This window comes from Acomys minous (assembly GCF_964271855.1).
Source record: "Acomys minous genome assembly, chromosome: 2".
Taxonomy (NCBI): domain Eukaryota; kingdom Metazoa; phylum Chordata; class Mammalia; order Rodentia; family Muridae; genus Acomys; species Acomys minous.
The window spans coordinates 34,554,783-34,800,240 of NC_140484.1; the positions used below are offsets into that span (position 1 = coordinate 34,554,783).

General features: G+C 43.7%; 1 protein-coding gene and 1 long non-coding RNA gene across 5 annotated transcripts; one reads left to right on the top strand and one right to left on the bottom strand.

Moving 5' to 3' along the window:
- Window positions 1-5,139: 5,139 nt before the first annotated feature.
- DOCK8 (dedicator of cytokinesis 8) lies at window positions 5,140-209,603 on the bottom strand. 4 transcript variants are annotated; one of them, XM_084771714.1, is made up of 48 exons: window positions 208,358-209,603; window positions 163,416-163,518; window positions 156,048-156,223; window positions 151,723-151,794; window positions 136,185-136,308; window positions 134,389-134,601; window positions 130,331-130,416; window positions 125,341-125,407; window positions 120,672-120,821; window positions 116,116-116,196; window positions 115,034-115,193; window positions 113,005-113,141; window positions 112,127-112,220; window positions 110,778-110,940; window positions 92,225-92,342; window positions 90,437-90,507; window positions 89,190-89,328; window positions 88,473-88,574; window positions 86,924-87,019; window positions 86,371-86,605; window positions 84,830-84,994; window positions 83,312-83,484; window positions 73,476-73,571; window positions 70,485-70,580; window positions 64,476-64,625; window positions 62,597-62,710; window positions 58,047-58,202; window positions 56,594-56,733; window positions 52,456-52,625; window positions 49,841-49,986; window positions 47,596-47,778; window positions 47,166-47,295; window positions 46,198-46,285; window positions 41,977-42,073; window positions 39,457-39,591; window positions 38,480-38,632; window positions 36,631-36,789; window positions 34,529-34,629; window positions 32,801-32,993; window positions 27,852-27,995; window positions 25,245-25,376; window positions 24,459-24,593; window positions 23,074-23,163; window positions 19,025-19,261; window positions 15,166-15,309; window positions 13,739-13,845; window positions 6,568-6,738; window positions 5,140-6,107 (listed from the first exon to the last, which is right to left on the bottom strand). In XM_084771714.1, exons 1-48 carry the CDS (start codon window positions 208,873-208,875, stop codon window positions 6,047-6,049), a joined length of 6,771 nt encoding a protein of 2,256 aa, XP_084627840.1. In that variant the 5' UTR covers window positions 208,876-209,603; the 3' UTR covers window positions 5,140-6,046. The 4 variants fall into 4 exon arrangements, with proteins under 4 accessions (XP_084627840.1, XP_084627841.1, XP_084627842.1 ...); XM_084771715.1 differs by lacking the exon at window positions 208,358-209,603 and adding an exon at window positions 170,913-170,931; XM_084771716.1 differs by lacking the exons at window positions 163,416-163,518; window positions 208,358-209,603 and adding an exon at window positions 162,277-162,378.
- Window positions 39,545-56,712, top strand: LOC311591911. Its single transcript, XR_014777254.1, has 3 exons — window positions 39,545-39,623; window positions 53,577-53,675; window positions 56,579-56,712. It is a non-coding gene; the product is annotated as an uncharacterized lncRNA (long non-coding RNA).
- Window positions 209,604-245,458: the final 35,855 nt, after the last annotated feature.

Here is a 245,458-nt window from a genome sequence, read left to right on the forward strand (position 1 = left end):
ATTCCTCTGTGGTTGGGGTCTAGGCAGCATAGATTTAATGGAGGGTGGAGCCCCCCCTAAACTTCCAACTTAAATAGTGGCGGGTATGGGGCTCTCTTGGGGGCGTGGTAGGCTCTTGTTCCCTTCTCTGTGGGAAAGGCTTTGACCTTCGGCTGTCACCTGGGTCCTGGGTGCAAGCAAGCATGCCTGGAGTGGAGGTTCACCTCTGGTGTCCTCACACCACTTTCTCTCTCTCTCTCTCTCTCTCTCTCTCTCTCTCTCTCTCTCTCTCTCTCTCTCTGTCTCCTCCATGCCCCACCCCCCCATACTTCCTTTCACACTTTCATTCGAAGCACTTGATTCACTAAACTTTTAAACCTGCTAGTGCTGTGGAGCTCTGGGTTCAGTTCTTGGTGGGTTAGAGCCATTGAGTTTGTTATCAATTGCTGAACTCCACGCAATCCTCTTTAGAAACCTTTTGCTTAATATGCTCAGTCTAGAGGCATTCACCACCACAACTGCAAAGCAGGAGTACAGGAGTGCCTCCGGGGGAGGCTGCAGACAAAGCTTCTGACCAGCAATGTTACTTTAATTATTGCAAATCCGTCATGGCTGCCAAGTCCTCACTTTTCTTCCTATTATTAACTGGGAAACTTGCCGGCTGGTGGCTTTGTTACAAGTGGAAGTTTGTGGGCTTTGATTTCCTCAGGGGGTGCTTCCAGCCGAGGTGGATACAGGTGGGCCAATGCACAGCGTATTTATTTCCAGGGAAAGCGATGGGAGCATGCTGTGCAAGGGAGGCAAGCAAATGGGTCAGGTTGGGTTCCAAGCCAGTTATGTATACAATACACCCTCTGCTGTCCGTTGATAACTCTTCTTCCTTCTGCCCAGAGGACCTTGTTAGTCTTTGCCAGGCTGTAAAAACTGGCAAGGCAAGTGGGACAGACAGCACTTGTTTTCTGTAAGTCAGGCCTCTGTCCTGCCTGCACCTTTGGCCTCATTTTTCTTTTGATCAAGGCTGCCGCCACCGGATGCAGTGTGTGGGGGTGGCATCTAAGCTTTCTCTGGGTGTTGGTTTTAAGTAGAGTTTGCCTTACATTTTGGGCAGCCCTTTTGCGTTTCCAAAACTGGTTCTCTTGCATTCATTATCTCATTGGATTTCCTAAGGTTGGTGGAGGGGGTGGGGAGAGGGTTCCTCTTTCACAATGAAATATTTCCAAAGCTCAGAGCTCTAAGCAAGCGAGCTAGCTTTGCAGGACCACTGAATAGAAGAATAGGGAACCAGGACTTGTGTCCCTTAGTCAGAAGACTTTCAGTGCCCACGCAGACTTTGTAATGTCTCAGTAATAAAGTAATAATAACCCGAGAAGTGTACAGGGTAACAGGACAATTTGGTACCCGTGTTAATCTCTTTGTAGAAATGAGTTGGTGAGGGGCAGAGGTGAGGTAGCTGGTTTTCCCTCTGCATCTTTCAAGGTTGTAACAGTTTGAAATCTCCACCTCCTCACTCTTGTTGCCAGTGTGTTCCCAAGGGGGAACATAGTAAAGGTGACAACCATTTAGCTGTGAGGCTAATGCCACAAATGTCCTCCTCCAGGGTTGGAGACATGGCTCAGTTAAGAGCACTTTTTGCTCTCTCACGCAGGACCTGAGTTCAGTCCTCACCACCCACACAGCGGCCCACAGCTATCTATGACTCAAGTTCCAGGAGATCCAATACTCTCTTCTGACCTCTGCAGGTTCCAGGTACACACCAAGCTGTCCTGAACTCAGAGATCTGGCCGCCTCCGGCTCCCAAGTGCTGAGATTAAAGGAGCGTGCCACCACTGTCTGGCAGGAAAGGCAATTTTAGTTCTCCTGCATGCATAGGGAGGCACGGGGTAGGCTGGTGACCGGGACACTCTTCCAGGGCCAACAGACTCTACTGCCTCCCCCCTCACAGGCACTGCTCTGTATCCCAAAGCTACACAAAATGAAGAGTCTGGCAGCAACCAGGCCGTCCAGCCGCTCATCCATTATTCTGGTCTCTTCAAACATTTGTTGAGTGCTCACTATGATTCAGACACTTAGGAATCCAGTGCTGAGCAAGCAACATGGTTTTGATGTTTGCTGCGTTCGCCTTAAATCTTCCTTTCATTCCATCTCCCTGTTGTCCCTGCGCTCCTCCTAACCCTGGCTCACCTCTAGCTCCGAACTTCTGATTTCTGATGATTTGTATCATGTTTTTGGCAACTCACTCCAATAGATGCACACACCCCTCCCCCATCTTTTTCAGTCCCCAATCTTCTTCAGGACGGGGGCCCCTGGTCTTCATTCTTCACATACTGCATGGCTCCTCTTAGGGGCAGTCCCGCCAGGCTGGTGGCTGTAGGGATATACGAGCCCCACGGGAATCCTGGTGTCCATACAAGCTCTTCTGATGGCATCTGCTTTAAAAAAACAGAATGCCCCGCAGAGTCCTCAGATTTAACTGCCTCCTCCTTTTCTCCTGGCTCCCGACGACTGCCTTGGGGTTATCTGTGTTTTGTGATGGTATTGAGGCCACTTCTAGCTCAAGGAGAAGCCATTCCAGTTCCCGTGAACTCAAGGAATTGCACTGAGAATTCTGGGACCTACTGGTTCTCTTCTTCGCAGAGCCTGGTGTCATGAGGCTGTGAGGCTCAGGGCTTCCTTTGTCATGACGGAACTTTTAGGGACCACCCTTGAGAGCACAAGGGTGATACCAGCTGAGAGAAAAGAGGAACAGTGGATCCAGGACGTGCCCTGTGGGTTCTGAATGAAACTGAGTCTGAATCAATCCTATCACTGAACCAGAGAGTATGGAACAAGCTAATAGACCCTTTTGTTTGTTTGTTTGTTTTTGAGACAGGGTTCTCTGTGCAGCCTTGGATATCCTGGACTCACCTGTACACTGGGCTGGCCTTGAACTCACAGAGATTCATGTGCCTCTGCTTCCTCAAAGTGCTGGGCTTACAGGCATGTCCCACCATGCCCAATAAACTCTACCACATACACACTCTGTTTGGCTTTATGAGACAGGGTTTCTCTGTGTAACCTTGGCTGTCCTGGAACTCTCTTTGTAGGCCAGGCTGTCCTCCAACTCACCTCTGCCTTCCAGTGCTGGGATTAAAGGTGTGTGCCACCATGCCCGGCACTAATAAACTCTAACACTCACTTTTCTTGTTGTTTTAGATAGGGTCTGGCTTGGCTAGCTTGGACCTTACAGAGATCCACCTGTCTTTGCCTCCCAAGTATTAGAATTAAAAAAAAAATACTACATTGTGCCTAGCTCTAACACAAATTTAAAGAAATGTCTATCTGAAATTTTCTGTTCCTTAAAAGCTATTACCAACTGAGGCAGACACGCCCTCAGCCCAGAATTCCATGTTGTGTGCTGCAGTACCTTCCTCCATCCCCCACCATGCTGGGTTGTAATTATTCCTTGATGTTGGTCACCTTTATATTCTGGGAAGGTCTGGCTATTTCCAGCAGCAAGTAGCTTTACCTTTTCCCCAAGTAGACACAAACATGGTGATTTTAAAATGTTTAAACAATGATTTGACATGGGGTGGGTGGAAGGCTCCGAGGTTAAGTAAGTGTGTGCAGTGGACCTGGGTTTGGTTCCCAGCAGCCACATGGTAGCTCATTAGCTCCTGTAAGTCCAGCTCCAGGGGAACTCGATGCCTCTAACCTGAGCTTACCACACTCATGAGTACCTATGTGTACATGATTAAAATAAACCTTAAAAAAAAAAGTCTTTACCACCACCCACTGAAAATGTAGAGACAGCTGCTCTCCCCTTGAATGTCAGCTGACCCTGATTTGCTTTTGGAGCCACTGAGGGCGCGTGACTTCATCATGAAAGACACTCCTGCTTTTGCTTTCCACTCACACATTCCTGAGGGAAATAGACTCCATGAAAATGAAAAAGATCAATTTCCCCAGGGAAAGAAGCAGAGGGAGAAAACCCAAGGCCACCCATCACTAACCGGCCTCAGCTTTCCAGAGCTAAGAAGGAGCCAAGAGGCCGCTCTGGAGAAAGCTACTGTGATCAAGCTCTTGACCACACCATATGCAAAACCCCACGACTGCTCAGGTGAGCCAGAGCGTGCAACTGGTGAGCTCCTCACGAAGCCCAGTCAGGTGTACACAAGTGTGCACACTTACATCCTTGGATGCAGTGACAGGTACCCTGAAGGGGAGAGAGTGGAAGCAATCAGGGGATTTCCCCCTCAGTTTTCCCCTAGGACAGCAGTTCTCAGCCTGTGGGTCGAGACCCCTTTGTGGGGTCAAGAGACCATTGCACATCAGATATCCTGCATATCAGTATTTACATTATGGTTCACAACAGTGGAAAAATTACAGTTATGAAGTAGCAAATGGTTGGGGGTCAGCACAACATGAGGAATTGTATTTAAGTTCTGCAGCATTAGGAAGGTTGAGAACCCCTGCTCTAGGGCTTGTAAGAAACAAAAGGGCTTTCGTGGAAGGTCAGGATTCTAGTTTTCAGAAGACAGCTTATCTGTGCCATGCCTAGGAATGTTTAAAATGCTTCTCTCCTAATGCCATCTGTCTAGAATACATATTCAGATCAAGGGCCAATCAAGGTCTTTGTTTATGCTACTGTTTAAATAAATAAATGCAGCAACCTTTTTTCTTTTCCTTCCTTCTTTCTTTCTTTCTCTCTTTCTTTCTTTCTGTCCTTCTTCAGAATAAGTTAATGCATGCCCAGTGGTGTATGTGAACATTTCAAAGTTGAGAACTGAGAACTTTATCTTGAGCAGAAGGAGGGCACCGCTGGCCAAGCCATGCCTACCATGGTCTCTGAAGCTTTAAAGCACTATGTGTTGTTAAAGGCACAAATAGCAGCTGCACAGGGAAGCATTCTTGTCATTCTCCCCCTCCCTCTTTCTGTGTCTCTCTGTCTGTCTCTGTCTCTGTCTCTCTCTCACTCTCTTTTTGAGACAGGGCCTCACTATGTAGCTCTGGCTGTCCTGGAACTCACTCTGTAAACCAGGCTGGCCTTGAACTCACAGAGATCTGTCTGCTTCTGCCTCCCAAGTGCTGGGATTACAGGTGTGTGCCACCACCCCCTGGCTTGCTTGTCACCCTTATTCATCTTATTATTATTACTATTATCTTATTAGTTAAGGCCATGAGTTGTATGAAAAATATATAATTTAATTCCCAAATAACAACTTCGTTTCTCTTTTCCTAAAATACATTGTCAAAGGAAGCAGAAGCTAATAGATTTTGTAGCACACAGAGAACACATGTTCTGAAATGAAGGCAGAGACATTACCCTTGCACAAAAATCCACATTATCCCAGAGAAGATACAAGGGAAGAAGTGAGAGCAGGCATACAGGAAACCAGCAAAACATTACTGGAGAATTGTTCCCACTTCAGAGGATGTGCTATCTGTCTCATACAGTTGTCCTCTGGGTAAAGGTAGGCTCCCTCCGCTTAACAAAGCAACTATACAGATACTAGATGACACTCAGTCCAGCAATGCAGGAGGGGCACAGACAAGTTGTGGAGTGATCTACTCCCAGATTCCCAGCCGTCATGGGGTGGCAGCTTCCCGTAAGACTTCCTCTCGCAGATGTATTGGAGCATGTTTCACTTTTCTGGAGTTTATCTTTTCTTCCCCCGAAGGGGCTGAGTGAAAATCACTTGCGATAGGCTGCTGGACACTTTTCCACTCTTCCTTTCCCAATTTGAGCTTATCTTAGAAATTCAAATATATGTCAAAAGTCATTTCATAGGTGGGCAAGGACCAGCTGTTGAGCAGAAACAGCATGGGCTTTGCTTATACAGTATTGTGAAAAATACTTTAATAAATACAGTTACCCCTGATTTACCCACCCCACCCCACTCCAGCCCCTGGCATGGCCAAGATGGTCCAGAATGCACTTGGGTATCATTCTGCGCTGGAATGCTACCCAAAGCTTCCAGAACACTGGCTGGAACTGTGCAGTCAGTCTTGGATGGCGGCTGCTGCTGACGTACCAGTGAGTCCTTCCAGGTAGTGGGTCCCCAGTCACCGTGGGCAAAAGTGGCTTTTCTCAGCTGCCCTGTGACAACTGGGTTTCACATTTCCTGAAACTAGATCTGTGGAAAGAGTCCCTGAAATTAAGGAGAGAGAAAAAGAGAGAACACAGAAGAAGGATTGATTAGCCTTTTAAAGAGAGGGGTGGGAGGAGTTTATGAACTAGAAAGATATTAGCCCTGGTGATCCGAGACCTGTTCATATTGTGTACACACACACACACACACACACACACATTCGTGCACATGTATGCAAACACACAGGAAGGAACACACACATGCACACACTCACACACCAGCTACATAGCGTAGCCTTGGAAATTGGCTGGCACAAGGCCACTAACAAGGGGCTGGGAGAGGTCAGGGGAAAGGCTGGGCTAAACGCAAACCACAGACTGGCTGGAGGCCTGCCTCCAGGCCCCTCACCCACCCTGGGCTCTCTGCTCTCTGCCAAGGGCAGCTGAGCAAGCTGGATTTGTGGTGCACCCCAGGATTTGCGGTGATGCCCAGGAAGAGGCGACACTGGCCCCCTTCTCACCTCTTTTGACTGTCAATTCTGAATACGGGCTTGTAGAGCTCTGGGATCTTTCGCTCGATCATGGGCCTGAGGCTGTCCTTCAGTTTGTTGTAATTCTTCTTCAGTTCCTGCTGGTACTCCCTCTGCTCCGCCGTAATGAGCCGCCTGTTCTTCTCTACGGCCTCACCACACCTGAGGAGGAGAAAGGAGCTTGTTATGTCCTCAGTGTTTGTATTTCAGTGGCCTGGAGAACAGAGACCGTCAGCCAGCTTCTTGAGTAACTCTGCTACTGTCTGCATCTAACGTGTCTCCTTGTGGCATGGTGCTCAAATGATGGGCTCTGGGGAATGCGATTGGATGGTGGGGCTCTGCAGCGCATCCATGGACTAGTCCATCGATAGGGTCATAATCTGATGGGTAACTGGGGAGAATAGGAGGTAGCCCTTGGAGAGGGGAGTGAGTCCTTGAAGAATGGTCCCCTGGGAGTAAATCTTGGCTATGGCATCAACATTCCTTTTCCTTTACTTCCTGGCCACCACGAGATGAGCAGGCTCCTTGAAAACATGCTCCGCACCAGGATGTGCTGACTACTCCCAGACCAAAGTAATGGATCCAATTGATGAGAGACTGAAACCCCAGGAACTGTGGTTTACAACCACAACCTCCTACTATGTTCATGTGTGTGTGTGTAGGGTGTACATGTGTGCTGTATGTAGACATCTATGATATGCATATGACTGCTAGCACTCAGAGGTCAAAGCAGATATGGGGTGGTCTCCTCTATGACTACCAACCTGCCTTGTCTCTTTGAGCAACGTCTCTTCCTGAGTCTGGAGCTTAAGATTTTTGCCTTGGCAGCGCAGCAGACCTTAGAGATACCAACCTTCCAGTGCTCCCTCATGCTCACTGCTGGGCTACGGGAAGGTGTGGGAACACGCCCTACTTATTACAGCAGTTCTGGGATCTGAACTCAGGTCCCTATGTTTGTGCAGTAAGTGCCCTTACCCGTTGAACTGTCACTGCAGCCCCACTAGGAGTGCTTTAACCCTGGTGGCCTATCAGATTCCCTGTAAAACTTTTCAAGAGGCAGAGTGTTGGACCCTGCTTCAAATGCCTGAGTCAGAACTGCAGGGTTCTGTCTAAAGCTTGGGAATGCAGGTTAGAGCCTTGAAGAAATCTAACTTACTTGGGCAAATGTGCTTAGAAAGACACTACCCAGAGAGGTGGTGGAATATAAGCTTGCTATCAGCATAAGGCCTTTATTTTATTTTGTTTTTTTGTTTGTTTGTTTGTTTGTTTGTTTGTTTTTGAGACAGAGTTTCTCTGTGTAGCCTTGGTCATCCTGGACTCATTTTGTAGACCAGGTTGGCCTCAACTCACAGAGCTCCTGCATGCCTCTGCCTCCCTCCAGAGTGCTGGGATTTTAGGTGTGAGCCACCGCGCTCAGCAGCATAAAGCCTTTAATCAGAAAACTTGTCTTGCAAAATTGAAATCTGAGGCTTATACCACACATATGCCGCCTTTCCAAGGGGGCTGGAGAGATGGCCCCGAGGTTAATAGCACTGACTGCTCTTCCAGAGGGTCTGAGTTCAATTCCTAGCAACCACATGGTAGCTCACAACCATCTATAATGAGATCTGATGCCCATTTCTGGCCTGCAGGTGTACATATAGATGGAGACTGTTTATATAATAAATAAAACAAAATCTTTAAAAAACAAACAAACTCTGTTTAAGTCCCAAGGTATCAGGAACCTACAGGAAGTTGCACCAGACACATTATTAGGGTGCATGGCCACCAGCAAAAGAAATAATTCCTGCCTAAGATGAGCAACTACAAGCCAAAACTTATAAATGCAAAATATGAGGAAACTGCTGTATAAGAGTGAGAGAAAAGCCATAGGCCAGGTGTGCTACACACCTTTAATCCTAGTACTTGGGAGGCAGAGGCAGGTGGGTCTCCATGAGCTGGAGGGCAGGCAGGTCTACACTGTAAGACCATGCCTCCCACTACCACCACCGCCCCCCCCAAAAGAAAAAGGAATGAAGAAAAGGAATTAGGGACAATGAACAAAGCAAGATAAAACAAAACAAGACTAAGAGTAGTGAGAGAATCCAGAATCAAAGCAACTTTTCAAGCAGCAATGATTAGTAAGAAAATGAAAAGTCCTAGAAAAATTTTAAATAGAATTTCTAGAAATAAAACATAGTCACAGAGAAAACCCTTGATAGGCAGATTAAGCTAGATACAATTGGAGAAATAATGATAATGGATGATAATTGCCCAGAGCTGAAAACAGGGCTAATGCCACTACTGAACAGATTATAGCTCATTCCACTGCGGCAGAACTGCTGAGCGTTAACACAAACTCTGTGGTTATGATGACTTTGGGGACCAAATGAATACAGCGTAACCTGTTCTAATTCAGTCTCAGCCCCAGTAATCCTCCCACCCATAATTATTCCTCTAGTCACAGAGCTTGGGGACAGAGAGCGTGTCCAAGGGATGGGGATGGGTGAGCTAGAAGAGCAGAGAATCTTACTGCATCAAAATTTAGTTTTCTTGCTAGTTTTTACAGGTGAGATGAGAAAGGGTGAAGAGGTGTGTGTGTGTGTGTGTGTGTGTGTGTGTGTGTGTGTGTGTGTATGTGTGTGTGTGTGTGGTGTGTGTGTGCGGAATACCTCTTAGAATCCTTAATTTATGCTGGGCATGGTGGCACATGCCTTTAATCTCTGCAAAGGTAGGCAGATCACTGTGAGTTCAAGGCCAGCCTGGTCTACAAAGCAAGTCTAGGACAGCCAAGGCTATACAGAAAAACCCTGTCTCGAAAAACCAAAAAACAGAACAAAACAAACAAACAAACAACCCCCCTAAAACCAAACCAAAACAAAAAATACCTGTCTCAAAACAAACAAACAAACAAACAAACAAACAAAAAGAATCCTTAACTTAAGTCATCCTTAGTGTGTCACAGAAGACCCATAGTGACAAAGGTCATCTGTTGTTAACCTGATTCCGAGATGCCTCATGCCATTTAACACTGTCACCCCTGAAAGCATCCAGATCGGTTTCCACTTACACCGTGTGTACTGAGTATGTTCCTTCTTTGACTCAAGCCCTCTAAAAAACCCCACTTAAAAACCACTGACACTCCACACCTTAATGTCTGACCCTGAGCCAATATTTGCAGTAGAAACTCCTGGGGAAGTGGTCAAACACATAACAGGTGCCTTGAATATGGCCATCTTTAATTCAAGCACAAAAAGCAAAATTTAAGTCACTTAATCTTTCTAAAATTATTTTATTTTCCTGAACCTTCTAGAATGATTTATTTTTAATTGTGTGTGCACATATGCGCTTGCACCACACATAAATGCAAAGGCCTGAGAGGCCATAGGTGTTGGGTCTCCTTGGAGCTGGAGCTGCAGGCAGTTGAGAACCACCTAATGTGGGTGCTAGGAACCTAACTCAGGTTCCTTGAAAAAGAACAGTACACAGATTTAACTGCTGAACCATCATCTTTCCAGTCCCCTAGACCACTAGTTATTCATACTTTGTTAATGTGTATTTTTATGTGTGACATGTATGCATGGCGACATCTGGCCTTTTCTGTAGGTACCAGGGATTTGAACTTGAGTCCTCATGCTTGCACATATGTGCTCATACCCACTGAGCTATTTCCTGAGCCATAAGTCTCTGCAGGAATGAGATCAGATAAGCACGAGACATTCCGGAAAGGACCGCAGTGCCTATGAAGGTCTCTGAGACGGGGAGAAGAGGGAGGAGACACGTGTGGTGTGGCATTTGTCCTCTGAGTTTTTGAACCTTTCAAGCATTTCCTCTTAGGAGAAGGCAGAGAAGACTTTGTCCTCACTTGTCAGCCTTCGGGAAGAGTGCCAGGAGGCCGGGATTGCTGACTGCTGCATGCCAGGCTGCCAGGCCTTCTGGCTGGTCTGATCAGCTCCAGCTGAGTCAGAGCCATTGTCCTGGGGCAGGAGATGTAGCCACAGACTTGGCTAGTGCCCCGTGTCCACAGGGCTGTCTTCACGGGAAGGCTGGCTGGGTCACTGTGGAGCTCTGGATTATCTACCAGCCTCCTGGGAAACTGAGGCGATGGAGCCCACTGAAGCAGAGACTGAACAGTGTGTCATGCCTGCCTTCTAGTGGAGTGGCCTCTGCCACCTGGAAGCAGAGATCGCACCAGTGCAAAGCACTGACACTGGTGTCCGTGTTCTCAAATAAGTGGTGATTTCCTCAGTGGACCTGGAAGCAGCAAGCCAGTGGGAGAGGGAAGGTTCAGCCACTACTTGCTTGAGGGGAACTTATAAGTCCTAATACCTTGTTTTACACGTCCAGGGTGACAGGCTACCGTTTCTCACCTGTGTGGAATGAAGTGGAGGATAACTGTGGTTGTGGCTAAGGCCTTCCTGAGCTGGGACGTCACCCTTCCACACAGGTGGCACAAAGTGTGTGGTGGATGAGGTGGCCAGCTGGCATGGACAGAGGGCTCAGAATGGCTCTTTGTGCACATTTGTCTTCTTGAAGGGAGGAAGGCAGAGGAATCGAAGGACAGCAGGGGTGGCCTGAGGAGTTAAGGCTGGGGGATCTGGGGGAGAAGTCTAAACAAGGAGGCAAACAAGCAGCAGCATCTGCTCAAAGGCTGGCGCTCCCACTGCAGCAGCACATGGACTCATCAGTATTGCAGAGTCTGGAGCCAGGGATGGTAGCCCACATCTGTAATTCCAGCACATGGGACGTTGAGGCAGGGGGATTGAGAGGTCAACCTGGGGCTACAGAGTAAGACCCTGCCAAAACTACCACCAACACCAAGCCAACACCAAAAACCAAACAAAAATCAAGAAAACAAAACCTCAAACCAACCAACCAAAAGCTATAGTCTTGAGTCTGGGGTCCTACTCCGGGCTTACGGAACCACACTCAGCATTTGATCTGATAGGTTCCACCTGGCTTCCCAAGGACATTGCTACTAGAGGGTTTACTCTGCTTCCCAGGCTGCTCCTGAGCTCGCTATGTGCATCAGAGCTGATCCCAAACTCACAACAATTCTCCTGCCTCAACTTCCTGAGAATACCATTTTTAAAGGATTTGGACTTTGAGTAACTCTGTTAAAGGGTCCTTTTAGAAAGACAGATAACCACCTGCCCCTGCTCTGCTTCTAGTTTCCAGAGGCCTGGAGCTAATCTGGACCACATGTCCAGTAGGGATTGGCCAGGGCACTTCAGCTCTGTGGAGTCTTGCAGAGGACTCACAGATGGGATTGGGTGATCCAGCAGATGTATGAACTCTAAAAGTGCCTCTGCTCTCCATTTTTTAACCTTTCACTAATAAAATAAAATAAAATAAAATAAAAAAATTAAAAAATCTACTATTTAGCTGGACATGGTGGCATACACCTTCAATCCCAACACTCCAGAGCCAGAGGCAGCAGACTCTCTAAATTCGAGGATAGCGGTTCAATATAGGGAGCTCCAGGCTAGTCAGGGGTACATATTGTCTCAGAAAGAAAGAGAGAAGGGAAGGGGGGAGAAGTGAGAAAGGGAGGAAGACAACAGCAAAACAAAAGCAAATAAACAAAGTACTACGTAACAAAGAAAATGTACCTTGTATGTAATGGCAGAACTGCTATAAAAAAGGAAGCCAAATATACCAACATTAATAGTTACAATCTATTGTATATACCAATTTCCAAGCGTCTGTGCATCATTGAAGGAAGAAGTGTTCTCTACACACAGCAAAGGTGGGCATTTCTCCAGAAAGCCTGTGATGACAGCAGCACTCTAGTGGGTTGTTACTAAGTCGGGCAAACTAACTTAGTGACTTTTCTCCCTGCCCGCCCTGCAAGACTATTGCTGGACTCAGACTCTGCACCAAGGTTCTGGATGTAAAGGCAATCAGTACATATACTTCTGACATTCTCTCTTGTAAGTCAAGTGGCACCATATCACACTTTTAGGGCCACTGCAGACCCGAGGTACCTATCTTGTTGTAGAGATCACAGGCCCTGCTCAAAGAGCCATATTCTGTCTAGGCTGACCCAGCTGCTCTTGAAGCCATTTGCATAGAAGTCAGCAGCACAGATGAGGCTGCCCTCGCATGGGGATGTGTCTTTGTAAAGGCCTAGTTTTAGAACCTTTTCTTTGTCTATCTGATTAAGGCAACATCTAGTTTTAGGCTTCTAAAGAAACTCACCATAGCTGGGCGGTGGTGACGCATGCCTTTAATCTCAGCGCTCAGGAGGCAGAGGCAGGTGGACTGCTGTGAGTTTGAGGCCAGCCTGGTCTACAAAGTGAGGCCAGGACAGCCAAGGCTACACAGAGAAACCCTGTCTCAAAAAAACCAAAAACCAAAACAAACAACAACAACAACAACAACAAAACCAAAAGAAAGAAAGAAAGAGAGAGAGAGAGAAAGAAAGAAAGTCACCGTACAATCTGCAGAACTATATACTAGTGTTGCAAACAGCTTTGACTTAATGTGCCAGACACCACCAGCCCAAGAGAAGCAGGGATGGCCAAGATCCAGAAGACCTGCTGCAACTCAGATCTGTTGCCAGCTTGCTGTGGGGCATCAGGAATACACCTCCCACCTCCAAACCTCCCATGCATCCTGTGTAAAGTGAAGAAGAAGATGATATCTGTCTTACAGCATGACGAGGAGGCCCAGTGCAGAGGCGGCCATGAAGCATCCTGCTCATGCAGTGCTAGTTTCTTAGTGGTAGTAGAAGCACTGCTGCTCTAGTGCTCTGGTTTTAAGCTTCAAAGGGGAGTGTTTTTGTGTGTGTGTGTGTGTGTGTGTGTGTGTGTGTGTGTGTGTGTGTGTGTGTGTATGTGTGTGTATCACAGGCAGAGTTCTTTTTTAAAAATGACAATTATGTATTTATTTTATGTGCACTGGTGTTTTGCCTGCTTGCCTGCATGTATGTCTGTGTGAAGGTGCTAAATCTTGGAAGAGCAGTCAGTGCTCTTAACCGCTGACCCATCTCTCCAGCCACAGGCAGGGTTCTTAAACCAGAGCCTGTGGTCCATGGTTCTGAGTGGTACTTGGGATACTTCAGTATGTTCTCGTAGAGGTGGGGATGGCATGCACAGCCTCACGCATGTTGGGAAGACACTCTGCTACTGAGCAGTGCCCCACACTGCCGTGCTTCAGTGCCCAACACCTCCCTTCTTACCGCATTATGAACTCCTTGAAGCATAACCTCAGTTTGTTGTGATGTCGGTAAAGCTTTGGGTCAGCTGGAATTTCAGCCAAGAACACTTGGGCCACCTCCAGCGGTCCCTGGTGGACAAAGCGAAACACAATACGGATACTGGAATGAAAATTAAATTACTTGGGGGAGCGAGAGAGAGAATGTCGGGAGGGCTCCTTAGTTTGAACATTTAATTTTGAAGCTTGTTTCACTAAAACAAAAAGCCTAGGGAGGTCTTGAATTTCCTAGAAAATTAATTCCTGAGGAGGATGCAGAGCTTTAGGAGAATGCTGACTGGCGCAAGTGCATTTTCTCAAATGCTACTAACCCTTACAACGTTTCCTTCATCCCACAAGATCATGCGACAGCAACAACAGTTTAAGTACTGTGAATAGCTCCTCTACACAAGGGCCTCTGCCTGTCCAGTCTTAACTGTCTACCATTTTGTGTAAGCCCTGGTTTGAGCCAGTGGCCTATGTTTGGATGGTAAGTAGCTTCCATTTTCTTCACAGGTTGGGGACTCGCACACACAGAAGCACTCTAATAGTTTTCTAATCTTGGATATATGTAGTCTTTCTTGTGTCTGCTATCTCTGACCCCTTGGTGTTGAGCGGACTTAGAACTTCTGTGGGGGATGCTCAGATGGAGAAGACACTAGCTGGGAAGGACATGGTTGGTGAGTTTTGGGGTGTGGCGGTATGAAGAATCAACATCAAGGGGCCCGCCAGACAGAAAGCAATAACTAGGCTTGTATGTCTTTCCATCTGAGACAGGCTTAGTTCCACGTGAACTCAGGTGTCATGGTTAGAACAGGGATGACAGCACCAGTCTCGTCAATGTGGCCTGACAACCCAGTCCCAGGTCAGTCCTGCTGGCAAGACCCTTGCTTTGTTGGGAATACCTGGTACCTAACCAAGGAGATATATGGTCTACTTTTCTCATCTCCATATTCACATTCTTAGAATAGCCCAAAGCTCTGCATTATAGCACTATCTATGTAGACACAAGTCAGCTCTCTTCAACAGGACTCTAGTCCTACCAAATCTGGTCCCAAATTGGAGTTTCTGAGAAAGTGGTATTCCTTTTTTTTCTTTTTGTTTTGTTTTGTCTTTTTGGGACAGGGTTTCTCTGTATAGCCTTGGCTATCCTGGACTCACTTTGTAGACCAGGCTGGCCTCAAACTCACAGCGATCCACCTGCCTCTGCCTCCCAAGTGCTGGGATTAAAGGTGTGCACCACTACGCGTGGCGAAAGTGGTATTCTTTAAACACAGTCCACTTACTCCTTTCTAGGAGTTCTTAAGGAAGACTGCATGTGAACTGGTTGCTCATCTACTCCTAAGAAGGCTGTGGACCTCATGCGCGAAAGAATAAGCCCTGGCCAAGCCGCCATCAGCAGGCCCTGCTTACCTGATTTACAGTGGCTCCCACGGAGCCCTGCAGCACCATCTGCAGCATCTTCGCATCAGGGGGCTCCTGGTGAGTGGCCACCGCTAACTGCAGGGTCTTCTTCTTCATATCTTCAATGGCGACTTCAATGGGAGTCAAAACAAACTGAAGAGAAGACAACAGTGTCGTGAGGTCACAGCCTCCCCCACCGTCCCTGGCAAGCCTGGAGCTCCGATGGGGAGGCCACCTGGACTTGAAGCAGCTGCTAAGGAGAGACTTTAGAGAGATGGGCTTCCCATTTCTTGAGCACCTACATGCTCAGTATTGCCTGTCCTCTCCCACTTTAGAGAAAATGGAGTACTTAATACAAAATGTATTGGGTATTAAGGTACTAATTTGGTCATAATTATGTCTATATTCAAAGCCCAAGTTCTTACCATATGCTTAGGTTTCTTTATTACTGTACATGTTACTCTAGTTACAAGGGGAAAGGGCAGCAGCCAAGACTTTCGTTCCCATCATCACATAAGCTTTCGGCATCATTTGTGCCCTTTCCAATTCACCCTGATGGTGACACCTAGTAAAGAGGGTTTTCTTCAAGCCCGGTCAAGTTGCTAAGTTCTGGTTTGGGGTCAGGCCCTTCCTGAATGTGATAGGTCAAATCCTACGTCCTCCAAATTCACATGGTAAAGCCATAAAACCTCCAGGGGCTCAGAAGGTAATCTTATTTATGGGTAGTCAAGTTAAACTGAGTTTATTAGGGCAGACCTAATTCATGTAATTGGTATCCTTAGAAGATGAGGAAATGAGGACACAGCGTGTACATAGGACAAATGATATGGTTAGGAGAAGATGCTCTTCGGTGAGGCCAGGAGACAGGCCCTACGACAGACTCTTCCCTCAGCCCTCATAGGAACCAACCTACCAACCCCCTGACCTTGAACCTTCCAGCCTCTAGAACTGTGTTAGAACTCTAACCCTGAGACAACACATTTCTGTTGTTTACGCCATCCAGTCTGAGGCTCTTTGTTACATAGCCTGAGCAATGGTAAACAGAGAAGTTCTAGGGAATTGCATATAGCTATAAGGACACTTTTATAGACAATGAACCCCTATATCATGCATAGAATATCTTGATGTTTAAAAGTCCAGAACAGTAAGGACCACACCGGATGCCTTCTGAACATCTTTCTATTGGCAGTCGCCAGGGCAGGCTCCTCTACCCTGCGTGAATCCTCTTCCCCGAGGAAGCTACATCACTCAACGGTGGCCTAGATGGCTGCTCTCCAGCCTGGTTAGCCCATGTGGCTCCTTTCCCTATGGAGTGGATGGTTGCAAGTCCTCTCCTTGCTCACTGACTTGATTGGGCCTGTTATACTTGTTATTTTAATGAATTACATATAAACTGATGAACTAAGGGTGTGGAAAGAAAGGGCTGTTTCTCTAAAGATCAAGCCGAATGCTTGGGCAAGATGTCATGAAAGTGAGTTGCTATAAAAATTCCTGTCCTATTAGGTATGTGCAAGATGAAGAAGCTGTGGGCTAGGCCCATCCAGATCCAGAAGCCATCTGCACACACGTCAGTTAACAAGGATTTCTTTTAAAGGCCCCATTCTCCATCACAGAGAGCAAACTGAAAACCGGGCGTGGTTTACACAAGAAAGACAATGCTTACTTGAGACCAGTCAAGCCATGAATCAGAGAAGGCTACAGTCTGGTATAAAGAGGTGGTAGATAAGTTAACATGTAACGATTCTAAGGATAAATGGGATGTTTGTGTTATATGTAATTCTGTGGTTCAAGAGATCTTTTTGGTAGATTGTATTAAAATGGGTTAAAGTCTTCCAAAGTGCATAAGCTCTTTCTTGCCAACATTTTTATTAAGCAGTTGGAGCCGAGGAGCTTGTGCACAACCACAGGAAGAATCTGGGGCCAGAAGCAGGTTGATGTACTGGCCCTGCCTATGCCCTTCCCACATAGAGCACCAGCTCAGGGGGCAGCTTGTCTGTGGCTCCCTCTCTTGTAATTTACACTACAACAATGCCTAAATGACCTGCAGGCCTTTAGGTATGTACTTTTTGGTTTTTACAGAAAGGTGGGGTATAGTGTGCACTGCTGACCTAATAAGCACGAAGCCCTGAATCTCGGACCTCATACTGGAGAAAAACACTGGATAAGATATTTAAAATTTAAATTCGGGCGTTCATCTCTCCATGGAAAGCTGGATTCTGGGAACTACTCTCTCCAACCTTACTGAAATTGGAGGATGCTCAGACTTTTGAATATGAAATATATCCACAGAATCATGTACCGGAGGCTTGGTTTCCAATAGAAATGTCTGACATAACCAGTGGATGAATCTCCCAACCAACTGATGATAGGGGTCATGATAAGAAGTGTAGAAGATGGGGCGTGGCTCAGAAATGTAGGCCCATGGGAGCACACCCTTGGGGCTGTATTTTTACTTGGTCCCTTCTTGTAAGCCTCACTGTCTACTTTCTGGTCACTGTAATGTGTACCGAATAGCTCTACCATGTCTTCTTCACCACAACGGAAGACACCTCAGAAAAACTGTGAGCTACAATAAATCTTGCCCTAAGTTGTTTCTATCAGGTATTTGGTCACAGTAGTGGGAAACACTTGATGGTGTAGCAGCAAACCCTTCATACCCAATGGGCTGCGAAGGCTGTGTAGACAGCTGTTTTACTACATTCTGTTGTCAGTTTGTTTGAGATAGGGTTTCTCTGTATAGCCCTGATTATCCTGGAACTCTGTAGACCAGGCTGGCTTCAAACTCAGAGATCCACTTGCCTCTGTCTCCTGAGTGTTGGGATCAAAGTGTGCTACCACACCCAGCAACAGTTCTCTTTCTATGTGCTCAGGAGAGTTTACCTGTAAGTGAAGTATTTACTATATTCTTTAAGGGGAAAATGACAAGGAGAAATATTCATACAAATTTTATTTTTTGGTTTTTGTTTGTTTGTTTTTTTTTTGAAACAGGGTTTCTATGTGTGTAGCCTTGGCTGTCTTAGACTCGCTTTGTAGACCAGGCTGGCCTCGAACTCACAGAGATCCACCTGCCTCTGCCTCCCAAGTGCTGGGATTAAAGGCATGAGCCATATACAAATTTTTTTATAGATGTAAAGTTTCCCTTCAAATTGCCAATTTGTGAATGATTTATCTCATGAATAAAAAAAACTTAAGAATATGAAGGGACAACTATATAGAAATATATGTTTAAAATGCAAATGCTATAGTTGAATATATAAACTATGCTATAGAAATAACTTTAAAGAGCTAAGTATTTAATATGAAATACTGTTTGAAAGGTATAACTAATTGAATGGGAGTCAGAGAATAGCTTCAAGATAACATTTTAAGGGTATCTTTGCACAGGCCAGAAGAATGCCCTACCACTGAGCTACATCTCTAGCCCTTGGCTTATTCAGACAAGATCTTGCTAAACAGTATAGGCTGCCTTAGACTTGCTAGGCAACCCAGGATACTCTCAAACTCAAGATGCTCCTGCCTCAGCTTCTGGAATGCTGGGATTATAATTAATCCACAAATAAATGCACTTCCGGGCCTGGTGCATGTTTGTTGGGCCTTACTATGTAGTGTTGGTCGGCTTGGAACTTGTGATGTAGATAAGGCTGGCCTTGAACTCACATCCATCACCTGCCTCTGTCTCCCTAGTGCTGGGATTAAAAGCACATGTTCCTGAGCCCAGCCCTTCTCTTCCCTTCCCTTCCTTTCTTTTACTTTTATTTTTTTTAAGTTTCCCTTCAGCCTCATGAGGTAGAGCTGGTGTGAGGGCCTGGGAGACCACTTAGGCTCACTTGTTCAGAGGGGGCTGCCCCCCCCCCTCTGGGTGCATTACCTCCTCTTTTTGGATGACGCGGATCCTGGTCTTGATGTAGGGGAAGGCATGCATGGTGGTGAGCACCGTGTTCCTGCGATGCTGCTCGTGCAGTTCCCCCCGAGGTCTCCCCTCCAGGGTGAAAGGGGTGGTGTACATGAACCTCCGAAGGTTGAAATTCTTCTCGAAGTAGGTCACCCTGTCTTTCATCTCATACTCATCAAAGTAAGGCTCCACAAAAGTGATCTGTATGTAGGCCTGGGGGGAAGAGGTGAGGAGACACGAAGAGATGAGCCACTCAGCCAAAGCGATGCATGGCGCCCTGGAAAGGCATGCTGGGACAGAGCCCGACATTCCATTCCAATCTGGAAAGCCACCAGCGCGAAACGCCTCAGGCCAGAAGTCAGAATCTGCCCCGTCTCCTTTGCACCCCAGGCAAAGAAAGGCCCTTGAGACTGTGGGGGCAGGGAGGGGAAGAGGCTTAAGGAAAGAGTCAGGTCCCCTGCTGCCCCTTCTCACACAGCAAGGTCATCAATGGCTGTCCCGAGGAGGCAAATCTTCCTTTACTGAGCTGCTATACCGAGGACCTGCGTATTAGGTAGTACGGATGCTTAGACCGAGATAACGTACAGTACCAACCGCTTGCTAGGATGGCGCGACTGGAATGCTCAAATGGGCACCAGGAGTGCAAAACGCATGGCTACTCTATAAGCCAAAGGACATTATGCAGCTAAAAGACACCCGCCCAGGAAGCCCACTCCCACGTGTGTACACACGTGTCTGTGTGGGTCTTTTCTTGGGTGTACTTCTTGCGGTCTTGCATCAGAGCATCTAGGATCGCCCGCATGAAGGCGGAGGGGAGGCTAAGGGGCCCTTTCCATGACCATGGGCACTCCTCCTTCTGTGCTTGCCGTTCTCCTCCCCAAGCTTAAGCTGCGAACAGCTGCTGAGGGGAGGAGTTTCTTTGGTGGTGGAGCTGCCTGTACACTGCAGAGAGGGTTTCCTGGTGAACACCCATGCTCTTAAATGACACCAATAAACTCCTCGATTCACCTTTCTTTGATCTGTTGTTGCCCTCGCTCTATAGGTGAACAGAAACAGATGCCTCAGGAAAGTCACAGAACACTGAGAGGAATGAAAAGTAGTAAATCAGTCCCAAGCAGGCCATGGTCTAGAGCACCGGTTCTCAACCTGTGGGTCATGACCCCTGGGGGGGAGGTTATTGAAAGACCCTTTCACAGGAGTTGCATATCAGATATCTGCATTATTTATTTATTTATTTATTTTTGGTTTTTCGAGACAGAGTTTCTCTGTGTAGCCTTGGCTGTCCTGGACTTGCTTTGTAGACCAGGCTGCCCTTGAACTCACAGCGATCCGCCTGCCTCTGCCTCCTGAGTGCTGGGATTAAAGGCGTGCGCCACCACACCCCATTATAATTTATAACACTAGCAGAATTATAGTTACGAAGTAGCAACAAAAATAATTTTGTGGTTGGGGGTCACCACCATGTGAGGAACTGTACGCATTAAAGAGTCACAGCATTAGGAAGACTGAGAAGCATGGAGCTAGAGCAACATTGTTCATAATAAACAACTAGAAAGTTCCCAAATGTCCCTCTAGTGGAGATAATAGCCAGGTGTGGTACATCAACACAATGGATACTACTCGGCATGACGAGGAAGGAACTATTTCAATGTGGCGAGTCATAGCGGAGGTCGGTATGCTGCATGCTTCCACATATACACCCTCCAGAAAGGCAAATCTATACAGACTTGGGGAATACAGCTCAGCCTGGTGACCACTGAAGGCTGAGTGAAAAGTAGAGAGTGGTGACAAAAAGAGACCAGGGAAACATTTCAGAGTGACAGGATGGTTTAGTACCTTGACTGTCAAGGTAGTGGCTATGTGTGTGTATCAAAGTGCATCAAACGACATACCAGTGAATTACACACACACACACACACACACACACACACACACACACACACACACACGCACGATGGGGTGGAGAGGAGAAAGAGTACTTGTTAATGAAGAAGAGTTCTTTAAAAACACGAGGGAGAAGAATAGAAATAAGAAATGAACGCAGGCTTGGACACTCACACGGAGAGGGAGAAGGGTGGGCCACTGACCTCACACTGTAAATCATGCTTTAGAATAATGACATCTGGGTGTGATTCTGGGTTAGGAGTCTCATTCCAAACTCACAACCTACCCTGGGAATTTTAAAAGATGGGAAAGGCCATCCGTGGTGGTGGGGAGGTCACTTGGGCTGTATTCAGATCACTGTGGGCACACAGCCAGTCCTATCTTCCAAGGACTCCACATATTTCTGTCCAGTGCTTGTCATGACTGCATACACAGGCCTCAGCTAGGGAACATCTCTCAAGTGAGTGAGTGTTCTGACAGATGTAGAAAGACTTGTACTTGGCCAATTCCTCCCTATCAGGGTCATCTTTCTGTAATCCTGGGAGACAGAACTCAGGGACCCACATGGGGAGGGCACAGAGCCTGCCCTCCCTCTGACCTTGCACTCTGTGTATCCACTGCTGTGTAACTGCTGTCAGAACCGTGGTACTGCTTCCGGTCCTTGAGCTCCTCCTGGTGAATTGTCTAACCCAAGGGTGTCATGAGAACTCCTAAATTTGTAGCCAGCTAGAACTGTGGGTGATGAAAGGGATGTAGGGGCCCCAACTGAGGCTCATGTCGGAAACAAGGGCAGTCTTGAACTTGTAAAGCCCCGTGTTGCACGTGAGCTGCTAGCATCAGAATTGCACAGCACTATCAGCTCTGGGTGGGATGGAACACACCTCGGGATGGAAGTGAGAGAAGTGAAGCCTGTGCCCCTCATCTTTCCTCCATTACCGCAGCAATCCTGCACGTGGCTAGCAGGAATGCCTGAATAATGTCACTAAGTGCTGTCAGCCAGAAGCCGCTGTATTACACACACACACACACACACACACACACACACACACACACATACACACACACACACACACACAAACGCACGTTGGACGCCATACAGCTAGAGTTACAGACTATTGTGAACCTCCTGATGAGGGTGCAGGGAGGCAATCTTGGGTCCTATGGGAGAGTGGGAAGTGCTCTTAACTGCTCAACCATTTCTCCAGGCCCCAGAAGTTGGAGGGTTTTTTGTTTTTGTTTTTGTTTTGTTTTTTGTTTTCGTTTTTTGAGGCAGGGTCTCTCTGTGTAGCCTTGCCTGTCCTGGACTCGCTTTGTAGACCCAGGCTGGCCTCGAACTCATAGCGATCCACCTGCCTCTGCCTCCTGAGTGCTGGGATTAAAGGCGTGCGCCACCATGCCCGGCTGAGAAGTTGGAGTTTTAAGACATATTTTAAGTAGAAAGTTTAAAGTTTTTACAGAAATGCACGAATGAGCCACAGTAATTAAGAAGAACGTGGGTGGGCATCAGACCTCACGTCAGAGCAGTGGCCCTGCCATTAAACGTTTCCAAGCCTCAACTTTTTTCTTATCTACAAAACAGAAACAACCAAAGCTATTCCCAAGGGCTGGGGGAGGATGACAAGAAGAGATTTAGATAAACATACAGCTGGTATGTAGCCAGCCTGACCTACATAACAAGAACATGTCTCGAAAAATCTAAATGGGCTGAGGAGGAGATGGTTCAGTGGGTAAAGAGCTTGCTGTGTAAGCATGAGAACCTTCAGGTCCCCCGAACCCACATAAAAAGCCAAATGTGGCACTGCATTGCACATGTGCATCCCTAGTGCTAGGGTTAATGGGGGAACCAATAGAGACAGGTTTACTGGCCAAACAGGGAACTCCAGGTAGAAAAAATAAGGTGGTGCATAATGGAAGAAGACACTTGGTGCTAACCTCTAGCTTCCACATGTGGGCATAAGAGGGAGAGTGCACCTGCGTACACATGAGCACACGCCCCTCTCACGTGTGTGCACTGCCCCTCAAAACAAAAACAAAACATGGTTGCATTTGAAGGACTGGGAGAGTCCAGATCCAGAAATGTCACATTGTACTTTCAGGGTGGAGTCTGATGGCTGTCTTTTTGCTTTGTTTTTTCTCCATACCTTGTTAGGATCCAACTTGGTTTTATCCACAGGAGTCGAGTCTTTTATCACTTCCACAAACTCTGCACCAAAACACTGGCCATAAAATCCCTAGGGAAGAGAGGCCCAGGGTATATGAAATTCATTTTGAAAGCATGCAATTCTTTGGAACAAGCACAAGGCAGGAGTCGGTGATTATTGATGGGCCCTCTGAGCTAAGAAGCAAACCTAAGCACTTCCTGAGACAGAAATAAAAGTAGAAGGAAGTTCGGCACACTCTAGTACCTAAGCATCCCCACAGTACAGATGCAAGGTCTCAGATTCAGCCGGCATCATCATCTTTTTGGAGTCAGCTCCATGAGTAGGGCACTGTTCAATTCCAGCATTTTGTACCCTGGAAATTTGGAGGTTGCCCGGCTTCCCATAATGTGGCAAGCCACAACGTGAAAGGAGACAAGAAACACACTTCTAATTTTAAGCAGAGGACACACTATGAGGGGGGTAAGAACCTGGGCCAATGGCTAGTTTTCCTTGTCATGCAGTGAATGATTTTGGGAAAGCTGCCCAACCTGACCAGGCCACAGGTTCCTGGAGTTGAGTGTCCTTACCCTATTTGGCAGGACTGAATACAAAGAACAACTGGGCAACACAAGTTTTTAAGCTTTGCAGTGGTAAGTGGGGACACAGTCAAACTAACAAACAGCGCAGGAACATAAACGGGAGTCGTTGGTGAGATGTCCACACTTCAAGGAATGCTGCTCTCTCAGCCCACGAGGGCTCTCATATTTGTTCCTCTCAATTTCTGCTTTAGTTTTCTCCAACTTTTCTCTATGCTGTTTCTTTTTTTTTTTTTTTTTTTGCTTCCTCCTTGAGAACTGACTACTGTTTTCTGTTTCTTAGTGTAGCTGCCAGGGTGGAGCTGGGGTTGGCATAGCTACTCTCCAGTTGCTTAATATCTGAGTGGAATGTGTTATTTAGAGACAACTTAAGGACAGCCTCACCACTGAGGGTGGAGGAAATGATTCTGTAGTTTGGCCAGATTGCTCCAAAATCAAGACGAAAACCTTCAGGTAAAAAGAACATGTCTAATGCCTGTTGGTGCATATTTGATAACACGTGGAAGGGATGATGAGTAAACATGGATGCTGACTGAATTTTATACAGTCTTGAGAATCACTATTTAAGATTTACATTTTAGACTTTATAAAAACCCCACATAGTATACAAGGGAAAAATGTCCAAATCTTATGGTACTCACAATCCTGCCTACTCCATACTGCAAATGCAGCATAGAAAATGTATATAGAGGTTGGCAATAAGCCCATCTTTTTTTTTTTTCTTCATGGCATGTTCCACCTTGTTTTGGGGGAATATACAAGGTCAAGCACACAATGCTACTTTCTCACCTCTAGTCTATGTGAGATCTCGGGAAGCTTTGTAATTGCAGGCTCCTTGTACACAAATTCCTGCTCATCCAAATCCCCAAATTTGGATCCGTAGAAACCAACTCGGAAGTAAGTTCCAAACATCCTTTTATGGTCCTGTCACAGGAGAGAAGAGAAGCTCTCATTATCTGTTTCGTTACTTGGGATCCATTGGTCTAAAAGGACTGGCTATTGGGCTGCGCACATTTCGTTCTCACAGTTGGCATTAAGAGAAAATTGTCTGTTAGGCAGATTTAATATTTATATAATAAACTACAGAAACATTGATTTTTTAAAAATCCCAAGAGCTGGGTATGGTGGCACACACTTTTAATCCCAGCACTTGGGGAGGTAGACACAGGTAGATCTCTGTGAGTTTGAGGCCAGCCTGGTCTACAAAGTGAGTCTAGGTCGGTGAGGGCCATACAGAGAAACCCTGTCTTGAAAAATAAACAAACAAACAAACAAATAAACAACCCCCCAAACTAAACCAAACCAAAAAGAAAAAGATGAGGAGGAAGAGGAGGAAGAGGAAGAAAGAGACTTCCAGGGCTTCATTTAATTCAATTTTAAAAATTCTCACATGTGCTAGCTATAAAGCAACCCAGCCTGCCACACTATAGTGCCAGCCCTTCCCTGTTTGATGCAGAGTTACAGCAATGGTGAGCTCAGCGAGCATCTGTAGCCGGGAGATGGTAGAGCATCACTAAGGCAAGGTCACCTGACACCAAGTAACAGAACCTATGGGCCAGGCTTATCCCCAGCTACCTTGCTGATGATGTTGTCAAAGGCCTTCTGCAGCTTGTCGTGAGTAGAGGTCAGCTTCCGGAAATCTCTGTGTGCTTCCAGGATGGGGATGACCAGCTTGTAGACTTCATTAACTGTCTCGTACAAGCCTCCCTGAGAAAGAGGAGATTACTTAATGCACTGGAAATTCAAGGAGAGGAACCAGAGTTAATTATGCAAACAACATGCAGGAGAGCATCACAGTGCTTTATGGAATCCACACCTGTCTGGGCATCTTTGGAGACCAGGCACATTGGTAAGTGGTTCTGTATGGCGATGCTAACCAGGTTGGCACCTTTTCACAAACTAAGACTAGGGAGGAGGTAGCACAGGCATTAAGAAGAGGCTCCGAGAAAGAGGAACACTCCTGCATTGCTGGTGGGAATGCAAACTAGTACAACCACTTTGGAAAGCTATCTGGTGCTTTCTCAGAAAAATGGGAATAGGGCTTCCTCAAGACCCAGCTATTCCACTCCTTGGAATATACCCAGAGGATGCACTACCACACAACAGGGACATATGCTCAACCATGTTCATAGCTGCCTTATTCATAATAGCCAGAACTTGGAAACAACCTACGTGTCCCTCAATAGAAGAATGGATAAAGAAACTGTGGTACATTTACACTATGGAATCCTACTCAGCTATTAAAAACAAGGAATTTCCAAAATTTGTGGACAAATGGATTGAACTAGAAATTGTCATAATGAGTGAGTTCACACAGAAGCAAAAAGAGCTAAATGGTATATACTCACTTATATTGAGACACTAGTCCAAGGTGTACGTCCCCATAAAAAACTGTACCTACCAGGATAGTGGGTAAGAGGGGAGGACATCCTATTGAAACTTTAGGTGTGAGAAGCCTGGGAGAAAGAGGAAATAGAAGGATCCAGCGGGTCCTGGAAAACTACAGGCGAGTCTGGGCCCTGGGGTCCTCCGCAAACTGTGGCAACAGCCAAGGAAAAAATAGGCAGTAAACCTTGAACCCCTACCCGGACTAGCCGATGGACATTCTCCACTGTTGAGTGGAGAAGGAGATCTAACTTTCACACAAACTCTGGTGCCCCATATTTGAACATGTCCCTTGGACGGAGATGCCTGGTGGCACTCAGAGGAAAGATAATAGGTCACCAAGGAGAGACTTGATATCGTATGAGCATATACAGGGGGAGAAGGTCCCCCTCAGACACAGACTTAGGGGAGGGGAGGGGAGTAGGGGGGAAGTGGGAGGAAGGGAGGAATGGGAGGATACATGGGAAGGGCTAACAACTGAGATGTAATATGAATAAATTAATTTTAAAAATGTAAAAAAAAAGTGTCTACTTGTAAAATCTAGCTTCTCTTTTAAATGCCTGGCAAAATTAAAAACTATGGTAAATATTTTCCAAATTTTGTATGTCAATACATCTAATTCTATACTTAGTATATTTCACTAAATTTTATTGTAAAGGCCTTGTATTTTTAAATGTGTCTTGGAAACTGGTAATATTGTAAAACTAGATGTTAAGCATTCCAGTTTCATGTATGAATGAATAGAATTCAAAATGGTTTTTCTGGAGAAAAAAAAAAAAAAAAAAAAGAAGAGGCTCCGAGAGGTGGGCTTGTGACTTTTGAGCTTACCAGAAGTTCTCTAGCCAGACGCAGGGCCTCAGGGGAACTTCTGGGGCTCTAACCATCTGATTTTCTACGATTTCAGAAAGTAAAGGTATATGGGTGCTGCGTGTGTGTGGTATGGGGTATGTGTGTGTGTGTGTGTGGTATGGTGTGTGTGTGTGTGTGTGTGTGTGTGTGTGTGTGTGTGTGTGTGTATGGAAAAAGTACAAAGATAAGGGAAAATGTAGTAAGCTAGTTTTGTAACTAAAATTAATTAAGAAAACCTTTTCTTTCTGATTTCTAAAATAGAAAACAAAGGGAAACAAAGGCAGTGAATACAATAGTTTGAATACATGGAAAGCATAAAGAGGAACTTTAGAGGTGAAGAGAAGAAAATAAGTAAAATAATATAGGGAAGAGAACAGAAGGGACCAGGTAAACAAGGCATTAAATTTCCTTGGCTTCCCTATGTGGGGGAGGGCAATGAGTGATTTGTCTCCTCAACCTGAGCTGCAATGAGTTTTCTATGCTTTACTTCTTCCTATGAGTCAGACCCAGGTTGCGCTAAGGGATGGCTCTTGGCTTCCGTTGTCCCATCTCTCTGAGCTGCCCTGGTCTGTATAGCCTTGGAGACCAACTGAGTGTCAGAGGGGAGATGTCAGGGGCCCCCTCAGTGGCTCCTCCCCTACTTTTTCCTGTGAGTGGGGAAATGAGGGAGTGAGAATATGCCTCATCTTTGACTGTGTAACCCGGGGCAGGCTGTCTCACCTCTCTGTGGCTTAATTTCCACCCTATTACATGGAGAGAACACTGTGACACTGCTCCTGGCCAATGAGCGAGGAATTCAGAGTAAGTCCACCATGAAAGGCTTTCTCTCTTCCCTTGGAGAACTGATGCTAGTGTGGACTTGGAAGTCATGGATGGGCCCAGCCCTGTCCTGCACGCCACCCCACCGTGAGTGTGAGGAAGGGCTGAATGAGCCTTTTAGGCACTGACCGTGCTGAAGAGCTCTGCAGCCTGCTCCAGGAGGCCCACCAATCCACTCTCGGTGAAGTACCGGCCAGAGCACACTCCATCCTCATCGGGTGACAAGGTGTCATCAGAGACTGCAGACTCCTCCAGCACATTGGAAGAGATATTCTGTAAGAGAATTTACTATGAGCCTATGGGACAGAGGACCTGACAAATAAGGGACCACAGAACCAGACAGTGTAGGATAAAGATGCTACGCTCTACGACCTTTACCAGGCTGTGATTACAGGAGTCTGTGATTCCATCCGCATGAGCTTCTGATGGCCCTTCATTTTGAAAGGTCACACTGAGCAAACTTGTCATCAAACTCCACAAAGGAACTTTCTAGAAAGGATACTTTCCCTTAGCTGAAACAACCTTCTTGTTAGTGAGATAACCCTAAGGGACAAATAAGGAGACTCTTGGATTTTAAAGGGCAAGGCCAGTGAGCAGAAAATGGATTCCTGTTCTGCCGGCTGCATGAACCTTTGGCTTTGGGGAGTTGGGCTGAAGCATACTTACTGCTCCTGCTGTCTTGACCTTGAGCTACGTAAGCATAATACTACATAAGAAAGCAGTGAAGAGCATGTCTTCTTTACAGATGCTTTCATGTAGTTCAGAAACTGTACCCTGCCCTGCCCCCCCCCCATTTCTATGTGCTTTTCCTTTAAACTAGATAAGACATTCATCTTACAGGGAATGTAAGGGCCGAATTGGCTCAAATGAGAAGGCCAGGGCACAAGACTTCAGGAAGCATTCTTGTTCCGGGGCAGGGAACTGCTGACTTGGGACTTGCTTGATGCTGACGGTGAATTTCTCTATATTTTGTGCTGCACATACCTGGCCTGCCTCATCTAAGCTCCAGCCCTGCCAGTGACGTTAATACTTCTGATAGGCCAAGAAGAGAATTCTTGCCTTATAGCTATGGAAGGAGTAACCGTAGTGTAAAGAGGAAATGGGGAAAGCTCCATTGTGTGGGGATGGCAAACAGCACACAGCCACTCCTTCCTACTGTGTGCATGTAGCAGGCATAACTCACCAATGATAACACTTTGTCCCCTGGAAGCTGGATACACTTTAAAACTCCCAGCATTAGCGTTCCCGTCAGCCACTAGCAACTGCTCAGATGCACTTTGTGAAATAAACGCTGTCTGCCTTCTGACTTGCCTAACAAGATCAAAGGGAGTCGCCGCTGGGAATCCATAAAGAGGTGGTCGCCATAACCTGTCCCTGCACAGTTACATTGGGATAGTTTTATGAACACAAACAGAGCTTTTCGAAGTCCTTTGTGACCAATCTAGAATATTACAATGAACAGACGGCACAAGGGATAAGGAATATAGCTGAAAGTATTTAACCACTTGGGTTGCCAGCACTACTGGAAGTGTATGTGGTTTTTCTCCATGTAGAGGAATGAACTGGGCAGCTCAGTAGCTGTAAGTCACGGGGGAAAAGATTCTGGGAAGGCACTCCTGGCTTCGGAGGGAGGGAGGCAAACGTAAAAGCAGGATTTGAGCCCACATCCATATCTCTTGTCTGTGAGATCAGTACTGAGTGCACTCCAGGGATAGAATTCCAACGATCTCAGTGGCTTGGACCTCGGTGACTTCCAAGTTATTTCTCCTGAACATTATCTCCACTTCACAAGTTGTTCCCAGAGGCTTAATTTTATTTCATACAGCAAGATTAAAAACTAAAGCAGAATATTTCAGAAATCAGTGGTAGAGCCAGGCACAGTGGCATATGCCTAAAATCCTAGTACTTTCGAGGCTGGGGCAGATGGATCTCTGTGAGTTCAAGACCAGCCCAAAGAAACCAAGAGGGTGAGGGAGGGAAGAAGGAAGGAAGGAAAGAAGAGAGACGGCAATCAGCAGAGCATACCTGCTGCTACCACAGTCTCCTGCCACATAAAGCGTTCTCGTTTCCTTTTAGAAAAACCACTGGTAATGTTCAGTGTGACCTGTGCCTCTGGCGCAGAAAAATCAACCATCTTACTACTTTGGCCATTATGATTGGTTCAGGGACAAACATATAACCTGGTGAGAACCAATAAGATGCCCTGAGACTTTCTCTGTAACTTCTAGAAAAGAGGGATTTCACTTTCCTCTTAGTCTTCAATCTCCATCCATTGGTGCAGAAATTCTGCCTGTGAAGAATGATGCCCACACCACAGAAGGCTAGGACAAGCGGTGGTGACAACACCTTGGTCTGATGAATTTCTGTCTCTAGGTCTAGACTGGCAAGTGCTACTGAGGGCTAGTTTCCCTATACAGGCTGACGAATTCCATGTCACCTTAGGTTACTGTGGGCGTGGTGTCACTCACTTTCAAGCACCCATTTCCATACTGACAATCATAGGGTTCTTTAGAGAGAAATAAGAACTCTCCCCTAGACATCAGCATGGCTTGGAGTCTGTTCTGTATCCAAGGACATCTGGTTCTTCATGTTCTGCATGCTAAGAAGCCCTCACACTTCACAGTTCCTTCCTCCTTCCTTCTCGCAATCTCCATCATTTTCCCTGACCCCAGTCTGGGCCACACCATACATGCCCACAGCATCTTGTGTCCTTTATAATTTTATTTATCATTAATTGTTACAAAATAAGGAACAGGATAGTTAGTTATATGATGTCTCTGGCTAGAATATAGAGTTCCCTTGGACAGGATAAATGTTCAGTGCATATTCTGTAAAAGAAAGAATGGCTAGCCTAGCATGGTGGCACATGCCTTTAATCCCAGCACTTGGTGGCACAAGGCAGGCAGATCTCTGTGAATTTAAGCCTAGGGAATACCAGGCTAGCCAGGGGTATACATCATAAGACCTTGTTCCAAATAGCAGCAGCAGTAGCAGTAGCAGCAGCAGCAGCAGCAGCAGCAACAACAACAACAATAACAACAATAAAAATACTATAAAACAAAACAACAAAAAGCCAAAACAAACAAACAAAAAAGGAGGAATGAATAAAGATATATAAAAAGACAGATCTGTATACGCCCATGTGAGAATAATGTGGACTTCCCCAGGGGTTCTGGAATTTCATTTACCTTGGCATCTATCAGAATAAGAAAGCCAATTGAATTATAAGTAAAATAAGGATAAAGTAAGGCTTAGTCAACATAAAAATATCAATGAAGGGCTGGAGAGATGGCTCAGTGGTTAAGAGCACTGACTGCTCTTCCAGAGGTCCTGAGTTTAATTCCCAGCAACCACATGGTGGCTCACAACCATCTATAAAGTGATCTGATGCCCTCTTCTGGCCTGCAGGTGTACATGCAGGCATAGCACTGTATACATAATAAATAAATAAATAAATAAATAAATAAATAAATAAATAAATCTTTAGAAAATATCAAATGAATTTGATTAATATTTAAGCATTAAGTGCTAAGTAAAATACAGCAATTGGGAAAAAGCATTAGCGATCTAGAAGAAGTAGCTTAGGAGATGAAATGAGAAAAGGGCTGAGGCAGTTCAGTATGAAGGGACAAGTCTGAGGGTCTTGGAGGAGCTGGAGGGGCTTGCTACAACACTGCAGCAGTAGGTACGTGGACAAAATAAAAGATGTGCTTAAATCATTTTTTTAAACTTCCTTATTCACTTGGCTCAAAATCAGATGTAATGCTTTTATGCTTCTGAACGAGAACTTAACTAGGTTTTCTTACAAACGTTTCTGAATTGAGACTACAATGAAATCAAAGAGTAAATGCTTTTGTTGCTGTGGACTGTAAGAAAGGAGAAGCAGTGAGCTGAGATAAAGCCTAGCTTGCAGATGAACAGGCCTCTAGATACCCAGAGATCCGGGCTCCACCAGCAACAGTTTCAGTGTCTTTTTCTCTAAGCCTGGGAAAGCTACTGAGAGTCGTCTTTTCTTTCTCCTTTACAGAGCCATCACAAAACTATGTTGAAGAACAAAGCCTTTCACACAATGAGCCATGGGAGTTCAAACAAGGACAATACAAACGCTTGTCTCTTGACTCCCTAAGTCTGACTGGAGATGGTCCATGACTGAAGTCTGGTAGCTGTAAGCTGCAGGGATGGTCGTCTCTTTAAGAGAAACTACTCATAACACTCCTGTTTGGGGCTTTTCTGCCCTTTAACCAGCATATTAATCTACAGAGTAACAACAACCCAAGCAGCCAGGAGGTGGTCCCATCTGAACTGTGGCACAATTTGCCTTTGTTGGCTGTGTGTGACTTTCGGGTTAGCCTCAGATACCATCCACTCAGCCATTTCTTTCCCATCTCAGGTCAATCTGATTCTCTCTTTTTTTGAGTTTTTCAAGACAGGGTTTCTCTGTGTAGCCTTGGCTGTCCTGGACTCGCTTTGTAGACCAGGCTGGCCTTGAACTCACAGCAATCCACCTGCCTCCGCCTCCTGAGTGCTGGGATTAAAGGTGTGCGCCGCCACCACCCAGCTTGATTCTTTCTTAATTCTGGACAAGAGTGTGAGCAGAATTGAGGGGCTAGACCTCGAGAAAGTCATTCCAGCAGCGTTCCCTTCTTGCCAGTATATAAGCCAAATACAAATGTTTTGGGAGGACTTTAAATGATCTTTAAAAATTGCTGTCTTGTTTCTTACATCTGTGAAATGGAAGTAACACTACCTCCCTTATCTCCTGCTTTCACAGGTTTATGGGGATGTTCAAATGTCAAAAATGTCTGCGCATATCTCCCAGAGCTCCTGTTTCCTCTAAGTATCATTACTGTAATAAATATGTCTGAAAAGGTGGAGAAGCCATTAGACAAGGCAATGATAACACTTTAGCACAGGGGTTTTCAACTGTGGCGACACAGACAACTGGGACCAGATACAGTAATGGTGGGAACACCCTTGGTTTCTCCCTCTGCAACACCCAGAAACACCCGTGGTGCCTGTGGACGCGCTCCCTCAGGTGGAAGGCCCCAGCCCCTGGCTGGATGCTGCACCTGGCCCACCTGAAAGCTGACGCTGCCCACGGGCAGGTAGCTGTGGTCCTCCAGCATGCTCAGGTACTCTGCCACCAAGGCAGCCGCATGCACCAGGCACATGGCGGCCTCTGTGAAGCACTTCTTCTTGGTGTGTTTTTCTGCCATGTTCTGGAGCCAGGTCAGCCGCAGGTCAGGAGATGCCTGGTAGCTCTTGGCAATTCTGAAGACAGATTGAGAAAGTTTCGTGGGCAACCTTGCAATGGCACCACTCTTACAGTGGGGGGCACTTTGATTTTCTTCTTCTTTTTCTTTTTCTTTTTAGTTTTTCGAGACAGGGTTTCTCTGTGTAGCCTTGGCTGTCCTGGACTCACTTTGTAGACCAGGCTGGCCTCAAACTCACAACAATCTGCCTGACTCTGTCTCCCAAGTGCTGGGATTAAAGGCATGTGCCACTACACCTTGCCTTCTTCACTAAAAAAAAAAAAGTTTTATTTTCCCATATAATATAGTTTTATTCACAATTTCAGAAAATAAGAGAAAAGGTAAACATTTTGTCCAAGTCTAGGTGACTAGGGTGTGCTGGATGCCAAGAAAGAACACTTAGGCCAGACATGGTAGTGCACACCTTTAATCCTAGCATTTGGGAGGCAGAGGCAGGTGGATCACTGTGAGTTCGAGGCCAGCCTGGTCTACAAAGCGAATCTAGGACAGCCAAGGCTACACAGAGAAACCCTGTCTTGAAAAACCAAAAATAAATAAATAAATAAATAAATAAATAAATAAATAAAATAAAGAAATAAAAATAAAAAATAAAATAAATAAATAAATAAAAACACTTAGTAGAAGTCTTATGGGAAAAAAGTCTGATAAAATGATGTCCATTTTCACGTATCTCAAGAAATATCCTTCCTTTTATTTCAAAGTTATAATGGAGGAAAAAGTACTATCCCTCTTATGATGGATCAGAGCATTTTACTTCTGTAAGTAATTTTCCACAAAACTACTGGACAAAGGGCTTAAAGTACACAGTAACTTCTGTCTCTGGTTCTGAGTATAACTGCAACACAAGCATACAGGAAACAATTCACACAGCAGTCAATGATCCTTTTCTCTCATCGTAGACAGAAGATAATATTTAAAATAAACATTGCATTTTAAGTTAAGGTGATCTTTCTGGAAATTTATGAATGAACAAACTCTAGTTTCTCATTAGTGTTCATATATTGTTGGATGTTACCCCGAAATTGTTCTTCTCATGATACCAATGATAACAACATTAGAAGGTGCTCCATTGGGGCTTGAGAGATGGCTCAGTGGTCAAGAGCTCTGATTGTTTTGGAAGATCTGGGTTTGATTTTCAGCACCCACTTGGTGGCTTATAACCATCTATAACTGCAGCCCCAGGGGATTTGATGCCCTCTTCTTGCCTCCATGGGCACCAGATACGTACAGGGTGCCCAGACATACATGTCAACAAAACATATGAATAAGATAAAAAATTAATAAAAAAGAAAAAGATGAAGTCCCATTGAGACAAATATCCAGATTCATAATGCCTTTCCTTTTTTTTCTTTGTTTTTTGTTTTTCAAGACAGGGTTTCTCTGTATAGCCTTAACCATTGTCCTAGAACTCTGTTTCTGTAGACCAGGCTGTTCTCGAACTCACATCAACCCACCTGCCTCTCCCTCCTGGGTGCTGGGATTAAAGGCGTGCGCCAACAACAATGCCCTTTCTCTCTACTCAGGAGAGTTTACCTGTACATGAGGTCCATGAGCATCTCAGGGTCTTCCTGGAATTCCCTCATTTTCACTGTATCATATAAAATGCTGTTTAGATTGCAGAGAAGTTCCTCCACCTGCAAAAAAGGAGAAATGCAAACAGTAAAGTGCAGGGCAAGGCGTGGCTCAGAGAGAGGCAGCGATCGAGGTGGAGAGAATTCAAGTCTTCTGGGCAGTTTTCATCTGTGCACTCCGAGGCCTGCAGGTGCTATGGCCTGGGATCCTGGGATGCAGCCCTGCATCCTTGCACCAGCTTCCTTTCTAACACCTTGGGATTAAAGTTTGAATGAGTTTTGGTTATCTGTGAACGGCAAAGGTTTAAAACTACTCTGGACTGTCAGGCTGTGTGAACCTACCCAGCGTAGGCCAAGGGCTGGACTTAAAAGGCAGACACAGGCTGCATCTTTCACTTACGGGCATCTTTTACTTGGCATCACTTTCTTTAGGACTTATCTTTTTTTTTTTTTTTTTTTTTTTTACAAGTTCTTCTTAACTGGGATCTTCCGGTCGGTGTGGTCCACACAAACTATTATCACTTGTGCTCCTTACTTCCTCTCCCTCTCTCCTAAATCCTACCCTAGAAATTTGATTGCTCTCTGCTACTATATTTCCAGACCACTATTTTTTCATTAATCACCCCTTTGTCTGTCTGTCTGTCTGTCTGTCTGTCTGTCTGTCTGTCTGTCTCTATCTATCTATCTATCTATCTATCTATCTATCTATCTATCTATCTATCTACTTTTTGGAGTGACAGGGATCAATCCCAGGGTTTTGTGTGTATTCTCGGCCCTACTACTAGATTACATTAACCCCTATACTCCCTTTCCTAAATCTTTGGTTTTTTTTCCCTTTATTTAAGTAGTTTATTCAGATTATATCTCACTTGCATCTTCCCGTTCTCCCCTCCCTCCCTCATTCATCCTATTCCCCTCCCCTAGGTCTGTGACAGAGAGGGACCTTGTCCCCCACTATAAAATCACAGCCTATCAGGTCTCTTCCTGGTAGCCTGCTTACTCTTCCTCTGAGTGTCACCAGGTCTCCCCACCCAGGGGAAGTGGTCTAATAGGGGGCACCAGAGTTCATGTCTGAGTCAGTCCCTGCTCTCCACACAATTGTGGAGCATGCGCTGTCCCTTGGCTAGATCTGGATAGGGGTACCATGTCTACTGCATGCATTGTCCTTGGTTGGTACAGTAGTTTGAGCAGACCCACGTGGGTCCAGATCTGCCAGCCTTAATGGTCTTCTTGTAGGTTTCTAAGATCTTCTGGATCCTTCTATTTCCCCATTCTTCCTTACCTCTCTCACCTAGAGTCCCATTAGGAAGTGCCAGTATCTATCCCAATCTCTGGCTAAGTGAAGACTTTCAAGGGACATCTCTGTTGGTCTAGTGTCCAATTATAAGTGAATATATGCCATGTGTATATTTCTGGGTTTTTTGTTTGTTTTTTGAGACAGGGTTTCTCTGTGTAGCCTTGGCTGTCCTGGACTTGCTTTGTAGACCATGCTGGTCTCAACCTCATAGGGATCCACCTGCCTCTGCCTCCTGAGCGCTGGGATTAAAGGGGTGCACCACACTACCCGGCCCCTTTCCTAAATTTTATACAGTATTTGTAACTGTATATTTATCACTTTTCTTGTGTCACCTCTTATTGTTTGGGGACCGTGCTCTCCAGGAGACTCGTGGCATCTTTTTTGTTTGTTTTGGTTTTGGTTTTGTTTTTGTTTTTTTCTGAGACAAGGTTTCTCTGTGTAACAGCGCTAGCTGTCCTGGAACTCACTCTGTAGACCAGGCTGGCCTTGAACTCACAGGGATCCGACTGCCTCTGCCTCCCAAGTGCTGGGATTAAAGGTATGTGTCACCACCGCCCGGCTGACTCTTGGCATCTTGGGAGTTTAGGACAGTGGTGCGTGTACTGCATTTCTTAAGCATGGAGACAGGCAAATATAGGACAGGTTATAAATATCTGCAAATCACATATATAACACACATAGTTTTATATACAAAAATATAAATATGTATGCTTATAACTGGTTAGTCTCAAATTCATGCATAAGACGAGGTATGTCCATGGGTCTACCTGCATGGGAAAATGAGTTGTCTGCATGGCCATGTCCTCTTCTGAATAGGCCAGAATTGTCCTCAAGGACCTTCTCAGGTGCTCTTCGTTGAAGTCCGGTGCTTTGCCTACCAAGGATGCCAGTGCCATGGTTACCTGCATCTTTACTCTTGCAAAGTTCTGCATCAGAAAAGATGAAGCAAACAAGAGACAGTCAGCAAGTAACTAATGGGAGGCTCCCAGTGTTTATTTAAGCATTTCCTTTTCTCTCAATAAATTGTGAGCTACACTCTGCACAAGATTCACATTACTGTTGAAATGGGTTGGATGGATTGTATGCTCCCATAAATCTGTCAGCCTCCCTTTAAATTTTCATTGTGTTTGGGCTGCCGCCACAATGCAAGGCTGAAATATTGTTAAAAGTTGGTCACAAGCTCTAGTGTCAGGAGTCTCTTAGAAAGTTCTAAGGCAGCCAGCCATTTGTTTGTTTGTTTGTTTGAGCAGGGTTTCATTGTATAACTCTGGCTGCCCTGGAGCTTTCTCTGTAGAGCAGGCTGGGCTCAAACTCACAGAGATCTGCTAAGGTAGTACTTTTGAGATTTTGGATTTGAAGTGAGTAGTAGCTTTTTTTGCATCTTCTTTTCTCTCAGGACTGTGGAAAAGCACAGCCACCCAAAGGAGCATATCCTACAGGTTTTTTTTTTTAAAGATGTATTTATTATTTACTTAATGTGCTGCCCACACGTGTGCCTGCACACCAGAAGAGGGCACCAGATCTTATTATAGATGGTTGTGAGCTGCCATATTGTTGCTGGGAATTGAACTCAGGACCTTTGGAAGAACAGACAATGCTCTTAATCTCTAAGCCATCTCTCCAGCCCTTTTATAGCTTTTAAACAGTTTTCCCTAACATATTGTGAGGACCAGGGCCAGGGGTATATGAGTTCAATTCCCAGAATTAACATAAAACAGACAAAAATAAGAGAAAGAAAAACAAAACCCCAGGGAGTCCCCATCGCTGGGCACACTTATCTGCTCCCTGATCCATCTGTAAATTCTTTTCTGAGGTTAGAGATCTTCTTTTACAAAGTTTAGAATAAAACATAGTGTTCCACCCCTTCTCAGACAGGGCTTTTCTGTCTGTCCTGTGACTTACTCTGTAGACCAGGCTGGTCTCGAACTCAGAGATCTGCCTGCCCCTACGTCCAGAGTGCTAGGGTTAAAGGTGTGCACTACCACACCCAGCTTTAAAACATTTTTTAAAAAGGTGCTTACTGACAGCAAGTAGAATCCCAAGCTTATATTCTTAAATATGCACAGACTAAGGCCAAGGTTTGCTATGAAACTGAGCCCCCAAATGTCTGTTTCACTTAAAATTCAGGTCCAAGCCAGGCATGATGACTCACAATTTTAATCCCAGCATTCGGGAGGTAGATCTCTGAGTTTGAGATCAGCCTGGTCTACACATTAAGTTTCAGGTCAGCCTGGCTAATATAGTGAGTTCCAGGACAGCCAGAGCTACATAGTGAGACCTTTCCTTTCTCACCCCCACCCAGGCCCAGATGACAATAATTTGTCATTCTTATCCACAAACTGTCCTGGTACCATCCAGAACTGGTGCTGATTCAGACTTTAGAACAGGATGCACTTTTCTGAATCCTTAACCTGGCCCTGTTGTTTGTCCTGTCGTATGCGGGAACTCTGGCTGCTGGGAAGCACCACAGCCTGCAGCCCTGCCTCACTCTCAGATGCTGGTGCCCATCTGCAGACTCCCTGGTGTCTTCCTCACAGGGCAGAAGTAAGAGCTACACCACAAAGCCCCCCTCTGCCTAGGCTTTGCCTTCATGCGCTCTCCGGATTCTGTGCTTACACTGGTGGCTCCAAAACTGAATCGCATGAGGAGGTACAGGGTGGCACAGGCTTGGCTCCGAGTGACGTCCATGCTGCTGCTGCAGTGATGTAGCACTCGCTGACACAGGTCCGCACACTGCTCCATCTCCTCCTCGAACAGCAGGTCTCCAAACTAGAAGAGGCACAGGGGGCCATTAGGCATCACTGAGCACTTTCACAAGCTCTCTGGCTGGCTGTCGCAGCATGCAAATGTCTGTTTGGACAAGCAAAGAGCCTGAAGGGTTAATGTAGTTCTCCATAAACAAAATGAGCTGCAAGTGTCAGACGATGGAGGTAAGTGATGACGTTCACTTAATTGTGAGTCACACAGCTGAGGTAAGGGCTAGGCCATTAACTTCATTGTTAGCCAAGGTTGCATTCACTGGTGGGTGAGTCACAGCTTTGAAGGACTTACTTGTGTCTCATGGGTTCCTTGGAAATTATTGGTGACTAAGAAAGAGAAAATTATTATAACAGTGGATGGCAGAATTCCACTTTGTAAATTTACAAGATCCTATGTAGAAGGCACCCAACTAAGATTTCCCACAGAGGAGGAAAATAATCTCAATAGACTACTAACCAATGGTAGTTCTCAGGCATCTCCTAGCATCTTATGATGGTCATTTTTGTCACATTTACTAATGGGAATCAGGCACAGGGCTGAACCTCACTGTATAAGGCATTAACGAAAAGGAGGGAAAATGTAGTCTCTCAATCGATTTTTGGTCTCATGAGTGGTCATTTGACATTTCCGTAGTTTGGTCCGTGTTTCAGGTATGAGAGACACTGTTTGGCTTCCTCACAGTGAGCTCTTCAGACTCAGGGTGTCTCCTTTCTTAGGGAGAAGCCTCTTACTCTATGCCCTCCATGTAGTTTGATCTACTGGCAGAGGGATGCGAAGCTAGACAAGACTTGCACTTCTAATTAGGAGCAAGAAAACAAGCGAGCCATGCTTACCTTGGCAATGAGGGCTCGGAGAGTTGCAAAACAGTGAGTCAGGTAGGTGGTGCTCTGATCACAGCTCAGGGAATTCACCAGCACTCGCAGGACCCCACCCAGCAGGCTGTCTTTACAGTCCAGGGCAGAGCTTGCCTAGGGCCAGAAGAAGAGCATCTCCGAGTAAGGTAGGAGAGGCTGCTGCTGAAAGCTGCAGGGCTTTGGTGGGCTACCATGTCTACCATTCATTAACAATCATGAGAACTTAAGCTCTCTTTCCCAATGAACTTTTCTTTTTTTCCTTTAAAACTAACTGACTTGAGATTTGTGCTCAGTTTGGGATTGTAAACCAGTTCTAAGGTTTATCTCCCTCCAGCCTGGGTCATGGCTCTTGCAAAGTTCTTTCTTTGTAGGCATGGTTTTCTGTCAGTGTTTCAAAAACGACTTCCTGCTTCAAGAACAAGAGGGCTTCTTGGTGGCAGCCACGCCTTCTAAATTGGCAGCCTATTCATTGGCTACAGAAGAACTAACAAGAAGAAGAAGAAGAATAAAAAGTGTTTTTTATATTTGATCTTTCTTAGGAAACTGCAAACCATTTTGAGGCTTGTTATCAGGTACACTGCTCTCAGAAATATCTTGTACACTGGCAGATCTGGACCCAGGGGGGCCTGCGCAAACTGATGCACCAACCAAGGGCATTGCAAGCAGAGAACCTAGACCCCCCTGTTCAGATGTAGATGATGGACAGCTCATTCTCCATGTGCTGAAGTGGGGGGGGGGCAGTGGAGGACTGCCTCTGACATGAACTCTGGCGCCTGTGTTTTGATCACTGCCCCTTGGCACAGAAGCCCTGTGGGAACACAGAGGAAGGGGATGCAGGCTATCCAGATGAGACCTGATAGGCTGTGGTCAGAGGATGGGGGAGGAGGACTCCACCAGTCAGGTCTAGGGGAGGGGAATAGGGTGGAAGAGGAAGGGAAGGTGGGGACAGGAAGATAAGATTGAGGGGATTATAATGTAATGTAAATAAATTATAATAGAAATATGAATACATAAAAATATCTTGTACAAAGATACCACCAATGTGAGGCTAAACATTTAGAGTACCAAATCTAAGACACTTTCAAAAGATTCTTGAGTCATCGCTTGGATGCTCAAGTCCTTTATATAAAAGGGGAAGTAGTTGCATGTATAATGTACAATCCTCTCATGTATTCCTAGCTTACTTTTGGTACCTAATACAACATAGAAACATCATGCCATGTTTAGGGAACAATGATGGGAAACTAAAAAGCATGCACATGTTCAGTGCAGATGTTTTTTTATTCCTAAGTATTTTCCATCAGTGGTTGTTGATTAAGTCTGAGAATGCAGAACCATTGCAATGAAGGACTGTCTTGTACTTTCCTACAGTAGAGATGGCAAATTCATGGGGCAAATGATTGTCCTTCAGCAACTGAGTCCAAAACAGACACCATTTGTCATACTTAGCACTGTTTTTTTTTTTTAATCTGGTGCAACTATACATTTAGAGTAGAAATAAAGACCCATGAAGAGAAAACTTCTGGTTAAGAGATTATTATCTCTGGCTGTGTGGAGGCCTGACGTTTGGAGATGGTAAATCACTTGGCCAAGGGATCACCCCTAGGGTCCTAAGCCATGCTAAGGAGATGGGCGGAATAATTAGTCCTTTAATGAGATAGTAATGCTTTTTCTCCCTAAAATCCTCACCCCTAGCATAATGGCTTACTGGGTCAAAGCCACAAAGCTGTGTACACCTGTCTGCTTTTCTTTATTCAGGAAAGTGTAACTTCTCATTTTTATCTTTCTCTCTTTTCCCCTGACACTCTGGGGGTTGCCAGCGCTCTGGGCTCCCTCTCTGCCATGTGACTGCTTATCTGTCCTGTGTCTGCCCTCTCTGCCAGCTTAAACGGAATAGCTTTCGTCCTTTTCTCCTTCATGCCCCTCCTCCAAGCAGCTGCTGTGCTTTACAACTTGTCAGCTTTGGAGACTTTTCTTTAAAACTGCTAGTAAAATTGCCCTTCAGTTTCTACTTGAATCCATCCTTAAGTTCTTTTATTAAGGAGACTAAAAACCCCAAGAGAGGATCCTAGTTTCCTTTATGTCCTCAGCTACTCCTATCCTAGGCAGTGCATTTATCTGTTTGGAATTGACCTACCAGGAGGAACCTCGTGACCATGTTTGTTGCAGGTGCTGGTTGCGGGTGCTCAGCTAAACGCTCTCTGCTTCCCTTACAAATCTAGCTCGCGTTTGGGCCAGGTTAACTTTGAGGGTCAGCTCCTCAAACATCTCAGTCTTTCCAAGGGAGTAGCAAGTCAGAGAAGCCAAAAGATGCCTGGCATCTCTGGAATCTGCAAGGTAGGCACTGCTGCAAATTCCAAACGTTCCCCCCCCCCCTTTAGTCTTAAAAAGGCATTCTGGAATCATGTTCACATCCTTTCTCTTTAAATAAAGAATTCCCTTTCTGATTCCAAGAAACGTGCCCCTGAGCTGGCCAGATGGCGTCCGTTTCATCCTCACCTGGATGATATTTTCCTGCATATCCAGTATGATCAAATTAGCTTCTGTAGCCAGGTTGCCGCTGATCAAGGCTTCTTGATCTAACTCTGCCTTTGTTCTAAGAAACAACAACAACAACAAAAAAAGAGGTCACAAATTAAAGCACAATCTGGCTTGGCCGGGTTCCAGCGATGACAACCAGTGCACCTTGTCACAAAGGATGCTTTACAACAGTCAACCATGAATTAAAAAGCGGCTGGCCTCAACGTAACCAAGGACTGCAGGTGTTCCCTGAGATTTATATCTGGCAGGGAAGACAGTCTAGTGAAATTTCCAGGTCATCCGTATCCCCGAGGTTATTAATAATGATGGCAATTATAAAAATAACAAAATGGGTAGAGAAGTTAATTATTGGTTGCCACTAACAATCAGGCGAGCCTATCAGAGAGCTGCCAAAAGTATCAGGGCCTAGTCTGCAGTTCGTGCGTGTGGGAGCCAGAGCTCTCTGGATATGAATGGGTGGCTGTGGGAGGTTTGAGGTGGGGGTGAGGTGAGGGGCTGGAGGGATTTAGAACATGCTGGAGAGACAGGATGTGGCTTGAACTTGGGAGAACACTGGGAAACAGTAATGCTACTGTGAAAAGGGAGATTCGGTCCATGTAGACAATTCAAAGTCTACATGAGGAGAGAAGGTTGCTTAGCTAAGACTGAGCCTGACTTCCTCCAGTGGGAAGTGAGGCTCACGTTTCCAGGGACAGGGTATCAAATTCTGCTCATGGTTACTGGACTGGATACTACCTGGTAGGAAATGGGAAATCACCGAAAAGACAGTGTTTCTCTTTTTACATTTAATTTTAAAGAGCTGGTGCATTCTCTGTGCTAGCTCATTCGTCCTCAAAAAACAAGTGAAGCTGGCGAGGGGGAAAGTGGCCTGTGATGAGTTAAAAAGAGTCTGAAATCATGTGGTGGGAAATTGGAAGGACAGGTTCCAGAAACGAGCAGTTTACTGGCTCTACACTATGTGCCGTGCTGAGGGGCACGCCATCATAGTCCATCCTGTCAGGTGACTCATTGCTTTGCCCAGTGCATCCATGCTGCATATGCTACCTACACGTTGTTCGCTTAGCTGTTGTCTTAGTTACCAGACTGACTGACTGTATCATAGACATGTAGGTAAGGATTCGGAACCATTCACAGCTTTGGGTATACACTGGAGTGTATTGCCTGTAGATAAAAGGGGGGTACTATTAATTTGTTTTACCATCCATATTTAGTTTCAAGGAGAGGTAAAGAAAACTGACTTTCTCAATATGTCCCAGTGGCTAAGATGTTACCACAGATGCTGGGAGCATTATGCTGTCAGCTCAAATGCCTTAGACCAGGATTACCCACAAACCTGTCCTCCTTTACCCCTATCCAGTAACAGTTGCTATGTAACACCGAGTGCTCAGAAAAGTATTTTAAACTGATTTCCCACTTAGGATAGGTTCTTCAGTTCTAATTATTTGACAACCCTTCCCCTCATTTTCCAAATGGCAATATATGTATAAGAAAAGTAAAATATACACCGTTTCCCCCCTGATTAATTTACTGGTATGTTTAAATGTATAGCAACAGGGCCAGGCATGGTGGGTTAAGCCTTCAATACTAGTACTCAGGAGGCAGAGGCAGGCAGATGTTGTGAGTTCAAATATAGCCTTGTCTACATAGAGAGTTCAAGACCACATAAGGCCATGTTGGGTCGGGGGCTCTTTGGAAGTTCCCATGGGTGAGCTGAACATATAGGCCAGGTTAAAAACTACTGCTCTAAAAGAAACAGAGTCAACCTAGTTAAAATGAAAACAAATCTAAAAGAAAATGACAGAAGCTATCATCTAAAAAAACTGTAACATTTCCAAAGAGATCTAACTTGAGTTTTTTGTTTGTTTATTTGGATTTTTGTTTGTTTGTTTGTAATTTTAGGTTTTTCCAGAGACAGGTTTCTGGAGACAGGGTTTCTTTGTGTAACAGTTCTGGCTGTCCTGGACTTGCTTTGGTAGACCAGGCTGGTCTCAACTAAGCAGTTTTAATTGCAACCTGCTGCAGGAAGACTGAGGGGGTCATCAGTCACTCTGATAATGAGCAGCCCACCAGGAGCTGGGCAGGAGATGGGACCGGACTTACAGAGAACTGGCAGGACCTGCATGGGCACAGTGAGGACTGCTGATGCCCGCAAGTGGGAGGGCATCCTAAAGCAATTCCCACAGCCCCGCCAGACACGCCTCGCTGCATCAGGTGACCTAAGCAGCCCTGTAGCTTCTGCACACACCTGTTGTTGCACACTCTCTGACCCAGTCACCTCACATACTGAATGAGCGCATCAGGTAAGGAAAGAGGAAAAGAGAAAGCAGGGCCAAGTGCTCAGCCATGTAACGTCAAATCCATATTTCCTCCCTGAAGATGGGTGCAAAAATGTGCCGCCGCTTAGAACCAAAGACCTTAAACACCAGCTGGGGATTCAGAACAAGCCAAAGTACTCTAAGCAAAGGAGCATTATTAATAAGACCAACAGCTGGGGTTCCTATAGGATATCTGAGGAAACAGTGTGCTATTTCTGTGTATCTTTGGACCTACCAGCTTTGGTGGCCTCCCTTCCAAGCCACAGAAGACCATACTCTTGTTTATTGGAAAGAGCATCACCACTTAATTGGTATCAGATACACTGACTAGCACAAGTAGCATCCTTCATTGTTAGAAGCTATGGGCTACCTGGTTACTTGGGATGCTTTTTGAAACAACTATTAAAATGTTTCTAGGGAAAAAGGTGATATTGATATTTTATTAGAGTACTATCTATGCTTTGTCATATATGTGGGTCTTCAACTGTTCAATGCTCTGCTCAGTGGATCTGGGATTTACATGGCTCCCTCTGGCTAAGGGTGGAGAAGACATACATTACCCATCCACACATACTTAGCTTCAGTGCTCATGTCTAAATCGTTAGATGTAACTCTCTCCCCTCCTCTGATGTACAATACATATACACACATGTGCTGGCTGTTTTCTGTCAACTTGACAGAAACCTAGACAGACATACCTGGGAAGAGGGAATCTCAAAATTGAGGAACTGCCTCTATCACTTTGGCCTCCAGGCAAGTGTGCGGAGGTGTTTTCTTGATTAATGATTAACGTGAGAAGACACAGCGCACTTTGGGGGTTGCCACCTCTGGGCAGGTGGTCCTGAGTTGTATAAGAAAGCAGGCTAGCTGGTCATGGAGAACAAGTAAAAAAAAAAAAAAAGCAGTGTTTCTTTCATGGCCTCTGCTTCAGTTTCTGCCTCTGGGTTCTTGCCCTGACTTCCTTCTGTAATGAACCGCAAGTCATAAGATAAAATAAACCCTTTCCTTCTCAAGCTGCTTTTGGTCATAGTGTTTTTATCAGAGCAATTGAAAGCATACTAAGATAATGTTACACACACACACACACACACACACACACACACACACACACACACAGGCATGCATACTTGGTATATGTTGCAATCCAAGAAGGGTTATTTTTCACTTTCTTTGTAATTTTTTTTCTGAGTATAATAGATAAGAAGATGCAAATCCAATGTAGAAAACATAGTGAAATGTGAAAAAAGAAAATATCCATCACTTACAGTTATAAAACCAAAAGATCGCTATTAATATTTTGGTAAATTTCTTTGTGGCCTTTTACAAAGGCAGATCCTGTATGTAATTAGAGATCAGAGTTTGCTCTAAAGCCACGAGTCTGTCCTGATCATTTAATGATTCCACAACACTTTAACAACCTAGTACTTTGTTATGTATTTCCACACTCTTAGGAATCACATCAGTTCTGATTTTTTTGAACAATAAAATGTAAGGCTACTATAAATACCTCTGAGCATCCATCTTTGCACCCGTTTTCATTACGGAAATACAGACATGGAGCTGCCTGGCTGGACACCAGGACCTGCTTGTTCTATTTCCCTGCTCCTCTCTAGTTGCTTTCATTAACTACCTGGGGTTGTGGAAACTGGGTTTCTCTAAACAATAGATAGATTTTAAAGAGCTGAAGCCACAGCTTCTTATACTTCTGGACATCCTGGGTCACTGGAGCTGTATTTACACAGACAGTATGTTTCCCTTTCTCGCTGCCCTTGGAAGGATGCAGTTGTCCCGGTAACACAAGTAGCCTGGGAAAAATAGTTTAAGACTTTAAATGAGAGTAGCACGGAGCAGCCGAGTGACTCACTTATCCAGCTTCTCGTTAGCTTGCCGCCACTGTGTCTGCTCTTTCCTCCATCTCAGATTTTCACTTAGGCCTGGAAATCGGTCATTCCCTAGGATTAAGAAACACAGCACAGGAACTTGATTAGCACGAAACCCTCTAGATAACAAAGGTCCAGTGCCCAGCTAAACCAGAAGCCTCAGCACATTCTCCTGCTAATCAGAGTCTGTGCTGCTCATAGACAGAGCTGTCGCCATGCCTGTGTCTGTGATGACCCGCTCTGGAAGGACTGGAGGCAGCTCTGGAAGATGCCTGAGCAGGGGTTCCCATAAGGCTCCCCCTAACCTGGTGGAAAGAAGGGCAGGGTGTCGAGTGAAGGCACTAAGTGCCCTCTAAAGTCCATGCCCTTGTGCCACTCTTTTACTGGGAGCACATGATATTTGGTGGTCTTCATGTGACGAGCTCAGGTGTTTGGGCTACATCCTCAGTGTGAGGATGGACGCCTTGGTTTGATCTTCTCTGCAGTCATTTCAGAGTCCTCAAGTTCACCTCTTTGGTCGTTTTCTGAGGAAAGCATACTGGGACTAGCTAAATCTGTCTGTACCTAGGGTAATGGTATACTGGCACTGTTTTGAGGAGACGGTTCTATTAGGGTAGCATCTTGAATGACTCAGGGATATGACCTTGGGCCCCAGAGCCCTCCAGTTTGTTGATCATGTCCCCTCTAGGGGCTTTGAAAGAAGGGAGACAATGCTTCCCTCATCCACACACCATTTTCTTGGATGTGGCCTTTGCTTGCTGTTCAATCTTAATTAAAACACACATCTGAGGATATTTCCAGGGTGATTCTTGACCTCAGAGGTGGAGAACAACCATTCTGTAAGGCCAGCTCAGGGTCCCAGAACCTGCTGTCTCAGGGAGGGATGTCCAAGGACGTTCCTTCCCACAAAGGGTGAGAAGCGGTCCAGCATGTGTGAGGACTACCCACCCACCTGGAGTGCGACGGCGCATCATCTCCCCGCGGGCTCCTTCCCCACGGAGCAGGGCCTCTTCCAGCTTGGCTTTGACATCCCTTGACTTCTGTAGGACCTGGTTACTGACTTTGTCAGAACTCTGCTTTCCCTGGAAGGACAGAGGTAGATACACATTCAGTTTAGTTGGATCCTGTTGATAGAGAGCATTTGTCAAAAGAGAACACTTCAGGGTCATGGTGGGGAGTCTTGACATGTACTACACAGACATTTTTTCTAGAGCCTTAGTAGCAGGAATGGGCCCACTGCAATAGGCAGACATTATTTCCTCGTGGAATGGTCACGTCTGCGAATGGAAATAGAACTATGAAGGATGAATGATGCTGCCATTGCCAAAGGGTAGAGCAACAAGAAAGGATCGAAACAACCAAGACACCCACCCTGTCCTTACCTTGTACTCAAAACAGGAGACACAGATGAACAGCAGGTCTAGAATCCTGTTGAGTTGCATGGAAGGCAGGTCAGCGATCCACTTCCTGATGAGGCTCTGATCAGCATTTTTCATGATCCACAGGAAGCAAATCAGGAGGTGACGGGTGGCGTCTGCACTCAGCATGTTGTACTGCTTGTAGGGCTAGAAGGAAGCAAATGGTGGATGAAGGTGGGGAAGACCTTGGGCAACAGAAAAAAAGCACAAGCCTAAGGACCCCTCAGAACACTGCACCTATTTCTTTGCTGGCTGGGCATCTGCTTTCAGCAGACTGTCTTCCCGAGGCAAGGGAGTGTTTGCTTGAGGCAGGCATGCTCAGCAGAGGTGCCTCTAGGGTAAGCTATGACCCACTCATCTGGGCACTGTCTGGTGGCCTGCCTTGGACCCTGGTGGTACTCATCAAGATCAGCGATGCAAAGAAGCTCTCTAGCTGCTAAGATCTCCAAGGACTTCTCCTTCAAGATGGCGGGTTGGAAGAGGACTAGCCTGACCAGGCACCATGATTAACCTAATAGTTCACACTTCAGCTTTACATCAAGGTCATGAACTGCTCAGCACATGGTCAAACTTCTGTTCATGCAGCCACCCTCAATGGGACCTACACTAAGATTTTCGTGAGCATGGGTGTGTCCTCAGGCCACGAGCCTGTTCACTATAGAGTCCTGTGAGGCACACCCTGTTACAACCCATCACACCAGGACAGACATCAAAAGTGCAGCTGCACCCTTGCTCCATGGGATATAGCTAATGTCCAGTGGAACGTGGCAGTGATGTTGCAGTGAGGAATTTGTGAGTTATCTGAAGGAAATGTTAGTCTTGGATGGAAATGACTGATGACGGACTTACTTTCCCTCAAGTTATTCTGAGTATGACTAAGAAGGGAGAGGCTTTAGCTAGAACCTCACAGCGAGCATGTTCTAGTAGGTGAACTTCTGTTCCTGGACTCACTTTGTAGACCAGGCTGGCCTCGAACTCACAGAGATCCACCTGCCTCTGCCTCCCAAGTGCTGGGATTAAAGGGGTGGACCCCCAGCACCCAGCCCAGAACTTCTGGCTTCTATACTCTTTACAGGCAACTAATATAAAAGGCAACACTGCTCAGAGCATGTAACTTTGGTAATGTGGATTATTCAAAGGTAAAATATTTATTAAGTAAGATTAGTGATCCCAAGTCTCAGGTGCCCAATTTCTATGCTTCTCAACCCTCCTGGGCAATGGTCAAAGGGGCTAAGGCTGCTAAGTGCTATAAGAAAGGAAAAAAAAAGTCACCGGTAAAGAATAGTTGCGTCAAGACCCTGTCTTCGCAGCAGAAAACCAAGCAAGTCTGCAGCAGATTCAGATCTTATATTGAAATGCAGGCTGAAATTGATTGCTTAGCATTTGCAAACCTTGGGTTTCCTTAGGCTCATCCCCAGGCTCATCCCCAGGCTCAGGAAATAAAACATATCAAGTCAATTAAGAACAAAACAAGACAATAACGATGTTGAGGTTGAGCTAGAAGATGAAGCGCTGTTTTGACAAGGGATAGAGCGAACCAACAAAGAGGCGAATCCCGCCTGAGTGCAGCAGAGGGTACCTTCCACAAAGAGCCCCTTTGTCAGAGGACAAGCCAGGCAAATCTCCTTAGGCTCTCTGGGGACCTAGGAAAGCTGAAGTCTTTTGTGCCAGAAGCTTCTGGCCCCTTTAGTCATTTATTGGAGGCAAACAGTAAAACTAGTGAATGGGGTAAGCCCAGCCTACACACAGTATAAGGATGGATGCCTCAGTTTGATCTTCTCTGCAATGACCTCAGAGTCCTCGGTTTCACCTCTTTGGCAGTTTTCTGAGGTTGGCACACTGGGACTGGTTAAATCTGCCATGTGCAGCTCTTACTATTGCCATTGCCTTCTGATCAGGGCACCTCTCAGCTGTGAACCGCACTGATTCCCACAGCAGAGTGGGGAGGCAGAAAGCAGTCTGCTGTAAGCTCAGTTCTATCAGAAATCAGGAGGAGACACCAACAAGAAGTACATTCAGCTGGGTGTGGTGGCACACACCTTTAATCCCAGCACTCCGGAGGCAGAGGCAGGCAGATCTCTGTGAGTTTGAGGACAGCCTGGTCTACAAAGCAAGTCTAAGACAGCCAAGGCTACACAGAGAAACCTTGTCTTGAAAAACTGAAAAAAAAAAAAAAAAAAACCAACTCATGGAACCTGCACCAACATACCAAGGAAGAGAGTATGGCTCCACTTGTCTTCAAATTAAAATGATTCCCGGCGATGGCCAGGGCCACATTCTGGTTGATTCCATTGGCCACATCTTGTTCTTCATATGAGCCACTGGCACGGCTCCTCCCACTGCGAGCATCTGCAGCTGCAAATAAACATCACGATGGGTGATGTCAAGCAAAGACCACATATCCCTGTCTGTAACCCAACATGTGACACAAGTGTCTTAGTCATTAAAGTCAGCAGGCAATTCAAAACCTGGTGTTCACCATTATTTATTTAGAGAAAAAGCAGACAGGCTTAAGACAAGCAAAAATGTTGAGTATAAGCTTAGGCTACAAATTAACTTTTCAGATGGTAAAAATAAAAGCTTTCAAAGTCTTGTAATTCTTTTCTGTGATGTAATACTCTATTTAAACAATGATCCAATAAAGTGGAACCTATAACTACAGACTAAATACCCTTTAGAATAATATGCTATTGTAATAAATCTTGTACTGTTATTAATTCTCAAAATCTAAGCAAATGCTAATTTATTATAGCCATATAATAAATATAGCTATGTTTACTAAAAAGCTAAATCTGGCAAAAGTCACCTATGGTAATAGATGAGGCTGACGCCTAACTTTAAGATATATCTTTAACATTAAAAAAAATAATTTTGTAGCTGGGTGTGGTGGTGCATACCTTTAATCCCAGTTCTCAGAGAGGCAGAGGCAGATGGATCATTGTGAGTTTGAGGCCAGCCTGGTCTACAAAGTGAGCCTACACAGAGAAACCCTGTCTCAGGAAAAAAAAAACCCACCTAAAAAATAAAAATGATTTTGGTGTTTTGCTACACGTATGTCTCTGTAGCATTTCCATGTGTGATGTTCTCAGAGGCTAGCACAATGCACTGGCTCCCCTAGAATTAGACTTCTCAGCAGCTGTGAGATGCAGCGTGGATTCTGAGACCTGACCTGGGGTCCTCTGGAAGAGCAGCCAATTTTCTTAACTATCTCCCCCGCCCATGATATGCATCTTTAAAAAAAGAAAATTAAGATTTGTTTTTTTACTTTATGTGTAGGTGTTGGTGCCTGCGTGTATGTATGTGTACCGCATGCAAGGGCATGGGACTGTCTGGAAGTGGAGCTGCAGGCAGTTGTGAGGTGCTGGGAACCAAACAGATAGTCTGCAAGAACAGATGCAAGTGCTCTTAACCTCTGAGCCATCTCTCCAGTCCTGTGAAACGCCTTTTAAAATGTTATTTTTATTTGGCGTGGATGATTGTTCTCCCTGCATGTGTATATGTGCACTGCAGAGGACAGAAGAGTGTGTCAGATTTTGTAGAACCTGGGTCCTCTGCGAGAGGAGTGAGTGCTCTTAAGCACTGAGCTTTCCCCCTGGTAATTTAAAGGAGGAATTTTGTTTGTTTGTTTTTAGTAAAGGAGAGAAATAACTACTTCCTTAGGAATGCTTGCTTTTCACTTTATAATTTCCATGGGTTAAAGGTTCTGGGTGACTGTCTCATTTTGTCATTTTGTGTGTCTATGAGTATGAATGTAAAAATATGTGTGTGTGCATGCTGCACATATGCAAGTGCATTTGGTGGCCAAGAGATGACTTTGGGTTTTGTTTCTCTGCCCATCTTTGTTTTTTCCTGGTTGGATGACTGGAGAGCTTCAGGGATCTCCCTGTCTCACATTCCCAGGGTTGGGATTACAAGCATATATCACCACGTCAGAGATTTTTATGTGAGTCCTGGGTCTCAAACACAGATCCCCGTGTTTGGATGGCAAGCTCATTAATGACTGATCTGTTTTTTTAACCCCAGGCTCATTATTGTATAAATTAAATGATTGTTATTGTAATGAGTTTACAAATGATTTAGTCACGCATGCCACAGCGCTTGGAGGAAGTGGGAAACTCAGATGGTTCTCTAAGACTCAGTGGTGACTGCCTTGTAAGGATGGCCCCGCATTCTCAGGTGGGCAGTCTCCAGACTCTAGATCACTCATCAGCAGAACCCCAGGATGGTGACCTCCACAGTCTCACAGAGCAAGGGTGGCCTGGACATGACTGCAATGTTGTGCTCCACCTATATTCTCCAGTTCATATAAAACGGGAACATAGATCCAGGAAGTGAGAAAAAATTTTTTTAATTTGTGCCTTTTTCCTTGTAGTTGAACAAGAGACTCTGACCTCAGAATTGACCTCTTGTTGCCAAAAGCAAACTTTACTTGTATTGTGCCAAGAGTTCCTAACCTTAAAAGACACCATGGATTGTGTGACTGTGGGTTGGCAAAGAGCAACAAGTTGTTTGGTTTCCTTTGCTCCTTTGTAACCATCATGAAAGAAAATGAACATGTTTATTTGAAAGCAACAGAGCAGTGATCCCAAAAGAGAGCAGTCGGTTCTGTTCTATTTCACCCTTTAGGTGCACAGCTAATGACAACCACAGAGTAGCAGATTAATAAACAGATAGTTTCTGACAAAAAAAAAAAAAATCATGTCTTAAAAAAAACCTGACTGGGTCAACAAAGCTTTAGTGACCACCTGCTGTGAGGCATCACCCAGGTGAGTGGCATCCAGCAGGGGCCTCACTGGTCTAAAAGAGGAAACAGAAGACTCTTACCTGTAAAGTCATAGAGCTGTGGCAAAGCATCCAGAATGATGCCAACCAAGGGCAGGTAAAGGGCAGCGATTTTGACTTTCACTTCTGGTTTGAGACACCGTGGATCCAGGTCGTGAGAACTCAGAAGGCCATGGATGGCACTTACAGCTTTTCTCTGTACCCTGCTCATGCTGTTGGCAGCACAGAGAGAAAGCAGGCTATGGTAAGTGAGACCCTGTGATCTTAAACCAGAGGGTCCAAAACAATCTAGAACAATGAGCGACAATGTGAAAACCAGGCAAAACAGGGTAGAAGACAGACCGTATGTATGCCTGCAAGCCAGAAGAGGGCTCCAGATCTTATTATAGATGGTTGTGAGCCACCATGTGGTTGCTGGGAATTGAACTCAGGACCTTTGGAAGAACAGCCAGTACTCTTAAGCTCCAAGCCATCTCTCTAGCCCCTATTTGTGTTTTGGAATAATAAAGTCAAGTACTTTCGCTTTGTGGTAAATTTTGAATGTAAGTCTTCTAAATTGTTTTGGCTACACTGGTTTACTTGAATTTACACATATATTCTTAGGAACAGTTTAATTTCTGCTGGAACTTTGAGAGGCGTTGCATCAAGTCCACAGGTCAGTTTATGAAACAGTGCCATTCTAGCAATATTATGTGCTCTGACCCACGAGCAGGCGATGTGTGCTACGTAGCTCTCTTTCCGCCACCACAGTTCTGTCATTTTCCGTACACAAACCTTACACTTCTTTGCTGAATTTGCTCCTGAGTGCTCAGTTCTTTTTGGGGTTTCAATAGCACTGTTTTCTCTTAATTTCATTATCACACTGTTCATCACAAGCACACATAAATACAATTGAGTTTTATATTGATCTTGAACCCTGCAGCCACTTTGATAAATCCAAGGAGTTTTTTGAATTAATGACTTTTGGAGGCCAGCCCGGTCTACAAAGAGAGTTCCAGGATAGCCAGGGCTGTTACACAGAGAAGCCCTGTCTCAAAAAGCCAAAACCAAAACCAAAGCCAAACAAAATAAAACAAAACAAAAACAAGATGGTGCTGTGCATGTGAGTGGAGATGGGTTTACTCTTCGCCTTTCACTTAATTTCTTTGTCTTTTGTCCTCAAGAGAACTCCTGGAACAGTGCTGAACAGCGGCAGGAGAGATGGGTGGCTGTGTTTGTTCCTGGTCTCAGGGGAAAGGCTTGGGTCTTCCATGAGTGATCAGGTGAGCTGTGCATTTTCCAGAGCCGGAGAGGATGAGCAAATTCTTAGTCTGTGATCAGCACTTTACAGGAAGTGGTACTACACTCAGTCAAATGCTCTTCCTGCATCTGTTAAAAAGATCCTGCGGTTTTGTCTTTTATCTGTATGGTGGTGCGTCTGCCTACCTGGATGCCAGGTGCTGAGCTCACTCTGCTTTCCTGAGAGCAACGCTAATCTGCCACGGAGTAAAATCTCGTATGCTACCGGATTCCGTTTGCCAGTGGTGAGTTTCACCTGCCTTTGGGAGGCCTTGCTGAGAAGTTTTCTATTCTTGTGAAGTACTAGTTCTACAAAAAGGCATAGAGTTGAAATAAAAAAGAAATACATGCCATCATGCCTAGGTGCTCACAGAACAACGTCCAGAAAAAAACTATGAAGTTTAACAATTGGTGATGCAGACCTCTGTCGGCAAAGGTCAGAACAGTGATCATCCGGATGGCTACTGTGACTGAGAGGGGCGGCATATTCTGTAGCACTAGAAATCCCCTGTATCCTGGGGCAGCTTGTGGCTACTTAACAAACATTCACAATGGAAAACCACTGCCTTCCATACTTTTAGGTTTAAGGTCTTTACTGTAAAGATCTTATTTCAGTAAAAAGAAGCAAAATCATTGCCCTCCACACTTAGGTTTAAGGTCTTTACTGTGTGGAAGCTACTTCAATAAAAAGAAGAAAAACCAAACATCTCCACAGCATTTAGAACAGAGCTGTGGCAATTCTACTTCAAAAGCATTATGTTTGTCTCAAAAAAGAAGCATACTTTCTTTTCCTTCAAAATAATGAATGGTATATCTGAATCCAGGGGTAGGTGAAAATTCAGATTTTTACCATTAAGTAGGCAACTATAAACTTCACTTGGAAAGGTGTTGTTGTTTTTTTTTTTAATGTGCCATATTTTCCAGCATAAAAGACAACTCCCAACTTTAACTTTTCCTGTTAAAATATAGAATTTGGAATATACTAGCTGTGTAAGACTACCCCTCTTCCAACGCACACCCTGTGCAGCAGACTCGGGCTGCAAACTATATTTTAACTGGAAAAGTTAAAGTTGGGGGTCATCTTATACACCAGAAAAAATATGGTAGTTCTGGCTACTTGGAACTCAATGTATAGACCAGGCTGGCCTTGAACTCACAGTGGTCTGTCTACCTCAGTCTCCTGAGTGCTAGGATTAAAGGCATGCAACCAGCCTGAAAGGTGTTCTTGTTTTGACACTCATCTGGTGCCTCTGGCAGCAGGCTGCCTTTGGGCCAGAGGCTGAACCTGTTAGTTAACAGGAAGATACAAAGCAATTTCCAAATGCTTGAAAGACACTGGTTTTAATGACACGTGGACATTTATGGATAAGCCGAATAATAGATAGCCATGGCTGCTCACATGGGGACAGAAATGCATCCTATAAGCCCTTGCCCCACTACAGTTGAGGCAGATGTTGGTGAGCCTTTTATGGCCTTGGAAGGAACAGGATGCACTTTCACTGGAAGCTGTGTTAAAGGGTGGCATTTTTCTTTGGTTTAGCCCACACACTGCAGTCCTGACAGTATTTCCAGTGGCTTTCTAGAAAAGTAACTGAGATGGCTGAGCTGTCCAAACACTGATGCGGAGAATTAGCCCTTTTCTAGGGTGTCCTTGAAGACTATACCAACCTGATTAAACATAATTAATGTATCTTTAAGCAAACTCTCCCTTACTGCCAGCAATACCCTAGCAACAGGATCAGAAACAGGTGTCAGGGCTGTTTCCAACTGGAACAAAAGTAGAAAATTAAAAACCCCTAATGTGAACACAAAAGACACTTCCAAAATTATTTAAAGCCATGCTATTTATTAAAAAACAGTTAAGAAAATGAGAAGTGTGGGTGCTTATATTGGAAGGCAATTTCTTCTATGTTCAAACTTTTTTTTTCTCAGAATCTTATTAGTATATATCTTAGGGTATTTTTTTTTTTGTTGCTGAAAAAATAACTTAGTTATAGGACATAAAATTCTATTAAGAAAACTGAGATTTAGTTAGAGCAGAGAGAAGATGATGGAAATAAGCCACGAGCCAACGAGACTCGACACTGCCGTACATCCAGGTATGTACACTGAGGTGCTCAGAATACGTACAGGTACCCAGCCTGTCTGTCTTTGCCTGGGAAGGCTTGTCCATAGGAAGTGTAATCGAGACACGGGACAGCTGCCTTCTTATTAGCTGTCACTTCCTTTGCCAGCATTGGACAGTGGCATCTTAGTATTTACTCTCTGTGTGCTCACCTTCTCAGTGGCCTTGTTAGGGCTGGGAGTACAGCTTAGTGGAGGAACGCACGCTTAGCATGTGCCAAGTCCTGGGTTCCATCTCAGCGATCACCTTGCAGAATGGGTTTGCTCCTAGGGAACTCACTGAGCAAATCATTCTCTGTAAATTCTGCTCAAACAAGAGCCTTTAAGAAGTCATTCTGAGGTGGGCATGGTGGTACACACCTTTAATCCCAGCACTTGGGAGGCAAATGCAGGTGGAACTCTGAGTTTGAGGCCAGCTTAGTCTACAGGGTGAGTTCTAGGACGGCCAGGGCTACACAGAGAAACTCTGTCCAGAAAAACAAAAAATAAATAAGTAAACAAACAAATAAATAAACAGAAATCTCAGTGGTAGAGTGCTCATTTACTGTGTGTGAGGCCCTGAGTTCAATTCCCAGTGCTGTAAAAGTGAGGTAATTTCGTGGAATCCCTTTACGCCTCTACACCCCATGAATACTGTTTTCTTAAGACAGAAGTGCTTCTCCTTGGAACTGCTAAGTGGTGAAGTTCTGAGCTCTTGCTGTATATATGTCAGAAGTTGAACTGGAAACTCTGTTAACATCTTCCCCTTCGTGTCCCATTTTAGGTGTCAGATACTTACCCGTCCCCTTCAGCATCCAGGGCGACAGCCAGCTCTGTGAAGAGGAGCCCCGTGAGAAAGTGCTGCTGGCGGTACTCTGGGGTCAGATCGAACATGCTGGCAATCTTTTGGTCCTGGAAACTGGAGCAGGAGCTTGAGTTCTACAGAAACACCAAGGGCAGCTTTATGAATATTAAGGACTGGAATTAAACCAGCCCTGGCTTGCATTCCTGGAGCTCTGGCCAGATAGAGCATGCACTCACTGACTGACCAACACGAATATGAAAATGAAACACTAGCCTAGGGGTAGAGCTCAGTGGGAGAGCATGTACCTAACGTCACTGGATTCTCAAATAGCACAACAAGGGGGGGTTTGGGGGAGGCAGGAACAGCAGTTAATACCCTCTTTGCCTGCCTCCTGATACCAAAAGGTGCAGATGAACAGCCCAAGATACATGCAGACAGAAACGAAGCCTGCACATAGCCCCATGCTGTGGTCCATTTTCCCAGCGCCCCTTCTGAAGGTCGCCTGAGCACAAGGTCTGGGTGCGGCTGGCCTGGAACCAGAAACAGCATCTGCTATGAAAATGCCAGGGTTTGCAGTCCTAGGCCACTCTGGCCCTGTGTTTTTACTGCAGGAGTGTGTCATGCTTCGCCAAGAGCGGCAGAAATAAGTGTCTCTGTAAGTCCTTGAGATTTTCTGAGGAGGGGCCCTGTGTCTGTCAACTCCTTGGGGAAGCCGGAAGAGGAACATGGGGAAAGGACCCAGGTCAAGGTCATCATGGGGAAGTCATAGGAATCAGCCCATAGAACAAACTGCAGCAGACAGATATACTCTTGGAATTGATCCTGTAAATCACGTGTGTCCCAGGTGACATTTTAGTGGTTGGAGTATTATCATCTGGCACAAATAACTAAGCCAAGTTCTCCTCCTCCTTCTCCTCCTCTTCCTCCTTCTTCCTATTATTGTTGTTACTATTTTGGTTTTTTTGTTTGTTTGTTTTTTTGTTTTTCAAGACAGGGTCTCTCTGTGTAGCTGTCCTGGACTCTTTTGTAGACCAGGCTGGCCTCAAACTCCCAGTGATCCACCTGCCTCTGCCTCCTGAATGCTGAGATTAAAGGCAGGCGCCACCACGCCCGGCTACTCTTACTATTTTTAAAAAGGAGGTTTCACTAAATGCTCAGGCTGATGTACAGCTAACCCCTGGGCTCAGGCGATCCTCCCTGCCCATGGATTCTTCCTATGTAATTAGCCTCCTTAGGGACTCTTGAACCAAACTACTTGATTTGTCAACATTCAATCAGATGCTGCAGCTTCAGGGTAGCCTACTGCCCATCTCTGGATCAACTGATCTGGTTTGAATAAATGTGAGTTTTCCTCTAATTAGTAAGAGCAATATTTACGGGAGATGTATGACTGAACTAAGCTACGTCCTGAAGTAGCTAGACTCTTTCCCTTTAGTTAGCGGATTACCTGGGAGGACAGGGAGGGGGACGGGGATGCTGGCGCAGTGTCGGTGTTCATGAAGAGGAGGTTCAGGTTGAGGTAATGCTCATGGCTACAGAGGATTCTCAGGAACTCCAGCCGCATGGAAATGAGCGTTGGAAGGACATTAAGCTTGGCTGATAGCTGAAAGGGAGTAGGCAGAGAAAAGAAATGTTTAGAATAATAGGATTACTGGAACTGAGTTAAAAACAGACACTAACATACTCTTTCTCTGCAAAGTAAGACACCAATTTAAGTAAAGATTAATCCAAGAGAGTAAGAGATGTCATTCTGGGGGCCGCAGCCAACTTTTATTTACTACTATTCCTAACAGCAGCCCCAAATGAGAATTCTTGCCCAACCTTCCCGCGTCTAATCAACGCCACAGCAAACCGGTGTAGAAAATAAGCACGGGATATGGCCTCAGCACAGCACAGCTGAACACATTGTATGAAAACTCAACTGTGTCTAAGAGGCTAACGTACAAACAGCCACCATAAAGTGACAGCTGAAGAGTGCGCTGGGCAGGGCGGGTGGCTGAGTGCTGTGGACTGCCTTACTTCTGTTTTGAAAGAAAAACAGCCCACCCTGCACAGCCATCCACGCCCTGCTGTTCTGGGATCGCCTTTCCCCACGTCCATCCTACAGGTTTGAAAACAGATGGACGTGTATGCAAGATGCATCCAGTGCTCTGGAGCCCAGCAGTTCTGAAGTGTTTGCTGTTGTTGAGTCTGACGGGATCTGCCTCAGGGCCAGGCAGTTGGAGGTGGAGGGTGGGGACGTCTCCTTAGGACTCTCCTCTTACCCAGGACAATGCTGGGAAACTCAAGGGTTGATGTAGTTTGTCTTGGAAAGAGCTGTCATATAAATAAGCCAGGGACCATCTCTGGGTTTTGGCGCTAAGTTGTGTGTTTCCTCACTACTGACACGTCTACTACACGTGCACACACCAAACTTGAATTTTTACACATTCAACTATTTGAAAATCAGCCCCAGTAGATTTTTTTTTGACTAAGGGGATTTCTAATACATAAGAAGTAACTCTCTATGATGAATTGAAAAAGTATGAGAAACAGAATAAAGTAATACGAAACTTAGTAATTTAGGATTTACTTTTGTGAAAGTGTTATATTTGTGTTTTGAACATGGTACACATAGAATATAATACATTTTAATGTTAACTCTGGCCTCCCATGCCCTGAGTGGTTTTAGACAGTGAACAATTCCTATTTTATTGAAAGAATTTTCAAATCAACAATACTTATAATATATACTAATATTTCTTACCACAATTTACATTGTATTTAATGGGCTGATATTAAGATCAGTTATCTATCTTTTCTTGACTATCCCAAAACCTGTCAGTTTGGATTAATCTTCAAAGTTTTAGGACATGCAATTTCATGAAAAGACTCCCAAGAAAGTTTTGGGTTTTTTTTCTTGAGACAGGGTTTCTCTGTGTAGCCTTGGCTATCCTAGACTTGCTTTGTAGACCAGGCTGGCCTCGAAATCACGGCAATTCACCTGCCTCTGCTTCCTGAGTGCTGGGATTAAAGGTGTGCGCCACCATGCCCTGCTTCCAAGAAAGTTTTTAAACAGATAAATTTGCTTAATTAGGACAGAAATGTCAACTTCAGATATTTTTAAAAATACCTTAAGTGAATGTAAAATGTATTGTAGGTCAAATAATTTCTTAATACAAATATTAATTATAGAGCCATCTATTTTAAAACAAATATTTAAAAGCATTAAGACCATTTCTTTTATAATTATAAAATAATGCATTTATGTAATGAAAGAAGACACAAGAAAACTTACAGAAAAAATCCAAACTATTTTAATTCCACAATTAAGAAATCTGAAAATTAATAAATTATTAATTGTCAGGTGTGGTTGCACATGCCTGTAATCCTAGCACTCAGGCAGAGGCAGGAGGATCTCTGTGAGTTCAAAGCTAGCCTGGTTACGAAGCAAGTCCGGAACAGCCAAGGCTACACAGAGAAACCCTGTCTTGGAAAAAAAAAGAAATTATTAATATAGCTCTAAAATATGCCTTACTTGTAGTCTTAAATGTACCTTAGCTGTTTGATATATAATTTAATACTTAAAAGCATTGCAGCTAAATTATTTAATAATATAGCTAGAATGTTAACTCTCTAGCTATATATAATATACTCTACAATTTTCAGCTAGAAGAAATCACTTGATAGGGATCTTCTGCTGTTTTTTAGACAAGGTTTCACTTGTAGCCTTGGCTGGCCTGAAACTCTCTACATAGACCAGGCTGGCCTTGAACTCACAGAGATCTGCATGCCTCTGCTTCCGTGAATACTGGGATTAAAGTTAGCCACTTTATAATTTTAATCAGAATTTATGGTTGGCTAATAGCAATTTATGAAATATTTTAAGTTGTGTAAGCACCAACAGTATCTGCTGAGTGCTTGCTGTGCAGTGCTGTGCATTAGCAGTCCCAAGCCAAGAATCTGACAGAGCTCGGTGCAGCTGCGTCACACATTTCCTGTGTGATACTGAGCAACAGCCAACGGGTATACAGTCAAGCATCTTCCTGTATTTCTTTCTAGAGAACAGCTCAACAGACCGAAGAGAGATGAGTCAGCTGTTAAAGGCTAGGCTCACAATCAAAATATCAAGAGCAGCTCAAACCCAGACAGATTTCCAGCCTTAGCTCCTACTTTGCAGAGCGCCTGAGCCCTGAGCTGCACAGCTGCTCCCAACTGACAAGGTAAAGATCTGCAGTTATTAGGCACCTTCAGCCCTCTGACCCAGATTCCCCACTGTACTGCAGAGCAACCGTACCGCTCACCAGTCATCCCCAACACACACACACCACACACACACACACACACACACACACACACACAAGCCTGAGCTCTGGCCACATGTCTTTACAAGTTCCTGGTTCCCCCCGGATGCTTGCTCCTTGCTGGAAGCCTCTGGATGGTCTCACTGGGAAGGGCTGCTCCTCTCCTGCAGCCCAGGGAAGGTCCTGTGACACTGGGTCACACCTTTCTCCTTGATAAGGTCCCACAGTCCTCACTGCACCACAGAGGACAGTCCTTGCGTTTTACAAACATGGAACTGAGAGCCACAGAAATGGGAGACTTTAAAGCCACTGCATCACTAATTATTGAGAGCTGAGTACACTGCGGTGATGAGGACAGCTTGGGAGGAGGGGGGGACGACAGTTGTGGTGGCTGTGGTACTAAGCAGCAGACATGGTGGCAGCGGTGAAGAGAAGAAATGTGGGAGGAGAGCAGCAGCAACAAGTGCTGTTTATAGTCTTATTGCTAGAACATTCTGACGGGGACAATCAAGAAGTACGGTAAAAACTCTGGGGAGAAAGCGGGGGTGGGGGGTTGGGGGGGAGGGGGGTGGCGCAGGCCTTGAATCCCGGTACTCAGGAGGCAGGGCTAGCATGGTCTACATAGTTCCAGGACGGCTAGAGCTACACAGTGAGACCCTGTCTCAAAACAACAACAGCAGCAAACCGCTGGGCACACACCTTTAGACCCAGCACTTGGGAGGCAGAGGCAGGCGGACTGCTGTGAGTTCGAGGCCAGCCTTGTCTACAAAGCGAGTCCAGGACAGCCACGACTAACACAGAGAGACCCTGCCTGTCTCAAAAAAACAGAAAACAAAAAACAAAAAACAAAACACAAAACAAAAACAAAAACAAAAACAAAAAACAAAACAAAAGCAAAACCAAACAAGGAAACAAACAAACAAACACACACCAGCAGACCTCCAGGAAAGAATTATCACTTGTACTGCATTAAAAAAATGTGAGCTTTGTGTTACTGGAAATTCTGAGTTCATCATGTTTTTTTGTTTTGTTTTGTTTTGTTTTGTTTTAAATATTAGAACCCTCAAACCACAATTTAATTAATAATCCTAATAAGTGAAAATAAACTTCCTGCCTTGGTTTCTCCTCTCCCTCACTTCTCCCTCTCCCTCCCTTCTCTCTCTCCCTCTCTCTTTCTCTCTCTGTGTATACAGGTCCAGAAGTTGATATGAAATGCTTTCTTTTATGGCTTTCCAGCAAGCCCCTGGGATCTACTCGATCTCCGCTCCCAATGTCTGTCTCCAGGAGCACTGGGGTGAGGGGAAGCACACATCACCAGCTTTAGGTAGCAGCTGGAGCTCTGAATTCAGGCCCGCGTGCTTGCAGCCAACATTTTATCCCCCAAACCGTTTGAGTCTTAAACTTTGCTCTGATCAAACATTAAATGCACAGTTCCATAATTTCTCTTAAATGTTAACTGGAAGAAATCACATTGCTAAGAGATTTCAGTCTCTACAGACTGAATTGTTGGCTGCTTTGATGCATGCTCTAGGAGTCCAGGCGATCCAGTGTGGCTGAAGACACCACACACTGTACAGATGGTCAAAGTACAACACATGTGAGAGTCACGCTGAAGAAAGGAACCCCACCCCCCCACCCCCCCAACCCCCCTCCCCCCGTGACATGGACAGAAAGTCAGGAAGAAGGGGCCACTGGCCTCTCCAAGGGCACTCACCTGGTTGCAGTAATGTTTGACGAGGTTGAACACGAAGCCTCTGTCCATGAGTGAGAGAAGGTCATACAAGAAGAAAGCCAGGCTGATGTTGATCTTTTCTGCCTGTTCACTTTCCTTTAAAATGAACACAGAAACACAGATCATACGTTTTGGTCCTGGACAGGACCTACCAGGTTCGTGGTGTGAACACTGGAAGAGAAAGATACTATTATATTGGCCCACTAACCTTCTGGGTGACATTTAGATATACTTTCCCCCGATTTGTCTTGTCTTGTACATGCACAATTATAGGCGTATAATCAATCTCATTATATATATGCATATATATATATGTATGTATATATATATACACACACACACACACACACACACACACACACACACACACACACTTTTGGGTTCTGAATTTTTTATATTTATTTACTCAATTTTTTTTTTTTAGTTTTTACTTTAAAAGATTTCTACTTTTACTTGTTTTGGCTTATTAACACAAAGTATTGCTATCCAGGCCAGGCTTGCTCTAAATTCCTGATCTTCTTGCCTCAGCTTCCTGAATTCTAGGACTATCAATGTGTGCCACCATACTTGGCTTTTTGTGTGTGTGTGTGTGTGGGTGGAGTGTGCAAACTAACTTGAAATGGATTCACTATCTTTAAAGAGATAAACTTAAAACATCTTTTAGATTTATTTATTTTATGTGTGTGAGAATTCTGTAAACTACCACTTGGTTTTTTGGGAACCAAACCCAGTCTTCTCTGTAAGAGCAGCAATGGCTCATAAGTGCTGACCCATTCCTCCAGCCCCCAGGAGATAATAATACTCTTGATTTGTTAGGAGTATTACAAAAACTGCAATCAGAATAAAAAGGCTTAGGAATCATGTCTTTTCCAATTAGGCAGGGTTCTCCGCCTGAGAGATGTCAGAGTCACGCTTGGAAAGGTGACATTTTTCAAGACCTGAAGACAGGCTACTTTTCGTTTGGTTTTTCTGTTTTATTTTTATTATTTCTCAGTGCTCTTATTTATGAGATTTTTATATAGTGAGTTCCAGGACAGTCAGAGCTACATAGTGAGACCCTTCCTCTAAACAAACAAACAAACAAACAAACAAACAAACAAAAACAGATTCCATTTATTTACTTATTTGTGATGGTGGCTAATGTGATCTACGGTGCATGTATGGGGCCAAGAGACAATGTGCGGAAGCTGCTTCCCTTTCACCGTGAAGGTTCTGGGGATTGAACTCAGGTCCAGCAGGTTTGGCAGCAAGTACTTTTATTCCCTGAGTCATTAAATTCTTATATTTATTTTAAACTTTTCACTATGAAATGATTTCAAGTTATAGACTGGTGCAAAAATCATACCAAGAAGTCACCAGTACTTTACCTTTTGTGAACTTTGCATTATTATCATTCTCTCTCTATATATAGATGTATTTTTTGAAACCATTTTCAACTAGGTGACAAATATCACCCCTATTTACTCCATAAAACTTCAGACTGGATCTCCCAAGAGCAAGAGTCTTTTCAATGATAAAAAACCATTTATAGGGCTGGGCATGGCCTTTCATCCCAGCATTTGGGAGGCAGAGGCAGGTGGATCTCTGTGAGTTCGAGGCCAGCCTGGTCTACAAAGCGAGTCCAGGACAGCCAAGGCTACACAGAGAGACCCTGTCTTGAAAAAAAATTTTTTTACATGATAAACCACATTGCAAATGTCTTTACAGAAATCTCTAGCCACACCCCAGGGGCTGGACCAGCATATTTTAATTATTGTTATATTTTAACTACTGCTTTCCAATGAGGCTTTTTTTTTTCTTTCTGTTTTCTGGTGTAACACAGTCAAGGCAAATGCTTTAGGAAGTGGAGACACACAGTTACCTTCTGAGGTTTCACTAAAAGGGCTGCTATCTCCGAGGTGACCACATTAACAATGGTAGTTATGTCGTCTTTGAAGCGGTCAGAAAAGCGAGTCTTCCGAAAACTGTCCCGTTTATCCAGGTTGTGGACGTACTGCGCCATGCTTTTCACCTGCAGAGGGATGAGACAATCTCAGCACAGAGATCTTTGTCCTGCCTGTACAATGTGCAGAAGATGGAATGGCTCAAAGGAAATCTTTCACAATGGTGCTGGTGGTGTCCAAGCTGCCTCTAACTACAGAATGCTTCTGACACACAGGATGGTTGCCATGGTGGCTGGAGGTGGGTAGAGTGTCCTCTTCTTGACCCCAAGTCAGGGGTCAGCTGACAAAACCTGGACCCTTAACATAGACACAGAGTCACAAGACTCCCCCTTCCCCAGCAGTCTCCACCCCGGAACAGAGTGAGGCTGGCTTCTCAGAACCACACAGGTTGTTACGGTACAGGACACAAGACACACACAGGAACCATTTTATAAGGCTGTCTTCCTGAAGCTGCAGTAAGGAGAACAAGGGTGAAAGGTCCTTCCTATACTGAGTTTAAAAATTAAACTTTTTTTTTTTCCTGGAAGCAATTCTATAGTTCACATTGAGTTAATTTCTGCTTCCAGGAATTAAAATGTAAACTATATTGTAGAATGATTAGGATTTTGTTGGATATCTAGAAACTGAATCATTATGTAGAACACTGGCTCTGGAGGACAGAAATATATGTTTTTGAGATAGGTCTCATTATAAAGCCCATGTTGGCTCAGCTTCTAAGGGAAATTATGTTTGAGTTTCTTAAGGCTAACTTACAGTTAACTAATCGAGTAACCAATTGATAATTAGTAAAATACTAGTTTAAGGCCTACTATATTTTTAAAGCCTAGGTCATGTATAATTGCTGGGTTCCTTCTGAGCTAGGAGATCCCAGGTCAATATATTCCTTGGCCATCATCAGAGTTGAGCGTTACAGTTGGGTGTTACAGTCTCAGCTTGCTGAGAGCTATTTGGGGCAGTCTGACTGGAAAGGTTGGGGTGGTGGTTTCTGCCAACTGTCAACCTGACAGGACCAAAAATCACCTAAGAGATGAGCGTCTGGGCATGATTAGTTTAAGGGGAATCAGGAAGCTCTGTTTCTTGAATCATGAGCCTGTCAAGACTGAGACAAACAAGGTACAAGCCAGAGGAAGCAACCCAGGAGGGGAGGACATGGGCAGCTTTCTGATGCATGCTTCAGAGAGTGTCCTGGGACAGACCCAAACACGTAAAATCCAATGTAAGAGCCACGGTTGCTCCTAACCTAAATGTGCTTTTTCCAGCCCAGGCCACACAGGCATATCCATATTCCCAAAGATCCACGCCGAGGCACAGTGAGAGGACCTGAAAGAGGGGTGGGACTAGGGCATGATTTTTTGTTCAACAAAAGCCATCTCTCTCACTATACTCCCAGCCAATGGCCCGGGAAGACAAGGCTTCTTTGTTTAGGTGGCCCTGATCCTGATCCTCTGCTGGCTAACCCACCCTAGCGCCAGGCTGTTGAACTTGTTGTTACTTTCGGCTCCTGCCTGCTGAGTTTGGGCCATCCACAACCAAATAAATAATTCTCACAATAGCACCTCCCCGCTGATGGCCTCCGTCCAGACTGTCAGCCAAGCTGCCAGCTCTTATACCCCGGACTCTTCACAGAAGAATCCAGCAGAAGTGTCAGTGGGGCTCAACTGTCATTTGTAGGGTTTGGGGAGGTAGAAAACTAATTTCTCCCACATTTGCCTCTGTGGCCTGTTCTGAGAATGGACACCTTTCAGACCCCCTCCCCCCCCCCCCATCCCTCGTGCAGAATGACATGTCCAGAGGAAGTGAACTAGGTCACCTATTTACCTCCGGGCCTCCAAGGTCTGAATCAGTGGTTTCTAGCCACACAGGAGCTCATTCATTAAAAAGCGTGAAACACACCCAAGAACTAAGTGTACACAGCTATTGTTCACTAGCACCGGGTGGCCAGCGCAGCAGGAAGTGTCAAGCTGCCCCTCTGCTCCCTAAGCTAAAGGGAAGCCACACCCTTCAGGCTTTCTGAGCATCAGTAGGTAAGCATGCAACAACGCATGGAGGCCTGAGGGTCCTGTCTGGGTCTTTCCTAGTCATGGACATAGCCTCCGTGTGGTTTCTTGCCCTTCTCCACCTGCGAATGTTCGGGAGGTATCTGTCCACTGTAGCAATGGTCCCTTCCCCTCTCTCCCTGTGGCTCCTGGCTGTATTGGTGAACAGGAGGCTGTAGCCTGAGATCACTGGTGAAAGGTTTGGCCATTTGTCACTCCTGCTGCCACAAAGTGGTCCTGGCAGGGTCAATGTTTTTCTAAGGCCCCCGCCCCTGTTGTGTGGACCCTCTTCTCTGCCTCTAGGTTTCTCCATGCCCCAACTGCTCTATTTCCTCTTTGTGGTTCTTCAGATTGAGGTTAGATAAATAAAAGATTCGGGCAGCTGTTGCACCCTGGCTGCCTCACCAATCTTGATTGGCTTCTGTCACACTGCAGAAACCCTGGGAAGAAAGCCTTGTGATAAATGCTTCTCAGCTGCTGAGCCCTGACAGAGTGGCTACAGTCTGGTGCCTGCAGTCTTGGTAGGTCTGCATTTTGACCAACCCTATCAGAGGGCTTTGATCCATGGGAACTTTTCTAAATACGTCATTGGTGTAGCAGAAGGGGATTCCTAGAGGTAAGAGGGGCATGTTTGCTTTCGCTTCCTCGTAAGACAAACAAGTCCCAGTGGACAACTAGGCCAGATCAGGAGCAATTTTCACCCTTTCTGGGATTCTTAGCTCCTTGTAGGTTCTGCGCAATGAAATCACACTGCCAAAAGTACAGACACCTGGAGGCTCTTCTGTGGCCACTACTCTTCCCTCAGCCCCACCTGCAAATTCAAGAGTCACAAAGACCCTGAACAAGGCTGGACGAGGATTAAATGAGACACTGCTTTTAAAATCTTTAAAGCAATAACTAGCATACATAAATAAGATGCTCAATTTACTTTGGATATTGTTCTTTTTTTTTTTTTAAGCTGGGGGGTAGGGGGCAGCTGCTAGTGGGGTTACCTGATGGACGGGGGCGTTGTTACTTCTTCAGAGAACACAAACTTGCCTTTGAAACAGAGCTATAAGATGCTATGTGGAACCACTCAAGCCAAGCTCATGCTAATGGGGAACCGAATAACCACCGTCACACACTGAATTAATGGTGACTCCTGAATGGAATGGGCTAGCCTAGTATGATGGACTGAGGAGATGCATTGAAATTCTGAGCTTCTTAAAGAGGCAAAAGAGTGAATAAAAAGAATATGGGAGCCGGGCGTGGTGGCGCACGCCTTTAATCCCAGCACTCGGGAGGCAGAGGCAGGTGGATCGCTGTGAGTTCGAGGCCAGCCTGGTCTACAAAGTGAGTCCAGGACAGCCAAGGCTACACAGAGAAACCCTGTCTCAAAAAACCAAAAAAAAAAAAAAAAAAAAAAAAAAAAAAAAAAAAAGAAAAAGAAAAAGAAAAAGAAAAAGAAAAAGAAAAAAAGAATATGGGTCCAAGAGTTAGAGGATAAGGCTCCGCCCATCCCTGGCTGAGCAAATCTCTCTAGCCCTGCAGTGTGCTATGGGGATAAGCGGGGCTCTCATGGGGTTTCAAGATGGATTCAAGAGCTGCAGGGCTGCTGCTGGAACCCTCATGCAGCTGGGCTTGAGGCCCTGCCCAGGGACTTGGGTGCCTTTCCAACGAGCAAGGCACTCCCTAAGATCTAAGAGTGTGTGCATGAAGTGTGTGCGTGTGAGCGCAAATGTGTGAGTTAATAATGAAGGCACTCTTAGTTACAGCAAATTTAGCTTTTTTTTTTTTTTCAAATTTAGCTTTTACGTTTTGCTTTTCTTAGTCTTCAATTTTGACTTAGCATTTGGGCTTATTTTATGAACTATGTGCAGACGGATCATGGCCTAACTAGATCTTTTCTGAGGGGTACCCGTGATGGTGGGTGAGAGGGCAAACAGAAGCAGAGCATACAGAACATGTTTGTTTTATTTTTGAGTAGAATCTGGGAGTGGCATGCTTGCCTAGCATGCACCTGACACTAAGTTTAACCCCCAGTTCCACAACGGAAAGGGGGCGCATGTGCCCATGCTGCACGCTGTGGAGATTAAAGTAGGATTTGGATTATGGAAGTCTTTTTCTGTTGCTCACTGCCTTATTACCTATGGACTCTGCTTGTTAATTTGAGACAGGGTTTTTCTATTGGGTGTCCCAGAACTCCATTTTTAGACCATGCTGGCCTCAAATTCACAAGCATCCTCCTGTCTGCCTCTGCCTCCCGGAGTGCTGTGATTAGAGGTATATACCACCATACCTGGCTCCATCTAGGGACTCTTACTGGACCAGAAGGTTGCAGATTTGGGTGAGCTGGCCAGCCAATGAGCTCTCGGGATCTACTTATCTTTGTCTTCCAATGCTGGGGTGAAAGGCACATGCAACTGGGCCTGATTTTGTATGTGGGCTCTGGGGATTAGAACCCAGGCCCTCACCTTGCACGGTACGTGCTTGTACCCACCGAGTCATCTTCCAGGCTCTATTCTTTATGACAAAATCTTTCTATGTCCACTAATACTGAAACAGAAGTAGGTATCAGCACCATTTTTATTTTAAAATGGAGGAACTATGAATGTATCTTTCGCTGCTCTGCTGGGAGACTGACAGTAGTGGTAGGGTAAACACAGACAGACACAGGTTTCCTACTCTTGTCAACTGCTATTAGTGTAGTTGGTTCTGCTTGTATGACACCAAAACACTGTCAGACACAGACAGAATAATGAAGACAGATCAAACCCTAGAAACCCAGCAGGTAACACAGAAAAACAATGACAAACGGTGCACAGTGCTAGTAAGGGGAGGAGTGGGGTCTTTAAGGGGAGAACAGAAAGGAGAGCAGAGAGGGCTGTGGTGGTGCCGTGTAAGCTGGAGACAGAAGACAGAGCACAAAGTGTCTTGGGGGTGGGAGAAAAAGGTAGTTTTGGGTTTTTTTTTCAAGATAGGGTTTCTCTGTATAGCCTTGGCTGTCCTGGACTCACTTTGTAGACCAGGGCTGGCCTCGAACCCAGAGATCAGCCTGCCTCTGCCTCCCGAGTGCTGGGATTAAACGTGTGCGCCACCATGCCCAGTGGTTTATGAGAGGTAGTTTGTGAGAGGGATTAAAAAAAAAAAAAGCTTTAGGCCAAAAAAACCAGGCCTGGTATTTTCCAGGAACTAAAATGGGCATGATGTGGCTAAATAAGAGCGGGAGTGTGGCATGAGGCAGAGGTACACATTAGGATTATACAAGGGCACTTCAGCTGGGATTTAAAAAAAAAAGGCACATTATAGCTGGGCAGTGGTGGTGCATGCATTTAATCCCAGCACTCTGAAAGTAGAGGCAGAGGCAGGTGGATTCTCTGAGTTCAAGGCCAGCCTGGTCTACAGAATGAGTTCCAGGACAGGCAAGCCTAAACAGAGAAACCCTGTCTCTAAAAATAAACAAGCCAAAAAAAAAAAAAAAAAAAAAAAGAAAGAAAGAAAGAAAGAAAGAAAGAAAAAAGGCACTTTATTTCTAGCACTCTGAAAACTATGTAGAGATTGACACAGTCTGTATAATATTGGCTGCGTAGGCAAGGGGGCGGGGGCTGAGAGCATAAAGGATACAGGATGAAGAAAAAGGAAGATGCGGCCAGGGACACATGAGTAACAATGACGGCTGGATCAGGCAGGAACCATGATGAGATGCAAACATGGGGGCGGGTGATTTTTTCAAGTTAGAGTCAACAGAGTTTGATGGAAGATGAACAGAGGGTGAAGAAGAGCTGCATTTCCAGGAACAACGCCAGGCTCACAGCCAGGTCCTCACACAGCCAGGTCCTCACACAGGAACCTGCCTTTCCCAGGTGTGCTTTGCTTGCCTGGCGGACCACAATACAAACACAAGAATCTCACCAGAAGCTCAAAGAAGAACCAGGCGTACTTGAAGACCGTCTCTCTCACTATCCCAGTGCTGACCACCATCTGCAGGGCGAGCTCCTCATGGAAATGCTAAACAACAAACAAACAAACAAAAGCTGGCTGTGGTGCCAAGGTTAATTAATACTCACTAACCCCGCTTTCCTTCTTCGATGACACAATAGCTGCTTAAGCATGTCTGCAAGGTACCCCAGGCCATATGGCAGGTGGCAAAAATCAGTGCTGAAATAACATGTAGGTGGGCAGTGGGGCATTGCACCTTAGTCCCAGTGTTGGAATAACAGTTGCGTCCTATGGGGAAGCCCTTCAGGTTAGTGGGAACTGATGGTGTGTGTTAGAGAGGAATCGCTTTGGAAGTCCCACGGACCACACAATGCATCCATCCCCCTCTCTGCCCTTAGTTTAATCATCCACAAAACTGGTTTGTTGGTAGCTATGATCCTCAAGTTTGAGTATGAATCAGAATTCCTTGGAAACTCGGTAACCCTCAGATGGCTGATGCCACCCTTAGAGAGGCTGATTCAGAAGATCTGGAGCAGGGTCTGAGAATTTGCATTCTGTGGGGGTTCTCCAGGGGATGCTGATGCTGATAGTCCAAGGTCATACTCTGTCTGGATGCTACCCACATGCCTTCCAGGTTGGACAGCTTTTCTTTGCATCATCCCACGATAGCTTCATGTGGGAAAAGTGATGGATGGATTTCTCAGTGAATCTCTGCATTAAAACACACGCACGCACACACACACACACACACACACACACACACACACACACACACACTTTAAAAAGAGCTAAGTTTGGTGGTATGTGTCTTTAATCCTAGCACTCAAGAGGCAGAGAGAGGCAGGCAGATCTCTATGAATTAAGGCCAGCCTAGTCTACAGAGTGAGTTCCAGGCCAGACATGGTTACGTAGTGAGACCCTGTCTTAAAACAAGTAAAACAAAACAAAAATGGACAGATAGACACAGTGGTATGACTGTGAGGGCTAATGATCTAAATTGAAAGGAGACCAATGGAAAACTCTCCGAGCAGATGTCAGAGTGTTCCAAGGCCTTCCCACGGTCAGTTTAGCTCATCTACTGGTTTCCCACGTTGTATCAGGCAGGTTAACCCTTGGTGATCGTAGTGCATAGGAGCACATCTGCTTGGTGTGGAGGGAGTGAGGCTGGGACATCTGGGAGAGGTGGAGATGAGTGTTCATCCTGCTGGTTGACAACTGTGCACATGATAACACGCTGCACCTCCGCCCTCCCATGGGAAGAAAAACATGCTCCGCCAGCCTCAGCCGCTAGAAATAGGTCAGTCTGTCTGCCAGAGTCTTATGGCAGGAAGAGATTACCCAAGGCTAAGCTGCTTCTTAATGTAATTTATGTTGCTTACTGGACAGAGTTATTGTAAGAACACCTTGCCCCAGAGGTTACAGAAGACAGCCAAGCAGCAAAGCTGTTTGCTGAGCTATGAAGGTAACACGCTGGCTAAACTTCCCTCTGAAATAAAACCGACTCCCTTCTGGCCGTTCTGGGTCAAAGCCAGGCAACCGCAAAACCAAACAGGATATGTATTAAGGAAGTCAGACTTTAGGCAAATATGTTCATTGTTTGAGTTTTTCATTTTATTTTATTGAGACAGGACTCATTATGTAGCTCTAGTTCCCCAGAACTCTCTATGTAGACCAGGCAGGCCTTGAACTCACAGACGTCCCTCTGCCTTTGCCTTTTGAGTGCTGGGTGTTAAGGGCTGTGCTATCATGCTCAGCCTTACATTTTTTTTTAGCTTTTAAAGGAAAACAGAACTTTAAACCTGCGGCTGTGACAGCATAATGCTGTGACAAGTTAGTTTTGGGCCTAATCACATGTTCCTTTTACTTTCCCTCTCATGGTTAACTTCTGGAACGTCCTGCTGACATCCGGTGCCTGGATCACAGCATAGGCTACAGCGGCAGGCCCAGTGGCACCTCCCATTCCCCTGCCCTTCACTCTTCCAGACCAAAGTGAGCCAGTCTGCGGCTCCGCTCTCCTTGTCTGTGTAATAAAATCTTCCTGTGCTGTTTTGATTGCAAACAGGTTCCTTCCCCTGGGACTCCAGTTAGTGTACCTTGAAAGGTAATCAGGACCTCAACCTGAATAGTTAGCACTCTTGGGTGCCGAGCAAAGAAGGACACGTGACAGGCAACTGGCTTGATGGCTCATGTCTCTTCTTGGCCACATGCACCGTACTCACCAGGGATTTTGGTTGGTTTCAGGAATTCCGTACTTTGCATGGTTTCTAAACTCAGAATTAAGGCTGATATTAGGTCATCACGAGGAATCTCTCAGATTGTTTTATACTGTGCTTGGTCTCAGGCAAGAGCATGTAGTCAAGAAGGCATGTTACTTCATATGGTATTGAAATAATATTAATTTTTGCCACTTGCTTTTGTCCAGGATGAACTTTCTCCAGCTTACCTTCCCCTAAACAAGAGGCTCTCAAAGTTGGATATCTAAATCAGCTCTAGCTAGTAACGTTCAAAATCTAAGTTCTTGGGATCTAGCTCAGATATACTGAAACAGCAGGGAAAGGTCCTACAGAACAGTTTACAAAACCTTCCAGCTAACTCAAGAAGCACAGCTAAATGAAGAGTCGCTGAACAGTTAAAATGTAAAACGGTAAAAACCAAAACCAAAAAATGAAGAAAGAGACAACACTCTCTCTCTCTCTCTCTCTCTCTCTCTCTCTCTCTCTCTCTCTCTCTCTCTCTCTCTCCCCCTCTCTCCCCTCTCTCTCCCCCTCCCTCCCTCCCTTCCTTCCTCCCTCCTTCCCTCCTTCTCTCTTTCTGTGAGTGTGGGAGTGCACACATGCACAAGTGTGAGTGTGTTAGCTGGGCAGGGAACAAGACCAGTGAGAGTGTCTATTTCCAATTGTGACATGAACACACAGTGAGTCCTTCCTTGTTCAGGGATTATTCTCACAGCGCCCTGGTCTGTACCTTTTTGCTGACTGGTCTTGGGGCTGCAGTTGAACCTGGAACATCGTTATTGCCAGAGCCATAGTAAGACATCCGGCTGCAGTTGCGATCAGCAATCTGAAACACATAAACCACAACCCACTGTCAACTGATGGTGACACACGGAAAGGATGAAGCAGCTTCCTGGAAATCAACCGCAGATTCGTTTTGATTGGATGTTATGCCTTTTCTGTAGAACCAAGACAACAGCCACTTATTAATATAAAACAAATCAAAGAAAGTAAATTATTTCACTTGTTCCTGAGAGAAGCACTGATGGTTTGGTGGGTAGCAACAAGGGAGCAAAAGTGTAGCTCAAACACAGGAACCAACTGTAGGAGGATGGGGAAGCCCAGCCATTGGCCACTGGGATTCCCTTTGGGGATAAAGCAGGGTGCTTGGAGAGCAGCCATCCTACAAGGGTGGTGGCAAAAACTCACTAGTTTCCGTGGCAAAGAAGGAAAGAAAAAAATAAACCACTTACTAAACTGAACAGGAGAGAGCTCAGAGGTCATTCTGGAAGTGCTCCTGACTGGGGAGTACTCTATTCCCAAAGAGGAGGGGGAGGAAGAAGGAGAGAACATAAATATGCACCTGTAAAGAGGAAAGATGGGGTTCAAAGAAGGAGGGGACACAGGAACCTGAGATTCGAAAGGCATCATCAACAGGAGACATACCACTGAGAAGATGTGGAGTCCAGGCAGAAATACTGTAGTATGTACAACAAAGAGGGGGCTGGGGAAATTCTCTTTTCTTAGAGACTGACAGGTGCAGCAGCAAGAAGCATTTTAAACAGATCCCTGTAAGTCAAGGGCACGAGGCCCTCAGAGGCCAGTCCTTCCCTGCATAGCTCACGCTGAAGACTCACAACTGTGCAGAGTTCTACATAGAAAGAACTCCACAGACTGGAGTGAGCCTCATCAGCTCCCAGAAGCAGATAAGCAGTGGGTGAGGACCAAGACTTGATGCCAGGAAAAGAGGGTCCTAGGAGGCTAGAGGGCTAAACAGACCATGACAGTTAAGATGTACTTTATTAATGCATGCTGCTAGGTAGGCAGCTGCCCACAGGTACCCAGGTGCATAGTGGCGAACACTGGCCACATATATGCAGGTACAGACACAAAGGTAAGCCTGCATAGAGGCCACATGAAGGTAGGCACACAGGCTTACACACACACACACACACACACACACACACACACACACACTCACTCACTCACACACACACAGAGGGGGGAGGGGCAGGCTAGTGAAGGCAAATCCAAAAGGGAAGTTGTCTGACCTTATAATCATATTTACATAGGATGACACAAAGTGACACTCTGCTAAAAAGAGCTATATAGCAGATGATGTCACCATTTACTTTTAGGTTCCCTGGACATGTGGTGCTAGCCATTTTGTGCTGCCTCACAGTCCCTTAGATGCCCAGCATCTAAGGGCATCTTGGTCCATGGTAGCCATCTGTATCAGTATCAGGTTGTCTAAAATAAACTGGCCTGTACAGACCTTTGTCCCCAACAGAGTGGCAAATGCTTAAAGGTACTAGGGTGCATGCGGCAGAAAGCCTGGTGACAGTTCCTTCTAGTACTTATAGACTGAAAGTTTCCTCCAATTAAAATACTCACTTCCTGGCCTATAAACTATACCAGACTTTAGTTGTGCAGCAAACAACAAAAAGGTAAACATAGGAGGCACATAACACCACAAAGGTTCTCCTGTCAACTGAGGCTCACACGCAAATAACCGGAGAGGGACAGTAAGATGGCTACAGAGAGGTAGGGTCAACACCTACAGTCAAACTAGTGACTACATAAAGGCCCTGGGCACCTTCTTCCAGGCATGTGACTACAGAGCCAGTCTGCATCCATACACAACTTGCTACATAGAGACAATGCACACTTGCATACATACAGATCACACAAAGATCATGTTTCCCATGCTGTAAATTGTGCTCAATGCCCTAAACATGTGTTCTGAGGATTTTATTTAACCACTAAGGTATAGCTCCAGTCCAGTGGGAAGGAAAGTACCATGTCCTATTAAAAGCCAGTCCCACATGGATATTAGAATATTTCAAATGAAATAGATGATCAACACATGTGGGATGTATGAGTCCCACTGCAGAAACACAAGAGACTTGAAAAATCAAAGCAACATGACTCTCCCCACAATGACCAGTTCTATAGCAATGGATTCCATTGGATGATGGAATCCCAGACTAAGAATTTAAAAGAATGTTTATAAGAATGATCAAGAAACTAATGATAGCACAAGTACATTTCTGAATAGATTCAAAGAGACAGCAAAGAAACAGTTGGATAAAATAAGAAAGTCAATATAAGATAGGAAAGAGATTTCAGTAACAAGGTAGAAATGATGAAAAATAATAAATTGAACTTGGAAATGAAAATCTCAATAAATCAAAAAACAAAAAAACCAAACTCAGTAGAAAGCCTTATCAACAGAATGGATCAAATAGAAGATAATGAGGGATAAAAGACAGAGTAGAGAGTTAGAATATTCAAATAATGACAAAGATAATATAGTAAGACAGTATGGAGGGAACAAGTAAGACCTATGAAATGTCCGGAAAAGAGCACAGAAAGAGAGGCAGTACAGGTTAAAGGTATAGAAAATAGATTCAATAAAATTGGTGTAGAAAAGTTTTTAAATCTAAGGAAAAGATGGCTATTCAGATACAGGACTTATTTCAAACATCAATCAGACAATACCAGGAAAGAGTCTTTCTTATCTTATAGTTAAAGCACAAAGTATACAGAACATAAAGAATGCTGAAAGCCTCAAGAAGGAAGCACTAAGTCTTGTATACAAGCAGACCCATCAAAATAAAAGCAGATTATTTTCAATAGAAACCCCCAGAGCCAGGAGGGAATAGCAATGTATTTTGAGCTTGAAAGATAGTAACCGCCAACACAGATCACTATATTCCCCCAAATTATCCTTCATAATAGCAGTAGAAAAAAAAATTCCCATGACAAGCACAAATTACACAATTTTCACACTCACTAACCTAGCACCACAGAAAACACTTGGAGGGATCCCATGCACCAATGAGAAAGACAAACTTATCTATGAGGTTATAGGAAAGAATAAACCACACTAGAATAGTAAATAAGCAAATGAGAAATAGGAAAATACTAAACACAGAAATAATAGAATGGTAATAATTAATGTGTACCTTTCAATACCTAAATGGTTTTTTAAAAAAAGATTTATTTATTATGTATACAGTCTGCTTGTACCCCTGCAGGCCAGAAGAGGGCATCAGATCTCATTACAGATGGTTGTGAGCCACCATGTGGTTGCTGGGCATTGAACTCAGGACCCTCTGGAACAGCAGTCAGTGCTCTTAACCACTGAGCCATCTCTCCAGCCCTCAATACCTAAATGTTAATGGTCTAAATTCTCCAATCAAAAGACAGATACTACCAGATTGGATTTAAAAACAAGACCTATTTGTTGCCTGTAAAATATGTACCTCTCTACAATGTCTTACTTGGGTTTAGGGTGAAAGCATTTGGGAAAAGGCATTATAAGCAAATGGAACTAGAAAGCAGGCAGGGGTAACTCTACTGATATCCAGCAAAACAGACCTTAAGCCAAATTAGTAAGAGTAAATACTGGTGACTTCATACTGATTAAGGAAACAATTTATCAGGAAGAAATTACAATTCTAAACATATATGTACTATAAATTAGCACACCCAATTTCATGAAACAAAGGCCTCTCCCCACCTCTCTATGCGCCCCCATACCACAATGAATTTTCCTAACTCATAGAAATGTGAAATAACTTAATAATGTACCTTGAGGTCTTACAAAAATAAGAATAGGCCAATTTTCCAATCAGTAGATACAAAATTAATGAAACGAGAATGAAAAGAACAATACAAAAAATTGAGGAAGCAAATGGTTGGTTCTTTGAGAAAACACAAATATTGACAGATGCTAGCTAAATTAACCAAAAAATAGAGCTAAAATTGGATATGAAAAAGGAAACATTACAACAAATTCTGGTAAGTTCCAGAGGATGATTAGCGTGTACTTTGGAACAAATATTCAAATACATTGGAAAGACTAGAATGGATAACTTTTTTCTTTTCTTTCTTTTTTTTTTTTTTTGAGACAGAGTTTCTCTATGTATCCTTGGCTGTCCTGGACTCACTTTGTAGACCAGGCTGGCCACAAACTCACAGCAATCCATGGATAATAACTTTTTATACATATATGTCTTGGCAAGATGAAATCAACAGATATAAATAAACAGATCTATAAAAGCCATCAAGAGTGACCCTGTAATAAAGTCTCCTAATTAAAAAAAAAAAAAAAAGAACAGGCTCAGATACAGATGAACTCACTGCTGAATTCCACCAGACCTTCAAAGAACTAACACCATCGTTACTCAAACTATTGAATGAAATAAGAAGAAAGGAATGCCATTGAACTCATCCTACTAAGCCAGCATCTCCCCTTACCCAACCTGGAAAATCCCACAACAATAAAATTCTAAGAAGGACATGAATGTAAAAGTTCTCAATAAAACAACTGCAAACAAAATTCACTACACACCAGGAAGATCATTCTGTATGCCTAAGTGGACTTCCAAGATGGTGCAGATACTCAAATCAGTAAATGTACTACAGTGTATTCATAGACTAAAGGACAGAAGCCACATGACCTTCTCAATAGATGCAGAGAAGGCCTTTAACAAAATTCAGTATCCATTCATGATAAAAAAAAATCTCTGCATAAACTAGGAATAAAGAAACATGTATCAATACAATAAAGGATATCTATGATTCCAAACCTATTGTGCTGGCTAGTTTTATGTCAACTTGACATAAGCCAGAGTCATTTGATAAAAGAGAACCTGAGTTGAAAGAATACTCCCATCACACTGGCCTGTGGGCAAGCCTGTGGCGGAACTTTCTTAATTAACAAATGATGTGGGAGAGCCCAACTCACTCTGGGCAGTACCAGCCCTTGGGCAGGCGGTCTTGGGTATAATAAGAAAGCAGGCTGAGCAAAGCATAAGGAACAAGGCAGTAAGCAGTGCTCCTCCATGGCCTCTGCTTCAGTTCCTGCCTCCAGGTTCCTGCTTGATTTCCTGTCCCGAATTTCCTCAGTGATGGACTGTTATCTCCATATAAGTAAAAGAAACACTTTCCTTCCCAATTTGATTTAGATCATGGTGTTTTACCCCAGCAGTAGGAACCCAACTAAGTCACCAATATTCAACATTGTATTTAATGGGAAAAAACTTAAGCATTCCCATTAAATTCAAGAGCAAGATAAGAGTGTGCATTTCCTCTACTCTTATTTAATACAGTCCTTGTAGTCTTAGCTAGGACAATAAGAGAAATCAAAGAAGGAAAGAAGTCAGATTGTTCCTATTTGTAGACAACAGTTGCATACATGTAAGATCCTATCATTCACACACACACACACACACACACACACACACACACACACACACGCTTATGAAAGTTTACTTATCAAAATATCAGGAAATAAAATCAATATACAAAAATCAGTAGCCTTTCTATATGCCAAGAATAAACACATTGAGAATGAAATCTGGAAAATAACTCTATTTATAATCATCTTAAAACACACAGAAACAAATCTAACCAAGGAAGTGAAAGACCCCTACAATGGGCATTTTAAAACATGGAGGGATGGCCTCAGAGAAAGCAGAAAGTCTGCTTGTGCTCATGGGTTTGCAGAATTAATATAATAAAAACAATTTTATTACTGAATTAAACCTATACATTTAATGGTGCCCCCATCAAAATTTCAATGACATTCTTCACAAAAATAGAAAAAAAACCCCTAAAATTAATATGGAATCACAAAAGACCCCAAATATCTAGTGTAATACTTAGGAAAAACTAATGCTGGGGGTCTCATAATCAATATCTGATCTCAAATCATACTACAAGAGCCACAGCAGCAGAGCAGCATGACACCTGCAGAGAAACGGACATGCAACCCAACAAACAGAAGAGCCACCAAACCCACAAAGCCCAGTCATGTGACAAAGGTGCAAGAAACATGTTGTGTCAAAACAGCCTCTCTGGTAAGTGGTGCTGGGAAAACTGGATGTCACATATAGAGTAATGAAACTAGATCCTTCCACTACCATAAAAAACGGGGTGGGGGAGGAAAAAAATAAAAGCATTAACAGAATAGTCATGGCAGTTCTGTCTCACCTTCATCAGAGTAGCTGTCATTGAGAAGAGCCATCATTATGGGGAGGGGGGTGGCTCATGAGGTCACCTCTAACTAAAGAGCTATTATGAACAGCTGATGGCTGGAGGGAAGGGGCGGGCAAGAGTCTGTTTTATTTATGGGCGTGGCCTCTGGTAGGTCAACCACACTCCAATGAGAAAAACAAAAACAAACCCACAGCCAATAAGGACATGAGTAGGGAGGTAGGAGTGAACCTTGGAGGAGTTGCGGTGAATGTCATCAAAGGGCTTGTATACATGTCTCAAAGACTTAATAAAAATTGAGAAAGAGAATAGTTGTCACTAAGAAAATAAACATGAATAAAGTGCTGGTGAAGATGGGTAGGAGAGAACCCTCATCGGCCCCCACCCTTACCCCTGGGGAACTTAAGTTGCTCCAACCATTATGGAAATCAGTATGGTGGTTCCATAAATACTAGAAACAGCACTACCCTCTGACTCAGTGATGACCACATCTGGCTATGTCCCTGAGAGGCACTAAAAAGATACATGCTCATCAATATTTATTTATCACTATTCATGATAGTCAATCTATAAAAACACCCAAAGTATCTATTAGCAAATAATGAGGTGGAGAAGATGTTTCATGGACACACAGAGGAGAGCAAAGTTCTGCTGTGTGCTAGAACAGGGTACACCCGGAGACCACCGTATTAAGCGAAAACCCACACTTAGACATCTTTTGCTGGTGCTCTCTTATTTGTGGAGCATAAGTTGTATATAGATGCGTGAATCCCTTACATATGGGATGAAAGCAGAAAGGAAGGAGACGAGCAGGGGTGGGTAAAGGGGATGGAGATGAAGGCAGACTCCTGAGGGGCAAGGGTAAAAGTACGTGATGATGTACTTGAAAGAAACTCTTCACAAAACCCATCACTGTGTACAATGAATACGGCCAGTTAAGACAAAACAAAACAAGCCTGGCAGTATTGGCACACACCTTTAATCCCAGCACTTGGGAGGCAGGGGCAGAGCTCTGTGAGTTAAGAGGCCAGCCTGGTCTATAAAATGAGTCCAGGATAGCCAAGGCTACACAGAGGAACCCTGTCTAAAAAAACAAAAACAAACAAATAAAACAAAACAACAAACCACAAAACACTCATTCCACGTCAATAGTTCTAATTTTAAAAAAATCATATGTTTAGCTCCGTAGGAAAACTATAAAAGCATCCCACAGAGATGGAGATGCTCAGTGTTGAAGAGCACTCGCTGTTCTTGAAGAGGACTCGAGCCTGTTTCCCAGCACTCGTAACGGCTCACCACCGACACCTCTTCTGGTATCTTCTGGCACCTACTATGCTCATAATGCACATACGTGCAGAAATATTTCTACATGTAAATTAAATAAATATTTTATAAAAGTATTTGACAAAGACAAAGGCATGATGACTCGCACCTGTAAACTTAGCATTCAGGTCAGTTTAAGGTCAGTCTGAGTTACATACTGAGTTCTAGGCTAATCTGGGTTACAGAGTGAGACCCTGTATCAAAACCAAACCAAACCAAACCAAACCAAACCAAACCAAACCAAACCAAACCAAAACCAAAACCAAAACCAAAACCAAAAAATACCCTAAAAGAGTCAGGCAGTGGTGGCATATGATCTTAATCCCAGCACACAGGAGTCAGAAGCAGGTGGATCTCTGAGTTCGAGGCCAACCTGCTCTATAGAGGGAGTTCCAGGACATCCAGGGCTACATAGAGAAACAATGCCTCATCAATCAATCAATCAATCAATCAATCAATCAATCAAACCTAAACCAACAACAAAAAGATTCAGGTGCCACGCTGTTCGTTCCTTCAGTGTGCTAGGAAAGTAGGGAAAAAGCATGATAACAGTGCCCCACCGTGGTTTAATGAGGTACTACACCAGACAATAATGGTCAAAACCCTCTTCTGTTTGGATTAAATTTCATTCCTTACTACAAAATTATCAGAAAAATGTTACCTTAACATATATAGAAATTTAATATTGTAATTTTTATTAAAAAACATAAAAACCAAGGCTGTTAGCAACAACCATAATCATGTGTTGCCTAGCAAATCAAAAAACATTACTACTGGCCCCTGCTTAAAAACCAGTTCTAGGCTGTATGTGTGAGAGCGCTCATCTGGAGCATTTGCTCATTTCTGTGTTAAACAATAACAATAGCAACACATTTACTGCAGGTCTTTTGAATGTGCTAAAGCCCACTGGATTATGACCTTTAGAGGGATGAACAACATGGCATGTGAATTAAATGGGTTTTGTTTGGTTGGTTTTGGTTTTTCAAAAACAGGGTTTTTCTGTGTAGCCTGCCTGTCCTGGAACTCTGTGGACCAGGCTGGCCTCAAACTCACAGAGATCCACCTGCCTCTGCCTCCTGAGTGCTGGGATTAAAAGCATGTGCCACCACTGCTTGGCAATTGAACATATTAATTAAGCCATAAGGAACATTTCTTTTTCTTTATTTTAATTCCAAGTGCTGGTATTAAAGGTGTGTACCACTACCAACTGGTTTAAACTGCATGCTTTCAAAATCCCAAATAAAATATTTATTAGTCATTGAAACTGTCAAGATAATAGAAAACAGGGGAAGTCTAAGAAATTGTTATATACAAGAGAAGCTTAAGGAGATATGACTGAAAAATGCTGTGTGGGCCCCTGGAGAACATTGCAGAATAGGAACAAAAGACGTTAGGGAAACTGAGGAAATCAGAATAAATATAAGTTTATATTACTATGCATTAATATCGGTTCATAAACTGTGACAAATGTTACATTAATAGTAAGGAAACTGAGTCACTGTATAACAATTAAATGAATATTTCAAAATAGCTAGAAGAAAGGACTTTAAATGCTTCTAGCACAAAGAAATGATGCATGTCTGAGTGATGGATGTGCCAAGTTGCCCAGGTCTCACCACCACACACTGTATACATGGATTGAAACACCATACTTTACCCAAAGAACAGGTCTAGATGCTCTGTGACAATTAAAAATTAAAAATAAACAGTAGATTCCCAAGCACTTTGGAAGAACTACATGAGAACTCAAAATAAATAGAAATAAAACAACAAAATGGAGAGTGTTCATTTTTTATTTTTCTTTTTTGCTTTTTGAGACACAGTTTCTCTGTGCAGCTTTGGCTGTTCTGGACTCGTTTTGTAGACCAGGCTGGCCTTGAACTTACAGATATCTGCCTGCCTCTGTCTCCCAAGCACTGGGATTACAAGTGTGAGCCACCATGCCATGCTGTAAAGAGTGTTTACAATGCCACAGCTCAGCAGGAGAAAAGCTCTGTGTGCTATCACATAGTGGGTGGCTGCAACTAACAGCATTGTGACAATACTTCAAAATAGCTAGAAAGGAGCTTGTTAGCATTCTTACCACAAAGCAATGATAGATGTATGTGGTGCTAAATACCCTAAATACCCTGACCTGATTAATATGCAGTGTACTTATATATCAGACCGTCAGGCTGTACCCAGAAATGTATACAGTATGCATCAGCTAGAATGCAAAACAGGAGTACATGTGCCCTCCTGGGCTTGCCATGCCCCTACCTTGGAAGACATGATGTTCTTAACTTCCTCGTCTGCTGCACAGTGTGTCCCAGCCAGGTCTGGGTTGCTGCTGCTCATCACACGGGCCTGCATGAGCTTTGAACTCACTGCAGCGGCAGATGTGCGCCCATACGTGTGATATCGGGGGTCGAGGACGACAGCGGTGGCGCCACCTGTATCCAAGCAGCCGGAGACATGTCAACAGACAGGACAGAGTCAGTTACAGAGCTTGAGACGGATACAACGGAGAAGGCATGGTGGGGAAATGCAAACCTACCGCGTGGGGCCTTGGGAAGAAGTCCCATGCTCTGCAGCTGTGCAGGGCAGGGAGGCGATGGTGGGTGAGGCGGGCAGGGTGTGAGGTGGTGGGGAGTAGGGAGGACTGTGGGGGAACTGGAGACACATGTTTGGTACCAATCTGTCACTGCCACAATGAACCAGACCCCCAAGTTGCCAGAGTTTCTGAATTCTCAAGGAAAACTAGAAATAGGAATATTTCTGTTTGATCAATATTTGAATGATGCAGTCTTGTAAGTCATGGAGGAAGACTGTTCAAAATTGAATCACCCACAGTCATCTTTTAAGGACAGGTATATGCAATATTTCAAGGTAAGTCCACCTCTGGTTTTAAAAATGGACTGAAATTACAGATTTATATAAAATATGACTGCAGAGACTAAGAAGGTACCAATTTTATTTGGATGTGGGATTGTTTTGTTTTGTTTTTCAAGACAGGGTTTCTCTGTGTTGCCTTGGCTGTCCTAGACTCACTTATGTAGACCAGGCTGGCCTCAAACTCACAGCAATCTGCCTGCCTCTGTCTCCAGAGTGCTGGGATTAAAGGCATGCACCACCATGCCTGGCCTGGATGTGGTGCTGATGTGTACTGATGATCTTTTTATATCATGCACAGACATTATGGTTTATTGCCTATGTAAATACCTAAGAAGAACAGTGAAATGGATGGTTATTAACCTAAGCTGGGAGAATGAGAACTTTTTTATATAATTAAAGGTTTAAGAACTTTCATTTGTATCACTGCCATTGGATAGATACTGTTTACTCTTTTTCTAGAATCTTACACAGTCAACCATTCTCCATCTTTTAGAACAGATCCTCAACTAAATCGTAAATTGGCAGCAGGTTAAAAGTTACTGAGAAGTTTACCTACTAGGCAGACACAGCAAGCACAACATAAAATGAGTGAAGAGAGGGAGAAACATCTAGAAACTTTTTGTTTGCTTATTTGTTTGAGAGAGGGTCTCTCTGTGTAGCCTTGGCTGTCCTGGACTTGTTTTGTAGACCAGGCTGGCTTCGAACTCACAGACATCCTCCTGCCTCTGCCTCCCAGAGTGCTGGGATTAAAGGCATGTGCTACCATGCCCCGGCTATAGCTAGAAACTTTTAATTTCAGCACGTATGTAAGTTTTACTCTAAAAAACAAAACTGAGCTTTTAACTCCATGGCAGTGGTCTGAGGTGGTACTCTGCCGGCCACCTGCCCACTGGCAAACAGTACCTGACTTGGGTGCGTCCCTGTGCAGCTCAGGCAGCCGGAACACATAGTGCACGTAGGAGGCCAGCAGGCAGTTCCTCCCGTGCTGATCCTTCCTCAGGTCCTTGCTGTTGTGCAGGCTATTGACAATGGCCACCACAGACTCGAAGGCAAACTGGGAGAAGTTTGCTGAGGAGCCAACAGAAAAGAGAAACTGAGGTTGACAACGAGCTCAGGCTAGTAACAGTCTGTCCTGATCACTGGCCACCTTAGCTAGAAAAAAAAAATGTAGGTGGGAGGCAAGAATGTTCCAGTCAGTTCTAGTGTTCCAGAACCAAAGACACACGTTCAAGTTGCTTCCGTGTAGCCCTGGCTGGCCTAGAACTCACTGCAACCTCTTGCTTCAGCTAGAATTATAGGCATGGTAGCATAACCCACCATGCCTGGCTATCTATCCATCTGTCTGTCCTTCCTTCCTTCCTTCCTTTCTTCTTCTTTTTTTCTCTCCCCTGCAAACAGCACAGTTTTCCAGAACCAGGACATGTCCATATGCCTTCACCCGCTAACCTCAGCTGAGAGTAGGCTATGTAGTGGGGTCTGCAGACCGAGAGTACCAGCACAGCCTTGTCTTCATGTGTACATTTGTGTACATGCGTTCCTGTGCGCATGTATATGCAAAGGCCGGATGCTGACCTCAGATGTTTCCCTCAATTACTCTATCTTATTGTTTTGATACAGGCCTGAATTTGCCAGTGAGTATCGTACGTAGGCAAGTAACTAAATTAATTCTCCTATTTAAAAGTGAGTATCATAAGCATAAATTAATTCTCCTATTTACAAGCATTTAAACATTTGTGCCTATGTGCACACATGCGCATACACACGTGCGTTTGTGTGCCATGGTGCAAATGTGGAGTTCAGACAATAACTTAAGGGAGTCAGTGCTTCCCTTCTACCATGTGGATCTCAAGAATCAAACTCAAGTCATCCACCAGGCTTGGAGACAAGCGTCTTTATTTGCTGAGCCATCTTGTCAGCGCTAGGAACCCACTTTAATGTTCTTTCTCTCGCCCTCTTTCTCACCCCTTCATTCCCCGTCTCTTCTTTCAAAAACTTTCCTTTTTTACATTTACTTATTTTATCTTATTGATCATATGAGTGTTTTGCCTGCATGTACGAGTGTGTACCATGTACATTCAGTGGCTGGGGGAGGGGAGGGTCAAAAGTGGACATCAGAGGCCTTGGAACTGGACTTTACACATAGTTGTGAACTTCCATTGCTGGGAACCGAACCTGGACCCTTTGCAAGAGCAACAAGTGCTTTTAACCATTGAGCCATCATCTCTCTCTAGCTCTTCTTCCTTTCTCTTTTAGGCGTGTAGGGAGTCTGACAAAAAAGTACTGGACATGACTTCATGTCAAATGTTGCAAAGGTTCCTCACAGCACTTGTGTGTTTGTAGAAAGCCGTGACTCATTCGGCAAAGAACACCTGCCTGCCTGCCTGCCTGCCTGCCTGCCTGCCTGCCTGCCTGGCCATGTCTCCTCCCAGCCCACAGGCCTCTACCTGTTTGACCAGCAATGACCATGGGCTGCACGGAAAGCTGGAAAAGCTTGTCCAGCACCAGGTGCAGGAAGAGCACGAGGGGCTCCAGGCGGGAGGAGCTTAGGCAGACGATGCTGAGCTTTAGCTCGTGCTCCAGCGCGCTCTCCGAGATCTTCTGGTCCAGCACACGGATGGGGAAGGTCACCTGGCTCTCCAGGGAGTGGCAAAGGGTGAAGAACTTTTCCAGGTGGTTGTCCTGGGGAGGAGGGAGGGCAGAAGACTATTATAACGCGCTATTCTTTCAACATCTGCCCAGGAACTTGGTGCAATCTCTTAGCCAGTGCTTAGGGTTAGAAGTGTAAGTCCCAGATGCTTCTAGCAAAGGCAAAGGACTTCTTTGTAGAGCGTGGTGTACAAAATAGGGCCTTTTAAGTAACTGTTAATCAGGAAAAAAAAGTTAATCAGGCTCCAACTCACGCTGTAGGCAGAGTTGGTGTACTAGGTATCACACTGCGAAGAAAGGGGACTAAGCAGATGGACAGCCCAGAGAGGGGCAGGCCTTGACACTCCTTACCTGGGTGTGAACCGAAGAAACAGCTTGCACTTCAATATTAAATACCCCCTTATGGCCCTCAGCCCACTTAATGGGAGGGTTCTGTAAAGGGACTTTCTGTGTTAGAGACAGAGAAAGAAAAAAGATTAGCCATGCGCTTCCCTCTTCCGATTGTTAACAAACAGTACAAGCAACTTGTCCGGCACGTCAAATAAACAGAGAACTTCCATAGCTGGGCTTGGGAGTCAGAGGCCTTTGGATCAAGTTCAGGTCTGTCTGCACCAAACTAGTTATTTTTACGCTGACGAGTCAATCCCACTGCCTGGGCCTTAGCATTTGCTCAAGTGCTAGGAGAATTAGCTGGTAATCTATATTTAACCTTGTATTCAGCACTGATGACCTCTGATGCTAGGAGAATGATCAGGGGATCTTCCCATGAATCAGGGACGTCAGGAGAGAGGTTGGAAATTCGTGGGATTTGAACGCCAGAAATGACTTCCCCTTTAGCACAGTGTTTCTAGCTCTTGCTTGTCCACTGTGCTTCTTCCGTTTCATTTCCTAGCAACACCTACTTCCTTAGGCCTTAGAGAGACCTCGCCTCAAGCGCCCATTGGTATTACGTTTCTCTAGAGATCAGACAGTGCTGGAGCAAAGAGGGCCCAGCCTGGGTTTTGTGCCTCTTTCATCATAATGACAAGCATGCTATGCTTGCGAGAATAGGACACAGGAGGTGGCAGGAGATGGGGCCCCGTGGAATCTCTCTGAAAGGCACAAACTGGATCCCAAAGCTTACAGAGCTCTACCTGACCCTGGTGGGGAACAGGAAGGGTGGTCACTGAATGGATAGAGGATGACATTCAGGATTATGTTAAATTTTAATGTCTATTGACGGTACTGTGATAGCTAGAAAAAGAGTCCTATTTTTTCAAGATACATGATAAAATATTTACAAGTAAGAGATGATTTGCTTAAAAATAATACTCATTGATGTAGACCTCTACTAAAATGGTAGAGAAATATGATAGTGGGCTGAGAGTCATGGGACTATCTTTAGACTGGAGCATTGCTACAGACCGCAAAATCAAGGGGAACAGCTGGGACAGGAAGGTCAGAGGCTCTGGCACTGGCATCTCTACAGTCTGTCTACCAGGCTGTGACCACTGGCCCACAAGAGGAACTGCTGATTCAGGCCCAGAAACATTCTGGAAGGATTCTCGATAGGAACAGTATCTATTACAAGTGGGCACAATCTATTTCCTCATCTACAGAACACTGCGCAGGGCAGACGACTCGGTGTAACATCATCGCCTCAGGTGCACACTGCACCTACGGAACATTCTGATGTGGTGACGTCTAAACGAGTAAATTTTCTTTCACTGCCAGACAGTCCTCCCATCCTGTGAGAACAATGTGCCCTCAGAAAACACAGGGTGCTTGGAGATGACAAGCCGGGAGAAGCCAGCAAGTAACCTCAGAGCTCAGACACATCCTGGGGAACGGGAAGTGGGTGTGGGAAAGGGATCCCAGACCACAGCTGGACAGGAAGCAGCTGCCAGACAGCGCTGGTTACCTCAGCAGAATGTATGGAGTAGTTGGGTGGCAGTTTTTCCAAGGCAACTGGTAGACAGTAGGACCCGGTTTGAAGACGCTCATTTAGGAGAATTGGCAGCCACTGAAACAGATGATGTCAAGAGCGAAGTGGTTTTTTTTACGGCTGTACACAGCCCTGGCGATTTATCTAGTTTTGCAGCCATCAGCTTCAGCTAAACAATGATTAGATATTGACCAGATCTCCTTCTGGCAGCAGTTTCAGTCTGGTTCTTTGCATTGTAAATTCCCTGAGAGTTCCCGTGATGTCAATGATTTGCTGCTTTTTGAGCCAAAGTAGCAGCATTTTTTTCTTTATGGCCAGTATTGGCTCCCGTCTGAATATCAATGCTCATTTTACCTTTCACGTTCTTTAAAGAAATAACTTCTTTCCCCTGCAGAGCTAATTCTACACACGGAGCACTTACATTAAATTTGGAAATAACAGATATTGCAGTGCGTTTTTCTTAGGTGAATGAATATTCTTTAAAGATTTACCGCCCACCAGCTCTCCATTTGAGGAAGCTGTCATTCTCTAAGTAAAGGCATTTCTACTCTCCGCTATAATGTGGCCCAGCACATTTTGCAGCTCCTGACAGGGGGAAAAGCAAGGGAGCAGACTGTAGACACTCTCTGCAGGGACCTCGGCTCGCTCACCAGCAACCGCAGAGAAGGAGGCGGCAAGTTGAAAGCAACTCACCGAATACCCCAGAAGGCTTTCTCCCGCGGCGCCTTGCTTCTGCTGACAGCTGATGTGATAGAAGGTGAAGAGGAGGTGGTGGTTCACTGTGAGCTTGGCGGGGAGCTTAATTTTCACCTCTTCGTAAAAGTCAGGAGACCTGTATCAAACGCACATTGTACACAAGTCACTGTCAGCAAAAGGGTGGCTCCCTGGGTACGCGGCGGAGCATCCCCTGAGCCTTTGCTCCTGAGTGCCTGCATGCCGTGGGGTTTTCATCTCAAGCTATCCTGCTCCTCAGCTGCTCCTTGGCCTTGAGGCCAAGTGGACACTGTGAGAAATACTCCACCTACATACAAATGGTCACAGTCAGAAGGACTTTCCCCACACATGATGGAACAACAGAACTTAGTTTGAAAAGAGGATGAAGTTCAAAGCACCGTTATGACTTCTTTTCTCATCTCAGCCCCATGAACAGGCCTGGCATGTGGATGTCCTCATTAAGGGGCTGTGCTAAGGCTACACAACACTTAGTTCCCATGATAAGCCATGATACATGACACATGAACATATGACAGGGTTCACATGAGGCCCCTAAAGGAATCTGGTTATCAGGCCAGGGTGAAACCCTACCTGCCATCACAGAGATGTCCTTCCTCTACCTGTGAAGTGTGACTGAGGTTAGACAGGCCCATGACTCGCTTTACTGATGTCACTGAATATACCATTTCTCCTTTGGTTGGTTTAAAGTGGGTAAGGGGGCAGATGACAGGATGACCAAAGAGAGGTGAGTTTTGTTTCTGGCTCTCTTTGGATCTCAAATCAAGTGAGAAAATACTCTTCTTTATTTAACACTATATGAATCTCTCATCATTTTTTAAATACTCAAGATCATATTAGATTCTTGAAGATATTTTCTCCTCAAAGCCTTAGTTATTTATAAAAATTGTGCACTGACAGCACAGAATTATAGAACGGGCATAAACTCCTCTGCCCCTCAGTCTCTATGCTGCAGATACTGTTGGGGAACGCACTCATGGAGTTCAAAACCAAACCCTAGCCGGCAGTGGGAATGCATTTAATTCCAGCACCCATAAGTCCGACATAGGTGGATCTCTGTGAGTTCAAGGACAGCCAGGGTTACTCAGAGAAACCTTGTCTGGAAAAGGAGAAAAGAAAAGAAAAGAAAAAACAAAAACAAAACCCCAAACTTAGGAGATACTGAAATGGTTGCAGAACACATGTTGAGGACTCTGAAATATACTCACTTATTATGGTATGTAATTGCTGTGTACACTTCCTGCAGAAATTCAGGCCCACTGGACTTTCCAAAGATGACCTGTTTGTCAATGTGGAAGGAACCAGGTTAAGAGGGATTTTTGACTCCATCAAGTCTTCTGCCATCCCATCAACAGGATACTGTGTTCTCACACTGCTTTTATAAGTTAAGGCCCAACTACACAAACCAGAAGTGGGGTGATGAGTAAACTGAGCCTTCAAGGGACAAACTAGTGACTGAGGACACAGGCTTGTGAGATTAAAAAGCCCGATGTGGTGTCTTTCCTGCCTCAGTGCATGGACACACATGGCAATGTCACATTCATTTGTCCCTAGTGAGACACTAGGATCCTCTCCCCTCCAAGGACATGGTCTTCACTGCCCTGGCCACCTGTGTGCGGATTTCTCATGGAGTCTGCTGCAGCCCCAATGGTGCATGGCTTAATTAGTGAACTTGCTTCTGGGCGAAGGAAAGAGCCCTTTCCTCTAGATGTGGTGACCCACAGACCAGGGCCAGGGCTTGGTGAATGAAACTAATCATCACAGCTGCAGATACTGTTGGGGAACGCACTCATGGAGTTCAAAACCAAACCCTAGCCGGCAGTGGGAATGCATTTAATTCCAGCACCCATAAGTCTGACATAGGTGGATCTCTGTGAGTTCAAGGACAGCCAGGGTTACTCAGAGAAACCTTGGCTGAGTGTGTTGGCCACACACAGGATGTGCACATACACGCCTGGAAGCCAGGGCTACGGCAGAGAGGACTAGGGGAGCCCTCCAGACCTTCCTTTCCTCTCAAGCATCCTCCCTCTTTTACCTTTCCTGCCATGGTTGCAAGAGGGCACCTTGCATCAGAGAATAGGTGGGAGAGAGGGATCACTTTTTAGAAAGTAGGTATATAGGGAAAGGAAGCACTAGGAAGAAATTACTTCCGCCAGAAAAGGATATGAGGGGAAAAACCAAAACCTCCCCTCCTCCACTTTGTGCTTAGGCGTGTCTGCCCCCTCCCCCTCCCCTCCATGTATTGCAAGGGATCAAACCTGTACATGCTAAACAAGTGTTCTATCAGTAGCCACAACCCCGGGTGAATATTAGGTGAATTCCAGGACTTGGGCAATAGTAATAACTAACAACCATGCCATTTACTAGCAAATTTTTGCATTAGGGGCTTCTTGGCTAAAACTATTTTACTATTTTAGTCTGTACTGTTAGTTTACATTTTGCCTCAGGATAAAAATCCATTCCTGAAGGGTGTTGAGCAGGTGTGTGTTTATTATCAATAGCCTTCTCTTCAGATTTGTTCTAAATGGCCTCCCGTCACCGAAGTGCATGCGTGGAAGAAATTCAGCCAAACAGTGAGCCCCGAGTCACCCTCTGACTTTGTAGAGCGTTAGCATGGCATGACTCCATGGGCAATGTGGAGAGACCCTACAATGTTTTTCAGTCCTTTAAAATGATCGTCAGCTCCAAGATGTCATGACTCACAATGGCATAATGTGTGCAAGAGACTTAAGGCTAACGCTGTCTCTCCACCACTGTCCTGGTGGTAATCCTGGACTAGCTAGAGAGGTCCCTGCATGTGTTGAGCAGGCTTGGCTGGGACAGAATACTCTACACTGAGCAGGATGTGCCTCATTGGCAAAGCACTTGTCTAGGATCGTCAAGAGACCGTGGGTGTGTGGTGGACATATTCTCCACATCGAGGAACTCTAGATTTCGTCCCTGTGACCTGGGAGCACAGCCCACCGACTGAAGGCAAACGCTACCTCTCCCCTTACCGGCATAGCATTGCTGGGGTCTTCTCCACACATGAACTGGATCTTTATTGTAATGTTCCGGGCAGAGGCTAGCTTGTTAGCAAAGTTCAGTCTCTGTGGATAAACGTACAGAAGGTTTCTGGAAAAGAGAGAAGCCGATAATCAATAATAAAAGTCTAGAGTCCGATTCTGCTTCTGTTTCAGTCCAGAGGTTGCTTTCTGAGGCGGTGGCAGATCCATGAGGCGCCCATCCACATGGTACAGCATGGCCAGGGCCCACTGGGGCGGGTGATGGTGCAGCTCACCAGCCATACCTCAGAGCTCAGGTTTAGGTGCTGCTCTATGAGCAGGGGACTGTGTGGACAGAGGGTTATAACGGTGGCCGTGACACGTACATTAGCAGACACAGAAGACAATGACTCAAGAAAGCAATGGGATTGGGTCACACTGAAAGGAGGCAGTGCTAGCTGCCATAAAGTATCTCCAGCTGGAAATGACTGATGAAGTGAGGAGTCGCTTGGGAGGTGATGCAGCTTTGCTATTTTCCAAGGTGTCTTCTGCTGGGATGTATGGTTCTGCAGCATACATCCCTGCCACTGTGATGATCCCTTATGTTATTATGAGATGACAACCAACACTGTCAGACGGGCTCTGTGCATTTTAAATGTGTGTGCATGCGTGCTTATGTATGTAGAAATGGATCAGTGGTTAAGAGTTTGGACCCCAGTAGCCAGGTAACAAGCCAGGCGTCTGGAGAATACTTGTAGCCCCATGTCTGAGGGTGAGACAGAGAAAGGGGGCTCTCTGGAGCTTGCTGGCTTCCAGCTCAGCAGAGACCTGAGCTCTGGCTTCAGGGATAGACCCTGCCTCAGAGGAACACATGGAGAGGGTTGGGGGATACTTGGCATCATTCTCATCTTCGTCTCAGTTGAGTGTGTATTCTCACCAACATGTACACACACACACACACACACACACACACACACACACACACACACACACACACTAACTGACTATCTGAGTAAATAAATAATTTTCTTTAAAGATTCGGTATATTTCTCCTTCTCAATACATACACTTATATTACATTATTAACGTTGCCGATTGTGTCTACATTCAATGTAAAGCTCATGTTCAGAGTCCCTGTCCGGTCTGGAGAGAGGATGGGGTTGGGTTTCTCGGTGTTTTGAAGTGTGGCAATCTTCTGAGGTAAACAGAGAGGCCAGATTTGGGAACTAGGCCTATCCCCGTCCCTACCCCAACTCCCATTTCAGAATAAATTTGAAAGTTTTGTTGTATAATGTATTTCACTGGCAGCCAATCAATAATGAAAACACACACCTTTCACAGACTATCATCAAAGCTCACTTAGCTTTCTGTATTAAGGCTGAGTCCATCAGCCTTGAGGTGCTTGGAAGCTGCCTCCTAAGCTTGTATTCCCCAGTCTGTTCTACACATTCTGATCCCAGGACAATATAGTGTGAACAGGTACTGAAGAAGGTGGTGGGGTGGCCAAGCACTGCTGGGGAAGCGAGGGGCAAGCTGAGATACACAGGCTGACGTACACTCTGAATGCCTTACACCAATGGTTCTCAACTTTCCTAACACTGTGAGCCTTTAATACAGTTCATGTATGGTGACCCCCCCAAAAGTTATTTTCATTGCTACTTCCTAACTGCAATATTGCTACTGTTATGAGCAGTGATGTAAACATCTGTGTTTTCCATGGCCTTAGGTGAGCCCTTGTGAAAAGGTCATTCAACGTCCCCAAAGGGGTCGCGACCCACAGGTTGAGAAACTGCCTTGGAAGACACTGCACTCTACTCCCTTTCCGCAAATATTTAGACCTCAGAATTGATTTCATTTGTTGGTCCTTTCTTAGTATATTTCTTAGTAGAGATCACTTGGAGAAACACCGAAATAAACATACGTGGTTACAGAAGAGCATGTCATATCCAGGAAGAAGTTTCAGGACAAGGGTTCTCCTGGGCCAGCTGTAGGAGTGCCCAGAGCTCAAGAGGCGCAGGCAAGAGGACCATCTGAAGTTTGAGACCAGCTTGATCTACATAAGGAAATCCAGACCAGCCAGGGATGCACAGCACAGTTCTGCCTCAACAACAACCTCAACAACTGAGCCACAAAATGACAAAACAAAAGAAAACCCAAGGAGTTTCTATTCAAACATCTTGTAGTATGGAATGCTTTCAGGTAACTCCGGTGAAAAGTCAGTATTTGGGACTCCCAACAACACAGGAGTTGTTGCTTTGTGTGTAAAGTTCAAAGATCATAGGGGCAAATACATAGCATTCCTATGCTTTGTTGTCTCTCTAAACTGGGGGCCCACCGGAGACAGGATGAGAGTCTAGGAGCTGATAGAGTTGCAGCAGCCCTTCTAGGCCACTGCAGCTTCCCACAATAGCATCACTACCTTGACTCACTGGCAGCTGGCACCCCCCATCCCTGAATTTTGCCCTTTGTTTTAAGCTGTCTTCTCTCCTGTCCTCTTGTTGGCTTGTATTCCTGTCTGCACTGAATACTCATATTTAAGCGAAATGGAATTCAAGGCAATAATTTGAATGTTATTCAATGGCAGAATATTCAATGAGCTTCAAATACTGAAGACAGCCTACCCAGGAATGTGTGATGGGTCAGGGCATGACGAAGGGATTGGCGTAGAGTCTGGGGTTATTCAGGTTGGAGGTACTGAGTGCAAGCCAATGCTTTTTTAAGATGAGGCAATCACAGTCTTGTGAGGTGAGGTGAGTCAGCCACTGAGAGGCAGAAGATCCAATACACACGGTGTCTTTCTACCCCCTGCTGTCTCAGTGGTATCTGCCGATCTCATTCATCAGTGAGAGTAAATCTGATACAGCTGAGATACAGGTGTGTGTGTGTGTGTGTGTGTGTGTACATGCAAACATGGGTAAGAGTGCATAAACATGTCTGTCTAGGGAGTATTTACACCTCTGCCCACTGCTCATTCCTGTTCATCTGCACTGTAAACACTTCAATTAGAGGGTTAATATTTACTGAGCAGAAGGGACAGTATTTCCTGAAAAGGGTTAATGCTGGAGCCAGAGGGCAGAGATTGGAGTTGCCTTTGCTTCCTCTACCTGTATGACTTTCAAAGACTTTGTTTCTGGAAGGTTAGACTTTTCAAAGCCTCAAGGGGACTCATAAATGCATCAACCTATAGGTTTTGGTGAGTGTACAAACTCAGCCTACAGGAGGAGGGGCAGGAGGCTGCTGCAAGTCCCAGGTGAACCTGGGCCACACAGAAACAGCCAAAGAAGGAGGGGGAGAAAAGCTTAGGAAGGAAAGAAAGAACTTAATGAATAATGGCTGTTAGAATGAGCGTCTCTCCCACACAGCTGACAAGGCAGACATGCGCTCCACCCTCCGCCCTGCCCTATCCTCACCCTCTCCACCACTCCAGACCGCCTTCATCCCTCATTTGGATATTTACTTATTTATTGTTGTGTGTATGGCTATTTAACCTACACGCGCCTGTGCACTGCATGTGTGCCTGTTGCATGCAGAGGCCAGAGGAGGGTGTTAGGTCCCCTGGGATTAGAGTTACAGATGCTTGTGAGCTGTCATGTGGGTCCTGGGAATTGAACATGAGCATCCAGTGCTCTTAACCACCGAGGCATCTCTCCAATGCAGCAGTTCTTTCTCAACTGACACCTGCTTCTGCCCTCCTCCTTACAACTAACTACTTATAAATTCCCAAGAAGGAGCTTTGAAAACTATAAGCAGCTTATGTCAGGTTCCTCCCTACAATGGTTTCCCAAACTTTCATTGTGGGTCTTACGTGATCTGGTTCTTATTTTTTAAAGATTTCTTTATAGGTGACTGCTTGGCCTGTGTTATGTATGTGCGCTGTATGAGTGCCATTGTTCTTGGAGGTCAGAAGAGGGCATCGGATCCCCTGAAATGAGTTACAGATGGTTGTACGCCATTATGTGGGCACTGGAACCAAATCTAAATACTCCACAAGAGCAGCAAGTATTCTTTGTTTGTTTTGGGGATGTAGTCCTGGCCTACCTGCCCTGGAACTATACAGACCAGACTAGCTTTGAATTTAGAGACTGCCTGCCACTGCCTCCCAATGCTGGGGTTAAAGGCCTGCGCCACTATGTCCAGAACAAGAACTCTTACCTCTGAGCAAATTCTCTAGTCCCCATGACCTGTTTTGTTTTGTTTTGTTTTGTTTTGTTTTTCACACGTTCTCTGACTTTATTTCTCATTGTTTTTTCCACATTGACCTTTTTTTCTTTTTTGGCTTAGTATATTCCTTACCCACTGCCTTCTCTCCAACTGTTCCCACAGGGTTTTTTTTTTTTCACTTCTTTTTCCAGCTTTAATTTCCCATGAGATTCCTAAACCAAGTAACAGAAAAGTTCTCAGAGCAAGAAAAACAAAAAATAAGAAAATCACAGCAGATGGAGCACGCAGCACTAGGGACATAGCTTACTGGTAAATGCTGTTCCCACAATTTTCCTCAGCTCTCACAATACTAGGGATTCAGATCACATGGCATAGCCTTCTAGTTTTCTCCTGACATCTTTTTTTTTTTTTTAATAGGAGGCTGGGTGGTGGTGGTGCATGCCTTTTTATTTAATTTTAACTTATGTGTATTGATGTGAGGGTGTCAGATCTTGGCATTATAGACAGTTGTGAGCTGCCATGTGGGTGCTGGGAATCGAATCCCGGCCCTTTGGAAGAGCAGGCAGTGCTCTTGACCACTGAGCCATCTCTCCAGCCCCTGCTCCTGACATCTTATCTAACTACCTCCCATTGCATCTCTCTCTCTCTCTCTCTCTCTCTCTCTCTCTCTCTCTCTCTCTCTCTCCCTCTCTCTCTCTCTCCCTCCCTCCCTCCCCTCCCCCTCTAATACACAAACATAGGTTCATGTTACTTTAAAGTCGCATCATTCTATCTATACATGATTATGAAACTAATACAGATGCATTATGTGCACAGGTTTTCACTGCTAATAACTGAAACGCAGATAATAGTATTTAATACTAAAGTATTCTTCTTCAGAAGTAAACAACAACCATTCAGTATTCCTGTGTGAGGAAAACCACTGTGAAAGTGTTAGCCTATTTCCATTTTAGTCATTTCCCTCATACATTAATTTTTTAAATCAAATTGTATATACAGCTTCATCCTGTTTTAGAGTCTAATACTGTGCAATTATAACCATTTTCCAATGTCATTAGATAGTCTTCATAATTGTGATTTTTAATGGCAGAACACTATTCTAAAAATGAATGTGCTGTAGTTTGAAATAGTCCCCCAAAGTACATTTATATTATTCCTTCCTTCTTATTGATTAGAGAGCTGTGATGAACACTTTGTATCTTGATCCTCTGCAGGGCAGTGTACTTTTGAAAGAAATCTTTTAAACCCTGGAATGCTCTGGTTTTCATCGTTGGATTAATTGATAGGCACCCAGTATCCTTTAATGCTGGGCTTGGAGGACTAATGAGCCAGAGTTTGAATAATGCTTTGAAGTAGCTGGCTGAAGGGCATGTAAACACTCTAGCTGTGGCCCGCTGGACTAGAAAGTCTGGTTCGCTGTTAGTGCTCTTGTCTTAGGCCCCAGTGAGGGGGCACCACAGGCCTGCTCCTCCGTCCCAACAAACCCAGCTGTTTTGCACAGACCTTCTGAAGGGCCTTTTGTTTAGGTGCCACTAGCACAGCTGCTCAGTGTTCTGCCTGTGCTATCTACACACACACAGCTGAAGGAAAGTTGTAGAGAATTTAGTTCAATATCCCTTTTTGCCGATCATGAGGCTGACTCCCAGAAAAGTACGGTGACTTTGCCTGAGATTTCTTGATTTCTTTCTTTCTATTTATTTATTTATTTTTATTTTTTGGTTTTTTGAGATTTTGAGACAGAGTTTCTCTGTGTAGCCTTGGCTATCCTAGACTCACTTTGTAGACCAGGCGGGCCTTGAATTCACAGTGATCCACCTGCCTCTGCCTCCCAAGTGCTGGAATTAAAGGCATGTGCCACCATGCCTGACTCTGAGATGTTTTTGAGAAGATCCTTTTCCTAAGGCCCATCACATTTCTTACTGATGAGAACACTAAATAACGTTTGGTAGATTAGCATCTCTTACAGAATGAACCTGAGAGAGCAATAATGCTTTCTTTTTGAGAGGGAAGATCTCCATGTTTGCTCTGTGATCCAGAGCCTGAATCAGAGAAGATTAATCTTACTCACATGATCATCAGGCTCATGTGATTTACAGGTGATGAACTAGTATTAGGTAGGGAAAATTGTAAGAATTGCATTATTCAGCAACCTGTAAGAGAACAGGCCAAGCTGTAAATAAGAATCCTTTGTATGGAGGATAAAGCTGTTTTGACAGGTTCTGTGGTAACCGAAGGTCTCTATTTAAAAAAAAAATGCATTTAAATAGCATTACTTTATTGCAGACTGTGTATTGAAATAACAAAAAGAAAACTAAAATTGACACCAATTCCATTTCAAAATCAAACTTACTTTTCCTCATTTCCCATAGTCTTTTCCAAGTCCACTTTTGCAGGTACTCAAGTTTTGCCTATTTTTAGCCCTGTCAGAGATTTTTTAAAAAATTTATATTCTGGGTTTTCACTAAGCATCACGTATGGAAAATAAGCCTTTGGCTCACCTCAGACCCACTTCCAAAAAGATCCACACTGAAGAGAAGAGCCTGGGATTGGTCATGAACAGCAACAGTTGATGGCGCTGCTCTTTGGGGGTCAAAGTTATTTCTTTTTCTTCAGCTGTGTCTTAAAACTGCCCACCTTTAGATGTGAGGAGCTGCTACAGGGAGCCACCGGCTCTAGAGGCTTCTGCTGCGAACAGAAAGGTGGGTACCCTTCACCTCTTCAGCAGCCTGAGGGCAAGACTGATTCCAGCAGATGCTCAAACGCCTACTAACAGCAGCATCTGTGGTTGTCAGATGGCTTTCATGCAAGCACTCAAAGGAAAGGGGCTATCCAGGAACAGGGTGTAAGCAAGGCAAGTAGCCTGGGAGGTGAGCTCAGTTCGCCGTGCACATCTCACTTCCAGGAAAGTCTATTTTAGATGTAATAAGAGTAGCTGACATTATTTCACATTTACTATACATGGTGCTGCCCCTCAATGTCAGACAACAGATTTAGGGTTTTAAATACAAAAAGAACAAGCTAAAATGGTGGTTTTGGCTTTTGACAATGTTGTTGTAGGTAGCCCGCCCTCATTGGCCTAGCAGACAGGTGCCATCAAATCTGATGTGGCTCAGTATTGTGGAATTACTTAGGAAACTTACAAACCTAATGTGCCTGTACTTTTTAGGTGGAGGTATGCTTTGTAAACATACACAAGTGCTCTACGGTGCCAGGGGTCCAGAGAGGAGCAAGAAACAGTCAATACCAGCATCACCTGTGAGTCAGCCTGACATGCTCCGTGCCTAGCATATTCAACTTCAAGAAGCATTGGCCCAACACAATTATTTTGTTTTTAATCTGCAGACATAGAAGCCCTATACTCGATTGTGATTTTTTTTCCCCTCTTATTTAGGCTAGGAATCTCAAGGTCAAATCTATAGCTCACTTTTTGAGGAAAGTGCCAAAAACCTTAAAAAAAATATTTGTGTATCAACTTTGGCCAGGCTTAGATAGATTTCTCTTCCTTTGTTTTCCATATACAATCTGTGGTGGCTTGACTGAGAATGGCCCCGGAGGCTCATCTATGTGTGAACAGTTGGTGGACTGTTCAAGAAGGATCAAGAGGTGTGGTCTTGATGGAGGAGGTGTGTCATTAAGGTTGAACTTTGACATTTCAAAAGCCCAACCAAGCCCACTCTCTCTGCCTCCTGCCTGTGGGTCAGGACAGAAAGCTCTCAGCGACGGCTCCAACCCCACGCCTGCCTGCCTCCACGCTCCCAGACAGAATGGCCATGAACTGACCCTCTGGAACTATAAGCCAGTCTCCAATTAAATGTTTTCTTTTAAAAGTTACTGTGGTAATTGGGTCATGATATTTTGCCACAGCAACAGAACAGTAACTAAGACATAATCCCTATAGGCTACTACTGACACTCTCTCACAGCACAAGGTTCATAAATAACGGCACAGACATAGAGCACTCGCTGTATCCTGCCCTGTCATTCTGTGAGCATGGCTCATGCCACTATCAGTGCTTATTTCTGTTTCCAGTGCTTTGTTAGGTCAAGTACAAATTTGTAAAGGACTTAGTGAAAAAACAAAAAAAGAAAAAGGAGGCCCTGATATGTAGGGCGAAGATAAAGGTCTATGTTCAGAATCCAGGCAAGAACAGCTAAGCACGAAGTCTGTTCCATGACAGGAGCCACAGCTCTCCCAGCTGACGGCTGGCTACTCACCATGGAGCTTATGGTATGGGATTGGAGACCTTTCTGTTAAGTAATCCAGATACAGAAGCATAAATATTTCATGTTCTCTCTCTCTCTCTCTCTCTCTCTCTCTCTCTCTCTCTCTCTCTCTCTCTCTCTCTCCTAAATGGGAAGAGGAGGAGCAAGAAAAGGCAATGGGGAGTGAACACAGTTACATCACATGATACCCCTGACAGGATGCCACTGTGAAATGGGTTACTATCGTACAGCAAGGGTATACTAATAGGAAGAGGGAGGATGAGGCGCTGCAGCAGCAGCAATGGTGGCCCATCTACTTCCCACCTGTGATCTGATTGCAGGAACTTCAGAAACCTGAAATCTCATGAATGGATCAGATCAAGTGACACAAAAGGAATCGTTGGCAACTTTGTTTTTGTGTGTGGTGTTGGGGGGGGAAGGGGGGATATTCATATATGTTGAGGCCAGAGGAGAATGTAGGCACCCTGCTCTGTCACTTTCCATCATATTCCTTCGAAACAGGGTCTCCTGTCTCTCCCCACCCCCACTCTAAGGTTATAGTTGTATCCATGGTCACCCCGGCTATTTTGCGCAGGTACTGGGATCTGAATTCAGGTCCTCACCCTTGACAGCAAGTGCTCTCACCACTGAGCTGCCTCTCCAGCTCTGCCCCACCCTCACACGCCCCAGCCTAGGCTTAGTATTAAAGTTTGAAGAAAAGGTGAGAAATGTGCCTTGGGATTTTCTCACCACTAAACATAATTACTAGCCTCTGCGTGTAAATCCTTTAGAACTCAATGGGTCATTAAGTTGAGGTCCTCTGATTTTATCCTTATTAAATCATACTGTTTATATTTCCACGAATAGTTGCAAAGCTCTAAACTCATACTTTGACCATGATTAAACAAAAACATGAAGTAAAGGAGGACTAGCCCATCTCTTGCATTCTTATAATCTCTCTGATACTTTAAGCTAGTAGGCATTTTTCTTTCTTTCTTTTTTTTATTTAAAAAGATACATCTAATCAATTAACATGGTTTCTTTTGTTGGGGCTGGGTATGCAGCTCAGTGGTAGATTGTACGCTTAGCAGAAGCAGGTCTTAGCTTCCATCTCCAACACCAAAAATAAAACAAAACCAAAGCTAAAAGGATACTACCTTACTACACTGTCAAAATTCAGGCTCCCCCTACTGCGGTTCTGTTTATGTGGATTTGCACTTAGTGGTGCTTGTCTGCCCCTCCCATCCACAGCCACTCTCCCCTCAGAAAACCCTGACACAGCATCTCACTGTTCGCCCTAATTCCGGCTGCGAGGGGCCAAGGGCAGGCTGTCTGAAACCACAGGGTATCCATTAATGGAGAGCTGTTAAATACCTCTGCTGGAGGGAGACAGTGGATGAATGCTGACCCCTGGGAACCTCCGTAAAGTAGACAGGAGGTGAAAAACCGAGGATAAAAACACATAAGAGCATAAGATCCCCCTCCTGTTCCCACATCAGCAAAAGGAGGAGGAGAGAAGAGTCCCGAGGTTAATCCATCAGAGGAGAATTAGCCCAACATTAGACCAGTTTTAAAACAAAACAAATAAAAAGTACATATTGTAACCCCATTTACTAGCGAGGCAGAGGCAGGAGGATCACTTCAGCTCAGAACTCTGGAGGCAGCCAGAGGAAACTAGTGAGACCCTGTCTGGAAACAACATCGATGACAAAAGGTAACAAAAATACAGAAACCAGAGAAAGATGGCTTCCTGGAGTTGAGGGTGCTCCCTCCAGCCTAGACAAAGCACTCATCGCAGTGAGTTCACCACGAGCCTGGATTTGTCTCCACTTCATCACTTCTCTGAACCTTCTACACCAGTCAGTCTTGACCTGAAGCTGTGTGAAAAGAAAGTGTCTTGTGACCCTCTTGCTGAATTCTATAAATAGGACCTACAGTGGTAAAAATAGCATTTGTCACTATTAAACAGCAAGACGTTTAGTTAGAACAGATATACGGGAGCAGCAACTCGAAAGCGTGGCAGACCCAGATGAGCATGAAGCAAGGAGACTGTCCAGAGCCATGAGCTGCAGAGCCAAGGACTGTGCACACAGCACCTCTTCACACACCATTCCTCACTGCCTCGCCAGCACATCCCGCACAATCCTTCAGACTCCCTATACCAGGGAGAGTCTGTAGAAGTGTAAGTTTGTACAGTGAGCCACTGCCCCAAAGGAGACTTCGCCGCGTGCATCATGGGATGCACGCCTTAACCCCTGCCCATTCCACCTTCCAAAAAGAGTGCTCAATGCCAGAAGGCAGTGTGTGTGTGTGTGATTGTGTGTGTGTGTGTGTGTGTAAACCCTTTGCAAAAAGTAACAAATCTCTTGGGGGCTCTGGGGTAGCTCTCACTTTTTCTTGGTCTTGCATTTAAAAGGCGAATGATAAAATGTGTGGTCCTCTGTAACAAAACAGTTTATGTTTTCTAAGGGAAAAGGCAGCTGCTTGTCTGAGTCCAGAAGTGAGAGAATTGTGCCCTCAAGTGGCTGAATGGTATACTAAAACCATAGTTTAGGACTAAAATAAGATAGACATAAGGCTGTAAGCAACCTTATGTCACTGGCTCCCTTCTGATTTTTTTCCATTCTTGGTGGTGATGGGGGGGGGGGGATTGCTGAGATCGGGAGCACCATGCCAGGATGTGGGCTCTGTGTTCCTGGTTTACAACTAAGCCTGAGTTGGTTCTAGAGCCAGGAATCATTTCGTTTCCATTCTTTGGCTATTTCAAATGGCTTGACAAGGTGATGGTTTGCTAGCTAATAAAGTTGTGGTCACCGCTTGCTAAGCCTAGTAAAACAAATGCCTGAGCTTTCTCTCTTAAGGCAGAGTTCTGGAACACTTCTTCAAAGGATGAAAGGAAAAACCCTGTCCAATAAGTAGACATGCATGAAGTGTATATGTTAAGATATTCCATTATAACGTAACTATAAAGCAAAAGGATTATTGGCACAAAATTAAATAAGTCAGGAAAACATATATGAGACTGAGTATGGCTCTGAGAAAGCAAGAGATAGTTAGCTTTGTATATTCATAAAACACGCTCTGCATACTAGGGGGCTTGGCAGGAGCGTGAGAGTGCGAGCATTATGCTCTTTAATGTGTGATAGGACACATTCACATATGCGCAGTTCACATCTGTGAGGAAGCACCAGAAAATGGCCGCCTCCAATGGTCCAAAATAGGCCCGAGGTATGACACACAGGCTCTTTTCATCTGTTTTGTTCACTATTGTTTTTTTGTTGTTGTTGTTTTTTTTTTTGTAAACTCAGAAGCCCATTCCTTGGTTTTGAGCAGGCACAGCAAGCGCTAGTTTGTGAAACAAGCTGCTTCCAAGGAGCTGGAAGTCGGGAATGGCAGAGAGAATTTTCCCTCCGTCTTCAGGACCTTCAATGTCTGCAACCTCTAAAAGAGGCTATCTATTCCTCAACAAATAAAACTCAAACAATTAACGGAACCACCACGAAGAATGGAAGGCACCTTTGATAGAGATTTAAGTAAGGTGTTCTTTTTTTACAGAGATTTAAAGAGACAAGGTCCAAACTTTTTAAAAACAGACCAAGATGACTTGGTAATTACGCTGGAGTGAGCACACAGACAAGTGGGCCGCATCACAGCACGAAGACCACCGTCCTCATGTGCGATGTGCTGCTGCGTTAGAGACTCCCTGCTCAGGAGGTAAATGCACCTGACTACAAATCTAGGTGTGCACTGGGATTGCCTCCCACATCAAGTGGATGAAGGGGCAAGCCACTCTAAGTTACAACAGACCTTCGGATGACCCGGTATAGTGGAGAATCTAACCGAGAGTGGGAAAATCTACTTTTAAACAGAGGATAGCTCCTGGGGCTTCAAACAGGGTCCTCAAGCGTGAGACTGGTCACTGTGGTATGCCCACACTCCCCCCTAGGACTGAAAAGATCCGCTCTAGAAATAATGATAACTGGGTTTAAGTTGGGAATCTATTACTTTGAAAACAATCAAATCCCATTCAAGGGCACGCCTATGCCCTAATTCCTTCCAGATTACATTTGGTCCATTCATTTCCTAAGAATCCTAGCCACTAAACCCTAGGCCCATGGCGATCACTCAGAATCAGCCCTACATCCACCCTGAGCCTTTCCCTTCTCCACTATGCCGCCAGCCTCACGGTATCCATTAAGACTTCAAGGGGGTGAGAGGCACCTCCTCGTTAGGCCAGATGAGACTTTCTGGTCTGAGAACACACAGTTGAATAGGAGGAGGCCTGGAAACAGCTAATTATCCATCAAAGAAACTGTGTTCCGGCTGACAGGCTTGTTCTCGGCAAGCGCAGTCCTCCAAAGCAGTCCAGTAATTAGATAAACAAGACTTCGGAGGCTGGGCTGAGAGATGAAAATGCACTTCATGTAGCTTTCTTTAATGGAATCACTAGTTAAAAGGTCGGCACAGAGTTAACAAGCTCATTAGGAACTCTGTGCCTGTGATCTCTGCACACACTCTCATGGCAGCCACCAGATAAGATGCCCTTGAAGGGCCTTGCAGGGGCTGGGCCTCAACTCACAGTTTGTATTCTGCTCCTACCACAAGGCAGACAGCATCTCTATTGCCAGCTGCTGGACATCAGGCAAAATACCCCAGGAGTTGATGCATTTTTTGGCAAACAGCTAGTCTTTAAAAAAAAAAAATTGGCTATGGAAACAGAAATACAAGCTCAGAGTTGGACTGTTTTTTTTTTAAATATGAATTTTAAAAAAATTTTTATTTAAGTAATTTATTCAGATTACCTCTCAATTGTTATCCCTTCACTTGTATCTTCCTGTTTCCCCCTCCCTCCCTCTTTCATGCTATTCCCCTCCCCTAGGTATGTGACAGAAGGGGACCTTGTCCCCTACTATATAAGATCACAGCAGCCTATCAGGTCTCTTCCTGGTAGCATGCTTACTCTTCCTCTGAGTGTCGCCAGATCTCCCCACTAAGGGGAAGTGGTCAAACGGGGCACCAGAGTTCATGTCCGAGTCAGTCCCTGCACACAATTATGGAGAATGTGGTGTTCCATTGGTTAGATTTGGATAGGGGTTCTAGGTTTACTGAATGCACTGTCCTTGGTTGGTTGAGCTGGCCTGCCTGGGTCCAGATCCACCAGCCTTAATGGCCTTCTTGTAGGATTCTAGGACCCACTGGATCCTTCTATTTCCCATTTTTCCTTAAGAGTCCCAATAGGAAGTCCCAGTATCTATCCCAATCTCTGGCTAAGTGAAGACTTTCAGGGGCCCTCTCTGTTGGGCTAGTTGTACTGGTTTTTTGCTTTTTGTTTTGTTTTGTTTTGGTTAATTTTGGTTTCCCACTTTTGGAACAACTATAATTCTCTTGGTGACTTTTCAGAGCTATGTGCCTGGGTCAGTCTCAAAGGACACCTGTATAGCTCAATCTCTTCATAGACATTGATACTACGGGCCTAATCCATCCTTCCTGCTGGTACTGAGCAGGTTGGATGTGTTTTCAGAAGACCAGGTCTCTGATATGGAAGACCTAGTTACTTCTAGGAGTATGGTGATCTCAACCACCTGAGCAAGTGTTCATTTTATGAATGCCCAATGCTTGGGAAGCCTGAGCAGTTCTGTTATGATGGGCCTTGGGGCCTTTCCTTATAGCAACTTGAGTACAGTAGAGGTACCCGGGGACAGTGCCCACACAGGACACAACTAAAACGGTAGTACACAGTGAGCTTGGCAGAAGACACTGCAGAGGCACAGCCAACAAAGGAGTCACCTGAGAAGGCAGGAAGACAAGGCTGAGGATTGACATCTGCCATTAGTAAGACAGTACTGCTGTCTGGTGACAGTGACTAATCTGACCTTAAACTTCTGGCTTTGTCCATGGAAGCACTCATTGTTTGGAACACTAGATGCATTTATTCTCTGTAGGTTACAGCTGTATAAAGCATTTAGAAGTTAAGCCATATATCACACTCATGAGATTAAGTTTCAAAGGATTTATCCTTGAATTGATATGCTCTTCTGTGTCCATTTTCATGTATCGCCTTGGATTTTTGCGGTGACTTGGATGAAAATGTCTCCCCTAAGCTCATATGTTTGAATGCTTGGTCTGCAGTTGATAGAACTGTTTGGGGAGGATTAGGAGGTGTGGCCTTGTTGGAGGGGGTGTGTCACTGGGCTGGGGGTGGGCTTTGAGGGTCCAAAAGTCCACGCCATTCCTAGTTATCTGTTTCTCTTCCTCGTGCTTGTGGATCAGATGTAGGCTCTCAGCACATGAGGACCAGAGAAGAAACACTAATATCTAACCCCACAAGAAGTTATGACAACGTCTTTCTAAAGTCCCTAAAGTTTTCACGTAGAATGATTCTGGGCCAATTTTACTATCTCTCTCTTCCCACAAACATGCCGTTAAGACACAGTAGCCTAGAGACAAGAATAGGCCCCTCCTTCACCAAACTGGAAAGAAGTGCCTTCCCTGACTTCTTCTTTTTTTTTTTTTAAGATTTATTTATTTATTATTATGTATAGAGTGCTCTGCCTGCATGTACATCTGCAGGCAGAGGAGGACATCGGATCACATTATAGATGGTTGTGAGCCATCACGTGGTTGCTGGAAATTGAACTCATGACCTCTGGAAGAGCAGTCAGCGCTCTTAACCGCTGAGCCACCTCTCCAGCCCCCTTCCATGACTTCTTAGAGTGAAGTACTGGTTCCATTCTATAGCACAACCAAAGACTGCGAGCTCTGCATCTGCAGGCCTGTTTTCTCTCAGGATGCCATGCTCGGTGCAGAGTAACTTGCCTAGACTTGCTGTCCTCAGCACTCCCTCATTCTGAATGGCTCAGTGCAGGGATGCATTCCAAATCCTGCCGTGATGTGATTAAGGGATAACGTCTGCAGTAAATGACTCCTGCAGGTGATTAAATACTGAGGGACAGCTGGGTAGCTACAGAATTCATTTGGTGCAAGTTTATTCCCATGCCACAAGCTTCCTCTTCCAATTAAAGGATAAGGTTTCCACGGAGATGGAGATAGCCAGCATCTGGAAGTGAACACAGTCCACAGTCGTGCCTTCATCTTCCTCCAGGAAGTGGGGGATGGAATGACTACTCTCTCTATGTGCTTAGCTCTCCAAGGATGGGGGAGGGAGGGCAGACTTAAGGAAGATTTGGTGTTTATGAAAATGAGGATGAAGTTCTCACAAACACCAGAAGGAAGAGCTCCATTTCTTGCTGTGTGGCATGTGAGTGTATTTCTCACAGTAAGTGTTTACTTAGTTCACTAATCACCTGTCTTTTCAGGCCTCACGCAGTGACCCGGTAAGATGCATGTGTGTGGGGACAGGTGGGCTCTGAACTTCCTCACACAGCACAAAGGGAAGAGTAAGTGAGAAATTGGAGATCTGGGAGCTCTCATGCCCTGCTAGGAGGATATTCTGTTTTGGGGGGCTGGGGGAGAGAGGTAGTAACAATATGAATGTAACTAAAGACAAATATCACCTGTGACCCAGTGATTTCACTTTTAGGCATAATCCCTCGGTAAACTTTAACACACATTCACAGAGAGGCAAGACAAGATCTGTCACTTGGCAGGACTAGTAAAAACACAAATGCTGGGGCTGAGATGGCTCAGCAATTACGAGCACTGGTTGCTCTTCCAGAGGACCAATTTCAGAGTTCAATTCCCTGTACCCACACGGCAGCTCACAACACCCTGTCACTCTAGTCTGGGGACCCGCCCTCTTCTGGCCTTCAGGAGCACTAGACACATGTCTATACATGTGGCATACAGACATACATGCAGGCAAGACATCCATACACATAAAACTAAATTAACTGATTTAAAAGGAAAACCAGAGATGTCAGGTTGGGGAGATAGCTTACTCAGAGAGATAGCTCGTAGGCTAAGTGCTGGCTGTGCAAGCATAAAACCTGGCCTTGACATCCTCTCCCCTACCATGTAAAACCCCCAAAATGGCATCACTGGTTTATAATCCCAACTCTCAGAATGTAGAATAGCATTGAGAAGGCAGTCTAGTATAATTTGTGAGCCCAGGTCCCAGTGAGAAACCTTGTCTGAATAAACAAGGTGGGTAGCTCCTAACGTTGACCTCTGGCCTATATACACACACACTGCTCCCCACCCCACCCCCACAAACTCACAAATACTTAACAAAAGGCAAGTAAAGAAAAACACAGTGTTTACCAATAGTGAATTGGATAAATAAAATATGACCTCTTTAGACAAAGGAATAGTATGTAACAAGAAAAAAACCAATATGCCTCGACATAAATCTATACTGATTTTTTTTTTAAACTACAGCTGTTCAGAAGTTCCCACTGGTTAAACTCATGACGACCCGACTAACTCAAAGGAAGTGAGCAGCTGAGCACAACACATCAAGTTAATAAAATGTATGACTTGGGGCTGGGAGCTGGCTCAGCAATTTAGAACACTTGCTGTTCTTGCAGACAACATGGGTTCGACTCCTAGCACTGACATGGCAGCTCACAACTATCTGAAAGTACAGTTTTGGAGATCCAACCCCTTCTGTGGGGCCAGGCATGTACACATATGTATATACATGCAGGCAAAATATTCATATCTGTACAATAAAATAAATAAATATAAATTTTAAAATTTATATGAATGCATGGTAATACTCAAAAGAGAAAAGAAAAACATCTTTGTATGAAAAAAAACCCTAAAGTACATAATATAGACTGTGAGGCCCAAATGAACATAAATAGGACAGCATCGATATGTATAGGTACGAGTCAGTCACACACACTCTCTCTCTCTGTCACTCTCTGTCTGTCTGTCTGTCTGTCTCTCTCTCTCATGTGTGCGTGTGCGTGCGTGTGTGTGCGTGTGTGTGTGTGTGTGTGTGTGAGAGAGAGAGAGCTCATGGTAGTAGTTGCTGAGCAGGGCTGCAGTTTGAATGTGAAATTTCCCTCATCAGCGCATGTGTTTGAACACATGGCCCCAGAAAGTGGTGCTGTGATCACTTTTGGAAGCCTGGGATCTTAAGTGGGTGGCGTATCTCCAGAGGAAACGGGTCACTGGGAACTAGCCTTTGCTCTACTTTCCACTTAGCCATGATACGAGGAGGTGCTGAGGCGCCTGGCTGTATACCCATCCCCCATGGGGCCACCTGCCATCATGTCAGTCCCTCTAAAACATGCTGTGAATCCACAGAGATCCATCCTTCCATCCTTCCTTCCTTCCTTTAGTTGCTTCCTGTCAGGTGTTTGGTCTCAGCAACAAGGAGAGGAAGCAAGGCAGTAGGACTCACCATGAGACAAGGGTGAATTTGTGAGATCAGTAAGGCCTGATTGTATACTTTATAAATGCAAACCCCATAAGATGCCATTGATGGATGGTGGGGAAAAGATGCTCGATACAGCACTCTCCCCCACATTTCAGAAGCAAAACGCCTCTCAAAACAAACAAGAGCACGTGACCAACAACACTTTGGATAGATGCGCATTGTCAAATGCCCCTTCAAATTCCCCAAAGGGGTCAGGGGCAGGAGGCCACTTGGAAACAGAGCAACCTCACCTTCACTCCGATGGTATCTCACTCTTTGCCAATCAATATGTTAGCTATGTTGCTCGCACTTAAATTAATTGGAACTAAGTAAGGTGGAATTTTTCTTTCCTCTCTGCACTAGCCTATCAGCTATAAGCTAAAACACTGTGTAGCATCTGGGACTTGACTAAAGTACGATTCCTGGACAGAGCTGGGGTTTCAGTAGAAACCTGTGTTTTGTTTGATATTGTTTGCCTGTAATTCAGACTGGGTTGGAGCTCACCATGAAGCCCAACCTGGCCTCCAATTTGCAATCCTCCTGCCTTAGGCTCCCACGGGGCACCATGCCCATGTGAAACCGTTAAAGTCCTTCTGCAAGGAAGAAAAGCCAAGGTGATAGGTTTGGCTTTCTTTCTGTTTTTCTTTTTTTTCCATTTCTGGTGAGAATACATCCAGTAGAACCTATTACAATTATGACTGAAAAAAAGCTGCATCCTTATTATAGAGATTTAGGCAAAGCATTTCTAGAATCGACCTCAAAGTCCTCTGTAGTTCCAAGCCATCACATTTAAGTTTCCATGCAAACTCAGGAAACTGAACAAGAGGCTGGGTTTCAACAGGTGTGTATTATCCAAACAAGCCCGCATGCTTCTCACCTGTACACAGTGTGAGGGACGTACACTTCCCGAATAGGAAACTCCAGAATCTCCTTGTGTGGACGTGTCCGATTTTCTGGGAAGGGTTTGACTGGCAGCATCTCAGGTGTCAGGCAGCAGTTCATCACATCAGGTGCTGGGGCTATCTCCAGCCTAAGTGAGCCTAGAGCAAGGCACAGGGGGAGTTTCTTTACTGAAACCTGTCGTGTCAAGAAGGAGCTCAGGATTGCTGTGCTGGGTTTCTTCCATGAGAATAAGGATAAGCTGTGAGAACGGATGCATTTTGGAGTACCAAGATAATTTCCTATAACTTGAGGGAAAAGCCTGCCATGATAACTTTTGAGATTAGCATTTATAAAATGGGAGTAAGAAATTATAAAATGAGTAAGAACAGACTAGAGAAGGTCCAGACTTATCACACCACAGCTATATAAAGTTTAAAAAAAAGTCTTCCTGGTATTGGCAGTGGCAATAATTGGTGGGCTTTGGGGTGAGTTTTCTGACAGAGAAATATAGAAATAGCATATATATGTATGTATATATACATACAGCATGTGGGTTGTTGCTTCAGGATAAGGAGTGTGTCGTCGCTACTCTCTCTTTAAATACTAGACTTCCATATAACAATTTGTGTGATAAAGGACTGCTGATCTGTTCAAACGATTATTATTAGTTTATCAGAGAAAGCAAATCTAAAGCATACTCTTTGTAGAATACAACCTTTATGAATGAGAAAACATTAATAGATTTGTCAGAAACGTACAGCAATTTAGATTTATAACTCCAAACGTAAAAATCCACATTGCCCTTGGCAGTTTTATAAATTAAAGTATTAAACAAACAAACAAACAAACAAACAAACAAAAATGTCTGCCACAAATGGTTTTGGCACAGTTCAAGAGTGTCATAGCTAGCTTCTGTTGACAACTTGACACAAACCTAGAGTCACCTGGGAAGTGGGAACTTCAACTGAAGAACTGCCAGGATCAGACTGGCCCACGGCCATGTCTGTGAGGTGTTTTCTTGATTGCTAATTAGTGTGGGAAGGCACACCCTATTGAGGCGGGAAACACCCCTTGGCAGGTGGGCCTGAGCTGCAGAAGAGAGGCAGGGGACCATGACGCTGGAAGAAAGTCAGTGAGCAGCATTTTTCCAAGGTCTCTGCTTCAGTTCCTGACATGAGGAGCCTCTTGAGCTCCTACCCTGGCTTACCTCAACAATGGGCGACCAGGTAGAAGAGCAAGCCAAGCAAACCCTTCCCTCCTCCCGTTGCCCTTGATCAATTACTGTTTCACAGCGACAGAAGCAAACTAGAGCAAAGATGCTAAAGAGAAGCTGAGCTCACACACCTGGGATGGATTTGACTCTCCGCTGTAGGGATGAAGATCTCTTGTAGTCAGCTAAAAACTTGAACAAGTCTTCATCACTAAGGCGATCTCCCTCCTGCCAAGAGGTGCTTAGGGTTAGTGGGGACGAACTGCCCAGTCCTGGATTTGGGATCAGCTATCTCTAAGATTCTCCCCTGAAAAGTCATTTTTTTAATTATTATTTTTTAATTCTTTCTCTCCTTATTTCCCCTTTCTCTCTTCTCTCCTTCTTTCTTCTTCCTCCCTCCCTCATTTTTTTTCTCTTTCCTGAATTAAATGTAGGTAGCTTGAGCTGACCTCAAACTTGCAATCCTCCTGTCTCGGTCTCCCGATCGCCACCATACCTGGCTTATCTGTTCTATTCTAACAATCCTTTCATGGAAATGAGTGTGATGGGCAACTCTGAAATCACTTAGTTCAAGCACCACCACCCTGTGTTCTTATCAGCCTTGCTGCAGGCAGAGCTGCTACCTCTTTCCTATGCAGCTATCTGACCTTTAGAAACCAATGTCACAAGAGTCTGCCATGTAATATCAACCAACAGAAGTTCCTTCTCGTCCCTAAAACAATGCTGAACAAGCTCATTTCTTCAGAGACACGAAAAGCATCTTTCCTTTCGATTTCATTGTCTTCACCTTTGTCTTGAATAAGGAAGGTAGGTGTAAGCCCCGCCCTTTCCATGACCGCCATGGGGCAGATGGCCAGCTAGGGGCACACCTGTATTTGCTCTAAACCTTGTAACAACCCAGCTGAGCAGACGACACCAATTAACTTTCCTGATCACCAGGAGGCACTGCTTCTTCAGACTCTAACACCCTCAGCAAGCCAAGACAAATTCGGCTGCACTGTAACACAGATACCTGCTTGAAGAAGACGTTGGTGGCCAGGGTGGTGGCTTTGAAGTTGGATCCAACTCCATTTTCCTCCAAGGAGAGGCTTCGCTCAGAAGGCCTCCTGGACTGGGACAAACTCCTCCGCTCACCCACAGAGTTCCTCCCTTTAAGGAAAACAAATGTCATTCTAACATGTTGGAACACACACCAGTTACAGCTGAGCCCTGGCATCCTTGTGAATGTAATCTTCCCTCCACAGGGCTCAACCTTCCTTAATCGCCACCCTCCTCCACCCCAGCCCCACCCCTACCCCCGAGTCCCTAATATTCTTACTAGAGCAGAGAGGACCCTAGTGGCTCTAAGTCCTTCCTGCTGGAGAACAGAGCTGGCTAGATGTCACCCTGTAAGAGTCTGGAGCTCAACCAGGGTCTGCAGATAGGCTGTTGATTCAGCCCACTGTTGGTTTTGGTTTTACACTTGCATTCCCCTGAAAGCACACTCTAGCACATCCCTGAAGGCATTGGGGACTCAGGCCAGCGTGTGCACATTCTGGATGCAGCCTGCCTCTGCTCTCGTGTGGATCAGGCAACGGAAGCACCTTGGCAGACCTTTGCAATGGGAACTAGAGAGAGCTGAGGCTCTCAAACTATTGCATCCTTGTTTCTAGGGCCAGATTGAAACCTTGCGTCTAGAGGTTCTGTTAGGAAGAGTCCACTGCCTAGAATGCACAGCTCTCTACTGTCCTTTATGCCTATTCTTATTCTGATGAGCAAGAATTGTTCTTTATGCCTAATTCTCACAGAGAGCTACTGACAACCTAAACTCTGCGTAATGCGCTGGGTCTCTAGTTACTTCTTAGGAAATCGGCTCCAGTGCCTGAGTTAAACTATCATGGAGTTAGACCTAGCTAACATCTTGGCAAGCCCTCTGCCTGAATTACTTGGGCTTGCTGTGCCCTCTGCGCTCTCCCATACTTTGTAATACATCAATTTTTAGAACAGTGTTTTAGAAAAACTGGATGTGAGGGTCAGAAGGGGTGAAGTTTACTGAAAAATCAGAAAGAATGCAGTTCTGTCTGGTGATTATGCAACAGTAACTCCAGCATCGTGGCAACAGCAACAACCACCCCTGGCCTCCACTCCCTGCAAAAGGCAACATATCAGAACTGCCAGAGCCAAGGAGTCTATGAAACTTCCAAAGGAAGACTTCAAATATTTGCTGAATACAAAGGTGTTTAGGAAAACAGAAACTCTGCCACAGGTGGTGGGCATGGGTCTACTTGAAAACTAAAATCGCTTGCACATTTCTACCCTAAAATGCTAGAAATAACTGGTTAGGGAGAGGTGATGAAAAGAGAAGAGTCTGTGAAGTAAATTAGAACAGTAACATTACAATAAGCAACTACTGGTTACTTTGGTGCTTATTCTCAGTGTACTTAGAAAAATAAAGTTTGGCAGACTAGAAACTTTGCTGAGGACTCTGAGTTTTGTTTTTCAGAGCTTTGACCAGTGCCCATTCTTCTCTGTGGGAGCCAACCACAGTGTCTTTATTTAACATACTGTGCCTGCCCACTGCTTGTTCTTATTATTTTCAAGTATTTTAATTTTTGAGATGGGATGACCACTGAAAATTAAGCTTTTAAAGCATTAAAACCATACAAAGTCCTTAGTATAAAAATATATAGCTGGGCTTGGTGGCACGGACCTCAAATCCCAGCACTTGGGAGGCAGAAGCAGGTGGATCTCTGAGTTTGAGACCAGCCTGGTCTACAGAGTAAGTTCTAGGACAGCCAAGGCTACTTGGAGAAACCCTGTCACAAAAACCTACCTGTCTGTCTGTCCATCCAACTATCCATCTGTCTATCACCCCCTAAATGTTCATGGGAATTGAATACGGGGTCACTGATCAAACACATGCAGTTCAGTTTTCTATTTACGATCTTTCTCTCACCTTCCTCCACACCCTCTTGTTCTCCCAAGTCCTTACTCATGAGCAGACACTGCAAAGTTGATGTATTGGGGAGCCCTCTGCTTTTCATCATAGACGGTGATCTTACCAACGCCAGGCTCCACATCAGTGCTCTCCCTTTCAAGGGTGGAGACGTTGAAGAAGCTTGCTAAGCTAATGGGAGCCCAGGCAAAGGGCATCCGGTATTTCCCCAAACGCTGGCAGAAGGATTCAGCTTGAAGTTTTAGTTTTTCAACCTTATCTTTGCTCTGGAGGAAGATGGTAAGAGATGAGATGAAATTAACAAAACATCAGCACCAAGTCAACTGTTGGTATAGGGCCTAGCTGATAAGGTTACAGAAGGAGGGAATTTCAAAAAGGGCATCAGTCAATTAGCAGACCACATTTTCTGCTATGAAGACATGCCCCAGGCTTGTTACTGCAACCAACATGCAAACATATCGTTTACCAAGGTAACTTTGATTCTCCTGAGAAAGAAATGCTACGACATGTCATCTATCAAAGTCCCAAGAGGATTCACTTTACAAAAGCTGCTTTGAAATTCTAAAAAGACCCTTAAGTATCCCTAGCAATATCCCTGTTAACAGCACTTCCAAGGAGTTCTTCCTAAATTCATACTAACAGGGTTTAAAACACAACTATCTGTCTTTATTTAGTTTAATCAACTTTATTTGAAGTTTGCAAGACTAAGTCCAAAAAGGCCATATTTTAAAAATCATACCGGCAAATTTTGCAAGTTGGCACTGAGAAAAAGTCTTATTCGTGGCTTAGGACCTATAATGCGCTAATTGATTTAGGATGAGCAGAAGCTGCAGCTGGCTGCCAGCTACTGATACTGCACAAGACAATGCCCTGTGCTACTGATGAAAACCAAAAGAGCTCTTGCCTTCCTCTGCTTATGGGGCCTTGGCAGCCCTCCCAATCTGTGTGCAGTTGGAGCCTCAGAAGCAAGGCAGCAAGCGGGTGTGGCTTGGTCTGAGCTAGAGTTCACATTGGCATGTGGCATCATCAGAGCATTCAACCATGTACTTCTTAAAAAATTATTGTCAGTAATGGCTTATCATTCCTCTTTCATGAAAACACAATTTACCATGTTTCAAAATGGAAAATATGATAGTCCAACTCCACTGTTTTTGGAAAATTTTGGAAATCAGTACTTAATGACTGTACCTTTCCACCATCGCTTTCTTTGATGACCATGTAGGGTTCTGCGCAGTCTGCAATCTCTCCCTGCTGAAGGACCTTTTCAATCTACCAACAAAAATAATATTAAAACAAACTGAGTGAATTATAGTCATAAAATGAGGTATATGCTGTCATAAAAATCATTTTAATGGTAATATTTGATGACATAAAGTGTTCATTACATATGCTCTCTGATTTAAAAATATAGTGTGGAGCCGAGCAGTGGTGATGTATGCCTTTAATTTGGGCACTCAGTGGGCAGAGGCAGGTGGATCTCTGAGTTTGAGGTTAGCCTGGTCTCCAGCCAAAGCTATACAGAGAAACCCCATCTCAAAAACCCAAAATAATCCATATGTACATATATATATATACACACACATATATGCATATATGTACATACACACAGCAATTACCACAGAGGAGAAAAGGCACAAGGCATATAAAAAAGATGATAACAGCAAATGCTAAAAGTGGTTTCTTTATATGATGGGATTATGTGCCTTTTTTATTTTCTTCCTATTGCTGATGAGAAGTTTCTATTTTTAAACAATAAACATGTGTTATATCCACAATAAAAATGCAGTAAAAGTTATTTGATAAAACAAAACCCAGGAGACACATGTAGGAAGTGAAAAGCTCATTTTCTTTATTATTGCTTACAAAGTAAAAAAGAGATATGGTCTATATAAAAGTCAAGCTGGGAACTAAAACCTTCCACAAAATGAGTAACTGAGCTGACTAAATCTTCTGTGGTTGTGCCCCTTGCATTTCCTGTTACGGCTGCTTCTCTGGATTGGACACACTTGGAAATGCCTTGAGGGGTGTCTTCTCAATCTGCTAGTAAGTGCTAATACTATCAAGTTAAGGAATTGACAATCGGTTGTCATAAATATGGGCACCATGTTTAGGGGAAAGAAAGGGAGAAATCTGAAATTCTTTACTCAAAGAAAATTTAAATGCTAAGATTTAGCCCCATTAGCGTGCGTCATTAGTTGAGACTCCTGAAGAATAATTCTGGTCAGAATAGGCCACGGGTGCACATTCCTCCCCCCCCCCCCCAGAGACAGGGTCTCTCTGTGTAGCCTTGGCTGTCCTGGACTCGATTTGTATACTAGGCTGGCCTTGATCTCACAGCAATCCTCCTGCCTCTGCCTCCTGAGTGCTGGGATTAAAGGCGGGCACCTCTATGCTGGGTACACATTCTTAACAGTCACCAAGTAAAGCAGAAACTGCTCAAGTATGAACGTCCTACTTTTTTTTAAAATTAATTTATTCAGATTACATCTCAATTGTTATCCCCTTGCTTGTCTATGAATGTCCTAGTGATGGAGATGTGTCCAGTGTCAAGGGAAGCAGTACAGAGCTGCTCGAAGGACAGCGATTTCAGGGGCACTCCCAGTAGAAAGTCTCTTTACAACAGGGGGTTAAAAGCTCATCCCATTGCCAACAGCATAAGCAAAGGTTGTCCCTGAAAGATGAAGCCATTGGAAACACGGGTGCAAAGAGCCAGAAACTGGCCAGTGTTCCTGATCACAAGCATTCATTCCTTCACTCATTTGTTATTCATTCAAAAAGTCTGCATGTGGTAGCTGCGGTGGAGAATAGCTGTGAACACAGTAAACACGGCTCACAGTAAACACGGCTCACAGTAAACACGACTCACAGTAACAGAGCTCACAGTAAACACGGCTCACAGTAACAGAGCTCACAGTCAACTGAAGAGAGGCTAACTTGTAACAAACAAACACATGATCTTTAAAGTGAGCCTGGTGCTGTGGCACACACCTGTAATCCCAGCACTCGGGGAGGCAAAGGCAGGCGGATTTCTGTGAGTTCAAGGCCGGCCTGTCCCAAGTCCAGGACAGCCAAGGCTACTCAAAGAAACCCTGTCTCGAAGAGACAAAACAATAAACCTTGAGTAGACATTAAGACTCTTTCAGGGATGGGATTGTAGCCCAGGGACAGAACACTTGCTTTCCATGTATGAGGCTCCACACCCAGCACCACAGGAAGGAAGGAAGGGGAAGGAGGGAAGGAGGGAGGGAGGGGGAAGAAGGAGGGAGGAGAAGGAGGAAGGAAGGGAGGGGAAGAGGGAGGGAGGGAGATAAGGGATAGAGAGAGAAAGAAGAAAAGGACAGGTAACAGTCTGCCACTTGGGACTCTGCCTCAGGGAATGGACATGCCTTGCCTTTAGCTGAAACCCAGGGCAAGGCTCCTCACAATCTGGAACCCAGAGAGTCTACATCTGACAGGATCAGGATTGGATACCCCATTGGGCCTAGGTCTGATATGAACCCCACATGTGTAAGCATGTGTGACTAGAACATGTGAGTCCTCATAGGCATGGGCATGGGCGGAGGAGCACATCAGGACTGGCTGGGAGTTTTAACGTAAAAAGGCTACTTTCCCATGTAAACCGGGAGAGGGGGTTTAATGCCTAGCTTATCTATTTTTAAACATTTTTTTAAAGCTTGAGGTTCACACACATCCTTGTTGGGGGATGGCCTGATGTATTTTGATGCTAATTACTGCTTGCTGTCTCTGTGACCCACCTTTTGATTAATAAAAAGCCATCCCACCTGGGCAGGGCAGAGGAGATAAGAGGTGTGGCTTGGGTTCCCGTGCGGGGGAAGGGGGCTGAGACAGAAAAAAAGAAGAAGAAAGAGGAAAGAAGATGAGGAGAAAGACCCGAGGAGGAGAAAGAAGACCGCTATGGGTTGGATGGAAGAGAAGCACATGGCTGACATGGATGGAGAATTCAATCCAAATGAAAAACATTAGCAAGTATTTGGGATTATGGATGGGAGGTAGCTTGATAAAAGTTATTAGAAGCAGATGGCATAGGATTGGGGCAGAGATCCCATTCCTGGCCCACTATGGGAAGTAGTTTAGAGGACTAATATCTGCTCTGCCCCAGGTTAACTAAGGCTATTAAGAAATATGACCAGTGTCAGTGTCTTAGTTGATTGCTAGCTGGACATACTAATAATACATATAATTAAAAACACCACATCCTCACTTGTGAAGCAAATCTTTTCATGCACTCAAAATTTTGAACTAAACCCTTAAGCTTGAAATAATGCTCAAAGTAATATATATATAATTGCTGAACTAGGTGATTCCGCCTAGAATACATTTAAGATCTTGATGTGCACCTTGGTAATAAAAATAAGAAATTGAGAAGCCTTTTCTTTATTACATGACATTTACCTGTTGTCTAAAAATTACAATACCACTTAATATGTATTTTAAGGAAAGCAGTTATAATGCTGGTCTTATAATTAAGACAAATAGACAGCAAACCAAGATTGCTTTCCAGTGTAGATCTAAATTTCTTAATAATTCACTATTTTTTAATTTTATGCGCATTGGTGTTTAGCCTGCCTGTATGTTTGTGTGAGAGTGTCAGATTCCCTGGAACTGGGATTACAGATAAGTGTGAGCTGCCATAATGGTTGCTGGGAATTGAACCCAGGTCCTCTGGAAGAGCAGCCAGTGCTCTTAACTACTGAGTCATCTCTCTAGCCCCTAAATTTCTTAATTATATCCCGACACCTTACAATGTGTTGTTACTGTCAAATAAGAACACACGCACATTTAAAAAAAAATCTGAAAATGTGTAGTCAGTGGTAGCAACTAACGGATTACCACTATAGGTAATTACTGCAGGTTAGTAAAAATCAAGTAGGGTTGGAAATAAAATTAGCTCTACAACTAGTAAGGTTTTGTTGGTTGTCCATCGAGAGAATGTATATTTAACGACAGGGCTGTCATAGCTGAAATTAAATGTTACTGTATGCTAAATTGAGCACCACACTGAGAAGTACACAGAGTTTATAACAATAGCAACAGATATATAGTCTTAGCGAAAGACCTATTTTATCATTTTATGTTTATTCTTTCTTTTTCTGTTCCTGGTACCTGTGAGGCCACTGAACCACACCTGCTAGGGGACTGTCAGAGAGTTTTTGTTACGTTCACCACAGCAACCTCACAGACAAGGATCGCTGGGGCCGGTTTCCTTAGCTAGGAAGGGCCAGGCTTTCTCGGTAGTTGCAACAACGCAGGGAGGTCAGTGCGACCACCCTACTGCACAGAGTAGGGAACTGAATCTCAGGGAGTCTGAGTCACAGAAAGTCACAGAGCTTCTGACTGTAAAGTCAGGACTGCGACCTGTGACCATAGCGCCTCCCAACCCCCAATCCTTCTAGTGTTCCAACAGAAGTTACTTGTAAGGGAAAATGTTGCAGAGAAGGAAACAACCCAAACATCACAGAGGACACACGAGCCTGCTGTGTGACTTTTGTCAGCTCTTTGCTGAGTAAGATAACAACGTGGGGGGGGGGCTGGAGAGATGGCTCAGAGGGTAAGAGCACTGACTGCTCTTCCAGAGGTCTTGAGTTCAATCCCCAGCAACCGCATGGTGGCTTACAATCATCTATAATGTGATCTGATGCACACTGTATACATAATAAATAAATCTTAAAAAAAAGATAACAACAAGGATATCAGAACATGCAGTTTGGATTGCGTGTAATCACCTTGACAACCAGGTAGATGTCTGAGGATGGGTAGGTGACCGAGAATACGGCAGACCTTGCCTGACTCGATGGGTCAACCGAGGGTGTATGAGCTCGCAGAAACCCTTTGAACTGGTCAGAGTTCAGGTCACAGTGGAAATTTTCTGAGATCTGTAAATGATCAGCAAAGAAAAAGTCAGTTAGAGCTCTGTATTCTTCGTCTAAAACTGCTACAAGAGTTGAAAAGTCACAGGGAAAATTTGTGCAGATACGGTGTATGGCTAGTGGCTGCTAGGAAGTCTAGTACTTTGTTACAATTTCTACATAGTTTGAAGCCATTTGAGAAACATTTCATTTTTATTAAGTCACTAGTATTTCCTGGGCATGAGTGAAATGCAAGGTATTGCATTGAACAAGAGAGGATACAACCTCTGCCTGGTTTACAGTCAAGGTGAAGGAAAAGCAAATTAAGCCACCACACTCATGCACACAAGCACCAGTGAAGCTCTAGGAAGTACAAGATAATTGAGCAATGAGGAAAACTATTTATGGAGGTGACATCAGGGACAGATGAGCGATTCTCACAGGAGGAGCAGGAAGGCACGGAGGGCAGAGAAGAAAGCGCAGACAATGATCTCAAGGCTGGAAGGCCTAGACTGAGCTAGCGAGCAGTGAGCAGCCCAGCTTGACTCTGCACCAGAGGGGTGGGGGGGCAAGAAGGATGAGAGCCACCCTGAGGCAAGCCTGGCATGCACGCTAAAGACGCTGCCCATGGGCAGGGAGGCCCGGGTAATACAGATCCATCAAGCATCCTGAGCATGACATGTGCAGAAGCCCCGGACTTTCGAATTTAGGGAGATGTTACAGCCACTACTGGGTTCTTCCCTTCCCTGCTAAGAGCGGGTTAGTAAGAACTGGACGCTGAGGCTGTTTCTAGCCCTCACGTGTCCAGTTATGGGTGATCACATGTGCTCTCCAATGAATGGGGAGCAGAAGTAATACATGAAATCTCCAGGCTGCCTCCGCCCATCATTTCAGCCATTTCATACTGCAGACACCAATGACATCGACAGAGGAGTGATTGGGGAGAATACACATCGAGGAAAGCGGGGCTTTGGGCAGCCTGGGTTTCTGAATGACAGAGTGGAACAGAGACGCTACTAGCCTGTCACTCAGTCCTTACCACCTTCAACTATTCGGAAAAAAGATAAGGACCTCTTATACTAAGCCAGTGGCTTGAAAACTGTGGTCCCCTAACAAGTGGCTTCAGCACCATCAAGAAACCTGTTAGAGATGAAACTTCTCAGACTGATACAGACTTACAGGGATAGTAACCTGGTAAGGGGTTTGAGACCCTGTGTCTGATCATGTGCTCCAGATGATTCTGTGCCTACTAAAGTCTGAGAAGTGCTGTTTTTTAAAAAAAGATTTTATTTATGTATTTTATATGTACATGTATGTGTGAATGTATATGCACCCGTGTATGCAGAAGGAAGCTGGGAAACAGTTAATGCCCTATTTTATTATTGATCACCTATTTCTTCAAGTCAAGATCTCCCCAAACCATGGTTTTATTGTTGTTGTTGTTGTGTTTTTTTCCCTAGCTATGCTATAAGCCAGACATCTCCTGTCTCCACTTGCCTCAGAGCTCGGTTACAAGCACTTGTGGGGAAACCTGGCTGGTTATGGGTGCTATTGTCTGAACTCCAGCCTTCATACCAGCTAAGCCATTTCCCCAGCCCTGAGAACTACGGCCTAAAGAGACCAAGTTTTTCCTTTATTTAATTAGATATAATTTTACATCTCAATTGCAGCTGCCCCTCCCTGCTCTCCTCCCATTCCCTTCCTCTCTCCTCCTCTCCCCCTACTCCCTGCCACCCATTACTCCTTGAATGTACCTCAATCTACCTTGGTATTATCAAGTTGCAGCAGGACTAGGTACATCCTCTCCCACTGAGGCCAGACAGGAAGCCCAGTTAGGGGAAAGGGATCCAAAGACAGACAACAGAGTCAGAGACAGCCCCTGCTCCAGTTGTTAGGGGTCTTACATGAAGACTAAGATGGCATCTGTTACATATGAGTAGGGGGCCTAGGTGCATCCCATGCATGTTCTGTGGTTGGTCTTGGACCCAAATATTATATAGAAAAGCCCGATGATGGAAATAGTTCTGTGATATCCATCCAACAGATGTCACCAGCCTTACCCAGCTAGGAGAAGGGGAACATTTTCTGATAGGCAGACCAGAGTAGAATGGGGTGGTAATCACCTGAGAGTGAGCCTGGGAGAGGGAATGAACAGAGAGCCTTAGAGGAGTTGGTGTGTCTTAAAGACAGAAGTAGGGACTCCTTGGGGGACCCTGTAGTCAGGAATGAGATGGTCATACAGAGGAAAGTCTAGCACGAAGAGCAGAGTTTGGAAGCTAGGTGCCGGGAGCATCCTTCTTCCTCTAGGACACCTTTGGGTAAGGAGACAAAGCATGCCTTTGGTGTTCATGCTCCACTGTGGCTGCTGAGAAGTGGGGCTGACTTACGAAGAAACAACTTTGTTAGGATGGAAGTGGCCCTATGGCTGATCTTTTGGTCTGGATGAAGGGTTGTCAGCTGTTCAGAGAACAGTATTTCTCAAGCTGAGTGCCCTTTGGTTTGAGGGGAATAAGAAAAGGAGCTTGCCTTCTGGATCCAGGACAAAGACAAATCCCAAATGAGATGCACTAGCTTACATTCCCTAGATGTGGCAAGAATAACTGCACTCACCTCTGCCCAAAGACACCTCTTCCTCAACTCCTAAGAAATCTCTCACAACATCTGCAAAGTGGAGGACCACATTCCCAACACTGATCATTCATGATAAGAAGCAGCACCAGTTGCTAGGCAACCAGGAGACTTCCACCTTAAGAGATTAAATCCTGCCTAACTAGTAAAAGAGGACGACCAGAGAGCTTGAGCTCCCCACTCACAGGATTAGAATCCCCTCCCAGGATTAAAAGAGACATATTTTATGTACATATGAGTGTTTTGTCTGCATGTATATCTGTGTACCACATGCATGCAGTGCTTACACAGGCCAGAAGGGGGCGTTGGATCTCCTGGGACTGGAGTTATAGATGGTTGTGAGCCACTGTGTGCAAGCTGGGAACTGAAGTGGGGGAGGTCCTCTAGAAAAGCACCCAGTGCTCTTAACCATTGAGTCATCTCTCTAGCCCCCAAGATCTGTTTGTTTTAATGTCTAATATTTTCACTAATACCAAGACCTATTGTTCGGGAGCTGCACATTTCAGTACAGCCAGCCATAGGTGAGTAACAGCAGAAGTGTGAGTCATCCTGTAGGGGTTGCAAATGTCTAAACTACAGAACATTTAAAACCTCAAAGGAGAATCTTGGGTCACCGAATTCTTTCAATGGAAAAATATTTTATAGTTCATGATGTCTTCATCAATTTAGGTATTTGCTATACATGATATCTGCCATTCACAACGAACCTATTTAATTCTCTGTCTCTGTCTATCTCTGTCTCTCTGTCTCTGTCTGTCTCTCTGTCTTTGTCTCTCTGCCTTTGTCTCTGTCTCTGTCTCTCTCTGTCTTTCTCTGTCTCTCTCTGTCTCTCTGTCTCTGTCTCTGTCTCTCTCTGTCTCTGTCTCTCTCTGTCTCTGTCTCTCTCTCTCTCTCTCTCTGTGTGTGTGTGTGTGTGTGTGTGTGTGTGTTACATGCAGAAGCAAGAACAGGGTGTTGGACATCTGCCTCTATTGCTTTCTGCTTTATTGAGTCAAGACGGGATTTTCACTGAACTGGAAGCTTGTGGGTTAAGCTAACAGGCTATCCTGCAAGCTCTCAGAATCAGCCAGTATCTTCCCCTAGATGCTGGGGATACGGGAACATGCAATCATGCCTGACTTTTTATATAGATGCTGAGGATTCCAACTCAGGTCTTCATGCTTGCATGGCAAGACCTCTTACATACTGAGTCATCTCTCCAGCCTTACAAAGAACCTATTTCATAGCTAAAACAACAACAACAACAAAAACTTCAGGAAAAAAAATCATGCCTAGCTGAGCCTGTTAAAAATGACACAATATTTTGTATTACGCATAACCTCAGTTGCTATTTCTTTCTTTCTCTACCTATGCAGAGCCTCCAGCAGGCCTTAGATTCTTCAAAGAACACAAATAATAGATTTCCAGATCTTTTTTTTTTTCCACAACATGGCAAAGGAAGAAAATTCTGGAGCTATCAACATTTGCTTTCAAATCTGATGTGTATGCTGGGGCTCAGCAGGGAACATGGGACACACAAGCATGGGTATCTGAGTTCAGATCTCCAGAACATACAAAAATTCTGGGTGGACACACAGCCAGCTGTAACTCCAGCACTGAAAGGCAGAGAGTGGGACTCTCTGGAGCAGGCTGGCTAGCTAGAGGAGTGCAGTCAGGAAGGTCTGGGTCCAAGTGAAGGACCCTGCATCTGTGAGCAATGTAGTCAAGGAAGAGAAGACTCAACTTTGGGCCTCTACACAAATGTATGCGCACACACCTGCAAATACATATACATACTCACCCATGCAGCACAACCTTTACACACACACACACACACACACACACACACACACACACACACATTCTTGCTACACACAAGTGAGGTTGAAAACATGAGATCATATGGGACACATGGGATGGGCTGTTTTTGCTTTCGTACCTTTTTCCTTTCTTTAACGTCATAGAGGGCAATACTGGCAAACAGAGGCTCGATCTCAATCTCAAACCTGTCAGAAAGAGAGAGAGAGAAAATCAATATAGTTCTGGCCTGGGTAAGTTTGAATGTCCTAAGAGTGCATGGATATATTAAAGTCGTTAAAAATGTTAACATGACTCCAGAAATACAGGGAAAACCCCACAGATATGAGACACACACAGGCATTAATGGGAAAATTATGAGAAGTTAGTGGAAAATTCCAGGTCACTTGAGGTTATGGTGGATACTACATTCTCTTAAGGAAACGAATGTTTGCTTTTAAAAACTACTGTTGGTGGTACAGCAAAAGGGTGAGCTGAATGGAACTGTGGTCTGATCCAAACACTACTTCATATGCACGTCACGCCGGGGACTCCTGAGCGCTAGACAAGTACTGTGCCACAGCACTCCAGCCCCGCAGTACTCAGTCCTGTCTTAGCTGCATGCCCCAGAGAGCAGACTAGCTCTTAGGCAATGGACCCGCTTACATTCTTCTGCTAATACCAAACCTCTACTATTTGGGGCTGGAAAGATGGCTCAGCAGCCGAAAGCAAGTGCTGCTCCTGCAGAGAACCCTCCTTTGACTCCCTGAACCCACAACAGGAAGCTCACAACCACCAGCCATTCCAGTTCCAGGAGATCTGACGCCCTCTTCTGGCGTCCTCAGGCACCTGGACTCACATGCACATATCCCCTCCCCACCATGTACACATAATTAAAAAAACAACAAATTAAATAAAAAAGCTCCAAAGGCCTACTGTTCAATTCTAAGGGATAAGATACTGTAGATGGTTAAAAATAAATATTTAATTGCTTTTCCTTAGACTTATAGTAGAACACAAGATGCTGACTGGACCACGATGCCAGGAAATGTGTGCCCCGCCCTCAACTGCTGCTGAAGGCTCTTCATCTGAGGTAGACTGAGGACAGGGGAGGGAAGGGGATTAAGCACATGGCAAATACTGAGGTGTCCTGGCCTGGTCTGATTTAGAATGAGGTGCTCTTGGGGCCAGAATTTATTTTAGGAGGAGAACATTTGCCTACCACACACAAGCTCTACATTCACTCTTAGTGTGTGAGTATGTGTGCACGTACGCACATATACAACACACGCACGCACGCACATACACACAAAGCAGACACCCCACCACAACCAGAAACAGAAGCCTCTCATATTAACCCCGACTGCTGTGATTCCTGCTGAAATTGTGGATTTAAAGAAAGCACCCAAAACTAATTCTTCCTCATGTTAGATATCCATGTAAAATACAAGTGTACCTTCCCAGTGTCTCAATTTAACCACCTATGGCTTTAGATACTGCCCACTGACAGTACCAGTAAAGAGGGTAGTTAAACTGAGAACCCTTGCCTCAGAAACCACACAATTTTTCTTTCAAGGCATATGTGAGGGGGTGGCCTCACTGTCATATATGCTGTATTATATGTATTATATTATATGTATATATAATAGGGTATGTTAAGTGAAATAAACCCATACTGAAAGGCCAAGTACTACATAATTCTACTTATAGGAAGTATTTATATAGTCAAATTCAGAAATAGAAAGTGATGCGGTGAGGACATCATGGCGAACTAACGTTGAGTGGATTCTAAGTTTACTTTGGAAAGACAGAAACATTTAGAAATGAACAGTGGTAGTGGGTGTAGAACAGTGTTCTTGCACTCAGCACTACTGAACTGCACATTGAAAATGGTGGATTTTGTTATATACATTTGTCACACATACATCACAAATCCCTGTTCTTTTCTTTTTCTTTTTTTTTTTTTTTTTTAACTGTTTTTCAGGTTCTTTTGAGACAGGGCCCTGCTATGTAGCTCAGGCTGGTCCTAGAATCTACTGTGATCCTTGTCTCTCTCTCTGCCTCCTCAGTGCTGAAATTACAGCATGAGCCAAGATGCCAGGCAGGAAACAGAACTTTAATTGAGGGCTTCCCTGAGCTGAAGTTAGCCATGTCTCCTGGCAGGGCCAGCCTGTTTTTAGTCATGCACTTTCCTACATGCAAAGGATCTGCACACTCCTGTGGGACGCTAGAGTGGTGCTGAGTGTGGAATTCTTTGGTTGAGGGAGGAAGAGAGAGAAGTCCCAACATGAACTCCTTTCTACTTCACAGCAATGTAACACCTGGGTCACACTCCTGCTCCCTGGGGAAGCCGGGGTGCAGAGAAATGACCGGACCTGGCAAAGGACACAAAGCCAGGAAGCTTCTGAGGCAGGCTGCGGGGTGGGGCAAGGGTTTTTTTTTCTCTCATTGTCTGTCCACATGTGGTCCTTAGATACCAGCATCCGAGGCAAGCATGCAAGAGTGCTGGGTCCCCCTGGGCCCTGCTGAAGGGGAATCCTGTGGGGATGGAGTGGGGGTGACTATGGGAGGCCTCCCAAACCTGCATTAAGCCCTCTCCCAGGCTCAATTTAATGTGCATTAAAGTTTCAATGCTAAAGAGAGTTCTCTGAACAGAGGTTACTTTGTGCATGGGGGCATTGAATTTTAAGCTACGAGATTCCCCTACCTGAACTACAAAACAGAAAAATATTTTATAGACACTTTTTTTTCCCCTTGCTACTCAGAATTTACAGAATTGGCACCAGGGTTAATTCTTTTCCTAAGTCCTCGAGGCTTTGTCTATTTCTCAAAAGCAAAGCAGGAATGGTGACAGAGATGAAAACATTTTTAGAAATTTCCTAACTAATAAAGTCTATGGTGTTATAAACAGAATTTCACATACCAACACCAGTGGTAAAGTGTGTCTTCCATGCTGTTGTTCGTTTTACTACTCCTATTTTCACATTCAAAGTTTTGAAAACTTCTCTTATCCAGTTTATAGTTAGGACCATTTTTTTTTTTGGCTTTTCTTTTCTCTCATGGGTGTACAATAATATGAACGCCATTCAAGTCACTCGAACAGGCCATCATTTAATTTTTTTCTTTAAGGGCTGGGAGAATATCACTAGAAACTAACTTGACAATTCCCATTAAAGAAACCCAAGTGACTTAATGGTTTTTAAATAATTCATGCCTAGCTCAGAAGGACATGTTTCCCAACCTGTGAGAACAGCTGCTGGGGGCTTATGTATCAGGTCTGGAAGGCTTGGTGGGGGGATGGAGGGTGGGGAGATGGGGGCGGTGTTCCTCTGCTATCAAATGATGACCTCACTGCATCCAAAAGTGTATCGTGGGTAAATGTGTCAGACAGTGGTGCAGACTTCCTAAACACAAGTATATCGAGGGTTAAGTGTGTCAGACAGTGGTACAGACTTCCTGAACAGAGGGAATAGCCTTTTTCAGCCAGTCCTCCTGCTAATGGTTGACTTGAAAGCACTAGAATTTGCCTTTCTGTGCCCTCCTTAAAATAAATCTGGTTTATAGGCTGGCTGTTTCAGTGTATGAGATAAGAGGCCCTGACACCCACCCCAAGGAAATGGATAAAGGGGAAGGGACTACAACAAAGCTAGCACTGGTCCCCGCCTGAGTAGTGACGTTAGCATGGGTTGAAAGGCAGAACCAGGGAGACAAGATCAGAGTCACAGAAGGTTGGATCACCTGGTGTAAGGACTTCATTTCTGAGAAAGAACCCAAATGTCCAGAGAAGATGCCAGGGATGAAACAAAGCCCCAAATACAGAATCCAGATGTCTAGCCACAGGCTGGCAACCTTGGAAGTGATCCTCACATTGACGGTGAGATAGATGGTCCCCCGAACAGTGTGTGAAAAGATGCTCAGCTTATGTACTCTCCGCAGCACAGAACTAGGGCCTTGCACGCGCTGCACACATTTTCTACCACTCAGGCACATCACCTATCCTTTCAAAAGGTCTATAATGTAAGGAAGCAGAAGAGCTAACTCTTTAAAGTCCGCAGAGGTGAAAAGTAGCTTTCAGGCACCCTGAGGGAGCACACAGCAATACCCTGGGGTCTGCGAAGAAAGAACTGAAGTATTTTATTTATTTATTTCTTTACGTTTTCTCATTTACGTACATTTTATAATGAAGACAGCATTTTAATATGCAATATTGTATGTGTGTGTGTTGTGTGTATGTGTGTGTGTGTGTTGTGTGTGTGGGGCACAGTCAAGAGTTCACGAGTGAGTATAAACTGATCCTAGAGCACTGCTGGCTCCACTGCTATTATTATAATTATTCATTGACTTGATTTATTTGCTGTGTTGGGGGACTGTGCAGGCTAATTTTATGTCAACGTGACATAGGCTGAAGTCATCTGAAAGGAGGGAGCCCCAGCTGAGAAGATGACTCCGTAAGATTGGGCGGTAGGCAAGCCTGTAGAGCATTTTCTTAATGAGTGGTTGATGTGCAGCTCAGAACATTGTGGGCTGGTGGTCCTGATTTCTATAAGAAAGCCAGTCAGGCAATGCATGGGGATCTAGGCAGTAAGCAATATCCAGCCAGGGCCTCTCCATCAGCCCCTGCCTCCAGGTTCCCACCCTCTCTGAGTTGCTGTCCGGCATTCCTTCACGGAGGGAGTACGGATGTGGAAGCGTCAGGCAGATAAAACTCTTTCTTTCCCAAGTTGCTTTTGGACATGGTGCTTCATCATAGCAGTAGGAACCCAGTCAAAGACAGGGATCAAACTGAGGGTCTCACATTTATACCAGGCAAGTATTCTACCACCTGGTTACACTTCCAACCCACTGTTGTTCCTCTCATGTAAGAAACTTAACAATTACCTTATATGCCCAACCTTTCTAGACACCTGTGCCTGCTTCCCATGATACAGAACATTGGCTGCTATAGGGTTTGTAGGAATAGAATCCAGGTTGAGCCAACTCCAAGCTCTGCTCTTTCCATTACCACAATGTTCCCCTCTATTGAAAAGATGCTGGGGGGAATCCTCCTGATTGCAGTGCTGGTGAGGCAGGCACAATTTTTACCTAAAAAGCCAGGTGGATGTCAGAACAGCAGCTGTGTGTCTGATACTTACTTCAGGCTCAGCACCTTGACCAATATTCTGTTGCCCAGATGTTCCTTAGGACATTCCGGTACGGGACGTATTTCCACAGCATCTTCCTGTTATTAATCACATCATAAAGAGATCATTAGCAGCTTTCCACAGGGCTTTGTAGTGGGAGTAAAGCCAGGGGGTAGAAGGGCTGCCTACTTGTCCTGGCTTTATTCCTAGCAGCAGTGCAATGCTTTGTCTTGAGAAGAGAGTTTGCTATCCATCTGCCAACATTCAAAAGCAACATGTAGAGCAAACATTTTCTCCTCCCAATGTGTGTGTGTGTGTGTGTATGTGTGCATGTGTTTCCATATGTATGTGTATATGTGTACATGTGTATATGTATATGTGTGCATGTGTGTTTGCATGTATTTGTGTGTGTGTGTGTGTGTGTGTGTGTGTGTGTGTGTATTATGGGAAGGAGGGAGGGAGAAAGCATGATAGTCTGCCATTTGTTGATCCCATGGATCTAGCAGCCAACTCCACATTGGACTTCCTGGGATTTTTGTCGTGAGAGCCAGTGAGGACCCACCTCCACTTTTTAAAACTATTTTTATTTAGCTTGGGTTCTATCTGTGCAGCCAATACCAATGTGATGTGGAGAGGAGGGAAGGCATCTCTCTTGGGGATTAACACAGATCATGCCTTTCACAGAGTGAGTTTGAGTCAGGAACGGGCTTGCATGGTGAAAACCTGGCAGCTGAATCCTACTTTGGCCTTTTCTACAGACTCTTAAAATTTCAACAAAAGAATTTGCCCTTCTACTGTTCTTTATTGGGAAATAAAACAGGGGTAACATAAAATAATCTCATTAGCATGCCAATAAAGAAACCAGCATTTATAATCCATTTAGAGCAGGCAGAATTCACCTCTGTTCTATAGGACTTTCTTGGCTAAAGTTCAATTGACAAGCACAAACACAATTTCTTTGAGAACAATGTAAAAATATGAAAGGGTGGTGTAGAGGCTCTCAAGCCTTTTACACATTCCAGTTCACAAGTGGCTGGTATGCTAATTATAGTGCATTCCTCGCCACTCAATAAAAGCAGGCTACTGGGACCTCAGCTAAGATAACTTTCAGCCCACATCTGAATTTCTTCATTGTCTCAAAAACCGTGAAACAAGGCTCCCATAAAACAATTTATGGCTCATTCTTTGAGTCAAGTCAGTCTGGACATCCTCCCATTCAATACAGGGAGAGGCTGACGGCAACTGACTGACTCCTGTCTCTGCTGCATGTTCGTCTCTCATGTGATGTCCACCTTAGTATCTTACGTCACACTGAGCGGCTGTTATGGGAAGAGCAGAAGGGGAGGAAGGAATGGCCAAATCTTTCAGATTCAATATGTCTTGACAAATCTGATTTTAAAGGTCTTAACGTTGTGAATAAAAGTTGAAATGTTAGAAGATCTGACTTTTAAGACACATGTGTGCTAATGACCAGGTCCCTATGTGCAGGCATGTTAGCAAACATGAGGACTGTCGGGGCTCCTGATTTATGATGTAGTTCACCTGCTGAATCTTGAGCAAACTGCTTAAATGTTTCCATTCTTAGATACTAATTCAAAAATGGTGTTTATAATATTACCCATATTCTTCCTAATTAATTTTAAAAATAAATATTTAAAACTGATAATAAAATTATTTAATGATGAGGTAAAAATGTGATGTCTTTGTATTCATTGTAGGGAGGTTTTTTTGTTTTTTTGTTTGTTTGTTTGTTTGTTTAAGACAGGGTTTCTGTGTGTAGTCCTGGCTGTCCTGGAACTTGCTCTTTAGACCAGGCTGGCCTGGAACTCACAGAGATCTACCTGCCTCTGCCTCCCAAGTGCTAGGACTAAAGGTGTGCACCACCACCGTGCAGCAGCAGGAGACTCTTGTACATTTCCTTCCCAATTTATCTTTTTGTTTGGTGTTGAGAAAGTTAGGTTTATTCTTACTGACAGTGTAAAAATACATACTACCCTATCATTAATCGCAGTCACCACATAGTGCTCCAGTGCTCCAGGTTATCTGCAACTTTCTCTTTTGATCAGCCTCTCTCCCTATCTGTCCACTCACAACTCTTAGTTACTTCCTCTTTATCTTTAATGGAGTACTTTTTATATGCCCCATATAAGATACCTGCCCCCGCTGCCCCTCCCCCTCCCACCCCACCCCCTATCCCATGTGTGTGCACTTGCCCATGTGGGCCAAGGGTCATCATTAGCTATCTTCCTCTCTACCTTATTTTTGAGTGAAAGTCTCTCACTGAACCCAGAGCTCACCATTCCAGTTAGATTGGCACAGCCTCCAGGATCTGTCTGTCTCTGCTTCCAGGACAGGGGTTACAGACACATGCCACAGAGCCCCATGTTCAGTGGGTACCGAGGCCCTTATATGTGTGCAGCAAGCACTTTACCCCCAGTCCCAAGACACTTACAAATTTAGTTAATGATGAGCAATCTATTTTTCAATGTATCAGATTATATTTAAGTTTCCCATTTATTTCTGTATTTGTGGGTGCTGGGGGCAGGAGGGGTGAAGGTCAGAGAGCAGCCTTCAGGAGCTGGTTCTCTCTTCCCAACATATGGGTTCCGGGGATCAAACTCTGGTCATCATCAGTCTTGGTGACACGCACCATTACCCACTGCTCCATCTTTCTGGGCCCAAGATATTTATTTTTAATCTGCTTCTGAGGATCTGAGGCTTCAGACAAACTGCCACTAACACGAGTAGCCAAGAAACCATGGTGATGATTGGAAACTAAAGATAAGAAAAGAGAAGCAACCGACGGGCGCCCAAATATAAGTAAGTATGCTGCCATGTTTGGTGGTGGTAATCAGTAACATGACTCTAGGCAAGGGATTCTGAGGGTGTGAGGGGCATTTCCCCTACATCCTCCTAAGGGTTGGGCTGGATGATGAGCAGCCACTGTCCGACACTGTCACAGTGGACTTGATGCTGCATGTCCTTCCTGTGGTCCTCCTTACAGGCCAGTGGGAAGTAAATCAAAGTGGTGAGGGTGCTCACAGGGGCAGCAGTCACAGAGGAGAGGGCTCAGGCTTCCTGATGTCTTGCTTGGTCCGGGAACGAAATTTCAAGGATTTATATCTATAGACAGGTACATTGTCTTTTATGTGAAAATTTCCCAAATCTTACTCATTTTTGTTATTCGTATGTGCGTGTTTGTGTGTTTTTACCTGGGCACGTGTTTGCCACGGTGGGTATGTGGAGTTGAGAGGACAATTTTGTGGAGTCTGTCCCCCTCCTATCACCTTCCTGTGAATTCTGGGGGCGGGGGGGTCAAATTCAGGTCTCCAGGCTCGGGTGGCAAGCACTTTTGTCCACTGAGCCACCTCACCAGCCCCAGACCTTGGTTCTCACAGCTGAGCCTTTATATAACACTTGAGCAGCAGAGATAGAGCAGCTGTCTGTTCTGGTGAGAGCTGGGAGTGCAGGGAACCTGACAAAGGTAACCCGGTGAAATACAAGGAATCAAAACACATGAGGCTTGAATGATGGGCCACCTCTCACGCCGTCTGAAGCGCTCCAGAGCAAGTAACTGCAGCCAACGTCTAAACTGCTCTGGGCCAACTTCAGTAAATAAAGAGGTGGGGAAACAGGATTCTAAAGCTTCACACACTGGGGGCACAGCTGTGATCATCCCTGCTCAGAGTATATTTGGAGCAGGGGTCCCCACTTGTTCATGGGGCTACTGGGGGGGGGGAATCTTAATAACGTATTTATCATCGTCAAGCTTTAAATAATATGTGTTTCTAATGGATAAGTTGTGAAACACCCCCAAATAACTGGATAGTTTGTTCTGGTGAGACCACTGTACACAGACCCTTGAAATGTTTAGAGGACTAAAGTGTTATAAGAGTCCCATCAGAATGATGACCAAGAAGTGGCTCTCCTATGACACAAGTGAGCTTAAGTGAAAAGCAGTCACACAGTGTGTAAATACCCTGATATTCACATGCTGTGGCAGAGAGCAGAAAAAATACTTCAATTCTCTGTTGTCACCAATATCATCCCCTACGGAAACCTGCACCCACCTCATCCACGGGTGGATACAAGGCGAAGAGCTCAGCCTGCCGATTGGTCTTGCGGGCCTCCTCTTTCTCTTTCTCAAAGTCCTCAGCACTAACAAGCTGCAGCAGGTTTTCCAGGCGCCCATCAGGTTGCAGGCTGCGGAGGTCGAAGTCACACGTGGTGAGGGGGCCCTTCCCAGACACGTCACATAGCACATTTAAGCGACGGGGTCCTTTCTGTTAGAGAAAAACAGTTGGCCTTTATGAGGGTCAAGGGTCACAAGTTAGAACTAGACTCAGGGATGGCTCAAGACTGCTCCAGCGGGGGTCTATAGAATCTCAGGTCTCAGGGACTTTGGTTTGTTTGCTTTTGAACACACTAAGCACTTTGAGAAGGCTGCTCTTGGCTTTCTGGTGGGACTCTCCTGAAGTGAGATGCTCTTCCCTCCTGGAAGCAGGTCTTTACTCATCAGGTAGAGAGAAGCCAGTCCCAAGCGAGGATTCGAAAGTGACACTGTGTTCCTATCAGTTGTTGGCTGAAGCCAAGTCTCTTAGGAACCACACTCATGTCTCAGGCTAGAGAAAGCAGAACTGGGACAAAGGAGCCTGGATTGTGAACACAGGGACCTTTTCCTAATTAACCTCAGAGCCTGGGTTTGGGGACTAGAAAATAAGATGAGCTTAAAGGAGCCTTCAAAAAAAATGGATTTATACTCTAGAGCTGAGTGTTATGTTTATAAATACAGATATATGGGGTTGGAGTACACTTACCCACAGGACTTTAGTAATGGTTATAGAAACAGGCACCAAAGAAAAACTGCATTGGCTATTCAAGCAACAGCTTATAGCTGCAGTAGGAATTCACTTGCCTCTGTTTTCTCATCTATAACATCAGCCTGATGGACTAGCATATCAACTTCAAAAAATAACATTTGGATTATTGCTAGCTCTTCTACATTTCTGTCCTAAAACACACACAGCATAAAATATATCATCTTGGTCATCTTTTGGTCGAGTTGAGTACACTCATACTATAGTAACCATCCTCACTCTCCTTCTCTATGATTTTTTTTCATTTTGCAAAGCTGAAACTCTGTACTCACTACACAGTAACTCTCCATTTCCCTCCCCCTGCTCCCCCCCTTGTCAGGCAACCACACTTGATGCACCACTCTTCCACAATGGACGCTTGCATTGCTTCCATCTTTTGGCTACTGCGAGTGATGTTTCTGTGGACACGGGTGCATGCGGCATTTGAATTAATAAACTATAACTGCTTTATAAAAATGATGGCAACAGCAATAATAGTAGCCAGAGTTTATTGGGAACTAAGGGAAGCTGGCATTGGTCAAATTCTACACACTGTGACTCACTCAATGCTCATATAACCTCATGAGATACCTAGTATCACCCTGGGTTTCCAGGGAAGAAAACTAAAACCCAGAAAGGTTAATGATGGCGCCTGGGGACAGAGAGGCAGAGTGAGGAGATCAACACGAAAGGTCAGGTGACCTGACAGTGCAGGCTTTGAATCATCCTGGCTCTAATAGGGAGGGGCCCACCATAGGCCCTTTCCCCAGCTACGGCCCTTTCACCTTTTCCACTTTAATCACTGTGCTTTGGGGTTTCTATTTGAATACTGATTTCTGCAGCTACAAACCAGTTTGTGGAAAACAGTCACTGGCTCAGACAGAAAAGTTCCTCCTACTTGAATGCTCTATGAGTCTCACTCTTATTCTACTTTTTAAAAATTGACAGAATGCTGTGGGCAGAGCTGCCCTGTCTGTTGCCTGGCAACCATGTTTGTTGATAGGAAATACCTGAGTGGCCGGTTCACTGAACTCCAAGGTTTCTGACTCAAACGTCTGTTTCTGAAGCGTCTTGTGAAAATCTCTGCGAGATCCAGTCTTTTTAAAGCTGCAAAACTCTGAACTTCCTTGGTTTCTTTCATTGTTGATATGATTTGATTTGGAGGGGGATGGAGAGCGGGAGAGAGAAGGGAAAAGGCAAAGCATTAGGTTAAAAATAGAGTAACACAAGGCAAATAAAGTGGTGGAGAAGCCTGCACAGAGAGGGCGATTGTAATGCCTCCATCTAATTACGCGCCCAGCCCTCACACAAGGCTCTGCTGTAGTGACACACAAACTGGCCTCCTGGCTGGCCCATTATGAAAGGCAGGAGTGGCTTGGGAACATGCCACTGTTAAGTAAGGTGTGGCCATTTCAGCTGTGGGGCACTTGGCTCCAAGCTGAAGCCAAACTGTGACTGCACTAAGAGACAGACATAAATCCAGCAATGTGTAGAAGCAAGCAGAGGTTGTTTGAAGATAAAAATAGAGAAAACCATTTCATCTCCACATCGATGTTCTTAATAATGAGTAAGAGAAGCAGGACATGGCTAAGAAGAAAATACACAAAAAATAATGTATGGACCAACCAACACTCACAGCCCCACTCTGGGAACCTCATTACAACTCTGTCAAAGGGATAGGACTGTAGCTCAGTGCCAGTGAGCTCTCTCTCACAAACACACACACACACACACACACACACACACACACACACACACACGGGGCGGAGGGGGGACTGCTGGAAGGAGTCTAAAATAGAACAGCCAAAACTATCTCTGGAGAAGTGAGACCATGATGAAACAGGCAATAGAGCCAAGTTGTCATTTCATAACTACAGAAACCAATGTGTATTGGTTTCCTAACTGAAAGGCATGTTTTTGAAACATGCTACAAAGTGTGTATACACCTAATTTGTGTGTGCTTTCTGTATTTACTATAAAGACCACTTGTGCAGGTTGGTAAAGGGACATGTAATGAGGTTAGGGTTTATTAGTCAGGTCAAATGGCCTACAGGTAAAGACAGAACTGCGGGAAGGGCCAGCAATGATTCAAGCACACTGTGTGCAGTTCTGAAAGGGAGGGCATTGGAGGAAGAGAACGGCACACACTCAGGTGCTGACCATATGTTAGTTCATTGTATTAGTTAAGGAAGCAGGTGACGCCCCAGTGCCTTGGGCAGGGAGGTCAGCACTTCTCTAGATTTTATAGCGCTCAGAAGACAAACAATTTGTTATGAGTAAAAGAGACAAACAGCCTAGAAGCTCTCTTCAGGAGCAGCCTGGTAGCTGTTCCAAGCCTTGGTTACTATGATTGGCCAGCTTCAGTGTCCCCTGGCCATTTGTGTGCTCAGCCCCATCTATAGTAATAAGGGTTAGTAAAACACAGGCTAACTAGAAACTAAAAAAGAAGATGGCCATAATGTATTATAAATAAAGAAATAAAAATAAATAGAAAAAATCAAGAAGAATGCCTATAATAATTTCTGATTTGGGGTTCCTCAATATCTGTAAACAAACAAAAATTAAAAATATATATCACATTGTTCAGAAACTTCAATGGCGAAAGTATTCCAGAGAATGTTTCAAAAGAATATAACTATTTTTAAATTAAATTAAATTATTAAAATTTAAATGTTTCAGAGAATTCGTTTTGTTCCAGTTGTTCTGAGATTACAAATGAAGAGTGAATTATATCTAAGTGATATTTATTTTATAAAATTTACTTTTTTAAACATAGTTCTTTGGGTGATGACCTGCTGTGAGATTTCTTAAGTCTGCCAACTTCTTGAAACCAAATAAGTCTAGGGAGCCACACAGAAGAGGGTGGCAGGCTTTCTTGGTATATAAAGGAAAAAACAAAAACAAAACAAAAAAACCCCTAGGTGTGTAGGAAGGTGGCTCAACAGGTAATGGTGCTTGCCACCAAGTCTTACAGCTTGAGTTTGATCCCTGGAACCCAAAATAAGGGCAGGAGAGAAGCAACTCCTGCAGGTTGTTTTCTAACCTCTGTGCACACCCTATGATCTGTACATAAACACCCATACTCACAAATAAACAATAAATGAAAAAAAAACTGTGGGTGGTCTAGCCCATCACCTTACCCACTTGGCCACATGGTGGGTGCTCTGATATCCCGGGAAGAGGAAGTAATCTAACTAACGTAGTAGCAAATATGGGCAAATGAGAAGTATCATCTTGTAATTAGACCCAAATGGACAGACATTAGGCCTGTGGCTATCAACTTTGTAAAGACCTATGTGAAACAGAGAAAAGACTAAAAGATAGCATTCATCTCTCTGAGGCAGTTCTGACTTCTCACAGTGGGGTCTGCAGTTACTCTTTTAGGAGCTGTCCCCTCCAAAGAGCGCTGCTTCTGAAGGGTCAGCATTACAAGCTCCTTTTCAAGGAACACTTGGGCCATAGGGAAAACACTCAAGAAGCAGTAGAGCTAAAGGCCTGTGGTGCAGCTTTAGCAACCGGGACTACACTACATTAGCTTCACACACACACACACACACACACACACACACACACACACACACACACACACACACACCTGCCTTCCTCATCACCTTCAGGTCATGCCTTCCTTTCATCACAGGGTGAGAAATGGACAATAGACAATTTTAAAGGTGTCTTTCCTGAATTTGTGATTTCATGATTAAAAAGTCAACATGCTCTTCTTAAGGTCCTCTGGGGGCCCAAAATGTCTTTGTCTTTGTTTGTTTGTTGCAAATAGACACCCCTGTCCTTGCTTCTGTTTTGTTGGGCTTTGTTGTGGAGTTCTTTACATGGATCCTGAAGACACTGGCAAATCAACCAGAGGCTGATGTCAATGCTTATTTCATAACGTATACACTTTAGCCTTTGGGATTTGTGCCATGGAAAGCAGTAAGACCAGTGTACTCGTGCTGGGGTCAGAACAAGATTTTGTCCCCTTCCCCATGCCCTTAGCATGCACTTCCCTATCTTAAGGTCTCAGAGAGCCACGGCACTTCTCATGGAAGCAGGGGTAACAACTGGCTGGGGAAGAAAGTAGGGGCTGGCAAGCATAATGTGATTCATTCCAGAAGTGCCAGGATGGAAGGCAGTGAGACACTGGCTCAGCGCCTCTGGCTACAGCCATCCCAGCTAGTCGCCCCACCCTGGCAACCGCCTTAAACAAAGCCAAGGTCCCACTGAGCCTGTGTGCATTCACCAGAAAGATGGGGAAGTCGGGAGCCTGGGAGAACAACTGTCTGCACAAGACGAGTACAGCCTACAGCTTCCCAGGCTTTGTCATTACCACCCTCTGACACACTCAGCAACACCCCAAGGCCAAAGACGTCTCCAAAGCCTTCTCTTTAGAGGCCAGAATGTGCAGCCGGCAGAATCTGGCTGAGCTCAGATGCTGGCTCCTTATAAACGTGTCAAGAAAGACCGGATCTAGGCAGGTGGCCTTGTGTCTCTGAGCCAGTTTCCTCGGGTATGGAAAAGGAACAACTGAAGTTCATTTTAAGAATTTATTGTGAGGGTCAGAGAATAATTGTGCCTTCTTCTCTCTCCCTTCCCTTCCCTCTCCTTTTCCCTCTCCCCTTCTCTACCCGCCCCCCCCCCCCCATTTCTCAAACACTGTCTCCTCTCCTTCCTCATTTTCCTATCCAATGAGGTGTTAAAACTGTAAGGAACATTAGAATAAGGCAGCCATCTGTGTCTTGGGGTGGAAAGTAGCCTGGGACATCCAGAATGGGAACTTGCATGCAGGAAAGTGTAAGAAATGCACTTATTATTAAAGTGCTGCCCTCACGGAGCCCAAATGGCACAAAGAAGATGTCAAAGCATGGACAGCCTGGGTCTAATCAAGAAGCACTTCTAAGAAGGAACACCTGACATGAGGTGTAGTACTTGGGCTCGGTGACGAGGCCCCATCCCTGTGAAGAGGCATCCTGGTACTGTGTCAGGGCAAGCTAACGAGGCTCATCCAGGCAGGAGTGGCACACCTAGTGCCAGAGTCAGAATAGAGGGAGGAGGTCGAGTGGGGTGGACGGGCAGTACGGGCAGTGGTTACACATAGGAGGATCAGACAACTTAATAAGAACATAAAAGACTCGGGAGCCATATCTTTCCAGGTAAAAGAGTTAAAATATCAAAAGGAGATTGCCAGAACAAACGCCATGAAGTTGGATGCACATGTCAACAAAAACTCATGGCTTTTACTCTGTCCTGTAAAAGGATGCGAGGAGCAATCCCTCAGTACAAATGAGCAAAGGTAACACATGTGGCTGAGCACCACTGTCTGCCAAAGCACAGCGGCATCTGAAAGCCATGGCCAAGTCCAGAGGCAGGAAGGGAAAAAATCTAAGAGTTTTTGAACATCTTGCGTCGGAGAGTAAGGTTGGCTCAGCAGTGACTGCCGGGGGCAGGTTAAAAAAAGGCACCTGTCCAACTGAAGACTGAACATCAAAATAAAACAACAGACATGAGTTAAACAAGTCACTCAATAAAATGGGAAATTATAGAACAATATTGATAGAAATAAACAAAGTTTGATGAGGAATGAGATATAACAACTAAACACAAAAGGAGGCACAGTCCATCAGGTAGCCGGCCCATCTTTTCAAAAGGCAGGGAAGTAACAGATGCTGAGAGGGTCTTCCAGAGGGAGGAAGACCAAGGACATACTCAAGTGCAGAGTGCAACTTGGAGCTGGATTCTTGAAATCCAGTTGATTGGCCATTTGATGAAGAATGAAATCTGAGGATTAAGTGGTAATGAAACATTAATATTAATTTTCAGAATGTGGGGTTTATATGGCAACTAGGATGGAAAAATGTACTTGTTTATAGCAATTATAAACTAATGTAGGGAGGGTGATGGGAAAATCAGGTAGGAAGCCCAGTCTCACATGGTTAGCGGTAAGGAAGAGGAGGACTTTGCTCCATACTGACAATTTTTCTGTAAATTTGAGGTTGTATCAAAATAAAAGGAAAGCAGTGCATCAGGTAGTAAAGACTACTGGGGCCCCAGTCAAGTCCCCTTTACCAACTCCCCAGCTGCTGTGGGCGTAGGAAGTGTCAACTCCTTACCTTCCTGTCCCCCATGCCAACCTATTACTTTGGCTCCATGGTGGCTGTAAAGTTTGGTTTTGGAACACAGTAGTCCCGTCCTTCAGAGTGGGACAGTGAGATAATTTTACAGTCTAGCTTTTCTCTTCGCCACACTGTTGCAGCCCAAGGCTAATACGATCTGAGACCCCATCCTTAGTAGGCTCTACTCTGGGCTTCTTCTAAAGACCCACCCTTGAAAACCACAGGCTTCTGAATCTCTGGCCCAAGTTCTGCTTCTAGGGTAGCAGCAAAGACATGGGTAACAATATGCCAGTTGTTATCATTAGCGTCCGTGACAATACTGCCCCATGCAATGTCACAATGAGTGCGCTCTAAGTCCAGATGCTGACTTCGCAGGCACACTGAATTTAAAGTCTTCTAGTGTTTCTGCAGAATCACACTGTTTTTGTAGGAGAAATATACAAGGGTAGAGCTCTGAAAAGAGCCCATTTTAGTATTCTACTTCTAACATCCTCGGATGCAAAGCCCCGAGTGAGTCTGTTGTCCTGCTTAAACCCGTGCCCCCCTGTCCCCCAAGATTTTCATGAAGTTCCCTTCCTACATATGCTGCTAAGGCTGTGCCATGAAATATGAGATGGATATTTTTTTGCTAAAGTTTAACTCAGCCTTTCATTCAACAAATGTTCATAACTTCGATTCCCTCGAGAATAAGGCCCAAGGAGAATACATACAGCTGAGAAGTTGGCTCACTGCAAAAAGTGCCACAGTTAACAGGGAAGACACAGGTAACCTAGAGCTTAATGGACATGGTGACAAAAGCTTCAGGAGAAGCAAGATGGCTTAAAAAGTCACAGAAGGTGGTGACAGTTACTGGCCACACCAGGGAAGGCTTGGTAGAAGAGGCCTTTGGCCAGGGTCTCTGCAAAGATGGCCTGGAGCAGGCAGTAATGACGCTCACGGCCAGGTTACTGCTTGTTACCGTGCTGGCTGATGGCTCGTTCTCTGTGCTTTAAGAAAGCAGAGCACCTTGACAGCCAGCACAACAAATGTGTGTCATAATAAGCAATTATTGATCAGGGAGACATTTTTATGGTGTTTTGGGAGTAACTGAATTATATGCACTGATGTGTTCAGTTTTTAATTGTTTACCAGTTCACTGGGAGTAAAGAACGGAGCAATAAAACAGATGATACCCTATTCCTTGATATCCCTGCTCTCCTTGAGCATGACCTTCCTGAAGAGTTGCCTTAATCACCCGGGATGAGAGACAAAGTCAAGGAACTTTTATGATGCTGCCCATAACACCCATGAAATGTTTCACTGTGGCTGTGGATAATACACCAAAAATAAATAGCACGTGAGCATCTGTAATCACTGGAGAGGTTGACTCACCACCTAGACATGGAAAACATTCTGAAGTTAATCACCCCAGCTTCATTTAGAGAAAATGACAGGGAAATGTGCTTAAAATCCTTACTATCTCCCAAAGGATGCTATCGAGCATATATGCACACAACATTATGAAGGTATACAGGAATTAGGTGAGAGCAATCCCAGCCCCACGTGAACCATCAAGGCTGTGCCTATTTTCAAAACACATGAAATGAAAAGGACGAAAGAAGTGTTTTCTTTAGATAAACTTGGCAGTATAGACATGGAACACAGAAGGGGATCTATTAAAAAAAATCTTCCAGTCTAAGAATCACAGGCAAATATTTCAAGTAAAAGAACATATTTTCTGGGCTGGTAAGATGGCTCAGTAGGTAAAGGTGCTGGCTGCCAAGTCTGAGTTCAGTACCCAAGCCCAACATGGTGAAAAGTGCTGCCTCCTTCAGGTTGCTCTGACTTTCATATCTATGCGCACACCACGCACGTGCACACTCACACACACACATGCACGCACGCACGCAGGCGCACACTCACACACAAAAACAGAAAAAAGTGAATGTATTTTTTCCAAAAGGAGATCATATATTTGACATAATTCAGCCTTTCCCTTTTGAGTGATTAAAAATAAGTCTAGCCCTCTCTTTTGTCCTTCACAGCAGCACTATCTATCTGATTTAAACATGTCAATGATAGAACCTGAGTGGCAAATGCCCTACAGAACGATGAGAGTGGGAGGGAATGCGAGCGGCCATTACCCCACACCTCTGCCCATTAAGTGGAATTCAAAGCCATTATCACAGAGAGCAAGGGCATAAAAGTCTATCTCTAGATATTACAGAGAAATGTAATAGCAGCCAGGAGATAATTGAGGGATAAAGGAGCTAAGTAAATCAGAGCTTGACTGCATGGTTTTAGATGACAAAGATGTGTCCACAGAAGGCAAAGTGGCTTCATTAAGATCAGACCCCTCGAGAAAGCAGGCTGCCACCCATGCCCAAAGTGCAGTAAAATATATGGTGTAGTTTCAGGGTTATTCCCTTGACAAACTAATTGAAGTGTCTATTATATTTTATGCTTTTTATAAACATCATAAACAAGTTAAGTTAATGTTTACTTGATCATTACTACAGTAATAGGATCTTAAAAAAACTCAGTGCACTTACAGTGGTTAAAATATGGGTGCACCTACATACATATATGCATTTTTAAGGTTTTTACTTTATGAGTATGGATGCTTTTGCTTGCATTAGCGTCTGTGCACCACGTGTGTGCTTGTTGCCTGCAGAGGGCAGAAGAGGGCATCAGATCCTCTGGAATGAGAGTTACTCAAGACTGTGAGCCACCATGTGGGTGCTGGGAGTGAAACCCAGGTCCTGTGTAGGAGCAGTTAAGTGTTCTTAACCACCGAGACATTTCTCCACTCCTTATATACGCAGTTTTTAATGCATATGTATAAATCACTATGTAGTCCGGGATAGCTTGGAACTCACAATCTTCCAGCCACAGTCTCCCTAGTGCTAGAATTACAGACATGTGCCCAGCTGGAAAGAACAGTTCTCATGGATCAAATTATAACTATATAAGCCCTACAGTACAAATACTAAAATTTCCCAAATCTTATCGTCATCCTATGAGTATATAAATTATAGTCTCTGATTTGGATCATCAAATTTCAAGAAATCTTTTACAATATTGAATTGTCCTGGTTTTTCTTCTCCTTCTCCTTCTTCTCCTTCTTCTTCTTCTTCTTTTCTTTATATGATAATAATAACTGATCTAATTTAAGCTGCTTGTCGGTTGGGTAAGCAAGCCAGTAAGCAGTATGAACTACAATTTGTGGAATGAAGCTGTCTGCAAACACTGGTTGACTGATTAGAACTGCAATGATGTAAAGAAATTGAAATACTGCAGGTCCATAGTCTAATTACACTTTCTCTTGGGTTAGCATTAGCTCCTACATAGCTATTCCTTGTAGACTTCTGTGTCAGATATAACATCCCGGGACTAATAAATAAACATGTTTTGCAATTTAACTAGGAAGATACTAGCTCCCACTGATCCCAAAGCTAAGAGTACCATCCGATAGCATCTGAGACCTATGAGGGGGGGGGGGATTCCCCATCTCGCCATAACCCACCACTCTGCTGCTTCCACCAATGTATTTTTTAAAATACCTTGGCTTTGCTGTTACTACAAAATTCACAAAATTGCTTCCATGTTGGAACAGTGTATTCAATGAGCTCTAAATGTATGTTCCCTGGCTGTGATCACTCACATTTGTTCCACATAAGCCATGTTTTTAAATTCCTTTGAGGTAAGAGCTGTTCCTCTCGATTGCAGCAGCGTTCTTCCACGGTCTCTGCTTCAGTCCCTGCCCTAGCTTCTCCTAGTGATGCCTGTGACAGGGACAGGTGAGCTTAATGAACCCTTTCCTCCCCCAAATTTACTTGTGGTCAATGTTTTACCACAGCAATGGAAAGTAAACTCAGCTCTGTTCTGGTGAAAGCACCATCTGATAAAATAGTATAATCAACCACAGCAAACAAACAAAGTAGATATTTTCTATTTTACATTTCTATCCATCACTTGTGATATACAGTTACTGTGGAGGTTTGAATAAGAATAATCCCTCATAGGCTCATATGTTTGAGGACTTGCCTCCCCCCCCCATTGGTGTAACAGTTTGGAAAGGGCTAGGAGGTGTGGTCTTGATGGAGACCTGGGGGTGGGAGGTGGGCTCTGAGTTTTCGAAAGATGTGGCCATTCCTAGTGTTCCCTTCTTGCCTCGTGCTTGAGGAGCAAGATGTGAGCTCTCAGCTGTTCCTGCCACCATGGCTTTGCTCCACCATCATAGACTAACCCTTTGAGACAGTGAACTCAGTTAAACGTTTTCTTTTATAAGTTGCCTAGGTCATGGTGCTTTGCTACACTAATGGAAAAGTAACTGGGACAGTTACTTTCAGGAGCACAGTTCTGAGGTTTGTTTGGTTGGTTGGTTTTTTTGAGATAGGGATTCTCTTGTGTAGCCTTGGCTGTCCTGGAACTCGCTTTGTAGACCAGGCTGCCCTTGAACTCATAGAGATCCACCTGCCTCTGCCTCCATGAGTGCAGGGATTAAAGGTGCGTTCCACCACCACCCCCAGCCACTTCTGAGTTTTGACAAATGAACATAGTTATGCCAATACTAGTTCAATTAAGACACTGGCGAGTTCTACAAACTCTCCAAATTCTACCGTGCCTTCCCCAACTCTTTTCCCCAACACCAGATTCTGGAACCCACTGGCTTCTTTTCTACTTTTACAACTTAAAAAAAGTAAAGTTTTTTTTTTAAAGAATATCATATAAATGGAATCATGCAATTTTTTACTAGATGGTTTATTTTACTTAGCTCAATGAATCTGGTAACATCCTGGTGTTGTATGAGCAGTAGTTTAAATTTTCCATCATAATTCTGAGTAGTAACCCATTGTATGCACTTACCAGAATCTGCTTTGTCATTACCCTACTGAATATACTCAGTGTTATTTGTAATGTTGGCACCTACCAATAAAATCTATAAATATTTGCATAGAGACATTATGTGAACATAGATTTTCATTTAGTCAAATCCCCAGAAATGGAACTTTGTGGTATATGCTGGAAGTATGTGCATATATAAATATAGTATATATTTGGGCTTTTAGACTAAGGGAATACAATCAGAATATATGAATCAGCAGCATTCAGGAGATAGGTAATAACAGCCTACAATTTAAAATGACATTAAAATAAGATGGGAAATTTTAAATGTATTTTTATTAATAATATCCAACATTGATAAGGAAATGGTTTAAAGGGGTAGTTCCATGCTGCGTTGGTCATGGAGTGAATTAGCACAGCTTTTTTGGAGAATGATTTGGAAGAACTAGTCAGAACATATTAGATATGTGGGGCTCATTTCTACTTTCAGGAATAGTTGCAATCATATGTAAGCAAATTTATTATTATAAAAAGGGGAGACAGCTACATATCCATTAACAGAGAAAGATACTGTTACTCATGGTACATAATTTCCCTCTGAGGATAACAAGGCAACCATTCAAAAAAAAAAAAAAAAAAAAGGCAAGTTCTCTGAAACAAGATGATCTAAAAAAAAATTACAATGTATGTTTATAAGATAAAATGACAGATTCTGGTGAGGTATGAGGACCATGGTGGAGACTATGGAGACAAACTATAACCAATCAAAATGCAGATCTGTGAATCCCAGTTCCAATAACCAATCAAAATGCAGGGCTGCGAATCCTAGTTCCAACACCCATTCAAAATGCAGAGCTGAAGCCAGGCATGGTGGTACACATCTTTAATCCCAACACTCGGGAGGCAGAGGCAGGTGGATCACTGTGAGTTCAAGGCCAGCCTGGTCTACAAAGCGAGTCCAGAACTGCCAAGGCTACACAGAGAGACTCTGCCTCGAAAAAACAAAACAAAACAAAAAGCAGAGCCGTGAATCCCAATTCCAATGGATACATCTACAAATCACTCCCACACCTAAAGCTCAGGGAAGACTTCAGAAGAGGGGGTGAAAAGAGTGGCAAAGTCAGAGGATGAGGGAATTTGCTATAAAATTGTGTGGCCCACTAATGCCAAGGTTACTCCCATAAAGTCTCACCAAGACGATTGCGTAAACATGAGCTGGAAATGGCAATAGGCATGCCAAAGAGGATGAGGGAGAGCCCACAGGCCTCGCCCACACAAAACACTACCAATTGGTTATATGTTTTCATGTATCTCTATATACACATGTACTTGTATCAATAATTAATTAAAAAAAAAGAGGCCGTAAATTTAAAAGAGAATAAGAATGGGAATATGGAAGGATTTGAAGGGAGGAAAAGAAAAGGAGGAATGTCGTAATTATATTGTCATCTCAAAAATATTTTATTACTTTTATTTGTGTGTGTGTGTGTGTACGCGCGCACACGCATACACACATGAGCATGTATGTGTGAATATATAGGAATGCCTTCAGAGGCACAGGTGGCTGTGCGAAGCCCAACACGGGTGCTGCGAACCACACTCAGGTCGCCTGGCAGCAAGTAGTGGTAATTAAGCCATTTCTCTGTGCTGTGACTAGGGAGGGGCTCATGAAGCCCACCCTTAGCTGTGGAACTACTGGCAGTTGCTGGCTGCTGGGAAAGGGGTCTTAGGGGCTGTTAGGGCTTGTACATTGCCCATGCTCTGGTGGACTGCCCCACACCCATGTGCATGCTGTCAGCTCCAACTGGATTCTGGATTCAGAAAAAGAAAAAGAAAGGGCATGAAAGTTGCAGGAAAACTGCTGGTAGGGGAGTGACCAGGGGAACAGGCAATGGATACAATCGAGTTACACTGTATATGTTTGAAATTGCCAAAGAATAAAGAGGCTTAGTATTTAATTAAAAATTAATTAATGAAATATAAAAATGTTTTTTTTTAAATGCTGTGTTGAAAAGAGTAGTTGGGGTTGGGTGATGAAGGGTGCCTGGATTTTTCCCCATGAATGAAGCATTATGGGTATTCACAGAGACTGAATGATTGCTGGGAGAAGTGTGAGTTGGGATTGTAACTTTCATACTCAACATTTCAGATTCATAGACCAGAGAATCTAATGTAGGGGTGGGAAAATGTGCCCTTCTGTAAGACGCTGGTCAAAGGTTGTCAGAAGCTGTCAAATGAGTTTTGGAGTTGGAGCTTTTCCCTGCCAACCAGCTTGTTTTAAGGGAGGGAACCGGCCCATGACACAAGTGTGCTGAGAACTCAGCCAATGCTTATCTCCAACCCCAGTATGCTTGACATAATATAAACAGATATTGTTTTCATAAGAGATAAGTGAGTGGATAATCACTGCTCCTGAAAAAGAAATGGAACCCACAAGGGAACAGAAACAACAATCAAATGGCTAAAGGTCAAGACCCATATTTTAACCCAAAGCTGTACGTTTAAACATGGCACCAAAATAAAAATTTTAAGGAAAATACCAATATGGATTTAATTACATAAATCATTCTAGATGTTAAAATACAAACAATTTTTAAAAATATACTGGGTAAGGAACTCCTGTGGTAGAAAAGTTAATATATTTAGCAATAAAAGTGCTCTAGTGCAGGGGAGATTACTCAGCAATCAGAGCACTTGCTGTGCAGGCAAGACTTCAGAGTGCAGATCCCCAGACCCCGCGGAGAAGCTGCTGAAGCTGCTGAAGACAGGGACCTGCTAAGCAACCTGCCTAGCGAAGTGGGCCACATCTGCAAACTCTGGGTGTGACTGAGTGACCCTGCTTCAATGTGTAAGGTGAACAAATAATTGAGGAAGATCCCTAACATCAACCTTGTGCTTCCACATGCATGTGCATACACACACACACACACACACACACACACACACACACACACACACACACGGGGTAGGGAGGAGAAAGAGAGAGAGAGAAAGAGGCAGATAGACAGGCAGAGAGATACAGAAATAGAGAGACAGAGACACACATATGCAAACAAACATGTATATACCCCTCCCCCAATCATGAAAAGGGAAAAAAGTTATTTAAAGTTCTATAAAACCAAGTAGCTTAATAGAGTTGTACAAATTTATTAAATAGTGTGCCAAAGAAAATAATTACTTGTGTCCAACAAATATATGGGAAAAATGTTCAATCAGATAGTCAAAGAAAATGTAAACAATGACAATTCTTTTACAAAACTGACAATGTTAGTAAATGACAATATTTTATATTTGTTATATTCAATATATAATTCACACATTGATTAAATCTTTGATCTATTATTAAGTCTTAAATTTGTGCATATATCTTAGGCATATAAACTATATTTTCCCCATAGGAAAAAAAATAAATGTGCACAGAGTTTTAGTGAGAAGGCATTGCTACATTGTAAGTATAAAAACAAAAAAATGGGGAGTTACCTAAATGTTAAAACTGGCTGAAAAAAGTGTGACATGCATGTATAATGCAATCATTAGTTTCTGTGTTGAGGAAGAATAATAAAAACTAAAGATAGGGAATCCTCCCATATTGTGAAAACTGAAAATGCAGGCTAAAAAATAGTACTAGAGTTTGATTTAGTGTTTATATAAACATATACTACAAAGAAATTTTATTCAAGGCCTATACACCACTGTCAAGTATGGTTATCTACACAGAATGAAATTAATTTATTTTTGCTTTTGTTTCTCTATAGTTTCCAAAATTTCTACCAGGAGCATTCTAAAGTTTTGTTGTTTTTTTTTTTTTAAAGTAAAATTTGTGGAAGATAGAAAAAAAATTCAAAAAGTCTGTACTACCAGGAGGAGGGAACAAGTACAGTGCTTCAAATAGAAAATAAATCTGAAAACCAAATTTAGTCCAATAGACCTTTCTGTTTATTGTTCCTTCTTGGATTTCTTTCTAGAACTTTAAATACCCAGAAAAGTGCCTCTAATTATAACATTTTGAAGTTTGAGAACAACTTGTTCTGAAATCTCTAATAAGTAGAAAGGCATAATCTTACTTGCCTGGCTGGCAAACTTTGTTTTCCATTTGTATTAGAATGGAAGACAGACTGGCATGTAGCTCTGTCATAATTACTTTTTTTTTTCTTTTTGGTTTTTCAAGACAGGGTTTCTTTGTGTATCCTTGGCTGTCCTGGACTCACTTTGTAGACCAGGCTGGCCTCAAACTCACAGCAATCTGTCTGCCTCTGCCTCCAAAGGGCTATGACTAAAGGCATGCGCCACCACACTCAGCTCATAATTACTTTCTATAAGTAATTCTTTCTCCTCTGCAACTACTGGAAACAGTATGCATTCTGACATTATTATTTTTTTTTAAAAAGCACAGATTCAATGGCACATATACAGGAACTGGATAAAAACCAATGCCAAGAGCCATTTATTATTTATCCCTGAGAACAATCATTCCTGCTAAAGTAGGGAAAAGGGAAGCTATTTTTTGCAAGCTGCTTATGTCTCAGAGGTCCTGTCATATGTACCTCTGTAGACAGCCTGCAGCCTACTTCCCAACACACATGTCAGCATACATGTGCACATGCGCACATGACAGGGATCCCTATGTGTTCAAATGCTTCTCACAAGGCTGTGCTGTGAAGGTCATCACTATGGAGATAGAAACCTTGTGGAGGGGGGTGGGAGGGGGTCACAAAATGTTTGATTAAACCGAAGATCAAAATGTTCTCTTGATGAAAGACTAGCAAGTGCTTTATTTTGGAGTCTCAAATTCCAATGACATCTTTGGATCTGAGGCCAAGTTTCAATTCACTATTTTTTTCTGTAGGAGTCCATCAAAATAATAATAATAATAATAATAATAATAATAATAATAATAATAATAATAATAATAATAATAAAAAGAAATGAAAGGACGTGTTTCTTTTTCATTATTCTTTTTGTGAGACAGGGCCTTGTCATGCTGCTCAGGCTGGCTTTGAATTTTTAGGTTGAAAGTATCTCCCTGCCTCAGCCTCCTGAGCAGTTGTAACTGCAGGTATGCTCTTCCTTGCCTGGCTAACAGACTGTGTTTTCCATGTTTAGAATGTGGGTTTCTTCCTAACTGAAGAGATACATGGACTGTAGTGCGTCTGTACAATGCAAGGCTTTTTTTCCATGCTAACTGAAAATGAGGGATGAAGGCACGAAGGGACAAGATGAAGCAAGATGAAGTCTAAGAGGATGAAGACGACTGACAGACCAATGAGGGTGGGAGCAGGAACAGGTGGAGGAGCACCAGGAGTTTCACAGCAGCAAAACCCTGCTTGATGCTGCAAGGGCAAAAGCCTGTCGTTATGCATTTGCCAAAAGCCATCAAATATATAGCTCAAAAACCAATACTAGGCCCGAGGATGTAGCCAAATGTGTGCCCAGCATGAGTGACACTCTGAGAGAATATGGTAAATCTCAAGGTTTTCTGTTCAGTTTTTCTGTAACCCTAGCTGACCGCCCCCCCCCTCCAATTAAGCCATTTAATTTGGAAAAGAAAACACAACGATGCAAAATTTACATTTATACAGACTAGCATTTATATATAAAGAGGGAATGAACTTACTTCCGGGTCACAATCAGCCACTCTCGAATATAGGTCTGAACACAGTCCCTGACGTGAGGATCCAGTTCAACTCTAATTAGGTGAAAAATGAGATTAAGAACAGGTTATTACTGGGCAAAAGTGATACAACAAATCCTTGCCATAATGAAGGGACACAACGCCACTTCAAATAGGTATCAATAACAATGTACTTGCCCATTCATTTCAAGTGTATGAAGTATTCCTAAGGCAATGGTATCTGGTTTTTGATGTAATCAATTTTTTTATTTTAAGCTCTGTGAGTTTCTTTGTTACAGAGAACTGTTAAGCTACATCTATGCCTAAAGGCATTAAGACACAAGTAGGGAGAAACAGCTACAATTAAACACCAAACATGAAAAGTAAGTTCAAATAGTTATTTTTAACAGTTCCTTTTTTTTTTTGCTCTTTTGTTAGGGCATGTGTGTTTTCCATTCTGAGGCTTTGTAGACTTAGGCTTTGAATTCCTGTCATACCTGCTGAGAAGTGTGCCATTAGAGATAGTCTCTATCTCTATGTTTTACAGTCCTGAAATCCAGAAATAATGAAGTACCAAAGCTTTTGGTCTTGTTAGAAACACATCAGTAGTAGGTGTAAATAGGTCTAAAAGCAGCAGGTTTTTTTGTTTAAATATTTTTTTGAGATTATAAATATGATTATAACACTTATTTTCATCCTTCGAACTCTACCATGCTCTTACTCAAATTCATGGCCTCCTTTTCTTTAATTGTTACACCTGTAAATACCTGTAAATGTATCTATATATGCACATACATACATATTCATAAACATATGCCTTGGTCCATATACTGTTAGTTATATATGTATATGTATGTTTTCAAGGCTGACCAATTGGTATTAGACAAGTAATTGCTCTTCCCTGGGGAAGGCTATTTACCCTGGCTCTCAGCATTCCTTAGCTGCCTGAAGTTCTTTGTCTAGGGTTGAGGCCTCTGGGCTTTCCCCCTCCCATGCCATACTGTAAGCCTTAATTTTGCATTTGTAAAATAGGGATGCTATAATTTGGATCCTGGCTATCCTCCACAGGCCCACGTGTTAAAGTCTTAGTCTCTGGCATGACACAATCTTCAGGATGTAGGGCCTTAAGGAAAGGTCTTCATCACTGGGGGCATGACCTTGAAGGGGACTGTGGGACACTGCTCTCGTCCTCTCTGGGTTGGGCACCCGGCCATGAAGTGGGCCCAAATTTCTTCTCTGCTATCATCTCTTCGCAATACTCTTTGTCACTACAGGGCCAAAGCAATATAGCCAAGCAGCCAGGGGCTGAAACCTTCAAAATCGTGAGCCAAAATAAATGTTTCTTCTGTTTAGTTGAGTTGTCACGGGTATTTGTTACAGTAAAAGGAAACTGGCTAACAGAGGGAGTCAGAACTCACCAGCAGAATTTGCTATCGGTCTAAGACAAAATTCTACAGAGGCTAGATATGAGATCTCTTATCCCCAACTGCCCAAATCCCAGCTCCATCCCGCACTGACTTCATAGCCTTAGGCCAGTCATTCAAGCCCTTTGTGTCTCAATTTCCTCACCGGCAAGTGGTGATATAATAAGTTTGCTTCCTTTAGAGAATCATAAAGATGATTTGATGCAAATGTGCAATGTGCTTGAGAGAGCGTCTGGCACACAGTAGACTCTGCACTAGTTCAGACTTAGGTGACATTTATGATACACTGGGCACTGACTCAAGCACTTAACACGTATGGATGCAACAGGGCAGGCACGGCTGTTACTCTTGTGCAGAAGAACAAGGTGGTAAAAAAATAAATCCACAGACCAAATGGCCATGCTGGGACCCGGAGGGCCCAGGCTCATGACTGCCACAGATCAGATCACTACCTAACACAGGTTCTGAGTGAGGCACAGGGTGTTGACCTAAAGTCACTAGTGTTCACTCTCATGATGACCAGAATACCTTTCCCTGCCTGCTTTGCTTATACAGAAGACTTTGGCTACAACCAAGATGGCACAGGTTGCCTTAAAGTCACAAGAGGTAAAATGTTCACTATAAGTCATAGCAACAAATCAGTATCCCACTCACAAAATGGATCTAGGAAAACCTGCCTTATTTATCAAAGGTTTTTTTGTTTGTTTGTTTTTGTTTTTTGTTTGTTTGTTTGTTTTTGTTTTTGTTTGAGATAGGGTTTCTCTGTGTAGCCTTGGTTGTTCTGGACTAACTTTGTAGACCAGCCTGGCCTCGAACTCACAGAGATCTGCCTGCCTCTGCCCCCCGAGTGCTGGGATTAAAGGCGTGCATCCTTCTACCTCTAAACGTCCTGTATTTTTACACCAATTCTTCCAAGATTCTGGCTACATTTAAAGATAACCCTAAAAATTCACCCAAATAGGGCTGGAGAGTTGGCTCAGTGGTTAAGAGCACTGTCTGCTCTTCCAAGGGTCCCCGGTTCAATTCCCAGCACCTACATGGCATCTCACAACTGTCTGTAACTCCAAGATCCGACACCCTCATATCAATGCACATAAATTAAAATTAAATAAAAAAGTTTAAAAAAAATTCACCCAAGTAAATAATGTGACTCTACTGAAGATGAAAATGTGTTGTCAACATTAAAACCACACTTGAATAAATGGCCTGACACTAGGGGAAAAGGTTTTCCAATGATGACAAAGATCTGGTTGTTTTTTTGGGGGGGAGCGGGGAATGGTATTTCCCACACAGAATGGAGCTGTATATGTGGTTAACTAGCTATGTGAAGGGAAAACTGACCCAAGAAGAGAACAAAGGGACTTCCCACATCTCAGCTGTCCAGGCATCTTACACTGTGCTCAAACACAACCTGACACACAACACCCCACTGCAGTTAGGGCGGGGGCCATGTCTCATACTTTCCTTTCTGGGACTTTCTGGGGGAAATGAGAAGACTCAAAATGTTCAAGGGAGTGTGAATCTTAATTTTGGTTTAAAAATGCACGAAAATAAAAGTTCACTCAAAATCTTCAAAGAGACAGGGGTCTTCATCCTGAAGGGCTTATGCTTCACTCAGACGTGAGCCCATGGTTGCTGGACACTGAGAACTAATGCCCAGGAAACGCTCAGCCACTAGGCTCTAAATAGTTATTTGAATATTGACTCTACAATGTTTCCACTGTGTCTCCCCCATGCAAAATTTCTGCAGAGGAAGGGAGTTTCCCTTCCTCACCTTTCTATCTCAGGACAGAACAGATGTTCAACAAACGTTCAGAGAAACTTAGTTTACTAACTTGATTTACGCCTATGTGTGGAAAAAAATAAAATGCCTTAAAAATTCTTTTATATTCATTTAGTGTGTGTGTAAGAACATGCGCGTGCACACATGTGCGCGTGTGAAAGCATGTGACATGCATATACACTTATATGTGGCAATGAGAGGACAGCGTGAATGAGTCAGTTCTGGGAATCAAGCTCACGTTGTCAGGATGGCAGCCAAATGCCTCCACCTGCTGAGACAGCTCATTGGCCCACAAAATGCTTGTGATCAGAGACATTTCAATACTTGTTATAAGGCTCTTGACAGCCTGCAAATAGACATCATGAGGCTTCTTGAGGTCACGTGACTAGCCTATAGTCCTCAGCGCCACGAAACAAACAAACAAAAACTGTCTACGTCTAGGTAGCCATACCATATGTACTGTATAATTTAGTGGATTGGGTAATTTTGCTCCTTTAAAAACACCAGCGTGGCTATCTGGGTGCTGGCGACTGTGTATGTGTGCGTGTGGAGGCAGTAAGTAGGCGTTGGGTGTCTTCCTCAGTTACTCTTTAGTTTTTGAGGGACGGTCTCTCAGTGAACCTGGGGCTCACTAACTGCCTAGACTGGCTAGCCAGCAAGCCCCAGGGATACCTTCTGCCTGTCTAGCTACAAGTGCGTGCACATCTCGCCATGCCTGGCTTTTTCTGTGGATGCTGAGGTGCTGAGCTCAGGTCCTCGTGCTTGTACCACGTGAACCATCTCCTCAGGCCCTAAAATATTTTTTAGTTGGAAAAAAAAAACATCACTAACTTCTTATAATGCTAGAGATCAAAGACCTTGACCTTGCACACGCTAGACAAGCTTTTTACTACTGTGCTGTAGCCCATCCCCCACCCCAGCCCGGAGTTCACGTCACAGCTGGGTGTGATGCTGCACACCTGTGACCCTGGCACTTGGCAGGCACTGGCAGGAGGGTTTTTGACTTGGAGTTCAGCTTAGGCTACACAGCGAGACTCTGTTTCAAGATCTAAGAAGGAAAAGAATAAAAGAGGTTCCGAATCAGCACCCTTCCCCTCTCATAGTTCAAGAAAATAATTTACCCTTCCTCTGGCAGAGAGGGCTGCAAAGTCCTACACTCCTTGGGTGTGAACGCCACGTGCAAGTCGTCATCGGTGAGGTCCCCCAGCTCCCGGGCCAGCTCCGCGTCCAAGCTGTTCAAATGTGTCATCACAAGTCCTTCAAAGTCCACCGGCTCCACTGGCTCATAAAGCTGAGGCTGGAAGGGAAGGGAGGGAAGAGCGCTGTTCCCACCGGCTTCCTCGTGGAGTACACAGCTGCACAGGCACACAGGGCGGTGGGTGTGGAAGCTGCCCTGCCCTCCCCTTCAACTCAGCGTTTCACTTCTAGCCTAAATGAAGCGACTGGAGAAGCTGTCAAATAGCAGTGGTGACAGGAGAGGTAAAGAAAGGCAGGAGCCCGAGGAGAGAGTCAAGTCACAACACGGCTGAGCAGTTAAAATCACACCCCAAGGCAGAATTTTTCCCTGCTTAATTGCAGCTTGATGAGGAATCCTGAGGAGATCCAAAATGAGATCACGGGCTTTGAGGAATTTTTATAATTTCTCCTGCAAGAGCTCTCTGAGGCCGTGTTTTGTTTACCCAAACACGGTTGAAAAAGAGACAGGAGGCAATTTCCCCGAAACTCAGGCAAACACAGCACTCCTCTGGCAGCGTGCTCAGACACAGTGTTTCCCTTGGCTTGGAGACATCTGTATACCGCTGCTCAGAGCCAGCACTTTAAGACACAGTCTCAAGCTGACATGGAGCCAGGCTTGTGGCTAAACCCTCTAGGGCTGAGACTTCCAAGCACTACTGGTCGGGAAGAAACCCAGGGTACTGACGCTGGGTGAGCAAACCCTTAGAATCTGCTGGAGAAAGCTGTCCTTTCTTCATCCCATCCTCCCACAGTGGGGGAGCAGGAACACAAGACAGGATAGAAACCCAGGGAAACAATGTCACTCTTCAGTTGACAGTGTTAAAAACTGGCAACACTTTGCCGGTCCCTTATTTAAAAAAAAAAAAAAAATTTAGCCTGTGGCATGCAAAGATCCAGGAAGCACTGCCTTAAGGCAGCAAAAGTCACTTAGATCAAGGAGATTGGCACAACATTAACAGCAGCAGTAATGGGAGAGGATGCAGGTTTCTGACGTGTTCAAGGCATAGGCAGACTGCGCAGAGTGGCGCCCAGTCCAAGTGAGAGCTGTTTTCCTTAATCCCAAAAGCATCACAAAGCAAGAAAGCCCCAGATTCCGGACCTGTCCTACGAGAGGGCAGGCCTGAAGGAAGGGCTGACAAAACTGGTTTTTTTATCCCCTGGAGTCCACATACCAGGAGACTTCAAGCTGGGGTGGAGAAACAGTGCTGTTGAAGAGGCAAAGGGCAAGAGGATTCCAGAATGTAACCACGGCTTCCACTGTCTCTTTCCCAACTCACACCAGAGAGATGTGAAGGCTAGTCTTACTTGTCACCTTGACTACATCTGGAATCAACTAAAACAAGCAAGCAGCTGGGCACACCTGTGAGGGGGTTTTCCTTGACTGGATCATTTGAGATAGGATGATATACCTTAAATCCAGATCATCTGAGGCCACATGACTCACCCTAAATCTGGGCCACACCTTCCAGTGGCAGCCCACATAAAAGGGCATGGAAGAAGGAAGCTTTTCCTTTTTGCCTGCTCGCCCTCACTCACTCTCTGGCAAGTTCATCTACCCATTGCTGTGGCATTCTTTCGCTGAAATTAGAACCCACTTCTTTGGGATCCCAAAGTATATTGAAGACCAGTTGAGAATCCAGCCTTATAGACTGAACACCTGCTGGACTCTTGGCCTTTCTGTCAATAGACAGCCATTGTTGGGCTAGCCAGACCATAGGCTGTAAAAGACTTTAATAATCCTCTTTAAATATATAGATATCCATTCTACCAACCCTGCTCCTCTAAGGAACCCTGACAAAATGCACGGCCTGGCTTCCTGCCCAGAGCTTTAAGATGGCTCATTTACATAGCACTCGCTGTTAGCAGTATGAAATGGAGGCAGAGTAGAGGGTTCCAGGGTGGTTCTCAGGAAAGTCTCGCCTGGTTCTGATTGTAACCACAAGACAACTGAGGAAGGGATGGACCATAGTCCTCAGGAAGGCCTGTCCCAATCAATCTCTCTAGAACCCAGCGGAATATGCAAGTTAATTATCCTCATTTTCAGATGGTTTATAATTTGTCATTTATCCCATGGCCAGAAAGCAGCACCTTTGGAATTCAAATATAGTCAGGCTGTGTTCTTCATCACTATAATTTTGATTGTTTTCTCTTATAGGTCTTCCAGAGAATCAGTATTTCCTAAAATAACTAAAATACAAGTACACAGGAAGACCCAATACACACATCCTTAATGGATTAAAAAAAGACAGTCAGCACTCTACACTTAGCAAACAAAGCTAAAGGCGGAAAGTTTCCTCTGCCTTCAGTGATTCAAAGAACTTCGTGACCTAAAAGAAGCTTGCCTCCCTGCCTCCAGCAACGGAAATCTTCCACTGAGGCTGCTGTAGATGCTGAGATAGCATCATGAGACCAGGCTGGGTTTTGTTTTTGTTTTTGTTTTTTTGTTTTAATAAATCAGGTATGTGTGTGCATATGCACAAGTGGGTGTACGCATACCTGAAGGCCAGAGGTCACCCTGAGGTTTGGCTACTTGTTTGGGGGCTGGGGCTCTCACTGGGACGTGGAGCTATTAGTTAGGCTGGCTAGCCAGTGAGCCCAGGACTGTGTCTTATCTTCCCAGTGTTCGGATTATAAGTAGGTGGCACCACATCTGGCTTTTTATGTGGGTTCTGGGGATTGAACTCAGGTCCTCACGCTTGAGTGGTAAGCACTTTACACACTGGACCATCTCCCCGGCCTGCCTCCATCCCTGTTTACAGTGACCATAAGAAGTGCCTTCCATGCCTTCCATCTTACCCGCCACTGTAAATGCACATGGGAACTACAGGGAGTGCTGCATTTTCCATCATGTCCTTTCAGCTCAACAACAACACAGAACAGCCAACTCTGCGGAGAAATGAGGTGAGAAAGAACAACAGCGGCAGAGGCACAAAGGAGGCTCAGAGTTAGGAAGTCAGCACCCAAGCCATCCTAGCCAAGAGAAGAGGTGCTGTATCTCACAGATGCCAATGCACACAGGAAGGAATGCTTCTCGGGCGCGAGACTTCTCTAAGACATGAATGTTATAGACACACACACACACACACACACACACACACACACACACACACACATCCTATAGCCATGGTGCTGAGGTGCAGGCCCAGGGTGTGGCTTTTTACAACCTTTACTTCACCCAGAGCCCTCAGGTTCTGGCTGTTCCTTCCATTTCACTTCAGAGTTTTCTATGCTGCTTTTAAAAATTAGTATATTTTCCTCTATAAAAACGCACTTAAAGTTATTAACCACCACACAGGTCTTAATCCTTCTTGCTGCTTTAGAGCACAGATGCCAGCCCTTTCTTCTCTGGACTTAGTATACCTTCCACTTTTAATAACCAGGGAAAAGGCTTTTCATTTTGCAGGGTTTTGTTTTCTTACACCAAGCATTAGGTGTAGAGTTATTTACTTATATAGACGGCTGACCCCAGATCTCTGGCTACCCTGCACCCGTGAGTAGCAGTGGAGAATGCCAAAGCTGGTGGGTATCTCAGGCCAGGACATGGGATGGCCAGAGGCACATCTCTCTGGATCTGTTCTCAAAAGCCTCTGACAGGTGCGCCAGGCAGACCCAATCCACCATTGTATCTGGAAAACTCATTGTAAATGATAGAACTTCTTCATATTAAAATACATTTATTGAGCTGGCAAGATGGCTCAGTGGGTAAGGGTGCTTGCCCTCAAGCATGATGACCTAAGTTCAATCTCTAGGATCCATACAGTAGGAGAAAGGACAAGCGTCTGCAAGTTGAACTCTGACCTCCACTGGCATGCAGTAGCACAAGTGTGCACATGCACACACAAAATTAATGTAATTTTTTAAAAAGTAGTTTACCTGTTTTGAAAACATTTTGTATACACAGTCACCATAGCAGGCATTTATAGTTAGCATTAAGAACAAAAACTGAATAAAAGAAAAGAAGACAGTATCAAGTGCATTGCCTCCCGCTTGTTTATTAGATATATGGCAGAGGGCTATGTTTTGTGAGGATTATCTACAGGGGTAGCATGTGGTCCTTGCTTACCACACATCTACAACTCAGAGCACAAAGGGCAACAAAAGAAACCACTTCCCTGTATATCCCTTCTGCTATTTGGAATTCCCCCACCTCCCCAGAGAATCTTTAAATGACTCTCAACCTGTGTCTCTGGGGACCTGTCAACATCTTTGAATTGATGTTAAGATACTGTTGGTTGCCACCCTTTGGAATTCTGTTCTGCAGGGGCCTGACTAGAAGCATAAGAAGAAGCTGGGGGTTCTAACTGGTTGTCAGGGCTGAGGACCATCTCCTGGGTCTTCTCAGCTCCTCCAGCAAGCTTTTGCCTCTGATCACATCAAGGATCTTTCTTCTGAATGTCCATCACATTTGAAGCCGGAGTGGGCCCCAAGGATTTCCTGTCTTCCCAAATAGATCACAAAGCCTCAGAGAGCTGGAATAACGTCTATTAATGTCAAGTACCTAAGGCAACGATATTACCTACCCACTATTTATACAGGCTCTACGACAAAACTCTACAATGATCCTATGGAGGTAATAGAAGCTGCCAGTTTTTCAGCAGAGGGAGCTGAAATCTTCAAAGAAGTTAAGTGTCTTGCTCCAAGTTATACAGGTGACAAGTGGCTACCATCTTTTACCTTAGGCTCATCTGACCCCAAACTCTTTACTCTTGTAAACACCAATGACCTCTTGATGACTAGTTTTAAATGACCGCTCTTCAATTAAATAAATATTTTTAAACAACCATTTGTATGAAGTTATGGAAATGCTTATATTACTGAAAGCAAAAGAAACGGTCAAAATGCACTTGGTATTATTTTTTTTAATTAGCCAAAGTAACACAACAAGTGGTGCAGAGCACAGATTCTGACTTCAGATATTTTCCAAACCGCTGGCAGGTTGAAAGCCTTTATCTGCCAAGCCACTTCTGCACTTGCTAAAAGTGACTGTTACTGAAACATTCCCCTATTTATCTAGAAAAAGAAATATTTTCAAGGAAATCACCTTGTGATTTGGTGACTTCTCCTGGGAGACTTGTCTGAGAAGGTGACAGCAGCGGAGGCACAACCACGCATTCCTACGAGGATGGCCGAGGCCAGGCCGCTGGGCTTTCTAGCATGGGATCTTAGAGACTCCCACAGGTAGAAGAGACAGGGCAAGGCTGTGCTGAGGCTGGGAGGGAGAGTTGGGGGGAAAGGGAAGACTAAGGAAACGACAGGGGGACAAGCAGGTCCAGGATTGAGTGATGGCAGCTGGAGAGGTGACACTTACAGCTAGCATTTTAACCTTTTCCTGGCTCCCTGCGTGCCTCTGTAAGTCACACCCTTCTTCCCTGCACACTTCTGTAAGTTACAACATAACAGCTAAGCCACTTGTTAATCTGACTTCTCAGCTGTGGAAGGAACTCATCAGAATTCGTTTTGGTTGAAACCTCCTGAGGAGACAAGCACACTACCGAAAGGACGCTTGCAAACATCAGGCAATGTTTATAACGTTTATAACGTTCTAACAAGGGTTTCTCCTGCAGCAACAACAGGCTGCGGAGCTATCACAGAGGCTGTTAAGGAGACAAGGGGTTAAACCTGCACACTTCCTTGAAACCCTCTTTACTGTGTCCACACTATTTCCCCAGCAGCTGCTACGGAGAGCTCTGGTCTTAATACCTTTTGAAGGTAAGCCCCAAAGCTACCCACATTGTTTAAAATCTAAAAGCACATCAAAATCACTTTTCAACAAAATTGTGCACATTTTGAAATGCAACCGGAATCAGAAATCGCCCAGTCGGGCTTATATGTCACACATCTCAGTTCACTTACTCCGAGAACACGGGCATAATGCACCTTTTGTGTGCTTTTTTTTTTACTGCAACCTGAAGTTTTGAAGCAGACAGGAAAAGACAGATAAAAAGGGTGGCCTAGTGAGGCTCCAAAGTCATTAACAGGGCTCTCGAAAAGATGTCACCACAAGGCAACCTCTCACGGGAAAGGTGCCCTCTATTTGTTAGCACCGTTTCATTAATGACACAACACATAAGCTACCCTTCTGACACGGCCACAAATCGCTCCAGTAAAACATACCTGAAGATACACAGTTAACGCGGCGGGGAAACTTACAGGCGACAAAATGGCGCATACAGGAAACAGGCGAAGTTTTACAAAATTTCTAAGAGCAGAAGTGGTTTTGAAGTAATAACTAGAAAAAAAAAATAGCCTAACCTTCTCAAGATAACCGCTACATCAGCCCGAGCATGTGGCTGTGGGCTGTGCTGTGTGAGGAAGTGAAGGCAGAGCAGGCTCAGCTCGCTCAAAGGAAGTGGCACACTTCTGGGTTACAAACGGTCCCATTTAAGATGGTTTTACCTCACCTGGCACACATCTGGCCCTCAGTCCTTAAATAATAACACACACACACACACACACACACACACACACACACACACACACACACACACACACATACACACACACACACACACACACACACACACACATTCAGCAGTTGATAAGCTAATGTCAAACTGTAGGCATTTTGAACAGGGGTATGGTATGTTTTAAAACTAAAGATTTGTTCCTCCGTGTGATAGATTCCACTGGTGTGAAGTTCCAGGCAGAGCCAACTACAACCACAACAAGGCTCAGTGATTGCCTGAGATGGGGTCTGGGGGATGCAAAAGGGTGTTTGTGTGTGGCGAGGGTTGCAGGGAGTGCTCCAGGCTTTAACTGGGTAGACCTCTAATGACTAATAAGCCGCCCAGATTCACCAAACTGTGATCCTAAAATTGATACATTTCATAGTATGTAAACTTTACTTCCAAGAAAATTATTTCACAAGAAAGATTTGTAACTTGATCTTTTGAGGTTTGTCAATTAAAAAATTCCAACCCAAACATGCTTAAGCTAGTAGTCAATGTCTAGGCCACCCCCTCTCCCCACATATGAACTGTACTTGGGATGGGTTTAAGGAGCCTGAAAGCCCCCTAAATAGAGAACATCAGAACTACAGTTCTATGCTGTCTCGTTCTATGCTCCCCCCCACCCCCGTGATTGGCAGAGGGAGGCGCTCGATGTTAAAGGCAGGTAGAGTTAGTTATGAAGCAGTGGGTGGAGAATGCTAGGCGCAAAAGGAGCTAAGGCTAGTGGGGGGTGGGTAGTATAGTTTAGATATTGGGCACTTTTGCCCTGACCGCTGGCCAAGCAAATCTACAGCATATACTTACTAGCTGAAGGGAGGGGAAGCCAGACGTACTGATGCTGTGCCGATGAAACTGTCCAAGGTTGGGTGGGAGTGTAAACTGCTTTCTTATTTCCGATGATGAATACCTAGAATTAAAATGGAAAAAAACATAAATTAAGTTATTATTAAAAACAAAAAAACAAAACAAAACCTAGCATACTGCAATTACAATGCAATCTTTGACTGGGTAGTGAAACGCTTCTGTGTACTATGGAATTATAAATAAATAGACCTTTTAAATTTTCACCATGGCAATTTACATATTTGGTTGTCAGCCTTCTGCGTGATGCAGAGATATGGGCGCCAGATTACAAATAGTGACCATCATCTCTCCCTCCACAAAAAGCACCATTTTCTTTCAAAATGCATCTGTTATCTGCTTAGGCAGAAATATGGACCAAGAAGGTAAGTCTTCCAGGCTACCCCCCTAGCACTCAGCGTGAGAAAGAAGAGAGTGTCTGGCACGCATCCTTGCTCCTGGCGGCCCTTGAACTAGGCCCGGTGAAGCACGGAACTGCACTGAAAGGGGCAACAGCCAGTATGAACTATGTCCTGAGTTTCCTAGAGCACTGAGTTCAATGTTTGAACAGTAAAGGAAAACACAGTGTCAGGAGTGAGCAGGCTATTATGGTCTATGAGTCACCAGAGAAATGTAAAGCAGACCATAATGATATGCCCCCCTTCACAATCATTGGGATGGCCAGAACAGAGCACTGGACTGTCAGGCACAAGTGTTGCCAGTGATAGAGAACCACACACATATGAATTATTGGGAGGGATGTAAACGGTAGAGTTCTCTCTGAAAACAATCTGCCCTCAGGAAGCTTGGCATATAATTTCCATATATGCCTAGCTACACCTTCATGGGAAATTGAGACAGACAAAACTTAAATACGAACATTCAAAACAGCATTATATATGAGAAACACAACAGCTGGTTGCCAAGTGGTGGTGCACACCTTTAATCCCAGCACTTAGGAGGCAGAGGCAAATGGAGCTCTGAATTTGAGGCCAGCCTGGTCTACAGAGCAAGTTCCAGGACAGCCAAAACTACACAGAGAAACCATGTCTCAAAAACAAACAACAAAAGCACACACAAACAAAATGAAACAAAAGCCCAAACCAAAAAATAAATAAATGAATGAACAAACAAATGGCATTATTCTTAAGAGTCAAGAGATGTAAACAGCACAAATGTCCATCAGTTGATGGATGCACAAAAACCGACCTACCATAAAATGGAATATTAATCAGTAAAGAAAGGAACCAAATACTGTCATACAGTATGACATGGGAAATCCCAAGAGCATCATCCCAGGGGGAACAAACTAAATCAAAGGCCACTTATCTATTATTCCTCATGCAATCTTCCCAGAATAGTAAAATCTACAGACCAGAAAGTAGATTTGTGGTTGCAAAGGGTGAACGGGATTATAGGGTAATGCAAAGCACCTGTGAGCAGAGTTTCTCAACTGAGGAAAACATCCTGACATTCTGTTGATAGATCAGTAGTTCTGACTATATTAAAAAATACTGGGCTGTACACATTAAATATATGTGAGGGTTAGGCACTGTGTCTAAACTGTGGTACAGCTAGGTAAGAGTTACAAGTGCCAGTAATAACGTGGGTACAGAAATTACCTAGTTTAGAGTAAAAAATGAAGGATGTTCAGGTTTTGTTTCCACCTGTTAAGTGAAACTGATTTTAATCAGAAATTGGAACGTCATCAATTTAAAAAACCAGGTAGACTGTCCCAAACCTCAGTCAGCTTTCATAAATACTAATGCAGCATGTGCTCAGCAAACAGCACAGTGGCCTTTGGTTTACTCACTTAGACGCCAACTGTAGCTACAGGAGAGCCCAGAGAACCAGACAGCAGCCCTCTCTTCTCTGCTGACCTTTAGGTGATCTTTTGCAGACAATACAAACTTTTCCAGAAGCTTCTGCCTTCAGTTCTCCCTCCAAGACTTCTGAAATAACATGCTACTGTTTCATAGCTGTCCTTTCCATCAGGGCTGGTCTTTCTGAAACAGGGAATACTAGACAACACTCTGGAGGGAAAGTACCACCATGACAGACTCTTGCTCCGTTTGAAAGCAAAATCTGCTCTTCATGGTGGAGCCTCAGAATTTCTTTCCATGTCACCATCAGAATGGCCCTTCTCTCCTATTCTGTTGGTTGCCTTTGCTTTGTTTCTTGATACAGAATCTTTCTAGGTAGCCCTGCTGGCTAACTCTGGTGATCCTCCCGTCTCAGCCTTCAGTGAGCCGAGAGAACAGCTGCTCACCACTCCACTCGGCTTCTTTGGTTCTTAAACGAATCCAAATGTCCTAGCTGAGGGACACACAGCTGATCTTCCCTGGTACCGTAGGCCGGCCCCACCCACCGCCTGTGAGAAGTCTGTTGTTGTCCTCCCCTTCCCCCGTGACTAGCCAATTGTGTCACCCTGTGAAAATTGTGAAACTGGAATGCGATGCATGTACCACCGACATCTGGGATAAAAGACGGGGGCGACCTCTTGGTATGGATTCTGTCACATTCTTTTTATAAAAAGAGATGCCTTGCTGGATAACTTTCTCTTTGGCTGTGTGTTTCCCTATGCAATATCAAGAATTCTCATTCCTGGGATGGAGAGATGGCTCAGAGGTTAAGAGGCCTGGCTGCTCTTCCAAAGGTCCTGAGTTCAATTCCAAGCAACCACATGGTGGCGGCTCACAACCATCTATAATGAGAGCTGGTTCTCTCTTCTGGCGTGCAGGTGTACATGCAAACAGAATGCTATATGCAAAATAAATAAACCTTAAAAAAAAAAAGAATTCTCATTTCTAACACACCTAACATGATGCTATTTCCTGTCTCTACAGAATCAATCACACAAAGGACAGTTGGATCTTACCTTCATGACTCTCAAACATGGAGAGGATGTGTTAGTCCTTGATATAAAAATAAGCCATCTTATAAGGAAATTAACTACTTTCCAGCACTATTAAAACCTGGAAATAAACTTTCCTAAAACAGGCCACAGATGTCACATTTCCCAGCATGCCCCAGGCTGAGGGGCTTATATGTTGGGACACGATCTCTAGAAAGTAATACTGTAATAAGCAAAACAACCACATGACTGCCTTGACTTTTACATCTAATGCTCTCACTCTGGAGAATGTGGTCTGTGGAACTTTCGTGCATAAGTTGATATAAGAACTCTATGTGGTGGAATCACAGCTAATAATCAAAAATAACCAAAGCACTCAACAGCAGGGAGCCACTGGGCAAATAACAGCAGAGAGTACAAGGCATGGTAGTTTGACATTTCAAATGACAAAAACATGAATTCAAGTACAGACAAACAGAAACCAGCATGAGGAACTAAATCCAAGAACATTGCAGTACATTGTTGCTCCTGAGTTTTCTATGATGGTACATCCTGAAAAGCCCATCTTAATTTGAAAATGCTATAAATCAAAAATTCATCTAGGCTGGTACAGTAGCACATGCCTATAATAACCCCAGCTGCTTGTGAAGCCATGGCAGTAGAATTTTAAGTTCAAGATCAATCCTAACAATTAAAAAACAAGAGGGGCTAGGGATGTATTTTGATGTCAGAGTGCTTACCTAGCATGCTCAAGACACCTAATACTCACCCAAATTATCGTGTTTAATATCCTTAAAAGACAAAATACCACTACTTAACAACATAGCACACTGCAGAGCATCAGCAGCTCCCCTTTGTGATTGTGTGGCCAAGTGGGAGCCTGAGGCTGCTGTGTGGCACTGAGAGCAGCCTAATGTGTACTACTAGGTGGGGAGAAGTCAAAATTCAAACCTTGAGGCATAGTTTTTCTTGAGCACATATCATTTTTTGTAGCATTGTAAAGTCAAAAATTTGTAAGCTGAATCACCATAAGCCCCTCAGCATGTGTGTATTAGTTACTTTCTGATGCTGTGATGAAACACGGATCAAAATGAACCTGGGGAAAGAAAGGGTTCACTTGGCTCACACTTCCACGCCACAGACCATCGCTGAGGAAGTCAAGGCAGGAACTCAAGGCTGGAGCTTGAAGCAAAAATCTTGGGAGGAACGCTGCTTACTGGCTTGCTCGGTTTTACTTTCCTATATTATCAGAGACCACCTTGCTTGGGCATGGCTCCGCCCACAGTGGTCTGGGTCCTCCCTCATCAGTCACTAGTCAAGAAAACGGCCCACAGCCATGCGCCATGCACACTGGCAAATCTTATAGAGGAAATCCATCACGAGGCTCCCTCTCGCAGGTGTCTCTAGTTCTGACAACTTGATAAATAGCCACCAGCACAGTGTGCAGATACACCAAAGGGCCAGATGCCCTCTCAGTCATCACAGCAAGGGAGCATAGTTACTACCTTACTCAGGGATCTTCTTTTAAGTCAATGTCTAAAAAGTTCTCACATTGGCAAGGCATGTTCCATTGGATTTTAAGAACTATGAAAACATCAGAGATTGGCGTTTACTGATTTGAAACATCAATCCCAAGTAACAATTCAGTGTCCTGCTGTCCAAATTGGCCCTCACTTCAGCTTGGGCCTAGCTTAGCCAGGGTGACAGGTCAGCTCTGTAGTTGTGGTCATGCAGGACTGTGTGTATAGGGGCTTTGGCCTCTGCCTTGATTCTCAGACCAATTTTGACCTGTCCAAGACAGACCTGTATCATGGTGGTAATCCTGCAGTGAGATGAGTCAACCTTCTCCTAAGGAACTGAAGTGGTTTAGTATAAGGATCGCCTTTGTGTTCCTAAAGTTAACTGGAGTGAGCCTTGGGATTCGTTTAACATGTCACCCTCACAGGGAATCGGCATGGTGATGAGGAATTGGTGGCAGGGGTAGGGAGAGAAGCTCCATGTTCTCATTCAGATCAGTGATGGCCATGGCAGACATGCGGGACCAAGACTCCATGAACTATCTGCAGCACAGAGCTTGCCCAAAGCAGTTGCTAGACCGTTTATTTGCACCAACCGTCCAGCTGCTTAATACATGTGCAGCTACCTTGACACACGTGCTCTGAATGAACTTTTATGGTACAGCCTTAAAATTGGCAGCGTAAGCCAACAATCCTGAACGCTTTGTACAGCCAAAAAGCGCCAAATGGTTGCTGAAACTGCCTAAGAAAATGACTGGCTAAGCATCAGTTCATAAAACACGGAGGCAACTACAGAGCACCCTCAGGCAAGCGATGGGAGAGTCTAAAGCGGAGGATGCGTTCATGCTCCTAGAAAGGCTAATCTACTGGGTAGCGAGAGGTAGGCAACGGGTGAATCAGAGCAGTGTAAATATATTGGGGGAGTGTGCACAGACAATAGGGCGTCTTAGTTCAGCCCAGCCGTGCCTAGGAAACATCTGAAGTGAGGACCAGGTTTTTGGACTAAAACCATTGAAAAGTGGAGCCCAGGCGGAGAGGAGAACAGTGTAGTCAGACAGCTAGACACCAGGTTTCCTCCTTCCTACTGCAAGCATTTTAACCTCCCTGCTGTGCTTTGGCCTGTTGTGTATCTAGAAGAATAAAGTGGTGCGGGACCTCAAGGACGCACGGTCCTGAGGTACGCTGTCTGCCCTCTGTCTGGGCTCAAGCACACTGGCTAATGAGGCTGGGCCTTCGTTTTCTTAGCTGTGAACAGGAGGGGCTGGACTCTCTGATCTCTGGGCTCCCTTCCAGTGCTAACACATAAACATGGTGAGAATCTCCAAGCAGAACGCTCAGGACCACAGCCTACACCAGCAGCTGTGCTAGGAAACCTCACAGCCCGTGGCTTCTTTCTGATTCACAAGTCTAAAGAAAATTGTTTCACTAAATGCTCGTGTGCTCAGCGGCCAGTGTGGCTGGAAAGATTTTTAAAAACAGGAACAGCCTTGTCCATAAGTACTTTAAAAGGCTTGGGGGAATTTTCAAAAAATGAACCTCTTTGACAATCCTTGTCTGACCTAGTCCCAAAATAACTCCATCTTTTCTCAAACCTTATTATAGCTGAAATTATGGGACCAAAGACGCTACACGCCTCCTAAATTATCAAGCAACCACCCTATGGGTCTGAGTCTTCCTCTCTTAGGTAACATGTACACTAACTTAGTTTTACACACACCCTTTTCCAAAAGCAAGACTCAACTTCTATCAACAGCTTCCAAGAGCAAGGACCTCATTACCATTGGTGCACATAAGCTATGGTCCTGGGCAAAGAGTCTTTTTTGTTTGGTTGGTTTTTTTTGTTTTTTGTTTTTTTTAGTTTTTCAAGACAGGGTTTCTCTGTGTAGCCTTGGCTGTCCTGGACTTGCTCTGTAGACCAGGCTGGCCTCGAACTCACAGCGATCTACCTGCCTCTGCCTCCCGAGTGCTGGGATTAAAGGCGTGCGCCACCACTGCCCGGCTAAGAGTCTTTTTCTTCTGTTCCCCTACATCCTGAAAACCCCTAACTCTGCCCTTACTAGGACAGCCTCTTTACTCACTGCTACTAAAGTGCTGGCCTTTAGGATGGAGTGATTATTGTGCAGCAGTGTGCTATAGGCTAATTAAATAGAAAATTAATAAAGTGCTAACCATGTTAGTAGCATACACTAACCCCTTCAGTAGCGTAATAAATGGAAATACAGTCTGTGCACCAAATAGCTATTCAAGATGCCAGTTATATTTGTTTTGGTAAAGTTGTAAGGTCTGAGTTACGAACCAAGAAGTTATTTTAAGTCCAAAGTCCAGGCTAAAAAAAAAAAAACAAACAAACAAACCAATTTTCCAAAAGCTTTTGGAAAGTGGTATTTTATGCAGTATTTTACCATGTGTAATATTTGAGTAACACCATACTTACTTTTTAAACAATAAAATTTATACTACTATGCCTAAATTATTTTTAGTACTTAGCACCAGTAAGTGCTTAGAAGACCAAAGTAGTAAAATTATAGGAACATTTTTAGGAGATGTTTGGCAAGTATGACGATTATGCATAAAGAAATCACTTTTCTTCTGTATTGATTAATTCCACACTTACTGTCCACCTTAAATTCAAGACATCCAGCAAAGTCTCATAGTCAGAAGGATGTCCTGAAGACATCCTGTGAGACTCCTAGACAATTATGCAAGATACTTACAGTTGGGATCATACAGGACACTTTTATATATGGAAACAACAGAACTTAGGCACAAAACTCCCCCGAATTCAAACTAAGACTGTATCAACACGCTAACTCTAGCAACCTTGAGCCATCCACTTTGCAGTCTGTCCTGGGATCCTCTTCTTGGGAGTGACCCTCAAATTTCAGCAAAGCAAGAGTCAGCTAGGGAGCTGTTCAGCCAGAAAGATGTCTGGGCTCCTCCCCGGGAACTGTGACTCATCAGTCTGAGCACAGCTAGAGCATGCACTTTAAGGACTGCTGGAGTTCAGGTGCCTACAGCTGAGCGCATTTAGAGAAGACTGCCCCGCGGATTCAGTGCCAACAGAAAGGCTCGCCGAGAAGCCTACCTTACCATTACGCCAACCTCAAATCTCAGGGATAAGGCATACTTGGTTCTCACTCAGACGAAAGCAGAACTCAAACCCATTTGGTTTTGTGTGTAACTCCTCACCACCCCCAATCAGGGAAATGTCAGATCCACAATTAAAGCAAGGTCAAATTCCTAAGATGCCCTTAAAAGTAAGTGTTTTGTTCCTTCCACTATGTAAACAAGTTTTTCAAGGCACTTTAGGACAGGAAGGATTTTAATGCGGAGGGAGACGGGAGAGCAGGGTAGAGAAGGAAATATTGGGAGGGACAACGGACACTAGGCCTTTGGAAAAAGCCAAATGAAAACCTACTACAGTAGTTTAAATGGAGATAACCTACAATGGCAGAACAAATAGCCCAACTAGACATCATATGCTACCAAATAAAAAACCCAGTACCAGGAATGAGTTCCATCTTTTTGAGCAGTTGGTCGATGGTGTGCCATAGCCCCTCCTCCCCCAAACATTGTAAGTTAGTTCCAGGGTTCCTGACTGCCATCCAGAACTTGACAGGAAGACACCTGGAGGCTTCATCCTTACTGGCTTACTATTCTTGGTGCTGGAAGATGCTATGCATACTGGAGAAGAATCATCAGTCTCACTCAGCTATGACCCCTGGGAACCACAATAATGACCTGCCAAGCAAAAATACATCTACTAGCACAATAGTAGCACGAATGTTATGAGAGTAGCCAATAACTTTTAAATTTGGATTTAATGGGTCTAAGGTCCGCTCTACAAGATGGAACCCATTCCTGACACAGTCAATGAGGCCAAGAATCTGTAGCTTGATACGGCATGTCCCCTAGGGGAAAACCTACTACTATATCTCTGCTAATCAGATGATTCCTAATGCCTTGTCACTATAGCCATTGACAGATCATGTCTCAAGCTCATCAAAGAAGCTTACTGCAACAGGCAGTAACAGAAAACAGCATCTGGTCAATGAACAGAAAATAAGAGACTTTGAAATTATCAGCCCCACTGGATGGAACTTACATATTTATTAACAAGTATGTATATACATATATGTATGTAACCATAATTAATGAAAAACGGGCCATGGAGTTGAAAGAGAGCAAGAAGAAGTATATGGAAGAGTCTGGAGGAATAAAGGAGGGGAGGAAATGATGTAATTATATTATAATCTCAAAATATATTTTTTAAAGGGAGCAATTTTCACCATATAAAAATATATGGCAAATGCAATGGAACTGAAGCCGATAGATCTAAGATGTTGTCCTCCATGGTCTCCTAATTTCCTTATACAACGTAATTAACTGTCTACTTTCTTAACTTTGTTTAATGCTGACATTCTTGTGGCATTTATAACCTTTTTCTTAAATAAAGCAAAATGAACACTTTTAAAAAAAAAATGCTCAGCCCTAACTGGGATGTCTGTATTAGATCCCTCTCATCAAGGCTCAGGGACCTATATAAAAGAGGAAATCAGAGGTAGTGGATAATTTCAGGTATTTTCCAGACACCACAGGGCAGATACACATATGAGCTCACAGAGATTGTGACAGCATGCACAAGACCCGAACAAGCTCAAGCCAGACAAAATCCCAGCATGGAGGAGGGGCTGTGGGCACCAAGTCCACATTTGATTACTGCTGGGAGAAGGACAGTCAATTTTCTTCAATGAGTGGCATCTGATATATTGTCCACACTCCACACCTAGGAGTAGTCACCCAACACAAACTGGATTGGACCAGCAGGGGGAAGGGGAGAGAGGCGGGAGAGAGGATATGAATGAGAGTATAAAGTGCACGGTGTGGCGGTGGGGGAGGATTTGGGAGGAGTAGGGAGAGGGAGATGAACATAATTAAATACGTTGTATGAGGTTCTCGAAGCTCAACAAAAACATTTTAAAAGGAAGGAAAGAAAAAAGAAAAGGGGAAAATCAAGGAGAGGCAATATTGTTCATGCAGTAAATGGCCGGGACTGCACATGTTGACTAAGTACAGGGTTCCCTTCAGAAAGCATGGCTCAGCTAAACATGACACACTGACCAGCAATTGCATAGGAAGAACTGTGTTCAGTTAGTGTCCTCGACCCTGCAGAATTGATGAGAGCACAGGACGGCCTTAATCCATAACAAATTATGAAATGGAATTCCATCTCTGTGAGTTCTTGCTATCTGTGTACTCTTTGTTAGCCGACAGCATACTCACTAAGAGCTTGCAACTCTCCTGGTTCTCACCATTGTATTATGCTATAACCCTCCATTTTATGATTTTTAATAAGCTATGCAGTTCCCCAATATTAGACACAAATGGAAAAGTTTACTCCACAAGATAACATTTTTTTCAACCTTTAAGGAAGGACAGACATATAGTTAACTTTCTACACCTCTAGAATATTTTGTGTCTGAAAACACTTCAAGACCTTGGAAACGTTCTTGTTCCTAGTGAGTAAGCATGTGGTTGTGAACCCGGAGGCAGTTCAGTTGCCTCTGTACGGTGCGGCTGTGTATTAAGCTAAGGTGAAGTTAACCCATGGTAATCAACAGAAATGAGATTTTGGAAAAGGGACATCTAAAATAAGTTTCTTCAATTAAGCCATGTCATAATGTAGAGGGGCCAGAGGGAGGACACCAAAACAGTATCTGTACTGCACTTCTTGTGATGCCAGATGCCGTAGATAGGCAGCGCAGTCTCCTTGTGGGTTCCATAATATGGGGAAGTAGGGGCTACTTCTGACATGAACTCTGGTGTCCACACGTTGATCACTTCCCTCTGGCGGGCAGCCTTGTCAGGCCACAGAGGAAGAGGATGCAGGCAAGTCCAGATGAGACTTGATGGGCTCAGATCAGATGGTAGAGGAGGAGGGCTCCCCCTTTCTGAGGACTAGGGAAGGAAGGAGGAAACCAGGGAGGAGGCTACAATCAGGATGTAAAGTGAATAAATTAGAAACTAAAAAGGAAGAAATGAAGAAAAAAAAAGAAAGAAACAAACAAACAAAAAAAAAAAATGAAAGAAAGCTCACTCTCCTTCCTGCTTCAGAGCTGAGAGGGAATTTAGTTCTCAGAGACAGTGATCCTTCCCTGAAGATGGCGCCATCATGAGACAAACACTACACACTTTGACCTAAAAGGGAAAGAAATCCCCAACCAACCGTAACTTGCCACACTGTAATTCCTACCACCATGATGTGTAGACAAGTGTCCAGTGACCACTTACGCTGGAGGATAATACAGAAACTAAGCTCAGTGACACTGGCAGGCCACTACATCTGATTAGCATCATATGGGGACACTAAGAAAATCAAGCTCAGGTCATCCCCTGGGGTTGAAACAACGGTAGGAATTGGGGTACAGTTCTCTACCAGACGGAATGCAGAGTAATAAGGGTGAAATGAACTTTCAAATATAGTCTAAGGGGAAAGATGTTCTGACTCAAGTCTCTGCCTCAAGGACAGAGTAACCCTGGTGCCATGAAACACCCTGGCCCAGCTTTGCCCATATTTTTGCTTTCCTCTAGATTAGGAAATGACAGGACTTTATACACACGCTGCATACCAACACAGGCTGGTCACAAAGCATGTAGAAATGTATGTAAGACAAACACAGGCATTTGTAAAATAAGCAAATCTGACAAGAAGTAACCGTTGACATTCTCACACTAATTTACCAGGTGCTTATGTTTGAAAGAAATAACACCTGTTTTGTCAATAAAGCCTGCGTTGTCATCTAGGGCAAATGAGTTGGCACAGCTAAGCACAAGGCAAAGGGCAGAGAGAGGTCTAGAGACATGAAGAAGCCCCAGCAGGCAGAGGCTGTGAGTCCGGAGGAGCTGTCAGTGAGAAGAGTCCTGAGGTAAATGACCACAGTGGGGCCAGTAAGGGGAGAGAAACGTAGTCATGAGCCCCCAAACTGTCAAGGTGTAAGACTGGCCCCAGGGCCTGCAGCCCGTAGGTGCTGGCTGAGTGCCCTCCTTACCTTCAGGTGTACTTTAAAATCTCACGGTCTGTTTAAGATTATTTATCACTTAAACATTGGAAGAACCTGCCACCATCCCCACTACTATTACAGTTAAGAGTGCTAGTCACAGAGAAGGAACTAAGGCGTACTCAGAGTGGGACAGGTTTTCCAAGGGAAGAGACCTCTTAACAGATTATTCAGTACCAAATGGTGAGCCCTGAAATTAAGTGTGTGTGTGTGTGTGTGTGTGTGTGTGTGTGTGTGTGTGTGTAAAACATACAGGTTGAGAAGATTGTATTCATATACTTAGAAAATATATAGAAATATATAAATAATACATATTTATATATAATATATGAAACAACAATGAAAGAAAAGGCACAAATGTAGTGGATATAAACTTGTTTTTGCATTAAGGAACCCCAAAAGGTTTTTTAAAAAATCAAAGCCCACACATGAATTTGAGAAAGAGCAAGGTGAGTACAAGGAGGGGCTAGAGAAGGGAATAATGTAATTATATTTTAATTTCAAAAAATAAAAAAATATTAAATAATATTTTTTAAAGAATGTTGGTAATAATTTAGGGTTTTTACTGTCTAACTGGGAATGTTCTAATGAGTCTATTTAAACTTTGCACCTACCAAACAGGGCAAAGACTAGTCTCTGCAAATAAGAAACTGAGGCCCAGAAAGGTAAAAAAAACTTGCACACGTCTTTACGGGTAGTTAAAGAAGAGAAAGGAGCCTGTTAGAGGAGCCAGGCTTCTGGTATTTTCCTTCCCAGGGGAGATTAGTGACAGGCATGCGGAGGTTTTCCCAAAGAAGGATGTTCAACTTTACCCAGACCCTTGAAGAGAACAGGTTTGTCCTGCTGCTAAGACTTTGAACCCAGCTTCAATTTCCTTAATCCTCATGGGTAAGTAACAGTGGAGTATGTTCCACTGTATGGGTAATGCAAACACCCATATCAGCAATGGGCACAGGCTTCAAAAGAACTACAGGAGATTCCATTTTCAGCAGCTCTGATGTTCTCTGTGTGTACAAGTTTGTCTCTTCTTGTTTCAACTGTGGATAAATGCCAAACATCATGCAGTTCAGTGAACCCTCAGAAGTCCAAACTCTGTTATTGCAGCGAATACTTTTCCTGGAATGTGGGCAAAGGCGGGAAGAGGAGGTACCCAGGACAGACATTTCATGCAAGCCCTTACTTAAGACTGCTCCTCACCCTGTGTTGCACGTCTTATCTCCACACTCTCTGCCTCAGCCTCCCTTCTGAGTCCCATGACTGCTACCCTCACTCCCACAAGAAAGGAAAACCTCCTTCACAGGCAGCCTGCCTCAGAGACATCACTACCCACTTCCCCTGACAAGGGGGTTCTCCCTCCTCTCTCTCCTCCTTCCCTCCCTCCCTCCCTCTTTCCCTCCCTCCTCTCCCTCCCTCCCTCCTTCCCTCCCCACCCCTCTGCTCTCTGTGCAGTAGCTGCTTTAAGTAAAGTTACTAGTGACCTATCACTGGCCAGCCCTGGTTTCCTTTTGACTTGACTTTCCTGTTGCCTCAGATGCTGCTAACCTCCAACCCTCAGGAAACTTCCTTGGGAGGATACTGCAACTATCAATTCTGCCTCTTGAGTGACCCTGGCTCTTATGATGACTTTCCTCCCCTTTAAGTCAGTTAAGTGGTATTTTCCTTCAAATAGCAGAGCTTGCATAAATTTGGGGATGAGGAGATGGGGTTCCAGGTAATTCTGTTCCTAAAGTATGTGAAAGCATTTAAAAAGAAGAAGAAGAAGAAGAAGAAGAAGAAGAAGAAGAAGAGGAGGAGGAGGAGGAGGAGGAGGAGGAGGAGGAGGAACAGGAGGAGGAAGAGGAGGAAGAGGAAGAAGAAGAAGGAGGAGGAAGAGGAGGAGGAGGAGGAGAAGGAGGGGACTGGGGCCACAACAGTGGGTAAAGGGCTTGCCATGCAAGCATGAGGCCTGAGTTCGGATCCCTAGCATCCAAGTAAAAAGCCAGCTGAACTGGTGTGCACCTATATTCTGAGCCCCAGGGAAGCAGTGACAGGATGAGCCTTGGAGCTTGCTGGTCAGCCAGCCTAGTACAATCAGGGAGCCTCCAGTCAGTGTGCATACACACACACACGTGCACACACATGAGGGCAATTCCAGGGAGCCGTAGGCTAATGAGTCAGGGAACATGTTATGTAGATAAATTATTATTTTTGTTTTGTTTGTTTGTTTTTTGAGACAGGGTTTCTCTGTGTAGCCTTGGCTGTCCTGGACTTGCTTTGTAGATCAAGCTGGCCTCAAACTCACAGAGATCTGCTTGCCTCTGCCTCCCCAAGTGCTGGGATTACAAGCCAGCACCTGGCTTAGACAAATTATTATAAATAGTATTTTTTTCTCAATGGAAGTCAGTTTCTTTAATTGCCTCATTCCTTCAGGGGACAATGTCAAAGCTATCTAGCCCCCAAAACTACTCTGTTTGGTCATTAAGCTCCCATGGAAGCATTCTCTTTACAGAACACAGAAAGGAATTTCTATAGAGCAGTTAATTCTTCCTCCTTTGCCCTAGGGAAAGCAGTAGCTCATGAGCCTGGGTCATTTCCTGTTGGTTTAATATTAAACAGCACAGGCCTCTGTGCTCTCACATCTTGAGCCCGATATGCTCCTGCAGGCATGGTAAATGTTTGTTTGGGACATAATGGCAAGGGAAAAGGCATCTTGGTGATAGAACACAGACAGGGGCTCATAAGGATACGAACTGTCCTTGGACCTCGCCCTCCCTCCGCCCCTGCCATGTTCTAAATTGCAGAACAACCATGGGCCAGCTGCAACTTCGTGGAGTTGTCACCCTGACTGTCTAGGTGCCATAATTAAAAGCAATAGTGTGTCCTTTGAAGGGCTAAATGTAGACTGGCAGATGTGATACACTCAAACCAAGTCAAACAGAGAAGAAAGGCTTAATATCACATATTCAATCTTTGAAGGGAAAATGTATTGAAGCCTCCAGAGCGGTGCTGGTGGTATAGAAAGCACGCTCACTTCTCTCTATTCATTTACCTCTGTGGAGGAATCATCTGTGGGCTGAGGCAGGCCAACCTTTGCATGGTGACCCCTCTTCACTGCTTCAGAGGGTTTAATGAAAGGAGGGTGAATGCTCTGCTACAGGCAGCGCTCCCCCCAAATTCATGTCACGGGGCTATCTCTGGACCTGGATGGTTGCCAGTCCTTTAGCTTTGATCCAAGGTTCTGGGAAACTTCCCAGGATCCTATGAAGCCCCAGGCAGCGGGAGTGTTTACTGCAGTAACATCAGTACTAAGAGGACAGGTACAAAGACAGAACTGAGAAATGGGGTTTTGTTTCAATGTGGGGTAGAGTGGCCTCCTGTGACAAGTCCATCCATGTGGAAGCAATCCTTTTTTCACAGCCTGCATCCACTTCTGCCCTTACTTCGCTCAGTTACCCAGGATTCAGCATTGCTGTCAGGCCAAAATGCCCATCCACAAGATGACTGTGTTCCCATAAGCCTCTTCTTTGTAGACGTAGCCCTGTTTCCTCAGGCAGCCAACCCTGCTGTAGTAACAGTACGATCTCAGCAAAAATACAATTAAATGTATGACCAGTAACTGGATGAGTTAACCAGACACAGACCAAAGCATGCTGAAGGATGAATTCACAGCGCTGGTTTTAAAGGGGGGTTAGCAGAAACAACAAAAGAGCTGCAGGAAGCGAGAAAGATTAACAAAATAAAAATCAGTAAGAGTCAGGCCGTATAACAACAGAAAGTTCAAAACCAGAGACTGAAAGGTGATGTCAACCTGTTTTTCTAAAGGCACAGGCCAAGGAAGCATGGAGAAAGAACCAAGGCCAGGTCAGTGAGCCCTTCTGGAACTCACTCTGAGGACACATACCTCAGGTGGTAGTAAGTGGCACCACAGTTCAAAGGTCAGTCACCTCAAATGAAGTTCTCTTCTCCAAATTATCATAGCCTCTGGACTGTACTTACTGTAACTTCTTTTCTTAGACCTACTGGAGTTTCACGGATTGTACATTTTATTTAAGCAACTCTCCTTATTTAACTTCAAGAACTCTTCGTGCAGTGCTCATGGGGTCTGAAGCAATTAGAAATCCCATATTTACAGTCCATGACCCTGCAGGCTCAGCTTAGGTTGGAAATAATTTCCCCAGAGATGGTCACAGTTTTCAAACAGATCCTTTGTAACACCAGTTTAAAAATTTTTTAATGAAAAATGAATAGTACCAAAGGCTTGCTGTGAGAAAAAAAAGTTCTTTCAGTTAAAACATTAGAAGTGTGGCGGTAGTAAAGACATAAAATAACAATTTATTTCCTATTTCTCCTGGCTTTAAACATAATTTAAAATGAAGCAGAATATTCAAATTAATAGTATGATAAATAAAAGTACTTCATTGTACTTATCAAATGTAAACATTAAGTTAATTTTATTTATGAAAATCTACTTCACTGAAGTGTGAAAATATTTTTTAGTAATGGCTAGCTGGAAAATATAAAGATCATTTAAAACCTCTTTGCTCATGCATGGCGGTACCTGTCTACTATGCCAACACTCCAGAGACTGAGGCAGGATTGCAAGTTTGAGCCAGCCTGGGCTACACTACACAGCAAGACCTTCTCAAAATAATTCCAACCTGCAGTTGAAGAGATAACAGGTGGTAAATGTTTGTCACACACACACAAGGACCTGTGTTTGATCCTTGAAATCCACAAGAAAAGCTGAGTGTCATAGCATAAGCCTGTAATCCCAGCATTGGGGAGGCAGAGACAGGGGAGTCCTTGAGGCTTGTTGACCAAATCAGCCCAGTCAGCAAGCTCCAGCTTCAAGGAAAAACTCTGTCTCAAAAAATACATGGAAAAGTGATGGATAAAGACACCTAATGTCACACACACACACACACACACACACACACACACACACACACACACACACGAATGTGTGCACACAAGCATAAACAAAAACACATAAAAAAAAAACCCAATCCCATTAAATATTCAGCTTTCCACATCTACAATTTACATGTGATTTTTTTCAATGTTGTCAAGGACTTTTAATTTCAATATTTGTCTTAAAGGGATGAAATAATGCTAATCTCATTTTTCACCCATGGTATAACCTTTCATCTAACTTCCTCGGGCTTCGTGGGGGTCTCCTTTGAAAATGGAGAAGCTGCCCATACCTCTGGATACAAAAGCATGGAATCACTCTGCAGAGCATATGTAAGTAATCCCCTAAGTACCCCCATGTTCCTTCCACTTCTGAAACTTTATGAGCAAAGAATATTCTGCATAGAGAACATGCTTCCAGCTGTCAGCTCCTTCCCCCGTTCATGGCAATACAGCAAACGCAGGCAGCCTACGGTCTCGGCCTCTCGGGGTCTTTGAAAAAAGTCTTTCGCCGGGCGTGGTGGCGCACGCCTTTAATCCCAGCACTCGGGAGGCAGAGGCAGGCGGATCGCTGTGAGTTCGAGGCCAGCCTGGTCTACAAAGCGAGTCTAGGACAGCCAAGGCTACACAGAGAAACCTTGTCTCAAAAAACCAAAAAAAAAAAAAAAAAAAAAAAAAAAAAAAAAAAAAAAAACCAAAAAAAAAAGAAAAAAGTCTTTCAACTTCATCAGTGTTCAAACTCTGACTTCATTACAAGAGCTGGATTCTGGATTCTTCGTGAGCCACTTACTAAAAATTTGGATCTATTCTAGAAGGTTATGTGATACAGATTGCTAACTGCAGATAGCTCATAGAGCTGTAAAGAGAGCAAGGACTCAGAGGCCATCCAGGCCTCAGACCTGACTGACTCTGGGAACCAGTGAAACAACCTCAGGAAGGGGAGGCAGAAGAATAAACCTGCCTGGTGTGTGCAAAGAGACCCAGATGTCCTGTGTGTCCTAGAGTTCTGTCCTGGTGGAACACACTCTACCCTATTGAAATGTACAGTCCACCAGGAACAAGTGAGGGACATTAAGTAAGTAGACACAGGCTGAAATGTGGGATAAGTGCTAAGATAGAGAGTACTCTATGTGTATAGAAGAGAAATATAAGATTTGATATTAGATCAAAGTACACTGGATATAGTATATGCTGGATATTATTCTTCAATCTATGTGTGTTTGTGTGTGGGAGAGAGAGGCAGCAGAAGGGAGGGAGGGAGGGAGGGAGGGAGAGAGAGAATGATAATTGGGTAAAATATATTTTCTTCCGTCATTTGCAGTAAAACCCTTTGAAAGTTCCCATTAAAGACCAAATTAAGGTTTGGAGTAGGATCTACTAACAGATTATAACTCTGAGGATAGGAGTTATAGTTGTAGAGAGAACAGGATATTGTAAATAGAAAGTCTCTTTTATTAACATTGTCTTCCAAGGGGCAAGGTGAGAAAAACATGTGGCCATCAGCTATGGAGACTCAGGAAATGTGATGTATTAAGTACTACAAATACAACATCTCACCTGGAGCCCTTGAATGGGAGTCAGGGGAAGAGGAGAAAACAGCTCAAAGGGTGACACCAAAGTGGTACCCTTAGGATACCTACGGACTCTTGAGATCAGCAAAACAGGGCACGTGTCAATCAGCAAATAATGACTTGTCAAGGTGCTGATATGAGCCTTCTTCTTTGCATCTGAAACTCAAATTGGTGACACAGAGGGACCAGAACTGAAGTCTGAGAACCAGAATGTGTCTTTCACCACACATCATGCCTTTCGAGTTAAAGAAAACAACAGCAGCTCGTGCTCAGTGGGTTTGCAGGGTGGGGTCATAACGTTAGCGACTCCCAGGGTCAGGAATGTGCCCTGGTCATGCGGGGTCAGCTGGGAATGGAGATGCATTTGTTTCTCAGAAATGCAGGCACGGGACTTCCCACTCTCCCAGCGTGTTCTCTCCCATCTCAGAAGCTCTAGCTTCTTACATTATTCCCCTGGACTGATTATGCCCTGAAGGCTAAGCTGTATTGAGGATTTTAAGCAGTTTTTCTAGTCTTGAAGATGCGGTAAGGCAAAGGTTTTGAACTTTAGTTTGAAACACATTTTGTTGTTGTTGTTGTTCACAGATAACATCAGAGAAGAATCAAGTCAACTCATGCTTTTCTCTCAGGATGACAGCACCATCAGCTGGAGATGAAGTACTCAACCACAAGAGCCTATGAAGGACATTTCACATTCAAACGACAGTAGACAGCCATGTCAAAAAAAAACTCACTTCAGGCAAAAAGTCTGTTGATTCTGAGACTTTAATCCTTTTTTTTTTTTTTTTTTTTTTTTGGGCTTTTCAAGACAGGTTTCTCTGTGTAGCCTTGGCTGTTCTGGACTCCTTTGCAGACCAGGCTGGCCTCGAACTCACAGCGATCTGCCTGGCTCTGCCTCCCAAGTGCTGGGATTAAAGGCATGCGCCACCACACCTGGCCGTTCTGAGACTTTAGCCACCGTGAGGAGAGACTCTATGAGACTGCCAGGAGCTGTGAGCTTTTCCTCACTCCATTCAGAAAGGGTTGGAATCCCCCTCTCCCCACAGTCTCGGGTGAAACAGTATTAGGTCATTTGGAAAAACAGCCTCAGCACATGGACAGTGTATTAGTTACTCATTTAAGGACGGAGGGGTTGGTTGTGGCTTTCAGGCTTAGGAGATACACTCCATCACGGCAGAGGCTGTATGGTTGCACCACGTTTGTAGCCAACAGGCAGAGAAAGAATGGGAAGTGGAGCCAGGCTGCAAAATCTCCAGGACACCCCCAGGGACCCACTTTCTGCAGCGAGGCTCCGCCTCCTCAAGGCTGCCCAAGCTTCATAAACAACATCATCCACTGGAGGCCGAGTATTCAAATACAAGAGCCTATGAAGGGCACTTACATTCACACCACAACCAACAGCTGTGACAAAAACTCATTTCAGCCCAAGAGTCTGTTGATTCCAATATTTGGTAATAGCAGATATGGCTGTTAAAATCATGGCTTTGTCTCAGGTAGACCTGGGTTCGACCACAATGCTCTGTCCAGGTCTTGAGTAGGATGTATGACCTCTGCTACTCAAGGAGACCCAGAACATGAGGAACTTTTTTAGGCTGTTACAAGAAGTACACAATGTAACGCCTGTGCAGGATACAAGAAGCCCTCAATAAACCTAGGGATTTTTTTTTTTTTAAGTAATGAGTACACTGTCTCTGTTTCTTTTTGATATGACAAGAAATACAACCCTGGTTTTTTTCAGTGTTTCCTAGTTTACATTTGGTTTCCCTATCGATGAAGACAAATTATAATTGGCCTTTCCACAACTGACCTTTCCATTTCTCAGTAAAACAGAGAAATTTCAAAAAAGTCACAGTTAACAGCTGAGTATGGTGGGATTCACCTGTGACTCCAGATCTTAGGAAAAGAATTGTGAGTTCAAAACCAATCTCTCTCTCTCTCTCTCTCTCTCTCTCTCTCTCTCTCTCTCTCCCTCCCTCCCTCCCTCCCTCCCTCCCTCTCTCCTTCCCTTCTTCCCTCTTTCCTTCCCTCCCTCCCTCGCTATTTCCTTTTCTCCCTCTCTAACAAACAAACATCAGCAATAAGAAAAATAAGAATTTTGTTGAAATCTGGGCATTGAACTACCACAAAAATCCTGGCATCTATGAGGCAGAAGCATTTAAGGCCAGCCCGGGCCATTATTCCAAGACCTTATCTCAAAAGGAGGCAGAGGAGGAGGAAGGAGAAGAAGGGGAAAAAAAAACAGAAAAAGAGCAAAGAAACAAACAATTCATAACTGAACTACCATTTTTGGTAGGCCTGAGCCTCAGTCTCTTCCAAGACAGTCTGGAAGCTGGTAATCATCCTGAGCTGATGTAACAGGATAAGAACTTACACAAGAAAAGACAGTGCTCTGAGACAGGCTTTGGAAAGAAGAGAATGCTGCTCCACCAGGAGACACAGCCTAAAGCAGTGAGATGCACAGCTCTGCAAAGTCCTGCAGGCTGTCCATGGCCAGTGGCAAAGGACAGTGTGAATCACCAGCTGCTTCCTGAGAAGACACAGGCCACCCTTAATGTGGAGAAGCAGGCATGATTTAACTTACACACACATACACACACACACACACACAGAGGGGGGAGGAGAAGGAAGGGGAGGGGAGGGGAGGGGAGGGGAGGGGAAGGGTGGGGTAGGGAGGGGAGGGGAGACAGATAGACAGAGAAAGAGAGACAGACAGAAACAGAGAAAAAGGGACAGGGAGACAGAGACAGACACAGAGACAGAAAGACATGGAGAAACAGAGACAAAGACATAGAAAGACACACAAAGAAAACTTTCCTTAAATGTAAAATGAAAAGTTTGCTAATTTCTTCCTCATATGAGAATTTAATGATTTATACTCAACTTTAAATAACACATGTTAAAAACTTACACTGTAAATAACTTCCACAAAATCTCGTAACAACCTCATAGAATATTATCTTTCTGGCTAACAGATAAGGAACAGGGGCATTGCCTTATGTATGGATTTGTTGCTAGGTACAATTCACCATTCAAGTGGGTGATCAGGCGATTTCCATGGTGAAGTCTAACGGTGTCTAGCACACATTGGTGCTCAGGAAATGAAGGAGAGATAGCTAAGAACAGCACAAAGGCGTCAGGCTTAAATGCAGCATGCATTAAAAGCAGTATGCAGCTTTGGTTATAAAGAAGAAATTATGCAAACTATATTAGTGGCTTCTTCTAAGTGATTTTGGTTAGTTCTTTGAGAATTTCACCCTATATGGTTTTTTTTTATCATATTTGCCCTCCCCACTCCTCCCAGATCCACTTCCTTTACTACCCACCTGACTTTGTGTCATTCCCCCCCCCCTTTTTTTTTATACCAACCAAGTCCAGTGCATGCAGCTCATATATGCCTGGTTGTGTGGCCTTCCACTGCAGTGTGGTTGGCTCACCAGGGGCTACATGCTTAAGGAAAACAGACTCTTCCTCTCCTGCCTCCTATCAAATGGCCAATAGTTTTTAACTGGGGTAGAACTTCCTGCCAACTTCCTCTCACCATGCTTGGTTTTTGCTTTGTTTGTTTCTGGCTTGAGCCTGAACAGGTCTTGTGTGTGCTGTCATACTGCTGTGAGTTCATATGTACACATGACCCCTGTGTCCCAAAGACACCTGCTTCCTTGTAGTCACCCACTGCCTCTGGCTCTTACACTCTTTCCACCCTCTCTTCTGCAATACTCCCTGAGCCCTGGAAGGAGCTGGTACGATAAAGATGTCACATTCAGGGTTGAGTACTCCTAAGTCCTTACTCTCTGCACCTTGGCCTATATTAATAGCCACCAACTACAATTAAAAATCTTCTCTGATGAGGGTCAAGAAACATATTAATCTATGGGTATACTGGTAAGTAACAGAAATCAGTTTAATAACATGTCCATTTAACAGAATAATAGTCGCGAATTCTTCCTTAGGGCCTATGTCTTGTCTAGCCACAGGGTCTTGGTGCCAGGTTTGGTTTTTGTTTTGTGGTGCAGGTCTTAAATCTAGTCATAAAATGGTTGTTTACTCCCATGATGTCCATGCTGCTGTTATACCAATGGGCACGGCTTGCTAAGCCAGACATTATTGTAGCTCACAGGGCTAAGAGCAGGTTAGACTGATGATTACTTTTCTCCTCTGATAGTCTGTATAGCTTTATTCTCTTCAAGCATATATAAGCTGCCTACAAATGTCTACTTTATAGAGTCTTGGGAATAGCTAGATTTGCCATTCATATGATGCCCACTGTGGTGGTTTGAATAGGAATTGGCCCCCATAGATTCATGTGTTTGAATGCTTAGCCACAGGAAGTGGCACTATTAGGAGGTGTGGCCTTATTGGAAGATCTGTGACCTTGTTAGAGTAAGTGTGTCACTGTGGGGGCCGGCATTAAGGTCACATATGCCCAGTGTGGCACACAGTCTCCTTCTGCTGCTTGTGGATCAAGCTGCTTCTTCAGCACCATGTCTTCCTGCACACGCCATGTCCTACCATGGCGAAAATGGACTAAACTCTGAAACTGCAGGCCTGCCCCAGTTAAATGCTTTTCTTTATAAGAGTTGCCATAATCATGGTGTCTCTTCACAGCAATAACACCCAAACTAAGACACCCTCAAGATGACCCAGAGAGTATTTGTTTAAACAGCTGTAGCCATCAGGTAGCTTGCAGAATTCATACTATTTTCCCAAATCAAAGACACCTTTAGGTTGACTGATTCAATTATCATAATGGTTTCCATTCAAACTTTTGAGGTTAATTTCTTCTTAAAGGTACCTATGAAATAATTATGTTAGGATCTGTTTGGATGCTGAGGCAGGCAGCTTGTAAGCTGGAGATTATACCGGAACTCAGGGAAACCCTGTCAAAAATAATTGGCTTTTTCCTCAATAAGTGAGGCAAGGCTTAGAAGGGCCAGAATTTTCAAAACATCTCTAACCTTAATTTTAAAACCATATGCCACAGGAGCCCTTCCAAAGGATAACAGGACAGCCACATACACCAGTGCATACATCTGAAACCAAGATGCCATTGGTAGCATTTGTCCTGTGGAAACGTTAAAGATGAGAGAGCGTAAAGAGGCCAGGGAGATAGCTCCTTTGGTGAAGTGCTTGCCTTTGCAAGCACAAGGACTGTAGTCTGATCTCCTCAACCCAGGCGAAAGAAGATGTGTGGTAGTGTTCACTTGTACTCAGTATTGGGAAGTGGAGACTGGCAGATACCTCGGGCTCACTCACCACCCCACCTAGCTTATTTGGTGACCCACACATCAAAGAGAGACCTGTCTCACAAAAGGAGGAAGAAGAGGATAAAGTACCTTAGGAATCACTCAAGGGTGTCCTCTGGCCTCCATAGGCATGTTCATACACATGCTTGTACACCTATACCCTCATATGCATACACACACACACACACACACACACACACACACACACACACAAAGATGATAGCAAAGATGATTTAGTACAGTGCATTTCTAATGGTGATTAATTGGAAACCAATGCAGCTCCATAGGGAATTAGGACTCCCTCCCAGGAGAATGTTTCATATCCGTCAGTGATGAAAGTCAAGAGTACCTTTTGTATCTAACTCATACCTTTTAGAATATACAAGCCATTTCCCATTTTAAGAACAAAAAGGAGGCAGGTAAGCAGGTCTCGGTCTATCCTCGGGGCCAGTCAAGTCTCCCTATTAGCTCTGCTCAGCAACATTCCATTTATCTCTAGCTCATATATAAATGCTCACAACAGGCACTTTGTGTGCATTGCTTAAATGAGTCTATCAAATTCTCTTTGCAGTTTTCCATTACTATTCTGTCCATAAAAGATACTTTTAGAAGAGGATAACACACCAGTGTGATCTGTCCTCTCTTGCAGTCCTCAGAACATGAGAGGTCGTGGGAAACTTAACATCCAAGTTTTCTTTTTGCCTTTAAGTCTTTTTCCATCAAAATGTACCACATAGTGTGAGCAATGTGCTTCTGTGCTTATGTGTAGGCATGTGCCCATTCCAAATATAAGCTGGTGTTTATAAGTGCAGTAAAATACTTTTCTTTCCTTTCTCTTTTGGCAAGGTCTCAGGCTGACCTTGAACTTCTAATCCTCTTGCCTCAGCCTCCTGCATGCTAAGATTACAGGTCCATGCCACCTTACCTGCTGAAAGCTCTTTATATTATGGTGGCTGTCATTTGGACATTTTTGCATACTTCATTTCTAGTGTCTTTGACATTGTCCATATTAATCAGCTTCCTGTTTTGGTCTCCTACCAAATGCCAGGTGTCCTAAGGCATGCCACGTCACTGCATGATGACAGAAGCACTTCACTCCTATGTTCAGCGCTCGGCTCTACGTAGCATTTTCATAGCTACTTCACACGGCCCCATTGAGCTGATCACGTTAATTCTCCTACTTTATAGGAGGTAAATCCCAACACCAAGGAAAGTAAAAAACTTGCGTACACTGCCCTGAGTGCCAGTAGAGCTGACAGGAGCATGTGTGCCTCCCTGGACCCCGACTCAGGGGTCCACACTGTTTCCTGCATGTTGTTACTGTTACTGTGGCATCTAACATCAACTATGGAGACTGAGCAGGTCACGACTCAACCACAAATAAAGCAGGACTCAGCTAACCCATGGAGACCCAGTCAGGGACAGCAAAGTGACTCAACTTCTCATCTCACTCCCGTGTCACAGCCCAGAGTCAGTCTGTGACTAAAATCACTCAGGATTTCAGAATATCTCTTCCTCTCAAGCCAGTCTCACCAGGTTTCCTTTCCTGGCAAGTAGGAACTACAAATTAGCCTTAGCAGTTGCTGTAACATTCAGAGCGCTCTCGACCGTGACCAAATTTTAACCACCCCCAGCCAGGTTATTCACTCCTGACTTACGAATCCATCTAGAATCCTCACTGTTTCCCTCTAGCACATCAGGCATCTTGTGCATGAGCCTCTGGCCATTGCTTCCCTTGTAGACCTGTCACCCAGATCCTGTGATAAGGACCAGACCACTTTTATCTATCAGCCAACAGCAAACCAGAGGGAGGCCTATACATGATGGTGCAATACTTTGTTCCATCCTTGTGACTGCAGTCCGTGGCACAGAAGTCTAGCTGACTGCTAAAGATCCATGTGATCCTTTCACAGAGATGAGTGGCTGATGGAGCTGCTGCCAGGCTGTACCGTAACCCCAGTCTGTCCGTCATCCTCCTCCTCCCCATCACACACACCAAATATCAACAGACCTTAGGAGCAGTCCTGACTAGCAGCCTGAAGGAAACTCCTTACACTAGTTTTGAGTTCGGGGGTTTAAGAACACACACTGTCCTCTTCACCCGCTGAAGGGTGCTGGAGTAACCTGGGAGCCACAAAACAGCAGAGCGTGAAATAGAAGCAGCTGGGCTGGAGGTACAGTGACGCTGGTAAAGAAAGGTCCTTGCTCTCAAGCTTGACAACTCCAGTTCAACACCCACACTGTGGGAAGAAGGAGAGATTCCATAAATGTGTCCACACATGTACCATGCCCATTGTCAAGTGCTTGGATTTGAATTCACCACCCCCTCTACTGTGTGTGTGTGTGTGTGTGTGTGTGTGTGTGTGTGTGTGTGTCTGTGTATGCCAGGTATGGAGGTCAGAAAACAACTCTCTGGAGACAGTTTCTCTTGTCATTTTGTGGGTTTGAACTCTACCTGCTGAGAGATCTCATGGGCCCAAACACTGCAATTCTTATTGAAAAAACCAAACCGAACCAACCAACCAGCCAAACAAACAAACAAAAACAGAATCAGGTATGGTAGCACACACCTAGTTTCAGCACATTTAGAATCTCAGGAGGATCACCATGAATTTGAGGTGAGCCTACTACGTTTAAAACAAAACCCAAACCAAACAAAAACAAAAAACACAACGACATCTCAAAAAACAACAAACAAAAATAATGGAAAAAACAGGCAATCCCTTTGTAGTCTGATTGCTACTCTCAGCAGCTATGGACCATATTCCTGATTTTGCCCCATATCCGACTCTTTTGAGGGACCTGTGACAATTCTCAGGCACCTTTTTTCTCTAATGCCCTTAAACTGCTTCTTTATCCTGCTCCACTCGCTGTGCAATCTGGGCTCCATCGGGGGTAATTATGGGGTTTAAGAGCAAACCAAGAAGTTATTGTGTTCACCTGCCTCTAGGCAGGGCTGTGATTTGTTCTTCTAGAGACAAAGATCTAGAGTCTCACACAAAGGGTGACTCACTGGTGTCTTTAAGGAGTCAGTGCCATCCGTTTTCAGTCTTTCTGGCTATAAAATGGGTACTACGATGTGAACAGGAAAAGACTGCTTACACAGTCTGAAGGTTGCCATGGGACAGGCTCACCTCCCCTGTAACGTGTGATAGAGTAAAAGAGCCAAGCATCGTGTAGCATCCTCGTCCTTGAGTCTTGAGGCTACGGAAGCTCTGCTCCAGACCTAAGCCTCCTCCTGGTCCTCTTCGAATGCTCACACTCCTTGTACGGAGGCTAGGAAGCCAGGAGTTATCAAGAGACCCATGGAGGTGGGGGGAGCTCCCAACAGCCAGCATCTTCCCACTTTACCCCCCAGCCACCAGGTAACTGTGACATAACCGCCCAACTGAAACATGCCAACGGGCCATGCAGGTGGCCTGACTAAAACAGCCAGACTGCTGCAACAAGAGAAACAAAAATAGCTCTTGTTTGAACTTGCGAAACTTCAGAATGTATTAGTCTCCTAGGGCAGCCACAGAAACTTGCCACACCTAAATGACAGAAACTCTTCTCCCAGTTTTGGAGGCCAACAGCTGAAACAAAAGTGTCGGCCGGGCCTTCCGTTACATCATGCCTGGTGCCCACGAAGGCCAGAAGAGGACATTGAATCCTGTGGTGGTCTGAGTGAAAATGGCCCCGTGTGCTCATATGTTTAAATACTTGGTCCCCAGTTAGTGGAACTGTTTGGGAAGTATTAGGAGGTGTGGCCTTGCTGGAGGAGGTGTGTCACTGGGGATAGGCTTTGAGGTTTCAAAAGACTTGTGTCATTCATGCCCAGTGTCCTCTCTGCCTCCTGCTTTCTGACCAAGATGTGAGCTCTCAGCTGTTCCTGCCACCATGTCTCTGCTCTGCCATTATGAGTCCTAACCTTCTGAAAACATAAGCCCAATTAAACACTTTCTTTTATAAGCTGCCTTGGCCATGCATGTTTTGTCAGAATATTGAGATGTAACTGAGACAGATCCACTAGGATTTTAGTTATAGATGATTGTGAGGTGCCATGTGGGTTCTGGCAATCAAACCGAGGTCCCCTGGAAGCACAGCCAGTGTTCTTAGGCCACTGAGCTAAGGCCATTTCCCTTCCTGGGTTCCAGACCCAGGAAGGGAAATGTAACCATAAGAAAACTAAAAGGAATACCACATTCTTAAAGGCAATGCTGTCTGTGATGGTGTCATGTCTTCAAATCTCCTACGTAGAAGATATCTAAGTAGAATCTTACTACTTGTTGTTAGAACTCTTAATGCTGTGACAGTAGAAAGGGGCTGGCTGTGTGGGAAGAAGGGAACAAAGAGAGGGTTACACAAGAGTGCATTGGAACAAGAAAGACAAGTATGGCATCGTTTCTTTCATGTGAAGAATATAGGTATGGGGGAGGAAGAGAGAAAGTGATGGAGAAGGAGAGGGCAAGAAGGAGAAGGAAAGAGAGGAGGAGACAGGGAGGGGAAGAGGGAGACTACTTGAGGTATGGAGAGGGACCAGCAAATGGGAAGAGAGAGGACCAGAGAGGTTAATGAGGAGATGTGAGCAAAGTACAATGTTTGAAGTACAAAGTACATTTGAAGATGCCAAATGAGACCCAGTATTCTGTAAATGACTAGATTTATAAAGCCTTGATGCTAGTACAAAATGGCATGTATTACTCACTGGGCAGCATCCAGTACTCTAAACACCTTCATCTACTACTTAATGGACAAGTGTCACTCTCTAATTTCCACATGTCCTTTTCTCCATGTACTGTCCTGTTTGTGTAGAGTCACAGCCTCCTTGGGAGTTACTGGTTACTGTTGTCCCACTTCTTTCTGTCTGTACAGATGGTTAAAAGGAGTGGCCTCTGTCAGTTTCCTCTATTTCCTCTGCATCAATTCGACCTCTAACCCTGAGAGACCTGAACTTCCTCCAACAGTTCCTAAAACTGCTGCCTCAAGAGATTCCATGAACCAACAAGGCAAGGCCAATGCTCCTGCTTCACGCTTATAATGGGGCACCTGGCCTCTCACTGCTGCATCAGCTCCTTTTTCTGGTACACAGACCAGTTTGCCACAGCTTGGCCAAACGCTTCCTCCTCTTCACAGTGCTCTTAGTATGACTCACCTCCTGAGTGTCCATTCTTTTTTTTTTCTTATTATACATCTCCAGAAGAAAATGTATTCAGTGTGTGTGTGTGTGTGTGTGTGTGTGTGTGTGTATTTGTGTGTGTGTCACAATGAAAGCCAGATAACTTGCAGGAATCAGTATGTGTATGTATACTCATTGTGTGGGTGTGTTTGTGTTTTTGTCACCTGCTTAACCTCTATAGCTCCTCCACTGAGACCTACTTTAGTTCTCAGCATAACTGTAGCTCTTCTGGTAACACCAGCTCTTAGCATATCAGAAGCCATTTTGACTCCAAGTCTTTATTTTGATTATAAGGTAAAATTCAGTTCAAGTTCTCAGGCCCCTACATGCCTGAAACCAGGAAGGTTCAATGCTTGCTGCTTAGAATAAAACAATAGATGATAAATGCATGTTCTACTTGGGTTAAAGATAAATGATGTTCTGTTCGAGTTAAGGCCGCAACATCCTGCTATGTTCCTCACTCCCAGAGAGCTGGAAAGCCTCCAAGAGCTCCCCTACCCTAAATCCCAGACAATCAGCTTAAAATACTTTGTCTAGCTACCTGGACATTGTGCTCAGAACAAAATCGATTCTTCTTGTGTTTAGCTAATCAAAATTATGTAATGCTGGCCTCCCCCTCACTTCCTACCTGGTAACCTGGTTGGTTGTTACCTGGTTATGTTTTTCTTATAAAAAGCCTGCCTTAGGAGCTTTTAAAATGTTATCAGGATCTTTTAAAACTTTCCTGTCTTTCTTAGTGTAACTATATAAGATATATAGACTTTTACATCAAAATATCCAGCAATGACCTCTCTTGGATTCAATAAAACTGAATAGAATGTTCAATAAAAATATTAGACTTCACATGTTTCCAATTAATTTCTGTTGGTTTAAACAGCATCTCAAGTAGCTCAGGCTGGCCTTGAACTCCTGACCCTCCTATCTTCACATCACAAGTGATAAGATTACAGTGTGGGCCAAATTTTTATCTCCGACTCTTTTTTTGTTTGTTTGTTTTGTTTTTTATTTTGATTTTTGAAGACAGGGTTTCTCTATGTAGCTTTGGCTGCCTTGGACTTGCCTCAAACTCACAACGATCTGACTGCTTCTGCCTCTCTGGGTGTTGGGATTAAAGACATCCCAACTCAATTTTTAATCGTCATGCAAACCTACTTCTATGAAGACATTTTCATCTCTACTAAAAATATCAATATGTACACACGTACCTCCAACTATGGAGACATTTTGATTCTCCTCTTAGAAGTGCCCCACACTGCACCAAACATTAGCCCCAGCTCCAAAATTAAGCCCGAGCTGCCTCTTCTCTCTCCCTCCCATCAGCCCTCTGGTCTTGTCCTATCAGGTTCACCTGGACACCATACCACCTCCCCCTGGTCTCTGGTTCCATTCCTTATTTCTCTATGTAGTAGAATGGTACTTTCTTGTTCCATGACTGTGAGGTGTGTGTCCATGTATGTATGCATATTCCCATATGCATGGGTATAGATGTGCATGAATAAAATCAGAGGCCCCAGGTTAACACTGGGAGCTTTTTTGTACACTCTATGCATCATAAACTGAGTCTGGCTGCTAGTTTGGCTAGCAGGCTTGCTTAGGGATCTCTGTCTCTGCCTCCTGGCATAGGATTACAGGAAGACCACCACGCCAACCTAGCTCTCACTGGGGATCCAGACTTTGGTCCTCATGCATGTGTACCAAGTGCTTTGCACACTGAACCATCTTCCTAGCCCTTGACTGATCTTTCAAACATGAAAGTCAATCACTTCTTACTTCTATTCCACTTAATAATGCGTGTGAGCTTCCACGGCCTCTAGGATTCTAGGGCTGCCACCTGCTTCTTCTCATCTCTGCTTGACTGCTCCTCTTTACTCCAATCGCATGCTCTTCCTACACACTACACGGATTCCTGCCTGCCTTGGCCCAGAGATGATCTCTCAGCTACTTTAGGTTGGGCATGCTGTCTTACGTGTCCACACCTCATATGCCCTTTCACATCCTGAACAGCCTTTACCATAACTGGGACATCCTTGTTCAGTTGATGCTTTGTTTCTTGTCTGCCCTTTGGAATATTTCTTCTTTTAGCACAAGGGCCCAACCCAAGAGCTTATTGGTGCAGAACTGCTGGCACCTGTGGGGCTCCAGGCTACCCAGTCAACCTTGGCCCACTCTTCATGAAGAGTGCCCAGCTTCTGCTGAACATGTCACACATGTAAACATGTTCACATGTTACACAGCAGAGCCCCGAGAGAAAAATCCAGCGTCTCAATGAAGGCATGTGCTAAGGACGGAGCACAGCAGTACAGGGTAGCAGGGTGGGGAAGAATTCTTAGGAGGAAGCATTAGCACCTACGGTCACTCCTCTGAGTTTCTCTGGTGTGAGTGTGGTGCATCAGATAGACCAGACATGCAGAGTGTGGGGGTAATAATGGTTCAGTTATATCAGCAAACTATCCAAACAGACTGATGAGCAGACATCAGCCCTGTGCTAACCCACATGCTTTTCTACGTCCTAAGGCTTGGAGACAAACATCTTTATTCTATGCTTTTAAAAATAAACATGTTACCATGGCTCAGATGTGTATCTCAAATGCATCATGAGACACAGCCAGCTGAGGGAGAAATAAAAATAGTTTTAAAAAAATTATCCTGCCTGGACATTCCAGGAAAATGAGTAGCAAGACTATAATATTAAGGACTGACTGGAAAATATCACCACATTGCACATATTATATAAGCAACTGTTGTTCTTTATAGTCCCACATGAGCAGCACCATGCAAGCTATTCTGATAAAGACGCCTTTCTGAAATCACTTTCAAAGCCTCTTTCATCATTTGTTCTCAGAACAATTTGAGAAAGCATCACCAAACAGATCCAAGACTTTATAGTCATCTCCCCTGGATTGCACCTAAGGCCTCACAGTTGCTGAGTAAGAGTACTGTCACAGACCTATATCACCAAGCCCCATTTCTAATATTTAATTCAAGCTGATATTTTGATATTACCTAATTTAATGGGCTTGTTTGAATGTCAATGATAACACAAAATATAATTCTTATAGATAAGTATGCAATACACACACACACACACACACACACACACACACACACACACACCTCAAGTGCAACTTCCTGAGAGTGGTCACGTGAGGGAACAGAAAGAGAAGAGTCTTTACATTTATCAGTAACATTCCCCTTTCCTAACTTAAATCTCTAAAGCAAAAGTAGTAAGATGCTGATGCTGCCAACTATGTGTTCACAGGCAGAGGACTCACAAATATTTGCTACAAAATTATCTGTACTTTCTATATTTTGAACACTTTGGGGAAAAAAGTAGAGCACATTCTCCCTGTGAGAGTGCTCTCATATTTCGAATCTTATTTTTAAGACAGTGTTCTCTGATCTTTGCAAGTTTTTTTTTTAAAGGATTTGTAGAAATGTTTTGAGTGATGCTACTACAGCATCCCCAGAGACATGGACCCAAGGTTGGCCCTCTGAAGGCACAGTGTGGCCAAGACAAGGCCCAAAAGCAAGAGAGGCTTGTTCCCCTGCTGCTCCTTAGTATTTGTAAGCAGCCATGATTGTTGCAGGCAAGAGTAATGAAAAAACTGTTTCTTTGTATTTTCACAGTCTAGAACAACTCAAAATATAACAGCAATATATGATGAATAACTTATATATACATGTATATGAATGAATAACATACATATATGAGTGAATAATTCATATACATATACGTACACATATATATGAGTGAATAACTGAATATCAAACTACTTGGCCTAGGAATCACAAGACTACTAATTAATTTTTTTCCTAAACAATATATTTTGAACATGTTTTTCCTCTATCCTAATTCTTCCCAGATTCCCAGATCTTCCCCACCTCCCTTCCCACCCAACTGTATGTTCTTTTCTTTCAAAAAGAAAGAAACCAAAACAAAAAAGCAGGAAATACAACCACTACCACCACCACCACCACCAAAACAAAATAAGACAAAAAAAATTTTTTAAAGAAGAATGAAACAAAATGTCCACAAAAATTACCACTGAGTACATTTTGAGTACTACCCCTGGGCATGGAGCCTGACGTGTAGTTGATACACCCAAAGACTCCACTGGGAAAAAACTAATGTATCCATCTGCCAGCAGATAGCGATTGCAGATACCTTTTTGGTTAGGGATGAGAGCCTGTGTCCATTTTCCCCTCTCCATGCTAAGACCCTGTATGTCTTCATCCTGTGAAGGCTGTCATGATCTTCATACATTCTTATTTGCATCTACTCCTCGTATCTAGAAAACAATGTTTCTTTGAAATCATCCACAATCTTTGGCTCCTACAACTTTTCTACTTCCTATTAATCATAGATCCATGATCATTGAGAGGAGGGGTTTGATGAAGACATCCCACTTAGGACGTCCAAAGTCTCCCACCCTCTGTAGAGTGTCCAGTTATGGGTCACTGTATTGATTCCAATCTATTGCAAAAGGAAGTATCTCTCATGTGTAAGGCAATTGCTCTATGGGTATAGAAATATGTCATTAGGAGTCATTTTATTGCTATGTTCCTTTAGCAGAATAACAGCGGTATGTTTTCCCCTAGACCCATCATCGATCTAGTTTCAGGTTCTTGGCCACTCTAGTGGTGTCAGGTATAGGTTCCATTTCATGGAGTGGGCCCTAAATCAAAATTTTAATTTTTGTGCCACTATTGTACCAGGTACACCATGTGAGTCTTTCTGCTTCTGGGTTAACTCACTCATTATGATCATTTCTAGTCCCATCCATTTGTCCACAAATTTCGGGAATTCCTTGTTTTTAATAGCTGAGTAGTATTCCATAGTGTAAATGTACCACAGTTTCTTTCTCCATTCTTTGACTGAGGGACATTTAGGCTGTTTCCAGGTTCTGGCTATTATGAATAAGGCTGCTATGAACATAGTTGAGCATATATCCCTGTTGTGTGGTGGAACATTTTCTGAGTATATTTTAAGGAGTGGAATAGCTGGATCTTGAGGAAGCCTTATTCCCCAGTTTTCTGAGAAAGCACCAGATAGATTTCTCCATGTCCTTGCCAGCATATTGGTCACTTGAATTTTTTATCTTTCCCATTCTAATGGGTGTAAGATGGAATCTCAGAGTTGTTTTGATTTGCATTTCTCTGCTGACTAAAGACATTGAGGAAATTTCACTTTTCTTAACAGCTGACAGTATTCCATTGTATACATGTACCACATTTTCATTATACAGTCATCAATCAACGAGCATTTCTCCATCAGTTGTCTCCAATTTCTGCCTGTTATGAATAGGGCAGCAATGAGCATGGATGAACAAGTATTTCTGTAGTAGGATGTAGAGTCCTTTGGGTACGTGCCTGAGCAGTTTATTGGATCTTGAGGTAGATTGATTCCCAGCTACCTGAGAATGGTGACACTGATTTCCATAGTGGTTGTACCAGTTTGCACTCCCACCAGCAATGAATAAAATGTTCCCCTTTCTCCTCACTCTGCCCAGCACGTGATATTATTTATTTTATTGATATTGGCCATTCTGACTGGTGTAAGAGAAACTTTAAGGTAGTTATAATTTACATTTTCCTGATGGCTAAGGAGTCAAATGGTTCTATGTTTCTCAGACATTTCTGTTTCATCTTTTGAGCACTCTGCTTAGTTCTGTAACTGATTTCTTAATTGTTATTTATTTGCCTTTTTTTTTAGTTCTTTATATATGCCAGGTTCTAGCCCTCTATTAAACGTATAATTGGTAAAGATCTTTTTCCAGAGTTTAGGTTACCACCTTGCCTCAATGATGGTGTCATTTGTCGTACAAATACTTTTCAGCTTCATGAGTTCCTGTTTATGAATTGTTGTTCTTAGTAGCTGTGTTATCAGTGTCCTTGTTCCCGAAATCCTTTCCTATAATGAGTTTGAGCCTATTCTCCCACTTTTTCTTCTATCAGATTCAGGGCATCTGATCCTATGTTGAGGTCCTTGATCCATGTGGAGTTTTGTGCTGGGTAATAATGAATATGAATCTATTTTCATTCTCTTACATGCAGCCATCCAGTGTGGCCAGCAGCATTTGTTGAGGATGCTGTATAGCATCCACTGTATAGTTTTTGCTTCTTTGTAAAAAAGAAAAAAGTCAGGTGTCAATAGGTATACAGACTTATGTCTGGGCCTTCCATTCGATTCCACTGATCAATGTGTCTCTTTTCTTGCCAATACCATGCTGTTGTTTTGTTTTTAAATTACATCTCGGTGATACAATTTGATATCTGGGATAGTGATACCTCCAGCAGTTCTTTTATTACTCAGGATTGTTTCAGCTGTCTTGCTTTTTTGAGTGTGTTTCCATATGAAGTTGAAGATCCTTTTTCAGCATCTGTGAAGAACTGTATCGTAATTTTGACGAGGACTGCACTGAATCTGGAGACTGCTTTCGGTGAATAACTGTTTTAAAACATTAATCTTACCCATCCATGAGCAAGGGAGACCTTTCTATCTTCCAGTGTTTTCTTCGATTTCTTTCTTCAATGTCTTAACGTTTTTATAATGCAAGTTTGTTTGTTTCTATTTATTTAGTCTCTGAGCCTGATTGTTTCTTCCTGTTGTTATAGAACTTCCAGGTGTTGCTAGGTTACTAATATGAGATCTCTCCAAGTGTTTGTGTAGGCACTTAGTGCTATGATTTCCACTTAAAATTGCCTTATTTTATGATGAACTTGATGAGTATATAAGTATGATGATTTACATATATGAACTTGCATATAAAATAGCCTATGAACTCTAAAATCTCCTTCACTGTGTTCCATAGGTTTGGATATGTTGTGTGTTTCATTGCTATTCAATTCTAAAAAGGTTTTAATGTCCTTCTTAATTTCTGTCTTGACCCATTTTTCATTTGGTAGTGAGTTAGTTGTTCAGTTTCCACAAGTTTGTATATTTTCTGTTTTCTGTTGTTAAGATCCAGCTAGTGGTCAGATAGGATATAGGATGTTATTTCATTTCCTTCATATTAGTTGAATTAAAAATTTATATTTGTATCCAAGTATGTGATATATTTTGGAGAAAGTTCCATGAGCTTCTGAGAAGAAAGTGTGTGTGTGTGTGTGTGTGTGTGTGTGTGTGTGTGTGTGTGTGTATTTGTGCTTGGGTGAAGTGTTCTGTACATTATCTGCTAAGTCCATTTGATTTATGATGTTTTTAACTTCAACATTTCTCTGTTTAGTATTTGCCTGGATGATCTGTCTGTTAGCAAGAATAGGATGCTGAAGTCATCCACAATCTCTGTGTGAGGTGCAACAATGTGATTTTTACCTGTAGTAGTGCACACACACATACATGCACAGAGGCACAAAGAGATAGAGATATAAATGTAAATGAGGAGGGGAGAATGGAAGAGAACAGAAATAGGGGTCTGGGAAGACGATTCCATGTGTTGCCGTGCAAGCGTGAGAAGGGAATTCAGATAGCTAGAACCCAGGTAGGGGCCCAGTGGGTTCTCATGACTTCCTATAATGCTAATGTGTGGAAGGCAGGGACAAGGGACCCCTAGGGCACGGTGGCTAGCTCAGGGTTCAGCGAGAGACCTTAAAGAAGATGAAAGTGACACCTGATGTCAACCCGGAGCTCCGACATAAATGTACGTGCGCGCGCGCGTACACACACACACACACACACACACGCACGCACACACGCGCACACACACACACGCACATATACATATGTACCCACATACAATCATACACACATAGATATAAAAAAGCAAAAATTAAAAGAGATGGAGGAAGAAGTTGTGTTTGATTACAGCTCTGCGTTTCTTAATCTAGTTGTAGTTGGCTTTGGTAAGTTTTAGTCTCTATCGTGACAGAAGGATGGGAGAGGGTGCCAGGAGGCTTTGAGAGGTTTTAAAGCAGAGACACATGCTCTGCCCCAGATTTCAACCCCACAGGAAACGGAACACAAAAAGCAGGAAGAACCCTCACATTCTCCATTCACTCATCCCTAGAGGAAACGTATAATAAGTCATGTGACTTGAAATCTTAGTTGGTGACAGAATTTTATTTAAGGTGGTTGGGGTTTATACACTCAAAGGAGTTGTTGACTGAATTAAACTGTTAAGCAAAGCAAGCAAAACAAAAGCCCCACAATTTAAGGCCTAGTAATTAAGAGTTTACCACAAAATCAATAAAGAAGTTGTTAGACTAGCCTTATAGTTGTGTCATTAACCTACTTATTCAAAAATAAGGTGGAAGGAAGGAAAAAAGGCAACCGTTAGTGACTTATCATCTTGGGTTGCACTTTAAGTAAAAAGGAGAAATGCATGACTGTTTTTATTGCTTAAAAAAAAAATACTTCAGAGGTTACTCAGTGGCCCGGGAGAGCAACTGAACAAGAGGTTAGAGACATTTAGGAAAAGAGTCAAAATTAACAAATAAACACTTGAAATAACGATGAGTTTTTGACAAATGATACTGGTTGGGTGTAGGGTGGGCTTAGAATGCAGAGAAATGAGCATTCACGGGGCCAGAGATGGGAGCAGAAAATGATATACCTCTTCTGGTAGCCAACATGCTAATAAAAACCCGAAGAGTTACAGCCAGGAAGAACTAAAGCTCAGTGGGTAAGGTCATGAGGACCTGAGTGTCGGTGCCATCACGGCATGAGTGCAAGCTCCTGTAATCCCAGCTCTAGACAGCCAGTCCAACCAAAAACAAGAAAAACCTTCCACATGAATATACAAGTGCATACACCAACATATACTCTACACATATGCACGATTCACATAAAAAAAAAAAACTCTTAATTTCAAAAAACAATTCTACTAGAAATTTATATGGGAGTATTTTCAGAAGCAGAGAAAATATGCTTAAGACCCTTCTATCAAGCTCTACATTATTTTGAAAAACTGGAAATACCTTAATGCCCAATAATAACTACTTCAGTACATTATAATACACTTGTGTTATTTAAAATATAGACCTACATTAATTGACTTGAAAAGCTGTTTACATATACTACACTTAAAGATAATACTGTAGCATGCACAAGATGATTTTGTTTTTTAAAAAATTAAGAGAAAGTGTACGCAAATGTTAACAGCTATTATTAATTTATGAGAGGTTGAAATGTTACTTTTTTTTCCTTTTTGCTTTGCTATTTTACTTTACTGGGTTTTTTTTGTTTTTTTGTTTTTGTTGTTGTTGTTTTTATTTAGATGTTTTAAGATTTTTTCAAGGGAACAAGAAAATGTGGGCCAGGGAGATGGCACAGCAGGTAAAAGCACCATCTTGCACAAACCCAGTTATCTGTGTTCAGTAACATGCCTGTAACCCAAGGAAAAAGCCAGGTGCAGGGGCGCACATCTGTAATCCCAGCACTCTTCCTGCCGTGAGATGGGAGGTAGAGGCAGGAGAGGAGCAAGTAAAACAGCTAGCCTAGAGTACACTCCGGCAGATACGAGAGACCCCGCCTTAACAAGAAAGAAGACGAGAACTGACTCCCAAAAGTTGTCCTCTCATCCCTATGCACAGCTCACGCACACACTTACACGCAGTGCCTTCTGCTCTGCTTGCAATTTCTGTTCTTCCTGCTCCCTGGGGTAATTACTTCATGGAGTTGCACTTGGGTCCCATGTGCACGAGTGTGTTGCTATTTGCAATGATGAACCTCAGTTAAAAGAACGGAGGCCTGGAATCTGGGCGTGGTAGTGTGTCCTTGTAATCCAAGCACATGGGTGGATTTAGCATGAAGACCATCATGAGTCCGAGGCCAACCTTTGCTATACAGCAAGCCATCAACAGGTGATAAGCCTGGATGCTTGTAGGACCAGAAATGGTACATTTCTCTTGCTTTTAACCTTTAATAAGATTGCCCAAATATTAAGTATCTAGCTGTTTGCCTTTGAAAGACCCAAGTGGCCTGCTTCTTAAGAGTTCTCCAGCAAGAAGATGGATGAGCAGGGTCATCTCCCGCCTTTCAGGCCTGTTAAAGAGGATGAAAATAAAAAAAATCTATGCATGTGTGACGTCATCCTGTCCCTTCTCCAGCTCTGTGTGGAGAGCTGGGGCAGGAGACCTCGTCTCTGAGTTCTACCTCTCTCCCTGGGGAGCCATATGATGCTGTGTTTCCTCTCCATAAGCCCACGAGAAAGTAAACACCAACTCCCCAAATTCCTGTGACGGGCCCTCCACAAGACAGGTACCTGCTTTTAACCACTGAGGTATCTCTCCAGCCCCTTGTTGTTGTTGTTTTCCTTTAAACTTTATTTTATTGGTTGTTATTGCATATATGTGTGTAGGCAAGGACACCAGAGGACTACTTTATGGGGTCAGTCCTTCCCTTTCATCTCCAGGTGCATGTGAGGTCTGGGCATCAAACACAAGTCACCAGGTTTGCACAGTAAGACCCTTTCCCCCTCAGCCATTTCCCCATTCCGCTTTACCTTTTCTTACTTTCCCCCCCCCCTTTTTCAGTACTGGGTGTGGTCCATGCTGGACAAGTGCTCTGCCACTGAGCCATACTCCCAGCCTCATTTTACATTTCATTTTGAGACAAGATCCAAGTTGCAGAGGCTGCATTTGATCTTGTGATCCTCGTGCCGCAGCCTCCTAACTCACTTGAATGACAGGTTTTTGGTAACTTGGGGTTGTCCTTGAATGAAACCTTTATGTATCTTTATTCTTTTATGGCATCTGGCTTTATCTCCCACAAAAATCATCCTAATGATTACTGGTATGCCTAATGCTTTGTTCCACTTAAAAAAAATTTTTTTTAATTCTATTATTATCGTGTTGCATGGTATGTGTGTATGAAGGTGGGTGCTTACCTATGGAGAGCGTGGAAAGGTCGGGGGACAACCTTGGACAGTCAGTTCTATCTTTCCATCGAGTGCCAAGCCGTCTGACTGGCATGTCTTTCTCCTTTTAGAAAATTTAAATTTTTAATTATTTTAGTTTAATTTTACTACCAAATAATAACTATGTATTTACTGAGTATAGTGTGATATTTCAACATATGTACAATATACTAATCAAATTAATAATGAACATTTCACCTGTTATCATTTCTTTATTATAATTTTCTTTGTGAGAATCTCATACATACATACATACAATAAAATATTATCCTATCCATCCATTTCCCTCCTCCAACTCTCCTCATATCCTTTCAACATGTCCCCTCTTCCAACTTCATGCCTTTCTTTTTTAATTGTGCTAAATCCACTCAGTGCCGCCCACGTGCATATGGGTGTGGGGTCACCCACTGGGATATGGGAAACAACTTCAAAAAAGAGTGATTCTCCTGGCTCCAGTAGCTAGCAGGTGCCACTAGCTCTGCATCAAGGGGGATGCAGAGGTACTGGAGAGCAGCACCTCCTGTACAGTGCTGGAATTTTGCCTATATGACACAATATTTAGTAGATAGTAAACATTGTTACTTCTTTGAAACTAAAACCAAGACACGTCACAATATAGTGAGTAGGAGGGGGGATTCTGGAGACAGATGGCCTAAGTATAAATCCCAGCTCTGACTATGACTGGTCTGTGTTCTGTTTTCCCCATTTATAAAATGAAGACAGTAATTGTTCCTAATTCATGGAAGTGGGTGAGCTACGAGATAAAAATTTAGATCCATATCTGCCACGGAATAAACATGGTGGCTTGAATGAGAAATGCTCGCCACAAGCTTCGGTATTTGAGCCCTTGATCCCTTGTCAGGGGGGTGGTGTAAACTTGCTAGAGGAAGTGTGCCACTTAGGGCAAGCTTGAAAGTTTACAGCCTTGCCCCACTTCCAGATGGCTGTTTCTGTTTGCAGTTGAAGATGTGATCTCTTGGCTTCCTGCTTTGACAGCTTGTTGCCATGCCTCCCCCGCCCCGCCCACCCTCCACCCCCCATTATGGACTCTCTCTCTGGAGCCATCAGCCAATTTAAATTCCTTCTTCTGTAAGTAACTTGCTTTGGGTCATGAAATTTTATCACAACAACAGAAGAGTTAACTAATACAGGAAGAACTATAAAAGTGTAAATCTTATTTTCTACTTCTTTCAATCCTGGGTGTCCAGAAAATCATTAATCCGCCCCTAACAGCTTATATATTTTCTTTATTTATTTAAAGTTCTTTTTTTTTTTACTTTAACATCTGATCAAGTTCTATACCTATTCTGTGTTTTAAAGAAACAAGTGGGCTAAGATATGGCTCCCCACGGTAAAACATTTACCCAGCACGCATAGGGCCCTAGGCTTAATACCCAACACTACATAAAAGGAAAAAGAAACCAAGGTATTGTTTGATGAATCTTCACAGCATTAATAACAATTTCCAGCATCTAAAAAGGCAGCAAATTCCAGCAGTCAAAGAGCTAATTAACAAGGGAATGCTCCATGAAGGACTATGACAGATCTAATACAGCAGTCCCTAACGTGCCAAACACAAACATGGTGACTACCTAATCCCATCTAGTCTTTCTTCCACATGACAATCATGGAAAGACTAAAACCAAGACAAATGCATATTGCCCACCAGAAAGTTTACTCTTCTAACTCAGGCCAATTCAGTAGTAGAGTTTTTGTCTTCTATCCCCCTGTGCTAAAGGTCCTAGAGACATGTTTCAATATATCCAACGGGAGATGTAGTGAAACTAGATGCTCCTAGCGCATCCTACCTGATGATTTCTAGCATATGAATGTACACTTACTTATAAGAGCACAAGAGAGCCAGAACAGCCACGGGGAGACAGCTGCTGGCAGCATTCACGACTTCCTGTGGCTTTGGCCCTGCACTGGGCAGTGCTGCCTGCAGGAAGCCACAGAAATGTGAATGCATGGGGAACATTTTTCACAGACGGTAAGACTGCTCATTCCTTGTTGAGGCTGGGGCGCAGAGCCAAGCTCTTTGCAAATATAATCTTTAATATCTCAAATTACAATACTTCATTAATAGGAAGAACAGTAGTTCACTCTGCAAATATCTTAAGGAATATCATTGTTAAATAGAAAGGTGGAAAATCTGAAAGTGTACTAAAAGTCCTAATGGGCATATTTCAACACAGTCTTACTTTTGGAATTTGATCTATTTTTAAAAACTAATAGACACAGCGGGCACTGTGGCATACGCCTGTGATCCCAGCACTCGGGGAGGGGGGGGGCGTAGAACTCTGTGAGTTCGAGGCCAGCCTGGTCTACAAAACGAATCCAGGATAGCCAAGGCTACACAGAGAAACCCTGTCCCAAAAAAACAAAACACAAAAACAAACAAAACAGAACAGAACAAGAAAACAAACAAACAAAAACCCTACTGGACACACAATGTAAGGTAAAAGATTCTCTCCATGTTGGACACGGCAAAACAGCACATCGTTTATATACTATGTGTTTTCAGAAACAGAACTGTCAATGTTGGCTTTGAAGTGATTTTTTTTTTAAAGTTAATTCTTCACTTTTAAAGGAAAGTCTTATCACACGCAGATCAAAATAGCATAGGCCTAATGAGGACAGCTGGCCGAAGATCAATCTGGAGTCCTATACAGCCTTGTGCAACGACACCTCCGGCTTCACTTTCCCCTTCTAGTCGAGTTTCATTTCTCTCTCCACGGTAGCACATCTCCAGCTTAGGGGAGGAAAGAGTTTATTTGGTTTACAGTTCTAGGTCACAGCCCATCATTTTGGGGAAGTCAAAGCTGGGACTCACGGAGCTAATCATATACAGAGCATATACCCACTCCGGGCTTGTTTACGTCAGCTTCCTTCACTCTTACGAAGCTTAGGATCAAATCCGTGAAATGGGTGCAGCCCACACCCGGCTAGGGCTTCCTTCACCAAACAACAACGAAGAGAATCTAACACAGACCTGCCCACAGGCAAAACCGATGTAGACAGCACGGCGCCTGTCGCCACTGAGACTCTCTTCCCAGGTGACTCTGGATTGTGTCAAGTTGACAATTAGAGCCGAGCACGCCCTCTGTACAGGACGGCTGAGTGGCCTAAGGTTTTGTGATAACATGACACCTGACACTCAGCATGCAACCTTAAAATGCTGGGTTTTAATGTTGTGTCAACACTAGGCGCGTTCTTATTAATCCACTCTTCCGAAACTTATTCCTGTCACGCACTTAGCATTTTCCTACCACCCAATATACAAAGTGACATTAAAAGGGGGAAAGAGAACTCTTTTTAAAAAAAAAAAAAATACAATTTATACTCTTTTCAGGAGATTAGAAAACCCCTTACATTTTACTTTCCTATGTAGGCACTTCTTGGTCAGATTAGAACAAACATTCTGTTCCAAAGAGTATGTCTGGGTTTTTCAGCACAATGTTGGACACATGAGAGACATCAGCCCTAAGAAAGCTGCAGGTGGCCGCTGGCCTCCCCATACCCAGCTCCAAATGGTTTCTGTCTGGAAAACACTCCAACTTCAGCTCTCCTTACCTTTTCTTCTTAGGCCTTCAGAGATGGTGATGTTAGTGATGACAATGACCGTGATGAAGCTAGCGGTGCTAGTGGTACAGAGAGAGCAGCTAACACTTTACTTACCACTTATCCTGAGCTAGGCATTTAAGCACTCTGCCGCTACTCTACTGCACTTAATGCCCCCCTAACAGTCAGAAGAGGGAGAAATAGGGTCAGACATTATGAGTATTCCCACTGACACAAGAGGCAGGGGCAATAGTGCGCATTTGCAACCCCAGCAAATAGAGAGCTGAAGAAAACTGGGCTCAGTGGCCCACGCTTGTAATCCCAGCACTCTGGGAGGCAGAGGAAGGCAGATCTCTGTGAGTTCGAGGCCAGCCTGATCTACAAAGTGTGTCCTGGACAGCCAAGGCTACACAGAGAAGCCCTGTCTCAAACAACCAAAGAAGAAGAAGATGAAGATGATGATGACAACGGGGGAGTGGTTTGGGGGGGGGGGAAGAGAGAGAGAGAGAGAGAGAGAGAGAGAGAGAGCGAGCGAGAACAAGCTGAAGCAGAAGTTCTTGGAGTTCAAGGCCAGTTTGAGTTTAAAAAGGGGGAGAGAAGAGAGAGATCAAAGTTGAGAAAAATTTAAAATGCACACGCTTAATGGTATACGGTTAATTTGCAACAAAATTTGTAAGTAAATTTGATTGTAACCTGGCTCTTGTTTTTCTAACACTGTTTTGCTTGGGTGGTTGCTTCTGGTTTGTTTGTTTGTTTGTTTGTTTGTTGTAAGGTCTCTGTATGTGGCCTAGACTGGCCTTCAATTTGTGATCTCCTTGTCTCAGCCTCCTGAGGGCTGGGATTATAGGCAAATGCACCACATCTGGCTAAACGTATAACCCTTGGGTTACACCAATCCCATAGATCCTTGCAAGGCTGCCTTCAGGGTGAAGCCAGGCCGGGGCCACTCTCTTCAGATCAGTATCACACACACACACACCCCCAAATCTCTAACATCTTCCTGCCCTTGTTCATTGTTTCCTGGCTTGTTTATTTCTCATGACAGAGACAAAAGTAAGGAGAAAGCAGCCAGGCAATCCTAGCCACCAGCAACGCCTTAGAGCAGCCCTTCCTGCCCCACAACAGCCACGAAAGCCTGATGAGGAAAAGGGTTCCGACTGGAAGACTATAAATTGTGATATAATTTATGACTTTAGACTAGTACCCTTTAGCCTGCAACATTTGCATACAGTCCACATTAATAATTAAACTATTTTGACGGATGAAATAGTGTGGGGAGAGAAATGGTTTGCTCGCAACTACACAGTGAAGCTCCATAGGCCCCCTGTACTCCTGATCGCTCACTTTTCAAGGATGGTGATTCCTAGTGCCTCAAACTTCCTAGTAGTTCAAAGATGAATCACTGTGGACCAACTTCCCACAGGCTCAAGTGAAAAAAGAAAAGAAAAGAAAAAAAACCAACCTGGAAACCCTCCAGAGGGCTGCCCTTCACAGTGGAGTTCCACATTATCTTTTAGCCAGGCAGTCTAGATTTCCCAAAAAAAAAAAAAAAAAAAAAAATTGCCCCTGAATAATTGTCAGCAGTTTTCAGCGGAGGAAACGCTGCCGCTCAAGTCTACCGAGGACTCTGAGCAGTCTAGTCAACTTATAGAGATGTAAGTGTTTGCAACTCTGATTATAAATTGGAGATTTCTGAGTCCTTCGCTTTGCTGGAGTGCTATAAATCTTTAAACGTCAGCCACGGCTCGTTCCTTTTGCTTATTTAAATGAAGAATTTTAAAAATCACTTTTTCCACTTCAGGGCTGGCTCCTTTTGGACCAAGGATTAAAAATAGCGATGCCATCAGGAGCCAAGATCTTTTCTGGAAGAGGGAGTTGAAAGAGCCGTAACCCTGGGCCACGGAAGGATCTGTTTTAAAGCAACGCTGATTTCAGCCACTTGACTTCTTTCCCTCTTTTTCCGGACTGTAAGGAAGGCGCAATTTGTAAGACAAGTCCCGGGGCGCGGCACTGTGAACCCAGTGCGCACTGCGCTCTCGGGAACCCGCCACCTGTCAGAAGAGCGAGGGTGGCAGGAGCCACGCGCGGTTGGGGAGGTGGCGCGGGAGGACGCCGAGGAGTCCCCCGAGCGCTCGCCGCAGCCGCCTCTGAAACCCAGGCGCCCGGCCGCGGACTCGCCCTGACCGGTGCTGCCTTACCTGTTGATCTTGAGCGCGAAGGCGCGGCGCTCGGCGCTCGGCAGCGTGGCCATGGGGCGCGCGGGGCTCGACGGCGTCGGGGCTCCCGGGGCTGCGGAGGGACGGGGCCGGGACTGACAGCCGCTGCAGCGCCCGGCCGGCCGGCCGCCAGCCTCATCTGTCAGCCGCGCCGGGAAACTTCCGCATTTCCACCTTGGCCGCGCAGCTCCCGGGGGGGAGGGCTCTGCACCGCCGCCCACGGCGCCGCCCGGCCTGGCACGCACCGAGCGCTCGGCGAGGGCGTGGACTCCGCGCCGAACCGTGCTCCGGATGCTCTGAGTAGCCGGCCGCAGGCGCTCGCTTCCCGCCGCTGACCCGGGACGGAGAGGAACGCCGGCTGGGGAGCCGGGACCGGGAGCGCTGGCCGGAAACGGAGCCGGTGAGCGACGCGCGTCCCGGCCAGAAGCAGCCAGGGGCCCAGGAGGGGCCTCCCAGTGGGTTGACACCACTCCTGGGAAACAACAACAACAACAACACATTCTCTTAAGACGCTAGTCAACTTTCTCCCAAGCCGAATGCGCACTCTTTCATGGAACACTTTATTATAATGGATCCATCCCAGGAGTAAATATTAAGAGCTACGTAATTTTTCTTTTTACAACCTAAGATTAAAACTTTCACTGAGGGAACACTACACACAGCATTCAGATTCACCCGCATCTCAACTGAGTTCTGTTTTACATGGAGAAGCCTGGCCAAGGTCATACAAAGGAGAAATGTGGAAGGGAAAAAAATAATCCCCAAAGGACTAGGGTAGGAAAGACTGTGCCTATTTCAAGCATGGTTCACCTTGTGCTGTATGTACGCTGTCCACGGCTTTGCTTGTCAGCTTGCCTTAGAAAATACAAAAGGGATGTATTTTTGGTTCCAAGCTGCAGAGTCTAGATACGGAAGCCACAAGCCACATGTGGCAGTTGACCACTTGAATTTTAGGTTAATCTGAAGTGAAATGGGTTGGAAAATAAATACACATTGGGTTTCCAAGGCAGTACAGAAAAAAATGCAAAACGTCTTAATTTTTGTGTTTTATTACATGTTAAAAAACGATCCTCTGGAATCTGTTAAGTGAAGAAACATATTATTAAAGATAATTTCACCTGTTTGTTTTTCCCTGCATTAAATGTGGCTCGCATTAAGAAAATGTAAAAAAACAAACAAACAAACAAAAAAACGTATGCGGCTCACATCTGCTAGCACACTGCATTCTTACTGAACAGCACTGGTCTAATACAAGGTAACTTGTAACCTAATACTAAAATACTTGTGGACCATACATTGTTTTCAGCAGCCTTCTTCCTCTGCTTTTGGCTGTGCTGGTTAGGTAAACTCTCCCCTCCCCCATACCAAGGCCTTTAAGCAGAAAAGACAATGTGCATAGCCTAACAATACAGAGACTATTAAAAACAGACTGAAAAAAAAAAACAACAAATAGTTTAATAATAAAACAAAACAAAACCAACTATTACTTGGAATCTAAATCTGTAATCCCAGCTAATCAGAAGACTACCTGTGCTACAGACCTAGAGCCCGGCCGTCCTGCCGGCCTTAAAGAGACCAGCAGTAGAGTACTTGCCTAACAAGCTCAAGGTTCTGGGATCATTCCCAGTACTAATTTTTTTTTTAAAGCCTTAAAAAACCAAAACAACAAAACAAACTGTTGTGGGCCTGTGGCAAACACCAGGCAGATCTCTGTGAGTCTGAGGCCAGCCTAGTCTACAAAATGAATCCACGACAGCTAAGGCTACACAGAGAAACCCTGACTTGAATAAAAACCAAAATCAGCCAGTCAATCAATCAATCAAATCTGTTGTTTCTGACTTACAAAAGTCTCCTAAAGATATTTACTACAATGGAATTTATGGGAAAATATTTGGATAGAAAAATATTAAAAGAATAAGTTAGGGAGCTGGAGAGATAGCTCAGTGGGTAAGAGCACTATCTGCTTTTCCAAAGGACCCAGGCTCACTTCCCAGCACTCCATGTATGTACATGGCAACTCACAACTGCCTCTAATTCTAATTCTAAGCACCCCATGCCAATGCACATAAAATAAAATAAAATAAAATAAAATATTAAAAAGAATAAAGTGTGTGTGTGTGTGTATGTGTGTGTGTGTGTGTGTGTGTGTGTGTGTGTGTGTGTGTCTTCAATCTGTAAACACTAATCCATACGGACTTGTCTTGGGTTTCTAAATGTTTATGGCATGCACTTTCATATATAACAAAAGTATACTTGTCTCCACACAAACACAAGTAAAATCTAATGATAACGTCTTCAGTTGTCCCATTTTTCCATTAAGGAAACTCATTTGAGGTGGGCAGGAGAATTATCATGAAATCTTACATCGTGCCTCACCATGGAGATTAGACCAGCATCGTTATCCATGTTGTCAGTTCACATTTTAACAGTCACTTAGCTCATATATGTTATATATGAAGTTAGCCATAGCTTTCTTTGCTCTGGTACATAGTCACAGTTCACTAGCAAACTTCAGAAGCAGCCATCCAAGTGTCTTCTTTCTGCATTCTCACCGCCTTTCTAGTTCCCTATAGTTAAGTCATTCCCCTGGGCAGACCTATCTCTGCAAGGTTTCCCTTCCTCATTTGCTGGCCTCCCTGGGCCTTCCTCTTTCTCTGTATCATTGTGCCATCCAATTTTGTTTTTCCTTTTCACAAAATCTTGTTCTTGACTCCTAGGACCAACCAACCATACATCAATTATCTTACACTCTTATTTAGGTTTCTGCAGACTTTATTTCTCTTTACGTAGCATTTTGAGTGTATAATTTAACAAACTAAATGACACCCAAACCAGGCACTGTTCCAAGCCCTTTACAAATTAGCCAGTTAAATAATTCATAGCTGCCACTAAGTAATAACATTATCTCCACTCTGCCACAGAAGCACTGATGGGTTACAATGACTTGACCAAGATCACAGGGCAGTGAGAGCAGAGCCATTTCCAATCCTGAAGTTCGGTCTGTCACCCAGACACTTCCACTTAAACATCTTCAAGCTCCACAAAGTTAAAAACTCCCTATCTCCCCTACCCAACCTGAAGCTGGCTGGTCCTCCATAAATCACTCATATCTGTTGTTGGCAGTATTTCCCTGGTTCTCCGGTTTAAACTTGGGAGTTTTTCAGTAGAGGAAAAGCCCCTTAGTCAGCTTTGAGTTGACTATGATCCCAGGGACACCACCTTTGGTCAGAGCCTTTCGCCTTGGAAGAACATTACCTGCTTGCTGCTCTCTGAACTGCAGGAAGGTGTCAGCTCTGGCCTCGCCTCTGCATTGCAGATCTAATCATCTTCCTCAGGCCACCACGCATCCTTTGTAAAGTGTCACTTCCTCACAAACATACCAGTGTTCTCACTGCCTCCATCCTGGCTCCTGAGTGAGCTCATGTCAGGATAACAAAAACCAAACTTTAAATGGCTTCCCTGATACACCCCTTGCTTCTTTTGCTCTCATTAATCTCTGCCCCCTGTGTTAAGTGCCTGCCAACCACCCTTAGTTTCTCAGCGGCCCCTCTGATCAAGTGTGTCTTCCTCTCAATGACTGACAGGCCTTCCTAGCTCAAAGCAGGGCAGACCTGCAACTCATGCTCCAGAAGAGATCATTCTTTCTTCTGGGGTTTCCCTCCCTCACCCCCTTCCCCCCCTACCCCTCCCACCACCCCCAACCCCGCACCCCTCCCCCCCCCCCCCCCCCCCCGCCGCCGCCACCTCTGTTATTATTCCTGCTCTTTTCATCCTACTGTAACATCCAGTCTCCATTCTTCAGTGTTGGAGACAAGTTTTTCATGCCCCACACAAGGGAGAACTTTTCTCAGTTTGCCAGCACTCTGATTGGTTAGGAAGCTTATCTCATTGTCAGTAAACATCCTGATAGGATTCAAGGAGCACCAGGGTGCACATTTCCTCCCTTCTTCCAAAAACAGTCTCCACAATCTCCCAATTTTCCACAGCCTGTGCTCAAACATCACCTTCCATGAGACTGCCTGACTCCTTTTCCAAGTGTGTTCTTCTCCACAGCCCTTCTCTTGACCCGATATACTATGCTTACATGTTGAAACAGTAAGTGAATTTGAAGGAAATGAGATCATATTAAGAGGACAGCATACTCTTCATGGTACAAGACTAGAGAACACTGTCCATGTTATATATTTTGTTTATTTTTAATTTATTACTCTTCATGCTAATACTACATAAGTTGCACAAGTGCAGCCGATGCTTTTGTTTGCCTCATGGTTATATCTTTAGGACTTAGTACAAAATCTCACACATAGTTGGTACTCAAGTAAGTAAGTGGGTGCACAGAGCCACTAAATGCTTGCTAAAGTGAACCTGGGTAGAAGTGGCCAAGTTGCCCAAGTCTTTCAGAGGGAAGCAAGACCAGTATGTGTTCTTCTCTAGAGTACTTTTAAAGACTTGTTTATTTATGTAACTTGTTTATTTATGTATTCGAATGTTCTGTTTGCATTTGTGCCTGCATGACAAAAGAGGGCATCAGATCCCATCATAGAAGCCACTAAGTGGTTGCTGGGAATTGGACTCAGGACCTCTCAAAGAGCAACCAGTCCTCTTAACTGCTGAGCCTTCTTTCCGGCCCCCTCTTGAGTATTTTAACTTGCCTTTTGATGAATACTTTTCCAGCTCTGTTTTGTATTTCTTTCAAACCAGAAAATAATGTATTTTAGTACTTTCAATATAAGCTGGATTCTGATGTGGATATTCTGCGTTCAAGAATAGTCACACTACACTAGTCTGTAACTAAAAGGACTTTGCACAATTCTTTCAGGGATCCATGAATTCCCTCGTTATCCACACACTTTCTAACCATTATCTAAACCTTCTCCAAGTGGTCCCCATAGATCAAGCCATGTACCCGGTGACAGCAGGAGCAACACAATTAACAATACTGCTCTCTGACTTCCTAGAACTCATGGTCTAGGAATGAGACACAAATACAGAAGGAAAAGGAGGCCTGGGCTCTGTGGAATAGCACAGGAACCTTTTGCTGTAGGAAACTCTGGGAGAATGAGGAAGCTCAGACAGGAAATGACTTATTCTTGAGGGGAGGGGAGGCAGCAGAGAGACTGACACTAAATATCATGGTTTTGTTGCGATAGTGATGTTGGAAACTAAGTCCTTTTTTTGCTTTTGTTTTTTGTTGTTGCTGTTGTTTTGTTTTGTTTTAATTAATTAATCTGTTTATTTATTCACTTTACATCCAGATCGGAGCCCCCTTCCTCCTCTCTTCCATCCCCATTCCTCTATTCCCCAGAAAAGAGGAGCCTCCCATCTCACCCATCCCAGCTCATCAAGTCACATCAGGAATGAGCACTGAGCATGTCTTCTTCCCTTGTGGCCTGACAAGGCAGCCTCGCTAGGAGGGACTGACCAAAAAGATGCAACCATGTCAAAGACAACCCCTTACTAGGGGAGCCTGAGCTGCCCATCTGCTCCGTCTATGCCTGGTTCTCCATTGGTGCTTCAGTCTCTGCAAGCCGCTCTAAGCCCTGGTTAGTTGGCTGTGTTGGTCTTCTTGTGGAGCTCCTGTCACCTCAAGGTCCTTCTCTCCATTCCCCTACTTCTTCCCCTACGCTTAGCCCAATGTTTGGCCATGAGTCTCAGTATCTGTTTGGATCTGCTGCTGGGTGTAGCCTCTCAAAGGACAGCTATGCTAGGCTCCTGTCTGTAAGCATAGCAGAGCATCATTAATAGTGTCAGAGAATGGCTCTCTTCCATGGGGTGGGTCTCAGTTTAGGCCAGGCACTGGTTGGACATTCCCTCGATCTCTGCTCTGTCTTTATCCTTGCACATCTTGTAGACAGGATAAATTTTTGGTTAAAGTTTTTGTGGGTGGGTTAGTGTTCCCTTCCCTTCACTAGGAGTCTTATCTAGTTAGAGGGTGTCCTCTTCAGTCTCTATGACCCCTGCTACTAGGAGTCTCAGCTAGAGTCACCCTCATATTCTCCCAGAAGCCTACCCTGTCCTATGCCTCCAGAGATGCCTCCACTTATAGTTTCTCTACTCTCAGCAGGCTTCCTTTCCTCCCACCCCACACACCCCAGAGTCCCCACTCCCATACCCCCGCCTGATCTCCACACTCATTTCTTTCTGCATTCTTCTGTGTGAGATTTAATCATTCTCCCTTGGGTCCTCCTCATTAGTTATCTTCATTGGATCTGTGAATTGTAGTATGTTTATCCTCTACTATATGGCTAAAATCAGCTTATGATTGAGTATATACCATGTGAGTCTTTCTAGATCTGGCTTACCTCACTCAGGAAGATCTTTTCTAGTTCCATCCATTTGCCTAAACATTTCATGATTTCCTTGTTTTTAATAGCTGAGTAGTATTCCATTGTATAAATGTACCACAATTTCTTTATCCATTCTTTGGTTGAGGGGCATCTGGGTTGTTTCCAGTTTCTGGCTATTACAAATAAAGCTGCTATGAATTTAGTTGAGCAAGTGTCTTTGTTTTACGGTGGAGCATCTTTTGGGTATATGCCTAGGAGTGGTATGGCTGGGTCTTGAGGTAGCACTATTCTCAATTCTATGAGAAAGCAGCAGACTGATTTCCACAGTGGTTGTACAAGTTTGCACTCCCACCAGCAATGGAAGAGTGTTCCCCTTTCTCCACATCCTTGCCGCCTCTGCTGTCAACTTGAGTTTTTTATCATAGCCATTCTGACAGGTGTAAGATGGAATCTCAGAGTTGTTTTGATTTGCATTTCCCTGATGACTAAGGATGATGAACATTTCTTTGAGTGTTTCTCAGCCATTTGATATTCCTCTATTGAGAATTCCATGTTTAGCTCTGTGCCCCATTTTTAAGTTGGATTATTTGGTTTGTTGGTGTTTAATTTTTTGAGTTCTTTATATATTTTGGATATTAACCCTTTGTTAAATGTAGGATTGGTGAAGATCTTTTCCTAATGTATAGACTGCTGTTTCATTCTATTGGCAGTGTCCTTTGCCTTACAGAAGTTTTTCAGTTTTAAGTGGTCCCATTTATAAATTGTTGATCTTAGAACCTGAGCTATTGGTGTTCTGTTCAGGAAGTTGTCTCCTATGCCAATGAGTTCAAGGCCCTTCCCCTACTTTCTCTTATAATAGATTTAGTGTATTGGTATTATGTTGAGGTCTTTGATCCATTTGGACTTGAGTTTTGTACAGGGTGATAAATATGGACCTATTTGCATTTTTCTATATGTAGACATCCAGTTAGACCAGCACCATTTTTTGAAGATGCTTTCTTTTTTCCAGTTTATGATTTTGGTTCTTTTGTCAAAAATGAAGTGTCCATAGCTATGTGGGTTTTGTTCTGGATTGTGATTCAATTCAATTGGTCAACCAGTCTATTCCTATGCCAGTACCATGCAGTTTTTATTACTACTGCTCCACAGTATAGTTTTGAAGTCAGGGATGGAGATAGCTCCAGAAGTTCTTTTATTATATAGGATTGTTTTAGCCATTCTGGGGTTTTTTGTTTGTTTGTTTGTTTGTTTCTCTGTATGAAGTTTAGAATTGTTCTTTCAAAGTCTATACAAAATTGTGTTGGTATTTTGATGGTGATTGCATTGAATCTATAGATTGCGTTTGGTAAGATGGCCATTTTTACTATGTTAATCCTACTGATCTTTGAGCATGGGGCATCTTTCCATCTTCTGATATCTTCTTCAATTTCTTTCTTCAGAGAGTTGATGTTCTTGTCATACAGATCTTTAACTTGTTTGGTTAGAATTACACCAAGATGCTTTATATTATCTGTGGCTGTTGTAAAAGGAGGTGTTTCCCTAAATTTTTTTCTCAGCCCCTTTGTCATTTCTATACAGAAGGGCTACTGATTTTTTTTAATTAATCTTGTACCCAGCCACTTTGCTGAAGATGTTTATCAGCTGTTGGAGTTCTCTGGTAGAATTTTTGGGGTCACTTATGTATATGGAACTAAGTATTAATGGAGAAGTTCAGCAGGCAGAGATGAGCTATTGAAGCTATCTCAGGCAGAAAGAGCAGAGAGATAGGAGACACCAACGTCCTCTCAGAGAAAACAAAGTTGAGAAAAATGAAGCCTTGGTAGGCCAGGCCTGCGTGCAAATATCAATTGCTTTTTGTCTATGCAGTGTTTTCAACTCTGGGAGAAATCTCTTTCCACCTGGCAGTCCACAGTCAGAAGTAACTAATATCCAGGCAACTACAGGACAGCATGAATGGGCAATATGCCTCCTAGTTCTGACAACTTTCCTTGATTAGCACCTAAATGCTAGTGTTAATGGAGGAATGCGTATTGTTTGAGAAACACTTCAGGCAACACTCACATATTAGTGACCAATAACTGACAAGAGGCAGTGTGACGGAAGAAGGGTTCATTTTGACTCATGGTTTGAAGGTACAATCCATTCTAGTGAAGGAGAAAGGGATGCAGGATCCAGCTCGTGGGTGTGGCAGTAAAGGTGTGAGACTCCTTGCTCACATCTGGGCTGATCAGGAACCAGAGAAAGGAAAATGCTGGCACTCATTTTTCCCTTTTCATTTAGTCAAGGATGGGAGAGTACTGCCCACATTTAGGGCTGGTCTTCTTCCTTAGTTAATTATCCCCGGATATACCCAAAGGTGTGCTTCACTAATACCATAGAACTTTTTAAAAGCTTTTTCTGGATTCTTTGTGCATTTCATATCATGCACCCCAATCCCTGTCCCTTCATATCTTCCCTTTGCCCTTACAGCCTCCCCTACAAAAGAAAATAATAAAAACAACAAAGAGAAAAAAATAACATAAAAAGTCTCACTGTGGAACTTGCTATGTTTCACAGTGTGTCACAGTGTTTCACACAGTAGACCCCCTTTGCCCAAACAGCCTTAGTTGCAAATGTTCATTGCAATGAGTTGTTGGTCTGGTTCAGGCCTCTGGCTTCTACACTATCAATACTGGCCCATCACTGGGACTCCGCTCAGATATCCTGCTGTTGCCCTGTGTCTGGGAGATCCTGCAGCTTTAGTTCAACAGGACCAGTCCCTTCACATGCTCCTGACGTTTATAGATGGGGTAAATGTTGGGGTGGCCCAAGCCAAAGCCCTGGATCTGAGCCTGAGTTGTGGCTGTATTGTTCAGCTCTCCAGCTCTCCTTTGTCCGAGCCACCAGGGCCAGCTCTCCTGCTTTGCCCAGGTGAGGGGCCGGGCCAGGTCTTTTAGGTACTTCTGCTTTGACTTGGAGTACTATATGGCTCTATAGCAGTGGTTCTCAGCCTTCTTAATGTTGAGACACTTTAGTTCAGTTCCTCATGTTGTGGTGACCCTCAGCCATGAAATCATTTCATTGCTACTTCATGTCTAATGAGGATTGTTATAAGGATTGCATACTGCAATGTACTTAGAGCAAGTAACATATTATTCCATTATTATTATTATTATTATTATTATTATTATTATTATTATTATTTGTGTTTATCAGTAAGACAATCAGTATAGCAGTAAGACAAAAGAAAAAGTCTAACTGAAAAAAAAAAGATGGTTGTAGGCATATTTTTAAAATCTATTTTGGCTTCTTGTATCTCTTTCCCTTCTCCACTACAGTCTCTTCCAACACCCCAACACCAGGTAGGAGAGAAAGAAGGTTAGTGGGGAGAAGGGGCATAGTTTTCCTTACCTGCTTCTGCTGTTTAAGGTGGTCAGGTTCCTTGGTGCAAGTCCAATTCCCATTTCAGGCTATCTTCAACTTCTTCTGGTCAAACTGCATCAACAGCAGGGCGAGCGGGGCAGAGCACCAGCAGCCTTCCTTCTCAGAGCCCGGGTCTCTCTCTGGGTCTGGCATTTATTCCCAGCTGACAAAGACCACGCCCCCTCTCAGGAGGCAGTTATCAGCTGTGGACACACTGGAGTAGCCCCCATATGCCACACCTGGGATTAAAACAAAAAGCATGTTTACATATCATAAACCACAACTTCCACAACAGATGGTCTAGAACTGGGAACACCACGCAGCAGTGCCATCAAATGCGGGAGTTCTAGCTGAGGAGTGGTGGCACATGCCTTTACTCCCAGCACCTGGGAGGCAGAGGCAGGCAGACCTCTGAATTTGAGGCCAGCCTGGTCTACAGAGCAAGTTCTAGGACAACCAGGACTACAGAGCGAAATCCTGTCATGAGGAAAAAGAAAATTCTGAAAGGAAGATGAGAGTGGGAGACCTTTTCCATGCGAGGGTCCACCTTTCCCAGAAGTCCTTTGGGAAGTCTGCTGAGAGTGTTTACTAGCCTAACGTGGTGGGTCAGCTGCTTCTCTGCAACTGCCGAGAAGGTGTCTGCCCTGGAGGAGGGGATAACCATGGTTAGCTCAGAACAATTGGTTCTTTGGAGCTGACAGAACAAGAGGAAGAAGGAGAGGACAGTTGTATGGGCCATGAACAAAAGCTGCTGTCTTCGTTTTACCAAGAAGGTTACATGAGAGATGAGGCACAGCGCAGAGAGCACATTGCTGTGCCCAAGCTATGTTCTCTGAACATGGTCTCTATGGCATTTATTATTGTTTGTCATATGAGTCTTGAAAGCCCTATCAACAGTCCTTCACGTTTATTATTATTTCCTCATAAACAGATTCCAGAAGCAGAATTTAATTAAGCCAAAAGTTGTAAACTCCTGCCAAATGTGCTGTAATGTAATCATGAGGAAACAGACAGTTTTAAGTTGAGGGACATTCATTGCTTATCGTCTTTTTTTAAAGTATCATTTTCATGAGACCCAAAGGATAGATGACGAACTGGTACCAACTGAAGGTCACAGGGGGACGCTGGAGAGATGGCTCAGGGGTTAACAGCTCTGACTGTTTTTCCAGAGGTCCTGAGTTCAATTCCCAGTAACCACATGGTGGCTCACAACCATTTATACTGGAATCTGATGCCCTCTTCTGGTGTGCATGAATACAGTGTACTAATACACATAAAATAAATAAAATTTAAAAAATAATAAAGGTCACAGGGATGCCAGAGTGGTCACTGGATTCAGAAAAACTGCTAAAAAGAACATCTTTGAGACATTCAGTACAATCTACATATGAAGAAGCAAGTCTTTGTATTTGATAGTGATATTACACCCAAGTTTTCAGGAATAAGATGCTCATATCATAGTTACATAAAAGAATATCTTTCTTCTTAGGCTATACTGAGTTACTCAGGGGACAAGGAACACTGTACAGGGCTGCAATGGCTTCTGTGGCTTACTCTTAGATAGTCTTCAATGATATTTATAACATTAAAATCAAATGTAACATAATTAAAATAGAGAACATAGGTGAAAAGTAAAAAGAGGTTGTATGTATTTTCAAAACAGTAAGTTTAAGATAAAATGTTATCAATATAATTTTGGCTTTGGTTGGTTTGTGTCAATTTGTAAGCAATGCTGTAAACAATTTTATTATGGCAAATTAACATGGAGCACTGTCTCTTTTTAAATCTTTGCTACTTTAGTAAGCTAAAAGTATATGAATAGGCTAAAATAAATTTTCATGTATGTATTAGGTGAAATGCATTTTTTTCATGTTCACTACATAGTTGTAATTTTCAGACCATTAAGTTATAAATTTCCCTTTTATTAAAAGTTTAAGTTGGCATACAAAACAAAGGGTTTTGTTATTGCATATATGCATCATTTTTTTGTGTGTGTATGCTTTTGTTTTGTTTTGTTCTTTTGGTTTTTTGAGCAGGGTCTCTCTGTGTTAGCCTTGGCTGTCCTGGACTCACTTTGTCGATCAGGCTGGCCTTGAATTCACAGCAATCCACCTGCCTCTGCCTCCTGAGTGCTGGGATTAAAGGCGTGCACCACCATACCTGGCTGCATTGTTTTTTCTTATTTATCTATCTCATAGTTGTTGTTGTTGTTGTTGTTGTTGTTGTTGTTGTTGTTTTGCTTCCATTCATTCAGTGTGTCTCTCATGCTCTTGGGTTCTTTTTGATTTGTGTTCATTTTTAAATTTTAAATTACTAGTCTGGGTCTCCCTAGATACACTGAGCCATTTGACGGAAAGAAATAAGGCAGATCTACAGAATCCTCAGAACTTTTATTGACCCCTGATGTCTGTCAATGTTCAGCCAAAGTTTTTGTGAGCTGTTGAAGTGCTTTTTCCCATTTTGGTATTAGCCAACTTCCTTCCTGTCTATGTCCCCACAACTCCGGCCCCTGCTTGTCAGTGTAGCAATTCAAGCATTATGAAAAAAAAAAAAAAGTCCGGATATTTCCAGAAGAAGAAAAGGCGAAACACGTGGTAGTCTCTGCCAGACTAGCTTGACTTAGTTCTTCCTGGTCCTTTCTCACAATGTCCAAGCAGAACAGTGGATTTCATACTATGGAGCAATTATGTAGGGTCCTTGTGACTCTCATAATGTAACAGTGCTGCTGCTGAAAAAGAGGGGAACTTTGGGTGTTGAATATGGAGACACAACTGTGGTCCCATCCCATATTCATTATAAGAAAAAGTTCTCAAATATTCTTAGAGTCCAAAATATCTGGAAAGGTAACACACAGGCCCAGACTAAATGAGGTATAATAAGGCATAGGTCTCCTCATGTCTTCAAATTTCCTTGGTGGTTCAGCTAGAAACCAAGGCTTGAGAACCATTATTCTGAGTGGTTGAGCCATCAACTGCATTGGAAATATCTCCAAAAATCTGATTTAAAATGTCTATCAAAGCAAACAAGATGGTTCAGTGAGTAAAAGTACTCTGAGCTCAAGCCTGGAGACCTGAGTTTGATCTCTGAACTGGCAAAAAGGTGGAAAGAGAGACCCAACTCCTTCTCCTCAGAAGTGACTAAGGTAACGCCATCTTGTCCTGATCTTACCCTGCCTCTGTTTTGTGTCAACTCAGGTGCTTTTCAGTCCCTAACCCCCCTGAACAGTCATGCCCATCTTGACAGCATGTTCAGAATTTTCCATGACCTTGACCATAGCCCGGATGCATAGCCAAATTATGTGTTGAATGGATGACCAAGACAAGTGCTACTAGATTCCCCTGACCTCTCTACCTGACAGTAATGTCGTTGTGATTTTTTACATTTAAAAAACACTCTACCCCTGAGCTTTGGTGTCAAGGGTCCTTCTGAGGCTCTAGCCTGCTCTTGGTCACCGGTGACAATCTGACCTATTTGCGTGGTCATCTGTGACTTTTCTCACCTGGAGTATACCACCCACGTGCACTTCATTCTCACATACACAGAAACAAGAGTAAATCTTCCTTAAAAGGTTGAGGCTCAAACCCACCATTCAAAGATGTCATTATATAGTCTTGGCTGGAATTCTTCTCTTCACTAGAACAGAGAGGAATAATTTGTAGCCGTGGCAAGCAAAATAGATAATCTGAGAGGCCCGGCGCCAAAATGGGGATTAAGAACTCAAAAACAGAAAGTATAGCTCAAAAAGGATCTTTGTGCTGGCCTGGGCACGCATATTGTGAACTAAGGACCCTAAATGCTTCAATGCTTCTTTCCAGGGGTTAACTACTGCTTTAAAAACAAACTTAAAGGGGAAAAAAAAAACCCTGAGTATGCAAATACAAATGCTCACATGAAACTTTCCACAGTTCTTCCCTTCTGAGGTAAAAAATCCTTGGCTAAGAGCATGTATCTGAGTCCAGAATACCTACTTGGGACGTCAGTCACAGCTCCATCTGTCTTCCCCGGAGGTGCTTCTCCAGGCTGGCTATCCAGAGAGGAATGGAGAGGAAGAATGCAAGCTGTCTTCTCCACTTCATTCCACTTCCGCCTTCCACCACAGCTGGGGGCCAGTTTCTGAGTCCTTGAGGCCTGGGGAGTATGAGGAATGACAACCGTCTTAAAGAACTGACATGGCTGGGCTATCCGTGCCTGGTAGACATTCAAAGCTGATGTGCTTGCCATTTTTTTTTTTTTGGCAGATATTTGAAAGATGACTCCTTATTCTGTCCTACAGATCACATTACCTGGCCCATGCGTTTCTATTCCTGTGGATAACTTGTAGCCTACTCACAGCCTCTCCTTCCATTCCCAGAAGTCGGGATCTTTCTCTGAGTGTGATCTCTCCCACGTGGGTGACATGTGATCCACCAGCAAAGCTCACTCAGCTTGGCGCCTACCGATTTCACTGAAGCCTGAACCTTGATGCTGCCCCGACCCTGCACCCCAGAAAGCTACATTATCCCCCTGAACCATAATCAAGCAGCATCCTCTGGTCTAGAAGCTGCAGAAACTGGTTGTTTTAGCCTCCCTGGAAAGTGTCTTAAAAGCCTGAGGAGGAAGTGTTAGCTTTTCCTCAGTAATCCCTCCATGAGCAGAAGGCGTTGATCTTCAGAAGTCCTGCAGGAGTTTCAGAGATTGAGGTTGAACTTTGACCTAGTTGGAGCTGGATTTTGTGAAGAGTAAGAGATAAGAGTCTGTTTCATTCTTCCATATGTGGATGTTCAGTTTCTCCCAGTCCCATTTGTTGAAAACACTCTCTTTACTCCTGTTTATACTTATGGCATCTTTGTTGGTTATCAGCTGGCTGCAAAGCCACAAGCCTGTATATTGTTTTTAGGTGTGGTCATTGCCACAGGATTAATTCTACCAATCCATGAGCATGGGAGGTCTTTCCATCTTCTATTGTCTTCATTTGGAGATTTAAAATTGTCATTGTAAAGGTCTTCTTTCACCTCCTTGGTTAGGCTCGTTATTAGGTTTGTCTTTCTGTGGGACTGTGTATGAGTGTATAAGTGTCTAGTTTAAAGTTATTGTGAATGGGATTGTTTTCATGATTTCTTTCTCAACACGTTTGTCATTGGCATATAGAAAGGCTACTGGTGTTTGGAATTTGGTTTGTATCCTTCCATTCTGTTGAAAGTGTCATTAGAATATCTTATGTATAGTATCATTTGCAAATGTAGATAATTTGACTTTTTCTAATTATGTTCCTTTAATTCCCTTTTCTTATCTTATTGCTCTAGCTAGGGCTTCAAGCACTACATTGAAAAACAGTAGAGATAGTTGAGGCTGATGTAGGGAACAGCCTGCTCTCATTCTTAATTTTAATAAGATTCTTTAATTTTTTTTTCTCCATTTAAGATGACATTTGCAAGCAGAGGTTGGAGGTGCGAGCCCAAAATCCCAGCACTCAAGTAGGCAAAGACAGGCAGATCTCTGTGAGTTCGAGGCCAGCTTGACCTACAAATCGAGTCCACGGACAGCCAACTCTACACAGAAGACCCTGTCTCTAAGGGGGAAAAAAAGAACAAAAAGATGACATTTGCTATGGGCTTGCCAAGGCATTTATTATATTGCAAGATAATTCCCTCTACTTATATTTCTCTAGGATTTGTTTGTTTCTTTGTGTTCAAGACAGAGTTCCTCCATGTAACAGAGCCCTGGCTGTCATGCCTCTTTGTAGACCCATCTGGCCTCAGACACAGAGATCTGCCTGCCTCTGCCTCCTGAGTGTTAGGAATAAAGGCATGTATGTGCCACCATGCCCGGCTTTTCTAGGATTTTTATCATGAAGGAATGTTGGATTTTGTCAAAGTTCTTTTCTGCATATGTTGATAGGATTGTATGATTTTTGTATTTAAACCCATTTCTTTGATTTATTTCATATATCAATTTGAGTGTGTTGAACCATCCTTATATCTCTAGGAAAGCTAACTTGATTGTGGTGGATGGTGGTAAATCCAAAACTCTGAAGCTAGTAGAAGAGAGTGTAAAGAATATTCCACAAGGAAAGGACTGCCTGAATAGGACTCCATTTGCTTGGGAATTAAAACCAGCAAGTGACAAATGAGACTGAATGAAACAAAAAAGTTCCTGTCCAGCAGAGGAAATAATTAACTGAGCAAAGAGGAAGCCCAGGGAGTGGGAGGGAATTTTTGTCAGCTACATCCAGTAAGAATTAAGATCAAGAATATATAGAGAACTCAACAAACAAAGCTTTAAGAAAACAAACAGCCCAGGGCTGGAGAGATGGCTCAGAGGTTAAGAGCACTGACTCCTCTTCCAAAGGTCCTGAGTTAAATTCCCAGCAACCACATGGTGGCTCACAACCATCTATAATGAAATCAGGTGCCCTCTTCTGGCCTGCAGATGTACACGCAGGCAGAGTGCTGTATACATAATAAATACATAAATCTTAAAGAAGAAGAAGAAGAAGAAGAAGAAGAAGAAGAAGAAGAAGAAGAAGAAGAAGAAGAAGAAGAAAAGAAAAGAAAAGAAAAGAAAAGAAACGAAACAGGCCAATTTGAAAAAAAAATTGGTTTTAGAGCTCTATAATCAGACATAAGTTCCACTCAATAAGAGGGAAGTCATTCCTGGTATGACAAACCTGGTGAAGTAGTGGCCAAGAACATGGCACTGGTGTGGCCACTGATCTTAAAGGGGAACCTATTCCTGCCAACCTATTGACTAGACCAACGTAAGCCCTAAGTACATTCTAAAACTCATCTTTATACCTATAGGTAAGTCTAGCTCTCAACTCCATTCAAGAAGCTTCTTTCTTCAGCAGAAACCATTACAGAGAATTACAACTGGCCCAAGGCAGAGACTAAGTAGCTATGGAGTGCCTATCCCCAAATGAGGCATCTAGAACACAGCACTCACTCTAAGCTCCCGAAAGAGACAACAGAAAGAGTATAAAAGCCAGAAGACCAGGAGGCCTGCTGGGAAATAGTGTCTTCTGGACTTGACAGGGACATCACACCTATGAACCCCCCGACAGTTGGTTACCTGAACAAGACCATATCAGTCAACATTCCAGCATGGATCAGGGAAGGGCACATAAGGAGGCTCCACCCCAGGTGAAGAGCTATAGACAGTTGGTGGCTGCTGAAGGAGAGAGAGTCAGCTTTCTTTAGGGATAAGCTGCCTCCTGGTAGGCTGCCCATTCCTTAGTGGTCAACCTTATGCCAAGTGTGTGTGTGTGTGTGTGTGTGTGTGTGTGTGTGTGTGTGTGTGTGTATGCAATACGAACTGGACTCATTCAGATGTGTGCATACATATACATTTACATATATATGTATATGTGCAACACTAACTGGACTCATTGAGATGTATGTGTGTGTGTGTGTGTGTGTGTATGAATGTGTATGTGTGTGTGTATGCAATATGAACTGGACTCATTCAGATGTGTGCATACATATACATTTACATATATATGTATATATGCAACACTAACTGGACTCATTGAGATGTATGTGTTTGTGTGTGGGTGTGAGTGTGGGTGTGGATGTGTGTATAGAAAAGAGAGGACATGGACTTGAGCGGGGGCTATTAGGGAGGACATGGACTTGCGCGGGGGCTATTAGGGAGGACATGGAAGTGAGGGAAGTACTCATGTATGAAATGCTACAAATAAAATCTGTGGGATCTGAGTCAGAAATTCCTCAGTAAAAATTCTGTACATAGTGATCCAGTTTTGGAAATAATATCTTAAAATCTAGTTATTCTGGAGCAACTTATCTTTCAGTACTCCCCAACTGTAGCTTTAGGTGTCCTATTAGGAAGCCGCATTTAAGGAGGTCACAGTTTGTACATTCTGTCCCTCACATTAGAAGCCTCTGGGAAGAGGAACAGATTATTGGAAAATGACAGATATTCTGTGCTATATTCACGGACATAAGTGCTATGCTATAAAGTCCATAATTAATTCTATTATTTATGAGTAACATACCTGGAAACAAGTACCCAGAAATAAATGAATATAATAAACACACTTACATAATGAGGCCCCAGAGCAAAGAAGACAACACTGGCAGCTACAAACAGCCAGGTCATAGGTCTGCTTGCCAGAGTGTCCCCAGAAAGGGCATAGTGACCGCCAACACCACAGGCCACTCTTTGAAACCTTTGTGTCCAGCGTGTTTCTCTTTTAAGTTTATTTGTAACGTTCCTTCCATGAGCAGACTATCTGTTCTCACTTCCGGGTAGCAGCCATCTTGTAAATGCTCCAAGACAACTAATATTTAATCAGCGATTGTGTTTCCTCAAGACATCTTAAAGGCTTCCTGCAACTCCCCCAGACCTTCCATAACTCCGACCAGCACCTACAGGCAGATGTTCAAGGGCCTCTAAGGGCATATGTTGCTTGTCAGAACAAAGCAGCTGAACTTTTTACACACAAAAAAACACAGTGTATGTACAAAGGTAGGCTGTTTCAGAGTTATTTTTTCTCATTCTTTAGATTTTATCCCATCAATCTTTGGTTTAAATTTGGCTGGCTAAGAGTTTTAGAATGTTTGAGCTGGAGAAGATCTCGTCTGCTGAGAAACCTTCTGCATAAATTCTGATAACTGTTGGACGACTTTCTGCTTCCTTGGGAATTTCGATGAGAACTTTTATCACTTAGATCCCAGAAAAATTGCAACGAGCCTATTTACAGTAACAACTGGAAGTCTGAAATTCATTTCTGAATGTTTCTTGCATCGTATTTATGTATTGCGGTGTGTTTGTCGCATTTATAACTATGTAATGAGGTGTTTCTGTTAAAATGAAATGTTTTCAAGTTGAGCATGGTGGCACATGCCTTTAATCCCAGCAGTCAAGGAGGCAGAGGTAGGCATATCTCTGAGTTCGAGGCTAGGAGAGCCAAGGCTACACAGAAACCCTGTCTCAAAAAAAAAAAAAGTTTCAAAGCATGCTAGTTTGTAATCGTCAAAGAAGACAGCCTTTAAGTTTTAATTTAGATGAAAATTTATATTTTAAAGTTGCACAATGAAATTAGTACTTTTAAAAGTGTCAGCATTTACTTCTTGGATTAGTGTCCACAGAATAATGTAAAATATTGTAACTAGATGTGATGCCTCACCCTTATAATCCCAACAGTCAATAGGTACAGGTCAGACTGGCTATAATGTGTGATCAAACAGATCAAATGCTAAAGATATAATAACTCAGAGCATGGTTCTGAGTTTAATCCTCTGTACTAAAAAAATATTAGCAATACTCTGAATAATAGATGAAAGACATCAAGGACTTTTATAACATTCTACTCAACAAATGCCTAATAATTATACTAATTCAGCAGAGGTTTATTTAAAACTCAGTTTGTGCACTTATTTATACTAGGCAATAGGCACCTGAAATTATATGAAAACTAACAATATTTACACCAGGAATTTGCCAAGCCAGTGTCCACCACATACTGATCATGTAAAACCTGGACTCTGTCGTTCTGACAAAGCCACAGCTGGAGTGCAAGGAGCAACCTTGAACTACATTCCAAGACTAAGGTCAGAGGGCAGGATATTTTACAGGATCCCTTTGGCTGTAGTTACACCCACTGCTAGTTTCCTTTTCTGTTGACAAGTGGGCTATAAATGTGAGAAAAGTTAAAAAAAAAAAAGTATGAGTCAAAGGTGTATTTTCTGTTCCACAGACACAGTTGGTGACCAGATATGTTAAGGTGTCCTGTGACAGAACTAACTGTAAAGGCAGGCCTGCTCCATCATTTCCGCACTCCTGAGCCAGCCTGTACTTTCCTTGCACAAATGCAAATCAGACTTCTAAATAGATACAGTCAAATACCTGTATGTGCTCTGTTCTTTGCCAAGACCTAGTAAAAACGAGAGGTTTTTTTCCATATAGGAGCTGTTTCTGAAGGCAAAACCCACGACGGCTCAAGAAGAAAAAAAGTATGTGATTTGGAATTCAGAGGCCACATAGATAAAGAGGAAACTTATTTAGTTGACCTGAGAAAAAATGACCCATAGACATGTCTTGGTGAGGGTGTAAGACTGAGACCTCGAGAGAGATCTCCAAGTCTACTCTCAGAGTCCCCACTAAGAGACGGAGTCCATTGTCGATGCAAATGCATAGGAATAGGAGTTTATTGAGCCATTGCGATGGGGTCTGTCCAGCTCTTTCAAGCTGCAGACCCCGAGAAACAGAGGCACAGGCCTTTTATAGGTTTTAGACAAAGAAATGAGTTTTACAGTATGTGATTGGTTGGCATTTGGGCAGAAAAGCTGCAAGCAGGGAGTTACAAGTCTTGGCGTTTGGTGGTTGGATAATGAGTGGACGGGCAAGTTAACCTATGGAAAAGATTGGTTGAAGCAGTCACAGGGGGCGTTTAGGAACTTTTTTAGTTGGGGAGGAGTAGTGGAAATTTTAAACACAGCTGGTTGTCCTTGAGTTCAGCTGGACCCTGAGCACAGACTGAGACCTTGAATCAAGTTGGATTCTTCAAGGTTTTTCCTGTCCCTGACACACACACACACACACACACACACACACACACACAGTGATCTGATATCTGTCTGTCCTTGGTTCAGGCTGGACCCTCTAGAAATTTACATGCATTGGCCTTAATGGGGGTCTTTAAGGGAGGATTGAGTAGGCTGACTTTTACATTTTTCTAGACTTTGGCCTTAATGGAGGTCCTTTAGGGGGCTGGTTTCTTCAAGGGATGGGAATTACCTGTTACGTGAACTTCCCTTGGAGATGTGGGAGGAAAAAGGTGGTAAAGAGCTAGTTGATGTTTTGACAACACAGCACCAAAATGTGCCTCTGTATGAGTCAGCTAACACTGGACATGGGGGTAGTGTGAATCAGCACAAAATGGCTGACACCTGATGTCTGGGGACTCTCTAAATAAACAGTGAAGTAACTCCTTTTGGCGGAGTGCCACTTTTGTGTGACTCTGTGTAAATATGGTCCTGGGGCCTGAGGTCTTAGCTTCTTGCCTTCACCAGCCCGCCTGTATGTGTTTGTCTGTAGGCTTCTGTGCCTACTTCTGTGTGTTCCCTTTAACCACCCTCTCCCTCCTAACTCAGTGATCCTCCTCCTTTTCTGGCATCCAACCATGACCCTCACAGGTCTGTCTACACAAACTTCTGTCTACCCAAGATGGAGCACCAATGACAGACCAAGGAAATGACTCTACCCAAGTCTAGCTTAGTGAACTAGTGAATTTGTTGAGGTTACAGGGCTATGGGGGGAGGGTCACTTACTGGAGCAGCAACTCAAAGGCAGCGGCATCCAGTCATGAACGATGGTTCCCAAAATCTTTGTCTGGAGTCTTGGATACAATTAGCAAGCAACTGGGCTGGCAGGAGTTCCTCTCCGGGGCAATTGTTGCTGCTTATATAATGAGGGTGTGGGTTGCCAGGTGTGATTCTTGTAAATTTCAGAAGCTTCCTTACATGCTTTGCCTGTGAGGAGAAAGGTGAGGTGAAGATCGGGAGTGAATTAGAAGTCTGTTTAAGAAGTGGTCCTTAAGGTGGTGGCGCACGCCTTTAATCTCAGCACCTGGGAGGCAGAGGCAGGCAGATTGTTGTGAGTTCGAGGCCAGTCTGGTTTTCAAAGCGAGTCCAAGACAGCCAAGGCTACACAGAGAAACTCTGTCTTAAAAAAAGAGAGAGAGAGAGAGAGATCAAAGATTATGTCTGGAAGAAAAAAAAAAAAGATTATGTCTGTTAGTGCATAAGCCAATCTGTTAGCCTGCCTCTAAGTTCCTTAGCAACCTCTGATGTCATCAGCTGCCACCAGTGCTTCTGCACCTCTGCCCCCAGGGGCTCAGGATAAAAAGGACAAACCTGCCACCCATTTGTCTCTTGCACTCCTTTCTTACCTCTATCTCTCTTGTACTCTCTCTAAGGGGCTCTCTCTCTCTCCCTCTCTCTCTCTCTCCCTCCCTCTCTCCCCCTCTCTCTCTCCCAGTCTCTCTATACCCTCATGGCCCATTCAGACCCTAACTCCTCTCCCCTTCCTTTCTCCCAAATACGTCTCGCAATATCATATCTCATGCTTAGTGATAACAATGTCTTTGTGCTAGTTAGTTTTCTTTGTTGACTTAGCATAAAGTAGGATCCCCTCTGTAGAGGAACCTCAGTTGAGAAAAGGCCTCCATCACATTGCCTGTAGGCATGTCTTCGGGGAGCGTTTTCTTGATGAATAATTAATGTGGGAGGCCCCAGTCTATTGTGAGCAGTGCCACCTCTGGGTAGGTAGTCCTGGGTTGTATAAGAAAGCATGCTGAGCAAGGCATGGAGACCAGGCCAGTAAGCACCTTTACTCTCTGACCCTTGCTTCAGTTCCTACCTCGAATTCCTGCCCCGACTTCCCTCAGTGACAGAGTTGCTGAAACGAACTCTTTCCTACCCATGGTCTTTATCTCAGCAATAGGACGCAAACTAGGACAGCCTTTGACGTCAGAAACTCAGAAAGGTTGCTGATAATGCTGTGGTGAACAAAGGTAAAAGTCAAGAAAGAAAATGCTGGAAAAAGTCATGTGGATAAGACAGAAAGCAGATGAGTGGTTACCAAGGGCCTGAAGGGAAGAGCAGACTGGTGGTAAACAGTTGAAAAGGAACTTTTAAAAAACGTGTTGTTATTATTATGTGTGTGGTGGCGGTGGTGGGGATGTGCCACAAAGTACATGTGGCGGTCACAGGATAACTTTGCGTAGTTTGTTATTTCCTACCATCTTTACAAGGGTTTCTGGGAATTGAACTCAGGTCGTAAGGCTTACACAGCCAGCCCCTTTACCGCTCAGCCATGACACCATTTCCAAAGGAATTTTTGGTACAATGAAAGTGTTCTAAAACTAGATTTTGGTGATTTCTGCATAGATGTACAGATGTATTTAAATTCATTGAGTCATACACATATACTGTGTACTAGGTAAATTATGCATCAACAAAACTATATTTTAAGAAACAAGAGTAGATTGTAAATTAGCTCACTAAAGAATGATTAAAAACAACAGAACAACAACAAAACTCAATAGGTATTGGGAGTGGCGGCGCATACCTGCAGTTCCCAGCATTCAAAGTAAGAGTCACGAGAACTGTAAGAATGAGACCACCCTGGGCTGCTTACTGAGTACAAGGTCATCTTGAGCTATGTCAGGGAGGCCTTAAACTGACCAAGAAATAAAAAAAAAAACCAGATAGAGCCTGGGGATACATCTCAGAGGTAGAGTGTTTGCCTAGTATGTGAAAGATCCTGAATTCAATGGCCAGAACTGAAAAGAAGGCAGGTGGGGGAGGGACACAAGATATTTGCATAGTTTTAAAGAATCTCTCCACTAGGTACTTATTAACCACAGTGGGGAAACAGTAACTTTATGGTGGAGAAAGCTGGCAGGCACTTCAACCACGGGATCCATGTTAGCAGGGGTAGTTAGGGACATGTGGTCATCATCAGGTGCTTTCTGAGGTGATGCGTGGAGAAGTGGGCAGCATTAAGGTGTAAGCATCCTTGCCAGGAATGTGTGGTCCAAACTTCAGCATGAGAAATGTACTACAAGCCCAAGCTGAGACACTGTACAGAATAACTCACCAATATTCTTGCCAGGTCATGAAAATTAAAGTTGTAAAAGACAGAGACTGAGCAAGATCCTTGGTTAAAATGAAATAAGACAACAACATGGCTTCCTGGGATGTTTCCTGGTTTTTATCTTTTTATTTATTAGGTTGTTTTTTTTTTTGTTGTTTTTTTTTTTGTTTGTTTTTTTTTTTTGGTGAGACAGGGTCTCTCTCTATAGCCTTGGCTAGCCAGAAACTCCCTAGGTAGGCCAGGTTGGTCTTGAACTCGTGAGGATCCTCCTGCTCCTGCTTCTCCATGGTATGTAGAACTCAGGGAAGTAACACTGAGCCCAGACACAGACAGGGTCTTCCTGAGACAAATGGCAAAGTTGTCAGTAAGATCTACAAAGTAATTAATGGCAGCCTACCAAAGTTAGTCTCCTGCCTTCAGTGCCAGTACAGTAACTGTAAGAGATTAACACTGGGGGAGAAAGATGAAAGGCATGTGAGAATCTCCATCAAATAACTGTAACTTTTGTAAGTTGAAAGCTTCAAAGTGAAAAGTCAAAATATAAAGAAAAAGTTTCGTTTTCAGATGGGCAAATGGCAGTGCTTTGAAAATGAGAAATAAATGGTGAGGTGAAGACCAAAGTTCTTCCCATTGTTCTGAAAGCAACAACTTAGAAAATGACAAGTAATGAATACATATATTGCTGTATTAACCATTTTCTTTTTCTCCAAATGGAACCACTGAGCATATTATGCTGCATTTTTTTCTCCTAATGCTTAAAGAAGCTTTAAAGTTAATATATTTTACTTATTCTAATATTTACGAAAGATTGACTCATAATCTCCCACAGATCAGCTCCGGGAATCAGTGAAGAGGAGAGAGGAGAAAGTCTTGGTGCATCCATGGTAGGGAGAATTGAGCACATGGTGTACAATTAGTTAAGGGAAACCAACCATTGGTGAGCAACTAGCTAGGAATTAGTTGTTGAGGCTAGGTTGAGGAACAAAGGAAAAAAGAAATACTAGACTCAGGCATATGCAGTACAAACAGAAAGGCCTTAGAGCCCAGGAGAACCTTACTTTTCTGTCTCTCTTACTTATTTGCTTCTTGGGCCAACCCCAGTACTTTATTTAAAGTGAAGTTCAATTTTTTCATTACAGATTACATCATGATTTTTTTTATCTTTTACAATCAATAGGGCATTCAAAAATCAACAAAGCAAGAGAACAGTCTAACAAGGAAATACAAAGAGTTCTGTATAACCTACAGTAAAGGATGCAGCAAAAATCAATCAATTTCTAAGCAATGTTCAGCATGACCTGATTATTATTTCTTAAATAATACTTGGGAAATTTAATCATAAATTTCCCCAGAATAAAGCCATTGTGTTTACATAATTTTCATAGCAACACTGCCTGAGATAAATATTCTCTAATAGAGAAAAAACTTGACTTACTCCCAGGCCCAAACCAACAGGTGTGCTATCTGAGCCTGGGCTAACTGCCAAGGGATCCTCTATTGTAAATATCTGTAAAGCATGACATTCCAAGCCCACCTTCTATTGCTCTTAAAGCAGATTCTAAAGAAGCTTTTCTCCACCTAACAGCGTCTAGCCAGGTACTGTTATGTCAGGGTCCTAACTTTCTTTCAAGCTTGGGTGCACACAGTCAGAGCCAAGAACTGTATCACTGTCTCGAACCTTTGGCCAGATGCCTTTCTTCACATTCTCTGTGGGAAAAAGTTTTCCCTGTGTGAAGTTCATTAGAGCTCATAGTCAAAGTGAGAAATAGAAGGAAAGACAGTTTCAAAAGAAAAGACAGATTTCAAGGTAGTTTTTAGACAAAATTACACCTGGATCATATGTAATATTTAAGGGCAGTGGTGATCAGCCGATCTTTGGGACTTTGTCAAGCAAAGCCTCAACAGCTGTTCTGGATGTGTAGAGATCATGTTGGGCAGTCAGAGGTCTCTGGAACTCTGTGAAGCAAAGCCTCTACAACTTGTTGTCATGTCTGTGACAATAATCTACATAAAATATTTTATAACGACTTTTGCACTCTTTTTTTTTTTTGGTTTTTCGAGACAGGGTCTCTCTGTGTAGCCTTGGCCGTCTTGGACACATTTTGTAGACCAGGCTGGCCTCGAACTCACAGCGATCCGCCTACCTCTGCCTCCCGAGTGCTGGGATTAAAGGCGTGCGCCACCACGCCCAGCCTTCATTATGCACTCTTATGTCCCGTTCTTCTTTCTTAGTCTCTCTTGTATTCTCATGTCCTTTGGTTTTCTTTCTTTTCTTTCTTTCTTTCTTCCTTCCTTTCTTTCATTCTTTTTCTTTCCACATACATGACACTTGTGGCTTATTTTGCTTAACATAACAATCTCAAGTTCTATCTGTTGTCCTGAAAATGACAATTTTGTTCTTCTGTGGCTAAGTAAAACTCCTCTTGTGTATAGGTAATTTCTTTAAAAATCATTTTATCTGTTGGTATACACCTAGGGTAAGTCTATTCCTTGGTTTCTGTGAATTGTGCCACAATAAACTCAGATGTGCACATATCTTTGTTGCATGCTGACTTGGATTCCTTCAGATATATATGCAGAAGTAGTCTAACTAGATCGTACAGTAGTTCTTTTGTTTGTTTGTTTTTCAGTGATTTCCTCACCGACTGCCATTGCTGCACTAATTTACATTCCCACGAACAGTGTAAAAGGTTCAGTCCCCCACACCCTCCCACCCTTGCCAGTATTTGTTTTTCTTTTCTTAATGACAGTTGTCCTAACTTGAAAGAGGGAAAAACAAACAAACAAACAAACCTCAGTGTTGTTTTGATTTGCACTGTCTTCTTCTATTTCCTTGGTAATTTCTTTCTCATTTGTCTGTTCTTTGGGTTATTTGTTCTTTTGGTGTTTAATTTTTTGTTTATTAACATATTCTGTATAACACTTCTTCAGATGAATAGCAGGCAATGATTTTCTTTTAGTCTGTGGGCTATTTCTTCACTCTACTGTATCTTTCGCTGTGAAGAGCCATTTAATTTAATGCAACACCATCAATCAATCCTTGTTATTATATCCTGAGGCAACAACATATCTTTTAAAAATGATGTTGTGTTTTAAATGTAAAATTTTGATTCTATTTTGCCCAATATTAAAAGGAATTATAACTGATCTCTAAATTTGCATCTTTAAAGCAAATACTGGAAAGGCAGAATCTCTTGCCCGAGAGCATTTGAGCAAAGCATAATGTAATGTAAACCCCTCTCAGAGAAGATAGTGGGGTGAGTGTCTACAGTATTCTGGAGGCCTCAGACATACCACAAGCAAAGAGCTCTAGCCAGATGGTGCCAAGGTCCACGTGGGCGTTCCAGCCCTGGTGGTGGGTTCACTGCATGCACACTTTGTGTCAGTTATAATATATTAAATTGTTTTCTCAACAGTGCTTACTGAGAAAGAAGAAAGCAACTGCTCACTTTGGAGTTTTTATTTACTCTCTTGGCAAGATAACCTTTCACTTAAAATTATGGCATGACCATAAAAAAACGACAAGAGGCATGTTGTGGAAATTAGATTTGGTTAGTAATCTATAGGGTATGAATGTTATTCATAAAGTATGAATGCTATAGGAAATTAAGTTTGTATTTAAGGTGGAGATGAATGTTTCACATCTTACAGTGTGGGTTCTTTTATTAATCAGAATGCTTTGGGGCTGGGATTAAAGTTCAGTGACAAAGTGTGTATCAACAAGCATGACGCAGTCTGTTCAATCCTCATTTCTCCAAACAGTCAGAGTGTTTCATCTGAGATCTTTCTGCCCCCTTTTTTTTCTTTAGAGGCTGTTAAAATTAAAGTTGGTTTTAGCAACTTTTATGATACAATGCAAAGCCTTACTCTAATGCAAGCCAAGCTTATTTAGCTATTTCCCTATACTTTAATAGTTTTATATGCGTCTAACATTTTGTCCTTAAGACCATGTTTAGAAGCCAAGTGTGGTGGCTCATGCCTTTAATCCCAGCACTTGGGAGGCAGAGGCATGTGGATCTCTGTGAGTTCAAGGCCAGCCTGGTCTACAAAGTGAGTCAGGATAGCCAAGGCTACACACAGAGAAACACTGTCTCAAGAAAAAGAAAAGACCATGTTTAGAATGTTATAAATGTCTGCATATATGTGTATGTAGGATAAATTGCTATCATAGCATTTCTAATTCAAAGGTATATGCAATTAATATTTTAGCAGATAGTTCAAATTTTTTTCTTTCACAACAAAGTTGTTGACATATATTTAATTTAAATAATATCATGTGCTTTTGTAAGCACTAATACGATAAAATTGTAGGTTTCTTTTAATATGGTAACATTGGTGGGGTATGGTCATGCATGACTTTAATCTCAGGACTCTGGAGACAGAGACAGACAGAGCTCTATGAGTATGAGGCCAGCCTGGTCTACAGAGTGAGTCCAGGGCAGCCATGGCTACATGTCTCAAAACAACAGCAAAGAATATGGTCACATTGTCCCTGCTATCTGACCAACCATAATTCAAGAATTCTCACCCTCTCCCCTCCAAATATACTGTATCTGACAGGTAGAGTGTGCAATTTAGTTACTATTAAGCTTATTTAATGAGAAAGTATAGTAACTAAAATAAGTTAGAATAAAAGCAAAGTTTACTACCAGCTACAGGTATTCAGGATGCTTTCTTATACTGTTTAAGATGTTGAGATGTCTCTGGGCTGGCCATAAACTCCTGCATCAGCCTCCAGTGTGCTGGGACAATAGATTTGCACCATCCTGCCTGGTCTCTTTCTGTTCTTGAGACAGATTCTTACCTTGGATGCATGTTTTAGAGAGGTGCTTAATCAATCTTCAAAGATGTAATATAATAAAATTATATAGCTCAAATGTGGAATGAAGTGATTAAAATAAAGGTATATATAAATGTAATAAAATTTAAATGAGATAAACCTCACTTTTTAAAGTAATGTTTTCATTAATGAGAATTTCATACAATGTATTTTGGTCATAACCGCCCCCAGTTCCTTCTGATTCCTTCCAAGTCCACCTTCAACACCCTACCTCCTCAACTTGGTGTCTTTCTTTTGTTACTTTTTAGATAACCTATTGAGTCTAATTTGTGCTGTCCATATACTCTTGGTTTTGAGGCCATCCACTAAAGCACAGTTGACCTACCAAGTCACACCCTTAAAGAAAATTGAGTTTCCCTCTTCCAGAGGTCTGTTCATGAGCTGTCTTTAGCTCCTCAGCTAGGGGTGGGACTTCATGAGCCCCTTCCCACTCCAGGCTAGAATGTTCACTGGCTTTACCTTCTGTAGATCTTGTGCTGTCAACCATAGCTTTCATGAATTCACGAGTGTGTTAGTCCTGTAGTGTCCAGATGACACTGTTTCACTCCAATCCACCCTGACTGCTGGCTCTTAAAACCTTCCTGTCATCTCTTCCACAGTGGTCCCTGGGCCTTGAGGGGTGATATAGATGTGTCATTTGTGGGTAAGTCCTCCACTGACGAGTATTCTCTGTACTTTGGCCAGCTGTGAGTTTTCACATTAACCACTGTCCACTGCACGAAGAAACTTCTCCAATAAAGTCTGAGAGCTGTACTAATCTGTGAGTATAGAGGTATGAATTTAGAAGACATATATATACATATACATACACACACATATATATCCCAAACATATAGTATATATACCCTTTTATACCCATATATGCCCTTCTAGCAAAATAATAGTCAGTTCTTGGTCAGATTTACTGTAGCAAGCATGTGTTTCCTTCTGTGGAGTGGACCTTAAATCTAATCAGAAAGTTGTTGGTTACCCACATAATATTTGTACCATTATAGCACCCATGGGCATAAGCCTCATTCTTATGGGAAAAAAATCATCAGTGCATATTTTCTTTTTTTTTTAACCATTGCATATTTTCCTGTGAAAAAATCAAGTTCTAGAACAAAGCCTACATGTGTTCTTATTTAAATTAAAAACAAAAGATCAAATGCTTTCCAGGACCCTGTGGATCCTACTCTTTCCCCATTCTTCCATGCTACTCTCTCCTAACGTCTCAATAGGATGTCTTCTCCTCTGACTTGCTTTCTTGGTAAGTAAAGTTTTTCATGGTATGTATCCCTTGGACTAGTGTTTTGATATAAGTGAGTATATACCGTTTGTCTCTTTTTGCTTCTGGGTGAACTCACTCATTATGATAATTTCTAGATCAATCCATTTGTCCACAAATTTTGGGAATTCCTTGCTTTTAATAGCTGAGTATGACAGGCAGATCTGGGTCCTGGGGTCCTCCTCAAACTAAGGCACCAGCCAAGGAAAATATAGGCAGTAAACTTCGAACCCCTACCAAGACCTAGCCGACGAACATGATATTCTCCATTGTTGAGTGGAGAGTGAGATCTGACTCTCACACGAACTCTGGTACCCCTTTTCTGATCACGTCCCCTGGATGGGGAGGCCTGGTGGCACTCAGAGGAAGGATAGCAAGTTACCAAGAAGAGACTCGATACCCTAAGAGCATATATAGGGGGAGGAGGTCTCCCTCAATCACAGACATAGGGGAGGGGAGAAGGGGGGAAGTGGGAGGGAGGGAAGAATGGGAGGAAACAGGGGAAGGGCTAACAATCGAGATGTAATATGAATAAATTAATAATAATAAAAATATCAAATGCATATTAAAATATTTAATATATCAACAAAGCTATAGGTCACAAATTAAAAACTACATTGGCATCCACTAGGTTGCTCACACTGTATAGTATCAGTAACAGAAGAGACTAACAGTGGTGAAAGAGATTGTTTTTTATTCTAACACTTCTGTTCTGTTTAAGCATTATATGGAGGGGTTATACGTGCTATTCAAAAGACAGCTAACCAAATAAAAACCTCATGTTGGTTATGACTAGTTTCAGAAGCATAAACAGAAATATAAACAACATGCAATTTCAATTACCCTTTTTTGTGGTTTACTGAAGTCCTCAGTAGGCACTGACCACAATAGGGACTGTTTCCAAGCCCCTGTTCCACTTCCTCCTGTGTGTAGCTCTCATCATCAGTAACCAGGATGTGCTGCAACCATCACTCCCACATCCTAGGCAAGAGGACAAAGGGAGAAATGAAGAAAGGCGCTAGGCTTCAGGTAGCTGCCATATGCATATGTTTCATAGCCAGAATTTTCTCACTTGGCCACCTAGGGATACAGAGGAGACTGGGATGGGTGGCCTTCGCTTCCGGGAGACATCCACATAGTTTAACCATCAGGGTTTAAAAGCAAAGAAGGGAGAATATGCAGAATCTGTCTTTCTGAGTCTGGGTTATTTCACCCAGTATAATATTTTCTAGTTCCATTTATTTACCTTCAAGTTTTACTCTTCTTTACAGATTAATAGAATGCCACTGTGTATATGTACTACAATTTTAGTATCTATTCATCAGGTGATGGACATATAGATCGCTTCCATTTCTTAGTTATTGTGACTAGAACAGCAATGAGCATGTCCAATCAAGTATTGCTATTGGTGGGTAAAGAGTCCTTTCATGGTTTCTCTTATTTGTAGACCTGGAGTACCTACAGAATCCAAAAAAGTGAAATGGGACCATGGAAGGCTAGTAGGGGGCTGCTGCTCATGGGGGGAGGGGGAAGGTTAGTAGGACACCAGTGCTATGAGGGGAGAAAAGGGAAAAACAGAGCAAATTTAACTGATGAGGGAAGAGGGAAAGTAATACAAAGGAAGAGAAAGAGAGATGAGACAAGTGACACTATGGATATTTAGAAAGTCATGGAAAAGCATTATTTTGTAAGCTTACTTTAAAATACATATAACATATATGTGTATACATATGTATTTACATATCTCATTTATATGGATTACCCCACATGGGGTGATAATGCTCCCCATAAAAGCTATAGACTATCAAAAACCCAGTGTCAGGCAAGGGACACCTCCCATCGTGTTGTGGGTCAGGGGGCATCCGAAGGACCCCAAAACATATAAGCTATTGCCATTGTCTTTAATTACCTCATAGAACTTGAAGGTAAGATCCTATTGGTGAAGATACCAGCTACCTCAGACACAGGACTTGGATGAATCAAGCTGGCACTGACCTGGAAGCTTCTTCCCTGAAGGCCAGCTCTCATGGCATCAGAAGATGCTATACAAGCAAGGGAGAAATGTTATCAATGGGCCTGCCTGGCTATAAAGCCTGGGAATCACAACAATGATTAGCCTGGCAAGATATCCCCAGTAATGCAACAGTGGCACTTTTATCTTGGGTGTAACCAACAGCTATCTGATTGGACTTAAAGTTAGCTCAATAGCTGGTGCTGGTTAGATCTTTGTCACTTTGACACAGTCCAAGGTCATCTGGAAACAAGGAACTTCAATTGAGAAACCACTTTCATGAGACTGGCCTGTAGGCAAGTCTTCAGGGGCATTTTTCTTTTGTTTTTTAGACAAGGTTTCTCTGTGTAGTCTTGGCTGTCCTGGACAGGCCAGGCTGGCTTCGAACTCATAGAAGTCTGCCTGCCTCTGTCTCCCTGAGTAATGGGATTGCAGGCATGCCCCACTATGACTAGCTGTGGGGGCTTTTCTTAATTGATGACAGATGTGGGTGGTGCCACTCCTGGGCAGATAGTCCTAAGTGGTATTAAAAAAAAACAACAACAACAAGTTGAGGCAGCCATGAAGAGTAATACAGTAATCAATATTCCTCCATGGCCTCTGCTTCAGTTCCTGCCCTAAGTTATTGCCCTGACTTCCTTTTACAATGGACTATAAGCTGTAAAGTGAAATAAATTCTTCCCTCCCCAGGTTGCTTTTGGTGGTGGTGTTTATCACAACCATAGAAGGCAAACTGATGCAGAACTCACCCATGGTACTGTAAACCTAGGCAAAACCATATAGCTGGAGATGTCATGGACCCTCACGAAGAACTGTTTACTAAATGCTTGCACCCACAGATAAGTGCAGCTCTCGGCCAAAGAAGCTTCTTTGTGCTGCAGATAGAGGCTACTACAGAGATCTACAACTGGTAGACACAGAGAATAAGTGATGATGGGATGTGTAGTCCAAAATGATAACACACACAATACATCTCCCAACACCGAAGGCTCAGGGAACATCATGGATTAGGGAGGAGATGGAAAGATTGTAAGAACCAGGGGACCTTCGGGAAAATGTGTCTTCTAGATATGACAAGGATACTGTACTCATGAAATCTTAACATATCTTCCTACTCAAGATCTACGCAATGATCACACTGGTGGACATGGATAGGGAAGAACTTTATATGGCCTTACCTGTAGATGATGCGACCAGTGGCTGTATATACACACACACACACACACACACACACACACACACACACACACACAGACAAATTATGGAAGAAGAGCTGCTGCAGGATATTTGATCCCATTGTGAACACCAAAACTCTGAACTGTAAAAACCTGTTTCTTGTTTGGCGTGGTTCAGCCCTAACACACACCTTTAATGCAAGAAGTTTCTGTTTACTGTAAACAGGTGGTTGTGGTGTGGTTTAGCCCTCACACACACCTTTAATCCAAGAGATTTTTGTACACAGGATTTAATAAAGTTAACCCTAGGTCAAGAGGCAGAGCAAGAAGCCAGCTGACAGAGATTAAGTTGAGAGAAAGGGCTTTGAGTTGAAGGCTATTTAAGACAGCATGGAGAAGAAGGAACTCGCAAGCTCTTCTGCTCTGGCCTTTTGGCTCTGGGGCTTTTGGCTTTCTCCTCCTGGGCTGTCAGCTGAGCTAGCAAGCTTTGGCCTGGGGCTTTTGGCTTTTAGCTTTTGGCCTTTTCCTTCTGGGACATGAATTGAGTAGGAAGTTCAGCTGGATGCTTTCTCGGCCTTTCTGAACTAGCAAGTTTTCAGCCCAGCATCTGGCTCCTGAGTCTTCATTGGTTAAAAAGCCATTTTACCAGTGGAATTTACTTCCTTTAAAACAACAAAGAGCTCATGAATTTGAGAGAGAGTGGGAAGATACTGGAGAAGTTGGAGATGGAGAGGAAGGGCTTGAAAGGATATAATTGCAGTGTACTCATGTGAAATTCTCAAAAAATATTTTTGTAAGAAGAGAGGAGGAGCAATAAGAGTTCTTAATTCAGGAAGTCTCCAGTTAGATCAGATAGTCTTTGTATCCATAAAACAGCATAGTTACTCTGTAGGAGAATAAGTATGTTGAAGGTTGCTAATTTGAAGAAATTTCCTTAAAGATGATGTAATGAGGTGGAGAGAAGGAAGTGATTTGAAAAATCTATGTTGCCACGAATTTGGAGCAGCTCACACTGAGATGCAAGGGAGGGAAGGTATTGGTAAATTAAATAAAAGGAAGTAAATTAATCTAAGGATTGTTTCATCTTCCTCCTTCAGTACAATTTTGGTGCCTGCTATGTTCTGAAGTTTGTACAGTTGAAGTTTAATCGCCAGTGTGGTAGTATTAGGAGGTGAGGCCTTTGGGGGTGAGTTAGTAGCAAGGTTTGTCCTCATGGATGAGATTAGTGATCTCATAAATTTTTTTTTGTAAGGGAGCTTCTGATTATTTTCCAGCTGAGAACACAACATGTGCCTTCTCTGGAGAACACAGAAACCAAGCCTTCCTCAGACCACAAACCTGCGACTTCAGGGTCTCTAGAACTGAGTGAAGTAATTTTCTCTCCCTTGCAAGTTCCCCAGTCCCATGGGGACTGCTATACCATCATGGAGGAACTAAGACAGTGAGGGACGTATTTTGATGGACTTGGAGGAATCCGAAGGCATGGGTCTCAGAGTCAGGTAGCACCATATTGTTGGGTAAGGTAAACACTCTAAGTGAAAGTCGGGGGCGGTGGGGGGGGGGGGGAGAGGGCGGGATCAGATCTAGTGAGGTGGAGAGAGCTTCACTCAGTTCTGTGTTTTTATTTACATTTAAGTAGTGAGTGTCTAAGAAATTCTCCTAGCCGGGGGTGCTGGTGCACGTCTTTAATGCCAGCACTCGGGAGGCAGAGGTAGGCAGATCACTGTGAGTTCAAGGCCAGCCTGGTCTACAAAGTGAGTCCAGGACAGTCAAGGCTACACAGAGAAACCATGTCTCGAAAAACAAAAACAAGAAATTCTCCTGTGTGTTTCGAGTATATCCCCTTAAAATTGTAAAGAGTAGAAAGTAAAATTTAAAGTCACAAATGCTAGTTTCAAATTTCTATTGATAAGAAGAAATTGCTTAAACTATCTCCCTAAGCAATTACACCATAGATTGCTTCACATTTTTTTTTTTTTTTGCTGTTGTTTTGCTCAATGTAGCTCCTTGCTTAATACTATATTTCACAGTCCACAGTCCACAGTACGTTCTACCTTGTCTGCCTGCAGGCTTTCATTGGCGTTTTGTTTTGCCTTTGAATTTGTAGGAAGCTGGCTTTAAGTGACTGGTACATAAACTAAGCCTGAATTAATAATAGCATCATTTGGCCATCACAAGATAACAAATTTCAAAAGTATTAGCAACAACCTTTGCAATGGAAGTCATACATCCTAAAGGAGGAAAATGTGCATATTTCATCTGCCAGCCATGTTCAATTTTCTAGTGAAGGAGGTATTTCTTGGGAGTGGCTGTGTATATTAACACAGGATTGTCAAGTACTGAATTCCAATAGTGAACCTTAACCAAAACAGTCAGGAGAATAGCAGCTGTTACTCTGAAGCCTTTCAGATGTGCAAACAAACTGATCAACATTAAACATTTATAAAGATACTTTATTTATTTTTAAAATAAGAAGAAGTGGACTAATTGTGAAACTCTCGGTTTCCTCTTCTTTAAGCCAGTAGCTATTGCTAGCCATGAGTGTGCCTGTGCAGGAAGTTGCAAAAAAATGAGAGAGGAAAAAAAAAGAAAGGCAAGTTGGTACTATTTCTCCTCAGACACAGCGCTTACCTTTCCTTATGGCTGAGGATGTAACTATTCAAAGAAGAAAAATGAAGCAATGGGGAGCAACAGGGAAATATGCCCAAGGATTTTGATAAACAGGGTGACTGTCACAAGCTGAGCTGCTAGAGTGCAGACTCTCTGGGAACTTGTTTTGCTCCTCACTAGCAGGGATCTTACTGTGAAAAGACCATGTACTGTCCAGCTTAGGACTCTCCCCAGGGGGCAGAAATGATGAAATACTTCACCCTCTGAGCTTCAGTCATCTTCGGTATGTCACCAGGCTTACAGTAATTGTGGCACCCAAAGCTGGAGAGCAAGTTTGCTGAAATGCTGAATGATTTAGAACCCAAACTTAAGACAGCAAAGAGCTCCTTTTGCTAAAGTTTATTTACTTCAGTGTAAGGAAATATTACATTACATTATATCAGGGGTTGATAAGCCATGGCCTGCTGCCTTCCTCGCTTTTGAATGGACTGCAAGTTATAAATGGATTTCCCATTTTTAATAAACTGAAATTTAAAATTTAGAGTTTGTAGAAATCTTTCTTCTCTTTTATTATACAAACAAATTGTCCCCATGCTTGTTTTGGGGCCTATAAAACCTAAAGTATTTATTATCTGGTTTTTGTTTTGTTTTGTTTTTAAAGCTTGCAGATCCCTGATTTGGAAGAACATGGACTTTCTGGTCAGGCAGATCTGCAGTGAGCACAGGGCTGTCATTACTGTTTCTATGATCTTGAACATGATGCTTAATTTCTTTAGTTTAGTTTCCTGTCTATGAAATGGGCCTACAAATAGTATCTACCTTAGAGCTAAATGTATTTAATATGCTTAATATGATATTCACTAGATAGTAAGGTCTCCATACATTGTAATTATTGTTGTTGTTGTTTTTACTATAAATTTACAGAGATTAATCAAAATAACAAAGCTAAGTGTGGAGGGAATTTTAAGATAAATGAAAAACTGTGACACATTCTACCATAATATATGCAAGAATTGTTTTTTACTTACTTTACAAGACATTTTTAATTAAACAATTATAACAAACACTCATTTAGAAAAAATGGCACATCTTCTGTCATGCTAGAAGCAATAAAATCATTTCTAGATACCTAAGGAGAACCTAGGCTCTAAGCCTTAGATTTAATGAATCAATTTCACTCTTCAGAAATGAACTTGCTAAATTCTAATCAGTAACTAAAGTGAGAAAAGAAAATGACAACCTTATAGATTCAATGGAGAATTAGTTTATTGTAGAGGAATATGCAAAAAGATTAAAGGAACAATTTTACCAAGTTGTAAGCCTTATGTTGTACGTGAGGTCAGAACTTTAAACAGCTAGAGTCATCAATTCTCTGTGAAAAACAAAACAAAAAACCAGCATCCTAACATTTGAGCACAGGATGGCCTTTAACTTAAAAAAAAAATAGTTGAGAGATAAAACTCGTGTAAGATAAAGTTGACTAGTTGAACAAGTCAATGGTTTTCAGTGAATTCAGTCATTCTACCATAATGAGAATGAAGTTTAGAACAATTTTATTACCATAAAAATACATGGTGCTTATTGGCAGTGACTCTTAAACACCACTAACCCATTTTCTGTATTTCTAGACTTGCCTGGTGTGGACATACTACATTGATAGACTCCTACAGAGGGTGGTCTTTGCAAATGGCTTGGTTTTTTAGCGTGCTTTTGAGATTTGTTCACCTGGTAGCAGGTCACCAGTACTTTGTACCTGTTTGTCACGATTAATTTCCCCTGTCTGTTGTTTGTCTGTCAGTTGCTGAGTGTTTGGAGTACATTAGACACCCAATGTATGTAACTCTTTTTACTCTGCGTAAATCCTCACTTTGACACAGCAGTGCTGATTGGCCGCC

Bases quoted from the DNA above. Each gene is read 5' to 3' on its own strand.
- DOCK8 (XM_084771714.1), bottom strand. From the start codon at position 208,875: ATGTGTTGTTGTTGTTGTTGTTTCCCAGGAGTGGTGTCAACCCACTGG. The intron at 92,343-110,777 runs GTGAGAAGCATG...TCTCTTTTCCAG, and splicing joins GTCCCTCACACTGTGTACAG to AAACCTTCTGTACGTTTATC. The intron at 87,020-88,472 runs GTAACCAGCGCT...TCTCTAACACAG, and splicing joins ACTCCATACATTCTGCTGAG to AAAGTCCCTTTACAGAACCC.